We start from the raw sequence: 288,358 nt of genomic DNA, 5'->3' as shown, positions 1-288,358 counted from the left end.
TCCAAATACCAAAATTGGTATTTCTTCTTGTGGTAGAATTTTATGATCATCTTCTTCTCGGCTTGTGCTTCAACTTGCCTTATCTCACTGCTTGTAGTATCTTTTATCTACTTGAGTGAGATAAGCCTTTGAGCATGTGTGTAATGTATATCCTTTATGCTCTTTGGTTTTTGCTTAGTTCATATGTTGTACTTTGTATGCGGTCCTGTGTGGATTCATCATTTTGATATAATTTCGACAACTTGAATGCTTTATGTCATTATTGGAGTATTCATCTTTTAAGTGTTCTTTTGTCCAAATTATATCTCTTTGGATCTTGGTAGGCTTGTGCATGCATATTTATTTATGTACTTCTTCATGCCTTGCTTGCTCTCTTGATCCTCTATATAGGGTAAACTCCATAATATCATTAATGGTTAAAGGTGTGCATGAAATTCAATTTCATATCCTTTTGCACATACTTATTGTGGAGTTTGCCCTATGTATTGTGGTTGTGCTTACTACTTCGGACCCAATATGTTTGGGGACCATTTTGTACCTTAATGTGTTTTAGGTACCTTGGAGAAGCATTGGATGCTTGGCTTATTCATGAGGAAGGTGGAGACACCCACTACTAGGAAAAGGCCTACTAGTGGCGCACCAGTTTTGCCTACTAATGGCGCACTATTGGTGCGCCACTAGTACCACGCCACTAGTATTATATACTAATGGCGCACCACGGGTGCGCTATTAGTATCTGCTATACTAATGGCGCACCACGCCGTGCGCCATTAGTATAGACCAACATGCGCCATTAGTATGCCTCCCAGGGGGGCCATATTACCCATGTGCTTTGGCATACTAATGGCGCACTGTGGGGTGATGCGCCATTAGTATCCTTTGGCATACTAATGGCGCCCTGTGTAGTGATGCCCCATTAGTATCCTTTGGCATACTAATGGCGCACTTTGAGATGATGCGCCATTAGTATGAATATTATGTTTTATTTTTTTTACTTTTCTGATTTTTGCACAGGTTACAAAATATATTATTGGACAGAATATAGACAGCACCACACAGCAACAACAGATTCATCGAATACAATAGAAGATTAGTCTCCGAATACAATTCATCATATTAGTCTCCAAATTCAAAAGACCGAACAAAGATAGAACATTACAAGTCTCGAGACCGTGAGTAGCGAGTTTGTCTTCACATTACAAGTCGATATCGATCATCTAAACTACCATCACATAGAAGAGAGCTGCGGTCATCACGATGAGCATCATCGCGATGAAACTGGTCTTCATCCGGTTCCTCCAACGCTCCCTCCTCTCTCCCGCTAGATAGCGGGCGTATCTAGATTCTGCCTCCGCCCTAGTGGTGTACCCTTTGTAACTGTTACCGCTGAAACGGTGAACCTGTCTCCGACACTCCTCCTAGTCGTCGTAGACTCCGGGAACCTTACCCTTGTACACGACATACGACGGCATCTCTATGCACAATCCAAACAACAGACAATACATGAGCAATATATAAGTATGCAACAAAAGGATCGGAAGAGAAAAGCAAGACATTAATAGCACGATTCATGGTCCTACTAATAAATAGCATCGATTACATATAAGTTGAACGACTGTCCAAACCAAAGAGACATACAATTCATTAAAGTTTAATTACAACATGAGCCAATCAATGTTTCAGAACTACACATAGCATCACTACTTTCGACTCGACTCATGGGACCGGAGCGTGGATGAAGCCGCCGTCTGTCGTGATGGTCATGAAATCGCGGGCATTGTCAGCCTGCATTTGTAGCGTTGTGTCTATCTCACTGTTGGACGGTTGATATCTGAGGTAGAACTGCCCCGAGGTATGAAGGACATCTTGATGGATGATTTCCGCAAACTCCGACTGGATGCGAAAGAATTCTTGTCTGATGTCCGCGTCCTGGATTGCCGACAAGCTCGCGACCCAATCTTTGAGATTATCTGGTAGCAGAAGGTGATGATGGTCCCGTACGATCGCCCGCATGTGATGGAGGGCGTAGTAGGCATCCTTCTGACCGCCAGGCGGCTGCTTGACGTAGCAGAACTTAGTATTGTGGGCGAACACGTGCCTGCCGTACCTACGAACTGGCCTGGTGAAGGTTCCTCCAGATTTGGCGTAGCCGGGGAGAACATCATCAAGAACTTTCTTGATATTTGTGTAGTCTATCTTGGAGTCACGGTTCGGGTCGAAATACGTGGCCATGGAATATTTCGGGCTTAAGAGGATGAGTGTGCAATGTGTGTCACTGCACAGAACACGGAATGTTAGAAAAAAACGATCGAAATCTAAGAAATCATATGTTACGGGGCGGTTAAGGGATGACTTACTCGGGAAAGTAAGACATGAGGAAGTTATCCTTATCTGGGTTTGCCAGAATGACGCCTTCGAGGTGTGAACTCGCGACTTGGCGGTCTCCAGCGCTGCCCAAGAGCTTGGCATGCATGTAGAAGGGGTCGACTATCACGATGTCTGGGGTCTTGTCTCTAATGATCCGCATCTCCATACTCAGCGAAAACAGCCGAACGAAGGTGTAGTGCAGCGGATGAAGGTTAAACATAGCAAAGATGTCATCAAACCGCAGGACGATTGTACCCCCGATGGCGCCATCCACAAAGCCCTTGCCCTCTGGCACCTTGGCCACGAAAACCAGGTATGCCACATCATTCTCTCTGAGACGCCGCTTCTCCAAAGAAAGAACACGGTCATGCAGACTCCGTATAGCACCGGTTGCAGCATTGAGCATATTTGTCGGTAGCATCGCCCTACCCGCCACATGCACCCTCCTCGAGATATCCTTAGGTGAAGGTGGCCCGTCCTGAGCACGGATCATACTCGGTGCCGGCTGGCTCGCACCGGCGCCCTTTTTAGCCTTTCGTTTTCGTCCCTTCTTCTTGATCTGTTGTAATGGGACCGAGTTCTGCTCACAGACCACCTTCTTGAGCGTGTTGGGGCTGATAATATTTCGCACCTTAGCTATCTGAGGCTCGGTGAAGGCGGCAGCTGGAGGCGTCTCCTGAGAACTAAACGCCAGACGACGCCTGTTGCAATTGGGTTTCTCCGCCGTACCAGCTAGATCGCGGTCGTCTTGGTTGGGTTCTTGAGAAGGAGGCCCGCAGAACTCGTCACCGTACCCATGTTCGGCAACGTACTTATCGATGTTGGTAAATGTACCGTCGTCGTTGTCGTCGTCATCTGGATCCTGTGCCATATGCATGTCCGGATCCTGTGCCATAGGGATGTCCGGCATGTCCGGTAGCATTGCGGCGTTCTTGCCATGGCTTGGCGCCGACACGACTGGCGGTCTTGTTTGTGGGGTGGTGTCCCCCGCCCCCAAACGAATCTGGCTCTTCGGCCAAAGCAGGGGCCAGCTTACGCAGGCGCTGAGGGTCATCTCATCTTCTTCGTCGGCCCCAGCGGGTCGAATCGGAGGTAACAGCTCATCACAGTCTGGCAGCACCTGAACCACTTCAACCCTATACACTGTGGGTGGCATCGGATTACCGTGGAACACGGGGTTGCCCGGTTGAACGATTCTTCCCTTGGCGACATTGACCAACTCGCCGCCCACGAAGTGTAGGAGAGTGCAAGGAACGTGGGCGACGCCCTGCGAAAACATGTAGGGCGTCAGGGATGCCTAGTCAAAGGCAAGGAGATGAAGTCATCGGTCGAGAGGCTTAGTTACCATGATGCCGTCGAGCTCGGCTAATGTCGAGGCACCGCCAACGGCGGGCGTGCAACTGACGAAGGGGCCGCTTGCTGGCGAGGTGCCGGCCGGCGTACACCCGGGTGCATTAAGCTCCAATGCCCGTGCCGGCACCGGAGACACAAATACCGCCTCTGCCGGAGTCACCAATGGCGCCGCCGGAGACACCAATGGCGCCGCCTGCGCATTGTGCGAGTTGCTGGCCGTGAAGCTGGGAACCGGGGGAGGCCCCTGTTGGCCGCCCGCAATCCACATCGTCAGCCCATGAATCAATGTAGGCACCATGGCGTTGAGCGTCGTTCCCAGTTGTTGTTGCACTTGCTCTTGGACAATCTCCGGAATCCGCGCCACTTGTGCCTTGAGTGCTTCAACCTCGCGCGACTGGCTTTCCGAGCTGGTCTTTTTCTCCTTTCGCCCACTAGCGGTATAGTATGACGACCATTTTGTGGACAAGCCTTTGCCGGCCACACGACCAGCTGATGTCGGCTTACTAAGCTTATCCTTGTTTTTCACTACGTTCAACGCCCTATTTAAAGGGGTGTCGAAAGGGGAGCTCTGAGACGACCCCACGCTACTGCTTTCATTGTCATGCGGAAGGAACGTGAACCATTTAGAAATATTGGGGATTAATTAGAATGCAACCATATGGAGCTAATTACGCGGGGGTGTATTCCTTACCAGAACAAGCTCAAGCACCCTGGTCTTCGGATCCATGGTAAGCTCCTTTGTTACCGGGTCCTCCTTGTACCGGGCCTTGAGAAAGTTCCTGGTCTGCTTGTCACGGTATTTCTCGAAGCGGGGCGATAGGCCTTGCTCGGCACGCTCCGCGTCCTCCTTGTCCCATATAGGCTCCACCACTCTGTAACCGCCGGGACCGAGTTGGTGGACCCCTAAGTTCAACTTCCGCATTTCTTTCCCCCACTGACTTGATTCGGAGGTTGCGCTGCTCTCGCACTTGATCTTGAACTCCTTGTAGTCATCTTCGCTCATCAAAGGATATTTCGCCTTGATCTTCTCATAACTAGCACCTTTTTCAATCATTGCCTTCACCGTGCTTCTCCAAGTAGACAGGGCCGTGCTCATCCTCGTGAGGGCGGCATTGTTCACTTTATTCCCTGAGAGGCGTGTGTTTGCAAAGTCAGCGGGGAACTTGTATCGTTCGTGCAGCTTCATGAAGAGGAGGCTGCACAAATTCCCTCGGTCCTTATGCCTTAGGTTCTCGGTGTTGATCGAGACAGTGCTCCAGAGAATGCACCCGAGATGAACCGAGTACCCCTTGACTACTTCTTTGGGCGCCGTCGGATGCTCGTCGGAGTTCACTTTAGTAAATTCCTCCTTGACGGTGCCGAGCACGCTCGGGCGCCGGTCCTTCCGTTGCCTCTTTGGTTGGCTGCCATCTGTGCGTGCGCCGCCATCATCAGTGGTGGATTCCGCGGCGCCATCATCAGTGGTGTCATCCCCGACGCCACTAGGGGTTGTGTAGTCAGGATTGGTGTCTTCCGCGGCGTCCTCATAGCGGTGAGGTTCTTCCTCCAACTCCTGGGACAGCTCCCAGAATTGCTTGCCGCCCGAACCGCCGGCCTCATCGTTGTGGGCCATGTTTCGCTCTAAATAGGAAATAAGTTTGGTCAAAAAGTTGGTTATTGTCAAGGAACAATATCATGGTCTCATCATTTAGGGTTTGTCGACACCGAGGCATCCTAAAAGCTAAGCTTTTATCATTTAGGGTTTGTCGACGCCGAGGCACCCTAAAAGCCTAAGCGTACATCATTTAGGTTCTCATCGCGACACCGAGGCACCCTAAAAGCCAAGGTTTCATCATTTAGGGTTTGTCGACGCCGAGGCACCTTAAAATGGTAAGTTAAGTTTTCATCATTTAGGGTTTATCGATGCCGAGGCACCCTAGGTTGGGCCTAATCACTTGGCTCTATTGCCACCTATGTTGGGTTTATCATCTAGGGTTTATCGATGCTAAGGAGAATTCTAAGTTGGGCCTAATCACTTGGCTCTATTGCCACCTATGGTTTAATGCAGCAAGAATGGTGGGGCAGTTGATCCTACTTAACTAAGTACTAAGATACCCCGGCCCATGCATTAGTCGCAAGTACCCCATATGTCCTATTTTTAGCAAAGTCATGCTAAAATTCACGGAAAATTTCAGCATGACCTTTGCTGAAAATAGGACATATGGAGTACCCGAATTTGCCGAAACGGAAGTTAATCGACATTCCGGCAAACTCAAGGGCCTCTCGGGGTACCTGCAAAATCATCACGACACGATGGTCTGAGACAAAACCAGCAAACAGATTATCTTAGCTCCGATCCAAGCTCATCTGCTCCGTGTGGTACATGAAGGAAATATGCCCTAGAGGCAATAATAAAGTTATTATTTATTTCCTTATAATCATGATAAATGTTTATTATTCATACTAGAATTGTATTAACCGGAAACATAATACATGTGTGAATACATAGACAAACAAAGTGTCACTAGTATGCCTCTACTTGACTAGCTCGTTAATCAAAGATGGTTATGTTTCCTAACCATGAACAATGAGTTGTTATTTGATTAACGAGGTCACATCATTAGTTGAATGATCTGATTGACATGACCCATTCCATTAGCTTAGCACCCGATCGTTTAGTATGTTGCTATTGCTTTCTTCATGACTTATACATGTTCCTATAACTACGAGATTATGCAACTCCTGTTTGCCTGAGGAACACTTTGGGTGCTACCAAACGTCACAACGTAATTGGGTGATTATAAAGGAGCATTACAGGTGTCTCCAAAGGTAGATGTTGGGTTGGCGTATTTCGAGATTAGGTTTTGTCACTCCGATTGTCGGAGAGGTATCTCTGGGCCCTCTCGGTAATGCACATCACTTAAGCCTTGCAAGCATTGCAACTAAATGAGTTAGTTGCGGGATGATGTATTACAGAACGAGTAAAGAGACTTGCCGGTAACGATATTGAACTAGGTATTGGAATACCGACGATCGAATCTCGGGCAAGTAACATACCGATGACAAAGGGAACAACGTATGTTGTTATGCGGTCTGACCGATAAAGATCTTCATAGAATATGTAGGAGCCAATATGGGCATCCAGGTCCCGCTATTGGTTATTGACCGGAGACATGTCTCGGTCATGTCTACATTGTTCTCGAACCCGTAGGGTCCGCACGCTTAAGGTTACGATGACAGTTATATTATGATTTTATGCATTTTGATGTACCGAAGGTTGTTCGGAGTCCCGGATGTGATCACGGGCATGACGAGGAGTCTCGAAATGGTCGAGACATAAATATTGATATATTGGAAGCCTATGTTTGGATATCGGAAGTGTTCCGGGTGAAATCGGGATTTTACCGGAGTACCGGGAAGGTTACCGGAACCCCTCAGGAGCTAAATGGGCCATGATGGGCCTTAGTGGAAAGGAGAAGAGGCAGCCCTACATGGGCTGTGCGCCTGCCCCTTCCCCTAGTCCTATTAGGACTAGGAGAGGTGGCCGGCCCCCTCTCTCTCCCCCCCCCCCCGCGAATCCTATTCCAACTAGGATTGGGGGGGGGGATCCTACTCCCAGAGGGAGTAGGACTCTCCTGGCGCGCCTCCTATGGCCGGCCAGCCTCCCGCCTCTAGTCCTTTATATACTGAGGCAGAGGCACCCCAGAGGGACACAAGTTGATCCACGTGATCTATTCCTTAGCCGTGTGCGGTGCCCCCTGCCACCATATTCCTCGATAATACTATAGCGGAGTTTAGGCGAAGCCCTGCTGCTGTAGTGCATCAAGATCGTCACCACGCCGTCGTGCTGACGGAACTCTTCCCCGACACTTTGCTGGATCGGAGTCCGGGGATCGTCATCGAGCTGAACGTGTGCTCGAACTCGGAGGTGCCGTAATTTTGGTGCTTGATCGGTTGGATCGTGAAGACGTACGACTACTTCCTCTACGTTGTGTCAGCGCTTCCGCAGTCGGTCTGCGTTGGGTACGTAGACAACACTCTCCCCTCTCGTTGCTATGCATCACATGATCTTGCGTGTGCGTAGGAATTTTTTTGAAATTACTACGAAACCCAACAGTGGCATCCGAGCCTAGGTTATTTATGTTGATGTTATATGCACGAGTAGAACACAAGTGAGTTGTGGGCGATATAAGTCATACTGCCTACCAGCATGTCATACTTTGGTTCGGCGGCATTGTTGGACGAGACGACCCGGACCAACCTTACGCATACGCTTACGCGAGACCGGTTCCCCCGACGTGCTTTGCACATAGGTGGCTTGCGGGCGACTGCCTCTCCAACTTTAGTTGAACCAAGTATGGCTACGCCCGGTCCTTGCGAAGGTTAAAACGGAGTCTATTTGACAAACTATCATTGTGGTTTTGATGCGTAGGTGAGATTGGTTCTTGCTTAAGCCCGTAGCAGCCACGTAAAACTTGCAACAACAAAGTAGAGGACGTCTAACTTGTTTTTGCAGGGCATGTTGTGATGTGATATGGTCAAGACATGATGCTGAATTTTATTGTATGAGATGATCATGTTTTGTAACCGAGTTATCGGCAACTGGCAGGAGCCTTATGGTTGTCGTTTTATTGTATGCAATGAAATCGCGATGTAATGCTTTACTTTATTACTAAGCGGTAGTGATAGTCGTGGAAGCATAAGCTTGGCGAGACGACAACGATGCTACGATGGAGTTCAAGGTGTCACGCCGGTGACGATGGTGATCACGACGGTGCTTCGGAGATGGAGATCACAAGCACAAGATGATGATGGCCATATCATATCACTTATATTGATTGCATGTGATGTTTATCCTTTTATGCATCTTATCTTGCTTTGATTGACGGTAGCATTATAAGATGATCTCTCACTAAATTATCAAGAAGTGTTCTCCCTGAGTATGCACCATTGCGAAAGTTCTTCGTGCTGAGACACCAAATGATGATCGGGTGTGATAGGTTCTACGTTCAAATACAACGGGTGCAAAACAGTTGCACACGCGGAATACTCAGGTTATACTTGACGAGCCAAGCATATACAGATATGGCCTCGGAACACGGAGACCGAAAGGTCGAGCGTGAATCATATAGTAGATATGATCAACATAACGATGTTCACCATTGAAAACTACTCCATCTCACGTGATGATCGGTTATGGTTTAGTTGATTTGGATCACGTAATCACTTAGAGGATTAGAGGGATGTCTATCTAAGTGGGAGTTCTTTAACTTGATTAACTAAACTTAAATTTATCATGAAACTTAGTACCTGATTAGTATCTTGCTTGTTTATGTTTGATTGTAGATAGATGGCTCGTGCTGTTGTTCCGTTGAATTTTAATGCGTTCCTTGAGAAAGCAAAGTTGAAAGATGATGGTAGCAATTACACGGACTAGGTCCGTAACTTGAGGATTATCCTCATTGCTGCACAGAAGAATTACGTCCTGGAAGCACCGCTGGGTGCCAGGCCTGCTGCAGGAGCAACGCCAGATGTTATGAACGTCTGGCAGAGCAAAGCTGATGACTACTCGATAGTTCAGTGTGCCATGCTTTACGGCTTAGAATCGGGACTTCAACGACGTTTTGAACGTCATGGAGCATATGAGATGTTTCAGGAGTTGAAGTTAATATTTCAAGCAAATGCCCGGATTGAGAGATATGAAGTCTCCAATAAGTTCTATAGCTGCAAGATGGAGGAGAACAGTTCTGTCAGTGAGCATATACTCAAAATGTCTGGGTATAATAATCACTTGATTCAATTGGGAGTTAATCTTCCAGATGATAGCGTCATTGACAGAATTCTTCAATCACTGCCACCAAGCTACAAGAGCTTCGTGATGAACTATAATATGCAAGGGATGAACAAGACTATTCCCGAGCTCTTCGCGATGCTGAAAGCTGCGGAGGTAGAAATCAAGAAGGAGCATCAAGTGTTGATGGTCAACAAGACCACTAGTTTCAAGAAAAAGGGCAAAGGGAAGAAGAAGGGGAACTTCAAAAAGAGCGGCAAGCAAGTTGCTACTCAAGAGAAGAAACTCAAACCTGGACCTAAGCCTGAAACTGAGTGCTTCTATTGCAAGCAGACTGGTCACTGGAAGCGGAACTGCCCCAAGTATTTGGCGGATAAGAAGGATGGCAAGGTGAACAAAGGTATATGTGATATACATGTTATTGATGTGTACCTTACTAATGCTCGCAGTAGCACCTGGGTATTTGATACTGGTTCTGTTGCTAATATTTGCAACTCGAAACAGGGACTACGGATCAAGCGAAGATTGGTTAAGGACGAGGTGACGATGCGCGTGGGAAACGGTTCCAAAGTCGATGTGATCGCAGTCGGCACGCTACCTCTACATCTACCTTCGGGATTAGTATTAGACCTAAATAATTGTTATTTGGTGCCAACGTTAAGCATGAACATTATATCTGGATCTTGTTTGATGCGAGACGGTTATTTATTTAAATCAGAGAATAATGGTTGTTCTATTTATATGAGTAATATCTTTTATGGTCATGCACCCTTGAAGAGTGGTCTATTCTTGTTGGATCTCGATAGTAGTAACACACATATTTATAATGTTGAAGCCAAAAGATGTAGAGTTGATAATGATAGTGCAACTTATTTGTGGCACTGCCGTTTAGGTCATATCGGTGTAAAGCGCATGAAGAAACTCCATTCTGATGGACTTTTGGAACCACTTGATTATGAATCACTTGGTACTTGCAAACCGTGCCTCATAGGCAAGATGACCAAAACGCCATTCTCCGGTAATATGGAGAGAGCAACAGATTTGTTGGAAATCATACATACAGATGTATGTGGTCCGATGAATATTGAGGCTCGTGGCGGATATCGTTATTTTCTCACCTTCACAGATGATTTAAGCAGATATGGGTATATCTACTTAATGAAACATAAGTCTGAAACATTTGAAAAGTTCAAAGAATTTCAGAATGAAGTTGAAAATCATCGTAACAAGAAAATAAAGTTTCTACGATCTGATCGGGGAGGAGAATATTTGAGTTACGAGTTTGGTGTACATTTGAAAAATTGTGGAATAGTTTCGCAACTAACGCCACCCGGAACACCTCAGAATAATGGTGTGTCCGAACGTCGTAATCGTACTTTACTGGATATGGTGCGATCTATGATGTCTCTTACTGATTTACCGCTATCGTTTTGGGGATATGCTCTAGAGACGGCCGCATTCACGTTAAATAGGGCACCATCAAAATCCGTTGAGACGACGCCTTATGAACTGTGGTTTGGCAAGAAACCAAAGTTGTCGTTTCTAAAAGTTTGGGGCTGCGATGCTTATGTGAAAAAGCTTCAACCTGATAAGCTCGAACCCAAATCGGAGAAATGTGTCTTCATAGGATATCCAAAGGAAACTATTGGATACACCTTCTATCATAGATCCGAAGGCAAGACTTTTGTTGCTAAATTCGGAAACTTTCTGGAGAAGGAGTTTCTCTCGAAAGAAGTGAGTGGGAGGAAAGTAGAACTTGACGAGGTAACTGTACCTGCTCCCTTATTGGAAAGTAGTACATCACAGAAAACTGTTTCTGCGACACCTACACCAGTCAGTGAGGAAGCTAATGATGATGATCATGAAACTTCAGAACAAGATACTACTGAACCTCGTAGATCAACCAGAGTAAGATCCGCACCAGAGTGGTACGGTAATCCTGTTCTAGAAGTCATGTTATTAGATCATGATGAACCTACGAACTATGAAGAAGCGATGCTGAGCCCAGATTCTGCAAAGTGGCTTGTAGCCATGAAATCTGAGATGGGATCCATGTATGAGAACAAAGTGTGGACTTTGGTTGACTTGCCCGATGATCGGCAAGCAATTGAGAATAAATGGATCTTCAAGAAGAAGACTGACGCTGACGGTAATATTACTGTCTACAAAGCTCGACTTGTCACAAAAGGTTTTCGGCAAGTTCAAGGGATGGACTACGATGAGACCTTCTAACCCGTAGCGATGCTTAAGTCTGTCTGAATCATGTTAGCAATTGCCGCATTTTATGATTATGAAATTTGGGAGATGGATGTCAAAATTGCATTCCTGAATGGATTTCTGGAAGAAGAGTTGTATATGATGCAACCAGAAGGTTTTGTCGATCCAAAGGGAGCTAACAAAGTGTGCAAGCTCCAGCGATCCATTTATGGACTGGTGCAAGACTCTCGGAGTTGGAATAAACGTTTTGATAGTGTGATCAAAGCATTTGGTTTTATACAGACTTTTGGAGAAGCCCGTATTTACAAGAAAGTGAGTGGGAGCTCTGTAGCATTTCTGATATTATATGTGGATGACATATTGTTAATTGGAAATGATATAGAATTTCTGGACAACATAAAGGGATACTTGAATAAGAGTTTTTCAATGAAAGACCTCGGTGAAGCTGCTTACATATTAGGCATTAAGATCTATAGAGATAGATCAAAACGCTTAATTGGACTTTCACAAACAACATACCTTGACAAAATTTTGAAGAAGTTCAAAATGGATCAAGCAAAGAAAGGATTCTTGCCTGTGTTACAAGGTGTGAAATTGAGTAAGACTCAATGCCCGACCACTGCAGAAGATAGATAGAATATGAAAGATGTTCCCTATGCATCAGCAATAGGATCTATCATGTATGCAATGCTGTGTACCAGACATGATGTGTGCCTTGCTATAAGTCTAGCAGGGAGGTAGCAAAGTAATCCAGGAGTGGATCACTGGACAGCGGTCAAGAACATCCTGAAATACCTGAAAAGGACTAAGGATATGCTTCTCGTATATGGAGGTGACAAAGAGCTCGTCGTAAAAGGTTACGTTGATGCAAGCTTTGACACTGATCCGGACGATTCTAAATCGCAAACTGGATACGTGTTTACATTAAACGGTGGAGCTGTCAGTTGGTGCAGTTCTAAACAAAGCGTCGTAGCGGGATCTACATGTGAAGCGGAGTACATAGCTGCTTCGGAAGCAGCAAATGAAGGAGTCTGGATGAAGGAGTTCATATCCGATCTAGGTGTCATACCTAGTGCATCGGGTCCAATGAAAATCTTTTGTGACAATACTGGTGCAATTGCCTTGGCAAAGGAATCCAGATTTCACAAGAGAACCAAGCACATCAAGAGACGCTTCAATTCCATCCGGGATCTAGTCCAGATGGGAGACATAGAGATTTGCAAGATACATACGGATCTGAATGTTGCAGACCCATTGACTAAGCCTCTTCCACGAGCAAAACATGATCAGCACCAAGGCTCCATGGGTGTTAGAATCATTATAGTGTAATCTAGATTATTGACTCTAGTGCAAGTGGGAGACTGAAGGAAATATGCCCTAGAGGCAATAATAAAGTTATTATTTATTTCCTTATAATCATGATAAATGTTTATTATTCATGCTAGAATTGTATTAACCGGAAACATAATACATGTGTGAATACATAGACAAACAAAGTGTCACTAGTATGCCTCTACTTGACTAGCTCGTTAATCAAAGATGGTTATGTTTCCTAACCATGAACAATGAGTTGTTATTTGATTAACAAGGTCACATCATTAGTTGAATGATCTGATTGACATGACCCATTCCATTAGCTTAGCACCCGATCGTTTAGTATGTTGCTATTGCTTTCTTCATGACTTATAGATGTTCCTATAACTATGAGATTATGCAACTCCCGTTTGCCGGAGGAACACTTTGGGTGCTACCAAACGTCACAACGTAACTGGGTGATTATAAAGGAGCATTACAGGTGTCTCCAAAGGTAGATGTTGGGTTGGCGTATTTCGAGATTAGGTTTTGTCACTCCGATTGTCGGAGAGGTATCTCTGGGCCCTCTCGGTAATGCACATCACTTAAGCCTTGCAAGCATTGCAACTAAATGAGTTAGTTGCGGGATGATGTATTACAGAACGAGTAAAGAGACTTGCCGGTAACGAGATTGAACTAGGTATTGGAATACCGACGATCGAATCTCGGGCAAGTAACATACCGATGACAAAGGGAACAACGTATGTTGTTATGCGGTCTGACCGATAAAGATCTTCATAGAATATGTAGGAGCCAATATGGGCATCCAGGTCCCGCTATTGGTTATTGACCGGAGACGTGTCTCGGTCATGTCTACATTGTTCTCGAACCCGTAGGGTCCGCACGCTTAAGGTTACGATGACAATTATATTATGAGTTTATGCATTTTGATGTACCGAAGGTTATTCGGAGTCCCGGATGTGATCACGGGCATGACGAGGAGTCTCAAAATGGTCGAGACATAAAGATTGATATATTGGAAGCCTATGTTTGGATATCGGAAGTGTTCCGGGTGAAATCGGGATTTTACCGGAGTACCGGGAAGGTTATCGAAACCCCCCGGGAGCTAAATGGGCCATGATGGGCCTTAGTGGAAAGGAGAAGAGGCAGCCCTACATGGGCTGTGCGCCTGCCCCTTCCCCTAGTCCTATTAGGACTAGGAGAGGTGGCCGGCCCCCTCTCTCTCTTCCCCCCCCCCGCGAATCCTATTCCAACTAGGATTGGGGGGGGGGGGAATCCTACTCCCAGAGGGAGTAGGACTCTCCTGGCGCGCCTCCTATGGCCGGCCAGCCTCCCCCCTCTAGTCCTTTATATACTGAGGCAGAGGCACCCCAGAGGGACACAAGTTGATCAACGTGATCTATTCCTTAGCCGTGTGCGGTGCCCCCTGCCACCATATTCCTCGATAATACTGTAGCGGAGTTTAGGCGAAGCCCTGCTGCTGTAGTGCATCAAGATCGTCACCACGCCGTCGTGCTGACGGAACTCTTCCCCGACACTTTGCTGGATCGGAGTCCGGGGATCGTCATCGAGCTGAATGTGTGCTCGAACTCTGAGGTGCCGTAGTTTCGGTGCTTGATCGGTTGGATCGTGAAGACGTACGACTACTTCCTCTACGTTGTGTCAGCGCTTCCGCAGTCGGTCTGCGTTGGGTACGTAGACAACACTCTCCCCTCTCGTTTCTATGCATCACATGATCTTGCGTGTGCGTAGGAATTTTTTTGAAATTACGACGAAACCCAACAGTACAAACCCCCTACCAGCTGCGAGAAATATTATGAATTCGGTAACAAGTTGCTAACACTGGCCCTTCTGAACAGATCTAGGGCATTCAAGAGTGAGGCATCAGTTACTGTATGCTTAGACAGTTTAGTTACTCTGCTCATATTTCCATGGACACTCCAGAAAATAACATGCTTAAAGGACGAATAAACAGAGGATCATCAAAAGACAAAACGACTGTCTTAAGAAACTACTTTTTGCTGAACAAAACAACATTTTACAGTATATTAATGTAATAGTAGTACTATGAAACAGATCACGGGCACTGGAATATACAACAGCAGTGCATCACACAAGCAGACAATATTTTTCATGAAAACAACGAGCAAATGTGGGGAAATCGTAAAAGTGCATGCTGTTATGAAGAAAATGAGTCACTCACATCTCATCAGCTAGAGGCCTTTCTAAGTTCCCATAACCCCAGCAACTGTAGGCTATCAAGAATGAGAGATTTCTGACATTTTCTTTCTCATCAGAACAGAACACATCGACACCATTACCCAAACAGCGAACACTAATTCTATTAGGAAGCACTGGACAGTAATCGACTAAGCCTTCTTGGGGGACAGCAGGGGGTAGTGACTGCTTACATCGAGGCGGAGGTCGCGGGGCAGCAGGGACAGGAATTTGGGCGGGAGCACCAAGCAATCCTACCACCGGAACAACGCAATCAGAAGTTCAGAGCCCATCGAATCCACAAGCTTCACCAAAATTTAAACTGAATGTACGTATGAAGAGCCAGAGGAGAATCGGTGGCTTACTACGAGTTCCTGGAGGAGGGGTAGGATGGGCTCCTCGTTGGGGTCGGCGCCACCACCGGTCGAGGAGGAGGCGAGGGGCTTGGAGGAGTCGGAGGAGACGGCGAGCGGGGGACCCGGGCACCTTCGCCGCCGTATGTGGGCGCGCGAGGGGCGGGAGTAGCCGGAGCATGAGGCGGCGGCGGCAGACGGACGGCGAGGTCGGTGAAGAGAACGGCGACGGCACCGTAACGAAGCCGCTTGGCTAGCGTTAGTTAGCCGCGGGGGCACGGGGGCGGCGGGGGTGGAGTCCGGCGGGGGTCAGGGCGGCGGGGGTGGGGGCGCGGGGGCGGCGGGGGTGGAGTCCGGCGGGGGTCGGGGCGGTGGCGTCGTGGGTCAGGGCAGCGCGGGGGTGGATCTGGCGAGGGAGAGAGGGACGAAGGGGATCTGGCGAGGGAGAGGGAGGAATTAGCTAGGGGGGAAGCTTACTAATGGCGCACCCCCCGTCGGTGCGCCATTAGTAATCTTTTTTATATACCAATGGCGCACCAGCAGGAGGTGCGCCATCAGTAATCCTTTTTTATATAGCAATGGCGCACCAGCCAGAGGTGCGCCATAAGTAATTTTTATTTTTATTATTTTTTGCTGCATCTAATAATTTTTAAGAAAACGGATATGAATATGAAACAGTAATATTTTTTTATAAAAACAGTAATAATTTTTTAAAAAATATCATCAAATTTTTTATTTGAAAATATTTATGAATATGAAAAAATATCATCAAATTTTTATTTGAAAATATCATCAAATTTCTTATTTGAAAATATAATCAAATTTGTTTTTTTGGATTTTTAGTTGCATTCATTTCTGACGGTGTAGCGGGGAGGGTGCGGGGGGCCGGCGGCGGCGGTGGAGCGGGGGAGGGTGCGGGGGGTCGTCGGCGGCGGTGGAGCGGGGGAGGGTGCGGTGGGTCGTCGGCGGCGGTGGAGCGGGGGAGGGTGCGGGGGGTCGTCGGCGGCGGTGGAGCGGGCCGGGGAGGGTGCGGTGGGTCGGCGGCGGCGGTGGAGCGGGGGAGGGTGTGGTGGGTCGTCGGCGGCGGTGGAGCTAGCGGGGGAGGGTGCGCGGGAGGGGGGGTCGAGATCGAGATGGAGGGGGATAGCGATCGAGATGGAGGGGGATCGAGATCGAGTGTCCTCATGAATATTCAATATTTTTTCATATTGAATATGAAAAAATATCATCAAATTTGAACAAATATTCATGAATTCAAAAAGTGCCCATGAAATTTAAAAATATTCATGAGTTCAAAAAGTGTCCATGTAATACAATCGAGAAATGAAGACTACGATTTAAATACAATCGATCTTAGCTAGCTATCTGTTCACAATCTTCTTGCCCTTGTTTTTCATAAATGGAGTTCTTCTCTTGAACGGACGTCCTTTAGGTAGGGTGGTCCTGCTTCTTCTTGTGGTGTATGCTGCTACTTCATCGTCGTCGTCATGTTCGATCTTCGGGTCGCCGTACTTGTCGAAGTCTTGCTCATCTGCTACTTCATCCATTCCGATGATCTTCCTTTTGCCTCTCCTCACGAAAACACGACTGGGCTTTCATGGGTCGGTAATGAAGAAGCATTGGTCCACTTGGGAAGCAAGTACCCATGGCTCATTTTTCGTGGTGACGTTTGCGCCCGCGGTCTTGGATTTGGCTTCGGGTATAACCATGGTGGTGAAATACTGGTCTTCTTTTAGGTCGCTCTTGGCCCATCTGACACGGAACATCGGGACCTTCTCTCCAGGTAGCTCAGCTCCCAGATCTCCTCGATCCTTCCATAGTATCTGTCCTTGCCGTTACCGGTGTAGGATTCCATCGTTACCCCGGAGTTCTGATAACCATCGCTCTTCATGTCCTTGTCCTCGGTGTAGAATGTGTAGCCGTTGATATCGTATGCCTCATAGGTCATCAGGTTGTGCTCGGCGCCCTGTGACAAGGCAAATATGAGTTGTTCTTCCGCGGAAGAATCCTCATGTAAAGGGTATGACAGAAGCTTCTGCTTGAACCAATGCATGAAACATGAGTTGTGCTCTTTGATTATATCTCCGTACGTCCTCTGTTGGCCTCGGTCATTGTACGTCTTCTCAATAAAGGTTTTGTGCTCTACCACCCAAGGATCGACCACGTCTATGTGTTGTAGCACGACTAGGTTTGCTCTTTCAAAGTCGGTGAGTTGACCCTCGAAGTCGACATGCATTTCGCGGCGACCCTCACGGTGACCCCATCCAGCGAGCCTGCCGAGGTGCCTGTTGACGGGCAGACCAACGGGGTTCTCGATGCCTAGATAATTCGTGCAGTAGGAGATGCACTCTTCGGTCAGAAAGCCCCTGGCTATGCTTCCCTCTGGACGTGACATGTTGCGAACGTATCCTTTGATGACACCATTCATCCTTTCGAACGACATCATGCTGTGCAGGAACGTCGGCTCGAGTTGGATGATATCCTCCATGATATGGACCAGCAGATGCACCATAACGTCGAAGAATGCGGGCGGGAAGTACATCTCAAGCTCGCATAGTATCACCACGATCTCTTCTTGTAGCCTTCTGAGTTGCCTCACGCCAACCGACTTCCGAGAGATGACATCGAAAAAGTTGCATAGGCCAAAAAGCGTTTCACGGACGTGCGCGTCCATGATCCCACGGATTGCAACTGGAAGTATCTGCGTCATCAGCACGTGACAGTCATGAGACTTCATCCCGCTGAACTTTTGCTTCACTGGGTCTAGGTATCTGGTTATCTTCCCTGCGTAACCGTAAGGAAGTTTTACTCCTACGAGACAGGTGAAAAACTGCTCAATCTCCTCCTGACTTAGAGTGAAGCACGCGGGAGGGTAGTCATTTCCGGTCTTCTTGGCCTTTTTGCCTTTGCGACGACTTTCTGTGTCCTGCTTCGCCTCATCATCATCATCATTAGCGTGAAGCTCCTGCCTGATGCCCATTGATTTCAAGTCTGCCCTTGCTTTCGTCCCATCTTTGGTCCTCTCTGGCATGTTGAGCACGGTACCAAGCAGACTCTCGCACACGTTCTTCGTGATATGCATGACATCAAGGCTGTGAGGCACACGGTGGATCTTCCAGTACGGCAAGTCCCAGAAAACAGACCTCGTTTTCCATACCTTCAGCAGCGGCTCTGGCGACTTTCGCTTCTTTCCCGGCTCTGGTGCCTTTTGCTTCTTTCCCGGCAGTGGGCAATCTTTCCAATTTTTCAACAGCTCGTCTATTTCCTCGCCGCTCCTCATACGCGGGTGTCTTCGGGGTTCGGTTTCACCATCGAACTGATCCTTTCGTTTTCTCCACGGGTCATCGTCGCGAAGCCACCTTCGATGTCCCATGAACATGGTTTTCGAAGACTCGGGATCTCTATCTAGCTGGCGATACGTTGTGTCATCCATGCACCTGACGCATCCAGAAAATCCATGGACCACCTGCCCCGCGAGATATCCGTAACTGAGATAGTCGTGCACCGTCGTGAGCAGTGCGGCTCTCATAGGGAAATATTCTTTCTCTGTGGCGTCCCACGTATTGGCTGGCGTTTTCCACAGCGTGTCTAGCTCCTCTTTCAACAGCCCTAGATACAGATTAATGTCGTTCCCTGGTTGTTTCGGCCCTTCAATTAGCATACTCATGTGAATGTAATTCCTCTTCATGCACAACCAGGGGGGAGGTTATACATCCACACAAACACAGGCCAGGTGCTATGTCTGCTTCTCTGGCTACCAAACGGATCGACTCCATCGGTGCTCGCGCCCAACACGATGTTCCTTGGATCGTTCCCAAATTCTGGGTCTTCGAAGTTCAACGCCTGCCACTGGCTCGCATCCTTAGGGTGACTCAACATCTTCTCTTTTTTATTTATCTCCGGATCATTTCCGTCATCTTCCCGCTTCTTCTCCTCCCTATCCGCGTGCCAACGTAGGAGCTTTGCTACCTTAGGGTCCGCGAAATACCGCTGCAGACGAGGAGTGATCGGAAAGTACCACACCACTTTTCGAGGAGCTTTCTTCCTCTTCTTGTATCGAGTGACGCCGCACACTGGACTTATGGTAGACTCCGCGTGCTCGTCCCGATAAATGATGCAATTGTTCAAGCACACATGGTATTTCACGTGCGGTAAATCCAGAGGACACACAATTTTCTTCGCCTCCTCGAAACTGGTCGGGCACTTGTTCTCCTTGGGAAGACGTTCGTGCCAGAATGACATGTTCTCGTCGAAGCATGCATCGGTCATTTTGTGTTTTACCTTCATCTCCAGAGCCATGAGCGTTACTTTCAGGCGGGTATCCTCGGGCCTACATCCTTCATACAATGGAGTAACCGCGTCTATCTCTAGTTGATCCAGCTTGGCTTTCTCTCGGGCGACAGCTCTTGCGTTATCCGTCTGCTTGAGAAGCAGCTCTTGAATATGAGGGTCCTGCACCCAGCCTCCATCGTCGTCTGCTCCGGCATCTTCATCTTCATGATCATGCCCTTCGTCTTGATCTTCCTCATCATCATGTATGGCATCTTCTACATGATGACTGTGTACAGCATCACCGTCGTGATCATGTCTTGGAGATTCTTCGTCTTCTCGCCCACCCGAGCCGTGGTGGTTGTCTTGCTGCCCTTCCTCATTTCTTGCCCGGCCCCCATGGATGACTTCATAGTCATCTTTATCACCTTGCCACCGATAGCCATCCATGAAACCACGCAAGAGCAGGTGGTCCCGCACTTGCCCGGAATCCGGGTCCACAATAAGGCTCTTCAGCTTGCATCTTTGACACGGACATCTTATCTCCGTCTCGTTCTTTTGAAGCATCTCGGCCTTCACGGAGCTCAAAAACCTATTCACGATGCCTTCAGTCATCGTGCGGACCATGGTCGCCTGCGGGGTAGAGCAAAATGATATTTTAGAACCAAGAAAAAATTTGGCATGACTTTCCCTAAAAATAGGACCAAAAAGAATGCATAGTGCCAAAATTCTCGCCGAAACGGAAATGAATCAACATTCCGGCAAAATATTGGCAACTATCGCATTTGAAATACCGGTACCTGCAAACATAAACATATATGCAACACCACAAACATACATAGATCTAGCTAGGCCACAAAAAGTGCATGTGCACGTTGTTGGAGCGAGTTAGGGAGAAAAAAAGTAGATCTACAACATAAAGATAGCTTTCCCCTTACTTACCTATCAAAAAAAGGTAATTTAACCACTTAATTTTGATGAATCTATGGTGAAAATGAGGTGAGGAGGAGGAGGCAGCCAACACAAGCTTGGAGAAGGAGGTGGAGGGAATGAAGTGGGGAAAGTGAGTGTGTAGGTGTGGCTGTCCAAAATATCTAGCTGGTCCCAGGTTACTAATGGCGCACCACCAACTCATGCGCCATTAGTAACCCTACATACTAATGGCGCACCTGTTGGTGGTGCGCCATTAGTAGTTTTGCAAAATAATAATAAATATATATATATATACTAATGGCGCACCGTGGCATAGTGCGCCATTACTAGTTTAAACTAGTAATGACGCACTATGCCACGGTGCGCCATAAGTAGTTTTGCAAAAAAAAGAATAAAAAAATACAGTAGTGGCGCACTTGGTGGTTGGTGCGCCATTACTAGTTAGAACTAGTAATAGCGCACTGTGCCTGGATGCGCCATTAGTATGCTTGGAAAAATGAAAAAAAAAGTTTTTGTTACTAGTGGCGCACCATGTGTCAGGTGCGCCATTAGTGTCTTCCACACTAATGGCGCACCAGCACATGGTCCGCCATTAGTATATAGTAGTGGCGCACCACATGTCTGGTGCGCCATTGGTGTCAATTTCATATATAGCCCTTTTCCTAGTAGTGACAGTGGGAAATTATTAGGGCCAAGCTTGATTGATTCTTTGATTTGAGGGAGAAGATAAATGGAAACCCGGTTCGGTCGTAAGTATTTCATTATCATCATGAAAACCTGGTTAACCAAAATTTGGGTCTATTTGTTGGATATGCATCAAACTCCCACACATACTGTATTCTCAATAAATCCACGGGATGTATTGAGAAAACAGCGAATGTGGAGTGTGATGAGAATTACAGCTTCCATGCGGAGCAATTTGTTTCAAGTGTTATAGGTGATGAGGCTCCTTCCCGAGATACAAGTACAATGGGGGTTGGTCATATCATTCCACAAGAAACACCCCTTGTCCATGTAGAAGAAGAAGGAGTAAGAGCCCCTCTTGTGGATCCACCACAAGGGAAGTCATCACCCCCAACATAAGAACAAGATGCTATGGTAGATCATGTACCTATCCAAGAACAAGATCAAGTCCCTCATGTTCGCTTACTAGATCAAGGGCCCGTTGAACCAATGCTCTCTCTCGGTAACAAGTACTTACTTCATGCATTTATTTAAATTGGAGTCAACATTGTGTATGTTGCATCATAGCATGATTAGTACTTGTTGAGTGAGTGCTTGTATGTTTTGCATATATGTTTGCACTCATGAGTTGTTGGATATATTTTGGACCCATGCTTAGCATGATTATCATATTGTATATCTCCATTATCCCTTGTCCAAAATATGTTCTTTGGATCCTTTGAATGTTTGATTCTCTTGTCATATAATTTTGGTGCATACTATGGATCCTCAATATAGTGTGAATTTCTTCTTTTGTTCGTAACTGGATATGTGCATTTGATTCCACTCACAATATGAGAAATGCACAAATTAAGGAGGAACTCATACTATATTGGCCGTCTAGATTTTTCTTCCATTTTGGCACTTGTTGCCAATGGGGGAGAAGTTTAGAGGGTTTAGGTGAAGTGGGTTGGTTCCTGTCATTCATGCTTATCTACTTTTGTTGTACTTGCTCATTGCATGGATGTGTATATAGAGGAAACTCCACCAAGTTATTTCCTGTGCATATATTGTGGGGGAGTTTGCTCTGTATATTGTGGTTCCTCTAGCATCAAATTCTTGTGTAGTATTTCGATGCTAGTACAACCGGTTTAGATAACATCAACTATCTTTGTGATGTTTGAGGCTATCAAAACCACCTCAAGTATACAATTTATTCTCGGATAGATTGCATACTTGTTTTAAATTCATTGTATAAACCCTCTTGTTGAGATTGTCATCAATTACCAAAATGGGGGAGATTGAAAGGGCATGTAGCCCCTAAGTGTTAAGATATATTTGAAGGTTTTGTCCATAGATGGTGCCACAAGGATATTGGATGGAATCAAGGATGAAGTCCATATATATGAAGATATACTTGCCCTATGCTTTGGTATTAAATGACAATTCCTATGGAGAATCAAGTGCATTGAATCTTATATGAAGATATGTTCCATAGTGATGCTTGAAGTGCATTGGGTTGTTTTGTGAAGTCTGCCATCAAAGCATCCGAAGAAGTCCTCATGGTATCCTTCTCTGGATACCCCGTGCACACGGGCTTGTACCGTGTGCACGGGGTCGAGTGTCAACTCTCTGGATACCCCGTGCTCACGGGGCCTAGGTGTTGGCTCTCGAGATCCCATATCCAGTAAGGTTTCAAGTTGGTCTTTGGGTACTTCTATTGAAGCCATCAAGATTGGTTTCAATGCCTAATCTAATTATGTTTATGATGGAGTTCATTGGAGGATCTCAAAGACTGATATATTTGGGCTTCTGAGGATCAAGGCTTGAGAGAGTAATCAAAGAGAAGAATTCAAGTTATGGTTTCAAGACAAGATCATGGTGAGCTCATGTGTTGGGTTTAGGTTGATCAAGTCTTGAAGCAAACAACTAGAGTGAAGAATTCATTATGCCTCTCAAGATATTATGATGGAGGGCTTTTAAGGATCAAGGGCTTGAGAGAATAATCAAAGAGAAGAATTCAAGTTATGGTTTCAAGACAAGATCATGGTGAGATCATGTGTTGGGTTTAGGTTGATCAAGTCTTGAAGCAAACAACTAGAGTGAAGAATTCATCGTGCCTCTCAACATATTACGATGGAGGGCTTTTAAGGATCAAGGGCTTGAGAGAATAATCAAAGAGAAGAATTCAAGTTATGGTCTCAAGACAAGATCATGGTGAGCTCATGTGTTGGGTTTCGTTTGATCAAGTCTTGAAGCAAGCAACTAGAGTGACGAATTCATTATGCCTCTCAAGAGATTGTGATGGAGTTTTTAGAAGGGCAAGTGGTGGCCAAGATGATATTCATAGTGGGACTTGATATGGCCATGAAAGAGTCTTTGGTGCTATCGTCTTGAAGCAATTAAGGGAAATGAAGAGTTCATTGTGGCTTTCAAGAAACCAAGATGGAGCTTGGAGTAAAGATGTTGGTTGACCAAGATGAAGCTCGAAGATTATATCTAGATGGTAAACTCTCAAAGCGCAAACATTGTACCACGTGGGATCAAGTGATCTAGTGGTATGGTAAGTAATTGTGAATTGTGCTTTGTTACCTAACCCATGCTATGTGTTTGTTATGTCTATGTGGGTTAGGTATTTCTCATGGGCTTGCATCAAAAGGAAAGATCTCAAGTAGCCTATGTGTGGATGACATCAAGTGGTGATGGTCATCGGGTTCGAAGAGTCCAAGTGCAAGATGAGAAGCCGGAGGTTATATGCTTTGAATCTTGCGGTCCACATCATGATAATGCTCATGTGAAGATGGGCTTAAGTTAAGGCTTCCCTCATTGCAATATGAGGAAGCAATTCAAGCATCTTCACCAAGTGGTTGTGGACAAGAAAGGGATTCCAACTTGGGACAAGCATTGGAGTCATCACCAAGCTCAAGTTGAATATGCAAGGCAAAGGTATACCTTAGCTAGGTTTTCCTAGTTTTGCCGGTCTCATGGTGCTTGGAGAGAGACCAGATTATAGGTTTGATAGCCGTACTATCAAGAGGGACTCTCGGGCGAGTAGCTTGATCACGTCGCATGTAGAGAGCTCAAACCTTTGCATTACTTGCATCATACTTTCTTGTTGATCTTTGGTGGTTCTCTATGTGAGGACCTTGGGCTTTTCCCTAGCGTCAAAACGAGCCCAAGATCATCAAATTCGGAGTTCGTATGCCAAAGTTATGCATGTTTTAGTGGGCTGCTACAGGCTGTCCTGGGTACCCCGTGGGCACGGGGTTTTTGACCCCCGTGGGCACGGGGCCCCGTGTGCACGGGCTCATACCGTGCGCACGGGACCTCGTGGGCACGGGGTGTCCAAGAACTGCTCGTTGAGCCCCAACGGCTAGTTTTGGGTTTTGGCTATTTAAGGGCTCCTTCCTCCCACTGGTTGTGGGGTTGTTCATTCACATTCTAAACATCATTTTGAGCCTCTTACCACCTCTCCCAAACCCCTATCTCCCCTCTGAGTGAAGGGGGATTTGTGGATGGATCTTGGAATCATTTGTTGATTTCCTCCATTGCATCCCCTCTCTTCAATCTCCCACTTTCTTGAGTTGCATCCTGTGAGATTGAGAGAGTGAGTTGATCATTTGTTGCTTGACCTTGCATTGCATTTGTTGCATTGGTTTGAGCTCCCCGCATCGATTTGTTCGAGTGAAAGCCCGTGAGTTTATTACTCTTGGAGGCTTCGCCTCCTAGACGGTTTGGTGATATCATTGAGAAGATTGTGAAGAGGCCTATGTGGCCAAGGTTCCCCCGGAAGCTTCCTTTTGTGGTGTGCTCCGGGGAAGGGTGTTCAAGTGGCCTAGGTGGTCAAGTTCCTCCAGAAGCTTCCGTGGTTGTGGTGTGCTCCGGAGAAGTTTGTAAAGGTGTGGTGGTCGCCTTCAAGACCAACCCCGAGTGAACCGAGGCTCATCTGTTGGGGTGACTCGAAAGGGAGAATATGGTGAGTCACTTGGTGACGCGCCGGAGCTTCGGCTTCGGCACCGCTCTAACGGAGATTAGCACTCTCACGAGTGTGAACTTCGGGATAAATCCGCGTCCCCGACTCACTTGTGGTTATCTCATACCCACACCCTTTACTTTCCGCAATTCATACTTGCTCATATTGAGATATCTTGTAATAGTTGAATTGCTTGGTTGTTCCTTCATTTCCATATCTTGTGATATAGTTTGTGCTTGCTAGTTTTCTTAAGTGCCTATCTTGTTTAGCATAGGTTGTTGGTGCACTTAGTTGAGCCTAGCATATTTAGGATTTGTGCTTGAAAAGTATCTGTTAGTTTAATTCGGAATTAGGATAAAGCCAAATCCGTAAAAGTTTTAAAACTCCTATTCACCCCTCCCCCCCCCTCTAGTCATCATCTAGATCATTTCAGCATTACTATCCGTTCAACCGGGAGTCTTGTCTCCCTGGTTGATGGTACCATCAAGATTAATAAAAGAAGTTGGGCTATGGATTTGGACCTCTCATTCTGCATGATTTTGTTTCCTCCAAGGCGACTCAAGATCATGCGATCTCTGAATCTACTGAATTCTGAACTATTTGTCTGTTGTGCCTAATGGTGAGATGGCATATGCTAATATGCAGATGATGAGTGTCCCTTACATTTACCTGATCTTGTCGATCAATGCTAAAGAAGATTAGTAGGGAGCAGATCAACAATGTAAATGTCAGCACTTTGCAATGTGCTCCTCTGGTTATTATAGTAGTAGTAAAGACAAAATCATAACGCTCATTTGGATGTGTGTAATATGCATCTTTTTTGGATCCATGATGATGAATCGCTGCTGTTTTTGGTTCATGCATGACATGGCTTGCAGCTCCAGTACCGTACCTAGTTCATGAAAATATACCACTCTGTAACTTCTATGTAAATATGACAGTAATGTACAGGCCACAAAGGTCATAAATCAAGTACAAACATCATGGCCAGGAAAAAAATGTTTAAAAATTTACCCCGGTAACTTCTATGTAAATACCTTGGTAATATGCACAGTACCGATATGATAATTTGCACACGAACACCTTGGTAACATTTTTGCCCCGAAGGAAAAAATATCGAAAAAATACTCCCAGTAACTTCTGTGTGAATAGGATGATTATATACACATTGTATGCCTAGTAACTTACTTAGCCTACGTATAACTTTTGGCTCTGGAAAAAAATTGTTCAAGAACCCCCACCTTAGTAAATTTCATGTTAATACCTTGATAATATAGACACCACAGATATGATAACTTGCACACGAACACCATGGTAACCTTTTGACCCGAGATTTTTTTGACACTATAACCCCGCTAACTTGAGTTTAAATAATATGATAATATATGCACGATAGGCATCGTAACTTACTTGGCGTAGGCATGTAAACTTTTGGCCAGGGAAAGAAGTTGTTTAAAAACATATCACGGTAACTTATGTGTAAATACATTGATAATATGCACACCACATATACGATAACTTGCGCATGAACACCCTGATAACTTTTTAACCCTAGTGGGAAAAATGCTTGAAAACATACCTCGATAATTTATGTGTAAATTGCATTCTAATATACGCATCGCAGACTTGATAACTCACGGACAAACACAATGGTAATGTTTTTGACCGAGAAAAAGTAGTTGAAAACATACCTCATAACTTATGTGAAAATAGCACAATAATATACGAAACACATACTCGATAACTTACATACAAACACCACAGTAACTTTTTTTGATAGGGAGAAAAACTTGTTGAATAATATAACCTCAGTAACTTATGTGGAAATAGCACTGTAATATACAAATCACGTACATGATAACTTAGTACAAACACTGCGGTAACTTTTTAGACCGGGAGAAATAAAAGTTGTTGAAAACGTTTACCCCAGATAACTTATGTGAAAATAACACGATAATATACGAACTGCGTGCTCGATAACTTATGTATAACAATGCAGTAATTTTGACCAAAGGGGAAAAAGTTGTTGAAAAACATACCCCCTTCCTCATGGTAACTTATGTGAAAATAGCACGATAATATGTGAACCGTATACCCGACAACTTACGAGAAACACCACGGTAATTTTTTTATCGGGAGAAAGGTTGTTCAAAACATATCCCGGTAACTTATGTGAAAAATAGCACAGTAATATACAAACCATATATCTGATAATTTACGTACAAATACCACTATAACTTTTGACCAAGGGGAAAAAGTTGTTGAAAAACATCCTCCGATAAATTATGTGAAAATAGCATGATAATATACGAAACACATACCTGATAACTTAAGTACAAATACCGCGGTAACTTTTGACAAGGGGGCAAAAGTTGCTAAAAAATATAACCCTGATAACTTCTGTGGAAATTCCACGGTAGGTTGCATATTGCAGGCATGCTAACTTATGTAGCCGAGGTGTGATAACTTCTGATTTAGAAAATTGGAACATATCAATTTGGAATCTAGTTTCGAAGATCTCATCGCGATGAATCTTTTATGTGAATACGATTTTTGCATCGGACCGACGGTTTGAGCTACAAAACATTTTAAAATTTAGGAACAAGGAAAATATAGGATGAGATCAGCTTTTTTGTCTTTTAGTGATGCATGTAATTAGAGAAAGAATACACGTGAAATAAGAGTGGTTCATTCTAATACAGTTATGCATGTATTTAGATGGAAGAAAGGTGTGTGTGAAACTTTTAGCTATATGGCACATGTGTGCCAAATATCACGGTCCATATATATAACTTTTTTTCGAAAAAAGGCAGGAGCACTGCCTTTCATATAGAAGAATAAAATATGTTGCAAATATTTACACGAAGCTCTTTGAAATAAGGCAAAGCCAAGAAAACCCCACAATAGGACATGTGGTCTACTGGCGCAAAAGCACGCAGCTAGATTTGTGCATGTGAATATCCTCGAGGCTAAGTGAGCTACCTAGCGATACACATCTCTACTATTAAAGGGGATCGAACGTCGTGATGGTTCGACCTCCTTCGATACCCCCACCTCGTTCGATCCCCCACCCCGCACGCATGAACCCACCCTCCAAACCAGCGGAAAAAAAGAGAAAATCCAGCACGTCTCCACACAATCACGATCTCCCTCGAACTCGAAACCACCCCGTCAGCCTCACTCTCCCGTAGCAGCAATCTCATGAAACCAGAAGTTCTCGTCTCCAAACCTGCTCACGAAGGAGAACCATCCGGCCTGGAGCAGCGCGCCCTCTCCCGCGACCACCCGCGTGCCTTCGTCCCCTCACCAGCAATTCAGGCGACAAACAACCCTACGCAAGTATGCAACCCTGCCGCCCTACCCCATGCCATGGGTTCGTCGTGCCTTCATCTTAGACGAGCCGCCGGGAGATGGGAAGCGGGCCAGTCCTTTGATAAGGAGGTGTCACCGAAGGTCCTATCTGCCACTTACCTTCGCCCAGGCACCCGCTGACCCGGCTGACCCATCGTTAACCAATGGTGGAGGTGTTCGAGGAGTTTGCCCCGGGCCTGCGAGTGGAGCACGTCAACGGCCCTCTTGCCGTTGAGGCCTTCCGAGACTGATTCCACAGTGCCACCTGCTTCGGCTGGATCAGGGCTCCAAGTGCAATTACCAGTAAGCTCTCTTTCTTCCTTCTCCTCTCTGAAATTTTGTTTAGTTCTCTTCTTGATCTGATTCCTAATACAGAACTCGAGCCCGATCTTGATTTCTTGGTTATGACTTGCACTGTTATTCTTGATACAAATTCATCGAAAAACTTCTAATGGAGACGGAATAATAGTTATATTGTTCTTCTATTTCACGACTTACTGTGAATTTTTTGTGCCAAATGCGGTGCAGGTTCATGTGCCCCTGCTAACTGTCATGTTTTTCAGAATAGAGAAAAGGTATGAACATGGACCTCTAATATTTCTCTATACATTTGGACGCGGCTAATCTGCACCCGAGTTCATATGCTCCCGCATGAACAGTAAAATCGAAAAAAAATCAAAAAAAATTCAAAAAATTCCAATCTTTTTTTGAGAGAAACATTGACAAAAGTTCTAAGTGCCTGCAAAAATTCGTCATCACATTCCTAGAAGGCGTGGCAAAAAAAACAAAAATAGTACTCTGAAAAAGCTACTTTCAAATGCATTTTGAAGCACTGAATTTGTTTTTTTTTGCCACGCCTTACAGGAATGTGATTTCATGATGAATTTTTGCAGGCACTTAGAACTTTTGTCAATGTTTCTCTCAAAAAAAATTTGGAATTTTTTGAATTTTTTTCGATTTTTCTCGATTTTACTGTTCATGCGGGAGCATATGAGCTCGGGTGCAGAATGGACTTTTCGTATACATTTGACAATTTGATTCTTTCTCAAAAAAGAAAGTAAATCCATCATTGCTAATATGTAGATGTAGGAGAAATTATATTTTTTCAGTTTTGTAACTACTGACAGAGTTTGCGTTCTTTGTAGCAGAAATTTGATAGCCTTGTTTATTTTGTTACGCCATTCTCTACATATAGTCTTCTTGTTGTGATGGATAGGCCGCGGTGACAGCAATCGGAGGAGAGTTTGGAAGATGGGGTGGATAACCGGCGAGGTTACACGGACGGCTATAGCAGTACATCAGACTTAGCTTCATATTCCAGGCTGATAATAATTTCTTCTTTGTGTTTTGGTTTTTCTCAGTATCCCATGTGTTAGTTCTGCATGTATTTTATTTGTTTACTGAAACTAGCAGCAGTAATACATCAGAATAGTTACTGAAAATACTCCTACTACAGGCAGTGGCGGTGCTAGAAAATGAAGGCTGGGTATTCATCCAATTTTTTTAGGCTGTAGGCCTGTAGCCGGCATGCTGTGTGGGTTGTCGGCTTGTGGGCTGTTGAATGAAGACATCTACTAATTTGTTTGGGCCAAATCTTGGGTATTCACATGAATACAGGTGAATACCCCTGGCGCCGCCGCTGACTACAGGAGGTATTGCATACGGCTTTGGCGGAGAATGCAACTTGTTTTCTGATTTTTATTTGATATCCGTATTTGTGTGTGCTGTAACAATGATTCAATACTAAGGTCAGGATAAGGTGGAAGACTGTGTAAGCTCCACAATGGCGAAACTTTCGGTAACCATCTGTTTACTTCTTCCGACTATTCAATGACCAATATGTCCTGAAAATTAGCTACTATATATGATGTACTAAAATGCTGCTCAATCAAGAGCTTTCTGTACACACACCTACCTAATATCTGTGTGTTGCTACTTAAGATGATGCTGGATGTAGTACATGCCTTTTTGTTAATTCCAGCCTTAAGATGTTTCTCTCGAATTTATATAATAAGTTAGTTCTATAATTGTTTTATAAAGTGTACTTTACATGATAATAACAATTTCTACAGAGTATTTTAATGTTTTTCAAATAAAAAGTATGTGTTGAAAATAATAACATTAAGTATCTCTAGATTTTGTTCAGTAAATCACTGCATATAGATGTATGTCTATTTGTAGCATTTTATAGTGAGGTAGTGACACAGGCAAGTATGAGATGTACCTTGTGTTCACATAAGCTTTTCACAAGAAGGAAAATACTACAAAGGTCTTAGTGCTACATCATAGTAATTTCATTTATATTCATTATATATATATATACTCCCTCTGTCCCAAATTAAGTGTCTCAACTTAAGTTAGTACAAAAGTTGAGACACTTATTTTGGGACGGAGGGAGTGGAATACATCTCACCTTGCAATCTTGGCTCTTTCACTATCAATTGAGTACATCCGATTGTTTCATTGTAACTATATTGGAGATAAGCATAATGTTGATATACCCGTGATTGATAAATTTAAGAAAATATGAGAGACCTGCACCTGCAATAATCAGGTTGAATTGGCTTTTGAGAAAATCTCTGGAAAGTGGAAACCATGATGTTGATATACCTCTGATTGCAGTGCTGCATATTAGTACATCTATATGCTCTTATATTTCTTTACGGAGGGAGTACTACTTTAGTATACAGTCTTCACTAAAGAGGACAAAAATCTACATTCTTCCAACTTAGGTTTATCTTCACTATTTGTTTTCTGGTTCTATTTTTCAGATTATAAACCACTTCTTTGGTTCGAAGGAAGAAACTCCATTGCTGCTTAGGACTTGGTGGTGAGTAAGTTAAAAGGGCATGGTAACTATGACTATACATAACTATGCATGGCTTTGTTTTGAAACTACAGCTACATGTTAGATCTCGTATGGAAATCCATGCACCAAGTATTTCATGTGTCAATTGTTAAAATAGAAAAACATAAAAAATGATGTTATGTTTTGAATGGAACACACAAACTCAACTAAGTACATTTGTGAAATCCTATGCAGAAGAGAATATATTTTCATTTAAGCTAGGTGTCGGTGTACTAGAGTAGGGGTACCCTAGTATCCCGAACTTGTGCACGGGCAGTCGCAGCATCTCGCGGCAAGGCTTGCCAGGTGACCGCCAAGGTCCTTCGTGGTTCCCCTGGAGCCATTCAAGGAGACAAGACCCCGGCAAGAGGAGCTTGCCGGGAAGGCCAACCAAGGCATATCAAAGCCAAGGAGACAAGACCCCGGCAAGAGGAGCTTGCCGGGAAGGCCAACCAAGGCATCTCAAGGAACTTGCCGCGACGCGCCCCGCGTCCCGGCAAGGCCCGGTGAGCGACAAGCTCCCGGACGCGATAAGACAACGACCGCGGCAAGGCGCTTGCCGTGGCAAGCCACCACTCTGTGCCCGCGCTCCAGCACATCCACCAACGTGTCGCTCTGGGACCCTTCCAGGCGTGCGTGGCGGGCGGCTGTGCAGCCGGCGGTGAGCGGTGGCAAGCGGCGCTGACAAGATTGCCATCGTGGCGAGCGGTGGCGTCCCGGACGGTCCCTTTTACACTGTCTAGGCGACGCAGACGGGCATTTAAGGCCCTTGTCCCCTGCCGTCAGGGTTAGGTATGATACACTATAGCAGGTAGCTGTACCTACCGCATCACCTTTCCATTTTTTACCCTTTGTCTCCGTTGCCACCTGTCGGTGACCCCTTGAGCATATAAAAGGAGGCCCATGCGCAACGTAGAGGGGGGTTCGGAGAAACAGAACACTGACGCTCGGTCTCGTTAGCTGCTGGTGTGTACTGTAGCACTCCGCGCTCCCGAGCAAGAACTCAATACAAACCACAAAGCAGGAGTAGGGTTTTATGCATCCGTGCGGCCCGAACCTGGGTAACTGCTCGTGTGTTTCGCCTCGATCTGCTCTTTGCACGACCTTCGCCCCCGCCGAACCGAAAGGGACTCGGCCCGCCGGTCCCATAGGTGTTCGTGGATCAGTCCCCCGACATCTTTGGCGCGCCAGGTAGGGGCGTCGAGGTTGTGTGAACCAGATCCGGCGTTCACACGAGCTAGATCTCCATCATCTTCATCGACATGCCGCCGAAGAAGAAGGCTTCGGAGGCGGCTGCTCCGACCGCGCCGAACCCACCATCGCCAGAGCAAACGGCTGATGGGGCGGGCGCCGGCGGAAGAACGGGCGTCGACGAGGGAGCTCACGGTGCTGCCAGGTCCAAGGACAAGGCTGCGCTGCCCATCGGCGGCGTAGCCGGCTCCCACAACGACCGGGCGCACTCCAAGACCTCGGCGTCCGTACATGCACCGCGCCCATCTCAGGAGGCGCGGGACCGGCAGCGTCATGGTATTCACGGTACCATGCGTTTGCTGGACCAAGATCGAGCTGGTGGATCACGGAGTGCTCAGGACCAACATGCACGCCAACATGCTGGCACGAGCGAGGCACGGTCGCCTAGACGGGATACTACTCCTTCTAACATAGTTAGAAGTCCGAGCATATCCCACTCCTCGCACCGTTCGCCACCGCCACCCGCCACTGCAGCAGAAGCTTTGGCGCGAGCTCAATTGCTCCTGGACTACCCTCCAACGGCAGACAAGATCGACGACTGGAGGGCCACCATTCAGAGTCTTATCGGCTTCGCCAACGGCAACACTCAACGGCAGCCGAGCACGTCACAGCCGCGGCAAGTCAGCCAGGCACGAGCCGGTGGCGACAAGACCGGTGGGGGTGCAACTACTGTGCACTCTCCGCCCCGAAGGCCAAGATCGCTGACTCGCCGGATCCACCTCGACAGCGACTCCACCGCGTCATCAGATCCACGAGCTCGTCGAGATCAGCGCCAAGTTATTCACGAACGACAGCAAGAAGACGCTCGTACTCGCATCGAGCGCCGAAGAGAAGCGCGACGTCAATCAGACCAGCGCGCTGGGCCCTCTGTCGACATGCACGTGCCAGGGGAACCAGGCGACTTGCCGTATGCGGTAGGTTGCCCTGCGTTCACTCGTGAGCTGCGGCAAGTCCAATGGCCCAGCATGAAGAATTTCAAGCCAGACGTACCAGAGAAGTACGACGGCAAGTCGCATCCGTCGGAGTTCCTCAGCATCTACACCATCGCGGTGCATGCTGCCGGGGGACAGGACGACAAGATCCTTGCCAACTACTTCCCGCTGGTGCTCAAACCCAACGTCAGGTCCTGGCTCATGCACTTGCCGGACAACTCCATATCCTCCTGGGCAGACCTGTGCCATCAGTTTGTCGGCGCCTTTACAGGCGGCCACAAACCTCATGGCCAAGAGAGTGACCTTCATCTACTCGCCCAGAAGGAAGGAGAGCCCCTGCGCAAGTATATTCAGAGATTCAGCCGTGTGCAGCACAACATCCCAGATGTCCACCCTGCCGCGGTCATCAGCGTGTTCCATCAGAACGTGCGTAACCACAGGATGCGGGAGGAGATGGCGATGTGCAAGATCAGAGACGTCAGTGAGCTGTATGCCCTGGCCGACAAGTGTGCACGTGCTAAGGAAGGGAGGAAACTCCCTGGAGAGAATATAGGAGCAGGAGGATCTGACAGCGAGGATGCAGCCCCGGCAAAGAAAAACCGGCGGCGGAACAGGAAGAAGAAAGGCAAAGATGTGCTAGTCGTTGAGCAGTCCGGCAACGAAGGTGGCGCCAAGAAAGCCAAAGTTGGTAGCTCCGGCAAGGAGATTGCCGCATGCACCAACTGCCAGGCTGTGGCGGTCGCCGACAAGCAGGACGGCACCGACAAGCAGTACTGCAAGATCCACCGCACCAAGGGCCACGACCTCCAGAGCTGCAAGAAGGTCGAGAAGCTTGTCCAGCAGCAAAAGGCTGAATACGAGCGACGCGACAAGGAGAGGGCCCAAGGAGGCGCTGGAGAATCTGGCAAGAAGCGCGCCGGCTGGGGAGGACGCCGCGGCAAGGCCAAGCAGCGGCAAGGAGACAGACCTCCCCGCGGCCGCGACAAGGATGAAGACGACGACGACGAAGACATGGATGATGTTGAGACCAGCGAACAGGAGTTCCAGAAAGCCACAGCGGTCTTGTGCATTGATGGCGGTGCTTCTCTGCATACTTCGCACCGCCAACTCAAGCAGTGGGTGCGGGAAGTCAATGCAGCGGAACCACCTGTCGACTCACGCAAGCTTCTGAAATGGTCCAGCACGCCTATCATCTTTGATATTGAGGACCACCCTGATCGCACAACTGCGGTCGGGTGCTTGCCAATGTTGGTTTCACCAACTATCCGCAACCTCAAGGTCACTAAGATGCTAGTTGACGGCGGGGCCGGCTTGAACCTGATCTCCTCCGCTGTACTCCAGAAACTCCAGATCCCTGACAGCGAGCTCGAAGAGACCGGCACATTCCAAGGAATCAACCCGGGAAGGAGTAAGCCGAAGGGGAAGGTCACGTTGCCAGTAACATTTGGCAGCGAGCTGAACTTCAGGACTGAGAGGGTCACTTTTGACGTTGCCGATATTCCATTGCCTTACAATGGGATACTCGGCCGTCCAGCACTCGCCAAGTTCATGGCAGCCTCTCACTACGCATACAACATGCTGAAGATGCCAGGCCCGATAAGCGTCATCTCTATCCCTGACGACAAGAAGGATGCTCTTATCTGCGCCGACAAGATCTACCGGGAAGCGGCAGCCGCAACAGACCGCAAGTCACTTGTCGTTGAAGCTCCCGGGGGGAAGAAGCAGACCAAGTCCGGCAAGAGTTCTGATGCCCACTCTGGCAAGCGCACCTCTTCGGAGTGCTGCGCTGCCGTTGAGGACGCACCATCGAGCTCCACCGGCAAGTGTAAGAAGACAATGGCAGCTCCGCCAGAGACCAAGAAGGTGTCCGCCAAGGAGGACGGCACTGGTGGTACCTTCACCATCAGTGCCACTCTCGACCCTAAATAGGAAAGCGCGCTCATTGCTTTCCTGCGGGCGAATGTCGACGTGTTTGCGTGGCAACCGTCTGACATCCCCGGTGTTCCCAGGAAAGTAATTGAGCACCACCTTGCCGTTTGTCCTCATGTGCGGCCCGTTAAGCAGAAGGTCAGGAAGCAAGCAGTGGAGCGCCAAGAGTTCATTGCAGAAGAGATCAAGAAGTTGGAAGCAGCAGGCCTTGTCAGAGGAGTGCTCCATCCTACGTGGTTGGCCAATCCTGTAGTCGTGCGCAAGGCGAACGGGAAATGGAGACTTTGTATCGATTTTACCGATGTTAACAAAGCTTGTCCCAAAGACCCATTTCCTTTGCCGCGCATTGACCAGATTGTTGACTCCACAGCCGGATGTGATTTGCTTTCATTTCTTGACGCATACTCAGGATACCATCAGATCTTCATGGCAGAAGAGGATGAGGAGAAGACTGCATTCATTACTCCATGTGGCACGTACTGCTTCATACGGATGCCTTTCGGATTAAAAAATGCTGGTCAACATTTGCAAGAGTAGTCCATGTCGCTCTTGAGCCACAAATACACAGGAATGTGGAAGCCTACATGGATGATATAGTGGTCAAGAGCAAGGACAAGGCAACTCTGATCTAAGATTTAGACGAGACCTTTGCAAATCTGCGCAAGATTAGCCTCAAGCTCAACCACAAGAAGTGTGTGTTTGGAGTCCCCTCCAACAAGCTTCTCGGGTTCTTCGTGTCTCAGCGGGGAATTGAAGCCAATGCCGACAAGATCAAGGCCATTGAGCAGATTGAAGCATCAAAGTGCGTCAAGGATGTACAAAGACTTGCTGGTTGCGTGGCTGCTCTTAGCAGGTTTATCTCTAGGTCTGCTGAGCGCGCCCTGCCATTTTTCAAATTATTGAAAAAGGCAGGTCCAATGAAATGGACTCCGGAAGCGGAGGCTGCGCTGCAAGACTTGAAGAGATACCTGTCCTCTCCTCCAATACTTGTCGCACCTGAACCACAAGAGAAGTTGCTGCTGTATATAGCAGCAACCAATCAAGTGGTTAGTGCTGCGTTAGTAGCAGAGAGGGAGGCAGATGACGAGCCAGCAACCACGGCAAGCGCATCCAGCGACAAGCAGGGGGCTTCCCCGACAAGCTCTGGTCCCAACAAGGATGGGTCTGCGCAGGCGCGCGAGGAGATACAGAAGAGAATGGTGCAGCGCCCAGAGTACCTTGACCTAGCCCCCTTCAAAGATGTCGGGGGACTGATCCACGAACACCTATGGGACCGGCGGGCCGAGTCCCTTTTGGTTCGGCGGGGGCGGAGGTCGTGCAAAGAGCAGATCGAGGCGAAATACATGAGCAGTTACCCAGGTTCGGGCCGCACGGATGCGTAAAACCCTACTCCTGCTTTGTGGTTTGTATTGAGTTCTTGCTCGGGAGCGCGGAGTGCTACAGTATACACCAGCAGCTAACGAGACCGAGCGTCAGTGTTCTGTTTCTCCGAACCCCCCTCTACGTTGCGCATGGGCCTCCTTTTATATGCTCAAGGGGTCACCGACAGGTGGCAACGGAGACAAAGGGTAAAAAATGGAAAGGTGATGCGGTAGGTACAGCTACCTGCTACAGTGTATCATACCTAACCCTGACAGCAGGGGACAAGGGCCTTAAATGCCCGTCTGCGTCGCCTAGACAGTGTAAAAGGGACCGTCAGGGACGCCACCGCTCGCCACGATGGCAATCTTGTCAGCGCCGCTTGCCACCGCTCACCGCTGGCTGCACAGCCGCCCGCCACGCACGCCTGGAAGGGTCCCAGAGCGACACGTTGGTGGATGTGCTGGAGCGCGGGCACAGAGTGGTGGCTTGCCGCGGCAAGCGCCTTGCCGCGGTCGTTGTCTTGTCGCATCCGGGAGCTTGTCGCTCACCGGGCCTTGCCGGGACGCGGGGCGCGTCGCGGCAAGTTCCTTGAGATGCCTTGGTTGGCCTTCCCGGCAAGCTCCTCTTGCCGGGGTCTTGTCTCCTTGGCTTTGATATGCCTTGGTTGGCCTTCCCGGCAAGCTCCTCTTGCCGGGGTCTTGTCTCCTTGAATGACTCCAGGGGAACCACGGAGGACCTTGGCGGTCACCTGGCAAGCCTTGCCGCGGGATGCTGCGACTGCCCGTGCACAAGTTCGGGATACTAGGGTACCCCTACTCTAGTACACCGACACTAGGTATGCTGATGAACACCTTGAAGAGGATTGCTCTCACATTTGAAAAAGTTTTAGCAGTCCACTGTTGATGGGATTCTAAAGGAAGGTTTGTTCCTACATCTATCTTTGTCATTGGGCTGAACCGGCAGACCTAAGGGAACATTATATTTATATCCTTGGTCGGAAGCTTGGGAAGGGCGAGGTTGGGATGGCATACTTCTGCACTGAGACAAGTACATCTGAGCTGAACGTTGTAGAGCTTGTAGAAATTGTTGTCAGCGCTTTGCCTATGTGCCATTCACAAGAATATTTTATAAGTAAAAATAGTCTAGAGAAATGATGTGATTCAATAAATTTCAAAATTTTAAATACCTACTTATTATTATTATTATTATTAATTCTACATATTTTTTGAAATATCCTTGATTTTTCTAAATTTTGGGCTTTTTCTAATTTCTCATTTGATTTTATCATGCATGCTGAGCTCTAGATATGATGAGGCTAGCCAAGACAGGCATGTGGTTAGAGGGCAGTAGTTTGCCCAGAGCAAGGAGTAAATGAAGACGGATGCGTGAGGCTGAGGCATGATACCGTTAGAAAGTATATATGTATTATTCGACGTATGTGTTCAAGTGGCTGTTATTCCATTTCCAAATCATGTGCTTTTGTCAAAACAAGTGGAGGGAGGTTAAGAAGTTCATTGTCATTATGTCAGTAAGGTGATGAAGACGGTGGATATCGGTCTACAGACATAGAAGAGTGAAGATATCTAAAGAAAAAAAGTATTCATATTCGTTATTCCATGGCAACACACGCACAATCATGGTCATTTTGACATCTGGTGTCAGAAAATGCAGAGCAATATGAGCTTGTCATAGTAGCTATTTAGTTGGAAGAAAACATAGATTGAAGATGGACATATCTGATGTGCCTGCTTGATAGGTTGCTTATTTAGTTATGTGGATGCAGTGATGCTTCCTTTGTTGTGGATATGTGCTCTTTTTTTAATATTTTCTTGCTTCTTACTTGTCCATCAGGCTACTTTGGTACATTTTAGAGAGAAATTTGTAACGGAGGGAGTACATTGTATATGGAAGACGGTGTCATACTATTCTGTGGGGTGAGCGCATTAAGCGGGAGGGGTTGTCGGGGCTACAAGAGGGCTTATCGTGGGTTTGTTGATAGCAGCGAGCCACTAGCAAGGTTGGATCAGCGTTCGCGGCAAATAACAATGGTGAGTGACGTTCAAATTTATGTTCCGTGGCAACGCACGGGCACTCAGCTAGTAATTTTAAAATCTGGACTGGACTGGCAGTCCAACAGGAAAAAACGGAACCAAGGTCTCGTCCAGTTTTTTAATGTATGTTGGTCTTTTACCAAAAGAAAATATACTTTTCGCCCCTCTATTCTTGGTGCAGTCTAGATTTGGTCCCTCAGCTTTAAAATCGGTCAAATTTCATCCCTGGACTCTATTTTGACTGGTTTTGCTGCTGACACACCCGGTTTTGACTGAGCTGACTCAAATTCCTGTAAAAAAAATTCAAACCCACGTACTTTTTTCAACTTTGTGTATTTTCTTAAATTCATGTATTTTTTCAAATCAATGTACTTCTCCAAATCCATGTACTTTCTTCAAGTTCGCGTAATTTTTTCAAATTCACATACTGTTTCCAAATCAGCATAGTATGTTCGGAAAAAAAATTGTGTGAATTTGAAACAGTACAAGGATTTGAAAAGGTTCAAGGATTTTTGGAAGTACATGAATTTTAAAAAAGTTCATGGATTTGAAACAATACATGGATTTGAAAAAATTACGGGAATTTGAAACAATTACACAAACTAAAAAATGTAGACAAATTTCAGAAAGGTTTACAGATTAAAAAAATAAAGTACACTGATTTGGAAGAGTAAACAGATATGAAAAATGAATGTGAATTTCCAAAAAAAAAATCATGGATTTGAAAAAATTGCGTGAATTTGAAAATTACATCAAGAAAATCATGTGTAAATTAGGAATCAAACTTTTGATCACCACACACCCAACGACCATATACCAACTAGGCCATCTACAATTTGTGATTTCATAATGGATTTGAACCAATAATTAGTGTATTCATGTGCTCAAAGATCATTTTTTTTTAAAGTAACTTAAATATTCTGGTTTCTTGTCACTATGAACCAGTTGAACCATTGGTCTGACCTAAACCTAAACCGAAGCCTCATTGGCTTGATTGCTAGTCCGTATTTTAAACTATGGCGATATGTCATCCTCCTTCTAGTGAGAACCCTATGATTTGGCTCTTTCCAAATGTTCCCAACGTTCAAAAAAGTGGAAAGCGTAAGCGAAGCGGAAGGCCACAACTTAGAGCAATCGAGCCGATTTTTGAAATTAACTAGAATTTGACATATTTTGAATAATATACACACAAAAATAGGAAACATGGCACATGGGTAATTAAAATAGCATCTAAAATACAGTTCACACAATAGCAAATACACACCAGGTTCACATAGCAAGCAAAATAACAACTAAAATGAAGTTCAGTTCAAATAGACATAAGCAAATACTCCCTCCGTCCGAAAATACTTGTCATCAAAATGAATAAAAAGGGATGTATCTAGAACTAAAATACGTCTAGATACATCCCCTTTTATTCATCTTGATGACAAGTATTTCCGGACGGAGGGAGTAGAGATTATGTGGCCATAATTTTGCCAGAATATGAAGGAAATATAGTTCCCAAACAGAGCCTAATAATAAGATAAATGGCATATTGCCATTATTGTGCAAGCAGACAAGCAGAAGTAGTTCAAAAATAGCCATATTTTGGCCAAATTAAAAAAAGGCTTAATCTACCGCTTAGGGCAAAAGCGAAGCGTTTTGCAACCACTCAGCGCTTAAGCGTCGCTTAAAAACGCTTTTTTGAACACTGAATGTTCTAGAGCGAATAAATCAAATTGTCGCTACCCTCCAAGGCCTTCCTCTCTTGAGTTGGTTGCGGAAAAGTCATCCCACCACCGGTTGATAGAGTTGTCAGGGTCAGGCGCTCGGAGTGGGCATCCCCGTCGGCAACGTTAATCGTTTTCCAAACCATCTGCGAGAAGGGACAGCCCCGACAGCAAAGATGCCAAACCGTCTCAGGAGCCCCAGACATAGGTGGCAGACGGGGTCATGGGGCCATCCTCTTATGGCCAAGTTTTCCTCCATGAGGATCCTACCATGCAGGACCATCCAAGCAAAGGACTTGCAATTGGTGTATGGCCCTGTCAAATATAAATCTTGAAAAGTGTGTTTATGCCTTATAACACTGGATAAAGAGAGATTGTGAAATGATAATCTTTCTTGAAAGCAAAGATGCTTAATAATAGCAGAAGGTAGGAATTCGCAAGTTCTACTGAAAAACTTTGTACGGTATATTAAATGCCCTACGAGTCCTTTTCAGAAAACTTTGATTCATCAAGATACATTTGAATATCAAGGTCTTCCTCTTGCTTATGTTTACAAATATTATCTTGACTAAAGATAATTTATTAAAAAGACGACGGGAAAGTAGCAAGAAGTATATGTTTTGTAGTTACAATGAGACGGTTGATCCCCTATTCATACATAGCTTGCTCGCGAAATACGCATGGGGGTTGATGAACTGAACATTTTGTATTAGCATGGAATTTGAATTTTGTGCATGAGATTTGTAGTTGGGTAATGAATTTTATTGGCAAGTTAAGAAAATGTAGTAGTTGTAGGTGTTACTAAGGTGATTTGGAGTTTGTATAAGCCAGGAACAATGTTTGTATCGGTAATGTGTATATCCTTATTATTCAACCAATGTGATAGCTCAAGCGGTTCACTGGCTTAATTTTCAGTCAGGTATTTAAAGACGTGTAATACACGAGCTGCATGATAGAGGATCAAAGTTGTTGTTGGAGGTTGCGCGTGATGTTTGGATGTTCAGTGTGCTGCTGGCCATGGCCACCTCTCTTGTCTTGCTGATTCTTGTTTGCTAGGCTAGACTGTTACTGTCAGTGCCAACAGGTTTTAGCTCCGTAGCAGTCGGTTGGTCGATTTTGATGTCGAATCAATTGCAACGGGTTTCCTGTTGCTGCTCCAGCTCGAATCCCTCTTTCGGTCTTTCCCTCTTCCTTCTGCTGTGACTAAATTCCGAACAGCTGTATTTCCGTTATGCAAAATTAATGGAAAGGGGGTAATGTCCGGATAGGAAAAAAATTGTATAGTCAACATATTGTCACAAACTTGCAGTAGCAACTGATCAAGTTATCTGGTTTATTCAGAGTGTCGAGTCATCGCAAAGGAGGGAACACAACACCTGCCTGCAGCTTCAGGATTTGGCTACTGTGCACAGGCCAAGGAAACAAAGTCGCATACATTCTATCTATCTAGATGCACAAGCCGAGGAAACATATACTCCCTCTATTCCTAAATACAAGTCTTTCTAGAGATTACACTATGGACTACATACGGACCAAAATGAGTGAATTATAATCTAAAATGTGTCTATATATGTTGACCGGTATGAGGGCCTGGCCCATCTTCACTGTTGGTATAGGGCCCAAGCCCATGTGTGTGACCTAGATGAGAGCAACCAGAGTTATATGCGTGTGTGACACACGGGAGTAGATGTCAGCCGCCAGACACACCAAACCACATGTATGTGGGTATGCCTCTCTCGTTCTACATGGTATCAGAGAGCTGGGGCGAGGGAGGAAGGCGCCAGCGGTAGAGTCGCCAGCGAGGCGGCGGGGTCCGGCGGAAGACGAAGGCGGCGGAGCTGGGCGCGGGCTGCTGGAGAGGAGCATGCGCTGCGGGCTGCGCGGGAACTAGAGGAGCACGTGGCGCGGCTACGCGGAGGTGCAGACGTGCAGTGAGGTGTGTGCGTGTGGAGTTGCTGCTGAGCTTCTGCTGCTGGTGCTAGTGGAGAAGGAAGTGTTGCTTGTAGCTGCGGTAGAGAGAAGGGTGCGGCTGCTGTTAGGGGTACTGGCTCGATCTAGTACAGTCGTGTGTGCTTCTGCTGCTGAGGATTGGTAGAGGAAGAAGAGGAGGTGACATTGCTGCTACTCGCCAGAGGAGGAGGCTGGCTGAACTGCAGGTGGTGCTGCTGCTTGCAGGTGCTGTTGGTGTAAGTTTTTTTTTCCGCTACTGATTGAAGAAGAAGAAGAGGGGAAGCAATCATGGGGGCTGAACTCACTGCTGCTCTAGAGAAACTTGCACAGCTCATGACTGCGAAGGCCGAGGGGTTACCTCCTGCAAGTGGCGCCATCATTGTGCCCCACGCAGATCAGGTGTTCAAGCTTGAGCTCATGCCAAATGATGTCAAGCTGAATGGCGTGAGCAGCTACCTGAGCTGGTCGAGGCGCGCCTTATTGATCTTGAAGACAAAGGGTCTGACGGAGTATGTTCTTGGAACGGTTGAAGAACCGGCTGACAAGGCGAGCCCAGAATGGAAGAAGTGGAGTGTCACCGACTCTCTGATTTTGGCCTGGATGTTGAACTCCTTGATTCCAGCCATTGCCATGTCTGTTGAGGCATTGCCAACTGCTTCTGCTGTGTGGAGCATGTTGTTCACAAGGTATTCCGGTAAGGGAAACCTGATGCTCATGTCTCAAATTGAAGACAAGATTCATGCTGTTCGTCAAGGTGACAGAAGCGTGCTGGTGTATGTGAACGAGCTGCAACACCTTTGGGCAGATCTGGATCAGTGTGATCCCCTTGAGATTCCACATGCAGAGTCCATGGATCTTGCCAGGAAGTGGGTTGAGCGTAGGCGTGTGGTGCAGTTTCTAAAGGGCCTAGATCAAGCTTTTGAGAGTAGACATGCTGCGATGCTACATCAGCCGACGCTTGTGACCCTTGATGAGGCCATTGCTGCGATGTCCCAAGAAGAGGTACGCTTGCAGTCGAGAAGGGGAGTTGGAAATGAATCTGCTTACAGGGTGGCTGACCAGCGAGGGGTGTGTCACAATTGTGGTCAACCAGGGCATATCAGCCGTTTCTGCATTGGACCTAGGAACGTCAGAGGCCGAGGGTACAGTGGTGGCAGTAGCAGCCGAGGTGGTTGGAATGTGAGTTGTGGTTGGAATGGGAGTGGCGGTTCTTGGAATGCTCCCCATTGGAATGCTCCTAAGGCAAATGTAGTTGCTTTAGCTGCAGGGAAGCAGCCTGTAGGAGGACAGGAGACTGCTTCCAGCTATGCCAACTTTGTTGATACAAATGAAGGTAACGTTGAACACGCATCAATCGCAGCCCATAAAATAAACTCTGAATGGGTGCTTGACTCTGGAGCATCACAACATATTGCTGGAGACTTTAATGAGTTTACATCTTATGTTCCACACTCTCTTGCACATCAGAAAAACATTCACACAGCAGATGGCACAACCCAACCCATCATAGGTGTTGGGACAGTCAACTGCACGCCGAGTCTTGAATTATCCTCAGTGTTGCATGTGCCCGCTTTTCCTGTGAACTTAGTGTCCTTGAGTGCTTTGGTTGACCAACTAGATTGCCGAATAATTCTTGATAAGGTTGTGTTCTTGATCCAGGAGAGATTGATGGGCAGGAGTCTTGGGACTGGAACAAGGTGTAGGGGGCTGTGGTACATGGACCGCAGCATGCCGGGCCAGGAGGGATTGCACATGCTAGCTGCAATTGCTGAGGATAAGGAGATTAGAGCACTGATCCATCACTGTAGGATGGGGCATGTGTCTTTTGACAAAATGTATCAAGTATTTCCTGATGTAATGAGTGGTGTGGACAAGAGCAAGCTGAAATGTGATGCATGTGAGTTTGCTAAACATACCAAAAACTCGTATGTGAGTAAGGGGATCAGGAGCATCTCTCCTTTTGTTTTGATCCACTCTGATGTATGGACATGTCCAGTGTTATCTGTTAGTGGTATGAAGTACTTGTTGGGGAACGTAGTAATTTCAAAAAATTTCCTATGCACACGCAAGATAATGGTGATGCATAGCAACGAGAGGGGAGAGTGTGATCTACGTACCCTTGTAGACCGACAGCAGAAGCGTTAGCACAACGCGGTTGATGTAGTCGTACGTCTTCACGGCCCGACCGGTCAAGCACCGAAACTACGGCACCTCCGAGTTCTAGCACACGTTCAGCTCGATGACGATCCCCGGACTCCGATCCAGCAAAGTGTCGGGGGAGAGTTCCGTCAGCACGACGGCGTGGTGACGATCTTGATGTACTACCGTCGCAGGGCTTCGCCTAAGCACTGTTACAATATTATCGAGGATTATGGTGGAACGGGGCACCGCACACGGCTAAGAATATGATCACGTGGATCAACTTGTGTGTCTAGGGGTGCCCCCTGCCCCCGGATATAAAGGAGCAGGGGAAGGTGCGGCCGGCCAGGAGGAGTCCTACTCCCACCGGGAGTAGGATTCCCCCCTTTCCTATTTGGAATAGGATTCGAGAGGGGAAAGAGGAGAGAGAGAAGGAAGGGGGGGCACCGCCCCCTCTCCTTGTCCTATTCGGACTAGGGGGAGGGGCGCGTGGCCCAGCCCTGGCCACCTCTCCTCTCTTCCACTAAAGCCCACTAAGGCCCATATACCTCCCAGGGGGTTCCGGTAACCTCCCGGTACTCCGGTAAAATCCCGATTTCACCCGGAACACTTCCGATATCCAAATATAGGCTTTCAATATATCAATATTTATGTCTCGACCATTTCGAGACTCCTCGTCATGTCTGTGATCACATCCGGGACTCCGAACAAACTTCGGTACATCAAAATGCATAAACTCATAATATAACTGTCATCAAAACCTTAAGCGTGCGGACCCTACGGGTTCGAGAACAATGTAGACATGACCGAGACACGTCTCCGATCAATAACCAATAGCGGAACCTGGATGCTCATATTGGGTCCCACATATTCTACGAAGATCTTTATCGGTTAGACCGCATAACAACATACATTGTTCCCTTTGTCATCGGTATGTTACTTGCCCGAGATTCGATCGTCGGTATCTCAATACCTAGTTCAATCTCGTTACCGGCAAGTCTCTTTACTCGTTTTGTAATACATCATCTTGCAACTAACTCATTAGTTGTAATGCTTGCAAGGCTTATGTGATGTGCATTACCGAGAGGGCCCAGAGATACCTCTCCGACAATCGGAGTGACAAATCCTAATCTCGAAATACGCCAACCCAACATGTACCTTTGGAGACACCTGTAGAGCTCCTTTATAATCACCCAGTTACGTTGTGACGTTTGGTAGCACACAAAGTGTTCCTCTGGCAAACGGGAGTTGCATAATCTCATAGTCATAGGAACATGTATAAGTCATGAAGAAAGCAATAGCAACATATTAAACGATCGGGTCCTAAGCTAATGGAATGGGTCATGTCAATCACATCATTCTCCTAATGATGTGATCCCATTAATCAAATGACAACATATGTCTATGGTTAGGAAACATAACCATCTTCGATTAACGAGCTAGTCAAGTAGAGGCATACTAGTGACGTTTGGTTTGGCATACTAGTAACCATCTTCGATTAACCATCTTCGATCAACATATGTGAAAATAGCACAATAATATACGAAACACATACTCGATAACTTACATACAAACACCACAGTAAATTTTTTTGATAGGGAGAAAAACTTGTTGAATAATATAACCTCAGTAACTTATGTGGAAATAGCACTGTAATATACAAATCACGTACATGATAACTTAGTACAAACACTGCGGTAACTTTTTAGACCGGGAGAAATAAAAGTTGTTGAAAACGTTTACCCCAGATAACTTATGTGAAAATAACACGATAATATACGAACTGCGTGCTCGATAACTTATGTATAACAATGCAGTAATTTTGACCAAAGGGGAAAAAGTTGTTGAAAAACATACCCCCTTCCTCATGGTAACTTATGTGAAAATAGCACGATAATATGTGAACCGTATACCCGACAACTTACGAGAAACACCACGGTAATTTTTTTATCGGGAGAAAGGTTGTTCAAAACATATCCCGGTAACTTATGTGAAAAATAGCACAGTAATATACAAACCATATATCTGATAATTTACGTACAAATACCACTATAACTTTTGACCAAGGGGAAAAAGTTGTTGAAAAACATCCTCCGATAAATTATGTGAAAATAGCATGATAATATACGAAACACATACCTGATAACTTAAGTACAAATACCGCGGTAACTTTTGACAAGGGGGCAAAAGTTGCTAAAAAATATAACCCTGATAACTTCTGTGGAAATTCCACGGTAGGTTGCATATTGCAGGCATGCTAACTTATGTAGCCGAGGTGTGATAACTTCTGATTTAGAAAATTGGAACATATCAATTTGGAATCTAGTTTCGAAGATCTCATCGCGATGAATCTTTTATGTGAATACGATTTTTGCATCGGACCGACGGTTTGAGCTACAAAACATTTTAAAATTTAGGAACAAGGAAAATATAGGATGAGATCAGCTTTTTTGTCTTTTAGTGATGCATGTAATTAGAGAAAGAATACACGTGAAATAAGAGTGGTTCATCCTAATACAGTTATGCATGTATTTAGATGGAAGAAAGGTGTGTGTGAAACTTTTAGCTATATGGCACATGTGTGCCAAATATCACGGTCCATATATATAACTTTTTTTCGAAAAAAGGCAGGAGCACTGCCTTTCATATAGAAGAATAAAATATGTTGCAAATATTTACACGAAGCTCTTTGAAATAAGGCAAAGCCAAGAAAAACCCACAATAGGACATGTGGTCTACTGGCGCAAAAGCACGCAGCTAGATTTGTGCATGTGAATATCCTCGAGGCTAAGTGAGCTACCTAGCGATACACATCTCTACTATTAAAGGGGATCGAACGTCGTGATGGTTCGACCTCCTTCGATACCCCCACCTCGTTCGATCCCCCACCCCGCACGCACGAACCCACCCTCCAAACCAGCGGAAAAAAAGAGAAAATCCAGCACGTCTCCACACAGTCACGATCTCCCTCGAACTCGAAACCACCCCGTCAGCCTCACTCTCCCGTAGCAGCAATCTCACGAAACCAGAAGTTCTCGTCTCCAAACCTGCTCACGAAGGAGAACCATCCGGCCTGGAGCAGCGCGCCCTCTCCCGCGACCACCCGCGTGCCTTCGTCCCCTCACCAGCAATTCAGGCGACAAACAACCCTACGCAAGTATGCAACCCTGCCGCCCTACCCCATGCCATGGGTTCGTCGTGCCTTCATCTTAGACGAGCCGCCGGGAGATGGGAAGCGGGCCAGTCCTTTGATAAGGAGGTGTCACCGAAGGTCCTATCTGCCACTTACCTTCGCCCAGGCACCCGCTGACCCGGCTGACCCATCGTTAACCAATGGTGGAGGTGTTCGAGGAGTTTGCCCCGGGCCTGCGAGTGGAGCACGTCAACGGCCCTCTTGCCGTTGAGGCCTTCCGAGACTGATTCCACAGTGCCACCTGCTTCGGCTGGATCAGGGCTCCAAGTGCAATTACCAGTAAGCTCTCTTTCTTCCTTCTCCTCTCTGAAATTTTGTTTAGTTCTCTTCTTGATCTGATTCCTAATACAGAACTCGAGCCCGATCTTGATTTCTTGGTTATGACTTGCACTGTTATTCTTGATACAAATTCATCGAAAAACTTCTAATGGAGACGGAATAATAGTTATATTGTTCTTCTATTTCACGACTTACTGTGAATTTTTTGTGCCAAATGCGGTGCAGGTTCATGTGCCCCTGCTAACTGTCATGTTTTTCAGAATAGAGAAAAGGTATGAACATGGACCTCTAATATTTCTCTATACATTTGGACGCGGCTAATCTGCACCCGAGTTCATATGCTCCCGCATGAACAGTAAAATCGAAAAAAAATCAAAAAAAATTCAAAAAATTCCAATCTTTTTTTGAGAGAAACATTGACAAAAGTTCTAAGTGCCTGCAAAAATTCGTCATCACATTCCTAGAAGGCGTGGCAAAAAAAACAAAAATAGTACTCTGAAAAAGCTACTTTCAAATGCATTTTGAAGCACTGAATTTGTTTTTTTTTGCCACGCCTTACAGGAATGTGATTTCATGATGAATTTTTGCAGGCACTTAGAACTTTTGTCAATGTTTCTCTCAAAAAAAATTTGGAATTTTTTGAATTTTTTTCGATTTTTTCTCGATTTTACTGTTCATGCGGGAGCATATGAGCTCGGGTGCAGAATGGACTTTTCGTATACATTTGACAATTTGATTCTTTCTCAAAAAAGAAAGTAAATCCATCATTGCTAATATGTAGATGTAGGAGAAATTATATTTTTTCAGTTTTGTAACTACTGACAGAGTTTGCGTTCTTTGTAGCAGAAATTTGATAGCCTTGTTTATTTTGTTACGCCATTCTCTACATATAGTCTTCTTGTTGTGATGGATAGGCCGCGGTGACAGCAATCAGAGGAGAGTTTGGAAGATGGGGTGGATAACCGGCGAGGTTACACGGACGGCTATAGCAGTACATCAGACTTAGCTTCATATTCCAGGCTGATAATAATTTCTTCTTTGTGTTTTGGTTTTTCTCAGTATCCCATGTGTTAGTTCTGCATGTATTTTATTTGTTTACTGAAACTAGGAGCAGTAATACATCAGAGTAGTTACTGAAAATACTCCTACTACAGGCAGTGGCGGTGCCAGAAAATGAAGGCTGGGTATTCATCCAATTTTTTTAGGCTGTAGGCCTGTAGCCGGCATGCTGTGTGGGTTGTCGGCTTGTGGGCTGTTGAATGAAGACATCTACTAATTTGTTTGGGCCAAATCTTGGGTATTCACATGAATACAGGTGAATACCCCTGGCGCCGCCGCTGACTACAGGAGGTATTGCATACGGCTTTGGCGGAGAATGCAACTTGTTTTCTGATTTTTATTTGATATCCGTATTTGTGTGTGCTGTAACAATGATTCAATACTAAGGTCAGGATAAGGTGGAAGACTGTGTAAGCTCCACAATGGCGAAACTTTCGGTAACCATCTGTTTACTTCTTCCGACTATTCAATGACCAATATGTCCTGAAAATTAGCTACTATATATGATGTACTAAAATGCTGCTCAATCAAGAGCTTTCTGTACACACACCTACCTAATATCTGTGTGTTGCTACTTAAGATGATGCTGGATGTAGTACATGCCTTTTTGTTAATTCCAGCCTTAAGATGTTTCTCTCGAATTTATATAATAAGTTAGTTCTATAATTGTTTTATAAAGTGTACTTTACATGATAATAACAATTTCTACAGAGTATTTTAATGTTTTTCAAATAAAAAGTATGTGTTGAAAATAATAACATTAAGTATCTCTAGATTTTGTTCAGTAAATCACTGCATATAGATGTATGTCTATTTGTAGCATTTTATAGTGAGGTAGTGACACAGGCAAGTATGAGATGTACCTTGTGTTCACATAAGCTTTTCACAAGAAGGAAAATACTGCAAAGGTCTTAGTGCTACATCATAGTAATTTCATTTATATTCATTATATATATATATACTCCCTCTGTCCCAAATTAAGTGTCTCAACTTAAGTTAGTACAAAAGTTGAGACACTTATTTTAGGACGGAGGGAGTGGAATACATCTCACCTTGCAATCTTGGCTCTTTCACTATCAATTGAGTACATCCGATTGTTTCATTGTAACTATATTGGAGATAAGCATAATGTTGATATACCCGTGATTGATAAATTTAAGAAAATATGAGAGACCTGCACCTGCAATAATCAGGTTGAATTGGCTTTTGAGAAAATCTCTGGAAAGTGGAAACCATGATGTTGATATACCTCTGATTGCAGTGCTGCATATTAGTACATCTATATGCTCTTATATTTCTTTACGGAGGGAGTACTACTTTAGTATACAGTCTTCACTAAAGAGGACAAAAATCTACATTCTTCCAACTTAGGTTTATCTTCACTATTTGTTTTCTGGTTCTATTTTTCAGATTATAAACCACTTCTTTGGTTCGAAGGAAGAAACTCCATTGCTGCTTAGGACTTGGTGGTGAGTAAGTTAAAAGGGCATGGTAACTATGACTATACATAACTATGCATGGCTTTGTTTTGAAACTACAGCTACATGTTAGATCTCGTATGGAAATCCATGCACCAAGTATTTCATGTGTCAATTGTTAAAATAGAAAAACATAAAAAATGATGTTATGTTTTGAATGGAACACACAAACTCAACTAAGTACATTTGTGAAATCCTATGCAAAAGAGAATATATTTTCATTTAAGCTAGGTGTCGGTGTACTAGAGTAGGGGTACCCTAGTATCCCGAACTTGTGCACGGGCAGTCGCAGCATCCCGCGGCAAGGCTTGCCAGGTGACCGCCAAGGTCCTTCGTGGTTCCCCTGGAGCCATTCAAGGAGACAAGACCCCGGCAAGAGGAGCTTGCCGGGAAGGCCAACCAAGGCATATCAAAGCCAAGGAGACAAGACCCCGGCAAGAGGAGCTTGCCGGGAAGGCCAACCAAGGCATCTCAAGGAACTTGCCGCGACGCGCCCCGCGTCCCGGCAAGGCCCGGTGAGCGACAAGCTCCCGGACGCGACAAGACAACGACCGCGGCAAGGCGCTTGCCGTGGCAAGCCACCACTCTGTGCCCGCGCTCCAGCACATCCACCAACGTGTCGCTCTGGGACCCTTCCAGGCGTGCGTGGCGGGCGGCTGTGCAGCCGGCGGTGAGCGGTGGCAAGCGGCGCTGACAAGATTGCCATCGTGGCGAGCGGTGGCGTCCCGGACGGTCCCTTTTACACTGTCTAGGCGACGCAGACGGGCATTTAAGGCCCTTGTCCCCTGCCGTCAGGGTTAGGTATGATACACTGTAGCAGGTAGCTGTACCTACCGCATCACCTTTCCATTTTTTACCCTTTGTCTCCGTTGCCACCTGTCGGTGACCCCTTGAGCATATAAAAGGAGGCCCATGCGCAACGTAGAGGGGGGTTCGGAGAAACAGAACACTGACGCTCGGTCTCGTTAGCTGCTGGTGTGTACTGTAGCACTCCGCGCTCCCGAGCAAGAACTCAATACAAACCACAAAGCAGGAGTAGGGTTTTACGCATCCGTGCGGCCCGAACCTGGGTAACTGCTCGTGTGTTTCGCCTCGATCTGCTCTTTGCACGACCTTCGCCCCCGCCGAACCGAAAGGGACTCGGCCCGCCGGTCCCATAGGTGTTCGTGGATCAGTCCCTCGACATCTTTGGCGCGCCAGGTAGGGGCGTCGAGGTTGTGTGAACCAGATCCGGAGTTCACACGAGCTAGATCTCCATCATCTTCATCGACATGCCGCCGAAGAAGAAGGCTTCGGAGGCGGCTGCTCCGACCACGCCGAACCCACCATCACCGGAGCAAACGGCTGATGGGGCGGGCGCCGGCGGAAGAACGGGCGTCGACGAGGGAGCTCACGGTGCTGCCAGGTCCAAGGACAAGGCTGCGCTGCCCATCAGCGGCGTAGCCGGCTCCCACAACGACCGGGCGCACTCCAAGACCTCGGCGTCCGTACATGCACCGCGCCCATCTCAGGAGGCGCAGGACCGGCAGCGTCATGGTATTCACGGTACCATGCGTTTGCTGGACCAAGATCGAGCTGGTGGATCACGGAGTGCTCAGGACCAACATGCACGCCAACATGCTGGCACGAGCGAGGCACGGTCGCCTAGACGGGATACTGCTCCTTCTAACATAGTTAGAAGTCCGAGCATATCCCACTCCTCGCACCGTTCGCCACCGCCACCCGCCACTGCAGCAGAAGCTTTGGCGCGAGCTCAATTGCTCCTGGACTACCCTCCAACGGCAGACAAGATCGACGACTGGAGGGCCACCATTCAGAGTCTTATCGGCTTCGCCAACGGCAACACTCAACGGCAGCCGAGCACGTCGCAGCCGCGGCAAGTCAGCCAGGCACGAGCCGGTGGCGACAAGACCGGTGGGGGTGCAACTACTGTGCACTCTCCGCCCCGAAGGCCAAGATCGCTGACTCGCCGGATCCACCTCGACAGCGACTCCACCGCGTCATCAGATCCACGAGCTCGTCGAGATCAGCGCCAAGTTATTCACGAATGACAGCAAGAAGACGCTCGTACTCGCATCGAGCGCCGAAGAGAAGCGCGACGTCAATCAGACCAGCGCGCTGGGCCCTCTGTCGACATGCACGTGCCAGGGGAACCAGGCGACTTGCCGTATGCGGTAGGTTGCCCTGCGTTCACTCGTGAGCTGCGTCAAGTCCAATGGCCCAGCATGAAGAATTTCAAGCCAGACGTACCAGAGAAGTACGACGGCAAGTCGCATCCGTCGGAGTTCCTCAGCATCTACACCATCGCGGTGCATGCTGCCGGGGGACAGGACGACAAGATCCTTGCCAACTACTTCCCGCTGGTGCTCAAACCCAACGTCAGGTCCTGGCTCATGCACTTGCCGGACAACTCCATATCCTCCTGGGCAGACCTGTGCCATCAGTTTGTCGGCGCCTTTACAGGCGGCCACAAACCTCATGGCCAAGAGAGTGACCTTCATCTACTCGCCCAGAAGGAAGGAGAGCCCCTGCGCAAGTATATTCAGAGATTCAGCCGTGTGCAGCACAACATCCCAGATGTCCACCCTGCCGCGGTCATCAGCGTGTTCCATCAGAACGTGCGTAACCGCAGGATGCGGGAGGAGATGGCGATGTGCAAGATCAGAGACGTCAGTGAGCTGTATGCCCTGGCCGACAAGTGTGCACGTGCTAAGGAAGGAAGGAAACTCCCTGGAGAGAATACAGGAGCAGGAGGATCTGACAGCGAGGATGCAGCCCCGGCAAAGAAAAACCGGCGGCGGAACAGGAAGAAGAAAGGCAAAGATGTGCTAGTCGTTGAGCAGTCCGGCAACGAAGGTGGCGCCAAGAAAGCCAAAGTTGGTAGCTCCGGCAAGGAGATTGCCGCATGCACCAACTGCCAGGCTGTGGCGGTCGCCGACAAGCAGGACGGCACCGACAAGCAGTACTGCAAGATCCACCGCACCAAGGGCCACGACCTCCAGAGCTGCAAGAAGGTCGAGAAGCTTGTCCAGCAGCAAAAGGCTGAATACGAGCGACGCGACAAGGAGAGGGCCCAAGGAGGTGCTGGAGAATCTGGTAAGAAGCGCGCCGGCTGGGGAGGACGCCGCGGCAAGGCCAAGCAGCGGCAAGGAGACAGACCTCCCCGCGGCCGCGACAAGGATGAAGACGACGACGACGAAGACATGGATGATGTTGAGACCAGCGAACAGGAGTTCCAGAAAGCCACAGCGGTCTTGTGCATTGACGGCGGTGCTTCTCTGCATACTTCGCACCGCCAACTCAAGCAGTGGGTGCGGGAAGTCAATGCAGCGGAACCACCTGTCGACTCACGCAAGCTTCTGAAATGGTCCAGCACGCCTATCATCTTTGATATTGAGGACCACCCTGATCGCACAACTGCGGTCGGGTGCTTGCCAATGTTGGTTTCACCAACTATCCGCAACCTCAAGGTCACTAAGATGCTAGTTGACGGCGGGGCCGGCTTGAACCTGATCTCCTCCGCTGTACTCCAGAAACTCCAGATCCCTGACAGCGAGCTCGAAGAGACCGGCACATTCCAAGGAATCAACCCGGGAAGGAGTAAGCCGAAGGGGAAGGTCACGTTGCCAGTAACATTTGGCAGCGAGCTGAACTTCAGGACTGAGAGGGTCACTTTTGACGTTGCCGATATTCCATTGCCTTACAATGGGATACTCGGCCGTCCAGCACTCGCCAAGTTCATGGCAGCCTCTCACTACGCATACAACATGCTGAAGATGCCAGGCCCGATAAGCGTCATCTCTATCCCTGACGACAAGAAGGATGCTCTTATCTGCGCCGACAAGATCTACCGGGAAGCGGCAGCCGCAACAGACCGCAAGTCACTTGTCGTTGAAGCTCCCGGGGGGAAGAAGCAGACCAAGTCCGGCAAGAGTTCTGATGCCCACTCTGGCAAGCGCACCTCTTCGGAGTGCTGCGCTGCCGTTGAGGGCGCACCATCGAGCTCCACCGGCAAGTGTAAGAAGACAATGGCAGCTCCGCCAGAGACCAAGAAGGTGTCCGCCAAGGAGGACGGCACTGGTGGTACCTTCACCATCAGTGCCACTCTCGACCCTAAATAGGAAAGCGCGCTCATTGCTTTCCTGCGGGCGAATGTCGACGTGTTTGCGTGGCAACCGTCTGACATCCCCGGTGTTCCCAGGAAAGTAATTGAGCACCACCTTGCCGTTTGTCCTCATGTGCGGCCCGTTAAGCAGAAGGTCAGGAAGCAAGCAGTGGAGCGCCAAGAGTTCATTGCAGAAGAGATCAAGAAGTTGGAAGCAGCAGGCCTTGTCAGAGGAGTGCTCCATCCTACGTGGTTGGCCAATCATGTAGTCGTGCGCAAGGCGAACGGGAAATGGAGACTTTGTATCGATTTTACCGATGTTAACAAAGCTTGTCCCAAAGACCCATTTCCTTTGCCGCGCATTGACCAGATTGTTGACTCCACAGCCGGATGTGATTTGCTTTCATTTCTTGACGCATACTCAGGATACCATCAGATCTTCATGGCAGAAGAGGATGAGGAGAAGACTGCATTCATTACTCCATGTGGCACGTACTGCTTCATACGGATGCCTTTCGGATTAAAAAATGCTGGTCAACATTTGCAAGAGTAGTCCATGTCGCTCTTGAGCCACAAATACACAGGAATGTGGAAGCCTACATGGATGATATAGTGGTCAAGAGCAAGGACAAGGCAACTCTGATCTAAGATTTAGACGAGACCTTTGCAAATCTGCGCAAGATTAGCCTCAAGCTCAACCACAAGAAGTGTGTGTTTGGAGTCCCCTCCAACAAGCTTCTCGGGTTCTTCGTGTCTCAGCGGGGAATTGAAGCCAATGCCGACAAGATCAAGGCCATTGAGCAGATTGAAGCATCAAAGTGCGTCAAGGATGTACAAAGACTTGCTGGTTGCGTGGCTGCTCTTAGCAGGTTTATCTCTAGGTCTGCTGAGCGCGCCCTGCCATTTTTCAAATTATTGAAAAAGGCAGGTCCAATGAAATGGACTCCGGAAGCGGAGGCTGCGCTGCAAGACTTGAAGAGATACCTGTCCTCTCCTCCAATACTTGTCGCACCTGAACCACAAGAGAAGTCGCTGCTGTATATAGCAGCAACCAATCAAGTGGTTAGTGCTGCGTTAGTAGCAGAGAGGGAGGCAGATGACGAGCCAGCAACCACGGCAAGCGCATCCAGCGACAAGCAGGGGGCTTCCCCGACAAGCTCTGGTCCCGACAAGGATGGGTCTGCGCAGGCGCGCGAGGAGATACAGAAGAGAATGGTGCAGCGCCCAGAGTACCTTGACCTAGCCCCCTTCAAAGATGTCGGGGGACTGATCCACGAACACCTATGGGACCGGCGGGCCGAGTCCCTTTCGGTTCGGCGGGGGCGGAGGTCGTGCAAAGAGCAGATCGAGGCGAAATACATGAGCAGTTACCCAGGTTCGGGCCGCACGGATGCGTAAAACCCTACTCCTGCTTTGTGGTTTGTATTGAGTTCTTGCTCGGGAGCGCGGAGTGCTACAGTATACACCAGCAGCTAACGAGACCGAGCGTCAGTGTTCTGTTTCTCCGAACCCCCCTCTACGTTGCGCATGGGCCTCCTTTTATATGCTCAAGGGGTCACCGACAGGTGGCAACGGAGACAAAGGGTAAAAAATGGAAAGGTGATGCGGTAGGTACAGCTACCTGCTACAGTGTATCATACCTAACCCTGACAGCAGGGGACAAGGGCCTTAAATGCCCGTCTGCGTCGCCTAGACAGTGTAAAAGGGACCGTCAGGGACGCCACCGCTCGCCACGATGGCAATCTTGTCAGCGCCGCTTGCCACCGCTCACCGCTGGCTGCACAGCCGCCCGCCACGCACGCCTGGAAGGGTCCCAGAGCGACACGTTGGTGGATGTGCTGGAGCGCGGGCACAGAGTGGTGGCTTGCCGCGGCAAGCGCCTTGCCGCGGTCGTTGTCTTGTCGCATCCGGGAGCTTGTCGCTCACCGGGCCTTGCCGGGACGCGGGGCGCGTCGCGGCAAGTTCCTTGAGATGCCTTGGTTGGCCTTCCCGGCAAGCTCCTCTTGCCGGGGTCTTGTCTCCTTGGCTTTGATATGCCTTGGTTGGCCTTCCCGGCAAGCTCCTCTTGCCGGGGTCTTGTCTCCTTGAATGACTCCAGGGGAACCACGGAGGACCTTGGCGGTCACCTGGCAAGCCTTGCCGCGGGATGCTGCGACTGCCCGTGCACAAGTTCGGGATACTAGGGTACCCCTACTCTAGTACACCGACACTAGGTATGCTGATGAACACCTTGAAGAGGATTGCTCTCACATTTGAAAAAGTTTTAGCAGTCCACTGTTGATGGGATTCTAAAGGAAGGTTTGTTCCTACATCTATCTTTGTCATTGGGCTGAACCGGCAGACCTAAGGGAACATTATATTTATATCCTTGGTCGGAAGCTTGGGAAGGGCGAGGTTGGGATGGCATACTTCTGCACTGAGACAAGTACATCTGAGCTGAACGTTGTAGAGCTTGTAGAAATTGTTGTCAGCGCTTTGCCTATGTGCCATTCACAAGAATATTTTATAAGTAAAAATAGTCTAGAGAAATGATGTGATTCAATAAATTTCAAAATTTTAAATACCTACTTATTATTATTATTATTATTAATTCTACATATTTTTTGAAATATCCTTGATTTTTCTAAATTTTGGGCTTTTTCTAATTTCTCATTTGATTTTATCATGCATGCTGAGCTCTAGATATGATGAGGCTAGCCAAGACAGGCATGTGGTTAGAGGGCAGTAGTTTGCCCAGAGCAAGGAGTAAATGAAGACGGATGCGTGAGGCTGAGGCATGATACCGTTAGAAAGTATATATGTATTATTCGACGTATGTGTTCAAGTGGCTGTTATTCCATTTCCAAATCATGTGCTTTTGTCAAAACAAGTGGAGGGAGGTTAAGAAGTTCATTGTCATTATGTCAGTAAGGTGATGAAGACGGTGGATATCGGTCTACAGACATAGAAGAGTGAAGATATCTAAAGAAAAAAAGTATTCATATTCGTTATTCCATGGCAACACACGCACAATCATGGTCATTTTGACATCTGGTGTCAGAAAATGCAGAGCAATATGAGCTTGTCATAGTAGCTATTTAGTTGGAAGAAAACATAGATTGAAGATGGACATATCTGATGTGCCTGCTTGATAGGTTGCTTATTTAGTTATGTGGATGCAGTGATGCTTCCTTTGTTGTGGATATGTGCTCTTTTTTTAATATTTTCTTGCTTCTTACTTGTCCATCAGGCTACTTTGGTACATTTTAGAGAGAAATTTGTAACGGAGGGAGTACATTGTATATGGAAGACGGTGTCATACTATTCTGTGGGGTGAGCGCATTAAGCGGGAGGGGTTGTCGGGGCTACAAGAGGGCTTATCGTGGGTTTGTTGATAGCAGCGAGCCACTAGCAAGGTTGGATCAGCGTTCGCGGCAAATAACAATGGTGAGTGACGTTCAAATTTATGTTCCGTGGCAACGCACGGGCACTCAGCTAGTAATTTTAAAATCTGGACTGGACTGGCAGTCCAACAGGAAAAAACGGAACCAAGGTCTCGTCCAGTTTTTTAATGTATGTTGGTCTTTTACCAAAAGAAAATATACTTTTCGGCCCTCTATTCTTGGTGCAGTCTAGATTTGGTCCCTCAGCTTTAAAATCGGTCAAATTTCATCCCTGGACTCTATTTTGACTGGTTTTGCTGCTGACACACCCGGTTTTGACTGAGCTGACTCAAATTCCTGTAAAAAAAATTCAAACCCACGTACTTTTTTCAACTTTGTGTATTTTCTTAAATTCATGTATTTTTTCAAATCAATGTACTTCTCCAAATCCATGTACTTTCTTCAAGTTCGCGTAATTTTTTCAAATTCACATACTGTTTCCAAATCAGCATAGTATGTTCGGAAAAAAAATTGTGTGAATTTGAAACAGTACAAGGATTTGAAAAGGTTCAAGGATTTTTGGAAGTACATGAATTTTAAAAAAGTTCATGGATTTGAAACAATACATGGATTTGAAAAAATTACGGGAATTTGAAACAATTACACAAACTAAAAAATGTAGACAAATTTCAGAAAGGTTTACAGATTAAAAAAATAAAGTACACTGATTTGGAAGAGTAAACAGATATGAAAAATGAATGTGAATTTCCAAAAAAAAAATCATGGATTTGAAAAAATTACGTGAATTTGAAAATTATATCAAGAAAATCATGTGTAAATTAGGAATCAAACTTTTGATCACCACACACCCAACGACCATATACCAACTAGGCCATCTACAATTTGTGATTTCATAATGGATTTGAACCAATAATTAGTGTATTCATGTGCTCAAAGATCATTTTTTTTAAAAGTAACTTAAATATTCTGGTTTCTTGTCACTATGAACCAGTTGAACCATTGGTCTGACCTAAACCTAAACCGAAGCCTCATTGGCTTGATTGCTAGTCCGTATTTTAAACTATGGCGACATGTCATCCTCCTTCTAGTGAGAACCCTATGATTTGGCTCTTTCCAAATGTTCCCAGCGTTCAAAAAAGTGGAAAGCGTAAGCGAAGCGGAAGGCCACAACTTAGAGCAATCAAGCCGATTTTTGAAATTAACTAGAATTTGACATATTTTGAATAATATACACACAAAAATAGGAAACATGGCACATGGGTAATTAAAATAGCATCTAAAATACAGTTCACACAATAGCAAATACACACCAGGTTCACATAGCAAGCAAAATAACAACTAAAATGAAGTTCAGTTCAAATAGACATAAGCAAATACTCCCTCCGTCCGAAAATACTTGTCATCAAAATGAATAAAAAGGGATGTATCTAGAACTAAAATACGTCTAGATACATCCCCTTTTATTCATCTTGATGACAAGTATTTCCGGACGGAGGGAGTAGAGATTATGTGGCCATAATTTTGCCAGAATATGAAGGAAATATAGTTCCCAAACAGAGCCTAATAATAAGATAAATGGCATATTGCCATTATTGTGCAAGCAGACAAGCAGAAGTAGTTCAAAAATAGCCATATTTTGGCCAAATTAAAAAAAGGCTTAATCTACCGCTTAGGGCAAAAGCGAAGCGTTTTGCGACCACTCAGCGCTTAAGCATCGCTTAAAAACGCTTTTTTGAACACTGAATGTTCTAGAGCGAATAAATCAAATTGTCGCTACCCTCCAAGGCCTTCCTCTCTTGAGTTGGTTGCGGAAAAGTCATCCCACCACCGGTTGATAGAGTTGTCAGGGTCAGGCGCTCGGAGTGGGCATCCCCGTCGGCAACGTTAATCGTTTTCCAAACCATCTGCGAGAAGGGACAGCCCCGACAACAAAGATGCCAAACCGTCTCAGGAGCCCCAGACATAGGTGGCAGACGGGGTCATGGGGCCATCCTCTTATGGCCAAGTTTTCCTCCATGAGGATCCTACCATGCAGGACCATCCAAGCAAAGGACTTGCAATTGGTGTATGGCCCTGTCAAATATAAATCTTGAAAAGTGTGTTTATGCCTTATAACACTGGATAAAGAGAGATTGTGAAATGATAATCTTTCTTGAAAGCAAAGATGCTTAATAATAGCAGAAGGCAGGAATTCGCAAGTTCTACTGAAAAACTTTGTACGGTATATTAAATGCCCTACGAGTCCTTTTCAGAAAACTTTGATTCATCAAGATACATTTGAATATCAAGGTCTTCCTCTTGCTTATGTTTACAAATATTATCTTGACTAAAGATAATTTATTAAAAAGACGACGGGAAAGTAGCAAGAAGTATATGTTTTGTAGTTACAATGAGACGGTTGATCCCCTATTCATACATAGCTTGCTCGCGAAATACGCATGGGGGTTGATGAACTGAACATTTTGTATTAGCATGGAATTTGAATTTTGTGCATGAGATTTGTAGTTGGGTAATGAATTTTATTGGCAAGTTAAGAAAATGTAGTAGTTGTAGGTGTTACTAAGGTGATTTGGAGTTTGTATAAGCCAGGAACAATGTTTGTATCGGTAATGTGTATATCCTTATTATTCAACCAATGTGATAGCTCAAGCGGTTCACTGGCTTAATTTTCAGTCAGGTATTTAAAGACGTGTAATACACGAGCTGCATGATAGAGGATCAAAGTTGTTGTTGGAGGTTGCGCGTGATGTTTGGATGTTCAGTGTGCTGCTGGCCATGGCCACCTCTCTTGTCTTGCTGATTCTTGTTTGCTAGGCTAGACTGTTACTGTCAGTGCCAACAGGTTTTAGCTCCGTAGCAGTCGGTTGGTCGATTTTGATGTCGAATCAATTGCAACGGGTTTCCTGTTGCTGCTCCAGCTCGAATCCCTCTTTCGGTCTTTCCCTCTTCCTTCTGCTGTGACTAAATTCCGAACAGCTGTATTTCCGTTATGAAAAATTAATGGAAAGGGGGTAATGTCCGGATAGGAAAAAAATTGTATAGTCAACATATTGTCACAAACTTGCAGTAGCAACTGATCAAGTTATCTGGTTTATTCAGAGTGTCGAGTCATCGCAAAGGAGGGAACACAACACCTGCCTGCAGCTTCAGGATTTGGCTACTGTGCACAGGCCAAGGAAACAAAGTCGCATACATTCTATCTATCTAGATGCACAAGCCGAGGAAACATATACTCCCTCTATTCCTAAATACAAGTCTTTCTAGAGATTACACTATGGACTACATACGGACCAAAATGAGTGAATTATAATCTAAAATGTGTCTATATATGTTGACCGGTATGAGGGCCTGGCCCATCTTCACTGTTGGTATAGGGCCCAAGCCCATGTGTGTGACCTAGATGAGAGCAACCAGAGTTATATGCGTGTGTGACACACGGGAGTAGATGTCAGCCGCCAGACACACCAAACCACATGTATGTGGGTATGCCTCTCTCGTTCTACATGGTATCGGAGAGCTGGGGCGAGGGAGGAAGGCGCCAGCGGTAGAGTCGCCAGCGAGGCGGCGGGGTCCGGCGGAAGACGAAGGCGGCGGAGCTGGGCGCGGGCTGCTGGAGAGGAGCATGCGCTGCGGGCTGCGCGGGAACTAGAGGAGCACGTGGCGCGGCTACGCGGAGGTGCAGACGTGCAGTGAGGTGTGTGCGTGTGGAGTTGCTGCTGAGCTTCTGCTGCTGGTGCTAGTGGAGAAGGAAGTGTTGCTTGTAGCTGCGGTAGAGAGAAGGGTGCGGCTGCTGTTAGGGGTACTGGCTCGATCTAGTACAGTCGTGTGTGCTTCTGCTGCTGAGGATTGGTAGAGGAAGAAGAGGAGGTGACATTGCTGCTACTCGCCAGAGGAGGAGGCTGGCTGAACTGCAGGTGGTGCTGCTGCTTGCAGGTGCTGTTGGTGTAAGTTTTTTTTTCCGCTGCTGATTGAAGAAGAAGAAGAGGGGAGGCAATCATGGGGGCTGAACTCACTGCTGCTCTAGAGAAACTTGCACAGCTCATGACTGCGAAGGCCGAGGGGTTACCTCCTGCAAGTGGCGCCATCATTGTGCCCCACGCAGATCAGGTGTTCAAGCTTGAGCTCATGCCAAATGATGTCAAGCTGAATGGCGTGAGCAGCTACCTGAGCTGGTCGAGGCGCGCCTTATTGATCTTGAAGACAAAGGGTCTGACGGAGTATGTTCTTGGAACGGTTGAAGAACCGGCTGACAAGGCGAGCCCAGAATGGAAGAAGTGGAGTGTCACCGACTCTCTGATTTTGGCCTGGATGTTGAACTCCTTGATTCCAGCCATTGCCATGTCTGTTGAGGCATTGCCAACTGCTTCTGCTGTGTGGAGCATGTTGTTCACAAGGTATTCCGGTAAGGGAAACCTGATGCTCATGTCTCAAATTGAAGACAAGATTCATGCTGTTCGTCAAGGTGACAGAAGCGTGCTGGTGTATGTGAACGAGCTGCAACACCTTTGGGCAGATCTGGATCAGTGTGATCCCCTTGAGATTCCACATGCAGAGTCCATGGATCTTGCCAGGAAGTGGGTTGAGCGTAGGCGTGTGGTGCAGTTTCTAAAGGGCCTAGATCAAGCTTTTGAGAGTAGACATGCTGCGATGCTACATCAGCCGACGCTTGTGACCCTTGATGAGGCCATTGCTGCGATGTCCCAAGAAGAGGTACGCTTGCAGTCGAGAAGGGGAGTTGGAAATGAATCTGCTTACAGGGTGGCTGACCAGCGAGGGGTGTGTCACAATTGTGGTCAACCAGGGCATATCAGCCGTTTCTGCATTGGACCTAGGAACGTCAGAGGCCGAGGGTACAGTGGTGGCAGTAGCAGCCGAGGTGGTTGGAATGTGAGTTGTGGTTGGAATGGGAGTGGCGGTTCTTGGAATGCTCCCCATTGGAATGCTCCTAAGGCAAATGTAGTTGCTTTAGCTGCAGGGAAGCAGCCTGTAGGAGGACAGGAGACTGCTTCCAGCTATGCCAACTTTGTTGATACAAATGAAGGTAACGTTGAACACGCATCAATCGCAGCCCATAAAATAAACTCTGAATGGGTGCTTGACTCTGGAGCATCACAACATATTGCTGGAGACTTTAATGAGTTTACATCTTATGTTCCACACTCTCTTGCACATCAGAAAAACATTCACACAGCAGATGGCACAACCCAACCCATCATAGGTGTTGGGACAGTCAACTGCACGCCGAGTCTTGAATTATCCTCAGTGTTGCATGTGCCCGCTTTTCCTGTGAACTTAGTGTCCTTGAGTGCTTTGGTTGACCAACTAGATTGCCGAATAATTCTTGATAAGGTTGTGTTCTTGATCCAGGAGAGATTGATGGGCAGGAGTCTTGGGACTGGAACAAGGTGTAGGGGGCTGTGGTACATGGACCGCAGCATGCCGGGCCAGGAGGGATTGCACATGCTAGCTGCAATTGCTGAGGATAAGGAGATTAGAGCACTGATCCATCACTGTAGGATGGGGCATGTGTCTTTTGACAAAATGTATCAAGTATTTCCTGATGTAATGAGTGGTGTGGACAAGAGCAAGCTGAAATGTGATGCATGTGAGTTTGCTAAACATACCAAAAACTCGTATGTGAGTAAGGGGATCAGGAGCATCTCTCCTTTTGTTTTGATCCACTCTGATGTATGGACATGTCCAGTGTTATCTGTTAGTGGTATGAAGTACTTGTTGGGGAACGTAGTAATTTCAAAAAATTTCCTATGCACACGCAAGATCATGGTGATGCATAGCAACGAGAGGGGAGAGTGTGATCTACGTACCCTTGTAGACCGACAGCAGAAGCGTTAGCACAACGCGGTTGATGTAGTCGTACGTCTTCACGGCCCGACCAGTCAAGCACCGAAACTACGGCACCTCCGAGTTCTAGCACACGTTCAGCTCGATGACGATCCCCGGACTCCGATCCAGCAAAGTGTCGGGGGAGAGTTCCGTCAGCACGACGGCGTGGTGACGATCTTGATGTACTACCGTCGCAGGGCTTCACCTAAGCACTGTTACAATATTATCGAGGATTATGGTGGAACGGGGCACCGCACACGGCTAAGAATATGATCACGTGGATCAACTTGTGTGTCTAGGGGTGCCCCCTGCCCCCGGATATAAAGGAGCAGGGGAAGGTGTGGCCGGCCAGGAGGAGTCCTACTCCCACCGGGAGTAGGATTCCCCCCTTTCCTATTTGGAATAGGATTCGAGAGGGGGAAAGAGGAGAGAGAGAAGGAAGGGGGGGCACCGCCCCCTCTCCTTGTCCTATTCGGACTAGGGGGAGGGGCGCGTGGCCCAGCCCTGGCCACCTCTCCTCTCTTCCACTAAAGCCCACTAAGGCCCATATACCTCCCAGGGGGTTCCGGTAACCTCCCGGTACTCCGGTAAAATCCCGATTTCACCCGGAACACTTCCGATATCCAAATATAGGCTTTCAATATATCAATATTTATGTCTCGACCATTTCGAGACTCCTCGTCATGTCTGTGATCACATCCGGGACTCCGAACAAACTTCGGTACATCAAAATGCATAAACTCATAATATAACTGTCATCAAAACCTTAAGCGTGCGGACCCTACGGGTTCGAGAACAATGTAGACATGACCGAGACACGTCTCCGATCAATAACCAATAGCGGAACCTGGATGCTCATATTGGGTCCCACATATTCTACGAAGATCTTTATCGGTCAGACCGCATAACAACATACATTGTTCCCTTTGTCATCGGTATGTTACTTGCCCGAGATTCGATCGTCGGTATCTCAATACCTAGTTCAATCTCGTTACCGGCAAGTCTCTTTACTCGTTTTGTAATACATCATCTTGCAACTAACTCATTAGTTGTAATGCTTGCAAGGCTTATGTGATGTGCATTACCGAGAGGGCCCAGAGATACCTCTCCGACAATCGGAGTGACAAATCCTAATCTCGAAATACGCCAACCCAACATGTACCTTTGGAGACACCTGTAGAGCTCCTTTATAATTACCCAGTTACGCTGTGACGTTTGGTAGCACACAAAGTGTTCCTCCGGCAAACGGGAGTTGCATAATCTCATAGTCATAGGAACATGTATAAGTCATGAAGAAAGCAATAGAAACATATTAAACGATCGGGTCCTAAGCTAATGGAATGGGTCATGTCAATCACATCATTCTCCTAATGATGTGATCCCATTAATCAAATGACAACATATGTCTATGGTTAGGAAACATAACCATCTTCGATTAACGAGCTAGTCAAGTAGAGGCATACTAGTGACGTTTGGTTTGTCTATGTATTCACACAAGTATTATGTTTCCGGATAATACAATTCTAGCATGAATAATAAACATTTATCATGAAATAAGGAAATAAATAATAACTTTATTATTGCCTCTAGGGCATATTTCCTTCAGTCTCCCACTTGCACTAGAGTCAATAATCTAGATCACATCGCCATGTGATTTAACATCAATAGTTCACATCACCATGTGATTAACACCCATAGTTCACATCGTCATGTGACCAACACTCAAAGGGTTTACTAGAGTCAGTAATCTAGTTCACATCTGTATGTGATTAATACCCAAAGAGTACTAAGGTGTGATCATGTTTTTGCTTGTGAGAGAAGCTTAGTCAACGAGTCTGCCAAAATTCAGATCCGTATGTATTTTGCAAATTTCTATGTCTACAATGCTCTGCACGGAGCTACTTTAGCTAATTGCTCCCATTTTCAATATGTATCCAGATGAAGACTTAGAGTCATCCGGATCAGTGCCAAAAACTTGTATCGACGTAATCCTTTTACGACGAACCTTTTGTCACCTCTATAATCGAGAAACATATCCTTATTCCACTAAGGATAATTTTGACCGATGTCCAGTGATCTACTCCTAGATCACTATTGTACTCCCTTGCCAAAATCAGTGTAGGGTATACAATAGATCTGGTACATAGCATAGCATACTTTATAGAACCTATGGCTGAGGCATAGGGAATGACTTTCATTCTCTTTCTATCTTCTACCATGGTCGGGCTTTGAGTCTTACTCAATTTCACACCTTGTAACACAGGCAAGAACTCTTTCTTTGACTGTTCCATTTTGAACTACTTCAAAATCTTGTCAAGGTATGTATTCATTGGAAAAAAAACTTATCAAGCGTCTTGATCTATCTCTATAGATCTTGATGCTCAATATGTAAGCAGCTTCACCGAGGCCTTTCTTTGAAAAAAATCCTTTCAAACACTCCTTTATGCTTTGCAGAATAATTCTACATTATTTCCGATCAACAATATGTCATACACATATAATTATCAGAAATGTTGTAGTGCTCCCACTCACTTTGTTGTAAATACAAGCTTCACCGCAAGTCTGTATAAAACTATATGCTTTGATCAACTTATCAAAGCGTATATTCCAACTGCGAGATGCTTGCACCAGTCCATAGATGGATCGCTGGAGCTTGCATATTTTGTTTAGCACCTTTAGGATTGACAAAACCTTCTGGTTGCATCATATACAACTCTTCTTTAAATCCATTAAGGAATGTAGTTTTGTTTATCCATTTGCTAGATTTCATAAAAATGCGGCAATTGCTAACATGATTTGGACAGACTTAAGCATCGCTACGAGTGAGAAAATTTCATCGTAGTCAACACCTTGAACTTTGTCAAAAACCTTTTTTGACAAGTCTAGCTTTGTAGATAGTAACACTACTATCAGCGTCCGTATTCCTCTTGAAGATCCATTTATTTTCGATGGCTTGCCGATCATCGGCAAATCCATCAAAATTCATACTTTGTTCTCATACATGGATCATATCTTAGATTTCATGGACTCAAACCATTTCGCGGAATCTGGGCTCATCATCGCTTCCTCATAGTTCGCAAGTTCGTCATGGTCTAGTAACATGACTTCCAGAACAGGATTACCGTACCACTCTGATGCGATCTCACTCTGGTTTACCTACGAGATTCGGTAGTAACTTGATCTGAAGTTACATGATCATCATCATTAGCTTCCTTACTAATTGGTGTAGTAGTCACAGGAACAGATTTCTGTGATGAACTACTTTCCAATAAGGGAGTAGGTACAGTTACCTCATCAAGTTCTACTTTCCTCCCACTCACTTCTTTCGAGAGAAACTCCTTCTCTAGAAAGTTTCCGAATTTAGCAACAAAAGTCTTGCCTTCGGATCTGTGATAGAAGGTGTACCCAACATTTTCTTTTTGGGTATCCTATGAAGACGCACTTCTCCGATTTGGGTTTGAGCTTATCAGGTTGAAACTTTTTCACATAAGCATTGCAACCTCAAACTTAAGAAACGACAACTTTGGTTTCTTGCCAAACCATAATTCAGATTGTGTCGTCTCAATGGATTTAGATGGTGCCCTTTTTAACGTGAATGTAGCTGTCTCTAATGCATAACCCCAAAACGATAGTGGTAGATCGGTAAGAGACATCATAGATTGCACTATAATAAAGTATGGTTATGAAGATCGGACACACCATTATGCTGTGGTGTTCCAGGTGGCGTGAGTAGTGAAACTATTTCACATTGTTTTTAACTAAAGGCCAAACTCGTAACTCAAATATTTTACTTTTGCGATCATATCGTAGAAACTTTTTTATTTTTGTTACGATGATTCTCCACTTCACTCTGAAATTCTTTGAACTTTTCAAATGTTTCAGACTTGTGTTTCATCAAGTAGATATACCCATATCTGCTCAAATCATTTGTGAAGGTCAGAAAATAATGATACCCGCCGTGAGCGTCAACACCCATCGGATCACATACATCAGTATGTATTATTTCCAATAAGTCAGTTGCTCGCTCCATTGTTCCGGAGAACGGAGTCTTAGTCATCTTGCCCATAAGACATGGTTCGCAAGCATCAAGTGATTCATAATCAAGTGATTCCAAAATCCCATCAGCATGGAGTTTCTTCATGCGCTTTACACCAATATGACCTAAACGGCAGTGCCACAAATAAGTTACACTATCATTATTAACTTTGCATCTTTTGTCTTCAATATTATGAATATGTGTATCACTACGATCGAGATCCAATGAACCATTTTCATTGGGTGTGTAACCATATAAGGTTTTATTCATGTAAACAGAACAACAATTATTCTCTAACTTAAATGAATAACCGTATTGCAATAAACATGATCAAATCATATTCATGCTCAACGCAAACACCAAATAACACTTATTTAGGTTCAACACTAATCCCGAAAGTATAGGGAGTGTGCGATGATGATCATATCAATCTTGGAACTACTTCCAACACACATCGTCACTTCACCCTTAACTAGTTTCTGTTCATTCTGCAACTCCCGTTTCGAGTTACTACTCTTAGCAACTGAACCAATATCAAATACCGAGGGGTTGCTACGAACACTAGTAAAATACACATTAATAATCTGTATATCAAATATACCTTTGTTCACTTTGCCATCCTTCTTATCCGCCAAATACTTGGGGCAGTTCCGCTTCCAGTGACCAGTCCCTTTGTAGTAGAAGCACTTAGTCTCAGGCTTAGGACCAGACTTGGGCTTCTTCACTTGAGCAGCAACTTGCTTGCCGTTCTTCTTGAAGTTCCCCTTCTTCCCTTTGCCCTTTTTCTTGAAACTAGTGGTTTCGTCAACCATCAACACTTGATGTTTTTCTTGATTTCTACCTTCGTCGATTTCAGCATCACGAAAAGCTTGGGAATCATTTCTGTTATCCCTTGCATATTATAGTTCATCACAAAGTTCTACTAACTTGGTGATGGTGACTAGAGAATTTTGTCAATCACTATCTTATCTGGAAGATTAACTCCCACTTGATTCAAGCGATTGTAGTACCCAGACAATCTGAGCACATGCTCACTAGTTGAGCGATTCTCCTCCATCTTTTGGCTATAGAACTTGTTGGAGACTTCATATCTCTCAACTCGGGTATTTGCTTGAAATATTAACTTCAACTCCTGGAACATCTCATATGGTCCCTGACGTTCAAAACGTTTTTTGATGTCCCGATTCTAAGCCGTTAAGCATGGTGCACTAAACTATTAAGTAGTCATCATATTGAGCTAGCCAAACGTTCATAACGTCTGCATCTGCTCCTGCAATAGGTCTGTCACCTAGCGGTGCATCAAGGACATAATTCTTCTGTGCAGCAATGAGGATAAACCTCAGATCACGGATCCAATCCACATCATTGCTACTAACATCTTTCAACACAATTTTCTCTAGGAACATATCAAAATAAACACAGGGAAGCAACAACGCGAGCTATTGATCTACAACATGATTTGCAAAATACTACCAGGACTAAGTTCATGATAAATTTAAGTTCAATTAATCATATTACTTAAGAACTCCCACTTAGATAGACATCCCTCTAATCCTCTAAGTGATCACGTGATCCAAATCAACTAAACCATGTCTGATCATCACATGAGATCGAGTAGTTTCATTGGTGAACATCAGTATGTTGATCATATCTACTATATGATTCACGCTCGACCTTTCGGTCTCCGTGTTCCGAGGCCATATCTGTATATGCTTGGCTCGTCAAGTATAACCTGAGTATTCCGTGTGTGCAACTATTTTGCACCCGTTGTATTTGAACGTAGAGCCTATCACACCCGATCATCACGTGGTGTCTCAGCACGAAGAAATTTCGCAACGGTGCATACTCAGGGAGAACACTTCTTGATAATTAGTGAGAGATCATCTTAAAATGCTACCGTCAATCAAAGCAAGATAAGATGCATAAAAGATAAACATCACATGCAATCAATATAAGTGATATGATATGGCCATCATCATCTTGTGCTTGTGATCTCCATCTTCGAAGCACCGTCGTGATCACCATCGTCACCGGCGCGACACCTTGATCACCTATCGTAGCATCGTTGTCGTCTCGCCAATTTTATGCTTCCACGACTATCGCTACCGTTTAGTGATAAAGTAAAGCATTACAGCGCAATTGCATTGCATACAATAAAGCGACAACCATATGGCTCCTGCCAGTTGCCGATAACTTGGTTACAAAACATGATCATCTCATACAATAAAATTCAGCATCATGTCTTGACCATATCACATCACAACATGCCCTGCAAAAACAAGTTAGACGTCCTCTACTTTGTTGTTGCAAGTTTTACGTGGCTGCTACGGGCTTAAGCAAGAACCAATCTTACCTACGCATCAAAACCACAACGATAGTTTGTCAAGTTGGTGCTGTTTTAACCTTCGCAAGGACCGGGCGTAACCACACTCGGTTCAACTAAAGTTGGAGAAACTGTCACCCGCTAGCCACCTTTGTGCAAAGCACGTCGGGAGAACCGGTCTCGCGTAAGCGTACACGTAATGTCGGTCCGGGCCGCTTCGTCCAACAATACCGCCGAACCAAAGTATGACATGCTGGTAAGCAGTATGACTTATATCGCCCACAACTCACTTGTGTTCTACTCGTGCATATAACATCAACACATAAAACCTAGGCTCGGATGCCACTGTTGGGGAACGTAGTAATTTCAAAAAAATTCCTACGCACACGCAAGATCATGGTGATGCATAGCAACAAGAGGGGAGAGTGTGATCTACGTACCCTTGTAGACCGACAGCAGAAGCGTTAGCACAACGCGGTTGATGTAGTCGTACGTCTTCACGGCCTGACCGATCAAGCACCGAAACTACGGCACCTCCGAGTTCTAGCACACGTTCAGCTCGATGACGATCCCCGGACTCCGATCCAGCAAAGTGTCGGGGTAGAGTTCCGTCAGCACGACGGCGTGGTGACGATCTTGATGTACTACCGTCGCAGGGCTTCGCCTAAGCACTGTTACAATATTATCGAGGATTATGGTGGAAGGGGGCACCGCACACGGCTAAGAATATGATCATGTGGATCAACTTGTGTGTCTAGGGGTGCCCCCTGCCCCCGTATATAAAGGAGCAGGGGAAAGTGCGGCCGGCCAGGAGGAGGGCGCGCCAGGAGGAGTCCTACTCCCACCGGGAGTAGGATTCCCCCCTTTCCTAGTTGGAATAGGATTCGGGAGGGGGAAAGAGGAGAGAGAGAAGGAAGGGAGGGCGCCGCCCCCCTCTCCTTGTCCTATTCGGACTAGGGGGGGAGGGGCGCGCGGCCCAGCCCTGGCCACCTCTCCTCTCTTCCACTAAAGCCCACTAAGGCCCATATACCTCCCGGGGGGTTCCGATAACCTCCCGGTACTCCGGTAAAATCCCGATTTCACCCGGAACATTTCTGATATCCAAATATAGGCTTCCAATATATCAATCTTTATGTCTCGACCATTTCGAGACTCCTCGTCATGTCCGTGATCACATCCGGGACTCCGAACAAACTTCGGTACATCAAAATGCATAAACTCATAATATAACTGTCATCAAAACCTTAAGCGTGCGGACCCTACGGGTTCGAGAACAATGTAGACATGACCGAGACACGTCTCCGGTCAATAACCAATAGCGGAACCTGGATGCTCATATTGGCTCCCACATATTCTACAAAGATCTTTATCGGTCAGACCGCATAACAACATACGTTGTTCCCTTTGTCATCGGTATGTTACTTGCCCGAGATTCGATCGTCGGTATCTCAATACCTAGTTCAATCTCGTTACCAGCAAGTCTCTTTAGTCATTTCGTAATACATCATCTTGCAACTAACTCATTAGTTGTAATGCTTGCAAGGCTTATGTGATGTGCATTACCGAGAGGGCCCAGAGATACCTCTCCGACAATCGGAGTGACAAATCCTAATCTCGAAATACACCAACCCAACATGTACCTTTGGAGACACCTGTAGAGCTCCTTTATAATCACCCAGTTACGTTGTGACGTTTGGTAGCACACAAAGTGTTCCTCCGGCAAACGGGAGTTGCATAATCTCATAGTCATAGGAACATGTATAAGTCATGAAGAAAGCAATAGCAACATATTAAACGATCGGGTGCTAAGCTAATGGAATGGGTCATGTCAACAACATCATTCTCCTAATGATGTGATCCCATTAATCAAATGACAACGTATGTCTATGGTTAGGAAACATAACCATCTTCGATTAATGAGCTAGTCAAGTAGAGGCATACTAGTGACGTTTGGTTTGTCTACGTATTCACACAAGTATTATGTTTCCGGATAATACAATTCTAGCATGAATAATAAACATTTATCATGAAATAAGGAAATAAATAATAACTTTATTATTGCCTCTAGGGCATATTTCCTTCAGTACTTTCTTACGTTCATTGATTGTCATTCTCGGATGACTTGGGTCTATCTTATGAAACATAAAGATGAAGTGTTTCAGTGTTTCAAAGTCTTTTATGCACTTGTTCAGACTCAATTTAATGTGAAAATTCAAGCACTCAGATCTGACAATGACACCGAATATGTTAACAAGGCCATTGGTTCCTTCATGTCAGACAAGGGCATCCTGCATCAAACATCTTGCCCGGACACACCTCCTCAAAATGGGGTGGCAGAGAGGAAAAATTGCCACCTGCTGGAGGTGGCCCGTGCATTGATGTTCACCATGAATGTGCCCAAGTTCCTGTGGAGTGAAGCTGTCATGATGGCCACCTTCTTAATCAACCGCACACCATCCCGGGTGACAGGTATGAAATCACCGTGTGAGTTGGTTTTCACAGAAAATACATTCCCAGTTCCCCCCAAGGTGTTCGGTTGCACTTGTTTTGTTCATGATCACAGGCCATCAGTCAACAAACTGGATCCTCGGGCAGTCAAGTGTATTTTTATTGGGTATTCTTCAGGACAAAGAGGGTACAAATGCTGGAGTCCGTCTGAGAGGAGGACATTTGTGAGCATGGATGTTACGTTCCGTGAATCAGAACCCTTTTATGGCGAGCAAACTGACCTAAGTGTCTTGTTTGAAGAACTTGACCAATGTCTCCAACCGGAAATTGGTCAAGAGGGGGAGAGCAGTGATAGTGATAATTATAATTGTGGTGATGCCGATTCAGTGCTGCAGCAACCAATCGAGGGTGATATTCCGGTATAGGGAAGCGAACAGCAGCCCCAGAAAATGATAACACCACAGAGTGAAGGACCGATTGTGACTGATGGGGTGCCAAGTCAGGCAGGTGGTGCTCCCACCCAGATCGGTTGTGTACCGAGGTGGACGGTAGAGCAAGAGGAGCAGCTAAAGGTGTATTCACGGAAGCAAGGTGATGCTTCTCATAGGTGGCAGAAGGTGAATGAGGAGCGTAATCCTCAAGTATATTCAAGACAACAACATCATGTTCAGGGGGAGCAGCCAACACAGATGCAGGGGGAGCAACAAGGCAGCAATGCAAGCTCAGTTGACACAGAGGACTTGCCAATTGCTTTGAGAAAAGGTACTCGAGAAAAAGCAGGGATACCCGGGCCAAAGTATGGGTTCGATGCCAATGATATTGGAAATTATGTTTCCTATGAAGCATTATCTCCAGCCCACAAATCATTTGTTCCTTCTCTTCAGCTGGTGTCTCTTCCAACTGATTGGAAGGCAACAAAAGTGGATCCAAAGTGGCGAGCAGCTATGATAGAGGGGCTGGAGGCATTAAGTAAGAACAAGACATGGGTACTAACACCTCTTCCAAGAGGAAAGAAGGCAGTTAGCTGCAAGTGGGTATACACCGTGAAGCAGAATGCAGAAGGGAAGATTGAAAGGTACAAAGCAAGGCTTGTGGCGAGGGGGTACAGACAGACCTACGGCATTGACTATGATGAGACCTTTGCTCCAGTAGCAAAGATGAACACTGTGAGGATTCTGATCTCTTGTGCAGCAAATTTCGGGTGGCCTTTACACCAACTTGATGTGAAGAATGCCTTCTTGCATGGGGACTTGAAAGAGGAGGTATACATGGATATTCCACCTGGGTTCTCAACTTCTGAGAGTGCTGGTAAGGTATGCAGGCTAAAGAAAGCTCTTTATGGACTGAAACAGTCTCCAAGAGCTTGGTTTGACAGATTTAGACGGGCTGTGCGTGGCATGGGGTATGGACAATGCAATGGTGACCATACATTGTTTTATAGACACTCTAAAGGAAAAATGACCATCTTTGCAGTTTATGTTGATGATATCATTATCACCGGTGATGATGACGTAGAGATAGCAAGGTTAAAGGGGTGTCTGAGTAAGGCATTCGAAGTTAAAGATCTTGGTCGACTCAAGTACTTCCTTGGTATAGAAGTGGCAAGGTCTGGAAAAGGAATAGCTCTTTCTCAAAGAAAGTATACCCTGGATCTCCTCTGTAATGTTGGCATGTTGGGTTGTCGAGCTGCTGCAACCCCAATTGATCAAAATCATAAAGTGACCGCCCAATCAGGTGATCTGGTGAATAAAGAAAAATATCAACGATTGGTGGGAAGATTATTGTACTTGTGTCATACACGACCAGACATTGCATTCGCAGTAAGTGTTGTGAGCAGATATATGCATGAGCCTAGGAGTGAACATCTCGAGGCAGTATATAGAATCCTGAGATACTTGAAGGGTTCTCCTGGGAAAGGATTGATATACAAGAGTCATGGACATCTTGTCGTGGATGGTTATTGTGATGCTGATTGGGCCAGCTGTCTGGATGACAGGATATCAACCTCAGGCCATTGTGTTTTCGTAGGAGGAAATCTAGTGTCTTGGAGAAGCAAGAAACAACCCGTTGTTTCCAAATCAACCGCAGAGGCTGAATACAGAGCCATGTCTCAGGGATTGAGTGAGTTGTTATGGACAAGAAATCTATTAGGAGAGTTGAAGATACTAAAGACCAGTTGTATGAATGTATGGTGCGACAACAAGTCAGCAATTAACATAGCAAACAACCCAGTTCAACATGATAGAACCAAACATGTGGAGATTGACAGATTCTTTATCAAAGAAAAACTGGATGCTGGGATTATCAAGATAGAGTATGTGAGTTCAGGACAACAAATTGCAGATTGCTTGACTAAAGGACTGGGAACTAGAGAATGCAGTTCAGCATGTGACAAGAAGGGAATGATAGATATCTACCACCCATCTTGAGGGGGAGTGTTGACCGGTATGAGGGCCTGGCCCATCTTCACTGTTGGTATAGGGCCCAAGCCCATGTGTCTGACCTAGATGAGAGCAACCAGAGTTATATGCGTGTGTGACACACGGGAGTAGATGTCAGCCGCCAGACACACCAAACCACATGTATGCGGGTATGCCTCTCTCGTTCTACAATATACATCCGTATGTAGTTTGTAGTGGAATCTTTAAAAAGACTTATATTTAGAAACGGAGGGAGTATGATGCATGAAGGAGGATTATCATTCAATTTATCCAAACATATTCATCGGTACATTACATACAGAAACTTATATCTAGATGCACAAGCCGAGGAAGCAGCACACATTCTATCTATCAAGATGCACAGGCCGAGGAAACAAAGTCGCATATATGCTGCATGAATGAGGATTATTATTCGACTTATCCAAACAGCTGTTCGCCTGTCACCACCTTCGAGTTTGCATCAGGCAGATGTTCATACAGGTGGGTTAACAGTTACCAGCTTGTCCAGACTTGAATCAAAGTAATCATATTCATCGCTGCTCCACATTTTATGTACAGAAACATATATCTTTGCTCCATCTTAAATCGTCGTGTAGCACCAAAGATAGACGATTGTGAATCTATCTAGAACAAAAAGAACGGAAGAGATATGCTAGTCAGACCAAAAGTGCATGTCCACCGCGCGGGCTATCCAGCCTTCTCACTATAAGAGCACCCTTACATCATTCAGGCACCAAGCCTCCTCCAGCAGACATAACAAAATGACGAAACGAAACAGCACAAGCATGAACTACCAAAAAGAACTCCACGCTGTCCAGCCAACCAATAAAACTATCTGAAATGACATTGAAGCTATCGACCTAACTTTGCTGAGTGAGATATCATCAAGCCTGTTGTCCTGGCGGCGCCACCAACGCCCTCAAGTCAGCTCTCAGATGCAGCACGCCATCGATGAAGAGGTTGTCGTTGGCAATGAATGTCGACCATGGAACCTCAAAAAGATCACTGCATCCGGGCATCCAATCACCGCCGAAGGTATACTTGTGCTCCCACCTGGTCATGAATTTTCCTGACGATCTTGTCCTTGCAGCGAACTCAAAGTCTACTGTCAAACATGTTGGCCCCTTTGTCATCTTAGCCGTTGCTATAAAGAGGCCAAACCTGTATGCCTTGCCCTGCTCATCCATTTCACAGTACGCCATGAGACGAAAATCCTGTCCAGCAAGATGGAACAAGTGCGTGGAAATGTGTCCTTCTGGGAAGAGTCGGGAGCACTCCCCACGCGTTAGATCCAAGTAAACAATGACCTGTGGGCAGGGCCGGTCGAATTCAACCACTTTGATTGGTTTACGCCAGTAAGTTCGCTGTGGGACTTGCCAACAGGTTGTTGTGCCTGCCTCAATAGTGCCTTGCTCATGTGCTGGGTAAGCTTTGTGCAAGAGTGCATCAGTAATAAGCTTCTTTGTTTGCTCATTGTCCATATCATCATCACTGCATGTCAGGACTTTATGGAGTTTTACTCCAAGTCATATGACTGAAGCGCACCAGCGGAAGTAAACGAGAACTCCATATCTTCTGCCCTTCCTCTGTTTCTGGGTATTGCTTGCATGCCCACTCAAGCAGAAAGCTATATACGGTATCTTCAGATCTTATCTGTAGGTCAGTACTAGAAAAGATGGCTTCAATACCAGCAAGAGGCATGTCCATCAATTCATCAGAGAACCTGGAACAGGCAAATCATGCCATGAGTAGACACTTCATGCATGATTTTGTGAAAAAAAATGTCGACACTTTTTTTCTTTTTTGAGGAAGATGTCTAATGCTTTCTTGGAAAAGAAAAAAAGTAGCTGTGATCACTCACTTGGCGAAAACCTTGTATTTGCCGGCGAGGAATTCCTTGGCTGCATCTGTCAGATGCCGAATTTCAGCAGCCACTGAAGTGGAGCATGGGTAATCTAGGTAGAGCAACGCAGACTCTCTGGTCATAGGCAAGTTTGTGAGTAACTGGCTACAATGCCTCATGCAAGCAAGAACCTCAAATTTATCAGCGGCCATCAAGATGTCGAGCAGAAGATTGGGCTCAGTTGTTGTCAACTTTCCAGTGTACATAAAGCTCAAAATCTCCATCATGACAGTTTCCTCCGTTCCTAGTAGAATGAAACAATGAGGCATAAGGGTTTATGATAACAGTTCAATAATAAAGAACTAAATGGCAGATTCTTTGTGTGTGAATTACAACAGTAGACCTCCTTTATTGAGGAAAGCTATCCATGCAGATGCAGAAGATTAAACGTGGACAAAATACCTATTTGGTAGTTAAAGGCGATGGTGAAAACTGAAAAGAGACTTAACCATTTCATTATGAAAAAGAAAAAGGAAGGGCTGACAGAAACTCGGAGATGGAATCCATATAATACCATAAATAATCGATGTTTTATATTAAAAAACACACAGTGTGTACAGACTACAGAATAATAACAGTGTCACAACAGAAAACTAGGAAAGACTATAAAGGAAAGGATGTTATCAGTTTACCCGAATCAGCAATTCGGAGTGTTAGATGCCTCTGATCAGACTCTTTCATGCCATTTGAGAAAAGCTACGGTGAATAAAGCATATTAGGAAACATGAACTGACCATAAGAAATGAATCTCAAAAGGTTATGAGAATTACCTTAAGAAAGAATGGACTATTTGCAGCGAGAACCAACGAATTGATGTAAATGGTCTTCACTCGTAAAACTGGCACGGGCACAATGGTCCAAGAAGAGTCAATACTTTTTCTATCTGTTCATCACAGAAAGAATACAAAGATCATAGAGAAATAAAGGGCAATCTGGGGGAAATACAGTAATAGGCATAAAACACAACCACTAGAGAGATTCTGCTGTTAAGATAATAGGAACACTCAGTTCTTCTATGTATGCATATTCGTTGATTCAACAATCAGAAATATGGTAAAATGATTAACAAAACATCATGAACATTCAAATTCATTTAGCTGCATCAAGAAATCTGAGCATGCTCGCTGCTTCCCGAGTAAAGTAATAGTAAATGTCATCCCAAGGACCCTATTAATATACCGTATAATACTACTCCCTCCGTTCCTAAATATTTGTCTTTCTAGACATGACTACCACATACGGATGTATATAGACATATTTTAGAATGTAGATTCACTCATTTTGCTCCGTATGTAGTCACGTGTTGAAATGTCTAGAAAGACAAATATTTAGGAACGGAGGGAGTATAATGGTGCCCAACTACAAAAGAACGGACAATAAAGTGTAATATTGTTATCTTGTTAATCAGTATTTTATACCACGCAAACGTCTAGTGGCAGAATCAAGTTGAAGCAACTAACAGGAACACGTGTTTAACTAAGAGTTGGTTGGTATCTTGGCATCATTGGCATGTAACTAGTATGTTGCACGTGTGGAGAAACACGCAACCTGAAAGAGCTACCCAGTTGATCATCAGACTGTATCAGTAGTAACAGCTATACCAGTACATCACAGGTGTTGATACTACATTAAACTAAACGATGATCAAGCAGGCTAATATCTAGTAAATGTTTCAGTAAATAAGGCAGACTATTGGTCGATTTTAAATGAAGAGCAGGGAGCAAGGTTGTGAAGAGCTCTAGAGCAGGAACCCGCCCCTCCACACCTTCTCTCTAAATATATATGGCGTATCACAGTTGCTCGTAGAATCAAAATTTCTACAAAATGAGGGTTATAACCCAACCTCCTTATCTTCCAAATATACATCCATTATGTGAATAAAAGATTTGACAATAATATGTTCTTCCTGTTTGATTCGTCGGTACAAATTTTGTCAGGAAATTTCTTGTATGAATAATCTGGCATGTTAATGTAAGCTTACACAAACCAAATCCAGGGAACCGTAAATCTTCAAGCACATAAAGATTTTCTCTACAATCTAATTGAGCAATATATTTTCAGAAACAAACGCTTTGTGACAAACTTGACTAGGAATCACACCATGAAGATTACAAGGTAGCCAATTCACAAAAGGACAGCATTGTCAGCTTGAACAGTTCGATGTTGTTTGAACATCACCACTGCTAGCTCAACCAATATGTGACCAATAATTTGCTGCATTCTAGTTGGATGTATGGACGATTTACAATTTGTTGATTGCTTCATCTGAAAGGATTTTATTTGTTAGAAACCCTCCATAATCAGGCAATTCTTAAATTCACACAGCAACAGGTGAGGCAAGCTACGTGAAGTGAAGGAACAGCAGGAATCGCAAATAAGCCACAGATTTCACACGGATCCATATCTGAATCGCGGTAAACAGCAGAGAATCATACACATGAATCCGTCTAATTCCAAGGGCGTGGGAGGAGTGAGGCACTATACGGACCTGCTTCCTCCTTGTGGAGCTCGTCGCAGTGGAACGCCAAGTCGGGGAGGGATCCTCCGGCGACGCCGTCGCTGGCGACGACCTCCAGCCGCAGCACCCGGTCGGAGAAGCTCTCTGAATTGAACGCGAACTCGAAGCTGGGCAACCCGCCCGCGCGCGAGATGTCGAGGCCCATCCCCGCCTCCGCCGCCGCCCCCGCGGTGGCGGCACCATCGCCGCCGGCCATGCGCTCGCCGCCGCTAGAAAAGGTTGGAGGCGCGGGGCCGTGGCCGTGGCCGTAGCCCTAGCCGGATGCTTCTAGAAGGCGAGGTCGGTGGCACTCCTCCACTGTCGAACCTTTTCAATTTTTCGGAGAGAGGAGGGGAATGAGACTCTTCAGTCTTTGTTATAAACCAAAAAAGAATAAATAGCCAGCCGTTTGATTGCTTCTCCTTGCACGGCACGCCCTGGACTAAATGGGCCCGGCACGCCAATATGCGGGCCGGGCCAGACTGGCACTCGTGCCGCGTTTTCTGGACTAGGCACGACCCATCGGACGAGACTTGCCTGCTCCCTGCGTGTGTTTCCATCTGTGCTCCCGCATACGTGCTTGATTTGATTGAAACAAAATAAGGCTTGGCCCCACCCCCTTAAAATTAGAGGAAGATGATTAAATTATAGAAAGGAAAAAGGAAAAAGGACAGCCGTAGGATGAAGTGGAATTACGGATGGGAGCATGCACGTTTAACCTGTCGTCGGATTTTTGTGTTGTTTTGGGTAATTGTCTTGCCATAAAAAAGAAAAAAAGAAATGGGTCCTTGTCCAAGCCTTCATTTTACCTAGGCCCTGCAAATTTTCTCAAAGCCCCTAGAAATAGGGGCTCTTCCCTCATCGTGAAAACCCATCTAGAGGTCGTGATGTGACAAAAGTGTTTGATGCGCGCCAACTCTATGTTGTTGTCACTGACCATCTACCCCTCTGTTGCCGTCGACCAGCATGCAATCCCACACGCTGACCTTCCCGCCTTTCTATTTTCATGTGCACACACCTCCCTTGGCCACCTTCACATAGCACCTCTGCGGGCATCTCCAATGGCACCAAACGTCTTCACTGCCTGCCTCCCATCTTCTCGAGCTTCAACCTCAGCGGCAAAAGTATCAGGTGATATGGGGCGTCCCCGTGTTCCCATGATACGAGCTCCCGAGAGCCCTTGGATCTGGGATCCGACAGTCATAGGCCAAGCCCCAGAAGCTGAGCCCGAATATTGGATCCATGGAGATTTTTTTCTTTTGCAAAGTTACAGAGCTTAACCTAGTACCATAGGAGCTCAGATCCATGGCCATATCATGGGGGCATGGGACGCCCCTTAATCACTTGATATGTACCCCCACATGAGCAGCCACCGCGACAAGGATGGACATCATGCATCCATGCCCTGCATCTCGATTTGTCGCTAACATCCTCCATCCTGATCCCGTGTACTCCAACCCGCACCGACCACGCGCAAAGGCACCCAACATGCTCCACCGACAACATGGATACATCACCAATTATGAGCTCTCTAGCGGCAAAGCGACCATAGCACTCCACGTACATGGCGCTAGGAGTGCATTGACCCACTGTGACAACGGTGGGCGGCAAGAGCTCGAAGGGCGGGATGGAGAATGGAAAAGAGAGAACACGAAAATAGAAAAAGATAAAGATATTGTAAGTTATAAAAATCAGGGCAAGAACCGGAGGCTAGTGTTGGAGTTGGGGACATTTTCTGGCTGAGAAAATGGAGACTAGCCTATGTTAGCCTTTATGGGTAATTATTGAAGATGCTCTAATATGGCACCACATATGAGACCTTCTATTCCCCGCATTACGTGGCGCTCAATGAGTAAACACGCACCCTCCTCCCCTGTGTGGTTTGGGCCGACCCAAATGTTCACGAAATTTGAAATTTGTTTCCAAATTTTGAAAATTGTTCATGAATTTTAAAAAATGTTCCCGGATTTAAAAAAAGTTCACGAAATAAAAAAAATGTTGCAAATTTAAAGAAAATGTTCATGAATTTGTTCTCCACTTGAAGCAACGCCCTCGCGTCATCAGGCCAACTGAATGTCCAATTAAAGTAGAGCCCCCGCGTCAGGGGGTACGCGTTACCTCCCTATTACCCCGACCCATGCCGCGCTAAATAGGATCCGCTCCACCATACATGGGCGGAGGAAGGGGGTGCCCAACCAGGCAGACCCAAAGAATCTGAATTGCTTGTTGAAAGTAGGTGAACAGTATTTTTAATCTAGATAAGAAGTTCATCTCCAGATAAATAGATGGCGGCGCGCGCTAGATTTGGTGCACCGCTTCGAGCGCACCTATAAATTGCCGCGCTCGCCACACGGCCTCCACACTGCCACGCATACTCTCCTCGCTACTCTGCCGCCGCTTGCTCGCCTCTTCGTCGCCCCCACCATCACGCGCCGCCGTGGATCGTCTGGCTACCGCGGCGTCCGCGAGCGCCCCGACGGCACCTACTACGCCGAGATCCGGTCTGGCGACGTCCAGCTCGGCCTCGGCACGTTCCGGACCGCGCACGAGGCCGCCCGCGCGTACGACGCGGCGGCGTGGCGCCTAGAGAGGCCGCCGGCGCAGATGAACTTCCACGATATCCTCACGCGCGAGCAGGGGCAGGACGTCGCCCCTCCGCCTCGTCTTATCACGGACCAGGACCGTGCGGAGCACCATCGGCGGCAGCGCCGCCTCCTCGTCGCTGAGGAGGACGAGCGAGCCATGGCGGAGTGGAGCCGGCACCATCCGGAGGACGTCGCGGCGGAGCACGCCTTCTGGGCGGAAAGGACGGCAAAGCGCCGCGTGGAGCGGTTGGAGAGGCGTCGGCAGAAGGCCCTGACGATATCGCAGTGCGATATCGTTGAGGCAGGTGGGGTGTCGATCTTTGAGGATAATGATCCTCGTTGGGAGGACATGTGGATCGATACCTCGGACAACACCAGTCCGGATGAGGACGAGGACGACTCGGAGTAGGGTGTAGTCGCACCATAGTTTATGTAGTTGCACCGTAGTATGTAGTTGCACTGTAGTTTTATCTATCTATATTATCAATCTATGCTATGAACTATAAAAATATCTATGTATCGTTTTTATTATTTATGAAATATGTATCGTTTTAGCGCGATATGTATGCAATGTTTCGTACGATAGTGCGCGCTGCATTTCAGCGCGCCTGATAGAGCTACGCGCGCGCGCTAAATTTTAGCGCGGCTGCTGGAGCCAGCACTGTCGGCCGCGCTTTTTCAGGCGATGGGCGCGCTGCAAAGTACTTTTTAGCGCGCCGCGCGTTCTGCAGCTGTTGGAGATGCTCTCACACATGTTTCCTTTCGTTTAAATGCGCATGCAAATCATCCACATCATCAGGCGCGTGCAAACAATTAACGCTTCACATCATCAAGCGCCACACAACCATTCAACTTTTCAGTTTTTAGTACTTTCCACCACATGCAAGGCCTCGACATTATCAAGCACATGAAAGCCCTTCCATTAACATGGTCAAGTAACCCCGACCTAACACAAGCGGTCAGGTAACCCAGAAGCCCAGGTGATGAACACATCATGTTCAGACACCGTAATGCCCCAATTTCGGGGGAAGACATGTAAAACGGAATAGCCCTACCGTCCATATTAAGGCATGAAACTAGTCAGTATCTTTCTTAACAAAAAATGTCGAAAGATAGATCGAAGGGTCTACCACCCCGGTATCGAACTTGCATTGTATAAGAGGCTACAAAGTGCTTCCAGCAGACACAAAAATAACAAAATTAGACACAGACTACGGCCAGAATCCCTTTGAAGCGACTGATGACGAACACATGAGTACACGACCCAACTCTGCTGAGTTTGAAATCATATCAAGCATGTAACTGCCGCTGCTGGACCGCCGCCAAATCAGCTCTCAGATGCAGCACACCATCGATGAAGAGGTTGTCATCGGCAATGAACGTTGACCATGGAACGCCAAAAAGATCATCGCATTGTTCCAACAAATGACGGGTGAAGGTGCCCTTACACCTGTACTTGCTCTCAAATTTTCCCGACGATCTTATCCTTGCAGCAAATTCAATATCTACTGTCAAATCTGTTGAACCCAATCCCATTAAGCAGAGGCCAAAGGTGCACACCTTACTCTGCTCATCCATTGTACAGACTGGGTTGAGTTGCATGTTCCCATCCCACCCTGCAAGCTGGAAGCCACGCGACCGTACAGCTCCAGACAGGAAGAGTCGGGAGCACTCCTCGCGTGTTAGATCCAGGTAAACAATAACCTGTGGGCAGGGTCGATCAAAAGCAACCAATTTTACAGGTTTGAACTTGTAAGCTCGTTCAGTAAATTGCCAACAGGTTGTTATGTCTGCTGCAAGAGCACCTTCCATCTGTTTTGGGCCAGCCTTTTGTAGAAGTGCCTTGGCAATACGCTTAGCTACTTGCTCATGGTCTATATCATCATCAGTGCATGTTAGGATATCCTCAAGTGACGGACGTGTCATATAACTGAAGCGGACCAGCGGAAGTAAACGACAACTCAAGATCTCACGTCTTTCCTCCAATTCTGGGTATCGTGCACGGGCCCATGTGAGCATAAATTTATATATGCAATCTTCAGATGCTACTTGTAGGTCGGTACTTGACAAGATGGCTTCAATCCCAGCAAGAGGGAAGTTCATCAATTCACGTCTGAACCTGAAATGAGACAAACCATGTCATAAGTACACCAAATGCATGATTTTGTGACATCAGTGTCTACAGTTTTCTTTAAAAAGGGAAAAACATGGCTCCATTAATTGGGCATCACTAACTTATGAAAATTCTTGTACTTGTTGGCAAGGAATTCCTTGGCAACATCAATCACATGCTGGACCTCAGCAACCATTAAAGTCGAGCAAGGGTGGTCTATGTAGAGCAGTGCAGATTCTGTGGTCATAGGCAAGCTTGTGAGCAGCTGACTGCAACGCCTCATGCAAGAGATAACCTCAAACTTGTCTGCAGCCATCAAGATGTCGAGCACAAGAGTGGGCTCAGTTATTGTCAACTTCCCACTGTACATATAGCTTAAAAGTTCCATAAGGGCAATTTCCTCTGTTCCAAGTAGAATGAAAACAGAAAAACCGTAAGAGAATAGTTCAATACAGAGGTAAACAAAAAAGGACAATCTTTTTGTACCCAAAATGATTGTTTAAGTTGACTATTGACTTACAGTATTGAAAAAAGCTCCATGTGAGATTACCCTTTTCCTATCACGGAAAAAAATGTATACTACTATAGAAAACTTATAGTTGGCGGAATCCAAACAATCTCAACCATTCCATACAATCTTTCCTAATGGCTCATAAATTACATTTGACCTTGAAGATTACCTCATAATTGCATATCAAAAAGAGACTTAAGACAGAGCTAATCCCGAATTAAGAGAGAGTCAGTTAATCCACAAAATGCCCACATTGATAACTAAAAGAGACGACAGGCATCAGGGATATTAAGATAGTGCATGGTACATTCAATATATACCATAATAAGCATGTTTTTCTTAAAAAATATAGTAACACAACCACAATAGCAAATTAGCCTAAAATATGAGGAGGAATGTTATAATTAAGCTATCACATACCTGAATTGGCAATCCTAATCCTTGGATGGGTCTGATCATCAGATTCTTTCATGCCATTCGAGAAAAGCTAAGAAACATGAAGCTTATCAGAAACTTGAAATGACTGTACAACATGCAGTTCATATGGTTATAAAAAATACCTTTAGAAAGAAAGGACTTCTTGCAGCAAGAATCGCTGAATTGATATGAAGGGCCTTTACAGTTAAAATTGGTGTACCTGCCATGGTTGAGGAAAAGTCAATACTCTGTCCATTATCATTTATCAGCAGCAACATACCAAGGTAAGTGTAATACAAGACAACTAGGAAAAGTAAAAGGTACATAACTAAAACCATTGACATATAATCTTCTGTTAAAAGACCTGGGACACTCTGTTCAATGGTACATATTCATTTAATCAATGATAAATGGTTAAAATAATATCACCAAAACTGAAGGGTCATTTAGCTGCGGCCAGCAATCTAGGCATGCTTGCATCTCAGTGAGCAAAGTGATCATACATGTTACCTCAAGGATCCTACTGGAAGTTCATCAGATAATTATTTGTCAAAAGCCTATCTTAGGCAATGCCTTTTACAAGGCTTCATGACAAACTTGACCAAGAATTGTAAAATGAAGATTAGAATTTCAAAACCTACAATTCATTTTAAGACCTACAATTAGGGCTGGATGTACGAGCGAGCTTTTAGGCTCGGCTCGAAGCTCGCTCCAGCTCGGCCCGTTAGAGCTCGGCCCGATAGGATAATTAGGCGAGCCGAGCTATGAAAATAGGCCCGATTCCCGACCGAGCCGAGCCGAGTTTCGCCCGGTCCAACTCGGTGACTCGTTCAGGCCCAGCCCAATCCCGTCGGCCTCGCAGCCTCGCAGGGCGTTAGGTCACAGCGAGCGTGCGACGCAGTTTCCTCACCCTTCTCCCTTTCTCTGGTCGGCGCCGCCACCCCTCTCCTCGCCGCGCCGCAAGCTGCACTCATCGGGCGCGGCACCGACGGGGACGGCCGACGCCGCTTTCCCTCACCACAGCAGAGACGTCTCCCCTGGTTTCTCACCGAATGACATGAGTAGGTAAGCGATCTCCTCTGTCCTTCCCATCCCTAGCGCTATCTACCTGCACTGGCGCACACACATGAAGGAATTTCATGGATGTATAATGGATGGATGCTTGTGATTGTGGCTAGAGGTCGCAGCTAGCTAGGAAACGCGATGGATGGATGCTACACGAATTTAATGGATGGATGCTTGTGCTTGTTGGCTGGAGAGTGCAGCTTGCTAGGATGGATGCTGCACGAATTTGATTGATGGATGGATGAATTTGCTTTGTGATTCATTGTGTAGACTGGTTATTTTATTATCTATGTAAAATTTTGTTGATGATTGACCATTTGTTCTTTGCTGATGTGTGCAGAGCCCTGCGGTCGCAAGAATGGACAAGGAAAAGGGGAAGAAGAGGAGCTTGGTTTCCATTATGAAGACTAAGCCGCTGTCCTGGCCTTCCAGGAAGCAAAAGGGGAAGCAAAAGGGGAAGGGCTACTGCATCACTGCCGAGGAAGCGGGCGAAACATTACAGCAATGTCCCGCTCGCTGAGTTGATGTTTAGGGTAAAACAAACTTCGCAACGTCCAAGCTCATGTGTTTGCTGTTTTTGCTATCCAAAGGTCAAATATATGCGTGTGCGCAAGCTCATGTATGTGTTGTTTTTGTTATCCGAAAGTCAAATATAAGTTTGTACAAGCTCATGTATATGCTGTTTTTGTATCCAAAAGTCAATATATGTTTGTACAAGCTTATGTATGTCCTGTTTTTGCTATCAAAAAGTTGAATATATGCGTGTCTAAGCTCAAGTGTGTGCTGTTTTCGTGTGCTAGGCAATGAAGCATGATAAGCAAGCGGAGGAGGATGATGAAGAAGAGGACAAGGATGATCAAGATACTCTGTTTGAGGAGGAAGATTCTCATTTTGATGTCAAACCGCTAAGTGTTATGCTGTACAAAATTGCATTGTTTGGCTGTCAACGTTCAATATATTTGCTGTATAAAGTTCAAAGGAGGTATTGTCCAAAATTAAAAAGCAATGCTGCCCAATTCTTTGTTTGACATATTTGTTCCATTTCCTCTACACTTTTCATAGAAGAAAGCTTATATTTCGTCACTATGCCTATTTTTAAAACCATAGACTACTAGATGTTGCATTATTAGCAATATATACTGATGTCAATATTTGTTTGGCTGTCAACGTCCACTATGACCATTTTTTAAACAATTTCCTCTACATTTTCTCATTTTATATGTCAAAGTGGTAAGTATTATGCTATGCAAAATTTATTTGTTTGGCTATCAATATTTGATGTTTTGCTGTGTAAAGTTCAAAAGGAAGTGCTGTCCAAAATTCAATACAAATGTTGCCCAATTCTTTCTCTCATATCTGTTCCGTTGTTACAATTTTCGTAGAAGAATTCATAGAAGAAAGCTTATTTTTCATTACTATGACCATTTCTTGAAACAATAGGCTGCTGGATGTTTCATTTTTAGCAATATAAACGGTTTGTCTTCCAAAACATGGGTTTAATTGCTGCAGAAAATCAAGACAGTGGACTAAAACAGAGGTTCTACAGGTAAAAGAGATTCTGGTGGTTGCTGGCTTACGAGCCGGCTCGGTCTGAGCCGAGCCATACCTGAAGCGAGCCGAGCCGCCTAAAGTAGGCTCGTTGGCTGAGCGAGCCGAGCCGCTCTAGAGCGAGCCAAAGCCAGGCTCGGCTCGGCTCAGCTCGTGTCCAGCCCTACCTACAATTCCACAAAGGACAACTAGTAGAACTTTAGGTGTCAGCTGGAATAGCATGCTTCCATATTTTCTGAGTCACATGGTTGCGTGCCTCCATTGTCCAGAGGCTGCTCCCAGTTGCAATGGATTGATTTTATTCTACTCTTGCAGAATCAAGTGGATTGATATTGTTTGAACACCACTGCTAAATCAAAATATTGGTTGCATCAGTCAGACGTATGGACAGGAATACATACCATGTTAGGTGTTTTCTCTGAATAAACTTGATACTGATTTAGTCCAGCACAAATTTCATTTTGTTATATTTCCACGATAAGATCTCAGGAGCAAAACTTATAACAGCGCTCTATTGTTTCACCGATGCCGCAATCACTAATCCCTAATAAAAAGATCAGCCATGTAACCACATATTGTGCCAGCGCCAAATTTATCTCTATGCAACAGGTATTTGTACTACTTAAACCGAAGTGGTTGCTTTTTCCGAGAAAACGCAAAGCTTGCGTCTCAATGCGTTGATAGAAGGAAAGTTTTTACAAGTCTAAGAATAGGCCAACACAACCGACCATTCAAGACAGGACCACGACCAAAGACCATCAGATAGACGTTACAACTGTCGCCACCAAACTACCTCTTGCCTACCGTTGGCATGATGAAGACCACATAGGAACTGCTCACAAGAGTCAAGCCGTGTCCAACTGACCAACGTGCCAACCAAGGGCCCAACCTCCAAGAACAACACCTCCAAGGACCAATCCAGATCTGAGTCGACAATCCGGATTGGGGTTTTCGTCCGCAGGATTAGACTGCAAGGGCTGGAGGTAGATCGTGGCTCCTCGACGACGCAACCAAGGAGGAAACAACACCCGAGGATGCCGACACCAATGAGCTCAAGCAGGGCCTTCGCAAGGAGCCGCACAACCACCACTCACACCTCGGTTGCAACCCCGCAAAGGCAACTTCGGCAAAATTCTAACACTGCTCATAACCACACCAGCCTGAAAACCTGAGTGACCCACCAACCTGCCAACAGCGGCCGCACCTTTCCACACATCAAGATCAGCATGGGAAAACCACGGCGCCTACGCACGGAACTGGCCCGCGGCACAAGGACCCTATGCATCGAGCAACCCAGACCTGCAGCAAGGACGCTCAGATCTGCGATGTGCCGCCAGAGCATGCAGTGACAACCCCACGCTAGAGCCAGACAAATGATGCCTGCTACACGCCGCAAGGTGTCGCCGGATAAGAAACAAAAGTGATTACATGAAACCTCTTATCCTCAACCCTTCAGCCTTGTTTTGAAATCCGTACTATCTAACTAACTAACCACAAGAAGATTTCTTTTTTTTTTGTTTCTTGAAAATGAAACAACATATGAACTTCAAACTTTGCAGACCGAACAAACATTAGAACATCAATGAGTGAAAAAATTGCCCCTTGGGGGCGCACCGGCGCTAAACCGCGCACTGGGGGCGTGATGCCCCCAGTCGCGGCCCCCACGGGTTTTTAAAATGTTTAAATTCGGCGCAAACACAACGCAAACACGTTCGAGTTCTTTCAAATTTAAACATATTTTACAAAAAAGGAAAAACTACCGCGGGCTACCCCCGCCGTCTCCCTCGCCGCCCGCCTCGCCGCCCACAGTCACCGCTGCCGTCGTCGTCGTCGTCGCCCCCGCCGACGCCTCCGCCGTCCCTGCTGCATCCCTCCCCCGGTTGGCGCGGCAGGTTGGACGGTCCGGGGGCTCGTCGTCGTCGTCGCTGTCGAGGACCACGACGCCGTGCTCATCTTCGCGCCTACGCTTGCGGGCGGCGATCTCCTCCAGGGCCTGGCGCTGCCGGACCATCTCGTCGCGGAGGTAGTCGTCCCGCGCCCACCGCAGGGCGTCCTCGTCGGAGAAGTCACGCCGAGCTATCTCCTCATACTCCGCAGGGAGGCCGGGCTCCGGCTTGGGCTCGACGAGGACGAAGCGGCCGGTGGGGGAGGCGTTGTCGCCGATGCGGACGCCGGAGCTGCGGGTGCGCGCGCTGACAGGCGTGCCCTGGGGCTCCGGCTTGAGGACCCCCCGGTCTCCATGCGCCTCGGGGTCCAGGAGCTTCCCCGGCGGCGTGGGAAGGACGGGGGAGCGAGGCACTCGAGGCGCGGCGTGTTGCCGCCCTCGATGTACTCGAGGACGGCCTCAAACGTGCGCCCGGGCACGCCCCACCACCGACGCCGGCCGATGGCGTTGAGCTTGCCGGAGGGCTCGACGCCGTTGGTGGCCTCGAGCTGCTCGGCGTGACGGCGGCGGAAATAAGGCTCCCAGAGCAGGCTGTCGGGGACGTACCGTGGCCCCTCCCTCGCCGCACGCGGCAGGGACGAGCGGATGCGTGCGATCTCCGCACGCCGCGCCGCGCCGGTGGGTACCGGGGGCACCGGCACGCCGCCGGCGCTGATCCTCCACGCCCCGGGCACCCGCATGTCCGGCGGGACCGGGTACTCGGCCTCGAAAAGGAGGCGAGCCTCGTTCTCGTGAAGATGGCGGCGGCCGAAGCCGTTCGCCGCCGCGCCGTCGCCTGGGAAGCGCTCGGCCATGGGTGTGATGAACTGAAGACGGCGAGAGAGAGGAGAGGGAGGAACGACGACGGCGAGAGAGTGCGAGTCGCCGAGTGCGCTGGGGCGCGTCTTATATAGGCCGAGGCGCCGCCCGTGCGCGAGCCGCCGTGATACGCGTGGCGGGCGAGGAAGGGCGAGGGACGCGCGTCATCCGGTCTTCACTGCGCCACCCGTGAGGCATCAATGGCGCAGGCTGACCGGCGTGGCAGTGCGGCAGCTTTGGCATTGATTCGCCGTGGGAAACGAGGCGACGAGGACGACGAAGGGGCGAGAAGAAAGCCGTGTCCCTGACGCGGCGGGCCCGCGGCTGTTTGGCGCCAAAACAGTTCGCCCCGGCTCCCCCGGGCGCCCCCAGCACGCCGGGTTCGGCCTGGGTCCACCGGCGCTGTTTTTGTCCTAAGCCGGCGAAAATCGGACTCCTAGGGGCGCGACTGGGCCGATTTTTCGATACCGGCGCAAAAAAAACGCCTGGGGAGGCCTTCCTGGGACGCGGCTGGAGATGCCCTTAGGAAACACGAACTGACCATAGAAGAAATGAATCTCAAAAGGTATGCAAATTACCTTAAGAAAGAATGGACTATTTGCAGCGAGAACAACCGAATTGATGTAGACACCATGGTCCAAGAAGAGTCAATACTTTTTCCATCTGTTCATCACACAAAGAATACATAGATCAGAGAGAAATAAATGGCAAACTGGGGGAAGTGAAGTATAGGCATAAAACACAAGCACTAGACAGATTCTGCTGTTAAGGTAATAGGAACACTCTGTTCTTCATTGATTCAACCTTCAGAAATAAGGTAAAATGATTAACAAAGCATCATGAACATTCGAATTCATTTAGCTGTATCAAGCAATCTAAGCATGCTTGCTGCTTCCTGAGTAAAGTAAAAGTAAGTGTCATCCCAAGGATCTTATTAATATTCCGTATAATGGTGTCCAAGCACAAAAGAACAGACAATCAAAGTGTAATATTATTATCTGGTTAATCAGTATTTTATACCGCGCAAACATCTAGTGGCAGAATCAAGTTCAAGCAACAAAAAAGGAACGCGGGTTTATCTAAGAGTTGGTGGGTATCTTGTCATCATTGGCATGTAACTGGTATGTTGCACGTGTGGAAAACACGCAACCTGCAAGGGTTACCCAGTTGATCATCAGATTGTGTCGGTAGTTACAGCTATACCTATACATCACAGGTGTTGATACTACATTAAACTAAACGATGATCAAGCAGGCTAATATTTAGTAGCATTAAACGTTTCAATAAAGTAAGGCAGACTATTGCTTGACTTTAAATGATTAACAGGGAACAAGATTGTGAAGAGATCTAGAGTAGGAACCCGTCCCTCCATGCTTTCTCTCCAAATATATATGGCGTTTCACAGTTGCTCGTAAAATCAAAGTAGGAACCCACCCCTCCGCACCTTCTTTTGAAATATATCTGGCGTATCGCAGTTGCTCGTAGAATCAAAACAATTACATAATGAGGGTTATAAACCAACTTCCTCATCCTTCCAAATATACATCCATTAAGTGAATAACAGATTCGACAATAACATGTTCTTCCTGTTTGTTTCGTCAGTACGATTTTTGACAGGAAAATTTCTGATATGAATAATCTGGCATGTTAATATAACCTTACGTGAACCAAATCCCAATATAACTGTAAATTTCCAAACACATAAAGATTTTCTCTACAATCTAATCTAGTTAAGCAATATATTTCCAGAAAACAAACGCTTAAGTTAACCAATCCACAAAAGGACAGCATCGTTGATTTGAACAGTTCGATGTTGTTTGAACGTCATAACTGCTCCACCTAAATATGTGACTAAGAATTTGCTGCATCCTAGTTGGATGTATGGACGACGTACAGTTTGTTGGTTGCTTCATTTGAACAGATTTGATATTAATCTAGACTAGAAACCTCCATAGTCAGACAATTCTTAGATTCACACAACAAGAGGTGAGGTGAGGTGAAGTGAAGAAACAGCAAGAATCGCAAATAGCCACAGATTTCACGCTAAACAGCATCCGAATCGCGCTATATAAACAGCAGAGAATCCCCAGCAGCTGCATCCATCCATCCATCCAATTCCAACGGCGTGGGAGGAGTGAGGCAGTGTACGGACCTGCTTCCTCCTCGCGGTGGAACGCCAAGTCGGGGAGGGGTCCTCCGTGGCTGGCGACGACCTCCAGCCGCAGCACCCGGTCGGAGAAGCTCTCTGAATTGAACGCGAACTCGAAGCTGGGCAGCCCGCCCCCGCGCGAGATGTCGAGGCCCATCCCCGCCTCCTCCGGCGCCCCCGCGGTGGCGGCACCTTCGCCGCCCGCCATGCGCCCCACCGCCGCCTGTAGCCCTAGCCGGATTCTTCTAGAAGGCGCTCCTCCACTGTTGAGCCTTTTCAAATTTTGGTCGACAGGCTGAGTTTTGGGCCGGTTGCACGTATTTGGGCTATTTGGTTTGGACACTGGACCCCAGGCCGGTTACACATTTAACGATCGTAAATTGTCTCAAAAAATAAAATAAAATTTAAAGATCCTAAAAAAACTCTATACACATTTAAAATTTTCTGTACACATTTGGCATTTTTCAGAAAACATTTTGTGAATACATGGTCAATATTTTTCTGTACACATTTAACATTATCAAATACTTTTTAAACGCCTGATTAACATTTTTAAAAACATTTCACACACATCTTCTATTTCTTTTATACATGAGAAACATTTTTTATACACATTTAACATTTTTCAAATTCTAGATTTACATTTTTCAATATAATATTATGTGCGTTTTTCTGTAATACTATATATTTAAAATATTTGGATTATAAATAAAAGTAAAAAAATGAAAAATGAAAAGAAAAACGTCAAAAATCAGAAAGAAGAAACGAGGTTGTGGCCTCCCACGAGGTGGGCCGGCCCGGTATGGCGCCTCCCTCAAGCGAGGCTAGCATCCAGCTCGCGTTGCGCGGGATATAAGTGCGGCCCGCACCTGGCTCGCACGAGGAGTGCAAAAAACTAGCCGTTTGGTTTCCTGGGTGCCCTCCTCAAGCTGGCCCAACTAATGCAAAAGGAGGGAGGTGCCCTCCTCAACCAGGCTTGCAAAAACTTCATGAGATCAAAAACTTAATGCAAAAGTTCAACCTGGGCCAACTGATGCAAAAGGAGGTCTCTCAACCAGGCTAAAGAGGAAACGCACCCGCGCCTGCACTCGTGCCTTGGCTTAAAGTCAAATGGTACATGAGATTGCCCCTAATGCTTTCCAAAATTACATCGAAAGTGCCACCGCAACCTCATGTATCTCTCCTTCCTCTTTCCTCTCTCAAGCATAAGATCAAATCAAGGACACCAGTCGCTGCCGCCGGGATCAGGAGCACCCTCTTGCGTCGTCGGTCCAAGCTTCGTCGTCCACAGATGGTCAAAACTTCCTCGTCTGCCTCAACCCCGTCATCCGAGATTCCTCTTTTTCCACTTGTTCGATTTCCATCATCTGGTGTTATGTTTGTGCTCCTTCGCCCGTCGGTGAGCAAGCATCCAGTGGGTGTGCTCAACAGGAACTGCATCGAAGGGGGAGATGCCCCTATGCCGACTCGGTAGGAGCTGTTGGTGCTGGAGCTTGCATGCTGACGTGCACCCGGTGTCGTCAAGAGTGGTGCCTACATGGGAGCCGCATTGGTGCGAGCTTGGCCTCATGGAATTCCATTGCCGTCGTGCTTTGGGAAGTACCTCGCTGGTTTCTCATACAACCTACCAATAATATATCACATTAGCCTGTCCCACAACATGCTACAACCAAACACACATATTAACTCATTTTTGCATCAGCGTAACCAGGCTAGACACATCTAGGACAGTGGATACGATGGAGCATGAAACTAAGCAGGGAATCAAACACGTCCATTATTACTGAATTGTTTATTGTTTTAAATATTACTAACTGAATTGTTATTGTTTCAAATATTACTAATACCTGACAGATCGACTGATGCTCTTGAATGCCAGGCTCAAAAAATAGGATGCCTGGGCCAGAATAATACCAGTGTCCGGGCTAAGCATTTCATTTCTTCTTCTTTTTTATAAAGAGGTCGGGCTAACTGCCTTGCTAGATACGCCTGAGCCAGGAAAGCATGTTCTCTTTGAGGATACAAACCAAACAACCACCAGACATATCTCAGGCATGGTCCAGGCCAGACATAAAATGTTGTCGACATCACCAAACATGCTCGTTATCTCTTTTCTCATCTCTCGCATCCTTCTATCTTCCTTTACTGCATCTCAATTTTTTTTCTCCTTATCCAATCATCTGCTAAGGAAGTCCTAGCCCTAGCTGCTCATCTCCCTCCTCTCTCGTCACCCCCCAATGTCATGCATCGATGACCCATCGCACACCCGCGCCACGATATTCTATGTTTTCATGGTCACCGCCTACACCTCCCACACTATGAGTGGCCATGCCTGGACCTCACTCTGTCCGACACCAACCATCGCATGAGGGGTGGGCTCGCCGGTGCTGCTTCCAGGCCACCACTCGCCGCTGGAGGTCAGATGCCCTGCATATTCTCGAGCCTCCACCTGAGCAACCAGTGTGGTCCATGACGAGGATGAACATTAGACGTCCATGCCTTGCATGTCCAGTTGTCACCAACATCCTCCATCACACGCCTATGTGCTCCAACCTGCACCGACCATGCGCAAAGGCACCCAACATGCTCCACTGACAATGTGGCCGTGTCACCACCGGACAACCCTCTGAGGCAACATGGCCATAGCACTCGATGCATCGACCAACTACGGCAAATAGTGGGAGACAAGAGCACAAAGGGCAGGATGGAGAAAGAAAGATAGAGAACATGAAAGATAAAAAGATAAGCGACTGTCTGACGGATCAAACATCCCATAATAATGCATAAAAAACAAGGTGAGAACCAGGGGCTACTGTTGGAGCTGGGACTTTTTTACCGAAAAAGGGTTTCCCCTGCTTTGTATTTCAAAGCAACCAACATCGAATACAGATAACGCTGTGGCAAGCAGCACAACACACCAAGAAAAAGAAGAAGAAACAAATGCCAACCACGGCAGCTTGGCAAAGCGCGGATGACCCGGCACCGCGGCGCCCACCGGACACAAATCACCACAGACCAAGGCTCCGATCCGCGGCGTACCAAGCAGCACCTCCAAGAAGGGATGCGACGCCGACGACGCTGCTGCCCGGACGAGTCCTCAGGTTTCCCCGAGCACGCGGAGGGAGGTGGGGGGTGGATACCACTGACACCCTCCAGGAAGGAATGGTGGCACCCACACAAGTGTCACCGCGTCGGGGCCGAAGCCGGCAGGGATTTCTCCCGCATTCCAACCCCAACCGCCCAACCGGACGGAACCGACCTGCCAAACCGTCGCCCACCACCATGCGCCAACGCAGTACCGCCGCCACCCATGCCGCCTCACTACGAACACCACCACGAGGCCAAGAGGACCGGAGAGAAGCTCACCACGACGGGAGCAGCAACACCGACGTCGAGCGGGAGGGAACCACCTCCACCGCCGTCGTGCGGGAGGCCCGTGCCTCCGGCACCGTCGCGGTAGCCGTCCGGACGTGGCAGGGGGGCATGCCGGGCCACCCCTGGCCCAGCTAGGCCCGAAGCGGGCCCGTTAAGCCCCGCCGGCCGCGATGCAGCAGGCCGGCGTCGTCGTCGCCGTCACCCAGCCGCTCGTCGCATCTCCTCCGCCTCCCAGAAGCCACGCCGGAGACCATCCCCGCCGCCGGCCCGCCCAGGCCCAGATGGGGCCCGAAGGGCCTAGATCTGGGCCGAGCGGGCGACGCCAGATCCCGCCACCGCGCCGCCCCGCCGCCGCCCAGCTGCTCGCCTGCATGCGCCACGGAACCCCGCTGCCACGCTAGACCGCCGCCGCCGCCACCACCGCCTAAACACACCAGACCGAGCTGGGACTTTTTTAAGGCTGCGAAAAGGGAGACCACCCATGTTGGCCTTTGTGGGTAATCATAGCAGATGCTTTAAGATCATCTCCATTAGCAATCGCATGTGTATATCTGGATGTCTATATATCCATATAGACAATGGTCTAAAAATATTCCTCATATACACGTCAATTTTGCAGCAGAACGTCTATATTCTCTCTTCTATATTTTAATATTATTTTGTAACTACCAATTCAACTATCATTTTAACAATAATTCAACGTCTCTATTGCAGTGTTAACAGCTACTTTTCAAATGGCTATATTTTCAAAGGACACTTTCAAATGGATATATTTCCAACTGCTACTTTTTCAACAGCTCTATTCCAACGGCTATATTCCAGGCCTATATATACCACCCCTTATCACCTCTCTCAAATCATTGCATCTTGTGCTTCTCTCATCTCTCTTCTGAGTCCCTCTGCCTCCTCTCCTACGAAACAATGAGTGAAACAGGATTCGTTTTTTATATGCTCATGAATTCGTTGTCGTTATCTTCATCGGACGACGACGAACTAATTCTTGCAGCATTTGCGAAGCCCGAGGAGGAAGAGGAGGTGAATGCTCGACGCCATGGTGGTTCCACGTTGGGACGGCAGTATTTGTATCGCAGAAGAGATGCAAGATTTGTTCTACTATGGGACGACTACTTCAAAGAAAATCGCACCTTTCCCAGAAGTTTTTTGTCGAAGGTTAGTATTACTACATTATTCTCTATCTGCCTACTTTTCATCTCCCTATCTCATACTTGTTTATCTGCACAGGTATAGAATGTCTCATAATATGTTTAATCGCATAGCTGAAGGAGTACTTGAGCATGACAGTTATTTGAAGCAAATAAGAAATTCTGCTGGAGCTCTTGGGTTGCATCCTCTGACAAAACATGACAACTGCAATGCAACTGCTAACTTATGGATATGCCGCTGATGCCGCAGATGAGTATTGTCGGTCTGGAGAATCTACTAATCTAGCATCTTGCAAAAAGTTTGTGATGGCTATTTGTGAAGCCTTTGGAACCAGTATCTGAGATCTCCAAATGAAGAAGATACTGCTAGATTACTTGACATAGGGGAGCAAAGAGGTTTTCCTGGTATATTAGGGTGTATAGATTATTGCATGCATTGGACTCGAATTTTTTTTCCCTAAAAATGGCATGGCATGTTTAAAGGTCATGTGAATAAGCCCATAATGATTCTGGAGGCAGTTGCTTGGAAGGATCTTTGGATTTGGCATGCATTCTTTGGTTTACCAGGGTCTCTCAATGACATAAATGTTCTTCACCGTTCAACTCTGTTTGCAAAGCTATCCGAAGGTGAAGCTCCAAAAGTGAATTATACCATCAATGGTCATCCCTACACAATGGGGTATTACCTTGCAGATGGTATATATCCACCAAGGGGCAACATTTGTGAAGACCATACCAGCTCCAGAAGGCAGAAAGAAGAAACGTTTTGCCAAAAGACAAGAGGGAGCCAGAAAGGATGTGAAGAGAGCATTTGGAGTTCTACAATCCCGTTTTGCCATTGTTCGAGGACCAGCTAAAGGTTGGAAACGCAAAGAAATTGGCGATCTCATGAAAGCTTGCATCATAATGCACAATATGAGAGTTGATGATGAGTGAGACAACAGTCCACGAGACTACAATTATGACTCTATGGGAGTAAAGGTGATCCCTCCCTCAACCCCAACCACCGAGCGGCTCCCCCTCCCTCGACCCAGACACGGCGGCGGCCAGATCCACAGCGTTAGGACCCTCTCCTCTCATCCCTCTCTCTTCAAGAGAAAAGAGCATACCTCGGCTCGAGATGGTGTAGTGTGGTGCGACGGCAACCTCGCGGCGGCGTCTTCCTCGTCTCCAGAGCAAGCGAGTTGGCGGGAGGGAGAAATCATGCCGCGGTTGAGCTTTGGACGACGCCTTCACATCATCCAGGTCGATTTAGAGGATGCACATGTTTGGACGCCCATTTGCACGAGCTATTGGACGCCCGTTTTGGGCTCACGTCATGGAAAACTAGCATAGACGTCCATATAGACAAGCTATTGAAGATGTTCTAACATGGCATCACCATACGACCTCCCATTCCATGAAGTAGGTGGTGCGTAATGAGCAAACATGCGGCCTCCACCTCCTCCACGTGCGCTTTGGGTTGGTCCATATGTGGGGCAGGGCACCCCTGACTTTGGTCCTTTTTTTCTATCATTTTTTTATTTTTTAACTTTAAAAAACTGTTCATGAATCCCAATTTTGAAAAAATGTCCAGGATTGAAATAATATTTCAAAATTTTGAAAAATATAACGAATTTGAAAAGTGTTCACAGAATTTCAAACTATTTCTTGGATTTCAAAAAAATGTTCCTCGATTTCAAAACGTGTTCTGAATTTGAAAAAAAATTCCGAAGTATAGAAAATGTTCATGAATTTGAAAAATGGTCTGGATTTCAAAAAATGTTCATGAATTTGAAAAATGCTCACATATTTTAAAAATGTTCCCATATTTCACAAAATGTTCCAAAATTTTAAAATTGCTCACGAATTTGAAGAATGTTCGCTGGTTTGAAAACAAATCACGAAGCTAAAACTTGTTCACTATTTTCAAAGATCATGAATAGAAAAACTTTCACGGATTTGAAAATGGGAAGTGCAGTTAGTGTCCCAGACTTATCAGTCGACAACTTATCCAGACAATTGCTTGTCTATCACCGTTTGAGTTTGAATCAGGCACATCTTCATTCATCGGCACATACAGAAACATCGCTGCACAATAATCCCAGGAAGCAGGTTGTCGGCTTCATGGTCGAAACCGAGGCACCTCATTGTCATAAACGAGCCGCTAATGGGGAATCCAGTTTACAACAGCAAAAAAGAACACCCACATATGCAGCGAAGATGGCTGTGGTGAATCCAGAACAATGATGATGGACAGTCACGTTTTGCAGAGAAAAATATAAATCATATAAAATGCGCCTATATATATGTCGTCACAGTTTTCAACTTTCTCATTGCAGGTAATGAAGAGCCTCCTGACATCATTCAGGCAAGCCAAGTTTCCAGTACAGACACCAAAATAATGAAATGAGACCCTAAAATAATGAAAATGTCCACGCAGCCAACACGCCTAGCCTACAGCTAAAATCCCATTGAAGTTGAACTGATGGACCTGACTTTGCTGCCGAGTGAGATATCATCAAGCTTGCAGTTTTGGCTGCCCCAGCAACACCCTCAAATCAGCTCTCAGATGTAGCACGCCGTTGATGAAGAGGTTGTCGTTGGCAATGAACGTCGACCATGGAATGCCAAATAGATCACTGCATCCATGTGTCTCATCAGCGATGGAGATCTTACCCTCCAACTTGCGCACAAACTGCCCTGACGATCTTTTCCTTGCAGCAAACTCGTAATCTACCTCGAAACATGACGATCCCTTCATATTTTTGGCGACCCCTAACCAGAGGCCAAAGCTGCACAACTTACTCTGCTCATCCATTTCACAGGTTGCCATCAGATAAAAGCCCCATCCTAGAAGCCGGAATGGGTGCGGGCATATACGCCCAGACGGGAAGAGTTTAGAGCACTCCTCGCGTGTTAGATCCAAGTAAACTATAATCTGTGGGCAGGGTTGATCAAACGCAATCAATTTCACAGGTTTGTACTCGTACGCTCGCTCAGCAAATCGCGAACAGGTTGTTACCTCTGCTGCAAGAGCACCTTCCATCTGCTTTGGGTAAGCCTTGGGTAGAAGTGCCTCAGCAATACGATGAGTTACCTGCTCGCGATCTATATCATTATCAGTGCTTGCTAATATCTCCTGAAGTGTCACACACGTCATATGACTGAAGCGTACCAGAGGAAGTAAGCGAGAACTCAAGATCTTACGTCTTTCCTCCAATTCTACGTATCGTGCACGGGCCCAGTCAAGCATGAAGTAATATATGTCATCTTCAGTTTCCACTTGTACGTCAGTACTTGAAAATATGGCTTCTATCCCAGCAAGAGAAATGTTCATCAGCTCGCTTTTAAACCTGAAATGAGACCAACAATATCATGAGTACACTGAATACATGATTTTGTGACATCAATATCTGCAGTTTTCTCAGAAAACGAAATAAAACATGGCTTCATCCAATGTGGACCACTAACTCATAAAAATCCTTGTATTTGTTCGCAAGGAATTCCTTGGCTGCATCTATGTTATGACCTGTCATATTAGGGGCTTAGCCCAGTGGGTTGTGGCCCAAGTTATCTTATCGTTGTTAGGGGCTTAGCCCAATCATCTTATCGTTTGCTTAGGAGTCAAGTAAACCTCTCTATATAAGGAAAGGAGATGTATCAATCTAATCAAGTAAGAAGCAATCATTATTTGCTCGGCTTTCCTTAGGGAGCCGGGAGACCTAACCCTAGCCGCCTCTTGCGCCGCCGCCGCCTCTTCTCCACCACGCAAGGACGGCGCCCAGCCGCTGGCCGCCGCACCCTCGTCCTCGTCCTCCTCCATCTTTCCCCTACAATCTCCGCCCTAGAACCAGCAAAACCATAACTCCTAACACCTTGGTATCAGGTAGCTTGGGTCCGATCATGTCTGCGCCACCATCCACCCCGCCGCTGCCTACCTTGCCGCTGTCCACCACCGCCGTCCTCTCCACGGCGCCGCTGGCGTTTCCCGCCGCCGCGGTCGACAACTCCACCGTGCCGCTGGCGCTTCCCACCGCGCCGCTCGGCTCCTCCGTGGGGGCCTCCATCGGCCAGTCGCCGCCCGTCACCGCGCCACCTGTCGTCGTCTACTCCCCGACAGAGATCACCGGGGTCCTTAATGACCTCGTCACCGCCGTCCAGGGCATCCGCCTCTACCTGGCCGGGCCTTACGGGCAGCCGCCGCCCTTGCCGCCGGCCGCCGCGACTGGGCCAGCCGCCCTGCCTTGGTACGCGGCCACCACGGCGCCGATTGGGCCTCTACACCACCACTGGCCCGGTCAGCCGCCGCCCGCCGTCTCCCCCTACTAGCCGCAGTGGCCGGCCCCGGCGATCGCCGCGCCTCTGACGCCTCCCGAGTCCGGGTAGCTGCCGACCCCGCCGCCGCCCGCTGCCACGCCTCCCTGGCCACAATGGCCGGCCCCGCCCCTTGCTGCGTCGTCCACGCCACCCGAGTCTGTGCCGCCGCAGCTGCCGGCCCCGCCACCGCCTAGCGCGGGGCCCGGGTCACCCACGCAGGGAGGCGTACGGATCCAGCAAGTGCGCTTCCCGCCGTCGCCGTCCCCAATACCGGCCTGGCTGACCGGATCATCGCCGCCACCCGTCTACACGTTGGCTGGAGACCCGCCGGCACCCACTTTGCAGTTCGGTGATCCCTCCGGCTCGGGGGGGGGGGGGCACTCCACGGGCCGCAGCCATGCTGACCAGGCGCCCCAATCCTTGCTGCTTCGCACCTCCGAGTCAGTCGGCCACGGCGCTCCGACTCAGACACCGCCGCGGTTTGCCAAACTTGACTTCGCCAGTTATGACGCCACGGAGGACCCCCTCAACTGGCTCAACCAGTGCGAGCAGTTCTCTCGCGAGCAACGCACCCTTGCCTCGGAGCGTACCTGGCTCGCCTCTTACCACCTCCGCGGCACGGCACAGACCTGGTACTACGCCCTCGAGCAGGACGAGGGCAACATGCCCCCTTAGGAGCACTTCCGCGAGCTCTGCCTTCTTCGTTTTGGGACACTGATCCGCGGGAGCCGCCTGGCAGAGCGAGGCTGCCTTCCCTTCACCTCCACTGTTTAGGACTTCGCCGACCGTTTTCAGGCCCTGGCATGCCATGTGTCGGGCGTGACGGTGCAGCAGCGGGCCGACCTCTTCGTCGGTGGACTTCCGGATCACATCCGCGTGGACGTGGAGCTTCGGGGACCCCAGGATCTCCAGACGGCCATGTACTACGCCCGTGCGTTCGAGCACCGCGCGGTGGCCATCTAGCAGGCATCACCGTTCCGGGCCGCTACTCGGGCCGGATGTTCCCACGCAGGGTCGGCCTGCTCAGGCTTCCGCGGCACCCCTCACCGCGACCGCGGCGTGCCCGTTCCGCCGACTCACCTCGGCCGAGCTACTCGAGCGTCGCCGCCAAGGGTTGTGCTTCAACTGCAACAAGCCCTACACGCCCGGCCACGTCTGCCCGCGACTCTTCTACCTGGAGGCTGCAGACTACATTGAGGAGGACGCCGTCACCGCCGACTTGACTGCTCCAGCTGTCACGAAGGTGTTTGACGCTGGTTGATCACCTCGAGGAGTTCGGCAAGTGCTTTCCCACCTTACAGCTCGAGGACGAGTTGTTTGTGCAGGCGGGGAGAAGTGTTATGACCATCATATTAGGGGCTTAGCCCAGTGGGTTGTGGCCCAAGTTATCTTATCGTTATTAGGGGCTTAGCCCCATTATCTTATCGTTTGCTTAGGAGTCAAGTAAACCTCTCTATATAAGGAGAGGAGATGTATCAATCTAATCAAGCAAGAAGCAATCATTATTTGCTCGGCTTCCCTTAGGGAGCCGGGAGACCTAACCCTAGCCGCCTCTTGCGCCACCGCCGCCTCTTCTCCACCACGCAAGGACGGCGCCCAGCCGCCGACCGCCGCGCCCTCGTCCTCGTCCTCCTCCATCTTTCCCCTACAATCTCCGCCCTAGAACCGGCAGAACCCTAGCTCCTAACAATCTATGAAAGGCCGAACTTCATTGACCATTGAAACGGAACAAGGATGGTCTATGTAGATCAGTGCAGATTCTGTGGTCATAGGCAAGCTTATGAGCAGCTGACTACAATGCCTCATGCAAGAAAGAACCTTGAACTTGTCTGCAGCCATCAAGATGTTGAGCAGACGAGTGGGCTCAGCTATAGTCAACTTTCCACTGTACATATAGCTTAAGAGCTCCATAAAAGCATTTTCCTTTGTTTCAAGTAGAATGAGAACATAATGCATAAGGATTACAGAAACAGTTAGCCGAAGTAAACAGAAAAAAGGACACACTTATGTATCTTAAATGATTATTTAAGTTGATAGTTGACTTTCAATATCGAGAAAAGCTCCATGGGAGACTGACTTTTTCTTCATCATAGAAGACACAAAGAAGTGGCAAAAACTATCTATGAAGCATAGACATAAGTTGGCGAAAGTCTCGTACCCTTCTAGGGTTTCTCTCTCTCTGCGGTGACAGCCAAGGAGATTTCTCCCTCCCTTAGATTCCGATCAGACCACGTCTAATCGGGTTCCCGGGGGAGTAGTACGGCAGAACAGAAGGTGATCACAACCCCTGGGAGGGTTTCGAGCGGATGAGGTCCGAACAGTGGAGAAGGGTACTTCACCTAGGGTTAGTGGCGGCGGGGAAGAGATGGAAGGAAAAGAGGTGATGGCGGAGACGGGATCGGTGGCGGGGGAAGGTAGATCGCAGCATGAGGAGTCACTAGATGAGAAGCTGAAATACCTAAACCTAAGGGAAGACGAGGAGGAAGATGTGATCTTGGAGGAGGACCTGGAGGAGCCAGAGAAGGATGCTGAATTCATGGCGATATCTAGGGTTCATACTGCAAGAAAATTTAGCCATGGGGCCTTCTATGGAACAATGAGATCTGCATGGAATCTTGCGCAAGAGGTGGAATTCAGAGCTATAGAGGATAATCTGTTCTCTGTGCAAATCGCATGTCTAGCGGATTGGGAGAGGGTTATGCATGATGGGCCTTGGATTTTCCGCAACTGTCCAGTGTTAATTGCTCCGTATGATGGGTGGTCGGAGCCAACTGAGGTGGATCTGAATACCTACCAGGCATGGGTGAGGGTGATGGGGTTGAAGGAAAAGATGAGAAGTGCGAATATAGCGCGACAGTTGGCAACGAAGGCGGTGGAATCAGAGTACGTGTTACTCTAGACGTGCGTAAACCCCTCACAAGGTGTGCTAGCCTAACCTTGAGATCGAAGAAAGTTTACTTTGACTTTGAGTATGAGAAGATGTCGTTGTTCTGTGGGGTTTGTGGATTTGTGGGTCACGTGACCAAAGAACATGGGAACGGGGTACACAACGAAACTGCAATTATCTATCCTTTAACCTTGATTGCGGAAGATTTTAGAAGAGATGAGCAAGGATGGCAGAATGGGTACAATGGTAGAGGAGGAAGGGCAGGAAGAACTGAAGAGGGAGGAAAAGGGGGTGCTGCTGCGGTAAGGAGGGAGTCTGGTGATCTTAGCAGCTCGGCTAGCAGCCCTTCTAAACCTGCTGGCACCTCGTCGCAAACTTCAAGTGCCCAGAAGAGGCGGCTCGAGTTCACGGAGAAAGGGAAGAATGACCAACTGCTCCTGACGCAAGGAAGGGGAGAGGATGAATCAAAGATGGGGGACGGAGCAGGACACCAAAGAGGATGGTGGGAAGAGAAGGACAACACCTCACAGGAGTCAAAGAGTCACAAAGCAGAAGAAACAACATCAATGGACTTGGCAACATTGGCGGCCTCCCGGGTGGAGGACCGCCAGGCCCAATGATTCTCCTAGGGTGGAACTGCCACGGGATGCGTCAGTCCCGGGCAGTTAGAGCACTTCTGGAGGTCCAGAGGTGCTACAAACCGGATGTGCTCTTTCTATCAAAAGCACATCTGTCTGACGCAGGGGCAGAGCGGCTGATGAGGAGGCTAGGGTTCCAGGAGAGGCTGGTTGACCCGAGTGATGGAAGGGCGGGAGGTTTGCTGATGATGTGGAAATCTGGAGTGACTGTGACAAAAAATGATGTTATAGCCAACTTCATTGACGTAACGGTGGATGATGGAAGAAAGTGGCGGTGTACTGGATTTTATGGAGAGCCGGCAAAGGAGAATAAACATAAATCATGGGAATATCTTCATGCGCTACAGGAGAGGATGGATGAGCCATGGATAGTTTTTGCCGATTTCAACGAAATCTTATTCTCTCATGAAAAGGAAGGAGGAGCACCCAGAGAGCAAAGATGTATGCAAGCATTAAGGGATGTCCTGTCAGAGTGCGAGTTGGCAGATTTGGGCGCAACGGGAGACTCATATACATGGAGTAGAGGGAGGATAAAGGAAAGGTTGGATAGAGTTGTCTGTAACTCACGGTGGAATTTGCTCTTTCCTAATGTTGGTGTCGTGAATGGTGAAATGACAAAATCTGATCATCGTCCCTTGGTGATAGATACTGAGCTCTATAAAGAAACGAACCGGCCCCTACGGCCGGTGAAGAGATTTGAGGGGAGGTGGTCAAAGGAGGAGACGGTGGAGGAGGTGGTTCGCACGGCCTGGCAGCGAGCATCATTGCTAGGTCTAGGGCCGTTCAAACAAAAGGTGGACTCGGTTCATGAGGAGCTGCATAAATGGGATAGAGAGACCCTCAAAAGACCTCAAATGCGAATGGCGAAAATGAAAAAGGAGTTGGAAGAACTGAGAAGAGGGCCGGCTACTGATGTAGCACTTGATAGACAGAAGGAGATACTGCTGGTGATTGAAAATCTATTAGAGCAGGAAGAAATTGCATGGGTCCAAAGAGGAAGAGCTAACTGGCTGAAGCATGGTGATCTGAATACTTATTTCTTCCATATGTATGCTTCGGCAAGGAAGAAGAGGAACATGATTAAGGGATTGCAAGATGTGAATGGAGTGATGCAGGAAGGACAACAGGAGATAGCTGAGATAATTAAAACCTACTTCACTAACTTGTTTTCTTCCCAGGTTGAGCTCCCTAATGAAGAGGTTTTTCGGGATGTGACGCCGAGAGTTACAACTCAAATGAACGAGGCCTTACTGGCGCCCTTCACGGAGGAGGATGTACGCAAGGCTGTGTTCAGTATAGGTGATTTTAAGGCACCAGGACCAGATGGACTTCATGCGGCTTTTTATAAGAGGTTCTGGAACATGTTAAAGGATGATCTAGTGGGAGAAGTTCTGGGGGCAATTAACACACGCACTATCCTAGAAGGGTGGAATAGTACTACTATAGTGCTGATTGAAGGAAATATGCCCTAGAGGCAATAATAAAGTTATTATTTATTTCCTTATATCATGATAAATGTTTATTATTCATGCTAGAATTGTATTAACCGGAAACATAATACATGTGTGAATACATAGACAAACAGAGTGTCACTAGTATGCCTCTACTAGACTAGCTCGTTAATCAAAGATGGTTATGTTTCCTAACCATAGACAAAGGAGTTGTTATTTGATTAACGAGGTCACATCATTAGTTGAATGATCTGATTGACATGACCCATTCCATTAGCTTAGCACCCGATCGCTTAGTATGTTGCTAATGCTTTTCTTCATGATTTATACATGTTCCTATGACTATGAGATTATGCAACTCCCGTTTACCGGAGGAACACTTTGGGTGCTACCAAACGTCACAACGTAACTGGGTGATTATAAAGGAGCATTACAGGTGTCTCCAAAGGTAGATGTTGGGTTGACGTATTTCGAGATTAGGATTTGTCACTCCGATTGTCGGAGAGGTATCTCTGGGCCCTCTCGGTAATGCACATCACATAAGCCTTGCAAGCATTGCAACTAATGAGTTAGTTGCGAGATGATGTATTACGGAACGAGTAAAGAGACTTGCCGGTAACGAGATTGAACTAGGTATTGGATACCGACGATCGAATCTCGGGCAAGTAACATACCGATGACAAAGGGAACAACGTATGTTGTTATGCGGTCTGACCGATAAAGATCTTCGTAGAATATGTAGGAGCCAATATGGGCATCCAGGTCCCGCTATTGGTTATTGACCGGAGACATGTCTCGGTCATGTCTACATTGTTCTCGAACCCGTAGGGTCCGCACGCTTAAGGTTACGATGACAGTTATATTATGAGTTTATGCATTTTGATGTACCAAAGGTTGTTCGGAGTCCCGGATGTGATCATGGACATGACGAGGAGTCTCGAAATGGTCGAGACGTAAAGATTGATATATTGGAAGCCTATGTTTGGATATCGGAAGTGTTCCGGGTGAAATCGGGATTTTACCGGAATACCGGGAGGGTTACCGGAACCCCCCGGGAGCTATATGGGCCATAGTGGGCCTTAGTGGAAAAGAGAAGGGGCTGCCCTAGATGGGCTGCGCGCCTCCCCCTTCCCCTAGTCCTATTAGGACTAGGAGAGGTGGCCGGCCCCCTCCTCCTCTTTTCCCCCTCCGCGAATCCTATTCCGACTAGGATTGGGGGGGGGGGGGAATCCTACTCCCAGAGGGAGTAGGACTCTCCTGCGCCCTCCTCCTTGGCCGGCCAGCCTCCCCCCCTCTACTCCTTTATATACGGAGGCAGGGGGCACCTCTAGACACACAAGTTGATCCACGTGATCTATTCCTTAGCCGTGTGCGGTGCCCCCTGCCACCATATTCCTCGATAATACTGTAGCGGAGTTTAGGCGAAGCCCTGCTGCTGTAGTACATCAAGATCGTCACCACGCCGTCGTGCTGACGGAACTCTTCCCCGACACTTTGCTGGATCGGAGTCCGGGGATCATCATTGAGCTGAACGTGTGCTCGAACTCGGAGGTGTTGTAGTTTCGGTGCTTGATCGGTTGGATCGTGAAGACGTACGACTACTTCCTCTACGTCGTGTCAGCGCTTCCGCAGTCGGTCTGCGTTGGGTACGTAGACAACACTCTCCCATCTCATTGCTATGCATCACATGATCTTGCGTGTGCGTAGGAATTTTTTTTAAATTACTACGTTCTCCAACAGTGGCATCCGAGCCTAGGTTATTTATGTTGATGTTATATGCACGAGTAGAACACAAGTGAGTTGTGGACGATATAAGTCATACTGCCTACCAGCATGTCATACTTTGGTTCGGCGGCATTGTTGGACGAGACGACCCGGACCAACCTTACGCGTACGCTTACGTGAGACCGGTTCCCTCGACGTGCTTTGCACATAGATGGCTTGCGGGCGACTGTCTCTCCAACTTTAGTTGAACCAAGTATGACTACGCCCGGTCCTTGCGAAGGTTAAAACGGAGTCTATTTGACAAACTATCGTTGTGGTTTTTGATGCGTAGGTGAGATTGTTTCTTGCTTAAAGCCCGTAGCAGCCACGTAAAACTTGCAACAACAAAGTAGAGGACGTCTAACTTGTTTTTGCAGGGCATGTTGTGATGTGATATGGTCAAGGCATGATGCTGAATTTTATTGTATGAGATGATCATGTTTTGTAACCAAGTTATCGGCAACTGGCAGGAGCCATATGGTTGTCGCTTTATTGTATGCAATGCAATCGCGATGTAATGCTTTACTTTATTACTAAACGGTAGTGATAGTCGTGGAAGCATAAGATTGGCGAGACGACAACGATGCTACGATGGAGATCAAGGTGTCGCGCCGGTGACGATGGTGATCATGACGGTGCTTCGGAGATGGAGATCACAAGCACAAGATGATGATGGCCATATCATATCACTTATGTTGATTGCATGTGATGTTTATCTTTTATGCATCTTATCTTGCTTTGATTGACGGTAGCATTTTAAGATGATCTCTCACTAATTATCAAGAAGTGTTCTCCCTGAGTATGCACCGTTGCCAAAGTTCGTCGTGCTGAGACACCACGTGATGATCGGGTGTGATAAGCTCTACGTCCATCTACAACGGGTGCAAGCCAGTTTTGCACACGCAGAATACTCAGGTTAAACTTGACGAGCCTAGCATATGCAGATATGGCCTCGGAACACGGAGACCGAAAGGTCGAGCATGAATCATATAGTAGATATGATCAACATAACGATGTTCACCATTGAAAACTACTCCATCTCACGTGATGATCGGTTATGGTTTAGTTGATTTGGATCACGTAATCACTTAGAAGATTAGAGGGATGTCTATCTAAGTGGGAGTTCTTAAGTAATTTGATTAATTGAACTTAAACTTATATTGAACTTAGTACCTGATAGTATCTTGCTTGTTTATGTTGATTGTAGATAGATGGCTCGTGCTGTTGTTCCGTTGAATTTTAATGCGTTCCTTGAGAAAGCAAAGTTGAAAGATGATGGTAGCAATTATACGGACTGGGTCCGTAACTTGAGGATTATCCTCATTGCTGCTCAGAAGAATTACGTCCTGGAAGCACCGCTGGGTGCCAGGCCTGCTGCTGGAGCAACACCAGATGTTATGAACGTCTGGCAGAGCAAAGCTGATGACTAATCGATAGTTCAGTGTGCCATGCTTTACGGCTTAGAATCGGGACTTCAACGACGTTTTGAACGTCATGGAGCATATGAGATGTTCCAGGAGTTGAAGTTAATATTTCAAGCAAATGCCCGGATTGAGAGATATGAAGTCTCCAATAAGTTCTATAGCTGCAAGATGGAGGAGAACAGTTCTGTCAGTGAGCATATACTCAAAATGTCTGGGTATAATAATCACTTGATTCAACTGGGAGTTAATCTTCCAGATGATTGCGTCATTGACAGAATTCTCCAATCACTGCCACCAAGCTACAAGAGCTTCGTGATGAACTATAATATGCAAGGGATGAACAAGACTATTCCCGAGCTCTTCGCAATGCTGAAAGCTGTGGAGGTAGAAATCAAGAAGGAGCATCAAGTGTTGATGGTTAACAAGACCACTAGTTTCAAGAAAAAGGGCAAAGGGAAGAAGAAAGGGAACTTCAAGAAGAACAGCAAGCAAGTTGCTGCTCAGGAGAAGAAACCCAAGTCTGGACCTAAGCCTGAAACTGAGTGCTTCTACTGCAAGCAGACTGGTCACTGGAAGCGGAACTACCCCAAATATTTGGCGGATAAGAAGGATGTCAAGGTGAACAAAGGTATATGTGATATACATGTTATTGATGTGTACCTTACTAGAGCTTGCAGTAGCACCTGAGTATTTGATACTGGTTCTGTTGCTAATATTTGCAACTCGAAACAGGGACTACGGAATAAGCGGGCACTGGCAAAGGACGAGGTGACGATGCGCGTGGGAAACGGTTCCAAAGTCGATGTGATCGCGGTCGGCACGCTACCTCTACATCTACCTTCGGGATAAATATTAGACCTAAATAATTGTTATTTGGTGCCAGCGTTGAGCATGAACATTATATCTGGATCTTGTTTAATGCGAGACGGTTATTCATTTAAATCAGAGAATAATGGTTGTTCTATTTATATGAGTAATATCTTTTATGGTCATGCACCCTTGAAGAGTGGTCTATTCTTATTGAATCTCGATAGTAGTAATACACATATTCATAATGTTGAAACCAAAAGATGCAGAGTTGATAATGAAAGTGCAACTTATTTGTTGCACTGTCGTTTAGGTCATATCGGTGTAAAGCGCATGAAGAAACTCCATACTGATGGACTTTTGGAACCACTTGATTATGAATCACTTGGTACTTGCGAACCGTGCCTCATGGGCAAGATGACTAAAACACCGTTCTCCGGTACTATGGAGAGAGCAACGGATTTGTTGGAAATCATACATACCGATGTATGTGGTCCGATGAATATTGAGGCTCGTGGCGGATATCGTTATTTTCTCACCTTCATAGATGATTTAAGCAGATAGGGGTATATCTACTTAATGAAACATAAGTCTGAAACATTTGAAAAGTTCAAAGAATTTCAGAGTGAAGTTGAAAATCATCATAACAAGAAAATAAAGTTTCTACGATCTGATCGTGGAGGAGAATATTTGAGTTACGAGTTTGGTGTACATTTGAAAAATTGTGGAATAGTTTCGCAACTCACGCCACCCGGAACACCACAGCGTAATGGTGTGTCCGAACGTCGTAATCGTACTTTACTGGATATGGTGCGATCTATGATGTCTCTTACTGATTTACCGCTATCGTTTTGGGGTTATGCTCTAGAGACGGCCGCATTCACGTTAAATAGGGCACCATCAAAATCCGTTGAGACGACGCCTTATGAACTGTGGTTTGGCAAGAAACCAAAGTTGTCGTTTCTTAAAGTTTGGGGCTGCGATGCTTATGTGAAAAAGCTTCAACCTGATAAGCTCGAACCCAAATCGGAGAAATGTGTCTTCATATGATACCCAAAGGAGACTGTTGGGTACACCTTCTATCACAGATCCGAAGGCAAGACATTCGTTGCTAGGAATGGATCCTTTCTAGGGAAGGAGTTTCTCTCGAAAGAAGTGAGTGGGAGGAAAGTAGAACTTGACGAGGTAACTGTACCTGCTCCCTTACTGGAAAGTAGTACATCACAGAAAACTGTTTCAGTGACACCTACACCAGTTGGTGAGGAAGCTAATGATAATGATCATGAAACTTCAGATCAAGATACTGCTGAACCGCGTAGATCAACCAGAGTAAGATCCGCACCAGAGTGGTACGGTAATCCAGTTCTGGAAGTCATGCTACTAGATCATGATGAACCTACGAACTATGAAGAAGCAATGGTGAGCCCAGATTCCGCAAAGTGGCTTGAAGCCATGAAATCTGAGATGGGATCCATGTATGAGAACAAAGTATGGACTTTGGTTGACTTGCCCGTTGATCGGCAAGCAATTGAGAATAAATGGATCTTTAAGAAGAAGACTGACGCTGATGGTAATGTTACTGTCTACAAACCTCGACTTGTCGCAAAAGGTTTTCGGCAAGTTCAAGGGATTGACTATGATGAGACCTTCTCACCCGTAGCGATGCTTAAGTCCGTCCGAATCATGTTAGCGTTTGCCGCATTTTATGATTATGAAATTTGGCAGATGGATGTCAAAACTGCATTCCTGAATGGATTTCTGGAAGAAGAGTTGTATATGATGCAACCGGAAGGTTTTGTCGATCCAAAGGGAGCTAACAAAGTGTGCAAGCTCTAGCGATCCATTTATGGACTGGTGCAAGCCTCTCGGAGTTGGAATAAACGTTTTGATAGTGTGATCAAAGCATTTGGTTTTATACAGACTTTCGGAGAAGCCTGTATTTACAAGAAAGTGAGTGGGAGCTCTGTAGCATTTCTAATATTATATGTGGATGACATATTGCTGATTGGAAATGATATAGAATTTCTGGATAGCATAAAGGGATACTTGAACGAAAGTTTTTCAATGAAAGACCTCGGTGAAGCTGCTTACATATTAGGCATAAAGATCTATAGAGATAGATCAAGACGCTTAATTGGACTTTCACAAAGCACATACCTTGACAAGATTTTGAACAAGTTCAAAATGGATCAAGCAAAGAAAGGATTCTTGCTTGTGTTACAAGGTGTGAAGTTGAGTAAGACTCAATGCCCGACCACTTCAGAAGATAGAGAGAATATGAAAGATGTTCCCTATGCATCAGCCATAGGATCTATCATGTATGCAATGCTGTGTACCAGACCCGATGTGTGCCTTGCTATAAGTCTAGCAGGGAGGTACCAAAGTAATCCAGGAGTGGATCACTGGATAGCGGTCAAGAACATCCTGAAATACCTGAAAAGGACTAAGGATATGTTTCTCGTATATGGAGGTGACAAAGAGCTCACCGTAAAAGGTTACGTTGATGCAAGCTTTGACACTGATCCGGAAGATTCTAAATCGCAAACCGGATACGTGTTTACATTAAACGTTGGAGCTGTCAGTTGGTGCAGTTCTAAACAAAGCGTCGTAGCGGGATCTACATGTGAAGCGGAGTACATAGCTGCTTCGGAAGCAGCGAACGAAGGAGTCTGGATGAAGGAGTTCATATCCGATCTAGGTGTCATACCTAGTGCATCGGGTCCAATGAAAATCTTTTGTGACAATACTGGTGCAATTGCCTTGGCAAAGGAATCCAGATTTCACAAAAGGACCAAACACATCAAGAGACGCTTCAATTCCATACGGGATCTAGTCCAGGTGGGAGACATAGAGATTTGCAAGATACATACGGATCTGAATGTAGCAGACCCATTGACTAAGCCTCTTCCACGAGCAAAACATGATCAGCACCAAAGCTCCATGGGTGTTAGAATCATTACAGTGTAATCTAGATTATTGACTCTAGTGCAAGTGGGAGACTGAAGGAAATATGCCCTAGAGGCAATAATAAAGTTATTATTTATTTCCTTATATCATGATAAATGTTTATTATTCATGCTAGAATTGTATTAACCGGAAACATAATACATGTGTGAATACATAGACAAACAGAGTGTCACTAGTATGCCTCTACTAGACTAGCTCGTTAATCAAAGATGGTTATGTTTCCTAACCATAGACAAAGGAGTTGTTATTTGATTAACGAGGTCACATCATTAGTTGAATGATCTGATTGACATGACCCATTCCATTAGCTTAGCACCCGATCGTTTAGTATGTTGCTAATGCTTTTCTTCATGACTTATACATGTTCCTATGACTATGAGATTATGCAACTCCCGTTTACCGGAGGAACACTTTGGGTGCTACCAAACGTCACAACGTAACTGGGTGATTATAAAGGAGCATTACAGGTGTCTCCAAAGGTAGATGTTGGGTTGGCGTATTTCGAGATTAGGATTTGTCACTCCGATTGTCGGAGAGGTATCTCTGGGCCCTCTTGGTAATGCACATCACATAAGCCTTGCAAGCATTGCAACTAATGAGTTAGTTGCGAGATGATGTATTACGGAACGAGTAAAGAGACTTGCCGGTAACGAGATTGAACTAGGTATTGGATACCGACGATCGAATCTCGGGCAAGTAACATACCGATGACAAAGGGAACAACGTATGTTGTTATGCGGTCTGACCGATAAAGATCTTCGTAGAATATGTAGGAGCCAATATGGGCATCCAGGTCCCGCTATTGGTTATTGACCGGAGACATGTCTCGGTCATGTCTACATTGTTCTCGAACCCGTAGGGTCCGCACGCTTAAGGTTACGATGACAGTTATATTATGAGTTTATGCATTTTGATGTACCAAAGGTTGTTCGGAGTCCCGGATGTGATCATGGACATGACGAGGAGTCTCGAAATGGTCGAGACGTAAAGATTGATATATTGGAAGCCTATGTTTGGATATCGGAAGTGTTCCGGGTGAAATCGGGATTTTACCGGAATACCGGGAGGGTTACCGGAACCCCCCGGGAGCTATATGGGCCATAGTGGGCCTTAGTGGAAAAGAGAAGGGGCTGCCCTAGATGGGCTGCGCGCCTCCCCCTTCCCCTAGTCCTATTAGGACTAGGAGAGGTGGCCGACCCCCTCCTCCTCTTTTCCCCCTCCGCGAATCCTATTCCGACTAGGATTGGGGGGGGGGAATCCTACTCCCAGAGGGAGTAGGACTCTCCTGCGCCCTCCTCCTTGGCCGGCCAGCCTCCCCCCTCTACTCCTTTATATACGGAGGCAGGGGGCACCTCTAGACACACAAGTTGATCCACGTGATCTATTCCTTAGCCGTGTGCGGTGCCCCCTGCCACCATATTCCTCGATAATACTGTAGCGAAGTTTAGGCGAAGCCCTGCTGCTGTAGTACATCAAGATCGTCACCACGCCGTCGTGCTGACGGAACTCTTCCCCGACACTTTGCTGGATCGGAGTCCGGGGATCGTCATCGAGCTGAACGTGTGCTCGAACTCGGAGGTGCTGTAGTTTCGGTGCTTGATCGGTTGGATCGTGAAGACGTACGACTACTTCCTCTACGTCGTGTCAGCGCTTCCGCAGTCGGTCTGCGTTGGGTACGTAGACAACACTCTCCCATCTCGTTGCTATGCATCACATGATCTTGCGTGTGCGTAGGAATTTTTTTGAAATTACTACGTTCCCCAACACTGATCCCAAAGGTTGAGAACCCCACAAGTGTCCCAAAGGTTGAGAACCCCACAAGTGTCTCACAGTTTAGGCCGATTAGCCTGTGTAACGTGGTCTACAAAATCATCTCCAAAATGCTTGCTTCTCGGCTTAAAGTGATACTTCCGGAGATCATTGGTCCCATGCAGAGCGCTTTCGTTCCGGGAAGATTGATCACGGACAACATACTAATTGCGTACGAGTGTGTGAACACTACAAAGAGGAAGAAAGGCAAGTCTGGCTTATGTGCAGTGAAACTCGATATGCATAAGGCATATGACCGAGTAGAATGGTGTTTTCTTAAGAGGATGATGCAAAGGCTTGGGTTTGCGGAACAGTGGACATAATTGATCATGGAGTGTGTATCATCCGTGTCGTATAATGTCAGATACAACTCTGAGAGCACTGATGTTTTTGCGCCAACACGTGGGCTGCGACAAGGGGACCCCTTGTCCCCCTACCTGTTTCTAATCTGTGCGGAGGCGCTATCTAGCATGTTGCAGGCGGAAGAGAACAATGGCACATTGATAGGGGTCAAGGTGTGTAGGGAGGCACCGCAGATTTCTCATCTGCTCTTCGCTGACGACTCCTTAATTCTTATGAGAGCAGATGGCCCAAATGCAGCGTGCCTCCAAAGGGTGTTGGACGATTACTATACGAGCTCCAGACAGTTAGTCAGTGAGGCGAAATCTAGTATATACTTCAGTCCAAACACCCCGGTGGAGGAGAAAGTTGTGATATGTCAACAACTGAATATTAACACGGAAGCCCTTAACAATAAATATCTTGGGCTACCATCCATGGTGGGAACGGACAGGAGTGACTCTTTTGAGTATCTCATCGACAGAGTAAATCAGGTGATGATAGGGTGGAAAGAGAAGCTGCTTTCCACAGGGGGGAAAGAAACGCTAATTAAGGCTGTTGCCCAGGCCATACCGGTGTTCGCGATGTCTGTATTCAAAATTCCGAAGAAAATTTGCAAAGGAATGACGGATGCTATATCGAAATACTGGTGGGGAGATGACGACAACCATAAGCATACCCATTGGGCAGCATGGTGGAAAGTGTGTATACCGAAAGAAAGGGGAGGTTTGGGATTCAGGGATCTACACAGTTTTAACTTAGCTCTCCTTGCTAAACAAGTTTGGAGGCTGCTTGAGAACCCTGATTCTCTTTGTGCTCAGGTTTTGAGAGCCAAATATTATCCGGATGGAAAGCTACTGGATGCCAAGGTGAAAAGTGGAAGCTCGTATACATGGCAGAGTATATGTGCCGGTATCAATACATTCAGGAGAGGGGATATATGGCGCATAGGTGATGGATCACAAGTGAACATTTGGGCTGATTCGTGGATACAATTGAGTGCCGATGGCCGTGTCACTACACCACGAGGAGGGACCCTTCTGTCTAAGGTTTCGGAGTTGATTGATCATGTCACTGGTTTATGGGATGAACAGTTGATAAACGATGTATTTTGGCCGGTTGATGAGCATAGGATTCTTGTCATACCGCTGGCACCACATGGGATGATGGAAGATTTTGTGGCCTGGCGGTTTACAAGGAACTTTGCCTTCTCGGTCCGATCAGCTTATCATGTGGAGTGGCAACATCAATTTGCACGCTGGTATGAACGAACAGAGGGGCAGCCGTCCCAGCGTTATCCGGTGTGGAAGAAGCTCTGGTCTTCGCCCGCCCCAGCTAAGATTAAGATCCATGCTTGGAAGGTCTTACATGGATTCATACCATGTTACGAGGTATTGGCAAAACGCCATATTGATACGTCAGACAGCTGTCCCATGTGTGTGGGTGGATGCGAAGATATTATGCACGCTCTCTTCACTTGCCCTAGGGCAGCCGAAGTCTGAGATGTCTGAATCTTTACGGGTTCGTGGAGGAGGCGTGTGATACAGACAGGGCGGGCTCGCAGCGTTGGACTATATTTTATGTGCTCCTACACGCCAGACGTTGATCCAAGATATCCCAGCTCAGTTTCTAATCCTTGTGGGTATCTGGTACATATGGTGGGAGCGTAGACAACATGTCCACGGGGAGGAAGTGCAGACTCCGGTCGGAGCCGCGTTGTCAATCGCGGCGCTGGCAGCAAATTACCTCAAGGCTATGAAGAAGAACATGGTAGTAAGATCCTTTGGATGGAGGAAACCGCAAGAGAATTTTGTCAAGTTAAATGTAGATGCTGCTTTTCATGCAGATGACCTCCAGGGAGCTGTAGGAGCTGTGCTAGGGGACTGCAGAGGTGGTTTCATTGCAGCTTCAAATGAGAGGCTGGAGCATGTTGCTGATGTAGGGACGGCGGAAGCACACACACTACGGCATGTCATCTTGTTAGCGCAGCGGATGGGGATCACCAAGCTCATTGTGGAGTCCGACTGCCTTGAGGTGATTGACATCATGAACAATGGTGGTTTTACGGCATCGGGCGCAGCTGCGATCTATTCGGATTGTTTGGTCCTTATCATAGGTTATACTTCGGTGTCTTTTGTTCACTGCCCTAGAGAGACAAACTCTGTCGCTCATGTTTTAGCTAAGCAAGCGGTGTCGGATCCACCTTCCTTGTGGATTGAGGAGCCGCCGGCCTTCATTGTAAAGGGCCTAGTGGATGATGTAACTCTGTTTTGATCCAATAAAAGTTTCCTGAAGTTTTAAAAAAAAACTATCTATGAAGCATAATCCTTCGTTTACCATAAATATTCATGTTTTTCTTTCAAAATTATAGAAAACAGTAACACAGTCACTACAGCAAACTAGAATAAATTATAAGAGGAAGAATGTTACACTTTAGCTATCACCTTACCTGAATCAGTAATCCTAATTGTTGGATTCGTCTGATCAGATTCTTTCATGCCATTTGAGAAAAACTAAGAAGGATGAAGCTTATTAGAAACTTCCACTGACTAGAACAAATGCAGTTCACAACAAGGTTATCGAAATTACCTTTAGAAAGAAAGGACTTCTTGAAGCAAGAATCGCTGAATTGATATGCATGTTTTTTTCTCGTAAAACTGGTCTGCCCACCATCATCGATGAAGAGTCAACACTCTGTTCTTTCTCACCTGCAAAGTATTAGATAAAAGAAATAAAAAACACATTGGGTAATATATTCTACTGTTAAAAAACTCAGAACACTGTATTTTTCTGTAGGTGTAGATTCATGTAATCAATATTCAGAAATAGGATAAAATGGTCATCCAACAATCTGACCATGCTTGTAGCTCTCATAGATGTAACTGACTAACTGCTATCTAATGAGCAGTTCATACTGCACATGCATCTAGTAGCACAAGCAAGTTCAACTAGCTAAAATAGAAACAAGGTGTTAAATAAGAACTTGTGGTTATCTCTGTATTTTCTGCAAGCACCAGCCTGTAACCAATAATTAGCGTGTATTGAGACAACAGGCAACCAAAGGCTCCCTTTGATTAGCAGATTGTGCAAAAACTATACCTGCATCCGCATGAAGTTTTTTGTTTTTACCACGCAAGCTAATGATAACCAATGTTTCAACACTAAGAAAAGCGGAGATGGAAAAAAAAATGCAGACTAATGTTGACCTGGAATTGAAGGATTGAAGGTTATGAAGCAGTTTCTTCTTCACTTCAGATACAGCTAGCTGTTACATCAAGAGCAGACTTGATAACAATATGGTATTCCATACCTATTTGTTCTGTTGCTACATTAAGAATAAAAATTGGCAGATCTATTGTCGTAAGTACTGACTAGTGAACACACAATAATTTCCCTTTTGAATTATCTGACATGTCCATGCCCCATGGTAACTCAGTCAAAACAAGTTTAATTCGAGATCTCTAAATTTTCCCACAGACAAATAATTTTGAAAAAACTAACTATAGGAAATTAATGCCTTCTCCAGATGCTTTGTGACAAACTGTACCGAGAACTGTAATGTGAAGACTGAAGGTTTAAAATCGACAGAGAACAACAGGTTAGTAGAATTCTCAGGTTCAGCTGGCAAGCACCTTTCAAGTTTTCCGAGCTGAACAGTGGTTACAGTGGTGCCCCTTTGTTGTCCAGTGGCCAATCTCAATTAGAACTGGATTGATTTTCAATTTTCATTCAATTTTGGGGGTAATCCAGCCGTGGACTTACATTATTTGAACATAAAAAAATGTTAACATCAGCTACATCCATAATAGTTGTATTCGAGAAAATAAAACATCCATGATAGTTACAACATTTTAATAATCTGTTAATAGCAGCTACATACGCACCTTCCTCTTCGCGGCGGCGCTCCTGGTCGGCGGCGGATCCTCCGCCAGATCCCGGCGCGGGGCTGACGGTGCCGATCTCTATCCGCAGCACCCTGTCGGAGAAGGTGGCCGAATCGAACGCGAAGTCGAAGTTGGGCACCACGCCGCCGCACGACAAGTCCAGCTCCATCGCCGATGCCACCCCCGCCCCCGCCGCCGTCGCTGATGCTGATTCTTTGCCGGCGTCCATGCCCTCCGCCGCGTGCGGGAGAGAGAGGGACGAAACGCGGGGCGGCGGCCGGCCGTAACCTAGCCGCCGAAGCTTCTCCCGTTTAAAATTTGTGCGAAAGCTTGCTCGACCCGCCTGACTCCGGTAGCTCACCGTATTATTAGTAGGAACCAATCGGCCTTTATTCGGGGGCACAACATCTTGGAAGGGCCGCTGGCCTTAAATGAGATTGTGCACTCCCTTAAACGTGCTCGTCAGCCCGCGATCCTACTGAAACTGGACTTCGAAAAGGCTTACGACCGCGTGAACTGGGAGTTTCTCTGACAGGTTCTCCTGGACCAGGGATTCTCGTCGGTTTGGGTTCACCGTATGATGCAATTGGTCTCGGGAGGCCAAACGGCGATTGCGGTGAACGGAGAAGTAGGGAACTTCTTTCGCAACAAGCGTGGGCTGCGGCAAGGGGACCCAGCCTCGCCGTTGCTGTTTAATTTTGTGGCCGACGCCTTGGGCGCCATGCTAGACAAAGCCCGTATGGCTGACCACATCAGGGGAGTGGTGGGCAACCTGATCCGGGGGGGGGGGGGGGGTCTCACCTGCAATACGCGGACGACACACTCCTCCTTTTCGAGCCCGACACTCACAGTATTGCAACGGTCAAAGCCATTCTGCTGTGTTTCGAACTCATGTCGGGGCTAAAAATCAACTTTCACAAATGTGAAGTAATGTCCATAGGGATGGACATGGCTGAGAGCCAGCGGGTTGCCAACTTGCTCAATTGCAAACTTGGCCAATTTCCGTTCACATACCTCGGCCTCCCGATCGCGGCGAAGAAGTGTTCGATCGCTGATTGGGAACCTCTCACCTCCAAGGTAGCGGAAAGGGTGTGTTCGTGGAGAGGGAGATTTATGTCTTCAGGGGCTAGACTTATCTTAACCAACTCCAGCCTCTCATCCTTACCTATGTTTGCCATGGGCTTGTTCATGCTGGCGGACGGGGTACACATTAAGTTGGATACCCCGCGGTCCCGCTTCTTTTGGGAAGGAGCGGGTCCTAAACGGAAATACCATATGGTTAAATGGCAGGCCGTTTGCAGACCTAAAGCCCAGGGGGGCCTTGGGATCATCAACTCCAAGCTGATGAACATTGCACTCATGTGCAAATGGATCTGGAAGATGTCTCAGGGTGAGACTGGCCTCTGGATCGACCTTCTCCGTGCGAAATACTTCCCGAATGGGAGTTTCTTTGAGGCGGCCCCTCGTGGGTCCCCCTTCTGGAACTCCATTCAAGCCCTTAAACCCTTCTTCGCCAGGGGTGCGAAGTTCGGGGTTAACAACGGACGCTCCACGCGGTTTTGGCTTGACCTTTGGATTGGCCAACAACCCCTTTGGTCCGAATTTCGCCAACTCTACTCCATTGCTGTTGAGCCCAACCAATTGGTTGCTTCGGCCCTTAGCTCATCTCCACCCTACATCAATTTTCGGAGAGAACTAACGGGGCCGGAGATAGCGGAGTGGGATCGCCTTCGGGCGCTGATTGCGGATGTTCCCCTGTCTGACTCCGCGGACACGGTCTCTTGGAGGCTTTCTTGCTCTGGCAAATTTTCTGTCAAGTCCTTATACAGAGAGCTTACCCGCGGCCAGGTTCCTTCGGCTGCCATGGGGCTATGGAAGGCTAAAATACCTCTAAAGATCAAAGTCTTTTTATGGCAACTTTGCCAAGACCGCCTTCCTACCTCGATCAACCTTGCCAAGCGCAATGGCCCCGCCTCTGGCCCTTGCGCTTTGTGTGGGGTGCCGGAAGATGCGGATCACGCCTTCTTCCGGTGCCCTCTGTCGCGTTTCGCTTGGAGTGCGGTTCGCGACGCCGCGGGGGTGGATTGGGACCCCCGCTCCCGTGCCGCGCTGGTGTCTTCCTTGTCTTCGCTTCATGGCTCGTCGCGACGGGTCATGTGGACGTGTGCGGCGGCCATGTTATGGGCTATCTGGCATATTGGTAACAAGCTTACCATTGAGGGTGTTTTTCCCTCGCACCCGGCTGACGTTATCTTCAAATGCATCGTGTTCTTGCAGCAATGGACACCGCTGGGAAGGCAACAGGACTTTGATCTTCATCGTCATGCGATTAACCGCCTCCGCTCTGTCTACGCCGAGTCCCGCGCCCCGTCGTCCGCGTCGTCTGCTGGCTCATAGGGATTGACAGCCCCTTTTGGTTCTACTTTCAGCCGAGCCTGCGTGCTCGTTTCGCTAGGCCGGTCGCGCCCTGTATCGTACTTATTTCCGTCTCCGGTTTAGTTTGCTCTCCTGGACTTTTTCGCTTTTGGTCTGTTGCAAAGTGTGGGTTATGTGGTTGAGCTACGCTGCCTATGTTGAGGGCTTTATTAATTTAAAGCCGGATGCCCCTGGCATCTTTGTTCTAAAAAAAGACAAGAAAGCGAGGCCAGCGGGTATCAGACTTTGCAAACAGGACCCTCGGAAGTCGGAAATGCTAAATTACATTTACGGGCGCGCTCTCTGGTTTGAAATGCAAAACACCATGTCTACTTTCAACTTACAAATCACATTTGAGTATTTGTTAACGAATAAATCAAGTTTTTTAGCCTCAAAAACTAGAGTTGTTTTCCTCTCCAAGATATAGCTTGCTTAATTTTCATTTTTCTAGAATTATTTAGTTTTATTTTCTACTCCTGCAAAAGGAACATAGACAAGTACACACACCGAAAACATATCTAGTATTTGTGTTTTATGGCTTTTGGAGAAGATCTAGTGTTGCCAATAACATACGGCCCAACTCCCGACACTTCTTTCTCATGAAAGATGGAGGCGATAGCCCTTCAACCTTTAATAGGTCGGCGAGCTTGTGGGTTCCCCTCTCCTTTATCTGGCTCTGACGATGGGAGGAGGGGAATCTTGTTTCTTGCGTCGGGCATGTAGAGAGCGGGTAGGACTAGGTATTTTGGTGGTGCCGCTACCGAGGTGGGGGCGGCACTCCATCAAATAATGTCTATTGCAACTACCTCCTCATATTCGAGGGAGGGGGAGTGGGCGGCCATCTCTCGCTGAGTCGAGGGGCTAGCTGCTAGAATGTCTCATTCCGGCCTCTAGGAGGCGGCAGTAACGTCGCCTTGATCCCCCCCCCCTCTAACTTTATCCTTAATATAGCCGTCGCTGATGCTGATTCTTTGCCGGCGTCCATGCCCTCCGCCACGTGCGGGAGAAAGAGGGACGCAACGCGGGGTGGCGGGCGGCCATAACCTAGCCGCCGAAGCTTCTCCGAGAAGACGAGAAAGTGAAGCCAGCGGTATCAGACTTTGCAAACAGGACCCTCGGAAGTAGGAAATGCTAAATTACATTTACGGACGCGCTCTTTGGTTTGAAATGCAAAACACCATGTCTACGTTCAACTTACAAATCACATTTGAGTAAGTATTTGTTAACGAATAAATAGAGTTTTTTTCCCTAAAAAAATAGAGTTGTTTTCCTCTCGAAGATATAGCTTGCTTAATTTTCATTTTTCTAGGAATTATTCAGTTTTTTTTTCTGCTCCTGCAAAAGGAACATAGACAAGTACACACCGAAAAAATATCTAGTATTTGTGTTTTATGGCTTTTGGAGAAGATCTAGTGTTGCGAATAACATATGGCCCAACTCCCGACACTTCTCTGTCTCATGAAGATGGAGGCGATAGTCCTTCGACCTTCAAAGGTCGGCGAGCTTGTGGGTTCCTCTCTCCTTTATCTGGCTCTGACGATGGGAGGAGGGGAACCTTGTTTATTGCGTCGGGCATGTAGAGAGTGGGTAGGACTAGGTATTTTGGTGGTGCTGCTACCGTGGTGGGGGTGGCACTCCATCAAATAATGTCTACTGCAACTACCTCCTCATATTCGAGGGAGGGGGAGTGGGCGGCCATCTCTCGCTGAGTTGAGGGGCTAGCAGCTAGAATTTCTCATTCCGGCCTCTAGGAGGCAGCAGTAACGTCGCCTTGAGATCCCCCCCCCCCCCCCCCCCCCGCCCTCTAACTTTGTCGTTAATGTAGCCGTCGCTGATGCTGATTCTTTGCCGGCGTCCATGCCCTCCGCCGCGTGCGGGAGAGAGAGGGACGCAACGCGGGGTGGCGGCCGGCCATAACCTAGCCGCCGAAGCTTCTCCGAGAAGACGAGAAAGTGAAGCCAGCGGTATCAGACTTTGCAAGCAGGACTCTTGGAAGCAGGAAATGCTAAATTACTTTTACGGACGCGCTCTTTGGTTTGAAATGCAAAACACCATGTCTACGTTCAACTTACAAATCACATTTGAGTAAGTATTTGTTAACGAATAAATAGAGTTTTTTCCCTCAAAAAATAGAGTTGTTTTCCTCTCGAAGATATAGCTTGCTTAATTTTCATTTTCTAGGAATTATTCAGTTTTTTTTCTGCTCCTGCAAAAGGAACATAGACAAGTACACACCGAAAACATATCTAGTATTTGTGTTTTATGGCTTTTGGAGAAGATCTAGTGTTGCGAATAACATATGGCCCAACTCCCGACACTTCTCTGTCTCATGAAGATGGAGGCGATAGTCCTTCGACCTTCAAAGGTCGGCGAGCTTGTGGGTTCCTCTCTCTTTTATCTGGCTTTGCCGATGGGAGGAGGGGAACCTTGTTTATTGCGTCGGGCATGTAGAGAGCGGGTAGGACTAGGTATTTTGGTGGTGCTGCTACCGTGGTCGGGGTGGCACTCCATCAAATAATGTCTACTGCAACTACCTCCTCATATTCGAGGGAGGGGGAGTGGGCGGCCATCACTCGCTGAGTCGAGGGGCTAGCAGCTAGAATTTCTCATTCCGGCCTCTAGGAGGCGGCAGTAACGTCGCCTTGATCCCCCCCCCCTCTAACTTTGTCGTTAATGTAGCCGTCGCTGATGCTGATTCTTTGCCGGCGTCCATGCCCTCCGCCGCGTGCGGGAGAGAGAGGGACGCAACGCGGGGTGGCGGCCGGCCATAACCTAGCCGCCGAAGCTTCTCCGAGAAGACGAGAAAGTGAAGCCAGCGGTATCAGACTTTGCAAACAGGACCCTTGGAAGCAGGAAATGCTAAATTACATTTACGGACGCGCTCTTTGGTTTGAAATGCAAAACACCATGTCTACGTTCAACTTACAAATCACATTTGAGTAAGTATTTGTTAACGAATAAATAGAGTTTTTTCCCTCAAAAAATAGAGTTGTTTCCCTCTCGAAGATATAGCTTGCTTAATTTTCATTTTCTAGGAATTATTCAGTTTTTTTTTCTGCTCCTGCAAAAGGAACATAGACAAGTACACACCGAAAAAATATCTAGTATTTGTGTTTTATGGCTTTTGGAGAAGATCTAGTGTTGCGAATAACATATGGCCCAACTCCCGACACTTCTCTGTCTCATGAAGATGGAGGCGATAGTCCTTCGACCTTCAAAGGTCGGCGAGCTTGTGGGTTCCTCTCTCTTTTATCTGGCTTTGCCGATGGGAGGAGGGGAACCTTGTTTATTGCGTCGGGCATGTAGAGAGCGGGTAGGACTAGGTATTTTGGTGGTGCTGCTACCGTGGTCGGGGTGGCACTCCATCAAATAATGTCTACTGCAACTACCTCCTCATATTCGAGGGAGGGGGAGTGGGCGGCCATCACTCGCTGAGTCGAGGGGCTAGCAGCTAGAATTTCTCATTCCGGCCTCTAGGAGGCGGCAGTAACATCGCCTTGATCCCCCCCCCCCCCTCTAACTTTGTCGTTAATGTAGCCGTCGCTGATGCTGATTCTTTGCCGGCGTCCATGCCCTCCGCCGCGTGCGGGAGAGAGAGGGACGCAACGCGGGGTGGCGGCCGGCCATAACCTAGCCGCCGAAGCTTCTCCGAGAAGACGAGAAAGTGAAGCCAGCGGTATCAGACTTTGCAAACAGGACCCTTGGAAGCAGGAAATGCTAAATTACATTTACGGACGCGCTCTTTGGTTTGAAATGCAAAACACCATGTCTACGTTCAACTTACAAATCACATTTGAGTAAGTATTTGTTAACGAATAAATAGAGTTTTTTCCCTCAAAAAATAGAGTTGTTTTCCTCTCGAAGATATAGCTTGCTTAATTTTCATTTTCTAGGAATTATTCAGTTTTTTTTTCTGCTCCTGCAAAAGGAACATAGACAAGTACACACCGAAAACATATCTAGTATTTGTGTTTTATGGCTTTTGGAGAAGATCTAGTGTTGCGAATAACATATGGCCCAACTCCCGACACTTCTCTGTCTCATGAAGATGGAGGCGATAGTCCTTCGACCTTCAAAGGTCGGCGAGCTTGTGGGTTCCTCTCTCTTTTATCTGGCTTTGCCGATGGGAGGAGGGGAACCTTGTTTATTGCGTCGGGCATGTAGAGAGCGGGTAGGACTAGGTATTTTGGTGGTGCTGCTACCGTGGTCGGGGTGGCACTCCATCAAATAATGTCTACTGCAACTACCTCCTCATATTCGAGGGAGGGGGAGTGGGCGGCCATCACTCGCTGAGTCGAGGGGCTAGCAGCTAGAATTTCTCATTCCGGCCTCTAGGAGGCGGCAGTAACGTCGCCTTGATCCCCCCCCCTCTAACTTTGTCGTTAATGTAGCCGTCGCTGATGCTGATTCTTTGCCGGCGTCCATGCCCTCCGCCGCGTGCGGGAGAGAGAGGGACGCAACGCGGGGCGGCGGCCGGCCATAACCTAGCCACCGAAGCTTCTCCGGGAAAACGAGAAAGCGAAGCCAGCGGTATCAGACTTTGCAAACAGGACCCTCAGAAGTAGGAAATGCTAAATTACATTTACGGGCACGCTCTCTGGTTTGAAATGCAGAACACCATGTCTACGTTCAACTTACAAATCACATTTGAGTAAGTATTTGTTAACGAATAAATAGAGTTATTTTCCTCAAAAAATAGATTTGTTTTCCTCTCGAAGTTATAGCTTGCTTAATTTTCATTTTTCTAGGAATTATTCAGTTTTATTTTCTACTCCTGCAGAAGGAACATAGACAAGTACACACACTGAAAACATATCTAGTATTTTTGTTTTATGGCTTTTGGAGAAGATCTAGTGTTGCCAATAACATATGGCCCAACTCCCGACACTTCTGTCTCATAAAGATGGAGGTGATAGCCCTTCAACCTTTAAAAGGTCGGCGAGCTTGTGGGTTCCCCTCTCCTTTATCTGGCTTTGACGATGGGAGGAGGGGAACCTTGTTTCTTGCGTCGGGCATGTAGAGAGCGAGCAGGACTAGGTATTTTGGTGGTGCCGCTACTGTGTTGGGGGTGGCACTCCATCAAATAATGTCTACTGCAACTACGTCCTCATATTCGAGGGAGGGGGGAGTGGGGGGGCATCTCTCGTTGAGTCGAGGGCCTAGCTGCCAGAATTTCTCGTTTCGGCCTCTAGGAGGCGACGGTAACGTCGCCTTGAAATTTTTTTTCCCCTCTGACTTTGTCCTTAATGTAGTTGTGAGTGCTCCAACACCATTGGGAAGCTCGGGAGGAGCTGTATAGAGGTGGCCAGCTAATGTCGTCCATGGTGAAAATGCTGACATTTGTTGGAAGATAGATGATCTAGGATATGACTTATGTGGAAGGCTAAAGGATCTTGTGGTCTCCTTCATCTGTTAGAAGATAGATGATCTAGGATTTTGCAGCCAATGCTGGCAAAGCAAAAGAACTGTGATCATGTTGCGATGTATTGATGATATGTACCATCTTCTCCCCTTCGACACATGTTTTGGCGACGTCGAAGGAGTGAAGCTCATAGATCTCTAGGGACAAGTGTCTTGCTTCCTGAGCATTTTCTAGTGTTGTGTCCCGTGTCAAGGAGATCATTTGATGTAGTTCGTTACTTTCGTCTATAGTTTGTCAAACTTTGTAAACACCATGGAGGACTTTTTAGTAACAAAAGAAGACATTGTAAACACTGTACTTTTCCTGTTGTGTTCATCTTAGATAGGCGCGTATGCTCGATCCATGAGATTATCATCACACTGGATGTAAAAGAGATAGAAAGCAACTGCCTCAGAAGAGTAAGGAAATCATTCGAAGACGAAAGCATCACCCTACGGCCGAACCATGGCACCGCCCGTTGCAGGCTTGAAAGAGGGCGGCAAGAGTCTTCAACTCTAGCTAGGTGTTTTTTCTTTTCACTTTTTGGGGAGATTGAACAAAGGCGACAAAACACCGAAGATCACTAGCTGACGGAGTAACTGAAGAACAATTATCGCAAATCATTTCGATATCTTGACGAGGGAAGGGCTCCGAGACATTCATCCGAGGATATCTTTGAGAAACTCTCAATAATGTTCCTCTTTTGCAAAATTTTAGCTGAAAATATTCGGATCCAAGGATCAGGTGAATCCCAACTCCTATCGGAAAAAAAAGTCAACCCCGACTTGATACAAGTGGTCGGGTAACCTTGAGGTCCCAGACCTTTTTTGGTAAAAGTCCAGATAATGGAACACAACATGTTCAGACACCCAGTAATGCCCCCAACTTTGGGGGGCGACATGGAGTAATAAGGAATCATCCTACCATATGGCATGAAACAAGACGGTATTTGCTTAACAAAAACTTGACGACTACAATTAATCTTGAAGAAAAGTAAAGTGAGATCAAAGGGTCTACCACCCCGATTAATCTTGAAGAAATGTAAATTTCATTCTAAGAAGCCATGAGCCTCGGTCCATTCCTTGCATCCTTCACCTTCAGGCGCCAAAGTGTTTCCAGCAGAGACAAAAATAACGAAATTAAACTCAGGTTACGCACAGCCAGAATCCCAATGAAGCGACTGATGACGAACAGACGACTTAATAATAACTCTGTCGAGTGAGTGAGAAATCATATCAAGCGTGAAACTCCGTCTGCTGGACCGCCGCCAAATCAGCTCTCAGATGCAGCACACCGTCGATGAAGAGGTTGTCATCGGCAATGAACGCCGACCATGGAACGCCAAAAAGATCATCACATTTTTTCAACCAAGCACTGGTGAAGGTGTGCTTACAACTGTACTTGCTCACAAATTTTCCGGACGATCTTGTCCTTGCAGCAAACTCAATATCCACTGTCAAATCTGTGGAACCGAATCCAATTAACTGGAGACCAAAGGTGGACAACTTACTCTGCTCATTCATTGTACAGACTGGGCTGAGATAAATGCTCCCCTTCCACCCTGCAAGCCGGAAGTCATGTGACCATGCATGTCCAGACGGGAAGAGTCGGGAGCAGTCCTCGCGTGTTAGATCCAGGTAAGCGATAACCTGTGGGCAGGGTCGATCAAAAGTAACCAATTTCACAGGTTTGTACTTGTACTCTCGCTCAGTAAATTGCCAACAGGTTGTTGCGTCTGCTGCAAGAGCACCTTCCATCTGTTTTGGGTAAGCTTTTTGTAGAAGTACCTCGGCAATACGTTTAGTTACTTTCTCATGGTCTATATCATCATCGCTGCATGCTAGGATCTCCTGAAGTTTTGTACATGTCATATGACTGAAGCGTACCAGTGGCAGTAAACGACAACTCAAGATCTCGCATCTTTCCTCCAATTCTGGGTATCGTTCACGGGCCCATGTGAGCATAAAGGCATATATGCAATCTTCCCGTATTACTTGTAGGTCAGTACTTGACAAGATGGCTTCAATCCCAGCAAGAGGGAAGTTCATCAGTTCATGCTGGAACCTGAAAAGAGTTAAATCATGCAATTAGTACACCAAATAGATGATCTGCTACATCAATGTCTACATTTTTCTTAGAAAATGAAATAAAGCATGGCTCTATCAAATTGGGATCACCAACTTAGCAAAATCATTGTATTTGTTGGCAAGGAATTCCTTGGCTGCGCAGATCACACCCTCGACCTCAGCCGATAATGAAGTCGAGCAAGGGTGGTCTAGGTAAAGCAGTGCAGATTCTGTGGTCATAGGCAAGCTTGTGAGCAGCTGACTGCAATGCCCCACGCAAGAGAGAACCTCAAATTTGTCTGCAGCCATCAAGATGTCGAGCAATAGACTGGGCTCCGTTGTTGTCAACTTTCTGCTGTACATATATCTTAAAAGCTCCATAAAGGCATTTTCCTCTGCGTTCCAAGTAAATAAAAAAATACATAAACATCAAGGAAAGAGCTAATAAAGAATTAAACAAAAAAAAGACAGCCTTTTGTATCCTACTCCCTCCGATAAAAAATAAGTGTCGTGGTTGAACTAAAACCACGACACCTATTTTGGATCGGAGTGAGTAAATGATTATAAGTTGAATGTTGACTTTCAGTACTAAGAAAAGTTTCATGGGAGTAACCTTTTTCTTTATCACAGAAAATATAAGTATTAGAAATTAAGAAACATATTACCTCCGTCCCAAATTATTTCTCTTACATTTGTCTAGATACGGATGTACCTAACACTAAAACGCGTCTAGATACATCCGTATCTATACAAATCTAAGACAACTAATTCGGGATGAAAGGAGTAGTATTTTGTTTACTCCAAATATTCATAAAGATATAGGAACTATAAAAACTAGTATAACACAACCACAATAAAATTAGAATAAATTGTAAGATGCAAAATTTACCCTTTAGTATCACATTACCTGAATCAGCAATCCTAATTATTGGGTGCGTCTGATCAGATTCTTTCATGCCATTTGAGAAAAGCTGAGAAGCATGAAACTTATTAGAAACTTCAACTGGCTAGAAAAAATGTAGTTCACAGCAGGTTATCAGAACTACCTTTAGAAAGAAAGGACTTCTTGAAGCAAGAAGTCCTTTAGAAAGAAAGGACTTAATTGTTGGGTGCGTCTGATCAGATTCTTTCATGCCATTTGAGAAAAGCTGAGAAGCATGAAACTTATTAGAAACTTCAACTGGCTAGAAAAAATGTAGTTCACAGAAGGTTATCAGAGCTACCTTCAGAAAGAAAGGACTTCTTGAAGCAAGAATTGCTGAATTGATATGAATGGTCTTTTCTCGTAAAACTGGTCTACCCACCATCATCGAGGAAGAGTCACCACCTGCAAAATACCAAAGATCAAAAAATAAAAATAAAGAACAAATTGGAAAAGTAAAATGTACGGAAATAGAAAGACCGAACATATATTCTTCTATTGAAATACTAGCAACACTATGTTCTTCTATGTGTGATTTTTTTTGTGATCAATCTTCAGATAAAAGAAAAAAATGGTTAAACAATGTGCAAAAATCAAAAACCATTTAGCTGCATCCAGCAATCATAGCATACAATACAAGGTGTCGAGGATATCCTCACTCTCTCGAAACAGGCTTCCACCCTGCTTTATAGAGGAAGTCACACGGCTGAACAATACAAGGTGTCGAGGATATCCTCATACAAGCTGATCAAGAGAAAGATGATGACAAAACAAGCCGGACACCGCAAACAAGAACCCAGGGGTGCACTACTAGGCGCCGCCGAGAAGAAGTGCATCAGAGGCCGGACCACCAAGGGCCACAACCAATGCCGATATCAAACCACGAACACGTACCACTTGGATGAAACTACCGGACTTCGCTGCAAAAACTCCAGCATGCTGCCGCTAGAGAGGACCCTCTACTGTCTCACTCCAGACCAAGTAGTGTCGACCCTGCCGGACAAGCAACCAAGACCTCAAGTTTGAAACACATTGTCACGTGCAAATGAAACGGGGCAAACGAGACCGCCAACCACTATAATCAAGGTTGGTCCAAGTAGCGCTCCAATTCCACCCGAACAGGCCGCCACGATCGGGGATCACCCAAACTCACCGACGACGCCCCTAAGAGGGACAAGACGCACAACGCTTCCGCCGTTGCATCCACCAGATATGGACAAGGGTTTTCACCCAGAGGGACGCCACACTTGCAAGCATCGTCATCATCGGTGCGAAGGAACGGAGCTTTTGCTCGGCACCCCCCACACACCTCGCTGAAGGGACCCAAGCTACCATGCCCCCCCCCCCCCCCCGCCCCCGTGGACCGACCATGACAAACGTGGAATCGACAACAACAACTATGCCAGGATCGGCCGCCACCACGCACCCACCAATCACATGACGAAGAAGCGTCACCAACACCGCGGCAACACTGCTCGTCGGAGAGCCAAATGCGCAGCCCGCCACTCAGGGTTGCCGCCCCGACATCCACGACCTCAAGCCCCCACCCCACACCAAACCTGCAACCATCAACCACCAGAGGAAAGGGTGGGACGGGAGCTCCTTCCCCACCCCTTGAAAACCCCCAAACTTGCGAGCATCTACGAACCCGGCTAGATTTGGACGAAGGCGAGCCCAACACAATGGCCACTTGTAGCAACAACCTTCGAGCCCCGCTATATGCTGTGGTTCGGGCACCAGCCGACCCCACTGACTCCTACCCTGGCCCAACTCAGCAAGAATGTGCAATTCGTTGGTGGCTCCCACCATCGAGCTAGGGGACACGTCCGTAACACTCCTGGCGATAGCCCTCGCACCCCAAGGAGACATCCACCGGCAGGACGTGAGGGAAGCTGCAGACACCCGACAACGGCCCAGGCGGGTCTGGCTAGGGTTAGGGTTTGAGCACCCCTTGCAGGTCCCACAGGAGGCGGGGAGAGAGGAGGAAGGAGAAGCCACAAAACCGCATACCGCCGGGGTCTTTGCCCGACAGCGTCGAGGGGCCCAAAGGCGGCGGCAAGGGAGCGCCGTCCATGCCGACCTAGGGGATGAAGCATGGGCCAAAGGAGGTGCTTATGCCTTGTACAATGATGTGTTCTTAGAGGATGTGCTTAGAATAATAAACCAGTTTTTCCTTAAGCACCGGTGCTTATTTGTATAGGGTATGCTAAATTAGGGACCCCCCCTATAGAAATAAGCATTGACGCTTAAGAAAAACTCGGTTTATTTTACTGAGCACCTTGCATTGTACAAGGCCTTATAGCTCAGTAATAATGGATGTAACATGCTAATTGCCATCTAATGAATTAGTGTAGTCCATACTGCTATATCCAGTAGCACAAACAAGTTCAAGTAGCCAAAACAGAAACAAGGTGTTAACTAAGTTCAAGTGGTTATCTTTGCATTGTTGGAAAACACCGATCTGCAACCAGTATTTTTGCATGTATGGAGGCAGCCGTATGAAGTTTTTAGCAACAGGCTAATGACAACCTTTGTTTCAAACAAGAAAAAAAAGAATGCAGATAATGTTCAACTAAAATGAAGGTCATGGAACAGTTTCTTCTTCGGTCCAAATACATATGTTACCTCAAAAAAGAGAAAAAAAGAGAATGCAGACTAATGTTGAACTAAAATGAAGAGCACACTTGCTAATAATATGTTATTCCTATTTGTTCTGTTGCTACATTAAGAATTATAACAGTTGGAAGATTTATTGCAGTGACTGCACATTTTTCCTTTTTTGATGATCTGACATGTCAATGCCTCAATGTAATCTCACTCAAAACAAGCTTATTCCAAGATCTCCGAATTTTTCCCACAAATAAATAATTGTTAAAAGACTACCTAGGCAATTCCTTTGGAAAGGGCTTTGTGACAAACTTGACCAAGAAATATGACATGAAGATTAGAAGTTTGAAATGCACAAAGGACAACAAATATTCCTTCAGGTACTGGTAGCACCTTTCCAAAAATTCTAAGCTGAGTAGTTGCGCCCCTTTGTTGTCCAGTGGTCAATCTCAATTACAAGTGATTGAAGTTTATTTAAATTTTTGGGGGCTAATCCGGCGACGGACTGATATTATTTGAACACCACTGCTACATCCAAAATAGCTGATGTATTCTAATCTGTTAATAACAGCTACATCAGGCACTGTACACTACTCACCTTTCTCCTTGCCGCGGCGCGCCTGGTCGGTAGTGGATCCTCCGCCGACGTGTCCACCGGAACCCAGCACGTGGTCACCGGCGACGATCTCTATACGCAGATTCTGGTCGGAGAAGTTGACTGAATCAAACGCGAAGTCAAAGCTGGGCAGCACGCCGCCTTGCGAGTAGTCCAGCTCCATCTCCGCTGCCGCCCCCGCCGCCGTCGTTGAATCTTCAACGGCGCCCATGCCCTCCGCCACGTGTGGGAGAGAGGGACGAAACGCAGGGCGGCGGCGGCGGGCGTAACCTAGCCGCCGAAGCTTCTTCGGGAAGGCGAGGTCAGCGGTACCAGACTTTCCAAATAGGACCCTCGGAAGTAGGAAGTGCAAAATTACGGGCACGCGTTCTGGTTTATAATGCAAAAGACCACATGGACCTAATAAAAATCACAATGCACTCCTTCTGGGATGCTTCAAAGCCTGATTGTTTGTTAACGAATAAAGTTTTTTTGGATTTTGTTACTTAATAAAGTTGTTTTCCTCTCGAAGAGACAACTTGATTAATTTTTGTTTCTATTTTAAATATGCAACTTTCACCTTCCACAGCTATCAACCCATCTTTGCTGAGCAAGATATCATCAAGTCTGTAATCCCTTCTGCGCCACCTTCAAGTCAGCTCTCAGATGCAGCACACCATCGATGAAGAGATTATCATTGGCAATGAACGTCGACCATGGAACCTCAGAAAGGTCACCACATCCCAGCATCCAATCATCACCTGTATGCTTGTCCTCGAACCTGAGCACGAATTTCCCTGACGATCTTGTCCTTGCAGCTAACTCAAAGTCTACTGTCAAACATGTTGGGCCCTTTGGCATCTCAATTGTTTCTATAAAGAGGCCAAAGCTGTATCCATTTGACAATTTGTTATGAGAAAGAAATCTTTGTCCAGCAAGATGGAACAAGTGTGCCAAATGTTTCCGGTTGGGAAGAGTCGGGAGCATTCCTCATGTGTTAGATCCAAGTAAACGATGACCTGTGGGCAGGGCTAGTAAAATTCAACCACTTTGATTGGTTTAAGCCTGTAAGCTCGCTGTGGAACTTGCCAACGGGTTGTTGTGTCTGCCTCAATAGTGCCTTGCTCATGTGCTGGGTAAGCTTTGTGCAGGAGTAAATCAGTAATAAGCTTCTTTGTTTGCTCACTGTGCACAGCATCATCACTGCATGTCTGGATTTCGTGGAGTTTGCTCCAAGTCATATGACTGAAGCGTACCAGCGGAAGTAAACGAGAGCTCCATAGCTTATGCCTTTCTGGGTATTGCATGCACGCCCACTCAAGCAAGAAGCTATATACGGTATCTTCAATCATGGCTTCAATCCCAGCAAGAGGCATGTCCATCAATTCATCAGAGAACCTGGAACGAAACAAATCATTCCATGAGTAGACACTTCATGCATGATTTTGTGACAAAAATGTCTACACTTTTTTTTCTTTTTGAGGAAGATGTCTAATGCTTTCTTGGAAAATAAAAAAGGTAGCTCCGTCAGATAGTGATCACTCACTTGGCCAAAACCTTGTATTTGCCGGCGAGGAATTCCTTGGCTGCATCCGTCAGATGCCGAATTTCAGCAACTGAACTGGAGCATGGGTAATCTAGGTAGAGCAATGCCAACTCTCTGGTCATAGGCAAGTTTTTGAGTAACTGGTTACAATGCCACATGCAGGCAAGAACCTCCAGTTTATCAGCGGCCATCAAGATGTCGATCAAAAGATTGTGCTCAGTTGTTGATAGCTTTGCAGTGTACATAAATCTCAAAATCTCCATCATGACAGTTTCCTCCGTTCCTAGTAGAATGAAATAATGAGGCATAAGGGTTTATGATAACAGTTCAATAAGAAAGAACTAAATGGAAGATTCTTTGTGTGTAAATTACAACAGTAGACCTCCTTTATTCAGGAAAGCTATCCATGCAGAAGATTAATCGTGGACAAAATACCCATTTGGTAGTTAAAGACGACGGTGAAAACTGAGAAGAGACTTAACCATTTCATTACGAAAAAGAAAAAGGAAGGGCTGACAGAAACTCGGAGACAGAATCCCTGTAATACCACAAATATTCGATGTTTTATATTAAAAAAAATAGTGGGTACAGACTACAGAATAATAACGGTGTCACCATAGAAAACTGGGATAAAAAGGAAAGGATGTTACCTGTTTACCCGAATCAGCAATTCAGAGTGTTAGATGCCTCTGATCAGACTCTTTCATGCCATTTGTGAAAAGCTACGGAGAATAAAGCATATTAGGGAACATGAAAACTGACCAAAGAAGAAATGAATCTCAAAAGGTTATGAAAATTACCTTAAGAAAGAATGGACTATTTGCAGCGAAAACCACCAAATTGATGTAACTGGTCTTCACTCGTAAAACTGGCGCGGACAAAATGGTCCAAGAAGAGTCAATACTTTTTCTATGTGTTCATCACAGAAAGAATACAAAGATCAGAGAGATATTAAGGGCAAACTGAGGGAAATGGAGTAATAGGCATAAACTAAACCACTAGAGAGATTCTTCTGTTGAGATAATAGGAACACTCTGTTCTTCTATGTGTGCATATTCGTTGACTCAACCATCAGAAATTTGGTAAATTGATTAATAAAACATCATGAATATTCAAATTCATTTAGCTGCATCAAGATATCTGAGCATGCTCGCTGCTTCCTGAGTAAAGTAATAGTAAATGTCATCCCAAGGATCCTATTAATATACCGTATAATGGTGTCCAAGTACAAAAGAACAGACAATCAAAGTGTAATATTGTTATATAGTTAGTCAGTATTTTATACCACGCAAACGTCTATTGGCAGAATCAAGTTCAAGCAACAAACAGGAACACAGGTTTAACTAAGAGTTGGTGGATATCTTGCCATCATTGGCATGTAACTAGTATGTTGCACGTGTGGAGAAACACGCAACCTGCAAGGGTTACCCAGTTGATCATCAGACTGTATCAGTAATAACAGCTATACCTGTACATCACAGGCGTTAATACTACATTAAACTAAACGATGATTAAGCAGGCTAATATCTAGTAACATTAAATGTTTCAATAAATGAGACAGACTACTGCTTGACTTTAAATGATGAACAGGGAACAAGGTTGTGAAGAGATCTAGAGTAGGAACCCGTCCCTCCATGCTTTCTCTCCAAATATATATGGCGTTTCACAGTTGCTCGTAAAATCAAAGTTTTTACAAAATAAGGAATATAAATCAAATTCCTCAACGTTCCAAATATGCACCCATTAAATGAATAACAGATTGACAAGAACACGTCCTTCCTTTTTGTTTCGTCGGTATAACTTTTCTCAGGAAAATTACTTTTATGAATAATCTGGCATGCTAATGTAACCTTACACAAACCGAATGCCAAGAGCACATAAATATTTTCTCTAAAATCTAATAAGTGATATATTTCCAGAAAACAAACGCTTATGTTAACCAATCCTCAAAAGGGGGCAGCACTATCAATTTGAATGGTTCAATATTGTTTCAACATCATAACTGCTCCACCTAAATATGTGACTCTCAATTTGCCGTATTCTAGTTGGATATATTTATTGATTGCTTCATCTGAACAAATTGGATATTAATCCAGACTAGAAGACTCCATAGTCAGTCAATTCTTAAATTCACACAACAACAGGTGAGGTGAAGTGAAGAAATAGTAAAATCGCAAATAGGGAACAAGGTTGTGAAGAGCTATAGAGTAGAACCCACCCCTCCACACATTCTCTTCAAATATATTACCTCCGTCCCAAAATTCTTGTCTTATATTTGTCTAAATGCGGATGCATCTAGTTACGTTTTAGTGTTAGATACATCTAAGACAAGAATTTTGGGACGGAGGGAGTATATGGCGTATCAAAGTTGCTCATAGAATCAATTTTTTTCACAAAATGAGGGATATAAATTAACTTGCTCATCCTTCCAAATATACATCCGTTAAGTGAATAACATATTTGAAAATAAAGCATTCTTCCTGTTTGTTTCGTCAATACAACTTTTGTTAGGGAAAATAATTTTATAAATAATCTTACACAAACCAAATCCCAAGAACTATAAATTTCCTAGCACATAAAGATTTTCTCTAAAATGTAATTAAGCGGTATAATTCCAGAAAACAAACGCTTTGTGACAGACTTGACTAGGAATCACCCTGAGGGTTACAAGATAACCAATCCACAAAAAGGACAGCACTGTCAAATTTGATATTGTTTGAACTTTGAACATCATTGCTGCTCCACCTGAATATGAGACTAAGAATTTGTTGTGTTCTAGTTGGATGTATGGAGGATTTACAATTTGTTGATGGCCCCATGTGAAAAGATTTGGTATTAATCCAGACTGTAGAAAACATCCTAATCGTTAAACCTTAATGAAGGGTAAGCTCCGTGAAGTGAAGGAACGGCAAGAATAGCAAATAGCCGCAGCTTAAACACGGATCCATATCCGAATCGCGCTAAACAGCAGAGAATGAATCCGTCTAATTCCAAGGGCGTGGGAGGAGTGAGGCAGTGTACTGTACGGACCTGCTTCCTCCTTGTGGAGGCGGAGCTCCTCGCGGTGGAACGCCAAGTCGGGGAGGGATCTCTATCCGCAGCTACCTGTCGGAGAAGTTGGGCGAATTAAACGCGAACTCGAAGCTGGGCGAGAAGCCGGGGTCCATCTCCGCCTCCGCTGTGTCCGTCAGCCCTAGCCGGATTCTTCGAGAAGGCGAGGCGAGGTTCAATTTTGAGGGGAGAGGAATGGGTCTTGAGTCTCTGTTTTCTGGGGACTTCGGTCTTTGCTAAACGAGTTAATTGCAAAAAAACACCACATTTAAGGCATCCATTGCAGAAAATCATCCAGTCCCTAATTATAATCATGTGCAAAATTCACCGCGTTTCTGGTAAACCTTTTGCAGAAAACACTGATCGGGTGTTTTGGCCCGTTTGATCACTTTATAACAAGTAGAGCCAGACTGTAAGGAGATGACTGGGCAAACAAAATTACAAACACCCCCCTAAATCTGAAAATAAAAAGCAATCAACCCCCTGGTCCCAGGAGGCAACCGCACCCACCCGACCACGCCATGCCGGCCCGACCGGCTCCCGTCGCCGCCGCCGACCAGGCGGACATGGAGACGAGGAGGAGATGGATAGGAGTGAGACGGCGAGCGCGGCGTGCGAGTCGCGGTGTCCGACGGTGACCGCGAGCAGGTCGGCGCGCCCGTGGCACACTGGCACGACCTTGTGCTCGTCCTCCTGGTGGGCGCGCCCGCGACATAACGCCATGGCCCCCTGCTCAGTGTGCCTGCGATACAGCACCACGGCCATTCCTGGCGAGGGTGGAGACGGCTACGGCCTGGACCTGCCGTCCCGGCGGCGGCAGAGATGGCTATGGCTGCGGCGGAGAACTAGGAGGAGGTGGTGGTCGACAGCTGCAGAGCCCTGGCGTTCCTACGGGGATGGCCGTGACCGTGGCGCCGCGTGCGCAACGTCCACTCATGGCCAGATCCGGCCACCCCGACCTCTGCGTCCAGTACATGGCGCGGACACCATCGCTCCTAGTCGTCCGACGGGGCTGCAAGGTAGGTAGGGGGAAGGCGCTGGTGGCTGGGGCATTGCAGGTCGGGTGGGAGGCGGCGGACTCCGGTGAGCAAAGGAGAAACAGAGTGGTGCGAACAGAGTGGTCCTCCCTCATCTCCCTCCTCCCGCGGGAGCACGCGCCCATGCCCTCCGGCGAGGCGGCGTACCTCCTCCCCGCGACCACGCGCCCTGAGCTCCGGCGAGCACGCATAGGAGGGATCCTCTCCCCACGCGTCGCAACTCAGCCCTAGCAGGACGACGTGGGAAAGAGACGCGGGGCGAGGAGATCACGAGGGCGACGTGCTTGTCGGCGGCGGCGACATCGCCGGAGTGGCGCCGGGGGTCGGCCAGCTCGGGTTCTCTCGATCTGATGGGATCGAGGCAGCGGGCTCTGCCGGGCATGGTTCAGGGGGCTAATTGCCTTTTTTAAAATCTACTAGGGGTCTGTGTGTGATTATTTTGCCAAGTCAGTTCTTTATAGTCCGGTCCCATGTGTCAGAAAGTGATTAAATGGGCTAAATCACCTGATCAGTGCATTTTGCAAAAAGTTTACTGGACACGAGGTGATTTTTTATAAAATTAAAGACTAGATGGTTTTCTGTAATCGATGCCTGAAATGTGGTGGTTTTTTGCAATTAACTCTTGCTAAACGGAAAAACATAGCCAGCCGTCTGGTTGCGACTTGAATTTAAATTGTTAATTCGGACCAAAATATTCCTATACACAAAACTTTTAAATGAAATACTTCGACGTCCAATCATGGTACTCTTTATGCTAATCAAATTTTAAATTTGATGCAACACACGTTTCATTAAAACTAGTTATTTTTTTATGAGAATTACTTTTTAGCTTTTTAGATGCCTTGCTTCTTCTAAAGGAAATCAGTGTCTCATCAAAGACACTCTTGATGTATCTATCGTGTTTCCTTTCATGCTTCTATCTGTAAAATGCACCTAAATGAATAATATATTCTAGGTTCAAAAAAAAAATCATTGTACTCCCTTCGGTCCTTTATACTCCGCATATTAAATTTGTGTCAAGTCAAACATGCAAAGTTTAACCAAATTTATATTAAAATATCAACATCCACAAATATCAAATATACTATCATATGGTATTATATATACTACTTTATCATTATAAATATGTTCATATATTATATATAACATATTCCAAAGTTGATACATTCTTCTATAAGTTTGGTCAAAGTACGGATACTTTGACATTGGACAAAACTTATATGTAGACTAAAAAGGACTGGAGGAAGTAAGTACTTTGCGATAAATTTTGAATTATTAAATCTTCAATGGATCTCTAAATAGTTTTTGAGGTGAGAGGGCAAAAAAAAGAAGAACACGAGTGGGACCTTGCCCAAGCCTCAATTTTAGCTAGGCCCCCTCTTCCCTTACCCCCAAACTCCATCCATATATAGATCATGATGTGGTAGAAGTGTTTGATGCGCGCCAACTCCATGTTGTCGTCATTGACCATCTGGCCCTCTGTTGTTGTCCACCGGCATGCAGTCCTACCGGCCGACCTCCCTCGGCCACCTCCACATAGCAGATCTACGGTCATCTCCAATGTTGCATGCTGCCTTCAAGCCTACGCTCCATCTTCTTGAGTCCCAACCGAACAGCCAATGAGGGCCTCGACGAGGATGAACATCAGCCGTCCAGGCCATGCATCTTCGGTTCTCACCAACATCCTCCATTCCGGGCCCGTGTGCTTCAACCCGCACTGACCATAGGCAAAGGCACCCGACATGTTCCATCGATAATGTGATCGCATCACCACCGAATAGCCCTCTCGCGGCAATGCAACAGTAGCACTCCACGCACATGGTGCCAGGAGCGCATCGGCCAACCACGACAACAGTGGGCGGTAAAAAGCACGAAGGGCAGGGTGGAAAATGAAAAGAGAGAGCACAGAAGAGGAAAAGATAAACCACCAATTGGCAGATCCAATACCTCGTAAGGCATAAAACATCATGGTGTGAATCGGGGGCTAGTGTTAGAGGTGGTGATAGTTTTTGGGGTTCAGAGATGGAGACAACCCGTGTTGGCCTTTATATGGGTAATTAGTGGAGATGTTCTAACATGGTACCGTCATACATGGGCGGAGGCAGGGTGATCTTGCGACACATGCAGGCAACAACTGACCACCATTCGCACCTCCGCTCGCTGCGCCGACCGGCCTGCTCCAAACCGCACATCCCCAACGAGGTAAAAAGGTGGCCGCCGTTGACGCACCTACAACTCGCCGCAGAAAAAGAAAAACATCGTCATCACTTGATGATTTTTCAGCTCATCGTGAAGCATTCCTACCTCCGTTTGCAGCATCGTCACTTGCCGCTGTTGGCTCGCCACCGCTCATTGAAGCAAGTTGTAGCTCCCGGTTGCTGCTTGCAGCTCCCTCCACTGACGGTTGTAGCATCTGCCGATGACAGTTGCAGCTTGCCCCTCACGATCGCACGATTCCAGCATTGGCGTCTGTGGGTGTTACAACAATGCGGTGTGTCGGTTTTAGCACTGCGGCGTGCTGATTCTAGCATCAGGGCGCATCGGTCTCAGCACTGCCACGTGGAGCTTCTGGTCCCCCTTGGTCCAATTCCAACAATTTCGTTTGCTGGTCGCATCTTCTTCGTCGGGCAGTTCTAGCAACTTTGATTGCTGGTCGCAGCTTCTTCACCAGATGGTTCCGACAATTTTGACTGTTGGTCGCAGCTTCGTGACTGGGCGGTTCCAGCAAACAACAGAGTGGCCATCTCTAGCACATGCTGGTTGTCGCTTCGGTTCGGGCAAGGCGACGACGCATCGCGGGGTGGCAACTTCTTGTGCAGCTAGTTGTAGCTCCCCTTGTGCTGATCTCTCGCAGCCTCCATGGTGACGCTAACCGCGGACACGTCTGCAGCACCTCACTCTTCATCACCCCGTCACTGCTGAGGGCTCGAAGCTCGTGCGTCACCTGTAACAGTGCTGGCTAAAGGGAGAGGACAAAGCAGCATAGGCGGCTCGCAGCAACAGTTAACGCCACGAGCCCACGAGCGGTCACAATGACATGATCCAACGATTGGGAAGCATCTCGAAGGAGGAAGAAAGAGTGGATGAGGTCTCGCGGTGGGGAATGCGAAGGGATAATTGGGAGAAAAAGCAGTGGGCTGATCCGACCACGAAGCAATACCGCCACGCATTTTGATCCGTATGTAGTCAGTATTGAAATCTCTAAAAAGACTTATATCTAGAAATGGAGGGAGTACGTAGGTGTCATGCATTAAAAAAACAAAATTCCGTGGAAAATTTCCAAACAAGATCTTTAGGCCTCTTTGATTCGCAGGATCCAAAAAACTCAGGAATAGAAAAAACATATGATTGGAATGTCATGATCATCTCAATCCTACAAGAACTTTTGGGTTGTTTGATTGCATCATAGAAAAAACAAAGAATTCTTTTAAAGAGGTTTGAGAGGATGCAAGAAATCCTATAGAGAGTAGTAAAAAAAACTTGGTAAAAATTCCTTCGAATCTATGAATCAAAGAACCAACATAAAAAAAGTAAGGATTCTAATCCTCCAAAATTCGTATGAAAATCGTTTGAATCAAAGAGCCCTAAACTACCATGCTATCCCACTCGCCGAATTCGCTTGTCGCTTAAGTTGCACTTCCCAAACCTGAAGTACGATGATAACTTGCAGAATGCAATCCTGATATGTCTTTGTTGAAGCTACAATTTCACTGTCTTCCTTTCATTTTTCTTCTGCAGCTAAGACTTTGCAAAATAAATAAATATGATTACGTGTATCAATCAAGGCGGGCCCCCAGGACTGCACATCTGCTCAGGATCTACCGGATGCAGAAGCCCAATCTTCAGACTATCGACTATTTGTACTGAACTGCAGACTTTGTTCACTTCCAAACAACTGCTTGTCAGTTTGAATCAGGCAAAACTTGATTCATCGGTACATACTGAAACATCAGTGCACCATCTCACACCTATATATCGCCACAATTTTCAACTTTCTGATTGCAGGTAATTAAGAGACTCCCTGCATCATTCAGGCAAGCCAACTATTCCAGCACACACACCCAAATAACGAAGTGAGACTGCACAAGGATATAAGCGACTAAAAAAAACTCCATGCTGCCAACAAGTTTGTAGCGATATCATCAAGTTTGTAGTTTTGGCGGCTGCCCTGGCACCACCCTCAAAATCAGTTCTCAGATGCAGCACGCCACCGATGAAGAGGTCGTCAGCGGCGGCGGCAATGAACGTCCCATGGAATGCCAAATAGATCTCTGCATCCTTCCACCCCCATCAACGTTGAAGGTAACGTTATCCTCCTATTTGCTCACGAATTTTCCTGATGATTTTGTTCTTGCAGCTAACTCATAATCCACACTCAAAACATGTTGAGCCCCACGACTCTTTAACGATCCCAAACAAGAGATCAAAGCTGCACAACTTACTCTTCTTATCTCTTCTACAGGTTGTCTAGAAGATCTAGTGCTACGAATACCATATGGCCCAACTCACGACACTCCTTACTCATGAAGACGAAAGCATCACCCTACGGCCGAACCATGGCACCGCCGGTCGCAGGCTTGAAAGAGGGCTGCAAGAGTCTTCAACTCTAGCTAGGTGTTTTTTCTTTTCACTTTTTGTAGAGATTGACCAAAGGCGACAAACACCAAACATCACTAGCTGGCCGAGTTACATCACAGAAGAACAGTCATCCCAAATCACTTTGAGTTGACGAGGATAAAAATATAGCTGAGGGGAGGGCTCTGATCGACATTGTTGACCCGAGGATATCTTGAAAAACTCCCGGTTATGTTCCTTTTTTGCAAAAGAATTAGATGAAAATATTCGGATCATAGGATCAGGTAACCCCGACCTAACACAAGTGGTCGGGAAACCTAGAAGCCCAGATGATGAACACAACATGTTCAGACAGACACCCAGTAATGCCCCCAATTTTGGGGGAAGACATATAAAATAAAATTGAATCGCCCTACCATCCAGGTACAGACATGAAACTAGTCAGTTTCGAACTTTGATTGTAAGAGGCTAAAAAGTGTTTCCAGCAGACACAAAAATAACAAAATCAGACACAAAGTACAGCCAGAATCCTTTGAAGTGACTGATGACGAACACACGAGTACACGACCCAACTCTGCTGAGTGAGAAATCACATCAAGCGTGTAACTGCGGCTGCCGGACCACCGCCAAATCAGCTCTCAGATGCAGGACACCGTCAATGAAGAGGTCTTCATCGGCAATGAACATCGACCATGGAACGCCAAAAAGATCATCGCATTTTACCGACCAATCACCGGTGAAGGTGCCCTTACTCCTGTACTTTCTCTCAAATTTCCCTGACGATCTTGTCCTTGCAGCAAACTCAATATCTACTACTGTCGAAACTGTTGAGACCTTCTGATTATCACTGAATCCCATTAACTTGAGACCAAAGGTGCACAACTTACTCTGCTTGTTCATTGTACAGACTGGGTTGAAAAAAATGCCCCCCTTCCACCTTGCAAGCCGGAAGCTGTGCGACCATACATATCCAGACGGGAAGAGTTGGGAGCACTCCTCGCGCGTTACATCCAGGTAAGCTATAACCTGTGGGCAGGGTCGATCAAAAGCAACCAACTTCACAGGTTTGAACTTGTAAGCTCGTTCAGTAAATTGCCGACAGGTTGTTACGTCTGCTGTAAGAGCACATTCCATCTGTTTTGGGTAAGCTTTTTGCAGAAGTCCCTCAGCGATAAGCTTAGCTACTTGCCCATGGTCAATATCATCATCAGCGTGTGCTAGGATATTCTTTAGTGCTGGACATGTCAAATGACTGAAGCGAACCAGTGGAAGTAAACGACAACTCAAGATCTCACGTCTTTCGTCCAATTCTGGGTATCGTGCCCGCGCCCATGTGAGTATAAAGGTATATATGCAATCTTCCAACGCTACTTGTAGGTCGGTACTTGACAAGATGGTTTCAATCCCAGCAAGAGGGAAGTTCATCAGTTCATGCTGGAACCTGAAAAGAGTTAAATCATGCAATTAGTACACCAAATAGATGATTTGCGACATCAATGTCTACATTTTTCTTAGGGAATGAAATAAAGCATGGCTCTATCAAATTGGGATCACTAACTTATCAAAATCATTGTATTTGTTGGCAAGGAATTCCTTGGCTACGCCTATCACACCCTCGACCTCAGCTGCTAATGAGGCCGAGCAAGGGTGGTCTAGGTAAAGCAGTGCAGATTCTGTGGTCATAGGCAAGCTTCTGAGCAACTGACTGCAATGCCTCATGCAAGAGAGAACCTCAAATTTGTCTGCAGCCATCAAGATGTCGAGCAATAGACTGGGCTCCGTTGTTGTCAACTTTCCGCTGTAGATATATCTTAAAAGCTCCATAAGGGCATTTTCCTCTGTGTTCCAAGTAAATAAAAAAAACATCAAGGAAAGAGCTAATAAAGAATTAAACAAAAAAAGACATCCTTTTGTATCCTGCTCCCTCGGATCAAAAATAAGTGTCGTGGTTGAACTAAAACCACGACACTTTTTTTGGATCGAAGTGAGTAAATGATTATAAGTTGAATGTTGGCTCTCAGTACTAAGAAAAGCTTCATGGGAGACTAACCTTTTTCTTTATCACAGAAAATATAAGTATCAGAAATTAAAAGAAACATATTACCTCCATCCCAAATTAGTTGTGTAGATTTGTCTAGATACGAATGTACCTAACACTAAAACGTGTCGTAGCTAGACAAATTTAAGACAAATAATTTGGGATGGAAGTAGAAGTACTTTGTTTACTCTGGATATTCATAAAAATATAGAAAATTATAACAGAACCACAATAAAATTAGAATAAATTGTAAGATGCAGAATTTACACTTTAGTTATCACATTACCTGTATCAGCAATCCTAATTGTTGGGTGCATCTGATCAGATTCTTTCATGCCATTTGAGAAAAACTGAGAAGCATGAAACTTATTAGAAACTTCAACTGGCTAGAAAAAATGTAGTTCACAGAAGGTTATCAGAACTACCTTCAGAAAGAAAGGACTTCTTGAAGCAAGAATCGCTGAATTGATATGAATGGTTTTTTCTCGTAAAACTGGTGTACCCACCATCATTGAGGAAGAGTCATCACCTGCAAAATACCAAAGATCAAAAAATAAAAATAAAGAACAAATTGGAAAAGTAAAATGTACCGAAATAGAAAGACCAAACATATATTCTTCTACTAAAATACTCGCAACACTATGTTCTTCTATGGGTGAAATTTTTTTGTGATCAATCTTCAGATAAAAGAAAAAATGGTTAAACAACATGCAAAAATCAAACAACCATTTAGCTGCATCCAGCAAACATAGCATACAATACAAGGTGTCGAGGATATCCTCACTCTCTCGAAACAGGCTTCCACCCTGCTTTATAGAGAAAGTCACACGGCCAAACAATACAAGGTGTCCAGGATATCCTCATACAAGCTGATCAAATGAAAGATGACGACAAAACAAGCCGGACACCGCAAATAAGAACCCATGGGTGCACTACTAGGCACCGCCGAGAAGAAGTGCATCAGAGGCCAGACCACCAAGAGTCACAACCAATGCCGATATCAAACCACGAACACGTGCCACTTGGATGAAACTACCGGACTTCGCTGCAAAAACTCCAGCACGCTGCCGCTGGAGAGGACCCTCTACTCTCTCACTCCAGACCAAGTAGTGTCGACTCTGCCGGACAAGCAACCAAGACTTCAAGTTTGAAACACATTGTCACGTGCAAACCAAACGGGGCAAACGAGACCGCCAACCACTATAATCAAGGTTGGGCCAAGTAGCACTCCAATTCCACCCGAACAGGCCGCCACGATCGGGGATCACCCACACTCACCGACGACGTCCCTAAGAGGGACAAGACGCACAACGCTTCCGCCGTCGCATCCACTAGAGATGGACAAGGGTTTTCTACCCAGAGGGACACCAGACTTGCAAGCATCGTCATCATTGGTGCCAAGGCACGGAGCTTTTGCTCGGCATCCCCCACACACCTCGCTGAAGGGACCCAAGCTACCATGGCCCCCGACGTGGACCGACCATGACAAATGTGGAATCGACGACAACAACTACGCCAGGATCGGCCGCCACCACGCACCTCACCAATCACATGACAAAGAAGCGTCACCAACACCACGGTAACACTGCTCGTCGGAGAGCCAAATGCGCAGCCCGCCACTTAGGGTTGCCGCCCCGGCATCCATGACCTTGAGCCCCCACCCCACACCAAACCTGCAGCCCTCGACCACTGGAGGAAAGGGTGGGAAGGTAGCTCCTTCCCCGAACCTTGAAAACCCCAAAACTTGCGAGCATCATCGAACCCGACTAGATTTGGACGAAGGCGAGCCCAACACAATGGCCACTTGTAGCAACAACCTTCAAGCCCCATATCGAGCCCTGCTATATGTTGTGGTTCGGGCACCAACCGGCCCCACTGATCCTACCCTGGCCCAACTCAACAAGAATGAGCACCTCGTTGGTGGCTCCCACCATCGAGCTATGGGGACACGTCCGTAACACTCCTGGCGATATCCCTCGCACCCCAAGGAGACATCCACCTGACGCGAGGGAAGTTGTCGAGACACCCGACAACAGCATGGCTAGGGTTAGGGTTTAGAACCCCTTGAAGGCCCCGTAGGAGGCGGGGAGAGAGGAGGAAGGAGAAGCCACAACACCACATACCGCCGGGGTCTTTGCCCGACAGCGTCGAGGGGGCCCAAAGGCGGCGGCGGGGGAGTGCCGTCCATGCCGACCTAGGGGATGAAGCATGGGCCAAAGGAGGTGCTTATGCCTTGTACAATGTTGTGTGCTGGGGATGTTCTTAGAAAAATAAACCAGTTTTTCCTTAAGCACCGGTGCTTATTTGTATAGGGTATGCTAAATTAGGGACCCCTCCTATAGAAATAAGCATTGGCGCTTAAGAAAAACTTGATTTATTTTACTAAGCACCTTGCATTGTACAAGGCCTTATAGCTCACTGAGTACAATAATAATGGATGTAACAGGCTAATTGCCATCTAATGAATTAGTCTAGTCCATACTGCTATATCCAGTAGCACAAACAAGTTCAAGTAGCCAAAACAGAAACAAGGTGTTAACTAAGTTCAAGTGGTTATCTTTGCATTGTTGGAAAGCACCGATCTGCAACCAGTATTTTTGCATGTATGGAGGCAGCCGTATGAAGTTTTTAGCAACAGGCTAATGACAACCCTTGTTTCAAACAAGAAAAAAAAGAATGCAGACTAATGTTCAACTAAAATGAAGGTCATGGAACAGTTTCTTCTTCGGTCCAAATACATATGTTACCTCAAAAAAGAGAAAAAAAGAAAATGCAGACTAATGTTGAACTAAAATGAAGAGCACACTTGCTAATAATATGTTATTCCTATTTGTTCTGTTGCTACATTAAGAAATATAACAGTTGGAAGATTTATTGCAGTGACTGCACATTTTTCCTTTTTTAATGATCTGACATGTCAATGCCTCAATGTAATCTCACTCAAAACAAGCTTATTCCAAGATCTCCGAATTTTTCCCACAAATAAATAATTGTTAAAAGCCTACCTAGGCAATTCCTTTGGAAAGGGCTTTGTGACAAACTTGACCAAGAATTATGACATGAAGATTAGAAGTTTGAAATGCACAAAGGACAACAAATATTCCTTCAGGTACTGGTAGCACCTTTCCAAAAATTCTAAGCTGAGTAGTTGTGCCCCTTTGTTGTCCAGTGGTCAATCTCAATCAAGTGATTGAAGTTTATTTAAAATTTTGGGGCCAATCCGGCGATGGACTGATATTATCTGAACACCACTGCTACATCTAAATAGCTGATGTATTCTAATCTGTTAATAACAGCAACATCAGGCACTGTACGCTACGCACCTTTCTCCTCGCCGCGGCGCACCTGGTCGGCAGTGGATCCTCCGCCGACGTGTCCGCCTAAACCCAGCGCGTGGTCACCGGCGACGATCTCTATATGCAGCTTCCGGTCGGAGAAGTTGACCGAATCGATCGCGAAGTCAAAGCTGGGCAGCACGCCGCCTTGCGAGTAGTCGAGCTCCATCTCCGCTGCCGCCCCCGCCGCCGTCGCTGAATCTTCAACGGCGTCCAAGCCCTCCGCCACGTGTGGGAGAGAGGGACGAAACGCAGGGCGGCGGCGGGCGTAACCTAGCCGCCAAAGCTTCTTCGGGAAGGCGAGGTCAGCGGGACCAGACTTTCCAAACAGGACCCTCAGAAGTAGGAAGTGCAAAATTACGGGCACGCGTTCTGGTTTATAATGCAAAAGACCACATGGACCTAATAAAAATTACAATGCGCTCCTTCTGGGATGCTTCAAAGCTTGATTGTTTGTTAACGAATAAAGTTTTTTTGGATTTTGTTGATTAATAAAGTAGTTTTCCTCTCGAAGAGACAACTTGATTAATTTTTGTTTCTATTTCAAATATGCAACTTTCACCTTCCACAGCTATCAACCCAACTTTGCTGAGCACATCAAGTCTGTAATCCCTTCTGCGCAACCTTCAAGTCAGCTATCAGATGTAGCACACCATCGATGAAGAGGTTATCGTTGGCAATGAGCGTCGACCATGGAACCTCAAAAAGGTCACCACATCCCAGCATCCAACATCGACTGTATGCTTGTCCTCGAACCTGAGCACGAATTTCCCTGACGATCTTGTCCTTGCAGCTAACTCAAAGCCTACTGTCAAACATGTTGGGCCCTTTGGCATCTCCATTGTTTCTATAAAGAGGCCAGAGGTGTATCCATTTGACAGTTTGTTATGAGAAAGAAATCTTTGTCCAGCAAGATGGAACAAGTGTGCCAAATGTTTCCGGTTGGGAAGAGTCAGGAGCATTCCTCATGTGTTAGATCCAAGTAAACAATGACCTGTGGGCAGGGCCGGTCGAATTCAACCACTTTGATTGGTTTAAGCCTGTAAGCTCGCTGTGGAACTTGTGAACGGGTTGTTGTGTCTGCCTCAATAGTGCCTTGCTCATGTGCTGGGTAAGCTTTGTGCAGGAGTACATCAGTAATAAGCTTCTTTGTTTGCTCACTGTGCACACCATCATCATTGCATGTCAGGATTACGTGGAGTTTGGTCCAAGTCATATGACTGAAGCGTACCAGCGGAAGTAAATGAGATCTCCTGGAACCTGTCCATCAATTCATCAGAGAACCTGGAACGAAACAAATCATTCCATGCAGTAGACGCTTCATGCATGATTTTGTGACAAAAATGTCTACACTTTTTTCCTTTTTGAGGAAGATGTCTAATGCTTTCTTGGAAAAGAAAAAAGGTAGCTCCGTCAGATAGTGATCACTCACTTGGCTTGTATTTGCCGGCGAGGAATTCCTTGGCTTCATCCGTCAGATGCCGAATTTCAGCAGCCACTGAACTGGAGCATGGGTAATCTAGGTAGAGCAATGCCAACTCTCTGGTCATAGGCAAGTTTTTGAGTAACTGGTTACAATGCCACATGCAGGCAAGAACCTCCAGTTTATCAGCGGCCATCAAGATGTCGATCAGAAGATTGTGCTCAGTTGTTGATAGCTTTGCAGTGTACATAAATCTCAAAATCTCCATCATGACAGTTCCCTCCGTTCCTAGTAGAATGAAATAATGAGGCATAAGGGTTTATGATAACAGTTCAATAAGAAAGAACTAAATGGAAGATTCTTTGTGCGTAAATTACAACAGTAGACCTCCTTTATTCAGGAAAGCTATCCATGCAGAAGATTAATCGTGGACAAAATACCCATTTGGTAGTTAAAGGCGACGGTGAAAACTGAGAAGAGACTTAACCATTTCATTACGAAAAAGAAAAAGGAAGGGCTGACAGAAACTCGGAGACAGAATCCCTGTAATACCACAAATATTCGATGTTTTATATTAAAAAAATAGTGGGTACAGACTACAGAATAATAATGGTGTCACCATAGAAAACTGGGATAAAAAGGAAAGGATGTTACCTATTTACCCGAATCAGCAATTCAGAGTGTTAGATGCCTCTGATCAGACTCTTTCATGCCATTTGTGAAAAGCTACGGAGAATAAAGCATATTAGGGAACATGAAAACTGACCAAAGAAGAAATGAATCTCAAAAGGTTATGAAAATTACCTTAAGAAAGAATGGAGTATTTGCAACGAAAACCACCGAACTGATGTAAATGGTCTTTACTCGTAAAACTGGCGCGGACACAAGGGTCCAAGAAGAGTCAATACTTTTTCTATGTGTTCATCACAGAAAGAATACAAAGATCAGAGAGATATTAAGGGCAAACTGAGGGAAATGGAGTAATAGGCATAAACTAAACCACTAGAGAGATTATGCTGTTGAGATAATAGGAACACTCTGTTCTTCTATGTGTGCATATTCGTTGACTCAACCATCAGAAATTTGGTAAATTGATTAATAAAACATCATGAATATTCAAATTCATTTAGCTGCATCAAGATATCTGAGCATGCTCGCTGCTTCCTGTGTAAAGTAATAGTAAATGTCATCCCAAGGATCCTATTAATATACCGTATAATGGTGTCCAAGTACAAAAGAACAGACAATCAAAGTGTAATATTGTTATATAGTTAGTCAGTATTTTATACCATGCAAACGTCTATTGGCAGAATCAAGTTCAAGCAACAAACAGGAACACAGGTTTAAGTAAGAGTTGGTGGATATCTTGCCATCATTGGCATATAACTAGTATGTTGCACGTGTGGAGAAACACGCAACCTGCAAGGGTTACCCAGTTGATCATCAGACTGTATCAGTAATAACAGCTATACCTGTACATCACAGGCGTTAATACCACATTAAACTAAACGATGATCAAGCAGGCTAATATCTAGTAACATTAAATGTTTCAATAAATGAGACAGACTATTGCTTGACTTTAAATGATGAACAGGGAACAAGGTTGTGAAGAGCTCTAGAGTAGGAACCCGCCCCTCCACACATTCTCTTCAAATATATATGGCGTATCACAGTTGCTCATAGAATCGATTTTTTTTTACAAAATGAGGGATATAAATCAACTCCCTCATCCTTCCAAATATACATCCATTAAGTGAGTAACATATTTGAAAATAAAGCATTCTTCCTGTTTGTTTCGTCGATACAACTTTTGTTAGGGAAAATAATTTTATAAATAATCTTACGCAAACCAAATCCCAAGAAGTATAAATTTCCAAGCACATAAAGATTTTCTCTAAAATCTAATTAAGCGGTATAATTCCAGAAAACAAACGCTTTGTGACAGACTTGACTAGGAATCACCCTGAGGGTTACAAGGTAACCAATCCACAAAAAGGACAGCACTGTCAAATTTGATATTGTTTGAACTTTGAACATCATTGCTGCTCCACCTGAATATGAGACTAAGAATATGCTTTGTTCTAGTTAGATGTATGGACGGTTTACAATTTGTTGATTGCCTCATGTGAACAGATTTGGTATTAATCCAGACTGTAGAAAACATCCATATATATAGTCAGACAATTAATTCTTAAATTCACACGACAATAGGTGAGGCTCATATCATATCATCCTAATCGTTAACCCCTAATGAAGGTCAAGCTATGTGAAGTGAAGAAACAGCAGGAATCGCAAATAGCCACAGATCTCCACACGGATCCATAGCCTAATTGCGCTAAACAGCAGAGAATCATACACATGAATCCATCTAATTCCAAGGGCGTGGGAGGAGTGAGGCACTGTACTGTACGGACCTGCTTCCTCCTCGTGGAGCTCCTCGCGGTGGAAGGCCAAGTCGGGGAGGGGTTCTATGGGGACGCCGTCGCTGGCGACGAGCCGACAACCTCCAGCCGCAGCACCCGGTCGGAAGAGTTCTCTGAATTGAACGCGAACTTGAAGCTGGGCAGCCCGCCCCCGCGCGAGATGTCCAGACCCATCTCCGCCTCCTCCGGCGCCCCCGCAGTGACGGCACCCTCGCCGCCGGCAGAGGAGGTTGGAGGCGCGACACCGTGGCCGTAGCCCTAGCCGATTTCTTCGAGAAGGCGAGGCAGGTTAGGTGGTTCCCTATTTGTGAGAGCCGCCCGGGTTTTTTGTTTTCTCGGCCGAGATTTTCGGAAACCGGTCAAAAACTGGCCCTTCCGTTACCCAACGAAAAATTCAAATATCGCCCGAAATTTTTGAATTTATACGTCTAACATATGTCAAATAGAACCCGTATGTTGAGAGTGTTTTTGACACTATATATTATGGGACGGAGGGAGTACAAGATTACTCGTAGTATGATGGTTCGAGTCCCTTGCCTAGCTCCGGGGTCACAGGGTCGAACCCCAGTTTTGCCAACTTAAGTGTGATTCGAACCCGCGAGCTTCCCTCGTAAAACAGATGGGCTGGCCACTGGAATAGGCGCATCGCTGTGTTATAACACGGGCAGACACTTTATATTGAGTTATACAATTTTAGAATTCTCGTTTGAAAATTTCAGACGAAAAAAGTCTAAAAATTCTGAGATTTTCCGGAAACCGGTTTTCCCGGTCCATACCCAAAAAAATTGGAATCGAGAAAAAAAATCTTGGAGCCGCCAACCTTTTCAATTTTGCAGAATGGGACTTCAATCTGTTTTTTGGGACTTCAGTCTTTGTTAAACACAAAAACATAGCCAGCCATCTGATTGCGAATTGAACTTAAATTGTTTGGACAAATATATACACAAACTTTTAAATGAATTTCCTCTACGTTCAATTATTGTACTCTTTATGCTCCTCCCTCTGTTCCGGAATATAAGTGTTTGTAAAGATTCCACCATAGACTACATAAGAAGCAAAATGAGTGAATTTACACTCTAAAATGCATCTACATGCATCCGTATGTGGTCCATAATGAAATTAATCTCCACAAAGACTTATATTTAGGAACAGAGGGAGTATTCAAATTTTAAGTTTGATTTAACGCATGTCACTAAAATTAATTACTTTTTAATTAGTTATCACTCAATCCCAGGGACTTTATCTTTGGAAGTACTTTGCGATAACTTTTGGATTCAAAAAATGTTTAACGCACCCCTAAGTAATTTTTGAAGCTAGAGGAGAAAAAACTAAACCCAAGTGGGGCCATTGCCTTCTCGCAAAAAAGGCCTCGTCCAAGCCTCCATTTTTAGCTAGGCCCAGAAATTTTTCTCAAAGCCCCTAGGAGCAAGGACTCTCCCCCTCATTCCCAAACCCTATCCATAGGTTGTGATGTGGCAGAAGTGTTTGATGCGCAACAGCCCCACCCGCCGACCTTCCTGCCCTCTTTCTATTATCTTGCACACACACCTCCCTCGGCCACCTCCACATAGCGCCTCTGCAGTCATCTCCAACGTCGCTAGCCGCCTTCATCGCGTGCCCTATATCTTCCCTAGCGTCCACCTGAGTAGCCAATGCGGACCGCGATGAGGATGAACATCAGGTGTCCATGCCCTGCATCTCCAGTTGTCGCTAACATCCTCCATCACGAGCCCGTGTGCTCCAACCCACATCGACCATCCGCAAAGGCACCCAACATCCTCCACCGACAACATGGCCGCGTCACCAACTGACAGCCCTCTGGCGGCAAAGCGCCTGTAGCACTCCACGTACATGGCACTAGGAGTGCATTGACCAACTGTGACAATCAGTGGGCAACAATAGCTCGAAGGGCGGGATGGAGAAAGGAAAAGAGAGAACATGAAAGAGAAAAAGATAAACCATCGATTGGCAGATCAAAGATCCCGTAAGGCATAAAAAATCAGGGTGATAACCGGGGGCTAGCCTTGGAGCTAGGGACATTTTTTGGGCTGAGAAAATGAAGAGTAACCCATGTTGGCCTTTATGGGTAATGTTGGAGATGCTCTAACATGACACCACATACGAGACCTTCTCTTCCCCGCAGTACGTGGCCGATCAATGAGCCAACGTGGCCCCTCCTCCTCCCGAGTGCACGCTTTGGGCCGACCCATGTGTGGGGCCGTGGGGCACCCCTATTTTCCCCTTTTGTCTTTCATTTTTTTGCTTTTAACGTCTAAAAATGTTAACAAATTCCAAATTCCAAAAATGTTCCGAAATTCAAAAAAGATAACAACATCTAGATCGGCACTAGTGGGGAGAGCGCTACCTTGGGAGCGCGCGGGACATGCTCGGGCGTGTCCTCCGACATCGATCATGCCTCTCTTCGGCCCGGCCGTTCCTGGAGGACAGAGGTTCAGCCTCGCCGCCGCCCGCCAGGAGGATGTACATCTGCTAGCTCAGGATTCACTGATCCGCGTCGGTCTGTCGAATATATAGCAGCCAATGGAAAGTGCAGTTAGCAAGCCAGACTTATCAGTCCACGACTTATCCAAACAATCGTTAGTCAATCACCATTTGAGTTTGAATCAAACACATATTTATTCATCGACACATACAGAAACATCGGTGCACAATAATCCTAGGAAGCAAGTTGCTGGCTTCATCGTCGAAACCGAGCCGCCGATGGTGAATCCACTTTACAAAAGCAAAAAATAACACATACACATGTAGGGAAGATGGTTATGGTGAATCCAGAACTAAAATGATGAACTTTCACCCTTTGCAAAGAAATAAATATGTTCAGATAAAATGTGCCAATGCATCACAAGAGTATCCGACTTTCTCATTGCGAGTAAGAGCCTCCTCACATCATTGAGGCAAGCCAAGTTTTCCAGAACAGACACCAAAATAACTAAAATGAGACCGCACAAGCATATGAGCGACTAAAAAGAACTCCATGCTGCCGACATGCCCAGCCAACAACTGAAATCCCATTGAACCGATATCCAAACAATCATTAAGTTTGTAGTTTTGGCTGCCCCAGCACCACCCTGAAATCAGCTCTCAGATGCAGCGCGCCATTGAATCGTTGATGAAGAGGTTGTCATTGGCAATAGTTGAACGACCACCATCAAATCAGCTCTCAGATGCAGCACACCATCAATGAAGAGGTTGTTATTAGCAATGAACCTTGACCATGGCATCTCAAAGATATTGCCCCATCCAAGTGACGCATCACCATGAAAGGCGAGTTTCTTATTAACCTGCCTAACAAATTTCCCTGAAGGATTTCTCCTTGCAGCCAACTCACAGTCCAATGTGACGCACTTTGAGCACCCCGGCATCCAGTGGAGCTCAACGTAGAGGCCAAAGCTATAAAAGTTACTTTCCTCATCCAGCACACGACCTGCCACAACACGAAATTCCTGCCCTGCAAGAAAGTATGAGTGCGAGAATATCCATCCTGACGGGAAGAGTCTGGAGCACTCCTCACGCTTTAGATCCAAGTAAACTATAACCTGTGGGGAAGGTCGATCAAATGCAACCACTTTTAGAAGTTTTAACTCGTAAGCCTGATCGGCAAATTGCCAACGGTTTGCCGCATCGGCTGCAAGAGGACTTTGCTGGCATCCTGGGTAAGCTTTGTATAGAAGTACCTCAAAGACACGCTTTGTTAGTTGCTCATGGTTTATGTCATTATCGATGCATGTTAGGACCTCCTGCAGTGTCGCAAAGTCCATATGACTTAAGCACAAAAATGGAAGTAAGCGAGAATTCACATATGCAACTTTCACCTTCCACATGTAGGTCATTACTTGTGAAGATGGCTTCGATACCAGCAATAGGGATGTTCGTCATTTCATCTTTGAACCTGAAATGAGACAGCCATGACTTGAGTACTTAGATATTACTAGTATAACGCCCGTGCGTTGCCACGGGCTTTAAAAAAAAATTACTTGGTGCATATATAACATAATACATGTCAGATTTCATGTGTAGAAAATTGAACTTTACTTTACTTGCAATGTATATTTAGATAAAAAATGCAATTCAACGACGTAGACTAACTCAGCTGATACACAAAATAAAAGGAAGTTGTTTAAAAATATGGAACAACTTTATCATGCACTCCATTACAAACGATAGATAACACCTGAACGCCTTTTTATGCAGTTTCTATCTAGGATTCTAGATAACACCTGGACGCCTTTTTATGCAGGTGCTATCTATCAAATGATGGGTCGTCTAACGGAGCATTTCCATTGTTATTATCCATTAGTTAAAGACAAAACATGGAGGATTTTGTTCCTTAAAATTAATGTTCCAAGATGCTGCAACCAGAAACTTGATTGCGTTACACAATTGTGTGGAAAACTATTACATATGAAATTAGGCATTTGGAACCATACATGTTACCATTAGGAAATACTGCAGCAAAAGACATACGCAACATAACATCCCAACCCTACAGGATCACTAAGAGTACATACGCAGGGGCAGGATACTCCCAATCACGGTTATAATAAGTTATAAAAAAGATTGTTTCATATTATTGAAAAAAAGTACATAAAATCTGGCGATCGAGCAGCTAAGAAATCTCACTGAAAAATATAAAAACAAAGTATTTTAACTCTTGAATAGATTTAGTGAATCCAGTGCTTGATTCACTGAAGATGCAAGGACAAATTCAAGTATTACCAAGGTGCTGGGATCTATGCCGAAAGGAATTTCAACTTCTAACAAGCTGTGACAAAAAGAATGATGGGGAATTAGGGGCACATGGCAAAGGCGCTTGGCTAAATTCAAGAAATCAAACAAATATCACAGGGTGGGGAAATTGATCTGATCTTGTCAGGGAAGATATTTACCTAATCAAACTAATATAATCCATTTTCGAAGAGAATTAGTCAAATCCTAGACTACTTTCGTTAACCAAATCAAGAACTGCATGTTTGCAAGAGGACACATACGAAGGGAAGAAGAATATCATACCTTGTAAGGGAAGAGCAATAAATCGACAAGTCGCCGGCGGGCTTGGAGGAGGCCCAGAGCACACTGTCTTCTCCACTCATTCGCGAGGCTGCGCCTCACCCTCCCAGAAACAAAACGACCTACATGCTCCCCTTTAATAGTATAGATTAAACTGTTGATTATTCCAGAAAGTAATAACCATAATTAAAAATACAAACAAGGAAAAACAACAAAAATAATCTTATACTCCCTCGGTTCCTAAATATTTATCTTTTTAGAGATTTCAAATGGACTACCACATACGGATGTATATACACATATTTTAGAGTGTAGATTCACTTATTTTGCTCCGTATGTAGTCACTTGTTGAAATCTCTAAAAAGACAAATATTTCGGAACGGAGGGAGTATAATGCATTGCATACCTAGTTGATATGGAGGGGTTGGCAAGAACAGTCTGAGAACTGTGATATTTAGTTTTCACTCACATAAAACCTATAGGCTGACAAATAATAAGCTAATACATCATGTCCAAAATAATTGGCAAAGCATGTTAATTTCAAAAGGGAGCATCGTCAATACAATACGAACATTTGCATTTGTGCTCCATATGCATGACTGGCATGCCACGTAACGTCCATCAAACTTTGGTAATTATATTCAACCCTTTTCATATAAAGCACACTGTCATTGTAGGGAATTTATTATTAATGTCAGGTTCCATTGGATGTACTAATCTGACAACACAGTCAAAGAGAATAAGTTTAGAATGGGTAGCCTCTATTAAGTAACAATATAACTTCCAGCACATAGTGGGCTAGTTGGTGAAATAACCGTACCAAACTGCATGGAGAGCAGCCATAATTCATAAGTATTATTAGGCGTGGTCAAAACTCAAGAGGGCCCATCTTCGCATTCCTTTAATCATTTTGAAGGTAATTCGCCGGTACTCAATCAAGTCGCCCTAATAGAAGCCATATATAGAAATGTATTCTTACAGATATGAGAATAATAACTCGTTAGTAGTTGTAGCTCATTCCAAGAGGGAGATTTATTAAAAAAACAGAATAAATGTACTAAGTTTTTGCCCTTCAGATATCTTGACATACAAATCCAGCATGTGTTATGGAACCTTGTAATGGGAGTGGTTTGCCAAGTCTTGAATTCATGAAAGAATCTTACGAAATAGGCTTTCGCCCCGCTATATAGATATAGCAACAACCCAATACAACCAAGAGTCCAATGCTGGGGCAAACAGCACAAGCACGCCCAAAAGAAAAAAAAAGAAGAGAGAAAATAATGTCGACAACGTCGGATCGACGAAAATGATGATGACCCGCAACCGTTGCGCCCACCGGAGATTTACCACCTCGCTCCTAGCACCTTGAACCTCCGCATGCCAAGCAATACCTTTAAGAAGGAACACGACAACAATGACGCTACTGCCCGGACAAGTCCTAGGGTTTCCCCCGGTACGCGGACGGGCATGGGGAAGGGGAATACCCGATGCCCTTCAGGAAGGAACGGTGGCGCCCACGGGCGTCACCGCGTCGGTGCGGACATTTGGGGCCAAACAGGTTGCTTGACGGAAAGATTGAACAACATTATTTAACCTTCTTATTATCATTTCACTTATCTACATGTTCACAGGAAGAAGAAAATTAAGCTTAGCCAGTATAGCAAGTAGCACACTGCCGATATGAAATGTCGCTAAAGAGTAACTCATGTAGCTTAGCCAGTATAGCAAGTAGCACACTGCAGTTTACAAGAATCTTCCTATTTCTCATGGATTAAATAGACCAATTATTTTCAGTAATTCCGCAAACAGACACCTAACATTATGCCCTGCTTGCTAATTCTGAAGGATGCAATGTTAATGCATCAACAGTAAGTAGTATCCAGGCTTCTTGCAAATCTCAAATGAGTGTTTTCAGTGTGGAAGATTACATTGATGTAGGCAATTATGGAAGCCAGCAAACATTTAGTTATATTTATGATGCTTGCTAATGTGGCTTCAGAAATAAAAAATCATGACAAGCGTTGCCTAACCTCTGAATTAGCTCACCAATTGCTTCTTGTAAACTGCATCAGAAGCCTTCACAATGTCCTGGATAAGGATACACAAACCCCACAGTCTTTCCTTGATAAAATGAAATGAAAAGGTAAGAGTTGTGGGTAAGGTTAGTTCAGGGAGGGATGGAACGACGAAACGAACGAAACGATAATTAAATAGAACATGATCAAATGCCCGTCTTTCATTCGACTCACTCTGGTTTCAAGCGGTGCACATCATAGTTACTTCATGGTTCTAATCTAAAATGCAGCCCTAATTTACTGGCAAATGGCAGACCGAATACAAAATTTTACAAATATCATTTTACATACAAAAAATAAAATCACAACAAAGGGTCATTTTTTCGTTAGTTGGAACAGAGGGCCAGTTCAGGGTCAAACATTCCAAATACTACACTAAGAAACCTAGCGTGGCCTTCTAGTTTATAAAAGGATAGGAAATGAATGCTCAAATAGACTTCTACACTGATAATTTAATTTGTGAATGACAAAAAAATTACGGATTGATATTTTAATTTGGAAAGGACAAAAAATGATATACCATTTTTCAGTGTTGAACACAACTGAATGGAAAACAATCCACCAATTCCTTGCCACGGCTAACATACCTATAGTATACTTTCCACCCCTATTTTACCAGGTTCGCCTCCCCATGGTATCCCCCTCCTCGGCAGGTCCTTGCTCCAATATAATGCATGAATGCACCCCATCCAAATCCTACATATGTAAGAAGAACACAGCCCATTGTAGAAGTCCTCAGTGATCCACTCAAGTGGTGAATCAGTCCACCAAACAAACGGAATTAACCGATGAAAGGGGCAAGAGAAATCACCTTTGATAAATGGCAAGTTTGAAAATGAGAATGATGATCAGGGGCGTAATCTTCAACTGCAACGATTACCTGAGATCCTCAACAATAATTTAGTACGTAACCAAGCTCATTTGGATCCTGCAAGGGACATCGAAAAATGTTTGAGCACAAAAAGGGTGTCAAAGAGTGGCAGCCCATAAGGAGCAGAAAGTGATGAAACAACACAATAGCAGAGGAAATGCAGAAATGTACAACTTTTTTATATCACTACTAAACCCGAGATCATCCTAGAAGCGGAGGAACTAAATAATTACAGTAACATAGGCGCATTCAACGACAAAGGAGCATAGACAAACCCACAGGAACACAAATTAGTTTCTTATAATCAAAGTTTCCATAATGATTTACCAGAGTACATGAACTGACAATCCAATCGAGCAGAACTGGGGAGAATACTGTGTGCTGCATAACTAAAAATAATCAATCTGTAGGTTTAGTAATACAATCTTGATTAATAGACAGATCCATTATGTCAGTCAATGAATTTTTTGCTGGAGTCAAGGATGCGAGACATTTATTATACTAGATGATACCCCGCGCGTTGCCGCGGGAATTGGTTGCAAAATATTTAAGTGAGATTTATTTTTTTTCCTTTTGTAGGAATATGAACATTGGTAATGAAATGACAAACTGGAATCGAAAATAATATAATTTACTGTACATAAGTATGTTGTATAGTTTCAAAATATCCATTACATATAAGTATCATAATAGAATGCATGGTGGGTCTATACCCATGCATGCATATGCCAGACTCATTTCAGAAAAACCAAAGTGTATAGTTGGATTATCATAGTATAAACGGTAAGGATGGATTGAGGGAGCATCTCCCATCTGTACAGTTTTGTATAGTATGGTTGCACTTAGTTTTTCTCATGCTGTTATTCCCTGAACGTAGCAGTATCGGTGGAATTTAAGGCTGGCAATGGACTCCGAATAGAAATATATAATCCATGGAATTACTCTGGTGGATAAGTCAAGTGTCATCCTAAAAGTGACTGAAGTTTTGCAATGATAAACATTAGGTCTATTCAGGAGTCGAGAAAATAAATCTTAACCTGTCAGTCATATGTCATATGTGTGATCCTAATCAAAGGGGTGTGAGATCATATTGATATGGGAATATTATAAGAGAATGCCCAGACAGCAATGTATACCTTGATGTTTCATTTTTCTTTATATAACTGGGCCACTCATGTAAGGTCTCAGTTCCCTTTTCATTAGGAGTCAGTTTGTCTATCTCACTTGGATGCATGGTTAAGTTATCATAGTTTAAAAGGTATTGAAGGCTGAATCATTTCTATACGATTTTTAGCACGTACTTACAAATTCAATGAAAAATTGACAGGAATGAAAATTTGTCAGAAACACACACTACATATGCTAACTTTTATGCCATCCATATTTAAGCCGCCCACTTCTTATGTCTTCTCTCGGGCCTGTGACTATATTCGATGATGATATAACCAAAGCGATGTTAAATGCACTACGTATTTGGAAATTAAAATTTTCATCATTCATACCAATTCAAAAGCAGAGAAGGTTGTCGGCCATCAATGTTGTGTGAGATCATAATGATTTGGGTAAAATATAAAAGAATGCCTAGAATGTTTTGTATACCTGTAGGCATAAAGGAGCAGACCATGGTAATTGCTAGAACATCTAGATTACAGAATAGAGATAATCACAAAGTGACTATATTAACCGTAAAATTCTTGAAAGGATCATCTCATCATACAAAGTATAGTGTTAATCTCTGCGGAAGAATGAGGAATGGGGCAAGAAGAAATCTCAGTGCTTACCTCCGTGGGGTAGTAGAAGTAAGGTTTGTCGGATTGCTGATGGTGTGAGGGCTGAGGCTCATCAAGAGATTGAGCTGCATAGAGCCATAAAAAACAGAAAATAAAGATGATGGATCTACATCCTATGTCAAAGAGGAATATAGGGACTATAAGAATCGGAAAGAAACTTGTCATTAATGAACCAATCTTCTTATGCACGATCAGATCTTGATTACGCATGAAGGACACTTCATTGTGCAACACTTCAGTGTCTCAAAATTGCAAAGGAAAAAATTCCACAACTTAGCTAGAGTGTGTAGCAGAAACGTCTATAGGAGGAGCGCTACTTCCGATATGGTTTCTGCTAGTTGTGCTGCCTGCTTGGCTGGGATTGGTTGTGTGGCCGCCTTGGCTGGTACAGATGACCGGGGGAGGTAGGCGACGTCGGTATGGACGCACGGAGAGGCTTCAGCTGGCTAGGGCGGGGTAGAGGACTGGTGGAGGAACGACGCCGGATTGACCTTGGCCGGAATAGAAACATAGAAGGAAGGGGAGGACCAGGGCACTGCACCGGTAAGGGGAGGCACGCCCGAGAAAATCCCGGAGTGCCATGGAGGAGAGCCGGACCGACGTTGTGCAGGAGAAGCCACATGTGTATTATCCACCTTGGCTATATACCTGCACATATGCATCAGAGATAACATGCGGGAATTGAATCCCTCCCGTCACCGGAACGCCCGGCCAGGCAGCGCGATCGTTGATGACACTCACTCGCGGCTGGAGGCGTTTGCTTGCCCTCGCGTGTGTGCCGCACGAATATATAAGGGAAAAGATAAGGGCTCGACCGGTTGAGGGTTCAATCGTTTTTTTTTCTATTTTATTAAAGAGAGAGAGAGAGAGGAGTCGATGGGTTGCATAGTTTACCACCTGAAGATGAAACGAAAGGGCTCAATTTACACACTGGTAACGGAAGGCACGACCTGACTTCATGCACGGGAAAAAGTTGCTCATGTAGCACTATAGCTGATGATGTGGCTAGACTGCTGAGGTGTAGTAAGATGGATGGTTGCATGTTATTAGTGATGTGGATAGTTTGCATGTTAAGAGAAATAAGATAGTGGGGATGAACTATTTAGGTATTATAGATTTGTTGCTTGTGTTGGGAAGGAAATCAAATCAAACGTTCATTGTTTTTAGTTGTTATTCCTAATAGAGTAGCACATGAAAACTCAAACAAAATAGGAAAGTGTTGTGGCCATTTAATACTGAAACCAACAGGGTACTAAGAAACTGATGGATATAAACTTGTTATTGTCATGCTTGCTGGAGAGAAACAAAAATAGAAACACAATTAATAATACGCAGTGCTAAATTAACCCATGAAACTAATACTCAATGTGACTGCACGCTGAGCACTGTCCACCTCATTTTGAGTTTGGTTACCCAACTCTTTCAGGCTGAGTTGCAAAAACTTCAAAATATGTAACTCTTTCAGAGCAGATAAAAGTTGTGTTTAAGGCGAAACTTCCTCCGTCCTCAAAGAACATGTAAGCTAAGTGTTGTCCACCTCATTTTGGGAATTGAGAGAGTTGTGCTCCGTCCTCATCCTTATGATAGCTAAGTGTTGTCAAGGAGTGAGCCTGAAGCATGTAAAAGTTCAGAAAAGTTAGCAATGCATACCTGGATTGTTTGTGTTCCTCAAAGAATACGGTGACCCTGTTGACAGTCGTGGTCCGGCTGAGCTTCAGTATGATAGTGTCTGCCCCCGGAGATCCAGACATAATCATCAATTTATCTAACACAAAAGAGTTCTCGCAGATGCCATCCTTGACGTTGTCGCCCTGTTAACACAGAAGTCTATGTGCCAATGAACCTTCTCCCTGGGTGTAACGAACATCAAATGGTTGTGATTCTTTATGTGCTTAGTTATGAACCAACTATTTATTAGCTACATGTAGCAACCTGATCAGCGCGGGACACTCGTACATGCATGATCGGCTTTTCTCAGCCTTAGGCTTTCCCTGAAAAAATTCAAAAAAAAGTGATGGCACATCAGCTCACTCCATGATGCCTTTTTCCAAACCAAAACTGCAAAAAAAAAAGAAACCCACATATAGTATCTCGTACCACAGAACTTAGTGAACAACTGCACTCTATCTTCTGCATTTAGTCGGCTTTCCCCATATCTAATACCGAATCCAACTTCCCATGACTACAGGTTGTAGAAGTCGTATGCCTCGCCCAACGAATCGAAACTTGTTCCTATTTCTGGTTTAATCATACTATTCGTCGGTTCCTCGGCAAACTTCCTTATCGATTGCTCCAGTGTGCTCATCCGTGAAGCGCACAGAGTTCTGTCCGGTAGTGTGTTGCAGATAGTAGTGTTTTCTCAGGAAATTATGAACTGGTTTGTCAAAACATTTAATCCACGGACTCCTGATATGCAGCCTGGTTCGCAACGTTTCTCTTATCTGAAATTCTGAACACCTTACGACATCTAACTACCTGAAACACGCCGAAACCAAATTCCTGCTCCCATGATTTCAAATTAACTAAATATATTGTTTGGCGAATCACCATCAAGAGTCCTTGAACTTAAATAGCTGTCTATAAATGCGCTCAAATTAAATATACAATCAGACCACGGGGACGAGACGGCTCACCTTTTCGTCCATCCAGGTGCCTCCCGATTAACCTCAGGGCGCAGCCAGATTCACCAATTGAATCCTCCGTGCCAAGAGCGCCAGCCTCCCCCTGGGTGGCAGCCTTAGCGGCACCGGATCGGAGTGCTTAAGGTCATCGGCGAACTCTTGCCGAAGTGGGAACCTGCGGGCGCCGGATTTCAAGGAAAGGTTTGTAAAAATCAATAGAGGGGTGGCGGACAAAAAGAGCTTACCTGACCACCAGATCGAGCACGAACTCCAGGCCGTTCTCCTCCATCCCATAGATTCAAATAGCCCGCGAAATAGCCGCAATAGCTGCGCTATAGCTGCCCGGGAGCCTCGCCGCTAAGCTATGGCTGTTGCCGCGAAAACCTCGACATAACCCTCTAAATGGCAGAAAAATCAGCAAAAACCTCTAGAAATCATCTCTCCCACCAGAAAATTTTCTGCTATTTGCCGCTATTGCCCGCTATGGCGGCCGCTATAGCTGCTGGGAGAGGCCGCCGCGAAATTGTTTCTCCTGCAATTTTAATCTATGCTCCATCCTTAAGCACTGGAGCGGAGGTGGAGGCGACCAGAGCCGGCGGCGGCGCGGCGCCGAGGTTGGTGCGACGGCGAGCTTGGGCGGTGAGGCGGCGGGGCAGAAGCTGCAGGAGACGGCGGCGGGGACCTCGAGGCCGAGCTCAGGCCATGGCTTCCCTGGCTCCAGAGGCCGTGGCGGCGCCGGACGCAGCAGCGGGGCGAGGAGGAGGCCGGCCGTCGGGGAGGCAGGAGCTCCTCGTCCCCTCGATCCAGATCGGGGTTGAGGAGGGAGCAACAGGGGCGCGAGGGAGCGGGCGACCCGCGGGCGGCGGTCGGGGCGTAGGTCTTTCTTCGTAGGTTAACCGTTGTAGATTTTTTTAGGACGATTTTCTGTCGATGAACCATAGTGTTTCACAACGGGCCTCATGGTAGTATACCCTTTTTTTGTCGGTTTTGAGGGCGGAAGGGGAGAATCGCTGGGTTGCGGGAGGTGGGATCTAGGACGAAAATTAACCGTCTTTGGTGGGACGAAAATTGACCGGCGGAGACTACCAACTGCTCAATTAAGAGTAGAGATGGCTCCTGGAGTGGTTCCAGCAAGCAGAAGAGGAGGAAAGGTCGATGATGGTCCAGTCGGTCTATGCGCTGTGGCTAGCTCGCAATGAAGCCCGGGATGGAAAACGGATCGAAGAACCACATGAAATAATGGAGCGGGTGGTGCGGTTGACTGAAGAATGGCGAAACATCCATCATAAATCCTCGCCGGTCCGGGAACCGGGTGCGAGAAGAAAATGGGAGGCGCCGGAGAAGGGATGGATCAAAGCCAATGCCGACGGAGCGTTCTCCAAGGACAGAGGCAAGGGTGGTGTGGGGGTAGTGCTCAGAGATCATCATGGTGGCTTTCGGGCTGCTGCTTGCTCTTTCGTCGACCGGGCCCCCAGTGCCGAGATGGTGGAGGTGGAAGCCTGTAAACGTGCTATTCAGCTGGCTAGTGAGGCTAACGTGCAGAATCTTCATGTCGAGCTGGATTGCCTGGGAGTCGTCGCGGCGATCAATAAATCTGAACAAGACCTCTCCATCTTGGGGCCGAGTGTTGAAGAGATTAAGCAGATGCTTAACCAGTTTCTGCAGGTGAAGGTTACATGGACAAAGCGAGAAGCAAATGGTGCCGCGGATAAATTAGTCAAAATAGGATTAGGTGATGAAGTTTGTAATGTTTGGTGGGTTGGTTCATCGGAGTCTATTATCCAGGTTCTATCTGATGAGATCCCCAGCTACGTTTAATTAATAAAGCGGCATTGATCCTAAAAAAAAGAGATGGCTTGACAACAATGTCCGCATTTTTCTCAATAAATAAAATAAAATAAAATGTGGACCCATCCAGTTGAGATGACTCACTTAGCCAAATCATTGTATTTGTTGGCAAGGAATTCCTTGGCTGTATCTGTTAAAGGCCTAACTTCATCGGCCTTTAAAATGGAGCATGGATGGTCTAGGTAGAGCAGTGCAGAATCTGTGGTCATAGGTAAGCTTGAAAGCAACTGACTGCAATGCCTCATGCAAGAAAAAATCTCAAACTTGTCGGCAGCCATCAGGTGTCGAGCAAAAGAGTAGGCTCAGTTGTTGTCAACTTTCCAGTGTACAAATAGCTTAAAAGCTGCATCATCGCATATTCCTCTGATCCAAGTAGAATGAAAAAAGGATTAAGTAAATAGTTTGATGAACGCCGCCGAGATTTGTTAACGAGGTTCGTTGATATGGTTACATCCCGGGGCTTGATTATGGGCGCTCCTTTCCATGACACCACTACAATACCGCATCCGGTCGCCTTGGACACCGGCACATGCCACCGGCTTCCCCTGCGTTCCGGTGCTATTATGTTGGCATAGGTTATATCGTGTGTCTACCCCCGCTATATATGAAAGGCCTAGGATATAAGTGTCCTACTTGGACAAGACTACATATCCTATGTAAAGACAATACAACTACAAGTCCAACTGTAACCTACCTTGTACACAATATTCGGCACAACTCTAACAAACTTCACCTTGGCGAATATTCTTCACCACGTCAATGCATCAAACTTCCATGTACATTGGACTTGAGTTTATCCTATGAGTATCGCTGCTACTCCAAAGACTCAATATGACTTCACCTGCAACTTGTAGTCCCTTCTTTTCTTAATCATTGTCATCACTCGAGCAAAATTAAGTTTCTCTTTACTCTAGTGTATGCTCCCAACTTTCAGAGCTTCGTTCAACGCATCACACATTGATCACTGACCTGCGTGAAAATGAACAACTCACATATTGGATGTCACACATAAGAGTTACTTGAACTCAACATCACCGCTCCTTTCTTGACCGCCTGTCTGGAACTTGAAAGAATTTCACCATTGCTTGTAGTCATTCCGAGTCAAATTCGCAGTTGTCTAACCACATGTATGACCACCAGAGCCTCCGCTATTACCGCGTCGAGCCTCTGCTGTTCCAGTCGAGTCTCAAGGGTCGCGAACCCACACCACTCAACCCCCACTGCAGAGTACCACCGATCAACACCGACCGATGACAAGTTTCACGCTTCCATCAGACCACTGGGCTCCAGTCCGAACTGCATGTCACTCGCTTTTCCCGCTGAATAGGCTTCGACTCTCTGTGCACTTATGCCGTAACTCCTCAATCAGCACCGAGTGAAGTCCTCCAGACTCCAGCTATACCTTCAACATGACTGCATGGTAGATGATCAGTCCACCCTCACGCCCCGTCGACTTCAAGCTCTGTGTGTACATCATCTTGAATCAACCCCGCTTCATAGTCTTGTCGAAGCCACACAAGCCCTCGGGGCCTACGCCACGTGTTTCCATGCCCAGAAGTCGGTCACATCAGCATCACGCTCCTATGTTGTCGTCGCCGATCCCATCAACGTCTTCTGTACCAACCGACTTGCGTCGATCCGTTAGACTGTTCAGTCCGACCCAGCCGAACTTATTCGACTGCAACGACACACTTCAAGGCTCCCAAATCATCTTCCGTGAATTTCCATCCATCACATGATAATTCCATCTTAGCTCACATGACTTCTCGCAACGCCTTCAAGCATCTTTGTTGTGCCCACAATCTTTCAACCGTATCTGCCATAACCCAAGGTTCCAGTTCCGTTGAACTTTTCCACCTCAAAGCCGATGCCCGATGGCATCATGATTCTTCGCATGGCTGATCTTGAAAAATAACCGAGCTTCTACACGCAATGCCCAAGTACTTCAAGCACGTATACTAGTACTAGCAAATTTAACCAATAAATTGCTTTGGTCTTCACGTGATGGCTCCTGGCTCAACTCCCGATGCTGCTATTGCTTTGCCCTGTGTGTGCTTTCCGATGTACCGCCGTATCACGTCTGATGGATTTTCCTTCCGGTCAAATCAACTTGTTGCCGTGACGTACGTGAGGACTCGGTCCTCTTTTGGGGTCCAAAACAAATCTTGCACGCTTGCACAGCTCCAAGCTCCCGACACTACTAGAAAAAACCTTACCAGTAGCGTGGGTTTTTATACTATCAGTAGCATAGGTTCCTACGCTAGCTACTGCTATAACACTACAACTATTTTTTAGCAGTAGCGTGTATTTTACTCCACGCTACTGCTAAATAGACATACCAGTAGCGCATCTATTATACACCCACGCTACTAGTAAAGAAATAGTAGTAGCGCTTCTATTATACACCCACGCTACTAGTAATAAATTAGGATTTAAAAAAAAAATAAAAGTCTACCTATTTCAGTTCAGACATGCATTTCACAATACGTACATGTTATGCATACAGTCAATCATCAATCATACATATCTGATGTAGATAATTAACACACGCACACAGGCATGCGCGTGTGCGTGCGCACACACACACACACAATATATGCCACACGTGTAAGTCGCGGGCGTCGACACCTCCACAAGGCCGTGTTGATGGTGTTGATGTCGTCGTCGCCGCCGCCGGAGCACCATGACATTGTCGTCGTCTTCGTCGCCGCCGTAGCCCCGTGTCGATGTCGATGTCGTCGTTATCATCGTCGCCGCAGCCCCATGTCGAGGTCCTCCACCTCGACGACCTCCGACGTCGCAATCACCTGGACGATCATTTGCGCGACACAGTCTCTGGGCTTCACGGTGAAGTCCGCGTCCAAGTGTTTGAAGAGCACGACACCCACCGGGCTATGGTAGTCCGCGTCAATCACCCATGCACCCAAGTTGGGAAAGTAAAAAAACTTATTAGTTCGCGTCCTCGTTCAAATCCAGCAGAGTATTTTCTTTCTTTTTACCCATGCACATGAATCAATAGTAAAAAATATCATTTTATGAGCCAGGTTGACAGTGTTGAGACACAGGAAAGCATAATGTTAACAATCTTCATTAACAAGAAAAAATGATTTCTCAAATGACATTTGCTTCACCAACAATGCTTAGTAGTAGCATCGGCATACCCTCTAATTCAGCATAGGAGTTTCAAGCAAGGGAAAATTAGTCTACTACTTTAAAACTAAAATCAGCATCCTTATGGTGTATGCATAGCACAATACTAATGTCCATGTGATGTATTTTCAATCTAGTTTATATTATGTTAGTAACTACAATTGAGTCCCGAGCAACTGCAACTGCAACTACAATCAGCGCATCGGCAACTGAAAGCTTGGCCATAGCTTATCATTGGCAACAAACAGAGGGGCACTAAATGCTGTTTGTTGGGACTGCTACAACGTTGGGAGGAACACCGACCGTCGGTGCTCAGTCCCAATTTTTTCATTTATGAGAGGGAACCTTGAAGGAAGCTTCTTCAGTTAGCAGTACAGAAAAGTAGAGCTGGTCAGGCGATTAGCTCACACCTTGTCTTGCAAGTAAGCAGCGTAGAAGACTCCCAGGGCACCTAGAGAGAGTGCTGAAAGAAGGCCAGATGGCACCAGCTTCCGGGTATTGTACAGCCTGGTACCTGAACGAACAGGAGGGTCAGCAACGTCAGATCCCGATTTCGTGAAGATGTAGGCACAAAGAGGGTCAAACAGACCAAACACAGCAGCAAACAGAAAGGCAGACCCAAATCCAACAGCATCGCCTAGTGCTTTGTGTCAGAAAACTGCATCAGATAATACGTCTGCAAAATGCAGATAAGTTAAGCCATGAAAACAATCTATGAGCACATGTTCGCACACATAATGATCACTAGAAATCAGAGCGCACAGCAGGAAGAAGATTGCTAAGGTGTGGATTCTCTCACTAAAAAAATCCAAGCTCAGTAAGAATGACCATAGAATCAGCAAGTATGAGCAATGAATCTCTAGAAAGGTTTCTTATCGTTTTGTTTCTAGCGGTCCTCATGGCGTTGTACCTGCTCTGCAGATGACTTCTCTCTTTAATGCATAATACACCATCCAGGGTGTATTCTAAAAGAAAAGAAAAGACAATGAATCTACAGTCTGAACCTGTCTAAGTCATAGGATGATAATTTAATACTCCAAAAGGTAGGAACCAATGAGCTCACTGATTTGCGCCAAGAGTACATGTTTCTAAATTAATCACATCACATTCATAATTTGTTCTTCTTTCACTTTGAAATTTCTCGTTATTTCAGAGTTTGAGATTCAGTAACTGTAAATAGACTCCCGAGTTTAGATTGTGCTACTGAGTTAGAACCAAGCAGAGACTTCATAAACACTACTGCAGAACCGGTCAATAGCACCAGTTCGTAAGACCCTTTAGTATCGGTTCGGTAACCGGCACTAAAGTGTGGGCACCAAAGGTCCCCCCCCCCTTTAGTACCGGTTCAGCACGAACCGGTGCTAAAGGGCAACCACGTGGCACGAGCCAGCTCGGGTGGCAGGGAGCCCTTTAGTACCGGTTGGTGACACCAACCGGTATTAAAAGGTTGGGGGGTTTTGGGTTTATGATTTCTTTTTCATTTAATTTTGTGTTTTCCATTTAATTCTTTTTCGTTTGCTGGTATTTTACGATGCTACATATTGTACACGTTATGCATATATATAAATAGAATTTCTAGTAGAACCGATCATATATATATATATATATATATATATATATATATATATATATCATCGAATGTCTCACAACCACCATTAATTCACACATATATACACACATGTATATATGTATACAATTAGGTAGCTATATACAATTTCTCCTAATTGGTGCCTTCGGAGCCAGTGGCATTAGCCTAATTGGTGCCTTCGGAGCACGATGACAATTGAAAGTGGTTCATGGGGGCGGTAGCGGGTAGAAGTATTCTCCTTTGGGATCTATGACCTGGTCGAGCAAAAATCCTGTTATTTCCTCTTGAATTGCTTCTATGCGGTCCTCTGCTAGGAGCTGCTCTCGCACCTCTTTAAACTGTTAAGAAGGAGATCAATATGCATGTGTATTAGTTGTGTGACTAGATATTGATAATGGTGTAAAAATTGTGAATAGTGTTCTGACAAACGTACCCACTCTTGTCTTTGAGATCTGCTCCTTTCGGACGCCATCATGCGAATGTTCCCGCAAACGTAGTATGCACACAGATTATTCCCCGGCGCCTGCTTCAGGGCCTTTACGAGAATGAAATTTGATCAGATAATAATTAATCAAGCATGATAATTAAAGAGATGGCAGCTAGCTAGCTAGTACTACTTAATTACTTACCTTGGGTCGATACCATTTCAGATTTTGTTTCCATTGGCCTGGAGTGACGTTGATGAACTTTTGCCCAAGCCCTGCCCGCCGACAAAATAAATAAATAAATGGGTTATTAAATAGTTGTTATCAGGAAATAACGAACTAATTAAATAGGCCGAGATATAGTTAATAATGATTGAAATTAACTGTTGACTATCCCCTTCACGATGGTGTAGTCACTTGCTTTCTTAAGTAGTGAGTCTAGTACTTCAATTGTTCCTTCATTAACTTTAATGATTAACAAGATCCAGTGAAATCTGCATGCACACACGTTTGCATGTCTTAATTAAGCGGGCATATGTAAGCAAAAACATGTAGCTAGTTAGTAGGCAAAAATAGAATTTGTAGTACAAGACAATGTGACTCACTCGAAGTTGTAAGGAAGTAGTATATCTTCATTGTATTTGAGGCGCTTGAAGAACTCTAGCATGCTTTCTTCTACACTTTTTTTTCGTAATATGGATCTAATTTCCATGTGTATTCATTAATGGTATTTGGGTCAACGAACCCAATGCCATAGCGTCCACCTTTTTTCATTTCATAAATCTTCATCCTGCATAATACCACAGAAAAGAATATAGTGAGGATAATTACAGGTAATGATTGATCAAAATGATCACTACAGCTAGCTTGAGACTTAAATTACAGAAAGAAATCACTTACAGACAATAGCAACTGACGATAGATTTGTCCAGTGCGTCTTGATTGTATAACTGAAATAGTTTTGAATACTCAACGGACACAACTTTCTCATGGTAGTAATGATCCTTCTTGACATTCACCATGAGGGACTCTCGATTGGAAATCTTGGTAATGTCCATGTACCATTGATGCAATTCATACATTCTCGTTGGGAGCTTCTTGACCTCGTCTGGCTCGACCAAAGGTTGGCCCAGACATATTTCCGTTTTATTTCCTCCTCTCTAATCAGAGACATGGGCTCGATATCGAAGAGTTGTCCAACAGTGATCATGAGGCTTTTAGCCTGCTCAATATGCTCCTCGGTTATTACCACATCGCCCAGTCCGGGAACGTTAATGGTTTGTCCACAATAATATTGGGCGCGCGTACTCTCATGTGTTGTTGGCACAAGAAGCGGGGGGATTGATTGCGCCGCCTGTTCTCCCAGCTGGGAAACGGTTTTACCGCTCCTTTTGCCAGCTGATTTGCTCGAGCTCGAGCTCGCCTCTTTCTGTAGACGTGCTCGATTTAACTTCCTAAGGTGGCGCTCATAGTCTGTGTCAACAGGCTTGGGAGCTGGTGCTCTAGCTATACGAATGAAGTGGTCAATCTTTTCCTCAGGCACTTTCTCCCTTGGCGGCGGTGGCGGTTTCGGTGCAAAATGGGCTTCCACCTCGGCCTTCGATATGGCTGCTAATATCTACTACACAACCTTTTTTTTGTAGACGTTGTTGGGCCTCCAAGTGCACAGGTTTGTAGGACAGTAGCAAATTTCCCTCAAGTGGATGACCTAAGGTTTATCAATCCGTAGGAGGCGTAGGATGAAGATGGTATCTTTCAAGCAACCCTGCAACCAAATAACAAAGAGTCTCTTGTGTCCCCAACACACCCAATACAATGGTAGATTGTATAGGTGCACTAGTTCGGCGAAGAAATGGTGATACAAGTGCAATATGGATGGTAGATAAAGGTATTTGTAATCTGAAATTATAAAAATAGCAAGGTAACTAATGGTAAAAGTGAGCGTAAACGGTATTGCAATGCGTGGAAATAAGGCCTGGGGTTCATACTTTCGATAGTGTAAGTTCCCTCAACAATACTAACATAATTGGATCATAAAACTATCCCTCAACATGAAACAAAGAGTCACTCCAAAGTCACTAATAGCGGAGAACGGACGAAGAGATTATGGTAGGGTACGAAACCACCTCAAAGTTATTCTTTCCAATCAATCCGTTGGGCTATTCCTATAAGTGTCACAAACAGCCCTAGAGTTCATACTAGAATAACACCTTAAGACACAAATCAACCAAAACCCTAATGTCACCTAGATACTCCAATGTCACCTCAAGTATCCGTGGGTATGATTATACGATATGCATCACACAATCTCAGATTCATCTATTCAACCAACACATAGAACCTCAAAGAGTGCCCCAAAGTTCCTATCGGAGAATCACGACGAAAACGTGCGCCAACCCCTATGCATAGGTTCATGGGCGGAACCCGCAAGTTGGTCACCAAGACATACATCAAGTGAATCACGTGATATCCCATTGTCACCACAGATATCCACGACAAGACATACATCAAGTGTTCTCAAATCTTTAAAGACTCAATCCGATAAGATTACTTCAAAGGGGAAACTCAATTCATTACAAGAGAGAAGAGGGGAAGGAGAAACATAAGATCCAACTATAATAGCAAAGCTCACGATACATCAAGATCGTATCACCTCAAGAACACGAGAGAGAGAGATCAAACACATAGCTACTGGTACATACCCTCAGCCCCGAGGGAGAACTACTCCCTCCTCGTCATGGAGAGCACCGGGATGATGAAGATGGCCACCGGAGAGGGATTTCCCCCACCGGCAGGGTGCCGAAACGGGTCTAGATTGGTTTTCGGTGGCTACAGAGGCTTCTGGCGGCGGAATTCCCGATCTATTTTTTGGTCTGGAAGTTTTACGATACGTAGGTATATATGTTGGAAATATGCCCTAGAGGCAATAATAAATTAGTTATTATTATATTTCCTTGTTCATGATAATCGTTTATTATCCATGCTAGAATTGTATTGATAGGAAACTCAGATACATGTGTGGATACATAGACAACACCATGTCCCTAGTAAGCCTCTAGTTGACTAGCTCGTTGATCAATAGATGGTTACGTTTCCTGACCATGGACATTGGATGTCATTGATAACGGGATCACATCATTAGGAGAATGATGTGATGGACAAAGACCCAATCCTAAGCCTAGCACAAGATCATGTAGTTCGTATGCTAAAGCTTTTCTAATGTCAAGTATCATTTCCTTAGACCATGAGATTGTGCAACTCCCGGATACCGTAGGAGTGCTTTGGGTGTGCCAAACGTCACAACGTAACTGGGTGGCTATAAAGGTACACTACAGGTATCTCCGAAAGTGTCTGTTGGGTTGGCACGAATCGAGACTGGGATTTGTCACTCCATGTAAACGGAGAGGTATCTCTGGGCCCACTCGGTAGGACATCATCATAATGTGCACAATGTGATCAAGGAGTTGATCACGGGATGATGTGTTACGAAACGAGTAAAGAGACTTGCCGGTAACGAGATTGAACAAGGTATCGGGATACCGACGATCGAATCTCGGGCAAGTATCGTACCGCTAGACAAAGGGAATTGTATACGGGATTGATTAAGTCCTTGACATCGTGGTTCATCCGATGAGATCATCGTGGAACATGTGGGAGCCAACATGGGTATCCAGATCCCGCTGTTGGTTATTAACCGGAGAGTCATCTCGGTCATGTCTGCATGTCTCCCGAACCCGTAGGGTCTACACACTTAAGGTTCGGTGACGCTAGGGTTATAGAGATATTAGTATGCGGTAACCCGAAAGTTGTTCGGAGTCCCGGATGAGATCCCGGACGTCACAAGGATTTCCGGAATGGTCCGGAGGTAAAGATTTATATATGGGAAGTCTTGTTTTTGTCGCCGGAAAAGTTTCGCGCATTATCGGTATTGTACCGGGAGTGCCGAAAGGGGTCCGGGGGTCCACCAAGGGGGTCCACCTGCCCCGGGGGGCCACATGGGCTGTAGGGGTGTGCGCCTTGGCCTATATGGGCCAAGGGCACCAGCCCCAAGAGGCCCATGCGCCAAGAGATAAGGGAAAGAAAGAGTCCTAAAGGGGGAAGGCACCTCCTAGGTGCCTTGGGGAGGATGGACTCCTCCCTGGCCGCACCCTTCCTTGGAGGAAGGGCCAAGGCTGCGCCCCCCCTCTCCCTTGGCCCTATATATAGTGGGGGGAAGGGAGGGCAGCCGCACCTAAGCCTCACCTATATAGTGGTTTAGAATTGAGGCACCAAAGACGTTTTTGAAACATCGCAGAACGTATGAGATGTTCCAAGGACTGAAATTGGGATTTAAGGCTCGTGCCCACATCAAGAGGTATAAGACCTCCGACGATTTTCTTAGCATGCAAACTAAGGGAGAAAAGCTCAATTGTTGAGCTTGTGCTCAGATTGTCTGAGTACAACAATCATTTGAATCGAGTGGGAGTTGATCTTCCAAATGAGATAGTGATGTTTCTCCGAAGTCATTACCACCAAGCTGCTAGAGCTTCGTGATGAACTATAATATATCAGGGACATATATGATGATCCTTGAGATATTCGCGATGTTTGACACCACAAAAGTAGAAATCAAGAAGGAGCATCAATTGTTGATGGTTGGTGAAACCACTAGTTTCTAGAAGGGCAAGGGCAAGAAGGGATACTTCATGAAACGGAAAATCAGCTGCTGCTCTAGTGAAGAAACCCAAGGTTGAACCCAAACCCGAGACTAAGTGCTTCTGTAATAAGGGGAACAGCCACTGGAGCAGAATTACCCTAGATACTTGGTAGATGAGAAGGCTGGCAAGGTCGATAGAAGTATATTGGATATACATTGTGTTAATGTGTACTTTACTAGTACTCCTAGTAGCACCAGGGTATTAGATACCGGTTCGGTTGCTAAGTGTTAGTAACTCGAAATAAAAGCTACGGAATAAACGGAGACTAGCTAAAGGTGAGATGACGATATGTGTTGGAAGTATTTCCAAGGTTGATCAAATATCGTACGCTCCCTCTACCATCGAGATTGGTGTTTGCGTTGAGCATAGACATGATTGGATTATGTCTATCGCAATACGGTTATTCATTTAAAGAGAATAATGGTTACTCTGTTTATTTGAATAATACCTTCAATGGTCTTACACCTAAAATGAATGGTTCATTGAATCTCGATCATAGTGATACACATGTTCATGCCAAAAGATATAAGATAGTAATGATAGTACCACCTACTTGTGGCACTGCCACTTAAGTCATATCGGTATAAAACGCATGAAGAAGCTCCATGTTGATGGATCTTTGGACTCACTCATTTTTGAAAGGATTGAGACATGCGAACCATGTTTGTTGGTAGATATGCATGAAGAAACTCTATACAGATGGATCGTTTGGACTCACTTGATTTTGAATCACTTGAGACATGCAAATCATACCACATGGGCAAGATGACTGAAAGCCTCGTTTTCAGTAAAATGGAACTGGAAAGCAACTTGTTGGAAGTAATACATTTTGATGTGTGCAGTCCAATGAGTGCTGAGGCGTGTAGTGGATATCGTTATGTTCTTACTTCACAGATGATTTGAGTAGATGTTGAGTATATTTACTTGATGAATCACGAGTCTGAATTATTGAAAGGTTCAAGTAATTTCAGGGTGAAGTTGAAAGATCATCGTGACAAGAGGATAAAAGATCTATGATATGATCATAGAGATGAATATCTGAATTACGAGTTTGGCACAAAATTAAGACATTGTGGAAATTGTTTCACAACTAATACAGCCTGGAACACCATAGTGTGATGGTGTGTCCGAACATCATAACTGCACCCCATTGGATATGATGCATACCATGATGTCTCTTATCGAATTACCACAATAGTTTATGGGTTAGGCATTAGAGACAACCACATTCACTTTAAAAGGGGCACCACGTAATTCTGATGAGATGACACCGTATGAACTATGGTTTAGAGAAACCTAAGCTGTCATTTCTTAAAAGTTTGGGGCTGCGACGCTTATGTGAAAAGTTTCAGGCTGATAAGCTCGAACCCAAAGAGGATAAATGCATCTTCATAGGACACCCAAAACAGTTGGGTATACCTCCTGTCTCAGATCCGAAAGCAATAAGGGATTGTTTCTAGAATCGGGTCCTTTCTCGAGGAAAAGTTTCTCTCGAAAGAATTGAGTGGGAGGATGGTGGAGACTTGATGAGGTTATTGAACCGTCTCTTCAACTAGTGTGTGGCAGGGCACAGGAGTTGTTCCTGTGGCACCTACACCAATTGAAGTGGAAGCTTATGATAGTGATCATGAAACTTTAGATCAAGTCACTACCAAACCTCGTGGGATGACAAGGATGCATACTACTTCAGAATGGTACGTAATCCTGTCTTGGAAGTCATGTTGCTAGACAACAGTGAACCTACGAGCTATGGAGAAGCGATGGTGGGCCTGGATTCCAAAATGGCTCGAGGCCATATAATCCGAGAGAGGATCCATATATGAAAAACAAAGTGTAGACTTTGGGAGAACTACTTGATGGTCGTAAGGTTGTTAGGTACATATGGATTTTAAAAGGAAGACGGAAAATGATGGTAGGTATCACCATTAAGAAAGCTCGACTTGTCGTTAAGATGTTTTCCGACAAGTTCAAGGAGTTGACTGCGATGAGACTTTCTCACTCGTAGCGATGCTAAGAGTCTGTTGGAATTATATTAGAGATTACTGCATTATTTATGAAATCTTGCAGATAGGATGTCAAAACATTGTTTCCTCGACGATTTTTGAGGAAAGGTTGTATGTGATACAACCAGAAGGTTTTGTCAATCCTGAAAGATGCTAATAAGTATGCAAAGCTCCAGCAATCCTTCTAAGGACTAGAGTAAGCATCTCGGAGTTGGAATGTATGCTTTGATGAGATGATCAAAGATTTTGGGTGTATACAAAGTTTATGAGAAACTTGTATTTCCAAAGAAGTGAGTGGGAGCACTATAGAATTTCTGATAAATATATGTTGTTGACATATTGTTGATCAGAAATGACGTAGAATTTCTGGAAAGCATATAGGGTTATTTGGAAAGTGTTTTTCAATGGAAAACCTGGATCAAGCTACTTGAACATTGAGCATCAAGATCTATAAGGATAGATCAAAACGCTTAATGGTACTTTCAAATGAGCACATACCTTGACATGATCTTGAAGGTGTTCAAGATGGACCAGTCAAAGAAGGAGTTCTTGCCTGAGTTGTAAGGTATGAAGTTAAGACTTAAAGCTCGACCACGGCAGAAGAAAGAGGAAGGACAAAGGTCGTCCCCTATGCTTTTGTCATAGGCTCTATACGGTATGCCATGCTGAGTACCGCACCTGATGTGTGCCTTGCCACATATCTGGCAAGAGGGTACAAAGGTAATCTAGGAGTAGATCACCAGATAGCGGTCTAAATTATCCTTACAGGAATGAGGATATGTTTCTCGGTTATGGAGGTGATAAAGAGTTCGACGTAAAGAGTTACGTCGATGCAAGCTTAACACCTATCCGGATAGCTCTGAGTAGAGATACTGGATATGTATAATGGAGCAACAATTTAGAATAGCTCCAAGTAGAACAATTATTTGAAATGGCTCCAAATATAGCGTAGTAGCTGCATCTACAAGATGACATAGAGATTTGCGAAGTACATACGGATCTGAAAGATTCAGACCCGTTGACTATAACATCTCTCACAAGCATAACATGTTCAAACCCAGAACTCATCAAGTGTTAATCACATGGTAATGTGAACTAGATTATTGACTCTAGTAAACTCTTTGGGTGTTAGTCACATGGGGATGTGACCTTGAGTGTTAATCACATATCGATGTGAACTGGATTATTGACTCTAGTGCAAGTGGGAGACTGTTGGAAATATGCCCTAGAGGCAATAATAAATTAGTTATTATTATATTTCCTTGTTCATGATAATCGTTTATTATCCATGCTAGAATTGTATTGATAGGAAACTCAGGTACATGTGTGGATACATAGACAACACCATGTCCCTAGTAAGCCTCTAGTTGACTAGCTCGTTGATCAATAGATGGTTACGGTTTCCTGACCATGGATATTGGATGTCATTGATAATGGGATCACATCATTAGGAGAATGATGTGATGGACAAAGACCCAATCCTAAGCCTAGCACAAGATCATGTAGTTCGTATGCTAAAGCTTTTCTAATGTCAAGTATCATTTCCTTAGACCATGAGATTGTGCAACTCCCGGATACCGTAGGAGTGCTTTGGGTGTGCCAAACGTCACAACGTAACTGGGTGGCTATAAAGGTACACTACAGGTATCTCCGAAAGTGTCTGTTGGGTTGGCACGAATCGAGACTGGGATTTGTCACTCCGTGTAAACGGAGAGGTATCTCTGGGCCCACTCGGTAGGACATCATCATAATGTGCACAATGTGATCAAGGAGTTGATCACGAGATGATGTGTTACGAAATGAGTAAAGAGACTTGCCGGTAACGAGATTGAACAAGGTATCGGGATACCGACGATCGAAGCTCGGGCAAGTATCGTACCGCTAGACAAAGGGAATTGTATACGGGATTGATTAAGTCCTTGACATCGTGGTTCATCCGATGAGATCATCGTGGAACATGTGGGAGCCAACATGGGTATCCAGATCCCACTGTTGGTTATTAACCGGAGAGTCATCTCGGTCATGTCTGCATGTCTCCCGAACCCGTAGGGTCTACACACTTAAGGTTCGGTGACGCTAGGGTTATAGAGATATTAGTATGCGGTAACCCGAAAGTTGTTCGGAGTCCCGGATGAGATCCCGGACGTCACGAGGAGTTCCGGAATGGTCCGGAGGTAAAGATTTATATATGAGAAGTCTTGTTTTGGTCGCCGGAAAAGTTTCGCGCATTATCGGTATTGTACAGGGAGTGCCGAAAGGGGTCCGGGGGTCCACCAAGGGGGTCTACCTGCCCCGGGGGGCCACATGGGCTGTTGGGGTGTGCGCCTTGGCCTATATGGGCCAAGGGCACCAGCCCCAAGAGGCCCATGCGCCAAGAGATAAGGGAAAGAAAGAGTCCTAAAGGGGGAAGGCACCTCCTAGGTGCCTTGGGGAGGATGGACTCCTCCCTGGCCGCACCCTTCCTTGGAGGAAGGGCCAAGGCTGCGCCCCCCCTCTCCCTTGGCCCTATATATAGTGGGGGGAAGGGAGGGTAGCCGCACCTAAGCCCTGGCGCCTCCCTCTCCCTCCCATGACACATCTCCCTCCTCCCGCAGCGCTTGGTGAAGCTCTGTTGGAATCCCGCTACTTCCACCACCACGCCGTCGTGCTGCTGGATCTCCATCAACCTCTCCTCCCCCCTTGCTGGATCAAGAAGGAGGAGACGTCGCTGCTCCGTATGTGTGTTGAACGCGGAGGTGCCGTCCGTTCGACGCTAGGATCATCGGTGATTTGGATCACGACGAGTACGACTCCATCAACCCCGTTCTCTTGAACGCTTCCGCGCGCGATCTACAAGGGTATGTAGATCCACTCCTCCCTCGTTTCTAGATGACTCCATAGATAGATCTTGGTGACACGTAGGGAAATTTTGAATTTATGCTACGTTCCCCAACAATATATGGGTGCAGGGGGTACGTCGGAGGAGCTACGGGGGCCCCACGAGGCAGGGGGCGCGCCCTAGGGGGGGCGCCCCCACCCTCGTGAGCACCTCCCGTATCTCCTGACATGGAGTCCAAGTCTATCCGGTGGCTTTCGTTCCAAAATAACTTCTCCAGTTGATTTCGTTCCGTTTCGACTCCGTTTGATATTCCTTTTCTTCGAAACACTGAAATAGGCATAAAACAGCAAATCTGGGCTGGGCCTCCGGTTAATAGGTTAGTCCCCAAAATAATATAAAAGTGGAAAATAAAGCCCAATATTGCCCAAAATAGTAGATAATATAGCATGGAGCAATCAAAAATTATAGATACGTTGGAGACGTATCAAGCATCCCCAAGCTTAATTCCCGCTCGTCCTCGAGTAGGTAAATGATAAAAAGATAATTTTTGATGTGGAATGCTAGTTGGCATAATTTCAATGTAATTCTTCTTACTTGTGATATGAATATTCAGATTCGAAAGATTCAAGACAAAAGTTCATATTGACATAAAAATAATAATACTTCAAGCATACTAACTAAGCAATCATGTCTTCTCAAAATAACATGGCCAAAGAAAGTTATCCCTACAAAATCATATAGTCTGGCTATGCTCTATCTTCACCACACAAAATATTTAAATCATGCACAACCCCGATGACAAGCCAAGCAATTGTTTCATACTTTTGATGTTCTCAAACTTTTTGAATCTTCACGCAATACATGAGCGTGAGCCATGGACATAGCACTATAGGTGTAATAGAATGGTGGCTGTGGAGAGGACAAAAAGGGAGAATATAGTCTCACATCGACTAGGCGTATCAACGGGCTATGGAGATGCCCATCAATAGATATCAATGTGAGTGAGTAGGGATTGCCATGCAACGAATGCACTAGAGCTATAAGTATATGAAAGCTCAAGAAAAGAAACTAGTGGGTGTGCATCCAACTCGCTTGCTCATGAAGACCGAGGGCATTTTGAGGAAGCCCATCATTGGAATATACAAGCCAAGTTCTATAATGAAATATTCCCACTAGTATATGAAGGTGACAACATAGGAGACTCTCTAACATGAAGATCATGGTGCTACTTTGAAGCACAAGTGTGGTAAAAGGATAGTAGCATTGTCCCCCCTTTTTTATTTGGCCTTTTTTTGGCCTTTATTTTTTATGGCCTTTCTCTATTTTTGGGACAATGCTCTATTGAATGATGATCATCACACTTCTATTTATTTATAACTCAATGATACAACTCGATACTAGAACAAAGTATGACTCTATATGAATGCCTCCAGCGGTGTACCGGGATATGCAATGAATCAAGAGTGACAAGTATGAAAGAATCATGAACAGTGGATTTGCCACAAATACTATGTCAACTACATGATCATGCTAAGCAATATGACAATGATGAATGTGTCATGATGAACGGAATGGTGGAAGTTGCATGGCAATATTGTTGGGGAACGTAGCAGAAAACAAAAATTTTCCTACGGTTTCACCAAGATCCATCTAGGAGTTCATCTAGAAACGAGTGATTAGATGCATCTACGTACCTTGTAGATCGCGTGCGGAAGCGTTCAAAGAACGGTGATGACGTAGTCGAACACGACGTGATCCAAATCACCGATGACCAAGCGCCGAACGGACGGCACCTCCGCGTTCAACACACGTACGGAACGGATGACGTCTCCTCCTTTCTTGATCCAGCAAGGGGGAAGGAGAGGTTGATGAAGATCCAGCAGCACGACGGCGTGGTGGTGGATGCAGGGCGTCATAGTAGCAGGGCTTCGCCTATACTACAAGAGAGAGACGTAACGGGGAGAGAGGGAGGCGCCAGGGGCTGGTGTGTCAAGTCCCTCCTCTCCCCCACTATATATAGGAGGGCCAAGGGGGGGTGGTGCGCAGCCTAGGAGATCCAATCTCCTAGGTGCGGCTGCCAAGGGGAGGTTTCCCTCCCCCCCAAGGCACCTAGAGGTGCCTTCCACCACTTGGACTCTTCCTTTAAGTGGAACCCTAGGCGCATGGGCCTTTGGGGCTGGTGCCCTTGGCCCATCTAGGCCAAGGCGCACCCCCTACAGCCCATGTGGCCCCCCGGGACAGGTGGCCCCACCCGGTGGGCCCGCGGGACCCCTCCGGTGGTCCCGGTACAATACCGATAACCCCGAAACTTGTCCCGATGGCCAAAACAACACTTCCTATATATAATTCTTTACCTCCGGAACATTCCGGAACTCCTCGTGACGTCCGGGATCTCATCCGGGACTCCGAACAACATTCGGGTTACTGCATACACATATCTTCACAACCCTAACGTCACCGAACCTTAAGTGTGTAGACCCTACGGGTTCGGGAGACATGCAGACATGACCGGGACGACTCTCCGGTCAATAACCAACAGCGGGATCTGGATACCCATGTTGGCTCCCACATGCTCCACGATGATCTCATCGGATGAACCACGATGTCGAGGATTAAACAACCCCGTATACAATTCCCTTTGTCAATCGGTATGTTACTTGCCCAAGACTCGATCGTCGGTATCCCAATACCTTGTTCAGTCTCGTTACCGGCAAGTCACTTTACTCGTACCGTAATGCATGATCCCGTGATCAACCACTTGGTCACCTTGAGCTCATAATGATGATGCATTACCGAGTGGGCCCAGTGATACCTCTCCGTTATATGGAGTGACAAATCCCAGTCTCGATCCATGTCAACCCAACAGACACTTTCGGAGATACCCGTAGTGCACCTTTATAGTCACCCAGTTACGTTGTGACGTTTGATACACCCAAAGCACTCTTACGGTATCCGGGAGTTACACGATCTCATGGTCAAAGGAAAAGATACTTGACATTGGAAAAAGCTCTAGCAAACGAACTACACGATCTTGTGCTATGCTTAGGATTAGGTCTTGTCCATCACATAATTCTCCTAATGATATGATCCCGTTATCAATGACATCCAATGTCCATAGCCAGGAAACCATGACTATCTGTTGATCAACGAGCTAGTCAACTAGAGGCTTACTAGGGACATATTATGGTCTATGTATTCACACGTGTATTACGATTTCCGGATAATACAATTATAGCATGAATAAAGACAATTATCATGATCAAAGAAATATAATAATAATACTTTTATTATTGCCTCTAGGGCATATTTCCAACAGTCTCCCACTTGCACTAGAGTCAATAATCTAGTCACATTGTGACGAATCGAACACCCATGGAATTCTGGTGTTGATCATGTTTTGCCCTAGGGAGAGGTTTAGTCAACGGATCTGCTATATTCAGGTCCGTATGTACTTTACAAATCTCTATGTCTCCATCTTGAACATTTTCACGAATGGAGTTGAAGCGACGCTTGATGTGCCTTGTCTTCTTGTGAAACCTGGGATCCTTGGCAAGTGCAATAGCTCCAGTGTTATCACAAAAGAGTTTGATTGGCCCCGACGCATTGGGTATGACTCCTAGGTCGGTGATGAACTCCTTCGCCCATATTGCTTCATGTGCTGTCTCCGAGGCTGCCATGTACTCCGCTTCACATGTAGATCCCGCCACGACGCTCTGTTTGCAGCTGCACCAGCTCACTGCTCCACCATTCAACATATACACGTATCCGGTTTGTGACTTAGAGTCATCCAGATATGTGTCAAAGCTAGCGTTGACGTAACCCTTTACGACGAGCTCTTCGTCACCTCCATAAACGAGAAACATTTCCTTAGTCCTTTTCAGGTACTTCAGGATATTCTTGACCGCTGTCCAGTGTTCCTTGCCGGGATTACTTTGGTACCTTCCTACCAAACTTACGGCAAGGTTTACATCAGGTCTGGTACACAGCATGGCATACATAATAGAACCTATGGCTGAGGCATAGGGGATGACACTCATCTCTTCTATATCTTCTGCCGTGGTCGGACATTGAGCTGAGCTCAATTTCACACCTTGTAACACAGGTAAGAACCCCTTCTTAGAATGATCCATATTGAACTTCTTCAATATCTTATCAAGGTATGTGCTTTGTGAAAGACCTATGAGGCGTCTCGATCTATCTATATAGATCTTGATGCCTAATATATAAGAAGCTTCTCCAAGGTCCTTCATTGAAAAACTCTTATTCAAGTAGGCCTTGATGCTGTCCAAGAGTTCTATATCATTTCCCATCAAAAGTATGTCATCTACATATAATATGAGAAATGCTACAGAGCTCCCACTCACTTTCTTGTAAACGCAGGCTTCTCCATAAGTCTGCGTAAACCCAAATGCTTTGATCATCTCATCAAAGCGAATGTTCCAACTCCGAGATGCTTGCACCAGCCCATAAATCGAGCGTTGGAGCTTGCATACCTTGTCAGCATTCTTAGGATCGACAAAACCTTCCGGCTGCATCATATACAATTCTTCCTTAAGGAAACCATTAAGGAATGCCGTTTTGACGTCCATTTGCCATATTTCATAATCGTAGAATGCGGCAATTGCTAACATGATTCGAACGGACTTTAGCTTCGCTACCGGTGAGAAAGTCTCATCGTAGTCAACCCCTTGAACTTGTCGATAACCCTTAGCGACAAGCCGAGCTTTATAGATGGTCACATTACCATCCGCGTCTGTCTTCTTCTTAAAGATCCATTTATTTTCTATGGCTCGCTGTTCAACGGGCAAGTCAGTCAAAGTCCATACTTCGTTTTCATACATGGATCCTATCTCGGATTTCATGGCTTCTAGCCATTTGTTGGAATCCGGTCCCGCCATCGCTTCTTCATAGTTCGAAGGTTCACCGTTGTCTAACAACATGATTTCCAAGACAGGGTTGCCGTACCACTCTGGTGTGGAACGTGTCCTTGTGGACCTTCGAATTTCAGTAGGAGCTTGATCAGAAGTATCTTGATCATCATGAATAACTTCCTCTCTAGTCGGTGCAGGCACCTCAGGAACATTTTCTTGAGTTGCGCCATTTACCGGTTCAAGAGGCAATACTTCATCAAGTTCTACTTTCCTCCCACTTACTTCTTTCGAGAGAAACTCTTTCTCTAGAAAGGATCCATTCCTGGCAACAAAGATCTTGCCTTCGGATCTGAGGTAGAAGGTATACCCAGCAGCTTCTTTAGGGTATCCTATGAAGACGCATTTTTCTGACTTGGGTTCGAGCTTTTCAGGTTGAAGTTTCTTGACATAAGCATCGCATCCCCAAACTTTTAGAAACGACAGTTTAGGTTTCTTCCCAAACCATAATTCATACGATGTCGTCTCAACGGATTTCGACGGAGCCCTATTTAAAGTGAATGCGGCAGTCTCTAAAGCATAGCCCCAAAAAGATAGCGGTAAATCGGTAAGAGACATCATAGATCGCACCATATCTAATAGAGTGCGATTACGGCGTTCGGACACACCGTTACGCTGAGGTGTTCCAGGCGGCGTGAGTTGTGAAACTATTCCACATTTTCTTAAGTGTGTGCCAAATTCATGACTCAAGTATTCTCCTCCACGATCTGATCGTAGAAACTTGATTTTCCTGTCACGTTGATTTTCAACCTCACTCTGAAATTCCTTGAACTTTTCAAAGGTTTCAGACTTGTGTTTCATTAAGTAGACATATCCATATCTACTCAAGTCATCAGTGAGGGTGAGAACATAACGATAGCCACCGCGAGCCTCAACACTCATTGGACCGCACACATCAGTATGTATGATTTCCAATAAGTTGGTTGCTCGCTCCATTGTTCCTGAGAACGGAGTCTTGGTCATTTTTCCCATGAGGCATGGTTCGCACGTGTCAAATGATTCATAATCAAGAGACTCTAAAAGTCCATCTGCATGGAGCTTCTTCATGCGTTTGACACCTATGTGACCAAGGCGGCAGTGCCACAAGTATGTGGGACTATCATTATCAACCTTACATCTTTTGGTACTCACACTATGAACATGTTTAGTAATACGCTCGAGATTCATTAAGAATAAACCATTGACTATCGGAGCATGACCATAAAACATATCTCTCATATAAATAGAACAACCATTATTCTCGGATTTAAATGAGTAGCCATCTCGTATTAAACGAGATCCTGATACAATGTTCATGCTCAAACATGGCACTAAATAACAATTATTGAGGTTTATAACTAATCCCGTAGGTAAATGTAGAGGTAGAGTGCCGACGGCGATCACATCGACCTTGGAACCATTCCCGACGCGCATCGTCACCTCGTCCTTCGCCAGTTTCCGTTTATTCCGCAGCTCCTGCGGTGAGTTACACATATGAGTAACGGCACCGGTATCAAATACCCAGGAGTTACTACGAGTACTGGTAAGGTACACATCAATTACATGTATATCAAATATACCTTTGGTGTTGCCGGCCTTCTTGTCCGCTAAGTATTTGGGGCAGTTCCGCTTCCAGTGACCCTTCCCTTTGCAATACAGTTATAGCATGAATAAAGACAATTATCATGATCAAAGAAATATAATAATAATACTTTTATTATTTCCTCTAGGGCATATTTCCAACAAATATATCTCGGAATGGCTATGGAAATGCCATAATAGGTAGGTATGGTGGCTGTTTTGAGGAAGGTATATGGTGGGTGTATGGTACCGGCGAAAGTTGCACGTTACTAGAGAGGCTAGCAATGGTGGAAGGGTGAGAGTGCGTATAATTCATGGACTCAACATTAGTCATAAAGAACTCACATACTTATTGCAAAAATCTATTAGTTATCGAAACAAAGTACTACGCGCATGCTCCTAGGGGGATAGATTGGTAGGAAAAGACCATCGCTCGTCCCCGACCGCCACTCATAAGGAAGACAATGAATAAATAAATCATGCTCTGACTTCATCACATAACGGTTCACCATACGTGCATGCTACGGGAATCACAAACTTTAACACAAGTATTTCTCAAATTCACAACTACTCAACTAGCATGACTCTAATATCACCATCTTCATATCTCAAAACAATTATCAAGCATCAAACTTCTCTTAGTATTCAAAACAATCATAAGAGAATTTTATTATTCTTGAATACCTAGCATATTAGGATTTTAGTAAATTACCATGCTATTAAGACTTTCAAAATAATATAAGTAAAACATGAGAGTTCATCTATTTATTCAAAATAAAACTACCACCATGCTCTAAAAGATATAAGTGAAGCACTAGAGCAAATGACAAACTACTCCGAAAGATATAAGTGAAGATCAATGAGTAGTCGAATAATTATGCAACTATGTGAAGACTCTCTAACATTTAATAATTTCAGATATTGGTATTCTATTCAAACAGAAAGCAAAGCAAAATAAAATGACATTCTAAGAATGGCAAACATCATGTGAAGAAGCAAAAACTTAGGATAAACCGAAACTAACCGATAGTTGTTGAAGAAGAAAGGTGGGATGCCAACCGGGGCATCCCCAAGCTTAGATGCTTGAGACTTCTTGAAATATTATCTTGGGATGCCTTGGGCATCCCCAAGCTTGAGCTTTTGTGTCTCCTTAATTCCTCTCATATCACGGTATCCCTAAATCTCAAAAGCTTCATCCACACAAAACTCAACAAGGACTCGTGAGATAAGTTAGTATAAACCATTGCAAAAACCTTATCATACTCTACTGTAGAAAATCACTAAAATTATTATTAAACATTGCATACTAAGTGCCTCTGCATATTTAATAGTCCTATCCTCAAATAGAATCATTAAAGAAGCAACCATATGCAAACAATGCAAACATAACAGCAATCTGCCTAAACAGGATAGTCTGTAAAGAATGCTGTAACATCCATACTTCCCTAGCTCCAACAATTATGAAATAAAATTCCCACTGTAGTAAATTTATAAGATCTTAATATTCAAAAGGTTTCAACATTTTATCACATTCTTACTTTTCTAGGGAATTATTGCAACAGCGGTAAACTTTCTGTTTTCAAACAGCAACATGTGGACTTCTAAAATAGGCATAGTAAAGGCTATCAATGCAAATTTTATTGAAATAAAAGATGCAAAACATTGTTCTAAATAACAGCAAGAAAATTAACAAAATAAATTGATGCTCCAAGCAAAACACATATCATCTGGCGAATAAAAATATAGCTCCAAGTAAAGTTACCGATGAACGAAGACGAAAGAGGGGATGCCTTCCGGGGCATCCCCAAGCTTAGGCTCTTGGTTGTCCTTGAATATTACCTTGGGGTGCCTTGGGCATCCCCAAGCTTAGGCTCTTGCCACTCCTTATTCCATAATCCATCGAATCTTTACCCAAAACTTGAAAACTTCACAACACAAAACTTAAAGTAGAAAACTCGTGAGCTCCGTTAGTATAAGAAAATAAATCACCACTTCAAGGTACTGTAATGAAATCATTCTTAATTTATATTGGTGTTAAAACTACTGTATTCCAACTTATATATGGTTCATACCCTCCGATACTACTCATAGATTCATCAAAATAAGCAAACAACACACGAAAGACAGAATCTGTCAAAAACAGAACAGTCTGTAGTAATCTGGATCAAACGTATACTTCTGGAACTCATAAAATTCTCAACTAAATTGATGGACGTGAGGACTTTATCTATTAATCATCTGCAAAAATAATTAACTAAAAATCACTCTCCAAATAAAAATGACAGCAGTTCTCGTGAGCGCTAAAGTTTCTGTTTTTTACAGCATGATCAACAAGACTTCACCCAAGTCTTCCCAAAGGTTCTACTTGGCACAAACACTAATTAAAAGCATAAAACCACATCTAAACAGAGGCTAGATGAATTATTAATTACTAAACAGGAACAAAAAGCAAGGAACTAAAATAAAATTGGGTTGCCTCCCAACAAACGCTATCGTTTAACACCCCTAGCTAGGCATGATAATGACAATGATGCTCACATAAAAGATAAGAATTGAAATATAGAGAGAACATCATGAAGAATATGACTAGCACATTTAAGCCTAACCCACTTCCTATGCATAGGTATTTTATGAACAAACAACTTATGGGAGCAATAATCAACTAGCATAGGAAGGCAAAACAAGCATAACTTCAAAACTTTAAGCACATAGAGAGGAAACTTGATATTATTGCAATTCCTACAAGCATATATTCCTCCCTCATAATAATTTTCATTAGCATCATGAATGAATTCAACAATATAACCAGCACTTAAAGCATTCTTTTCATGATCTACAAGCATAGAAAATTTACTACTCTCCACATAAGCAAAATTCTTCTCATGAATAATAGTGGGAGCAAACTCAACAAAATAACTATCATGTGATTGAAAATTAAAATGAAGATGACAAGTTTCATGGTTATCATTATTCTTTAAAGCATACGTGTCATCACAATAATCATCATAGATAGGAGGCATGCTTTCATCATAATAAATTTGCTCATCAAAACTTGGGGGACAAAAAATATCATCTTCATCAAACATAGCTTCCCCAAGCTTGTGGCTTTGCATATCATTAGCATCATGGATATTCAAGGAATTCATACTAAGAAAATTGCAATCATGCTCATCATTCAAATATTTAGTGCCAAACATTTTATAGATTTCTTCTTCTAGCACTTGAGCACAATTATCCTTTCCATCATACTCACGAAAGATATTAAAAAGGTGAAGCGTATGAGACAAACTCAATTGCATTTTTTATAGTTTTCTTTTATAAACTAAACTAGTGATAAAACAAGAAACTAAAAGACACGATTGCAAGATCTAAAGATATACCTTCAAGCACTCACCTCCCCGGCAACGGCGCCAGAAAAGAGCTTGATGTCTACTACACAACCTTCTTCTTGTAGACGTTGTTGGGCCTCCAAATGCAGAGGTTTGTAGGACAGTAGAAAATTTCCCTCAAGTGGATGACCTAAGGTTTATCAATCCGTAGGAGGCGTAGGATGAAGATGGTCTCTCTCAAGCGACCCTGCAACCAAATAACAAAGAGTCTCTTGTGTCCCCAACACCCAATACAATGGTAAATTGTATAGGTGCACTAGTTCGGCGAAGAAACGGTGATACAAGTGCAATATGGATGGTAGATAAAGGTATTTGTAATCAGAAATTATAAAAAACAGTAAGGTAACTAATGGTAAAAGTGAGCGTAAACGGTATTGCAATGCGTGGAAATAAGGCCTAGGGTTCATACTTTCTCTAGTGTAAGTTCCCTCAACAATACTAACATAATTGGATCATAAAACTAGCCCTCAACATGCAACAGAGAGTCACTCCAAAGTCACTAATAGTGGAGAACGAACGAAGAGATTATGGTAGGGTACGAAACCACCTCAAAGTTATTCTTTCCAATCAATCCGTTGGGCTATTCCTATAAGTGTCACAAACAGCCCTAGAGTTCGTACTAGAATAACACCTTAAGACACAAATCAACCAAAACCCTAATGTCACCTAGATACTCCAATGTCACCTCAAGTATCCGTGGGTATGATTATACGATATGCATCACACAATCTCAGATTCATCTATTCAACCAACACGTAGAACCTCAAAGAGTGCCCCACAGTTCCTATCGGAGAATCACGACGAAAACGTGTGCCAACCCCTATGCATAGGTTCATGGGTGGAACCCGCAAGTTGGTCACCAAAACAAACATCAAGTGAATCACGTGATATCCCATTGTCACCACAGATATCCACGGCAAGACATACATCAAGTGTTCTCAAATCTTTAAAGACTCAATCTGATAAGATTACTTCAAAGGGGAAACTCAATTCATTACAAGAGAGAAGAGGGGGAGGAGAAACATAAGATCCAACTATAATAGCAAAGCTCGCGATACATCAAGATTGTATCACCTCAAGAACACGAGAGAGAGAGAGAGAGAGAGATCAAACACATAGCTACTGGTACATACCCTCAGCCCCGAGGGAGAACTACTCCCTCCTCGTCATGGAGAGCACCGGGATGATGAAGATGGCCACCGTAGAGGGACTGCCCCCTCCGGCAGGGTGCCGGAACGGGTCTAGTTTGGTTTTCGGTGGCTACGGAGGCTTCTGGCGGCGGAACTCCCGATCTATTTTCTGTTCTGGAAGTTTTACGATACGTAGTTATATATGGGTGCAGGGGGTACGTCGGAGGAGCTACGGGGGCCCCACGAGGCAGGGGGCGCGCCCCCACCCTCATGAGCACCTCCCGTATCTCCTGACGTGGAGTCCGTGTCTATCCGGTGGCTTTCGTTCCAAAAATAACTTCTCCAGTTGATTTCGTTCCGTTTCGACTCCGTTTGTATTCCTTTTCTTCGAAACACTAAAATAGGCATAAAACAGCAAATCTGGGTTGGGCCTTTGGTTAATAGGTTAGTCCCAAAAATAATATTAAAGTGGAAAATAAAGCCCAATATTGCCCAAAACAGTAGATAATATAGCATGGAGCAATCAAAAATTATAAATACGTTGGAGACGTATCAGCTGCGTTTTCCTCCTCGGACTTGTCGTAAGGCTTCTGCGGAAGAGGCGCGAGGCTGCTTGGACCATATTGAAATCACTTGCCTCCGCTTGTACCTCTAGTACTACCTCGACTTGTACCGCTACACACCATAGCTGAGGCGGCTCTCTTCCGTGATTGCTGAGGCGGTGAAGACGGCTGACGTGGCTGAGTTGGAGGAGGAGTGGCCTGAAGCTGTGCCAGACTTGGAGGAGGAGTGGCCTGACGCTTTGCCGGACTTGGAGGAGGAGGAGTGGCCTGAAGCTATGCCGGACTTGGAGGAGGAGTGGCCTGACGCATTGGTGGACTTGGAGGAGCGGGAGTCTGCTGACTCGGTGGCGGACTTTGACTAGGAGTCGGATGACGCGGTGTCGGTGGCCTTCGAAAGATGATGCAATCCTTTCTCCATAGGATGATACGATGGTTGGCCTCTCCCAGTGTGTGCTCCTCGTCACCTCCAGGAATGTCAAGCTCTAGCCCCGAATATTGGGCCACCACCTCATCAACCAAGACATGAGCATAGCCCGCTGGAATCGGGTTGCAATGGAAGGTTGCCTCGAGGAGATTTGTAAAAGCAACGGCGTCTGCCACCTTTATGGATATGTTCTTCATTTTGAAGTGTAGCTTGCAGTTAGTGTTCTCCATGATGTCATCCACTGGGTAGCTATCCAGCAATGCGTCGCCCGAGGCGGAACCCACGCCGCTTCTCGGCATGGATGGGACGGTGCTATCCAATACTGGATCATCCGCTAGCTGCTGCAGCTGCTGAGACCCCCTTTGCTGGCTAAGTGAGTCGATCTGCTCCTGCTGCCGCTGGAATTTGACTGCCAAGTTCGTGTGCGCTGATTCTAAGCCTTGAAGGCATTCATAGTCCAACTTCCTCTGCTCCTCCTCCATCTTCCTCTTCTTCTCCTCCGCAATCTTCTTTCTCGCACGGGTTCTGTAGTCGACGTTCCAGTCCGAAAACCCCTCATACCATGGAATAGCGCCCTTGCCTCGTGTTCTTCCCGGGTGTTCAGGATTTCCCAGGGCACGCGTAAGCTCGTCGTTCTCTCTGTTGGGCTCGAACACCCCCGATCGAGCCTCTTCTATTGCAACAAGTAGCTTATCTTCGGCTCCGTCCAGACATGCCTTCTTCGAAACTTTGCCTGTCTTCGGGTCCAACTCCCCCCCATGTGCATCGAACCAAGTCCTGCACCTGGGGGGCCAGCTCAATGTTTCTGGAGTGACACCTGCATCCTCCATCTCTTTCTCAGACTTATCCCACTTAGGCATTCCCACCGCATAGCCACCTGGCCCCAGCTTATGGAACTTATCCTTTTTTGCGGCATTGGCCTTGTTTATTCTTGACCATTCCTTAGATAATTCCGAATCCTTGAATTTCACGAAATCGTCCCAATGAGCACTTTGCTTCTCTAGTGTTCCCTCGAATACTGGAGTCTTCCTTCCTCCCTTGACGTACTTGTCCCATACACGATTCTTGTGGTTGTTGAATGCAACCGCCATCTTCCTAAGAGCAGCGTCCTTAACTTTCTCCACATCTACATCTGTGAAATGATCTGGTAGGGTGAAATGTTCCATGAGCGTTTCCCAAAGCAGAAGTTTTTGTCTGTCGTCGACAAAAGTAAGTCCTGGACGTGGCTTTGCTGGCTCTCTCCATTCTTGAAGGGAGATCGGGAGTTGGTCCTTCACAAGAACTCCACACTGACGAATGAACTTGTCCACAATCTTCTTAGGCGCTAATGGTTCGCCATTAGGTTTGATGGCCTCGATATTGTACTTTACGCCCTCCTTCAACTCTTTGTTCGGGCCTTGTACTCTCCTGCTGCCTGAAGATTTGCCCGATCCGGATGGCTGAAAGAAGAAAGATCGATTCGTTAATATATATCTTCAAGTCATTTAAAACATGTGATCATCACCAGATGCCTGCTTATATAAATATACTTCACCGGTCTTTGTTGTTTCAAGATCAACATTTTCTTTGTCATGTTCATAGTTCATGACTTCATCAATTCGGTCGTCGCGATCGAATATAATATCACCCTCCCCGGTTGTCGGAGTAATGGGCCACGGGTAGGCCAACCCGAGGCCCAGAACCTTTCAAGACATCGGGGCAGGCTGCGCCCCTCAAGACCCCAGGACGAAGAGCCGCCTTCGAGAAGTCGACGGCAAGATGGCCGACTGACCACTCACGGACGAGTCCCAGGGACGACTTCAGGGAAAGCCGACTCTTGACTGGCGACTTCCGGAGAACTCGGCTTTGGGGAGTCGGCCTGCGACTCCAACAAACTCCATGACCTCATCAAGTGGGACGGGGCAGGGGAGTGGCTACAATGAAGCCCACTCCCGCCCCTTACCAAGGGCAGGCATGGCCACAACGCGCCGTACCCCGGAAGATCTCCGTGCGGCGTGGCACTGTTGCCATGCCGGCCCTGACATCAGCACCACAGGACCGAATCCTGCACTCATGACGGCTTGTCTGTGCGGCCCAGAGGCAGCGGGTCCCACCAGTCAGTGAGACCCCAGGAGACGACAAGAGGACCACCAATCGGACCCGTCGAGAGTCGGCCCCGGGGAGTCGGCCGAGCCCTCCCCCGGGGCCCACGCACCATTAATCAAGATGTGATGGAGAGTGGCAATAGTGATCGCCCGCCAGGCGGCGGGCTGTTCCCATGACCTCATGATCAAGCCCGCGTCATCAGAAGCACGGCTACAGTAATCAGCAGCCGGCAAGACCCGCCCGCAGCGGACGCGGCCTGTCGGCTCCGTACCAGGCCAGTCGGCGGGGCCCACCAGTCGGCAGGGAAGACGGAGGCCAGAGGCGCTGACGGCTGGGCCCGTGTCCAGCCGTATTACCATTGTACCCCTAGGGGTTAGGCCTATATAAACCCCCCAGGGCACCCATGCAAAGGGTTGGAACCCATTAGCTCTAGGCCAGATCATATAGGAGGGAGAGAGCTAGCCTTGCCCTCTCCTCCCTCCAGGAAACAGCTCAAGGAGCAACCGTGTAAACATTTTTCCATAGTGATCATGCGGAGACCCCGCAGAGTAGCAGTAGGGGTATTATCTCCCCGGAGAGCCCTGAAGCTGGGTAAGATTCGCCGGCGTGCATGTCTTCGCCTCATCCCGGTTCCAGGCACCGGCGATGTTCTACTCGCCCCCACCATGATAAGCCATCCTTTGGCATATGTCGCACCTAACCCCCGACATTTGGCGCCCACCGTGGGGCCTGGTGCACCGCCGTCCGGAGACCTGTTCTGGACGGGAACCCTTTTCCTCCCTGGCAAGCGCAGCCAGCCAAGCACGCCAGACGGGGTTTGCGCCGACGCGCTGTGCGGCGTTGAGATCGCCTACGCAGCCAGCTGCCTGGCCGAACTTGTCGGCGAGGTTCGCCTCTCCAACGAACCTGCATCCAACGCAGGCACGGGCGGCTCCGAGAGCCTCCTCGCGGGCCTCCTCGATCAACTCCGCATTTCCGGCGAGCCTGCCGTAGACTTGGAGTCTGTAGGCTCCACCGACCCGATGCTGGTCGACTCCGACACCGCGTCGCTCGACGCGTTCCCCACTAATGTGGTGGTCTACGACGAACCTCTCCCTCGTGCGGAGAGCGACGGAAGAACCGTCACCGAGGTGCTCATCATCAGTCATGACGAGCTCCCCGGCGGGAGAGCGCATGGCTCACTCGGCGCGGCGCTACAAGACCTAACTGCGCCCATTCCGGAAGACGCTGACGCAGAGACGTTGGAGGCGCGCCGCCTTCAGCTCATTAAAGGCGTGAAGAAGCTGGCCAGCATGAGACGCTTGTCAGAAGCCTACCAGTGGGAGATGGATCGCGCCGTCGGCGGCTCGCCGGCCCCGGCGGGGCCCAGCCGCCTCGGCGTGGTCCAGCAGCGCGGCGTAGCCATCACCAACCTGTTTCGGGCAAGCCACCCTGTGTACGCTACACCAGCGGAGAACATCCGAGCCGCCCAGGCAGCGGCGGACGAGCTGGACAATTTCGAGGGCAAAGAACGCCGCCTGATGATGGAGCGAGTCCAGCGGCTCCTCGACGCGGTTGCCGCGCAGAACGAGGCCGGCTGCCGCACGGAGGCGTCGCGGCGGCAAAACGACGACCTTCACCAAGATCAAGGCGCGACGTCTCGGACACAGTCGAGGAAGAAGAGACAAGGATCCGGCTGTCAGCCACAGTCGGACTCGCATTATCATAGAGCGCGACCGAGACGGTCGCTCGAGAGCAGTGGAACGACGGGACGACTGTCCGCCTCCCCCTCCTCGCAAGGAGAGGCGAGTCTCCCCGCCGCCTGTTGACCATTCGACTCTCAGTGACCGCCTTGGCCGCCGAGAGGGAATTGGGGAGAATGACGCCCGCCACCGGATCGACCGACTTCACTGATCCCTAGCGATGGAGGAAGAAGACGAGTTGGGTCCGCCTTGTTTCGGGCCCCGCATTCGAGATGAGCCCTTTCCCAGAGGGTTTATGCTCCCAAGAGACACGCCCAAGTATACCGGCTCCGTGAAGCCGGAAGACTGGCTAGTCGACTACTCCACGGCTGTCAGCATAGCAAACGGCAACAAGCGTGTTGCTGTAAAGTACGTTCTGCTCATGCTCCAGGGCACGGCTTGGACATGGCTGAATAGCCTGAAGCCCCGCAACATCAACAGCTGGGTCGACTTCACCGAAGCGTTCGTCCGCAACTTCACCAGCACGTACAAGCGTCCTCCCAAGCCTCGTCGGCTCTCCTTGTGGGTGCAAGGCCCCGACGAGTCGACTCGCGATTACCTCACGCGTTGGGCCGAGCTTCGGAACTCCTGCGAGGGCATGCACGAGGTGCAGGCCATCGAGTACTTCACAGCCGGGTGCAGAGAAGGCACCCTCCTCAAGCACAAGCTCCTCTGCGACGAGCCAGAAACCCTCGACGAGCTGCTGATCATAGCGGAGAAGTATGCCACGGCCGACTCCTCCATGAAGGCGGAGATTCAAATCATCACAACTGGCAAAGTGGCCCCTCAAACTCCAAGAACTCCGGCGGGAGACGCCAACCGGCGACAACAATAGGGTGACCACAAGCGCAAGGCCCCGCAGCCGGCTTCCAGCAGCCGGCAGGTCGCGACCGTTGAAGCCCAGCAGCCGGATGAGTAGCCTCCGCCCAAGCGACAGAAAGGCGGCAAGCCAAACTGGTTGCCGGCCTTCTCCTACGAGTAGACCTTGGATGGACCTTGCAAGTTCCATAGCGGCGCAAAGCCGTCGAATGACACCACCCGGAAGTGCCACTGGCTCACCAGGATCGCCAAGGGAGACGGCCTCCAGCCACCCCCGCCTGCTGGGCAGCCGCCTCCGCCTCCGCCCCAGCAGCCGGCTGTCAGGCCAGTCGGCGCAGTACAAGACGAATACCCTGAAGAACACGGAGCCTATGTGGTGTTTACCAGTATGGCTGATGATCGACGCAGCAGGTGGCTGCAGCGACAAGAGGTGAATGCGGTAGCATCAGAGACGCCAGAGTTCATGCACTGGTCCGAGAAGCCCATCAGCTGGAGCAGGGATGACCACCCAGAGGTGATGCCAAGTCCGGGATCCTATGCCTTGGTCTTGGATGCCACCTTTGCTACGGATAGACGAGCCGCGCGTTTCTCGCGAGTTCTGATAGACGGAGGCAGCAGCATCAATATCCTGTACAAGGACACCATGGAGAAGTTAGGAATCAAGCAAAGATAGCTTCAGAACAGCCGGACTGTGTTCCACGGCATTGTTCCTGGGCTTTCCTGCTCACCAATCGGCAAGATCCTGATGGACGTCCTCTTTGGAGACAAAGATCACTTCCGCCGAGAGTCTGTTTGGTTTGAGGTGGTGGACCTCGAGAGCCCATACCATGCGCTACTCGGCCGACCCGCCTTGGCCATGTTCATGGCGGTCCCCCACTACGCCTACCTCAAGATGAAGATGCCTAGTTCCAGGGGAATTCTGACTGTGGCCGGGGACTACCGGAAGTCGTCTGCCTGCGCGGCTGAGAGCAGTCGGCTGGCCGAGTCCCTAGTAATTGCGGCCGAGAAGCGACTCCTTGAGCGAGTTGTGGCGATGGCCGGCAAGCAGCCAGAGGTATCGCCCAACCCGAAGGAGTCAGAGGCTGAAGGTTCATTCAAACCGGCCAAAGAGACAAAGAAGATACCCTTGGATCCGGAGCACCCAGAGAGGTACGCTGTCGTAGGTGCAAACCTCGACAGCAAATAGGAAGGCGAGCTCGTCGATTTCCTCCGTGAGAATCGGGACATCTTCACATGGTCCCCCAAAGATATGCCAGGTGTACCGATGGAATTCGCCGAGCACAAGTTACATGTCCGATCTAATGCAAAGCCGGTCAGGCAGCCCCTGCGCCGCCTATCAGAAGAACAGAGAAGAGTTGTCGGAGAAGAGATAGCCCGACTCCTAGCAGCCGGCTTCATTATGGAAGTGTTGTTTCCAGAATGGCTAGCAAATCCAGTCCTGGTACTGAAGAAGAACAGGCAGTGGCGAATGTGTATTGACTACACGAGCCTCAACAAGGCCTGCCCCAAGGACCCATTTGCTCTACCAAGAATCGATCAGGTGATAGACTCCACAGCCGGATGCGAGCTGTTGAGTTTTTTGGATGCATACTCAGGATATCACCAGATCAAGCTGAACCCGGCTGACAGACTGAAGACCGCCTACATCACGCCGTTTGGAGCCTTCTGCTACCTCACCATGACGTTCGGCTTAAGGAATGCCGGCGCCACCTTTCAGCGCTATATGCAGAAGTGCCTCCTCAAGAAGCTCGGCAGGAACGCCTACGTCTACGTGGACGACGTGGTAGTGAAGACGGAAAAGCATGGAACACTGCTGGAAGACCTCAAGGAGACCTTTGAGAACCTGCGCCGATTCCAGATCAAGCTCAATCCTGAGAAGTGTGTCTTCGGAGTACCAGCTGTCGGTGTACTAGAGTAGGGGTACCCTAGTATCCCGAACTTGTGCACGGGCAGTCGCAGCATCCCGCGGCAAGGCTTGTCGGGTGACCGCCAAGGTCCTCCGTGGTTCCTTTGGAGCCATTCAAGAACAAAGTATCCAAGCCAAGGAGACAAGAACCCGGCAAGAGGAGCTTGCCGGGAAGGCCAACCAAGGCAAGGCGCTTAAGGAGACAAGACCCCGGCAAGAGGAGCTTGCCGGGAAGGCCACCCAAGGCATCTCAAGGAGCTTGCCGCGACGCGCCAGGCGTCCCGGCAAGGCCCGGTGAGTGACAAGCTCCCGGGCGCGACAAGACAACAACCGCGGCAAGGCGCTTGCCGCGGCAAGCCACCACTCTGCCCGCGCTCCAGCACATCCACCAACGTGTCGCTCTGGGACCCTTCCAGGCGTACGTGGCGGGAGGCTGTGCAGCCAGCGGCGCGCGGTGGCAAGCGGCGCTGACAAGATTGCCATCGTGGCGAGCGGTGGTGTCCCTGACGATCCCTTTTGCACTATTTAGGCGACGCAGATGGGCATTTAATGCCCTTGTCCCCTGCCGTCAGGGTTAGGTATGATACACTGTAGCAGGTAGCTGTACCAACTGCAGCACCTTTCCTTTTTTACCCTTTGTCCCCGTTGCCACCTGTGAGTGACCCCTTGAGCATATAAAAGGAGGCCCATGCGCAACGTAGAGGGGGGTTCGGAAAAACAGAACACTCACGCTTGGTCTCGTTAGCTGCTGGTGTGAACTGTAGCACTCCACGCTCCGAGCAAGAACTCAATACAAACCACAAAGCAGGAGTAGGGTTTTACGCATCCGTGTGGCCTGATCCTGGGTAAACTGCTCGTGTGTTTCGCCTCGATCTGCTCTTCATGCGACCTCCACCCCCGCTGAACCGAAAGGGACTCGGCCCGCCGGTCCCATAGGTGTTCGCGGATTAGTCCCCCGACATCTTTGGCACGCCAGGTAGGGGGGCGTCGAGGTTGTGTGAACCAGATCCGGCGTTCACACGAGCTAGATCTTCATCACCTTCATCGACATGCCGCCGAAGAAGAAGGCTTCGGAGGCGGCTGCTCCGTCCGCGTCGTACCCACCACCGCCGGAGCAAATGGCTGATGGGGCAGACGCCGGCGGAAGAACGGGCGTCCATGAGGGAGCTCACGGTGCTGCCAGGTCCAAGGACAAGGTTGCGCTGCCTATCGGCGGCGTAGCCGGCTCCCATAATGACCGGGCGCACTCCAAGACCTCGGCGTCCGTGCATGCACCGCGCCCATCTCAGGAGGCACGGGACCGGCAGCGTCACGGTACTCACGGTACGATGCGTTTGCTGGACCAAGATCGAGCTGGCGGATCTCGGAGTGCTCAAGACCAGCATGCACGCCAACATGCTGGCACGAGCGAGGCACGATCGCCTGGACGGGATACTGCTCCTTCTAACATAGTTAGAAGTCCGAGCATATCCCGCTCCTCGCACCGTTCGCCACCGCCACCCGCCACTCCAGCAGAAGCTTTGGCGCGAGCTCAACTGCTCCTGGACTACCCTCCAACGGCAGACAAGATCGACGACTGGAGGGCCACCATTCAGAATCTCATCGGCTTCGCCAACGGCAACGCTCAACGGTAGCCGAGCACGTCGCAGTCGCGGCAAGTCAGCCAGGCACGAGCCGGTGGCGACAAGACCGGTGGGGGTGCAACCACTGTGCACTCTCCGCCCCGAAGGCCAAGATCGCCGACTCGCCGGATCCACCTCGACAGCGACTCGACCGCGTCATCAGATCCACGAGCTCGTCACGACCAGCGCCAAGTTCTTCATGAACGACAACAAGAAGACGCTCGTACTCGCATCGAGCGCCGAAGAGAAGCGCGACGTCAATCGGACCAGCGCGCTGGGCCCTCTGTCGACATGCATGCGCCAGGGGAACCAGGTGACTTGCCATACGCGGTAGGTTGCCCTGCGTTTACCCGTGAGCTGCGGCAAGTCCAGTGGCCCAGCACGAAGAATTTCAAGCCAGACGTACCAGAGAAGTACGACGACAAGTCGCATACGTCGGAGTTCCTCAGCATCTACACCATCGCGGTGCATGCTGCCGGGGGACGAGACGACAAGATCCTTGCCAACTACTTCCCGCTGGTGCTCAAGCCCAACGTCAGGTCCTGGCTCATGCACTTGCCGGACAACTCCATATCCTCCTGGGCAGACCTATGCCATCAGTTTGTCGGCGCCTTTACAGGCGGCCACAAACCTCATGGCCAAGAGAGTGACCTTCCCCTGCTCGCCCAGAAGGAAGGAGAGCCCCTGCGCAAGTACATTCAGAGATTCAGCCGTGTACAGCACAACATCCCAGATATCCACCCTGCCGCGGTCATCAGCGCATTCCATCAGAACGTGCGTAACCGCAGGATGCGGGAGGAGATGGCGATGTGTAGGATCAGAGACGTCAGTGAGCTGTATGCCCTAGCCGACAAGTGTGCACGTGCTGAGGAAGGGAGGAAACTCCCCAGAGAGAATATAGGAGCAGGAGGATCTGACAGCGAGGATGCTGCCCCGGCAAAGAAAAACCGGCGGGGGAACAACAGGAAGAAGAAAGGCAAAGATGTGCTAGTCGTTGAGCAGTCTGTCAACGAAGGTGGCGCCAAGAAAGCCAAAGCTGGTAGCTCCGGCAAGGAGATTGCCGCATGCACCAACTGCCAGGCTGTGGCGATCGCCGACAAGCAGGACGGCACCGACAAGCAGTACTGCAAGATCCACCGCACCAAGGGCCATGACCTCCAGAGCTGCAAGAAGGTCGAGCAGCTTGTCCAGCAGCAAAAGGCTGAATACGAGCGACGCGACAAGGAGAGGGCCCAAGGAGGCGCTGGAGAATCCAGCAAGAAGCGCGCCGGCCGGGGAGGACGCCGCGGCAAGGCCAAGCAGCGGCAAGGAGACATACCTCCCCGCGGCCGCGATAAGGATGAAGATGACAACGACGACGAAGACATGGATGATGTCGAGAACAGTGAGCAGGAGTTCCAAAAAGCCACAGAGGTCTTGTGCGTTGACGGCGGTGCTTCTCTGCATACTTCGCACCGCCAACTCAAGCAGTGGGTGCGGGAAGTCAATGCGGCGGAACCACCTGTCGAGTCATGCAAGCTTCTGAAATGGTCCAGCACGCCTATCATCTTTGATATTGAGGACCACCCTGATCGCACAACTGCGGTCGGGTGCTTGCTGATGTTGGTTTCACCAACTATCCACAACCTCAAGGTCACTAAGATGCTAGTTGACGGCGGGGCCGGCTTGAACCTAATCTCCTCCGCTGTATTCCAGAAACTCCAGATCCCTGACAGCGATCTTGAAGAGACCGGCACATTCCAAGGAATCAACCCGGGAAGGAGCAAGCCGAAGGGAAAGGTCACGTTGCCAGTAACATTTGGCAGTGAGTTGAACTTCAGGACTGAGAGGGTCACTTTTGACGTTGCCGATTTTCCATTGCCTTACAATGGGATAATCGGCCGTCCAGCACTCGCCAAGTTCATGGCAGCCTCTCACTACGCATACAACATGCTGAAGATGCCAGGCCCGATAAGCGTCATCTCTGTCCCTGGCGACAAGAAGGATGCTCTTATCTGCGCCGACAAGATCTACCAGGAAGCGGCAGCCGCAGCAGATCGCAAATCACTTGCCGTTGAAGCTCCCGGAGGGAAGAAGATCAAGTCCGGCAAGAGTTCTGATGCCCACTCCGGCAAGCGCACCTCTTCGGAGTGTTGCGCTGCCGTCGAGGACGCACCATCGAGCTCCACCGGCAAGTGTAAGAAGACAATGGCAGCTCCGCCAGAGACCAAGAAGGTGTCCGCCAAGGAGGACGGCACTGGTGGTACCTTCACCATCAGTGCCACTCTCGACCCTAAATAGGAAAGCGCCCTCATTGCTTTCCTGCGGGCGAATGTCGACGTGTTTGCGTGGCAACCGTCTGACATCCCCGGTGTTCCCAGGAAAGTAATTGAGCACCATCTTGCCGTTTGTCCTCATGCGCGGCCCGTCAAGTAGAAGGTCAGGAAGCAAGCAGTGGAGCACCAAGAATTCATCGCAGAAGAGATCAAGAAGTTGGAAGCAGCAGGCCTTGTCAGAGGAGTGCTCCATCCTACGTGGTTGGCCAATCCTGTTGTCGTGCGCAAGGCGAACGGGAAATGGAGACTTTGTATCGACTTTACCGATGTTAACAAAGCTTGTCCCAAAGACCCATTTCCTTTGCCGCACATTGACCAGATTGTTGACTCCACAGCCGGATGTGATTTGCTTTCATTTCTTGATGCATACTCAGGATACCATCAGATCTTCATGGCAGAAGAGGATGAGGAGAAGACCGCATTCATTACTCCATGTGGCACGTACTGTTTCATACGGATGCCTTTCGGATTAAAAAATGCTGGTTCAACATTTGCAAGGGTAGCCCATGTCGCTCTCGAGCCGCAAATACACAGAAATGTGGAAGCCTACATGGATGACATAGTGGTCAAGAGCAAGGACAAGGCAACTCTGATCCAAGATTTAGACGAGATCTTTGCAAATCTGCGCAAGATCAGCCTCAAGCTCAACCCCGAGAAGTGTGTGTTTGGAGTCCCCTCCGGCAAGCTTCTCGGGTTCTTCGTGTCTCAGCGGGGAATCGAAGCCAATCCCGACAAGATCAAGGCCATTGAGCAGATCGAAGCACCAAACCAAGTCAAGGATGTACAAAGACTTGCCGGTTGCATGGCTGCTCTCAGCAGGTTTATCTCTAGGTCTGCTGAGCGCGCCCTGCCGTTTTTCAAATTATTGAAAAAGGCAGGTCCAATGAAATGGACTCCGGAAGCGGAGGCTGCACTGCAAGACTTGAAGAGATACCTGTCCTCCCCTCCAATACTTGTCGCACCTAAGCCACAAGAGAAGTTGCTGCTGTATATAGAGGCAACCAATCAAGTGGTTAGTGCTGCGTTAGTAGCAGAGAGGGAGGCAGATGATGAGCCAGCAACCACGGCAGGCGCATCCAGCGACAAGCAGGGGGCTTCCCCGACAAGCTCTGGTCCCGATAAGGATGGATCTGCGCAGACGCGCGAGGAGATACAGAAGAGAATGGTACAGCGCCCAGTTTACTTTGTCAGTTCCCTTCTGCAGGGGGCTAGGTCAAGGTACTCTGGCGTGCAGAAATTGCTTTTCGGCCTTCTCATGGCCTCGAGAAAGCTGCGCCATTACTTCCAAGCACACGAGATCACAGTTGTCACTCGCTTTCCGCTGAAGAGGATTCTACAGAATCCAGAAGCGACAGGCAGGATTGTTGAGTGGGCGCTGGAACTGTCAAGCTTTGGCCTCAAGTTTAGAGTACTTCAACTATCCAAAGCAGAGCATTGGCAGAATTCATAGCAGAATGGACGCCAACATCAGATGAAGAAATTCCAGAAACGAGCATCCCCGTCAAGGAAGCAAGCAAAGAGTGGCTGATGTACTTTGATGGTGCCTTTTCGCTTCAAGGCGCCGGCGCTGGCGTGCTGCTTGTCGCACCCACCGGAGAGCACCTCAAGTACGTAGTCCAGATGCACTTTCCCAAGGAGCAAGCAACGAACAATACTGCTGAGTATGAAGGCTTGCTTGCTGGTCTCAGGATCGCGGCAGACCTTGGGATCAAGAAGCTCATTGTCAGGGGTGACTCGCAGCTTGTCGTCCGCCAAGTGAACAAGAGCTATCAGAGTCCGTTGATGGAAGCCTACGTCGACGAAGTGAGAAAGCTAGAAGAACACTTTGACGGCCTACAGATGGAGCGTGTTCCAAGAGCTCAGAACACCGTTGCCGATGGCCTGTCAAAGTGCGCCGCACTTAAGTTACCTGTGGAATGAGGGATCTTTGTGCTCAAGCTGACTCAACCGTCCGTAATGCCATCAACTGGACAGAGCAAGAAGAGGAAGTTGATTTCTGGTGACTATTTTCCGGCAGAGCTTCCCGAAGCCGCCGCCAAGAAGGTCCCCAAGATCAACACTAAAAACACTGAGGAGCAATATGCTCCGGCAAACCCTAGGGTTTGTTCCGTTGAAGCAGAAGCTCCCGACAAGTTTTGCTCCGGCAAGCTTGCCGGGGAACGTCAAGCTCCGGCAGAGCCGCAGGTTCTCGCCGTAGAAGCGGATGTTCCCGCAGCAGCAGATTTGCCTTTAGTCCTTGTTGTCGAGCCACAAGCTCCAGCATGGGCGCAGCAGATTGTCCGTTTCCTTCAGACAGGAGAACTTCCCGAAGAGCAAGAAGAAGCGGAAAGAGTAGCCCGGCAGTCAAGTATGTACCAGTTTGTCGACAAGACACTGTACAGAAGAAGACTCAACGGTGTGAAATTGAAGTGTATTCACCGGGAAGACGGATAAAAGCTGTTGGCAGAGATACATGGAGGCATATGTGGACACCACATTGGTGCAAGAGCACTTGTCGGCAAAGCATTCCGGCAAGGTTTCTTTTGGCCGACAGCCCTCCAGGATGCAACTGCACAAGTAACCAAGTGTGAAGCGTGCCAGTTCCATTCCAAGCAGATACACCAACCAGCTCAAGCTCTCCAGACGATCCCTTTATCCTGGCCATTTTCGGTCTGGGGGCTCGACATCCTCGGCCCCTTTCCCCGAGCAGTCGGGGGCTTTGAGTACTTGTACGTTGCAATCGACAAGTTCACAAAGTGGCCGGAAGTGGAACCACTGAGGAAGGTGACAGCACAGTCAGCAGTCAAGTTCTTCAGGTCGATTGTTTGCCGCTTCGGGATCCCTAACAGGATAATCACCGACAACGGTACGCAATTCACGAGCCGCACCTTCATGCAGTACGTCCAAGATCTTGGTGCCAAGGTCTGCTTCGCTTCTGTTGCTCACCCGAGAAGCAACGGTCAAGCGGAGAGGGCAAATGCTGAAGTGCTGCGTGGGCTCAAGACCAGAACTTTCGACAGGCTGCACAAGTGCGGAAGAAACTGGATCGAGAAGCTGCCGGTGGTTCTTTGGTCGATCAGGACGACGCCAAATCGAGCCACTAGCCAGACACCTTTTGCTCTAGTCTATGGAGCAGAGGCAGTTCTCCCCACGGAACTCGTATACGGGTCACCTCGAGTGCTCGCTTATAATGAGCTTGAGCAAGAGCAGCTGCGACAAGATGACACGCTGCTCCTTGAGGAAGACCGTCTTCAGGCTGCTGTACGAGCTGCTCGCTACCAGCAAGCTTTGCGCCGCGACCATTGCCGCAAAGATAACGCCAGAAGTCTCGAGGAAGGCGACCTTGTTCTTCGGCGTGTTCAGTCCGCCAAGAATTCCAACAAGTTGACGCCGAACTGGGAAGGCCCTTACCGGGTGAAACGAGTCACTAGGCCTGGCGCTGTCCGCATTGAGACCGAAGATGCCATTCCGGTGAGCAACTCCTGGAACATTGAGCATCTTCGTAAGTTTTACCCGTAAGGCGCGGTTGCCGGAACCCATTCCGGCAACCACCTTTTGTACAAGTCTTGCCGCTGTTGCATGTAATCCTTTGTACAAAGCCGGGCGCAGACCCCGTGCATAAGTAAAGCTCATGTGCCCCGCACATCTTCTCAATTTCATGCTTTCTATTTTTTGCATATGTGATCTGACACTTTGTGCAGCACCTACTCCCCGGTAAGCAATAACGAGCCGTAAGGCTCCGTATCTTTATTTTCTCCTCTTTCTTTTTTCTCAAGGAAAGGAAGGTTCCCTCGCCCACAAGTTTGCCGGGGGGAAAGGAGAAGATAATGGTATGGACCAGGCATCGTTCAAGAAAAGTTTCGCCTTACCGGGAAGCAAACAACAGAAAAGCTAAGTTGCCAAAGTTTGAGCAATCAGATTTTAAATTTTTTTAAGTTATCTCCCTTGAACGACCGCACTTTGTATGGAAAAGCTGTGCGCGGAGGAACCAACTCGTAGCTAGTTGCGCCCTTACTTTGTTTCGAGTCCGCTCAACAGCTTAAGTGAGCTGCGACTAGTTGCGACAAGGTTTCTTGTCGGTAACGGCACCGCCAGCAGGCTGCTGACGTTCCGCACTCAGCGCTCGCGGCTAAGGTGCCTGCACCGGCAAGTTCCCTAAAAGCGTAGGGCAAAAACATACAAAGGGAGGAATCAAGTAAAGGGAATAACATTGCAATCATTACCCAGAATAGAGTTATATTACAAGATAGCTTGTCGCGGCTCTAACAGATTGTTTTCATAACATGGCCAGCAGCGACAAGAAAAGAAGAAAACGAGCGACCTAGTCTACGCGATCGCCCTCGATCCTCTTGATCCCGCTCACCTTGTCCACAATGGGTGCGACAAGGGTCTTGAGCGCCTCCAGATCAGCATCCGGCGGCAGGGTCTTGAGGACGTTGGTGAGGTTGAGGCCCGGATTGCGGAAGGCCACCTTCACCAACACTTTTTGAAGAGCTCCCACGCAGATCTTGCGCGACTCGTCGGCCAGCTGCTTTGGGATCCTCTCCCGGAGTCGTTGGAGTGCCGTCGCCACGCCTTTGAAAAACAAGGTGAGCTTGGCGCTGGGTTGGAGGTTCTCATCAGAGGGATACCCGAGATCCTCCACCCCCAGCTACGCCAGCTCCCTGTCAACATCTGCGGCAGCACTCACGAGGCTCTCCGTCCAGTGCTCCACATTCTCCCTGAAAGCATTCTGGGCGGCGGCAACACTCTCCAGCAGCGCCTTGTCGGCCTTGATCTCCTCCTTCAAGGCCACCTCCTACTCCTTCACGCCGTCCAGCGTCTTGGTCAAAGTGGTCAACTTCAACTCAAGATCCGTGTTGGAGTCCTTGGCGGCGCTAAGCTCTTTGCCCTTCTCGGCGAGATCGGCCTCCAGCTGCGCCACCTTCGTCTCCAGCTCCTTCTTGGCGGCCTCGGCAACTGCGGCAGCATCCTCTGCTTGCTTAAGGGCTCCGCCGAATTGTTGCTCATGCGCAGCAAGATCCTCCTCGTGGGCGTCAAGGTTGACTTTCCGCTGCGCCAGCTCGCCCTCCTGTGCAGACAGCTTTTCAGCGGCAAGCCGCTGTTGCTCTTCAACTTCGGCCTTCTCGAGGAAGAAGGCCTTCTGCGCTTCGGCGAGTTGCTCCCGCTCCTCTGCCAGGGATCGGAGAGCTTCCTGGGTGAGACTCCGGAGCTCCCCTGCGCGCTTCTCGATGTCCACTTCCGCCTTCGCGGCAAGTGCCTCACGGGATTCCAGCTTGGCTTGCCGCGCGCGGTAGAGCGACAACAGCTTCCGCAGCAGCCGCTCCTCCTCAGGCTCGCCGCTGCTGCTGCTCGGCGCATCAACCAGCGTCAGCCCAGCGGAGGCGAGCACCTCTCCGTCGAAGCTCTCTCCTTCAACCGGTGCCCTGGAGCTTGACGCCCAGGGGAGGTTGATGAAGACGCCATCGCCGGCCTTCAAGTAGACGCCTGGCTGGGGCTCTTCGGAGCCTGGCGCTGCGGCAGCGGCGGACGGGTCGGCGGTCGACGTAGCGCCTGGCGCTCCTGCGGCCTCAGGGCCATCAGTGCGATCGCCAGACCCCTCGCCAGTTGCTGCGGCGGCAGCCTTGGCGGCCTCTGCGCCGGCGGGATCGTCAGCACCGGCTGCTTCTTCGGTGGCAGCAACGTCGTCGGCAGCAACCTCGGTCTCCATCGGCTCCGTAGCAGATGGGTCTGACAGCCGGAAAAGGGAGAAAAGTCAAGCAAAAACCCAAGAAGGTCAAAAGAAGAAGAACCCAAGGGAAGTCTTGCAGCGAAAGGATTACCTGTACTGGGTTCTGCAGTCGTGGTCTCCGCCGTCGGGGGGCCGCTGGTGCTGTCCCTTGTCGGAGACTTCTCCCTTATCGGAAAGCTCTCCCTTGCCGGAGGACTCTCCCTTGGCTCTTGGTGGGGCTGCTCTGCTCCTACGCAAACCAACAGTCAGATATCAGCAAAGACAGAGTATCCATGCGCACCTCACAGCGGAAAGCAAACCATATACTTACGCTGGGGGCTACTCTAGAGAAAAGTTGCCGGGTCCGGCAAGGTTGTCTCGGGCGCACCCCCTGCTGTCGCAGTGGGTTCGTCCTCGATGACGATCACCGGGACCTTGGCTCTCTTCGCTGCTCTCTGGGCCAGAGTCCTGAAAAGGAATAAGTTCAGAGTAAAGCAAATGAGATACAAGACAAACAGCAAGAATTGAAGAACTACAAGTACAACAAGAAGATCTTACTCTTCTTCTTCCTCGTCGGAGCTGAACGCGGAGAAGTCGAAATCCGGCTCATGCCCGGCGTGATGAGGCGCAGGAGTAGTTTCCCTTGGCCGCTTGGCGGGAACGGTGGCGGTGGTCTGAGACGACCCCGCTCCGGTTGCCGTCGCGACGCGAGAAGCGGCAGGAGCAGAAGCGGTGGTCCGGCTAGACCCCGCTCCAGTTGCCGTCGCAGCATGAGGTGCTCCCGCGGCAACGGTGTTTGCCGCGGTGGAGCGTGTCACGCGGCGCGGCGACTGTTGACCCACCTGCCGCTCCGCTACGTCACCGGCCTTGCGGAGACGCCTTCTTGGTGGGGATGGAGGCTCTGCTTGCGGCGAGCTGCCCGAAGATGAGGAGGAGGAGGAGTTGATTTCCAGCGAGCCGCTCGTATCAATCCAGCACCAGTCTGCTCTCCATTCCTCCCACTTGCCGCGGAACTCTCCCTCCAGATAAGTGTCCTTCTTGCCGACCCTTGAGATCCAGGCGATCCCGCCGGATAAAGGCTCTCCTCTCTCTACTCGGGGCATAAAGAGGTGGCGAAAAAGGGCTACATTGGTATGGAATCCGACAAAGTTTTCGTAGAGATGTGCGAAAACTGCCATGGTCAGAACGGCATTGGGGGTGAAGTCAAGGAGGTGGAACCCGTAGGTGTTCATGATATCGCAGAAGAACTCAGAGAAGGGCGGGCAGAGCCCGCAGTAAAAGAACAAGGCGAAGAAAGGGTATCCGTTTGGAGCCGTCTTCCAAGCGGCGGCGGGAAGTACCTTCGTGCGCGGATGCGTTCGCGTCTCCGTCGACCAGAAGAGGTAGTAGTTCTCCCTCAGCTCCCTCGCGGCGAGCTTGGGAGGGAAGACCGCCCGCTCCTTTCGCAGCGCCGCAAGCCGCTGCGCCTCGGTCGACTTCACAACCTTCCCCTTGTCGGCTTTTGGAGCCATGGCGGAAGTGGTGGAGGAGGTCGACGGCATTGGTGGTGCTAGTGGCGATGGGGGGCGGAGCGCTGCTCTCTTTCGACTTTGGGAAGACAAGGGAGCGGCGGAGATTTCCGAGATTGAAGCAGCAACTGGCGAATGGGCGAACTACCCCTGTTTCCTCTGCTTATAAAGAGGGAGGGGGCGGACGTTCCGCATTTCCGAATAAAGAAACCACCCACGATCTCTCCCGCGACGCCGCATTCAACGCGTGCCGTTCGGGGAGGGCGCGGTGGATACGGAGAGAGATACGGCGTAACCTAGGCCGCGCGTGCCCTGTTTTGGGCCTGGTCCAACAGCGCTCGACACCGTGTATGGCCCAGGCCCGGGGGCTCCTGTCGGTGTACGAGAGTAGGGGTACCCTAGTATCCCGAACTTGTGCACGGGCAGTCGCAGCATCCCGCGGCAAGGCTTGCCGGGTGACCGCCAAGGTCCTCCGTGGTTCCTTTGGAGCCATTCAAGAACAAAGTATCCAAGCCAAGGAGACAAGACCCGGCAAGAGGAGCTTGCCAGGAAGGCCAACCAAGGCAAGGCGCTTAAGGAGACAAGACCCCGGCAAGAGGAGCTTGCCGGGAAGGCCACCCAAGGCATCTCAAGGAGCTTGCCGCGACGCGCCACGCGTCCCGGCAAGGCCCGGTGAGCGACAAGCTCCCGGGCGCGACAAGACAACAACCGCGGCAAGGCGCTTCCCGCGGCAAGCCACCACTCTGCCCGCGCTCCAGCACATCCACCAACGTGTCGCTCTGGGACCCTTCCAGGCGTACATGGCGGGAGGCTGTGCAGCCAGCGGCGTGCGGTGGCAAGCGGCGCTGACAAGATTGCCATCGTGGCAAGCGGTGGCGTCCCTGACGATCCCTTTTACACTATTTAGGCGACGCAGACGGGCATTTAATGCCCTTGTCCCCTGCCATCAGGGTTAGGTATGATACACTGTAGCAGGTAGCTGTACCAACCGCAGCACCTTTCCTTTTTTACCCTTTGTCCCCGTTGCCACCTGTGGGTGACCCCTTGAGCATATAAAAGGAGGCCCATGCGCAACGTAGAGGGGGGTTCGGAAAAACAGAACACTCACGCTCGGTCTCGTTAGCTGCTGGTGTGAACTGTAGCACTCCACGCTCCGAGCAAGAACTCAATACAAACCACAAAGCAGGAGTAGGGTTTTAAGCATCCGTGCGGCCCGAACCTGGGTAAACTGCTTGTGTGTTTCGCCTCGATCTGCTCTTCGTGCGACCTCCGCCCCCGCCGAACCGAAAGGGACTCGGCCCGCCGGTCCCATAGGTGTTCGCGGATTAGTCCCCCGACACCAGCCGCCCAGCTCCTTGGCTTCCTGGTCTCTGAACGCGGCATAGAATGCAACCTAGTAAAGATCAAGGCCATTGAGAGAATGGAGGTACCCAGCCGACTGCTGGATGTGCAAAAGTTCACCGGCTGCCTGGCGTCCATCAGCTGATTCATCAGTCGGCTGGGCGAGAAAGCTCTCCCTTATACCAACTCATGAAGAAGACCACTTTTTCGAGTGGAACCATAAGGCAGACGAAGCTTTTCTCCAGTTGAAGAAGATGCTGACTACTCCACCTGTCCTGGCGGCTCCGACTCCCAAGGAACCTATGCTCTTGTACATCGCCGCCACCAGCCGGGTAGTCAGCACGGTCATTGTAGTGGAACACAAGGAGGAAGGCACGGCACTACCTATCCAGAGACCGGTATATTACCTGAGCGAAGTACTGTCGACCTCCAAGCAGAACTACCCCCACTACCAGAAGATGTGCTATGGCGTACACTTTACTGCCAAGAAATTGAAGCCTTACTTTCAAGAGCATCCAATCACGGTGGTCTGCACGGCCTCGCTTGCCGAGATCATTGGTAGCCGAGATGCTTCTGGCCGAGTGGCCAAGTGGGCCATAGAGCTGGCTCCTTACACCATCCACTACCAGCCCCGCACTGCTATCAAGTCACAAGCACTGGCCGACTTCCTCGTCGACTGGGCCGAGACCCAGTACCTACCTCCAGCGCCTGACTCCACCCATTTGCGGATGCATTTCGACGGCTCCAAGACGCGCACCGGCTTGGGAGCTGGCGTCGTCCTCACCTCTCCTAAAGGCGACAAGCTCAAATACGCACTGCAAATCCATTTTGCCGCCTCCAACAACGTCGCCGAGTAAGAGGCGCTCATTCACGGGCTCCGGCTTGCCAAAGAACTTGGCATCCGCCAGATCTTGTGTTATGGCGACTCGGACTTAGTGGTCCAGCAGTCATCTGGCGACTGGGACGCGAAAGATGCAAACATGGCGAGTTACCGTTTCCTCGTGCAGCAACTCAGCAGGTATTTCGAAGGGTGCGAGTTCCTCCATGTGCCATGAAACGACAACGACCAAGCAGACGCCTTGGCATGAATCGGCTCTACCCACCAAGCAATACCATCCGGCGTCGCCCTTCAACGCCTCATCAAGCCGTCTGTCAAGCCTTCACTAGAATCAGACTCCATTTTTGTGCCGGCTCCTCCCGAAGACGTCGGATCCGACTACAGAGCTCCGGCAGATGGTACGGGGATTTTGGCAGATGGCTCCAAAGCCGCCACAGTCGAACTCGGCCCGGGGACTGCGGCAGCGGACTCAAAGACTCCAGAACTCGACCCAAGGGCCGCGCCAGTCAGCCTGGGGACTTCATTAACCCAGCAAGCAGTTGTTGACTCCAACCCGCCGCCTCCCAGCCCAACCGCCCTCGTCCAAGTCGCAGTTCTGGCAGTCGAAGAAATAGCAGCACCCTCATGGGCCCAGCCCATCCTCAAATTCCTGGTGAGCAAAGAGCTGCCGACTGATGAGACCTCAGCTCGGCAAATACAACACCGAGCGGCAGCCTACACCATAATCAACAGAGAGCTGGTCAGGCGCAGCGTCACTGGTGTCTACCAGCGCTGCGTAGAGCCAGAGCAAGGCCAAGCAATTCTCAAAGACATCCATCAAGGCGAGTGCAGCCACCATGCGGCTTCGAGAGCACTCGTCCCCGAAGCCTTTCGACACGGTTTCTTCTGGCCGACTGCCCTAGAAGAGGCCAAGGAGTTGGTCCAAAAATGCAAAGGGTGCCAGAAGTTCAGCTCCAAGCCGCACCAGCCGGCTTCTGCACTCAAGACCATCCCCATTGCCTGGACTTTCGCAGTTTGGGTCTAGACATGGTGGGACCATTCAAGACAGCACAAGGTGGCTTAACTCACTTACTTGTCGCAGTGGACAAGTTCACCAAGTGGATAGAAGCGAAGCCAATCAAGAAGCTGAACGGTCTGACTGCTGTGACTTTCATCTCCGATATCACAATTCGGTATGGCATACCACACAACATCATCACCGACAATGGCACAAATTTTGCCAAAGGCGCCTTGGCCCGTTTTTGTGCAACACAGGGCATCCGACTGAACCTAGCGTCCGTCGCCCATCCACAGTCAAACGGTCAAGTGGAGCGAGCAAACGGCCTCATCCTGTCCGGCATCAAACCCCGGCTGATCGAGCCTCTGGAGCGCTCGGCTGGCTGCTGGCTCGACGAGCTACCAGCCGTCCTCTGGAGTCTGCGCATGACTCCAAACAAGTCAACCGGCTTCACGCCTTTCTTCATCGTCTACGGTGCCGAAGCCGTCATCCCAACGGATATAGAGTTCGACTCCCCACGAGTCACCATGTACACCGAGGAGGAAGCAGAAGAAGCACGACAAGACGGCGTCGATCTGCTGGAAGAGGGCCGGCTGTTGGCACTCAGCCGGTCCAGCATCTACCAACAGAGCCTGCGCCGATACCACAACAGGAAGGTCAACCCAAGATCTTTCCAAGAAGGCGACCTTGTGCTCCGGCTGATCCAGCGAACAGCCGGCCAGCAGAAGTACTAGGCAACGACTCCTACTACCTGATTAACGCTCAGAAGCCCCGAGCACGCAAGAGGGACGACTCCGGCAAGGAGACAGGGCGGCCATGGAATGCAAATCTCCTCTGAAGATTTTACAGTTGATGAAGTATGTACCACGCTACCTTTTGTATTAAAGTACCAAGACTTCGGGCCCCCCGAGACGAGCTCGGGGACTGCCCTCTTTTGTCTGTATGATAAAAATTATGCCTACAAGTATGTTACTCTTTGTTATGCCGCTTGGCACTGGGCTCGACAAGTCGGCCCAGGGACTTGCCGCCTTGCACTGTGAAATGCTTCCTGCAGCCGGACAAGTAGTGTGTAACACCTAAACCGTCTCCTGTCAGAAGCCGCAGCTCGCAGAAGCGACTGTACGGTGGGCAGAAGTAAGGTAGAATGGGTGTTCACATGAAAAATGGCTAAGGAATCAAAGCATAAAACATAGCTCAAGACGGTTTCCAGCCTTTTTTCACAAAGCGACTCTCGAATAGTCGGATTGCCGCCTTCTATTCAACTTGCTCAAAAACTCTTAAAAACGGCTAAGTACTTGCCTTCCCAAAGTAGCCAAGCATTTGATCCAGCGGCAGTCCGCAGAGCGGCTGTCCGATTGGCAAGGCAGGCAACTAAGAGAAAGCGGCAAAGGAAAAAAGCCAAAAGAGCAATGAGCAAGAAAAGATAGAACTCGGATAAATATATTTACATAACATAGGCCCTTGGCCGAATCTTCGAGCAGAAGTTCAAAATACACCCCGCGGGTGGAATTGTGCGAATCAACAAGTTCTTCAAAGACTACTGAAGCAGATAAAATAAAGGTAAAGCGGCAGCTTAGGAAGCAGCAGACGGATTCGGAGGGTTGGAGGAGGCGGCAGCGTCAGGCGTGGGGGCGGCTGGCTGGGTAGTCTCAGCTTGATCGCCTCTAGCGGCAGTCGGGTCGGTCGCACGCGGCTCGTTGCTGGAGGCGCGGTCGAGCTGAGGCTGGCCGTCTGCTCCATCTTCTGGTGCCTCCATCTCACCTCCGTCCTCCGCCTCGCCTTCCTCCTCGACGCTAGAGCCAATCACCTTTTCCGAATCCTCGCTGTAGTCTGGGTTCATCCCAAACCACTCTGGCGGTACCTCCTCGCCGTCTTCAGACCGCTCGGGGATGAAGATGCTGGTGTCGGTGTACTCGGCGATCACCGTAGCACGCTTGACGAGGGCGTCTTCCGTAGCTGCTAGCTCCGGCTTGGCCTCCGACCAAAGCGTGGCCAGCCGGTCCAGATCCAGCCCCGGATACCATGCCTTGACGAACTCCAAGCCTCGGCGCGCTCCAGCTCGGGCCGAAGAACCCTTCCAGGCCTCAAGACGACCAGCCGCGACCTCTAGCCAGTCGGCCGTCAGGCTGGGGGTGCGCGGAGCCTGCATATCCGGCCACAGGGCGGCAATCGCCTGGACACCGACACGCTGAAGCCGGCGCAACATCCGGTGAGTCGGCCGAAGGCGAGCCTCGATGCTCAGGATGTGCTCGTCAAGGGTTCGGGGGGCGTCGACGGCGATCTCTGCGCCCTCCGCCCTCCGACCTTCATGATCAGCCTCGATGGCTTGGATGGCGGCCTGCGAGTGCCCAGGAAAGAAGTCTGCCAAGACGGAAGAAACGAAGAAGCAAGTCAAAAACCAGGAGTCGGCACGACTTATAATAGGCGGCTCGAAGAAAGAAAGTAAAGAAACTCACCATCAATGATGTCTTCAATCTCATCGAAGCCGGAGGCCAGCATCGCCTCCTTGTCAGATCAGGAGGAGCGCTCGCTCGCGAACTCGGCCAGGAGGGCGGTTTCCATCTCTTCCGCCTCCCTCTGTGTCTTCGCAAGCATCTCCTTCTGCTCTGCCAATTGAGTGGCCAGCAGATCGTGCTCCTTGGCGAGCTTGCTGCACTCCTCCCCTTTGGCGCGCAATGCGGAGTTGGCTTCGCTCAGCTGCTGTTGAAGAGCAGCATTGGCCCCTGAAAAGAAGGAAGAAAGAAGGCGTTAAGTCATCAATAAAGAAGATCACCGGGGAGATCCGGCCCGACTGCTCAGCAGTCGGCCCGAATCACGGGGACTACAGCCCGCGGGTGCGCCAGCGCGCCCCCGCAAAGAAGAAAAAGGACTTACTCCGGCTCTCCGACAAATCGGCGGTCCGCTTGCCCAGCTCTTCAACGTTACGGTTGACGGCAGTGACGCGGAGGTTGTGGTAATCCTGCGTCAAGCGTTTCAGACAAAAAGTTAATACCCAGAGTTCATCAATTGGAGTTCCGGGCCGCCTGCTCAGCAGCCAGCCCGAAACTCGGGGACTACACCCAGTGGGTGCGCTGGCGCGCCCCCACAGAGAGGAACAAGGAAACAAGGACCAAAGGAAAAACATACCCGGACGGCTGCCCGCGACGCCAGGTACACCTTGGTGCAATTCTGGAGAGCGTCACTCTCAGCACGAAGCTTCGCCTGGACGTCCAGAAGCGCCTGGTTTAGCGGCCCTGTGCCGCCTCCCCGCACCCACCCAATGGGCGCGGCGCTCGTCGCTTCGGTGTCTGGGATCGCCGAGCTGGCGGTGCCGGCCTCCAGGGGGCGGGGTGCCGAACTCGCCTTCTCCAGATGGCGGCGCGTTGGTGAGCCGACTTGGAGGAGTAACCTCGCCATGGCCTCGTCTTCGGTCCGCGGCACCAGAGAGTCCGCTGGCTGCTTGCCTTGCGCACTCTCAGACGGCGGCAGAGGCGGCGGCGGAACGATCACGTCCGGCGTAAAGGGGTCGCCGCCTTCCCTCTCCACGACGGGGTTCTCGCCGCCGGCTTCCCCAGTCTGCCCCATGAACTCCGGAGGCGGCGGTGCGGAGTTCAGCAGGGTGACGAACACCGCCGATTGGCGGCGTGCGGCCTCCTCGGCCTGCCGCTTCGTCGCGGCGGCGGCTTCGGCCTCCGCCAGTTTTTTCTTGGCGGAGGCCTCCGCCCTATCGGCCTCCGCCTTCTCCAGGCGCATGGCCTCTTCTTCGTTGCGCTTCTCCCGCACATTCCGCTCTGTCGCCTCCCGGAGGTCAGCAGCGGGGTCAATCCGCCGAGTGGTGGCGGACGTCTCCGCTGACCCCATGACGGAGGCGGCGGTGACCCTCTCAAGAGTGAGGGGAGCCCTGAAGCAAGGGAAGCAAGCAAAAGACTCAGGCAAAGCCAAAAAGAAAGAATAAAGCATTGAGACAGAATACTCACGCGGAGACCAATGGCGGCTTCTTCACTTCCTTACGGAAGCGGATGGCCTTCGCGACCGCCTCGTCCCGCCGGGTCGCTGCAGCCGAACCCTTGGGTTTCTTTGGCTGACTGCCGAACAAGGTCGGCACGGCCCTGCGCTTCTTCCCGCCGCCTGGAGCACCCGGCGCGGTAGAAGAGCCCGCGCCAGGCTGGCTGGCTCCTGGCCGATGGCGGGGGGCGACTTCTCCCTCGGCTTCGTCGTCAGGCCAGTCAGTGAAAGTGGCCGAAGGCCTGAAGTCGCCTGCTGCTCCTCCTCCTCCCTCGGCATCGTCCTCCAGAGTGGCCGCCCCAAGATCGGGGTCGTCGACGTCGCTCTCTGCCCGGTCGGCAAGGAACTCGCGGGCCGGCCCCGAGGTGCCAGCTGGCGGGTGGAGGAGGGGATTCTGACCAAAGCTGACTAGTCAAAACAAACTCGGCGAGAAAGAAGACAATCCAAAGAAAGAAAGGAAATGCAACTCACCACGGGTGGGGGGTTGGCACGGGAGTATGGCTCCTTGCCGAACCGCCAATCCTCTAGGAGCTTGCTGTCCGAGAGGTAGTTCACCATGAAGGCCACCTCCTCGTGAGGCATGTCCTTGGTGCACATCCGACTCGGGTCGCGGTGCCCGCTCATTTGGCATATCATATGGGGGCGGCCTTGGAGCGGGAGAACTCGGCGCGCCACGAAGGCGGCCAGCAGGTCTGGACCAGTCAAGCCCTCCGACTGCGTCAGGACTCGGAGTCGCGCGATGGCGCCGGCTCCCGCAGGCGTCAGCGACTTGGCCCGATACGACCAGTTGGACAGTTTCCCAGCCGGCGGGCCGGCTTCGAAAGCCAGCAGGTTGACCCAGTCGCCCCTCACAGAGACGCTCCTGACATAGAAGGACGATCTCTACCACATCTTCACCGACTTTATCAGCGAGATGGAGGGGAAGGGGTTGTCGGCCCCCAACCTTCGCACGGCGATGAAAGCGCCGCATTGAGCCGGCACACCTGCAGCCTGGGTGCCGAGCTTGGAGAAGAAGAACTCCCCCCAGAGCTTGAGGGTGGGGAGGACTCTGAGGAAGCCTTCGCACAAGGCCACGAAGGCGGACAGCAGCACCACCATGTTGGGCGTGAGGTGGTGTGGCTGGAGGCCGTAGAACTCTAGGAAGGAGCGGAAGAAGCTGCTCGCCGGCAGCCCCAACACGTGCAGGCGGTGCGAGCGGAAGATGACCCGCTCGCCCCCCTGCGGCATGGGGGAAATCTCCCCCCTCGGCGCAAGACGCACCCGCAGGTGATCCTCGCCGGGGAGCCGACGAGTCCTGCGGAGGAACTCGATGTGGTCGTCGTGAACTTCGGAGCCGTCCCAGGTGCCGGAGCGCACCGGGGGAGGCACGGCGGCAGAGGAAGAGCTCATCGCGAGTTGATCGCCGCGGCGTTCGTTGAAGCTTGGGCGCGCGGCGGCGCGAAGAAGAAGAAGAAGGAGGAGAGCGAGGAGCAGTGAGAAGGAGGAGAGCGAGGAGTGGTGGGAAGGAGGAACACGCGTGCCCCCCTCTTTCCCCTACTTATAGCCTCGTGGGCTGCGAAGCCGAGGGGGCGGTCGTGGGATTTACTGCGCCCACGGCCCCACGACCCCCACGTTCCACGACAAATTTACTGCGCGCAGTAACTCCATGGGAATCCCAACCGTCCGCCGGGGCCGCGGCGGATCCGCTCAGGCACCGAGGCGCGGTAGTAGCGGGACCCGCCTATGGGCCTGTCCCGTCGCATGCGTAGGCTGGCAGAATGGCCCAGCCACGTGTCATCGCATGACAGGCCTAGAACGGGCGGCGGCCCGGAGGCTTAGCAAGCACGCTACTTGGATCCCGCCGCGACGTTCGAAATATTGTGCGAGTCAGAGTTGGGCGAATCCGACTCCTTCTAGCTGGCCCGGCGGAAGTCAACCAAGAGCCATGTGTTGAGCACCCGGAAAGAGAAACTGCCGTGGCTTCTCGGCCGATCGCCCGCGGCGCATCACCAGCTTCGGGGACTACTGTCGGAGTAATGGGCCACGGGTAGGCCAACCCGAGGCCTAGAACCTTTCAAGACATCGGGGCAGGCAGCGCCCCTCAAGAACCCAGGACGAAGAGCCGCCTTCGAGAAGTCGACAGCAAGATGGCCGACTGACCACTCACGGCCGAGTCCCAGGGACGACTTCAGGGAAAGCCGACTCCTGATTGGCGACTTCCAGAGAAGACGGCTTTGGGGAGTCGGCCTGTGACTCCAACAAACTCCATGACCTCATCAAGTGGGACGGGGCAGGGGAGTGGCTACAATGAAGCCCACTCCCGCCCATTACCAAGGGCAGGCATGGCCACAGCGCACCATACCCTGGAAGATCTCCGTGCGGCGTGGCACTGTTGCCATGCCGGCCCTGACATCAGCATCGCAGGACCGAATCCTGCACCCACGATGGCTTGTCTGTGCGGCCCAGAGACAGCGGGTCCCGCCAGTCAGTGAGACCCCAGGAGACGGCAAGAGGACCACCAATCGGACCCATCGAGAGTCGGCCCCGGGGAGTCGGCCGAGCCCTCCCCCGGGGCCCACGCGCCATTAATAAAGATGTGATGGAGAGTGGCAATAGTGATCGCCCGCCAGGCGGCAGGGCTGTTGCCACGACCTCATGATCAAGCCCACGTCATCAGAAGCACGACTACAGTAATCAGCAGCCGGCAAGACCCACCCGCGGCGGACGCGGCCTGTCGGCTCCGTACCAGGCCAGTTGGCGGGCCCCAGCGGTCGGCAGGGAAGACAGAGGCCAGAGGCGCTGACGGCTGGGCCCGCGTCTACCCCTGGGGGTTAGGCCTATATAAACCCCCAGGGCACCCATGCAAAGGGTTGGAACCCATTAGCTCTAGGCCATATCATATAGGAGGGAGAGAGCTAGCCTTGCCCTCTCCTACCTCCAGGAAACAGCTCAAGGAGCAACCGTGTAAACACTTTGCCATAGTGATCATGCGGAGACCCCGCAGAGCAGCAGTAGGGGTATTATCTCCCCGGAGAGCCCTGAAGCTGGGTAAGATTCGCCGGCGTGCATGTCTTCGCCTCATCCCGTTTCCAGGCACCGGCGACGTTCTACTCGCCCCCACCATGATAAGCCATCCTTTGGCATATGTCACACCTAACCCCCGACACCGGTGTTGTTTAGATATTCGGAGCCGTCATAATCTTCTTCATTCTGATCATTATCTGGCCCGCGAGGATTGCGTATGATATTGAACAGGGCCTCTTCTCCCTCTCTACTGGTATTGTCTGCCATAGGTTTTATTTAACTAATCCAAAAGAAATATATTCAAATTACAATGCATGGATGCAATCAATTAATAAGGAAAAACTGAATCAATCATAGTACATAATAAGCATCATCGAATATAATATCGAATACGTCGTCTCGAATAATAGATATAATCTCGAATACATCGTCTCGAATAATATATATAATCTCGAATAAATCATCTCGAATATTATAAATCGAATACATCACTAGCTAGCTAGCTAGCTAATAAAGATCGAATACTAGAGAGTAATCTAGGCGATGGAAAATCAAAGTGAAGGAACCATCACTGGATCATAGCTCGGGGGATCTCCCCAAAGAACCTGCCAGGTATTGGAGAACCTGACGTCCATAGCAGCCATGTAGCGATGGACGTGCTCGTCCTCCTCCCTGACACGGCGACGTACCACCTCCGGCAGGGCCGGCTCCCTCCGCACCGAAAGTGGGCCACGCGAACGCCACCAAAGGAGATGAGGGTCGACGACGGGACCCGGGACCGGGTTCCTCCCGAACCGTCGCGCCCCCAAAGGTAGCACCTCCCAGTGCCAGCCCGGCGTAGCCCAGTCTTGGACATGGGTCCTCTGAAGCAGGACGTCGTCGCGAACGGGTCGACGGGGAGGATGCGGGCCGGGCATCATCGACAACAAATACTATATGCAAATGTAACACTAATTATGCTATCATTGCATATGTCAAAATTCTATATGCTATTTCATACTAATTAAGCATCTAACCCTAAAAACAGAAAAAACAACTTCTATACATCCATTAAAAAACATAAAAACAACATTATATAAAAAATTACATACTAATTAAACACTAATTATATCCATCTAACATGCATTCATACATGTATACTAGTGAAAAAATAATAATCTAAAAAATCTAAACTAATTAAATATACAAAATACGTATATACTAATTAACTTAAGGAAATGTGTGTGTGTGTGTGTTCATCATGCTTGTGTGTGTGTGTGTATGGGCTCAGGGAGGGGCGGCGCCCATGGTGGCCGCTGGGGGCGAGGGAGAGGGGTTAGAGGGGGAGAGCTCACAGTGGGGCGACGGCAATGGCGAGGCGACGGCCGGGGGCGGCGACGGGCCGGGGCGTGACGGGGGTGGCGACGCGGGGACGGCGCGAAGGGGACGGGCCCGTGGCGGCGACGGAGACGAGGGCGACGACGGGGACGGGGGCGGCGATGGGGATGAGGACGGCGACGGGGATAGGGGTGGCGACGGCAACGGCGCGCGACGGGGGCGGCGTGGGATGGGGGCGGCGACGGGGACGGGGCCGGCGACGGCGTCGATCGATCGGGGCGGGCGGTGCTTCAATGGGGAAACAGAGGGAGAATGAAATTTTTCGAAGTGATGTATATATAGAAGGCACCTTTAGTACTGGTTGGAGCCACCAATCGGTACTAAAGGCCTGTTTTGGCCCGGCCAAGCGGCGGGAAGGGCAGGCCTTTAGTACCGGGTGGTGGATCCAACCGGTACTAAAGACCCCCCTTTAGTACTAGTTGATGCCATGACCCGGTACTAAAGGGGGTGCGCTGCCAGGCAAGGGGCGCAGAAGTTTAGTCCCACCTCGCTAGCCGAAGGGCGCTCGCACCTGCTTATAAGCCCCGCCGCCGCTGCTGTCTCGAGCTCCTCTGTAAAGCAGGCCTTCTGGGCCTACCGCTGCTACTCTGCCCTGTGGGGCCTATTGGGCTTGCGGGCCTGCATCCTGGCCCAACAACAGGTTGGGTTTCTAGTCGTATGCAGGCCGCTGTGGCCCGGTAGGTGGGCTTTTTCTCATTTAGTTTCTTCTTTTCTGCTGTATTTATTTATTTTTATTTATTTTTAATTGTTTTTTTGCTGTATTTAGAGTTTCTTTGTGAATATTTTTGATAGTTTTTAGAAACTTTCAGTTAGTGCCGGTAGTTTTTAAATTTGAATAGTTTAAATTTTGAATTATTTGAAATTTGTGTGAATCACTAGTTTGTGAATAACTTAACTTTAAAAATACATTTTTCAGTTATTCTTTTTTATTATGTTTAATATTAGTGTGTTTTATCATTATATTCAATTTGGTAATGCTTAGGTTATTTAAAAAATGAAATGTCTTTTTAGCTGAAAAAATCAGTAAAGGCATGAAAGAATTTGTTTGCACATAGAATTTCTTCGCGTTTCAAATGCCAAAAGACATAACTACCCTAACTATTACAGAGATTCCCTCCTGGGTGTGAAACACAGAAGAAAGTGATGATAGTGAAGCCGATCACATCCCGGATCTTTGGGTGTGAAACTTTTTCTTCGCGTGTGTCCCTTTGCGCCGTAACCATAGAAAATCTTCATCATTTAACGGGATGCTCGGGTCAATATTCACTATGAATGGAGCAATTTCATCAAACTTTTCATAATCTCCCGACATGTCTGTCTTGTCATCCACTCCCACGATGTTTCTCTTCCCAGAAAGAACTATTTGCCGCTTTGGCTCATCATACGATGCATTCGCTTCCTTATCTTTTCTTTTTCTTGGCTTGGTAGACATGTCCTTCACATAGAAAACCTGTGCCACATCATTGGCTAGGACGAATGGTTCGTCTGCATACGCAAGATTGTTGAGATCCACTGTTGTCATTCCGTACTGCGGGTCTTCCGTTACCCCGCCTCGTGTCATATTGACTCATTTTCACCGAAACAAAGGGACCTTCAAACCACGTCGATAGTCAAGTTCCCATATGTCCTGTATATAACCATAATATGTTTCCTTTCCCGTCTTGGTTTCTGGATCAAAGCGGACACCACTGTTTTGGTTGGTGCTCTTCTTATCTTGGGCGATCGTGTAAAATGTATTACCATTTATCTCGTACCCTTTTAAAGTCATTATATTCGAAGATGGTAACTGGGACAGCAAGTACATGTCATCTTCAATAGAGGCGTCATGCATGGTACATGTCTGCAACCAGCTGGTGAAACTCCTAGTTTGTTCACGTGTAATCCAGTCATCAGACCGCCCCGGGTGTTTGGAGCGTAGCAAATTCTTGTGTTCATCCATATACGGAGCCACCAAGGCGGAATTCTGTAGAACTGTGTAGTGTGCTTCAGTGAGAGAATGTCCGTCCATACATATTATTTGTTCCCCTCCTAGCGTGCCTTTTCCATCCAGTCCGCCCTTATGCCGCGATTCAGGAACACCAATCGGCTTAAGGTCAGGAATAAAGTCAATACAAAACTCAATGACCTCCTCATTTTGACGGCCCTTGGAGATGCTTCCTTTTGGCCTAGCACGGTTATGAACATATTTCTTTAAGACTCCCATGAACCTCTCAAAGGGGAACATATTGTGTAGAAATACAGGACCCAAAACGTTAATCTCTTCGCATAGGTGAACTAGGACATGTGTCATGATGTTGAAGAAGGATGGTGGGAACACCAACTCAAAACTTACAAGACATTGCACCAAATCATTCTGTAACCTTGGTATGATTTCTGGATCGATTACCTTCTGAGAGATTGCATTGATAAATGCACATAGCTTCACAATGGCTAATCGAACGTTTTCCGGTAGAAGCCCCCTCAATGCAACCGGAAGCAGTTGCGTCATAATCACGTGGCAGTCATGAGACTTTAGGTTCTGAAACTTTTTCTCTGCCATGTTTATTATTCCCTTTATATTCGACGAGAAGCCAGACGGTACCTTAATACTGAGCAGGCATTCAAAGAAGATTTCCTTCTCTTCTTTGGTAAGAGCGTAGCTTGCATGACCCTGATGTATGCCATCTTTTCCGTGCATACGTTGCTGGTCCTCCCGTGCCTCAGGTGTATCTTTTGTCTTCCCATACACGCCCAAGAAGCCAAGCAGGGTCACACAAAGATTCTTCGTCACGTGCATCACGTCGATTGCGGAGCGGACCTCGAGGTCTTTCCAATAGGGCAGGTCCCAAAATATAGATTTCTTCTTCCACATGGGCGCACGTCCGTTAGTGTCATTTGGAATAGGTTGTCCACCAGGACCCTTTCCAAAGACCACCTTCAAATCATTGACCATATCATGTACATTAGCACCAGTACGGTGGCGAGGCTTCGTCCGGTGATCCGCCTCACCTTTGAAATGCTTGCCTTTCTTTCTTACGGGATGCCTGCTCGGAAGAAATCGACGATGTCCTAGGTACACATTCTTCTTAAAATTAGCCAAATATATACTGTCGGTATCGTCCAAACAGTGCGTGCATGCGCGGTATCCCTTGTTTCTCTGTCCTGAAAGGTTACTGAGAGCAGGCCAATCATTGATGGTCATGAATAGCAACGCCTTTAGGTCAAATTCTTCCCCCATGTGCTCATCCCACGCACGTACACCTGTTCCATTCCATAGTTGTAAGAGTTCTTCAACTAATGGCCTTATGTACACATCAATGTCGTTGCCGGGTTTCTTAGGGCCTTGGATGAGCACTGGCATCATAATGAACTTCCGCTTCATGCACAACCAAGGAGGAAGGTTATACAAACATAGAGTCACAGGCCAGGTGCTATGGTTGCTGCTCTGCTCCCCAAAAGGATTAATGCCATCTGCGCTTAGACCAAACCATACGTTCCTTGCGTCATCTGCAAACTCCTTCCCGTACTTTCTATCGATTTTTCTCCACTGCGACCCGTCAGCGGGTACTCTCAACTTTCCGTCTTTCTTACGGTCTTCTCTGTGCCATCGCATTGCCTTGGCATGCTCTTTGTTTTGGAACAAATGTTTCAACAGTGGTATTATAGGAGCATACCACATCACCTTGGCAGGAATCTTCTTCCTGGGGCGCTCTCCCTCGACATCACCAGGGTCATCGCGGCTGATCTTATAGCACAATGAACCGCATACCGGGCAAGCGTTCAACTCCTCGTACTCACCGCGGTAGAGGATGCAATCATTAGGGCATGCATGTATCATCTGCACCTCTAACCCTAGAGGGCAGACAGCCTTCTTTGCTTCGTACGTACTCTCGGGCAATTCGTTGTCCTTTGGAAGCATATTCTTTATCATTAGCAGCAACTTTCCAAATCCCTTGTCAGATACACCATTCTCTGCCTTGCATTGTAGCAATTTCAGTGTGGTGCCCAGCTTTTTCTTGTCACCTACGCAATTCGGGTACAACAATTTTTTGTGATCCTCTAACATGCGCTGCAACTTCTTATTCTCCAAATCACTTGCGCAGTTTCTCTTTGCATCGGCAATGGCCCGACCTAGATCATCAACGGGCTCATCCGATGCCTCTTCTTCAGCTTCTTCCCGCATTGCCGGCTCAGCTTCTTCCCGCATTACCGGCTCAGCTTCTTCCCTCATTATTGTATCATCGTATTCAGCGAACCCATGGCCAGGATAGCTGTCGTCGTCCTCTTCTTCTTCGTTGTCTTCCATCATAACCCCTCTTTCTCCATGCTTGGTCCAAATATTATACTGGGGCATCAAACCGGACTCAAACAGGTGGACGTGAATGGTTCTTGACGTAGAGTAATTGTGACCATTCTTACAGCCAGCACGTGGACAAGGCATAAAACCATCCGCCCGCTTGTTTGCCTCAGCCGCAAGCAGAAAAGTATGCACGCCATTAATGAACTCGGGAGAGCATCGGTCATCGTACATCCATTGCCGGCTCATCTTCAATACACAGCACCGAAAACACCAAATTAATACAATACATAAAGTTCATACAACACTTAAATGCAACAAACAAATAACTCTCTAGCTAAAGAATTTAAATGCAACAATAAATGCGATCAAGATCGCAACTAAGGTAACAATTGATCCAACAGCATAATGATACCAAGCCTCACTATGAATGTCATATTTTCTAATCTTTCTAATCTTCAAGCGCATTTTCTCCATCTTAATCTTGTGATCATCGACGACATCGGCAACATGCAACTCCAATTCCATCTTCTCCCCCTCAATTCTTTTCAATTTTTCTTTCAAATCCTCGTTTTCTCTTTCATCTAAATTTAATCTCTCGACAATATGGTCGGTTGGAATTTCCGGTTCAACTACCTCCTACATACAAATATCTATGATAGCTTGATGGGCATAATTTGTCATAAACATGAAATGCAACAAATAGTTTTAAAAGAGAATGTACCACATCCGAATCATAACAAGGGAGAGGGCCGACGGGGATGAATATCAAAACCATGGCACTATGTATAACAAACACCGTACGGGTAAGATAATTATACGAGTAACTATATATCCAAATCACACAAACATCAATTTTTTATATAAAATTTCATGAACAAGAGGCTCACCACAAGGTGGTCCCGGCGACGGGACGGTGCGGGCGATCGACGGTGGTTACGACGGAGATTTAGAAGGCACTAAGTAAACCACACCTACATATGCAAACTAAGTGTTATTTTGACCTCAATTTGCATATAAATCAAATACTACCACATATAATTCCTCCCAAATTACTAAACCCCACAATTAATCACTATATAAACCAATGCAAGAGCTAATCTAGCAATGAGAGATGAAAGGACAAAGTTGCTAACCTTTATGATCATTTGAATGGATGGGGGACTGCAAATCTTGACAAATTTGGGGCAAATTTTGTGATGAACTCGAGAGGAAGAAGGGAAGAACAGAGGAGAGGGAGAGGGGAAAGGGGGAAGAACAGAGTGCTAGTGGACGAAGGGTTTATATAGGACGACCTTTAGTACCGGTTCGTGGCACGAACCGGTACTAAAGGTGCTGGAGGGGCCCCACTCTAACAACATCCTGCCACCACTCTCATTAGTACCAGTTCGTGGCACGAACCGGTGCTAAAGGTTCGCCACGAACTGGTACTAAAGAGCTCCTCCCACCTAGCCGTTGGAACCAGCACTAATGGACACATTAGTGCCGGTTCTGTTACAAACCAGGACTAATGTGTCGCACATTTGACCCTTTTTCTACTAGTGAAACCCTAATATTTTGCCATAGAATGTGATTCAAAATGCCACTTATGTGCACAAGTGGCTCCAAGAAAGGAATCAGGAATAGCAGTCCTCTAAAAATTCTAATGCATCATACGATAAGATTAAAAAAACTGAAATATGACATCCCAAAAGACTGCACTAGTAGAAAAAGGGTCAAATGTGAAGCACATTAGTGCCGGTTTGAATTTGAGCCGGCACTAATGTGACCATTAGTGCCGGTTCCAACGGCTAGGCGGGCGGACATCATTAGTACCGGTTCATGGGCAACGTTTAGTACTGGTTCATGGCACGAACTGGTACTAATGAGGCTGTGTCAGGCTGTGGTCAGGCTGGGGCCCCCACGAAGACCTTTAGTACCGGTTCATGGCATGAACCAGTACCAGAGTTTCTTAGTAAGCTGATTTTTAGTCCCACCTCGTCAAGAGAGAGGCAGTATGAGCGGTTTATAAGCCGTGAGTGCAGAGACAATGATGAAGAGGCGCAATGCTCACCTGCACGTTGCTTAGCTTCAAGCCTTTCGGAATAGCATAGATTGCACTGAGCTATGTGTAGTGCAGTCTACACTATTCTGAAAGGCTTGAAGCAAATTAACTTATTTGAACTCCGGACTTCTTGTGTTCAGTATGCAGCATTCAAAGCGACGTCATCAATTTCCAACATGTTCTGACATCATTTGCTGTTTTTCAGTCATTTACCGAATTGTTTAGAGAGCTAAATGACCGTGAAATTGAAAATCACTACAAAATGAACTGTTAAAATGTTGAAATTTGGCATGGTATCATCATTTCACCCGCATAGCATGTGCAAAAGAGTAGAGAGGGTCACGGCAAAAACTGGACGAACTTTGTGTACAAACTAGACAATCTCTTTCGGAGTATCAGGGTTTCGGACGAGAACTCATCTGTTACACAGGCACTTCAATGTTTTTTAAACTTATTTGCACTTCGGGCTTCTTTTGCGTTCAGTATGCAGCATTCAAACTGACGTCATCAATTTCCAACACGTTCTGACATCATTTGTTGTTTTTCAGTCATTTACCGAATTGTTTAGAGACCTAAATGACCGTAAAACTGAAAATTACTACAAAATGAACTCTGAAAATGTTGAAACTTTTCATGGTATCATCATTTCACCTGCATAGCATGTGCGAAAAAGTAGAGAGGGTCACGGCAAAAACTGGACGCACTTCGTGTACAAACTGGACAATGTCTTTCGGAGTATCAGGGATTCGGATGAGAACTCATCTGTTACACGGGCACTTCAATGTTTTTTATTCTTATTTGAACTCCGGACTTCTTGTGTTCAGTATGCAGCATTCAAAGCGACGTCATCAATTTCCAACATGTTCTGACATCATTTGCTGTTTTTCAGTCATTTACCGAATTGTTTAGAGAGCTAAATGACGATGAAAATATTGAAATTTGGCATTGTATCATCATTTCACCTACATAGCATGTGCAAAAGAGTAGAGAGGGTCACGGCAAAAACTGGACGCACTTCGTGTACAAACTAGACAATCTCTTTCGGAGTATCAGGGTTTCGGATGAGAACTCATCTGTTACTGTGACGCCCGGATAGTTATGCTACAGTAGTCCCACGTTAACGATGCTGAGTCACCATGATTACTGTTGTTAATCTTGCGTTAGTTCGAAACTGATTCAAATTCAAAATTCAAAATCAGGCAAACAACAAAAGTTTTCAAACTTTAAAACTAAAATGTTCGGAGTGAGCCAAATAATGCATAAGTAATTATGGTGGAGAAACCACACTTTTATAAAATGTTTAAATACTCTAAAATAATGCATAAGCAAATACAATTATTTAAATGCTTTAAAAATAATAAATATTTTTAAAACTAAATTGTTATAAGTATTAAACTTTGATGGCAGTGGATTATGTTGAAACATTGTTTTAGGAGCTAATGCCGTATTTTAATAAACTAAAAATAATGTGTAAACTAAAATAGAACAAAAAAGAATAAGTAAAGGAAAAGACAAAATGAAAAAAAGAGATGAAGACCCCCATCCCCCTTGGCTTCGGCCTAGCAGGCCACAGGCCGGCCCAGCTGCGGCCCACCCCGCACCCTTATCCTTTCCCCACTCCCCACTCACCGACACACCCCCACTTCCCCCACCCCCCGAAATATCTTCCCCCCTCACTCCCGATTGGATCGGGAGGAGGAGGCCGCTCGGCGCCGCCGTTCGACGCCGTCGCCCCCGTAGCTACGTCGCCGCTCGGAACCCCCCGGAGACGCCCCGCTAACCATCATCGTCGGCGCCGTCTCCCCGACTCCGCCGCTCGTTCTCCTCCCCCTCCTCGTCCCACGCCGTCGACGCACGGCGCCCCTACCCAGTCGCGGATCGCCGCCGTCCTCTCTGTCACCAGTGCCGCCTCGCCGGACCTCCCAGACTACTCCTCGAGCCCGCTTTTCTCAACTACAGGGCTCGGTGAGCCCCGTCCTCCCCTCCTCTTTCCCCCACAGGTCACCGCGCCCATAGTCCTTCCGGTAGCTGTGCTCGCCGCGCCCCATGCGCGCACACTCGTGCGCGCGCCCGCTCCCGCGCCCGCGCATGCCCTTGCCACGGCTTCGCCTAGCCTCCGCTCCCTCTGCCTCTGGCCGCTCGTGCCGCCCGCGCTGTGCCTGCTGTTGTTACGGCATCTGCGGCTGCCGTCGTCCGCCTACGCTATTGCTGGCCACGCCCACGGCTTCGCGGCCTCGCTCGCCTGCTGCGCCGTGGCCTGCCGCTACCACAGTCGCCCACCGCCCCGTTGTGCGTGCCTGCCGCCTCCCGCTTCGCCTGATGCCTCCCCACCTGGCCCGCTCGTGCGTGGCCACGCGCGCCCGCATCACCGGTAGCTCCCCGACGCGCTCGCCGTCGTTCGCTCCTCCTGCGGCCCCTGATGCATGCTGCTGCTACCGCGCCTCACTGCTGCATTCGCCGCGCCACCCGCTGCCGCGCGCTCCGGCTTTGCCGCTGCTGCCGCGTCGCCCCACCTGTTGCCTTCCTCCGCCACTCGCCTACGCTCCGACGGCCTCCACGCTCGTCTCGCCTCGCCGTACCCGCAGCCACTGGCTGGGTTCGCCCGCCCCATGCGCCCCTTTCGGGCCCATAGAATGTTTTTTTAAGTTATTAATAAACCAAAAATAAATAAGTATATAATTAAATTAATAAAAATAATTAATTAAATAAATAATACTTAATTAATTATGTAATTAATTAACTTAATTAACACTATTTAGTTAACTGATTAACTCTAATTAAACCTGCTAATTAAATGTTAACAAATAATTAGTTAGTAGTCTATGACAACCAGGGCCCACATGTCAGTTGACCCAGTCAAACACACTGTTGACTGTGGACATCATGATGATGTCATGCTGATGTAGTAAACCTGTTTTTATTTAAATTAAATCTGTTAATTCCAAAAATGAATGAAAACTTTAGAGAATTAATATAAAATAAACCGTATATCGGATGGAAATACTTTGTACATGAAAGTTGCTCAAAACGATGAGACGAATTCGGTTACGCAGCCCGTTCGTCCGCCACGCATCCCTAGCATAGCAAACATGCAACGTTCCCCCTCTGGTTCATCTGTCCGAAAACGCGAAACACCGGGGATATTTTCCCGGATGTTTCCCCCCTTCACCGGTATCACCTCATACCGCGTCAGGTCACCCGTAGCACAACGTAATGCCGCATCTTGCTTTTTGTTACATTGATTATTCTGTTATTTATTGTGTTCCCCCTCCGTTACTTCTTTCCGTAGACCCCGAGACTGCCGGAGACCCCCAGTACGACTACGATGTTGATGACCCCTCTCTCTTGCCAGAGCAACCAGGCAAGCCCCCCCCCCCCCTTGATCACCAGATATCGCCCACTATACTCTCTACTGCTTGCATTAGAGTAGTGTAACATGTTACTGCTTTCCGTTAATCCTATCCTGTTGCATAGCCTGTCCTTGCTACTACTGTTGTTACCTTTACTTGCTATCCTACTGCTTAGTATAGGATGCTAGTGTTCCATGAGTGGCCCTACACTCTTGTCCGTCTGCCATGCTATACTACTGGGCCGTGATCACTTCGGGAGGTGATCACGGGCATATACTATATACTTTACACTGTTACATTACCTGTGGTACTGTTCGGAGTTGGGGGCTGAAGGGGCAGGTGGCTCCATCCCGGTAGAGGTGGGCCTGGGTTCCCGACGGCCCTCGACTGTTACTTTGTGGCGGAGCGACAGGGCAGGTTGAGACTACCTAGGAGAGAGGTGGGCCTGGCCCTGGTCAGCGTTCGCGGATACTTAACACGTTTAACGAGATCTTGGTATTTGATCTGAGTCTGGCTACTGGCCTATACGCACTAACCATCTACGCGGGGATAGTTATGGGCACTCGACGTCGTGGTATCAGTCGAAGCCTTCGTGACGTCAGCGACTGAGCGGCGTGCGCCGGATTGGACCGTAAGCCTGCTCTTGTATTAAGGGGGCTAGTTCTGCTTCCGGCCGCCCTCGCAACATGTAGGTGTGCAATGGGCGATGGGCCCAGACCCTTGCGCCATAGGATTTAGACCGGCATGCTAACCTCTCTGTGGTGCCTAGGTAGGGTTGCGACGTGTTGATCTTCCGAGGCCGGGCATGACCCAGGAAAGTGTGTCCAGCCAAATGGGATCGAGCGTGTTGGGTTATGTGGTGCACCCCTGTAGGGAAGTTAATCTATTCGAATAGTCGTGATCTTCGGCAATAGGACGACTAGGAGTTGTACCTTAACCTTATGACAACTAGAACCAGATACTTAATAAAACACACCCTTCCAAGTGCCAGATACAACCGGTGGTCGCTCTCTCACAGGGCGACGAGGGGAGGATCATCGGTTAGGTTTATGCTATGCGATGCTACTTGGTGAGCTTACCATCTACTCTCTTCTCCATGCTGCAAGATGGAGGTGGCCAGAAGCGTAGTCCTCGACAGGATTAGCTATCCCCCTCTTATTCCGGCTTTCTACAGTTCAGTCCACATATGATACCCTTATTCCATTTGATACCAATGCATACATATGTAGTGTAGCTCCTTGCTTGCGAGTACTTTGGATGAGTATGCATGGTTGCTTTGCTCCCCTTTTTTTCCCCTTCCTATACTCGATTGCTGCGACCAGACGATGGAGCCCAGGAGCCAGACGCATTTGTCGATGACGACTACTACTACTCGGGAGGTGCCAACTACTACGTGCAGCCCGCTGACGACGACCAGGAGTAGTTTAGGAGGATCCCAGGCAGGAGGCCTGCGCCTCTTTCGATCTGTATCCCAGTTTGTGCCAGCCTTCTTAAGGCAAACTTGTTTAACTTATGTCTGTACTCAGATATTGTTGCTTCCACTGACTCGTCTATGATCGAGCTCTTGTATTCGAGCCTTCGAGGCCCCTGGCTTGTACTATGATGCTTGTATGACTTATTTTATTTGTAGAGTTGTGTTGTGATATCTTCCTGTGAGTCCCTGATCTTGATCGTACACGTTTGCGTGTATTATTAGTGTACGATTAAATCGGGGGCGTCACAAGTTGGTATCAGAGCCGACTGCCTGTAGGAATCCCCGTTTCCAACTCCTTGGCCGAAGTCGAGTCTAGTCATTGAAAAACTTGTACTAACATGGCTGTGTGGCTTACGGGCCCACGTCGCCATCTGGGTGGTATTAGGATCTTTTACTCCTTGATCCTTACTCTGGGACTCTGAACTCTCTTCTATTCGGGTTAAATGAATTTTGCTAAATCTAACATTAGGATCTCGTTATCACTTTCTTCCGGAGAGCCCTTCATTACAGATGATCGACTGCTTCAACAGAAGATTCTGATAATACTCTCCGATGTTCTCCCGAAACTTTGTGCCATTGCTTTTGCAATTCCCTACCACCGAAAAATCCCTATGGATAAATACTTACACATGTCGTTCGTACTGTTATTCCCAGTTGGTCTTGTTATTACAAGATACCCCGAAATACTCGTCGTTGTTTCGATAATCCGTTGAGCTTACTGCCTTGCTATTCTTTGTCACCTGAATACCCCTACGGATAATTCTCGCACTTATCGAGTATCCGCTCATCCCCCAGTTGTTCATGTGTTTCACAATGGTCATCGAAATACTATTCGATCCTCCAAAAATCCTTAGTAGCTTATTGCTCTGCAATACTTGTTTGCTTGCATGATGGATGCTTTCCATATGTCTGGCAATATTCGTTAGTATCCTTAGACACCGTCATTTTGATCCCTTTGATTCAACATGAGTGCGAATGCACGCAATCATCAGTTGATCCTTTTAGATTATTGTTCCGGCTCAGACGTCATTTTAAACATGAGCTGGTTCTCAACAAATCCAATTGCCGTCGATTGTACCCCTAAGGCTATTCAACTTATCCATCCCTAATCAGAACATTGCTTCTGATCCCTTGATTTGAAAATCATAATTCCTTTGCATTTGAGCTCTGGATTAGTCAGTTCTTTCCATAATCCAATGTCTTTGCATTGTTACTTCCTCTGGTTGTGTGCCGATGCTCACGTCAGCTCTATTATGGACCGACAGATCCTTCAATGGATTTTATCCGACAACGTCCTTCATATTCAATAACCTTGTGAGCCTTCCCTCGGATAAATAATGCCTTTGGTAAATGGTATCATCTACTTTATCAACCTTGCTCTACTTTCGAGCTTGTGATATTTACTCTTGAAACTTGTGGTATATGTTTCTAAGAAGCCCCTATGGGTTGAACACATGCCTTCTCTAAACTGTGTGAACTCGAAAGTTTTCGCGAGTCATACACTTCTGGTATTTTGCCAGATAAAATTTCAACACTACAACTTCTTCGAAAGTGAGAAGTGAATGAAAGGTTATGCATTGGAGAAGTGGGAGTCGACCTTGAACTTTGTGTTCATGCCCATGGACACGATGTAGATCTTATCATTAAAGCTTCTCTTAAATTAAATTATTCCTTTGGTATAAGTTCATCTTATATCCGGGATCTGGCATTTTGCAATCGTGGTTCCGATCATGTTCTCCTTTAAATACCATTTCGCGTGCAAGTTTAAGCGCTTTTCTTCTGTAGAGCAATACCCCAGTCCAACCTCTACTTTGATCTGTCATCGAGTATTACCCCCTCTGGTATCTCGAGATTATCACAGAACTGCATAACTTCTTATGAGTTCTTCTTCAAGTATTATTTGACTTTCGATGCATCATCATTTGACTTGATGTCATCGCCGACCGATTACATCTTCATGAAATCTCTCAAAAAATGTGTCGTGGTCATCAGAAACATCCTGAGCTCTTCCAAGATATATATCGAATTCATGATGAGAAATACCATCCTTGCCCTTGATGATTTGTTTTATCATCTACCACTTTATTGCCTTCCGTTTGACACAAACTTGTTCGTGTTTTGTGTTATACCTTGAGTTCCTTGCTACCCAGCATTATTCTTCTTTACCTTGGATATTAACACCTTTTATGTCAAGAATGTTGTGGGAATTTCACCACCTCTTATGCATTCTTGGTACAAGTGATACTTCTTGCCATATCCGTTCATTCTTAGACTATTGATTATTGAATCACCATTCTGACATTGGTCGTGCAACCCAACCCATAATTCGGGCGCACCTTTCAACCAATGTTTAATTGTGTATGTTTTCCTTGAGCATACTTTATTATATTATTTGATCAGACAAATGCTATCTCCCTATCCACATAATTGTGGAGATGCATCCTTTTGGATACCTCGTTGAATTATTGCTGAGTCTATCAACCACTTCCTCATCCTCCCCTTGGCTTAATGATGAACCCTTGATCGGGACTCGCTTTCATAGTTCATTTCCCAAGAGTCATATAATGCCATCTTGTCAATTGTGTTGCACCTCTTCTTCTCAGGCACCCCGAGTCTGAGATATCCCAACACCAATTAGATATGAATCCCGGTCAGATATGATGGTTGGGACATATCTCCAAGAGTTATAACACTGGTCCTTATATATTGGTAAGGTGATGTCATGCCCATCACACCTGGCCGGAGGACTTGTGGTTATAGTTTCCATTTTAGTAAGGTTATCCTTTCTTCCATGAGAAAATGGTAAGACTTATTCCATAAGTTGTTCCTGATGGATCCTTTGTGTATCCATAGCCTGATCCTTACCTGATGACCATGTCAATGCTATCTGAAGCCTGTCTGTGGTACTCCGATTTTCAACAAGAACATTTGAAGCCAATGCTAAATGTTTCTTGCTCAATTATCCAAACACCGTTGTATGGGTAATGTCATGAAATTTCCCTCCCCTTACCTAAGGGGTTTTCTACATGATATCCTGCCATGGATATCATGCTCTGCTTGTCCTTGGGAAGGATATATCCCTGAATTATGTGTTTAAAACACATTTTCCTTTCCATTCTTCTGTTTAAACCTGATAATCGCATTTTCCTTTCCATTGTCTTGTTAAGCTTTCTTGTAATCTGACTTAACTGAGCAGTGATAATTCCCTGCTTAGTAAGCACCTCGTTGTACAACTCTGTCAGTAAGACCCTGTTACCATTGTTGATAGCATCCTGGTAACCACTGATGGATGAGAACTTTGCCTATTGGTCCGCCTCATTCAACGAGCAGGAAAATGGTTCTCTTCGTCCCTCGCCCTTGGTATCGATGTTGTTGCCGACATAACTGACAGGATAGGCTCTGACATGCCTTGCTATCGTGACCATGCAAGATGTCACCACTCCTACTTTTATCCCACATGGTGGGCCCATAACCCATAGTTCCACAGGATCGAAACCTGACTCTCCTGTACACCACCTGTTCCCAAGGTTGTTCCTCACGCTTGACTTCGTATGTAATTCATGGACCACCTGTCTAGTGATCTATTCTGGTATGAGGCGCAATACCTATTCTTGTTGCCCTGAAACCCTTTCACCTACTGATTAGGCATCGAACGATTGCCTATCCGTTGGAGCTTCTCATGGTACCTTCTTACTTTGCTCTCGATATATTCTTAAGTTTCAAATCGAGAGATACTTATGCTTCTTCCCTGAGTTAACCGTCTGATGCTTGATCTTGTTAGGATCCATCCATATCGAGTTTTCCCTTCTTACCCTTTCATAATTACAGTGAAGATCCAGAAAGAAGGACGACAACTTCATCCTGATGACCTGAAGTAGAGAAATGAAGACATCAGCGCTATGGATCGACCACTTTGAGAGGAGCAACCAAGACCGAGAAGATTCGTTAGGATTTCGTAACCAGACGTTTCCCCCTTATTCCACCTCTTAAATCTCGGGACGAGATTTCTTGTAGTGGAGGAGAATTGTGACGCCCGGATAGTTACGCTACAGTAGTCCCACATTAACGATGCTGAGTCACCATGATTATTGTTGTTAATCTTGCGTTAGTTCGAAACTGATTCAAATTCAAAATTCAAAATCAGGCAAACAACAAAAGTTTTCAAACTTTAAAACTAAAATGTTCGGAGTGAGCCAAATAATGCATATGTAATTATGGTGGAGAAACCACACTTTTATAAAATGTTTAAATACTCTAAAATGAATAAAACAGTAGTAAATACAATTATTTAAATGCTTTAAAAATAATAAACATTTTCAAAACTAAACTGTTATAAGTATTAAACTTTTATGGTAGTGGGTTATGTTGAAACATTGTTTTAGGAGCTAATGTCATATTTTAATAAACTAAAAATAATGTGTAAACTAAAATAGAACAAAAAAGAATAAGTAAAGGAAAAGAGAAAATAAACAAAAAAAGAGACGAAGACCCCCATCCCCCTGGGCTTCGGCCTAGCAGGCCACAGGCCGGCCCAGCTGCGGCCCACCCCGCACCCTTATCCTTTCCCCACTCCCCACTCACCGACACACCCCCACTTCCCCCACCCCCCGAAATATCTTCCCCCTCACTCTCGATTGGATCGGGAGGAGAAGGCCGCTCGGTGCCGCCGGACGACGCCGTCGCCCCCGTAGCTACATCGCTGCTCGGAACCCCCCCCCCCCCGCCGAAGACGCCCCGCTAACCGTCGTCGTCGGCGCCGTCTCCCCGACTCCGCCGCTCGTTCCCCTCCCCCTCCTCGTCGCACGCCGTCGACGCACGGCGCCCCTACCCCGTCGCGGATCGCCGCCATCCTCTCCGTCGCCGGTGCCTCCTCGCCGGACCTCCCAGACTCTTCCTCGAGCCCGCTTTGCTCAACTATAGGGCTCGGTGAGCCCCGTCCTCCCCTCCTCTTTCCCCCACAGGTCACCGCGCCCATAGTCCTTCCGGTAGTCGTGCTTGCCGCACCCTATGCGCGCGCACTCGCGCGCGCGCCCGCGCATGCCCTTGCCGCGGCTTCGCCTAGCCTCCGCTCCCTCTGCCTCTGGCCGCTCGTGCCGCCCGCGCTGTGCCTGCTGCTGTTACGGTATCTGCAGCTGCCGTCGCCTGCCTACGCCATTGCTGGCCACGCCCGCGGCTTCGCGGCCTCGCTCGCCTGCTGCGCCGTGGCCCGCCGCTGCCGCAGTCGACCACCACCCCGCTGTGCGTGCCCGCCGCCTCCCGCTTCGCCCGATGCCTTCCCACCTGGCCCGCTCGCGCGTGGCCGCGCATGCCCGCGTCGCCGGTAGCTCCCCGGCGTGCTTGTCGTCGTTCGCTCCTCCTGCGGCCACTGATGCACGCTGCTGCTACCGCGCCTCGCTACTGCATTCATCGTGCCACCCGCTGCCGCGCGCTCCGGCTCCGCCGATGCTGCCGCGCCGCCCCACCTGCTGCCTTCCTCCGCCACTCGCCTACGCCACGACGACCTCCGCGCTCGTCTCGACTCGCCGTACCCGCAGCCACCGGCCGGGTTCGCCCGCCCCACGCGCCCCTTTCGGGCTGGGTGTTAGCGCCCGCTAACCGCGCCCGTTAAGGCCCCCAGGGGCCTATGACAAAGGGGCCACGCCCACAGAATGTTTTTTTAAAAAGTTATTAATAAACCAAAAATTAATAAGTATATAATTAAATTAATAAAAATAATTAAATAAATAAATAATACTTAATTAATTATGTGATTAATTAACTTAATTAACACTCTTTAGTTAACTGATTAACTATAATTAAACCTACTAATTAAATGTTAACAAATAATTAGTTAGTAGTGTATGACAACCAGGACCCACATGTTAGTTGACCCAGTCAAACACACTATTGACTGCTGACATCATGCTGATGTCATGCTGATGCAGTAAACCTGTTTTTATTTAAATTAAATCTGTTAATTCCAAAAATGAATTAAAACTTTGGAAAATTAATATAAAATAAACCGTATATCGGATGGAAATACTTTGTACATGAAAGTTGCTCAAAACGACGAGAGGAATCCGGTTATGCAGCCCGTTCGTCCGCCACACATCCCTAGCATAGCGAACATGCAACTTTCCCTCTCCGGTTCAGCTGTCCGAAAACGCGAAACACCGGGGATATTTTCCCGGATGTTTCCCCCCTTCACCGGTATCACCTCGTACCGCGTCAGGTCACCCCTAGCACAATGTAATGCCGCATCTTGCTTTTTGTTACATTGATTACTCTGTTATTTATTGTGTTCCCCCTCCGTTACTTCTTTCCGGTAGACCCCGAGACTGCCGGAGACCCCCCAGTACGACTACGGTGTTGATGACCCCTCTCTCTTGCCAGAGCAACCAGGCAAGCCCCCCCCCTTGATCACCAGATATCGCCTACTATACTCTCTACTTCTTGCATTAGAGTAGTGTAACATGTTACTGCTTTCCGTTAATCCTATCATGTTGCATAGCCTGTCCTTGCTACTACTGTTGTTACCTTTACCTGCTATCCTACTGCTTAGTATAGGATGCTAGTGTTCCATCAGTGGCCCTACACTCTTGTCCATCTGCCATGCTATACTACTGGGCCGTGATCACTTCGGGAGGTGATCACGGGCATATACTATATACTTTACACTGTTACATTACCTATGGTACTGTTCGGAGTTGGGGGCTGAAGGGGCAGGTGGCTCCATCCCGGTAGAGGTGGGCCTGGGTTCCCAACTGCCCTCGACTGTTACTTTGTGGCGGAGCGACAGGGCAGGTTGAGACCACCTAGGAGAGAGGTGGGCCTAGCCCTGGTCGGCGTTCACGGATACTTAACACGCTTAACGAGATCTTGGTATTTGATCTGAGTCTGGCTACTGGCCTATACGCACCAACCATCTATGCGGGGACAGTTATGGGCACTCGATGTCGTGGTATTAGCCGAAGCCTTCGTGACGTTAGCGACTGAGCGGCGCACGCCGGATTGGACCGTAAGCCTGCTCTTGTATTAAGGGGGCTAGTTCTGCTTTCGGCCGCCCTCGCAACATGTAGGTGTGCAATGGGCGATGGGCCCAGACCCCTGCGCCATAGGATTTAGACCGGCGTGCTGACCTCTCTGTCGTGCCTAGGTAGGGCTGCGACATGTTGATCTTCCGAGGCCGGGCATGACCCAGGAAAGTGTGTCCGGCCAAATGGGATCGAGCGTGTTGGGTTATGTAGTGCACCCCTGCAGGGAAGTTAATCTATTCGAATAATCGTGATCTTCGGTAACAGGACGACTTGGAGTTGTACCTTGACCTTATGACAACTAGAACCGGATACTTAATAAAACACACCCTTCCAAGTGCCAGATACAACCGGTGGTTGCTCTCTCACAGGGCGACAAGGGGAGGATCATCGGTTAGGTTTATGCTATGCGATGCTACTTGGTGAGCTTACCATCTACTCTCTTCTCCATGCTGCAAGATGGAGGTGGCCAGAAGCGTAGTCCTCGACAGGACTAGCTATCCCCCTCTTATTCTGGCTTTCTACAGTTCAGTCCACATATGATACCCTTATTCCATTTGATATCAATGCACACATATGTAGTGTAGCTCCTTGCTTGCGAGTACTTTGGATGAGTACTCACGGTTGCTTTGCTCCCCTTTTTTCCCCTTCCTATACTCGATTGTTGCGACCAGACGATGGAGCCCAAGAGCCAGATGCCACTGTCGATGACGACTACTACTACTCGGGAGGTGCCTACTACTACTTGCAGCCCGCTGACGACGACCTGGACTAGTTTAGGAGGATCCCAGGCAGGAGGCATGCGCCTCTTTCAATCTGTATCCTAGTTTGTGCTAGCCTTCTTAAGACAAACTTGTTTAACTTATGTCTGTACTCAGATATTGTTGCTTCCGCTGACTCGTCTATGATCGAGCTCTTGTATTCGAGCCTTCGAGGCCCCTGGCCTGTAATATGATGCTTGTATGACTTATTTTATTTGTAGAGTTGTGTTGTGATATCTTCCCGTGAGCCCCTGATCTTGATCGTACACGTTTGCGTGTATGATTAGTGTACGATTAAATCGGGGGTGTCATAGTTACACAGGCACTTCAATGTTTTCTAAACTTATTTGAACTCCGGACTTATTTTGCGTTCAGTATGCAGCATTCAAAGCGACGTCATCAATTTTCAACATGTTCTGACATGATTTGCTGTTTTTCAGTCATTTACCGAATTATTTAGAGAGCTAAATTACCGTGAAATTGAAAATCACTACAAAATGAACTCTGAAAATGTTGTAACTTTTCATGGTATCATCATTTCACCCGCATAGCATATGCGAAAGAGTAGAGAGGGTCACGGCAAAAACTAGACGCACTTCGTGTACAAACTGGACAATGTCTTTCGGAGAATCAGGGTTTCGGACGAGAACTCATCTGTTATACGGGCCCTTCAATGTTTTTTATACTTACTTGAACTTCGGACTTCTTTTGCGTTCAGTATGCAGCATTCAAAGCGGCGTCATCAATTTCCAACATGTTCTGACATCATTTGCTGTTTTTCAGTCATTTAACAAATTGTTTAGAGAGCTAAATGACCGTGAAATTGAAAATCACTACAAAATGAAATGTGCAAATGTTGAAATTTGGCATGGTATCATCATTTCACCCGCATAGCATGTGCAAAAGAGTAGAGAGGGTCACGGCAAAAACTGGACGCACTTCGTGTACAAACTGGACAATCTCTTTCGGAGTATCAGGTCTCGGACGAGAACTCATCTGTTACACGGGCACTTCAATGTTTTTTAAACTTATTTGAACTCCGGACTTCTTTTGTGTTTAGTATGCAGCATTCAAAGCGACGTCATCAATTTCCAACACGTTCTAACATCATTTGTTGTTTTCAGTCATTTACCGAATTGTTTAGAGAGCTAAATGACCGTGAAATTGAAAATCAGTACAAAATGAACTCTGAAAATGTTGAAACTTGGCATGGTATCATCATTTCACCCACATAGCATGTGCAAAAGAGTAGAGATGGTCACAAAGAAATTAAATACAGAAAAAAATTACTCAGAAATAAATAGAAGAAAATAAATAAAGCAGAAAATAAAAAAACTATATAAAAAAATTACTCAAAAATAAATAGAAGAAAATAAATAATGCAGAAAAGAAAAAACTATATAAAAATTACTCAAAAATAAATAGAAGAAAATAAATAATGTAGAAAAGAAAAAATTATAAAAAAAATTGTTGGGGCGCTACCCAGTGGGCCTGCCAGACCTAGGGTGTGCAAATTCAGGCCCAGAAGGTCCGACAGGCTCACAGGGCAGCGCGCCATAATTAGGCCCAGAAGCCTGATATATAGAGGAGTTCGAAGGAGCAGCCGCGGCTGTGTTTATAAACCAGTGCGGCTGCCCTTCGCTCGGCGAGGTGGGACTAAATATTGTGCACCGCGGGTGGCAGTGCAACACCTTTAGTACCGGTTGGTGACTCCAACCGATACTAATGAGTGGACCTTTAGTACCGGTTCATGGCACGAACCAGTACTAAAGGGGTCCGCTTCCCGCCCCTTGGCCTGGCGAAAATTGGCCTTTAGTACCGGTTGGTGGCTCCAACCGGTACTAAAGGTCGCTCATATATATATGGCACTTATGAAAAATCCAGTTTTCATCCGCGCGCCGCCCGTCTTCTATCCAACTACTTCATCGCCCGATATCATCGCCGTCGCCCATCGCGCGCCGCCCTCGCCGCCCGTCGTCGCCGTCCCTGCCGCGTGGCGTACGTCGTCGTCGCCGTCTCGCGCCGCCCCCGCCGCTCGCCATCGCCCTCGCCGCCCCCGCCGCTCCCCGTCGTCCCCGTCGTTGCCGTATCGCCCCCGCCGCCCGTAGGCCGCCGCCCATGATCGTACACACACACACATACACACAAGCATGTACACGCACGTGTGCACACACACACACACACTCTTTTTTTTACTTATTTTCTGTTTCTGTTTTTTAGATTAATGCGTGTCAAATTGTTAATTAGATGATCGAATTTGATGAATTACCTAGATAAGAATGTTAGAATGTTAATGTTAGATGAATTAGATAGAGAAGTTAAATATTAATGTCAATTGTTAGATGAATTAGCTAGATATTAATTAATTAGGTATATGAGATTATTTGAATTAGTTGAATTAGTTGAGCTACTTTATTTAGTTATTTTTCGTAAGTGCTTAGTTGAATTAGTTGAATTAATTAGTTGAACTAGTTGAATTAAAAGAACTAGTTGAATTAGTTAAATTAATAGAACTAATAAGTGTTTAATGTTTCACCTATGAACATAGAAATGTCGTTTGACGATGAACACGATTTCATTATGTGCGAATACTGCGAAGATCAGCGCGGCCTATGCGGCAGAAATTTTCTAGTTGATGATAGGCGCTTCAGCATCAAGCTGGATAAGAATTTCGAAATGGATACAGTAAGTTAGAACGACAAGTCTTTTTTCATAATTAAGCATGACTTATGCTTCATTTGTTTCAACTTTTAATTTTAATTTTTTCACTATTCTACTAGCGTATCCCCTGCCATGCAAGAATTTTTGTATTGGATAAGATAGGTTTCAGTCCTAACAAAACTACGAAAGTAAAAAAGGTTTACTTGAAGACCGAGCATGGTTATACCTTCAACGTCAAATTATACAATGCAGACACATACACCTATTTCGAATGCAAAACTTGGCAAGCACTATGCAAGGCTTATGCATTTGAGCCTGATATGGTTATCACCTTTGATATTCGTCCGGAAGATGATATTGAAGGTAATAGAGACATCTGGGTCGATGTGCGGACGCCTCCAGTTCTACCATTATGTGAGTTTCTCAACCATATTTATGTCTTCGATATTGTTTATTCAAAAAGAGTTGACAAGTAATTTATATTGACAGCTTATTTCCAATCAAGCAAACATGTCCGGCGTTTGGTAGACAGGACCGTCCACTGTCCCGGGGCTGAACTAAACTGCGAGGAGACAAGTCATTATGTTTCATGGCTTGAGGATCTTGATGCTGTCAAGACAATTTTTTTTCCTGCACTTAGAAATGTTAGTACTCAAAACATGCGACCAATAGTGTTCGTACTGAACTACAGTCACATATATTTAGGAAAGATGGTAAGATTTCTACTATTTCTTCTCAGTGCATCTTTTGCATACATTATTTTTTAAGCTAAACTTCATTGCTAAGTATGTTAATATACGATGTTCTTCAACAGGGACTCCCGATGAATGTTGTGCCTGATTGGATCGAGACTAAAGGTACCATGAATATTGTTAGCTTACGGCCAAGATATCCTACAATCACTAGTGCAGAACCGGGCAATAGCACCGGTTCGTAAGGCCCTTTAGTGCCGGTTTAGGAACCGGCACTAAAGTTTCGGCACTAAAGCCCCCCCCCCCTTTAGTACCGGTTCAGCATGAACCGGTGCTAAAGGGGATCCACGTGGCACGAGCCAGCTCCGGGGGCCGGGAGCCCTTTAGTACCAGTTGGTAACACCAACCGGTACTAAATGGTTGTGGGGTTTTTGGTTTTATGATTTCTTTTTCATTTAATTTTGTGTTTTCCGTTTTAATTCTTTTTCGTTTGCTGGTATTTTACGGTACTACACATTGTACACGTTATGCATATATATATATATATATAATTTCTAGTAGAACCAATCATATATATATATATCATCAATGTCTCACAAACCACCATATTAATTTACACATACACACATGTATAGCTATATACAATTTCTCCTACATATGCATGTTGCCTTCGGAGCCAGTGGCATTAGCCTAATTGGTGCCTTCGGAGCACGATGACAATTGGAAGTGGTTCATGGGGGCGGTAGCGGGTAATAGTATTCTCCCTTTGGATTTATGACCTGGTCGAGCAAAAATCCCGCTATTTCCTCTTGAAGTGCTTCTACGCGCTCCGTTGGTAGGATCTTGTCCCGCACCTCTTTGAACTGTTAAGAAGGAGATCAATATGCATGTGTATTAGTTTTGTGACTAGATATTGATAATGGTGTAAAAATTGTGAATAGTGTTCTGACAAGCGTACCCATTCCTGTCTTTGAGATCTGCTCCTTTCGGACGCCATCATGCGAATGTTCTCGCAAACGCAGAATGCACACAGATCAGTCCCCTGCGCCTGCTTCAGGGCCTTTATTACGAGAATGGAATTTAATTTGATCAGATAATAATTAATCAAGCATGATAATTAAAGAGATGGCAGCTAGCTAGCTAGTACTACTTAATTACTTACCTTGGATCGAAACCATTTCAGCTTTGGTTTCCATTCGCCTTCCGTGACGCTGATGAACCTTTCCCAAGCCCTGCCCGCCGACAAAGAAAATGAATAAAGGGGTTATTAAATAGTTCATATCATGAAATTAATGACGAACTAAATAGGCCGAGATATATAGTTAATAATGATTGAAATTACCTGTTGACTATCCCAAACAAGATGTTATAGTCACTATTTGCTTTGAGTAGCGAGTCCAGTATTTCAACTGTTTCGGCGTCAACTTTAATGATACACAAGATCCAGTGAAATCTGCATGCGCACACGTTTGCATGTCTTAATTAAGTGGGCATATGTAAGCAAAAACATGTAGCTAGCTAGTAGGCAAAAACAGAGAATTTGTAGTACAAGAAAGTGTGACTCACTGGAAGTTGTAAGGAAGTAGTATATCTTCATTGTATTTGAGGCGCTTCAAGAACTCTAGCATGCTGTCCTCTACCTCCTTTTCTTGATGCTTGTTCATTTTCCATGTGTATTCATTAACGGTGTTTGGGTCAATGAACCCAATGCCATAGCGTCCACCTTTTCTCATTTCATACATCTTCATCCTGCATAATACCACAGAAAAGAATATAGTGAGGATAATTACAGGTAATGATTGATCAAAATGATCACTACAGCTAGCTTGAGACTTAAATTACAGAAAGAAATCACTTAGAGACAATAGCAACTGACGATAGATTTGTCGAGTGCGTCTTGATTGTATAACTGAAACAGTTCAGGATACTCAACTGCCACAGCTTTCTCATGGTAGTAATCATCCTTCTTGACATTCACCATGAGGGACTCTCGATTGGATCTCTTGGAAATGTCCATGTACCATTGATGCAATTCATACATTCTCGTTGGGAGCTTGTTGACATCTTCTGGCTCGACCAAAGGTTGGCCCCGGACATATTTCCGTTTTATTTCCTCCTCTATAATCCCAGGCATGTCCTCGATCTCGAGGAGTTGTCCAACAGTGATCTTGAGTTCTTCAGCCTGCATTATATGCTCCTGGGTTATTACCACATCGCCCACCTCGGGAACGTAAATTGTTTGGCCACAATAATATTGGGCGCGCGTACTGTCATGTGTTGTTGGCGGCACAACAAGCGGGGGGGTCGATTGCGCCGCCTGTTTTCCCAGCTGGGCAACGGTTTTCCTGCATTTTTTGACAGCTGCTTGTTGTTTGCTCGAGCTCGAGCTCGCCTCCTTCTGTAGACGTCGTTGATGTAACTTCCTGATGTGGCGCTCATAGTCTGAGTCAACAGGCTTAGGAGCTAGTGGTTGAGCCATACGAATGAAGTGGTCAACTACTTCCACAGGCACTTTCTCCCTTGGCGGCGGTGGCGGTTTCGGTCCAAAATGGGCGTCGACTTCTGCCTGCACTATGGCATTGGTTTGCTCCTCGGTCCTGTCGTAAGCCCTCACAGGAAGAGGAGTAGTGAGGTTTGGACCATATTTATATCGCTTGCCTCCGCCTGTACTTCCTGTACTATGACCTCGACTCGTACCGCTACGCACCATATCTGCGGGGTGTCTCTTCTGCGATTGCTGAGGCGGCGGAGACGGCTGACGGGGCTGAGTTGGACGAGGAGGAGTGGCCTGAAGCTATGCCGGACTTGCAGTGGCCTGAGGTTGTGCCGGACTTGGAGGAGGAGTGGACGTCTGACGCTGTGTCGGACTGGGAGGAGGAGTGGCCTGACACTTTGCCGGACTTGGAGGAGAAGGAGTGGCCTCACGCGTTGGTGGACTTGGAGGAGCAGGAGTCTGCTGACTCGGTGGCGGACTTCGACGAGGAGTCGGGTGACGCAGTGTCGGTGGCCTTCGAAAGATGATGCAATCCTTTCTCCATAGGATGACACGATGTATGGCCTCTCCCAATGTGTGCTCGTCGTCACCTCCAGGAATGTCAAGCTGTAGCTCCGAATATGGGTCCACCACCTCATCAACCAAGACACGAGCATAGCCCGCTGGAATCGGGTTGCAATGGAAGGTTGCCTCGGGGGAATTTGAAAAAGCAACGGCGTCCGCCACCTTCATGGATATGTTCTTCATTTTGAAGTGTAGCTCGCAGTTAGTGTTCTCCGTGATGTCATCCACGGGGTATCTATCCAGCACTACTGTGTCGCCCTGGGTGGAACCCACGCTGCTTCTCGGCATGGATGGGGCGGTGGTATCCAATGCTGGATCATCCGCTAGCTGCTGCAGATGCTGAGACCCCCTTTGCTGGCTAAGTGAGTCGATCTGCTCCTGCTGCCGCTGGAATTTAGCTGCCAATTCCGCTTGACTTGCTTCTAGGCCTTGAAGGCGTTCATAGTCCCGCTTCCTCTGCTCCTCCTCCATCTTCCTCTTCTTCTCCTCCGCAATCTTCTTTCTCGCACGGGTTCTGTAGTCGGCGTTCTAGTCCGAAAACCCCTCATACCACGGAAGAGCGCCCTTGCCTCGTGTTCTTCCCGGGTGTTCAGGATTTCCCAAGGCACGCGTAAGCTCGTCGTTCTCTCTGTTGGGCTGGAACACCCCCGATCGAGCCTCTTCTATTGCAACAAGTAGCGCATCGTCGGCTCCGTTCAGACATGACTTCGTCGAAACATTGCCTGTCTGCGGGTCCAACTCCCCCCCATGCGCATAGAACCAAGTCCTGCACCTGGGGGGCCAGCTCTTAGTAACCGGAGTGACACCTGCATCCTCCATCTCTTTCTCAGACTTATCCCACTTAGGCATTGCCACCGTGTAGCCACCTGGCCCCAGCTTATGGAACTTATCCTTTTTTTCGGCATTCTTCTTGTTTATTCTCGACCGTTCCTTAGCTAATTCTGAATCCTTGAATTTCACGAAATCGTCCCAATGAGCACTTTGATTCTCTAGTATCCCCTCGAATACTGGAGTCTTCCTTCCTCCCTTGACGTACTTCTCCCACGTCATTCTCTTGTGGTTCTTGAATGCAACCGCCATCTTCCTAAAAGCAGCGTCCTTGACTTTCCGCACATCTGCTTCTGTGAAATTATCTGGTAGGGTGAAATGTTCCATGAGAGTATCCCAAAGCAGATTTTTTTGATTCTCGTCGACAAAAGTAACATCTGGACGTGGATTTGCTGGCTTTCGCCATTCTTCGCGTTTCAAATGCCAAAACACATAACTAGCTACCCTAACTATTACAGAGATTCCCTCCTGGGTGTGAAACACAGAAGAAAGTGATGATAGTTAAGCCGATCACATCCCAGATCTTTGGGTGTGAAACTTTTTCTTCGCGTGTGTCCCTTTGCGTCGTAGCCATGGAAAATCTTCATCATTTAACGGGATGCTCGGGTCAATATTCACTGTGAATGGAGCAATTTCATCAAACTTTTCATAATCTTCTGACTTGTCTGTCTTGTCATCCACTCCCACGATGTTTCTCTTCCCAGAAAGAACTATGTGCCGCTTTGACTCATCGTACGATGCATTCGCTTCCTTATCTTTTCTTTTTCTTGGCTTGGTAGACATGTCCTTCACATAGAAAACCTGTGCCACATCATTGGCTAGGACGAATGGTTCGTCTGCATACGCAAGATTGTTGAGATCCACTGTTGTCATTCCGTACTGCGGGTCTTCCGTTACCCCGCCTCGTGTCATATTGACCCATTTGCACCGAAACAAAGGGACCTTCAAACCACGTCGATAGTCAAGTTCCCATATGTCCTGTATATAACCATAATATGTTTCCTTTCCCGTCTTGGTTTCTGCATCAAAGCGGACACCACTGTTTTGGTTGGTGCTCTTCTTATCTTGGGCGATCGTGTAAAATGTATTACCATTTATCTCTTACCCTTTGAAAGTCATTATATTCGAAGATGGTAACTGGGACAGCAAGTACAGGTCATCTTCAATAGAGGTGTCATGCATGGTACGTGCTTGCAACCAGCTGGCGAAACTCCTGGTTTGTTCACGTGTAATCCAGTCATCAGACCGCTCCGGGTGTTTGGAGCGTAGCAAATTCTTGTGTTCATCCATATACGGAGCCACCAAGGTGGAATTCTGTAGAACTGTGTAGTGTGCTTCAGTGAGAGAATGTCCGTCCATACATATTATTTGTTCCCCTCCTAGCGTGCCTTTTCCATCCAGTCTGCCCTTATGCCGCGATTCAAGAACACCAATCGGCTTAAGGTCAGGAATAAAGTCAATACAAAACTCAATGACCTCCTCATTTTGACGGCCCTTGGAGATGCTTCCTTCTGGCCTAGCACGGTTATGAACATATTTCTTTAAGACTCCCATGAACCTCTCAAAGGGGAACATATTGTGTAGAAATACAGGACCCAAAACGTTAATCTCTTCGCATAGGTGAACTAGGACGTGCGTCATGATGTTGAAGAAGGATGGTGGGAACACCAACTCAAAACTGACAAGACATTGCACCAAATCATTCTGTAACCTTGGTATGATTTCTGGATCGATTACCTTCTGAGAGATTGCATTGAGAAATGCACATAGCTTCACAATGGCTAATCGAACGTTTTCCGGTAGAAGCCCCCTCAATGCAACCAGAAGCAGTTGCGTCATAATCACGTGGCAGTCATGAGACTTTAGGTTCTGAAACTTTTTCTCTGCCATGTTTATTATTCCCTTTATATTCGACGAGAAGCCAGACGGTACCTTAATACTGAGCAGGCATTCAAAGAAGATTTCCTTCTCTTCTTTGGTAAGAGCGTAGCTTGCATGACCCTGATGTATGCCATCTTTTCCGTGCATACGTTGCTGGTCCTCCCGTGCCTCAGGTGTATCTTTTGTCTTCCCATACACGCCCAAGAAGCCAAGCAGGGTCACACAAAGATTCTTCATCACGTGCATCACGTCGATTGCGGAGCGGACCTCGAGGTCTTTCCAATAGGGCAGGTCCCAAAATATATATTTCTTCTTCCACATGGGTGCGTGTCCGTCAGCGTCATTCGGAACAGGTTGTCCACCAGGACCCTTTCCAAAGACCACCTTCAAATCCTTGACCATATCATGTACATCAGCACCAGTACGGTGGCGAGGCTTCGTCCGGTGATCCGCCTCACCTTTGAAATGCTTGCCTTTCTTTCTTACGGGATGCCTGCTCCGAAGAAATCGACGATGTCCCAGGTACACATTCTTATTAGCCAAATATATACTGTCAGTACCGTCCAAACAGTGCGTGCATGCGCGGTATCTCTTGTTTGTCTGTCCTGAAAGGTTACTGAGAGAAGGCCAATCATTGATGGTCACGAACAGCAACGCCTTTAGGTCAAATTCTTCCCCCATGTGCTCATCCCACGCACGTACACCTGTTCCATTCCACAGTTGTAAGAGTTCTTTAACTAATGGCCTTAGGTACACATCAATGTCGTTGCCGGGTTGCTTAGGGCCTTGGATGAGCACTGGCATCATAATGAACTTCTGCTTCATGCACAACCAAGGAGGAAGGTTATACAAACATAGAGTCACAGGCCAGGTGCTATGGTTGCTGCTCTGCTCCACAAAAGGATTAATGCCATCTGCGCTTAGACCAAACCATACGCTCCTTGCGTCATCTGCAAACTCCTTCCCGTACTTTCTTTCGATTTTTCTCCACTGCGACCCGTCAGCGGGTACTCTCAACTTTCCGTCTTTCTTACGGTCTTCTCTGTGCCATCGCATCGCCTTGGCATGCTCTTTGTTTTGGAACAAACGTTTCAACCGTGGTATTATAGGAGCATACCACATCACCATGGCAGGAATCTTCTTCCTGGGGCGCCGGCCCTCGACATCACCAGGGTCATCGCGGCAGATCTTATAGCGCAATGCACCACATACCGGGCAAGCGTTCAAATCCTCGTACTCACCGCGGTAGAGGATGCAATCATTAGGGCATGCATGTATCTTCTGCACCTCTAACCCTAGAGGGCAGACAACCTTCTTTGCTTCGTACATACTCTCGGGCAATTCGTTGTCCTTTGAAAGCATATCCTTTATCATTACCAGCAACTTTCCAAATCCCTTGTCAGATACATCATTCTCTGCCTTCCATTGCAGCAATTCCAGTGTGGTGCCCAGCTTTTTCTTGTCACCTATGCAATTCGGGTACAACAATTTTTTGTGATCCTCTAACATGCGCTGCAACTTCTTCTTCTCCAAATCACTTGCGCAGTTTCTCTTTGCATCGGCAATGGCCCGACCTAGATCATCAACGGGCTCATCTGATGCCTCTTCTTCAGCTTCTTCCCGCATTGTCGGCTCAGCTTCTTCTCGCATTACCGGCTCAGCTTCTTCCCCCATTGTTGTATCATCATATTCAGGGAACCCATGGCCAGGATAGCTGTCGTCGTCCTCTTCTTCTTCATTGTCTTCCATCATAACCCCTCTTTCTCCGTGCTTGGTCCAAACATTATAATGCGGCATGAAACCGGTCTTAAACAGGTGGACGTGAATGGTTCTTGACGTAGAGTAATTGTGACCATTCTTACAGCGAGCACATGGACAAGGCATAAAACCATCCGCCCGCTTGTTTGCCTCAGCCGCAAGCAGAAAAGTACGCACGCCCTCAACGAACTGGGGAGAGCATCGGTCATCGTACATCCATTGCCATCTCATCTTCATTACACAACACCGAATAGACCAAATTAATACAAGTTCATACATAAAGTTCATACAACACTTAAATGCAACAAACAAATAACTCTCTAGCTAAAGCATTTAAATGCAACAACAAATACGATCAAGATCGCAACTAAGGTAACAATGGATCCAACACATAATGATACCAAGCCTCACTATCGATGGCATATTTTCTAATCTTTCTAATCTTCAAGCGCATTTTCTCCATCTTGATCTTGTGATCATCGACGACATCGGCAACATGCAACTCCAATTCCATCTTCTCCCCCTCAATTCTTTTCAATTTTTCTTTCAAGTACTCGTTTTCTCTTTCAACTAAATTTAACCTCTCGGCAATAGGGTCGGTTGGAATTTCCGGTTCAGATACCTCCTAGAAAAAATTTCTATGTCAACATGATGGGCATAATTTGTCATAAACACGAAATGCAACTAGTTTTAAAAGAGAATATACATACCACATCCGAATCATAACAAGGACTAGGGCCGACGGGGACGGATATCAAAACCATGGCACTATATGTATAACAAACAACATACGGGTAAGATAATTATACGAGTAACTATATATCCAAATCACACAAACATCAATTTTTATATAAAATTTCATGAACAAGAGGCTCACCACAAGGTGGTGCCGGCGACGGGACGGTGCGGGCGATCGACGGTGGCTATGATGGAGATTTAGAAGGCACTAAGTAAACCACACCTACATATGCAAACTAAGTGTTATTTTTTACCTCAAATTGCATATAAATCAAATACTAGCACATATATATATATATCCTCCCAAATTACTAAACTCACAAATTAATCACTATATAAACCAATGCAAGAGCTAATCTAGCAATGAGAGATGAAAGGACAAAGTTGCTAACCTTTGTGATCATTTGAATGGATGAGGGCCTTCAAATCTTGACAAATTTTGGGCAAATTTTGTGATGAACTCGAGAGGAAGAAGGGAAGAACAGAGGAGAGGGCCGGAGAGGGGAAAGGGGGAAGAACAGAGTGCTGGTGGACGAAGGGTTTATATAGGACGACCTTTAGTACCGGTTCGTGGCACGAACTGGTACTAAAGGTGCTGAAGGGGCCCCACTCTGACAACATCCTGCCACCACTCTCATTAGTACCGGTTCGTGGCACGAACCGGTGCTAAAGGCTCGCCACGAACCGGTACTAATGAAAGCGGCCCGGCTATCCGTTGGAACCGGCACTAATGTATACATTAGTGCTGGCTGAAATACAAACCGGCACTAATGTGCTTTACGTTTGACCATTTTTCTACTGGTGAATGCACTTTAGTGCATTCAAGATTTCTAATAGCGAGGAATGCTTAATAGTAAAAGACTGAAGCAAAATTGTGAACGATCGCAGAGAAATACTAGGGGGCAGCAATCAGAAGCACAACCCACGATTAGGAGACAGGTTCATCTGCATGCTCCAATATGATGAATCAGGAAAGCTATACATGTTCTATGCTCTTTTACCTGAGAGAGAGAGAGAGAGCAGCAGGAGTGATTAGCTAGTTCATGCTCTTAGTACTTGTCCTCTCATGTCCGTGTTCTTCGTTTTGAACTTAATCTCAAAGAGTGATTTGCTTTTGTGGTGTTATGAACGCTTATAATATCATTACCATGTTGAACTCGATGATATCTTGGCTTCTGGTACAAGTGAATGTTTCTTTTTTAAGCTAGTGTTGGTGGTAATTAGATAGCGATAATGACTATATGATGATTAAGTAGTGGTAATGAGATGACTATTATATGATGATTTTTAGCTAGCTATGAAAACTGTTGTTGGTGATGATATATATGATGCAAGAGTTTTTATATTAATATGATGATGATGAGTTATTATATCATTTATGAAAGAAACCGCAGATTAGTTTCAACTGGATGGATTCTAGCTAAGTGATCAAGTATATGCCATATCCATATTATCTCAATCACTTAATTAGGTGATCAAGTATATATAATATGGATATGGCATATACATGATGACTTAGCTAGGTTCCACATGCATCCAGTCAAACTAATCTGCGATACTTTCACCTAATGATTTAACAACTCATTATAATGTAAAACAATCACTAAATTAAATTGAAAACACAAAATTAAAGTAAAAATAAAAAATAAAACCAAAACACACCCAAACATTTAGTACCGGTTGGTGTTACCAACCGGTACTAATGTCCTACGCGTCCCCGGAGCTGGCTCGTGCCACGTGGTTGCCCTTTAGCACCGGTTCGTGCTGAACCGATACTAGGGGGGGGGGGGGCTTTAGTGCCCACACATTAGTGCCGGTTACCGAACCGGCATTAGAGGGCCTTATGAACCAGTGCTATTGGCCGGTTCTGCACTAGTGCAGGATGGTTATACTCTATCTCCATAATTTGTATAGTAAAAAAAGAATCTTCGGAATCTGCCTTAAATGACAGAATTGTCATATGAGAAGACCAAGCATCATAATTCTGATCAAGCTTGCTTATGCTACTGTGTGAATAAACATATATGTACCCATCCCTAAGCTTACAAAGAAGAGTATATCTGTAACCATAAAAGAGCATAAAACTGCTATGGTACTATATACTGTTGTGTTGCACAATTAGCTATATGGAAGGAAAAGTGGCACTCCTGGGGATGACTATGGTTGCACAATTAGCTCTGAAAATTATACCAAAATGGTTAGGACTCATCTCAGCATCAACGGGAGCTACTGTACACATCTCGGCATCAATCGCTGCCTCCAAACTATCCCCTTCTGCAACGAAATCGCCAACCCCCAACACGGGAGCAGGCTCCCCGCCCAATCCGCCGCCCAGCAGCATCACGGCCTCCTTCTTGACCTCCAACAGGACGCCGCCAGGAACATCCAACAGGCCGGGCGGCCCGCCCTTCTCCTCCGCGACCTCCCCCTCCCCCATCTTCACGATTTGGTCCGCGCACAATCCGCCGCTCCCGGACACCGACGCAAAATCAATCCCGCCCGGACCGGCGGCCGCCGCCTCGCCGAGGCCGAAGCTCTTGGCCAGCTCGCTCTCCATGGCCTGGTCGAAGTCGAAGTCGTCGAGGAGCCACTCCTTGACGGGGCCGAAGGCGGCGGCCGGGTCGGAGGGGGGCGCGGGTGGCGGGGAGGGGCTGGGGGGAGGCGCTTGGTGCTGGCGTCGACGCGGCGCACGATGCCCATGAGCAGCTCCGGCAGCAGGCGGGACCACCTCTCCTCATCGGCCTCCCCCTGACGCCCGTGCTCGGCGGCGTCCTCCGGGGCGACCTCGGCTGAGACCTTGGCCTTGTACCCGCCGACGATGCCGGTCGGGGCGCGCTAGCAGGACGTGAGCCCAGGACGAGCTGTGCCATGGTGGAACAGGGGGGCGGGCGGATGGGAGGAAGGGGTCGGAGAGGGAGCGGCGGGCAAAGAGATTGTGGGGGCGGAGGAGAGGGGTGGGAGTAAATCGGGGGTGGATGGTGCTGCACTGACACGCTGAGCAGTAGCGTGGGTGTATCGCTATTTACTTAATAGTAGTGCAGGATTTACAACGCGCTACTAATATTTTTTGATTTGGTGGCGTGATGTATCACACTTAACAGTAGCATGTCTAAGAGAAACCAACGCTGCTGCTAATCCATATCAGTAGCGCGCTTTGTACCCAGCACTACTAGTAATTACCAGTAGCGTGGGGACACAAACAAACACTACTGATAAACTTTTATGTATAAGCATTTTCTAGTAGTGTGAAAGCGGAAATCACGCGCGTGTGGGTCGTTGTCAACGACTTGGACATCGTCCAGCCGTGCCCCAACTGTCGCGCCGCTGCTCAGCTGCGCTTTACGATCACTGCGCCAACGTGCACCTAACCAGGTCGCTTCCAAACGCCGTGTCAATCGATAAGCCTGCTGCTTGCGCTATACATCGCCGCCGCCTTTGTCAGATCTCGATGATAACTACGCCTCAATCATCCGATTACGACCACAACTCGCCGACGTTGCTGTTCACTTGAGTTCTTCCGATCGATCTCAACCGTGGCAACACGTATTGGGAAAGCTTCCGTGTACACGATACCGACCTTAACATCAAGCCTTCCTTTCGATCAACTCGACCGCCTCACGGATCTTTTCAACCTTGCTCATGATACCACTTGTTAGAATAAATTCAAGGCATACCGTTGATCATCCGAGGACCAAGCAATCACACGAGCACGACACCGAGATTTGTTAACGAGGTGCATTGATTCTACATCCCCGGGGCTTGACTACGGGTGCTCCTCTCCGTGACACCGTCACAATACCGCATCCGGTCGCCCTGGACACCGGCACATGCCACCGGCTTCCCCCGCGTTCCGGTGCTATTATGTTGGCATATGTTACATCGTGTGTCTACCTCTGCTAGCGCCCGTAGTCAAGCCCCGAGAATGTAGCCATATCGGTGAACCTCGTTAACAAATCTCGGTGTCGTGCTCGTGTGATTGCTTGGTCCTCGAATGATCGACGGTATGCCTTGGATTTATTCTAACAGACCTAAACAACAAAACAAAAGTTTTGCTGCTCTGTGAATGATAGTTTAAGTTTGACAGAATTGAGAAAGCCATCCGTAGGAGACTAACTCGGAAACATAGTCTTTTCTTTACCAAAAATGTTAGAAAATATTAACACGATCACAATAGCAAATTAGAATTAGTTATGAGAGGAATAATGTGAACTTTGCTAACAAATTACCTGAATCAGCAATCCTAAGTGTTGGATGCATCTGATCAGATTCTTTCATGCCATTTGAGAAAAGCTAGGAAACATGACGATTATTAGAACCGTGAACCAGCTATACAGAAAATGCATTTCACAAGGTTAGTAGAATTACCTTTAGAAAGAAAGGACTTCTTGCGGCAAGAATCGCCGAATTGATATAAACCATCTTTCCTCGTAAAACTGGTGTTCCCCACATGGTTGACGAAGAATCAATGCTTTCTCCTTCATCACCTGCAAAATACCGAAGGCTGGTGATAAAAGGACAAACTGGGAAAAAAATACAGTGTATCGAATAGAAGCAGTAGAGAGATAGTTTGCTATATTAAAATACTTGGAACACTCTGTTCTTTAACGGATGCAGACCAGTTAATTAATTTTCAGAAATAGAGTAAAATGGTTAAAAAAAACATCAAGGTAGTTGAACTTTACTTGATCCCACAACGTAAGCATGCTTGTAGCTTAGTAGCTCACTAAGCAATGTTCGATAGCAAAGTACAATAAAAACCAAAGTATCAAAAACTATAGTAATTTAGCATATAGGTACAAAATACCATGGTTTTGATATAACAACGTTTTTTGAAGTATTCACGATACAAAGGACGTGTTTGGCTACGTCACAAAACGCTGTAAAATTTCTTGGCTAGCCGTTAGCCGTGCGTGCATTCGAAACTTGCTAGCCATTGTAGTACTAGAATATACAGATGGATTAGACTAATGATGATTAGCGACGGCGACGCTGGTGGAGTAATTAGCAGATGACCTCTGAGCAATAGGTACTTGAAAATCTTCATACCAGACATTTGCAAGGAGAAGGCACATGAATCGAACATACATATTTTGGCTCAAACATTCTTCTCTGTAAGATAAGCATCACACACAGCTGTTCTATGAAAATCAAACAAAACATTTACCAGCTAGTAAATTATGATAAAAATATCATCTTACTCATCATATAGACAACAGGGAAGAGTGAAAAAAAATTCCCATGTCACCTGTTTGCCAACGCTGATGAAAGAAGCATAGTGTTCAAGTACTGCAGCCGCAGGTAACGAACAACTAAAAGACCTCAGCTCAGACAGTTTGTAGTTGCACCCTGCCTACTGCCTAAGCTCTGTCCGACCCTTCTTTTCCGCTGCTCAGTTTTTAAAAAAGAGGTATATGCGGTTCTTTTTTTTATACAAAGAAAATACTGTGATTTGGCAAAAACTGCAGTATTGAAATCACAGTTTTCAGAGGCAACCAAACAACCCTATATAAATAAAACTATAGTAATATAAAAAACTGTAGTATTTTGAGAATACTTCGAAAATACTTTGTTACCAAACGGGGCCAGCAAACTAATCATCATAATTTTAAATAGTGGGCTATGTCAAATAGCGGCAATACTTTAAATTAGCTATAGTGGGGCTATAGTCGGCTATTTCGTAACTTTGCGAGATAATTTTACATGAATACCATTTAGCAGCACCCTGCTCAAACTGCTATAGCAGGACTATAGCCGGTTATATTTCATAACTTTACACGGCAATTGTACATGAATACCATTTAGTCGCACCCTGCTCAAACCGCTATAGTGGGACTATAGCCGCTATATATATGCTGATGCTACTGTAATTTCCTGTAACCTTGTTCACTCTAAACTTTATACTGTTACCTGATGAAATAGTGTAGTCTATACCACACAAGAATCTGGTAGCACAAGCCAGTTTAAGTAGCTACGGGGTGAGTATATTTGCAAGGACTGGCTGTAAACCGTATGTTGCGTGTATGCAGAAAACATGCAACTCTAAAATTTCCTCACGTAGCTCTGCTGGGCATCGATGTCGGTGAGACGACGCACAAGTCGCTATAGCTAACTGTTAGTAGTAGCGCGATTTGCACTCGCGCTACCTATAATGGTTTTCCAGAACACACTGCTATTAGTTAGTTGTAGCGCTTTTCTAGCCCCGCGCTACTGCTATGTGTTTCATCATTTTTCTCCGCTTTCTACCCAGTTTCAGTTTCAATAAACTGCAATTTCCAGATACTAGGTACTACTAGATATCAATTTCATAAAGCATTATAGGTACTAGGTAGTACTCCCTTCCGTTCCAAATTACTCGTGGTGGTTTTAGTTCAAATTTGAACTAAAACCACGACGAGTAATTTAGAACGGAAGAAGTACTAGATAACAATTTCATATATAGTCAACATGCATCCTCAACAAGGTGATATCGATGAAGATCATCATATATAGTTCTAGATGATATCGACGACGATTATCATATGTAGTTCTACATGATATCGACGACGATCATCATATGTAGTTCTAGATGATATAGCCACACACACACATGTAGTTCTAGATGATATCGACGACGACCATCATCCTGAAGCCTGGGCGGTGGGTGTTCCTGATAGTAATTTGGATGGCCTGTCCAACACGAAGATTCTTGCCAACGAGGAATCTCTTCCACCCAACCAAGTTTAAGTGTGTGCGACCGTCTGTGTCCATGCGGTAAGTACAGGTGGTGACGGAGCCCCTTGCGGTAAGGCGTAGTCCAGCTAAGCCTTCTTCACCAGGCTCGATACCACAACTCACAGATAGGTCCGTTGGCAATTTCTGAATAAGAAAAACGTATCAATTAATAAATAGCCTCGCACATACTCTTGCAAATATATTTCTATTAAGTATAGATTTCTACACTATCAAAAGACACAGTACTACGCATTTGTACTAATTAAGCATGAATTCTACTAATAAGTATATATGGATTATCTACACTATTAATAATTTCTTAGATTCTACACTAATAAGCATGTGACCAGACTCTACACTAAAGCATATCATCGACTAGATTCCTCAAAGCATATCATTGGACTCTACACTAAGCATATCATCAAATTACTACAGTCAGTATAACATACCATTTCATGCCGATCGACTATGGTACTTGTCAGGCGGGTCACGAATGGCACCCCGACAAAGTCATCACGTGGCGGAATTATGTCCCATAGGTTGCACACCTCCTCCTCGCTCAGCCTCATTCTTTGAGCTACGATGACTTCATGAAGTGGGTTCTCACCATCTTCATCGAGTGGGTCCTCATTATCTTCATCATCTTCGTCATCTTCATCATCTTCCACCAGGTTGAGATAAATGACAGCCAGCTTGGGTCTTTCTGCTCTGAAGGAGAAGCTGATCAACTCATCACCAGTAAGACGCATGCGGGCGAGGAAACGGGCCCATCCATCTCCTCCAATCTGCGACATATTGCGTCCTTTCTCGACCTCCATAGTGTACGGCCCCCCAGAACTCAAATGTCACAGTGTCTCCTATCGGCTTGTTGAATTTCAACCTCACATTGCATGGGACGATCTGTGTAAAAAAGCAAAATGACACAATGCAATAATGCCAACACTAAAAATAAAATAGTTGTTACATTTCATCTAATTTCTTACCGCCTGATACCTCTCCAATGTATCTATAATTTTTGATTGTCCCATGCTATTATATTATCAACCTTGGATGTTTTATGTGCATTACTATGCTATTTTATATGATTTTTGGGACTAGCCTATTAGCCTAGAGCCCAGTGCCAGTTTCTGTTTTTTTCCTTGTTTTTGAGTATCGCAGAAAAGGAAAATCAAACGGAGTCCAATTGACCTGAAACTTCACAAAGATCATTTTTGGACCAGAAGAAGCCCACGGAGTACCGGAGGTGGGCCAAAAGCGCCCCGAGGCCACCACGAGGGTGGCGCGCGCCCTACCCCCTGGGCGCGCCCCCTGCCTTGTGGGCCCCTCGTGGCTCCCCTGACCGACTTCTTTCGCCTATATATGTCCATATACCTGAAAAACATCGGGGAGCAGAATAGATCGAGAGTTCCGCCGCCAGAAGCCTCCGTAGCCACCGAAAATCAATCTAGATCTGTTGATACGTCCATTTTGCATCATGCTTTTATATCAACATTTATTGCATTATGGACTGTTATTGCACTTTATGTCACAATACTTATGGCTATTCTCTCTTATTTTACAAGGTTTACATAAGGAGGGAGAATGCCGGCAGCTGGAATTCTGGGCTGGAAAAGGAGCAAATATTAGAGACCTATTCTGCGCAACTCGAAAAGTCCTGAAACTCCATGGAACATCTTAAAATAAATAAAGAAAAATCCTCGCCAAAGATGAAGGCCAGGGGGCCCACACCCTGCTCACGAGGATGGGGGGCGCGCCCCCTACCTCGTGGGCCCCCTGGTGGCTCTCCGACGTCCATCTTCTCATATATGAAGTCTTCCGATGAGAAAAAAATAAGAAGGAACTTTTCGGGATGAGACTCCGCCACCACGAGGCGGAACCTTGGCCGATCCAATCTAGAGCTCCGGCAGGGCTGTTCTGTCGGGGATACTTCCCTCCGGGAGGGGGAAATCATCACCATCGTCATCACGAACGCTCCTCTCATCGGGAGAGGGCAATCTCCATCAACATCTTCACCAGCACAATCTCATCTCCAAACCCTAGTTCATCTCTTGTATCCAATTCTTGTCTCAAAGTCCGGGATTGGTGCTAGTAGGTTGCTAGTAGTGTTGATTACTCCTTGTAGTTGATGCTAGTTGGTTTATTTGGTGGAAGATCATATGTTCAGATCCTATATGCATATTATTACTCCTCTGATTATGAACATGAATATGCTTTGTGAGTAATTACGTTTGTTCCTGAGGACAAGGGAGAAGTCTTGCTATTAGTAGTCATGTGAATTTGGTATTCGTTTGATATTTTGATAAGATGTATGTTGTCTAGCCTCTAGTGGTGTTATGTGAACATCGACTACATAACACTTCACCATTATTTGGGCCTAGAGGAAGGCATTGGGAAGTAATAAGTAGATGATGGGTTGCTAGAGTGACAGAAGCTTAAACCCTAGTTTATGTGTTGCTTCGTAAGGGGCTTATTTGGATCCATATGTTTCATGCTATGGTTAGGTTTACCTTAATACTTTTGTTGTAGTTGTGGATGCTTGCAATAGAGGTTAATCATAAGTGGGATGCTTGTTCAAGTAAGAACAGCACCCAAGCACCGGTCCACCCACATATCAAATTATCAAAGTACCGAACGCGAATCATATGAACGTGATGAAACCTAGCTTGACGATATTCCCATGTGTCCTCGGGAGCGCTTTTCCTATTATAATAGTTTGTTCCGGCTTGTCCTTTGCTACAAAAGGATTGGGCCATCTTGCTGCACTTTATTTACTTTTGTTACTTGTTGCTCGTTACAATTTATCCTATCACAAAACTATCTGTTACCACTTATTTCAGTACTTGCAGAGAATACCTTGCTGAAAACCGCTTATCATTTCCTTCTGCTCCTCGTTGGGTTCGACACTCTTACTTATCGAAAGGACTACGATAGATCCCCTATACTTGTGGGTCATCAAGACTCCTTTCTGGCGCCGTTGCCGGGGAGTGTAGCGCCTTTGGTAGGTGGAATTTGGTAAGGAAAAAATTATATAGTGTGCTGAAATTTACTGTCACTTGTTACTACGGAAAGTAATTCTCTGAGGGGCTTGTTCGGGGTATCTTCACCCCGTCCATTAGAGCAAAGAGTTTCTCCTCAACCTACTGAACCTATTGAAAATGAAACTCCTTTTGAATTTCCTTCGGGTATGATGGAAAAACTGCTAGCTAACCCTTTTACAGGAGATGGAACAAAGAATCCTGATGAGCACTTAATATATGTGGATGAAGTTTGTGGATTATTTAAGCTTGCAGGTATACGCGATGATGTTGCTAGGAAGAAGGTCTTCCCTTTATCTTTGAAGGGAGACGCATTGATATGGTATAGGCTATGTGATGATATGAGATCGTGGAACTATAAAAGATTGAAGCTGGAATTTCATCGGAAGTATTACCCTATGCATCTTGTTCATCGTGATCGGAATTTCTGGCCTCGCGAAGGAGAAAGCATCGCTCAAGCTTGGGGGAGGCTTAAATCAATGTTATATTCATGCCCGAATCACAAGCTCTCAAGAGAAATGATTATTCAAAATTTATATGCTCGGCTTTCTGATAACAATCGCACCATGCTCGATACTTCTTGTGTTGGCTCTTTTATGATGAAGACTACTGAATTCAGATGGAATTTATTGGATAGAATTAAACGCAACTCTGAAGATTGGGACCTCGACGAAGGTAAGGAGTCAGGTATGACACCTAAGTTTGATTGTCTTAAATCTTTTATGGATACCGATATTTTCCGTAAGTTTAGCACTAAATATGGACTTGACTCTGAGATAGTAGCTTCTTTCTGTGAATCTTTTGCTACTTATGTTGATCTCCCTAAGGAGAAGTGGTTTAAATATCATCCTCCCATGGAAGTAAAAGTAGCTACACCTATTAAAGTTGAAGAAAAGACTGTCACTTATAATGATCCTATTATTCCTACTTCTTATGTTGAGAAACCACCTTTCCCTGTTAGAATAAAGGATCATGCTAAAGCTTCGACCGTTGTTCATAAAAGAAATATTAGAACTTATACACCTCCTGAGCAAGTTAAAGTAGAACCTAATATTGCTATTGTTAAAGATCTCTTGTCTGATAATATTGATGGGCATGTTATTCAGTTCCAAGGTGAAACTGCTAGAATTGCTAAACCTTGTGATAAAGATAAACATAGACCTGTGGTAGGCGTGCCTGTTATTTCTGTTAAAATACGAGATCATTGTTATCATGGCTTATGTGATATGGGTGCTAGTGCTAGTGTTATACCTTATGACTTGTATGAAGAAATTAAGAATGAAATTGCACCTGCTGAGTTAGAAGATATTGATGTCACAATTAAACTTGCCAATAGAGATACTATTTCAGCAATGGGAATTGTTAGAGATGTTGAAGTCTTGTGTGGGAAAACTAAATATCCCGCTGATTTTCTTGTTCTTACCTCTCCGCAAGATAGCTATTGTCCCATTATATTTGGTAGACCCTTCTTAAATACTGTCAATGCTACCATAGACTGCATAAAGAATGTTGTTACTATTGGCTTGGGTGATATGGTTCATGAGTTTAATTTCTCTAAATTTAGTAAACAACATCATGAGGAAGAATTACCTAGTAAGGATGAAATTATTGGTCTTGCTTCTATTGTCGTACCTCCTAGTGATCCTTTAGAACACTATTTGCTAGACCATAAAAATGATATGTTCATGAATGAAAGAAGGGAAATAGATGAAGTATTCTTTAAACATGAACCTATTCTGCAACATAATTTGCCTGTTGAAATTTTAGGGGATCCTCCTCCACCCAAGGGTGATCTCGTCTTTGAGCTTAAACCTTTGCCTAATAATCTTAAATATGCTTATCTTGATGAAAAGAAGATATATCCTGTTATTATTAGTGCTAACCTTTCAGAGCATGAAGAAGAAAGATTATTGAAAACTCTGAAGAAGCATCGTGCTGCTATTGGATATACTCTTGATGATCTTAAGGGCATTAGTCCCACTCTATGTCAACATAAAATAAATTTGGAAGCAGATGCCAAACCAGTTCGTGATCCTCAACGACGTCTGAATCCTAAATGAAAGAAGTGGTAAGAAAAGAAATACTAAAGCTTCTGGAGGCAGGTATAATCTATCCCGTTGCTGATAGTGAGTGGGTAAGTCCTGTCCATTGTGTCCCTAAGAAGGGAGGTATTACTATTGTTCCTAATGATAAAGATGAATTGATTCCACAAAGAATTATCATAGGTTATAGGATGGTAATTGATTTCCGCAAATTAAATAAATTTACTAAGAAAGATCATTACCCCTTACCTTTTATTGATCAAATGCTAGAAAGATTATGCAAACATACACACTATTGCTTTCTAGATGGTTTTCTGGTTTCTCTCAAATACATGTGTCGGCTAGAGATCAATCAAAGACTACTTTTACATGCCCTTTTGGTACTTTTGCTTATAACGTATGCCTTTTGGTTTATGTAATGCACCTGTTACCTTTCAAAGATGCATGATGGCTATATTCTCCGACTTTTGTGAAAAGATTTGTGATGTTTTCATGGACGACTTTTCCATCTATGGTTCCTCTTTTGATGATTGCTTGAGCAATCTTGATCGAGTTTTGCAGAGATGTGAAGAAACTAATCTTGTCTTGAATTGGGAAAAGTGCCACTTTATGGTTAATTAAGGTATTGTCTTGGGGCACAAAGTTTCTGAAAGAGGTACTAAAGTTGATAAAGCCAAGGTTGATGCTATTGAAAAGATGCCATGTCCCAAGGACATCAAAGGTATAAGAAGTTTCCTTGGTCACGCTGGATTTTATAGGAGGTTCATTAAGGACTTCTCAAAAATTTCTCGGCCTCTGACTAATTTATTACAAAAAGATATATCATTTGTCTTTGATGATGATTGTGTAGAAGCATTTGCAATACTTAAGAAAGCATTAGTCACTGCACCTGTTGTTCAGCCACCTGATTGGAACCTACCCTTTGAAATTATGTGTGATGCTAGTGACTATGCTGTAGGTGCTGTTCTAGGGCAAAGAGTTGATAAGAAATTAAATGTTATTCATTATGCTAGTAAGACTCTAGACAATGCTCAAAGAAATTATGCTACTACTGAAAATGAGCTTTTAGCAGTTGTATTTGCTTGTGATAAGTTCATATCTTATATTGTTGATTCTAAAGTAACTATTCAAACTGATCATGCTGCTATTAAATACCTTATGGAAAAGAAAGATGCTAAGCCTAGACTTATTAGATGGGTTCTCTTGCTACAAGAATTTGATTTGCATATTGTTGATAGAAAGGGAGCTGAGAACCCCGTTGCAGATAACTTGTCTAGGTTAGAAAATATTCTTGATGACCCACTACCTATTAATGATAGCTTTCCTGATGAACAATTAAATGTTATAAATACTTCTCGTAGTACTCCATGGTATGCTGATTATGCTAATTATATTGTTGCTAAGTTTATACCATCTAGCTTCACATACCAACAAAAGAAAAAGTTCTTCTATGATTTGAGACATTACTTTTGGGATGACCCACATCTTTATAAAGAAGGAGTAGATGGTGTTATTAGAGGTTGTGTACCTGAGCATGAACAGGAACAGATCCTACGCAAGTGTCATTCCGAGTCTTATGGAGGACACCACGCTGGAGATAGAAATGCACATAAGGTATTGCAATCTAGTTTTTATTGGCCTACTCTCTTCAAGGATGCCCGTAAGTTTGTCTTGTCTTGTGATGAATGTCAAAGAATTGGTAATATTAGTAGACATCAAGAAATGCCTATGAATTATTCTCTTGTTATTGAACCGTTTGATGTTTGGGGCTTTGATTATATGGGACCTTTTCCTGCCTCTAATGGATACACACATATTTTAGTTGTTGTTGATTACGTTATTAAGTGGGCAGAAGCTATTCCAACTAGTAGTGCTGATCATAACACTTCTATTAAAATGCTTAAGGAAGTTATTTTCCCGAGGTTTGGAGTCCCTAGATATTTAATGACTGGTGGTGGTTCACACTTTATTCATAGTGCTTTCCGTAAAATGCTTGCTAAATATGATGTTAATCATAGAATTGCATCTCCTTATCACCCTCAGTCTAGTGGTCAAGTAAAGTTGAGCAATGGAGAGCTCAAATTAATTTTGCAAAAGACTGTTAATAGGTCTAGAAAGAATTGGTCCAAGAAACTTGATGACGCATTATGGGCTTATAGAACTGCATATAAAAATCCTATGGGTATGTCTCCGTATAAAATGGTCTATGGAAAAGCATGTCACTTACCTCTCGAACTAGAACATAAGGCATATTGGGCTATTAAAGAGCTTAATTATGATTTTAAACTTGCTGGTGAGAAGAGGTTATTTGATATTAGCTCACTTGATTAATGGAGAACCCAAGCATATGAAAATGCCAAGTTGTTTAAAGAAAAAGTTAAAAGATGGCATGACAAAAGGATACAAAAGCGTGAGTTTAATGTAGGTGATTATGTATTGCTATACAACTCTCGTTTAAGATTTTTTGCAGGCAAACTTCTCTCTAAATGGGAAGGCCCCTATGTTATCGAAGAGATCTATCGTTCCGGTGCCATAAAAATCAACAACTCCGAGGGCACAAATCTGAAGGTGGTAAATGGTCAAAGAATCAAACATTATATCTCAGGTAATCCCATAAATGTTGAAACCAATATTATTGAAACCGTAATCCTGGAGGAATACATAAGAGACACTTTCCGGAACATTTCAGACTCCGAAAAGGAATAGGTATGTGGTACGGTAAGTAAACCGACTCCAAAACAATTTTTAAGGAAATATTTCTCCGTTTTGGAATATTTAGAAAAATAGAAAAATAAGTAGCAGTCCGGGAAGGACACGAGGGCCCCACGAGGGTAGTGGGCGCGTCCCCCTACCTCGTGAGCACCTCGTTTGCCTTCCGGACTCCGTTTTCTTGCACATTACGTATTTTGGTCGGTAAAAATTCATTATATATATTCTCCCGAAGGTTTTGACTCCCGTATCACGCAAATTTCCTCTATTTTTGTTTTCGAGTTGTTGCTGCTACAGATTAGAACAAGATGTCTTCTCAAGAGTTAATCGGGGAGAGCCGGGTATCTAATCCGGCACCAGAACCAAGGGCAAACAGCGACGCTGACCACTTTGGGCCAGCAACGGAGGAAGAGATGGAGGCTGACTTGATGAGAGTAGATGCCATGGAGGATGAAGAAGTCACCTCTCACCTTCGAGCTGAGTTCACGATGGGGGAACAATAGAGCTCAGCTATTCCAAATTCGGTTATCCCTTCTAATGTTAGATTTCTTTCTTATGAAAATATGAAGAGGAGTGTCACTTGTTTTCCCGCAGCTATGCAACACCCTTGGGTGCAAGGAGCTTTAGCTGTCACAGGAAAGCTTTGTAAGGAAATAATGGACCTCAAACAGCAAGTCAATAAGCTCGAGGAGGAGAACCGCATCCTGAGGGGAATCATCGCCAAGAATATTACACCAACAATAAAGAAGGAGATATAATCACATGGGTATGGGCACTCCCCTTGGCAACTACCAAGCTTGGGGGAGGTGCCCCGGTATCGTATCACAATCACAACTCCTATCTTTACCGTTTTTCTTAAGTTCGATCCTATTAGTAGTATCTTGATCTAGTAGAATAAAGTTTATGGCATGATATAGTTTTGAGTTTTGCTTTATGATCTCTCTATGTAAGCGAGTCAGTGCGCTATATATAATAAAGATTAGTGTTGAGTCAAGGGCTTGATTATTTTGCCATGATCTTGGGTGAATAAAAGAGAAGAGAAAAATAATAAAAAGAAACAAAAGAGTTCATATTGATCTTATTGAGATTAATGACTTCACATAGAAAGAGTATGATGATTAAAAGTTGTTGGGAGTTGGCAAGCATAGCTTTGGTCATTGATGCAATTAATAGGAAGTAATAAGGAAAGAGAGGTTTTCACATATAGATATATTATCATTGACATCTTTCATGATTGGGAGCACTCATTAAAATATGACATGCTAAAGAGTTGATGTTTGACAAGTAAGACAACATAATGAGTTATGTCTTTCTTATATCTAAGATAAAGTATGTTGTCATGGATCCTCTAACTTGTTGAGCCTGCCTTTCCCCCTCATGCTAGCCAAATTCTCAGCACTAAGTAGAAATACTACTTGTGCTTCCAAAATCCCTAAACCAGTTTTGCCATGAGAGTCCACCATATCTACCTATGGATTGAGTAAGATCCTTCAAGTAAGTTGTCATCGGTGCAAAGCAATAACAATTGCTCTGAATATGTATGATTGATTGGTGTGGGAGAAATAAGCTTTATACAATCTTGTGATGTGGAAGTAATAAAAGCGACGGACTGCATAATAAAGGTTCATATCACAAGGGGCAATATAAAGTGACGTTCTTTCGCATTGAGATTTTACGCATCCAACCATAAAAGCGCATGGAAACCTCTGCTTCCCTCTGCGAAGGGCCTATCCTTTATTATTATCTTCTACCTTATGCAAGAGTCATGGTGATCTTCACCTTTTATTTTTCATTTGATCCTTTGGCAAGCTCAGCATGTTGGAAAGAACATGATATATATATCTAATTGGATATAGGGGAGCATGAACCATTATTGTTGACATTACCCTGGAGGTAAAAGGTTGTGGGGCAAAACTATAAGCCCCTATCTTTCTCTGTGTCCGATTAAAATTCCGTAGCTGCAAGTATTGCGTGAGTGTTAGCAATTATGGAGGACTAAATGATAGTTGAGTATGTGGACTTGCTTTTTAGCTCTGACATAGACTCTTTCCGATGTTATGATAAATTGCAATTGTTACAATGAATGAGATTATAGTTTGTCGGAGCCCAATAAGGTTTATGATTTATATTGTTGCATTGTGAATAGATCATCACTTGAACATAAGTAATCATATGACAAAATCTATATATGTTGCTATTATGAGAATAATTATGATGCCTTCATGTCCGTATTTTATTTTTATCGACGCCTCTACCTCTAAACATGAGGACATATTTATTGTTATCGGCTTTTCGCTTGAGGACAGGCGAGGTCTAAGCTTGGGGGAGTTGATACGTCCATTTTGCATCATGCTTTTATATCAATATTTATTGCATTATGGACTTTTATTTCACTTTATGTCACAATACTTATGGCTATTCTCTCTTATTTTACAAGGTTTACATAAGGAGGGAGAATGTCGGTAGCTGGAATTCTAGGCTGGAAAAGGAGCAAATATTAGAGACCTATTCTGTGCAACTCCAAAAGTCCTGAAACTCCATGGAACATCTTAAAATAAATAAAGAAAAATCCTCACCAAAGATGAAGGCTAGGGGGCCCACACCCTGCTCACGAGCGTGGGGGGCGCCCCCCCCCTCTAGGGCGCGCCCCCTACCTCGTGGGCCCCCTGGTGGCTCTACGACGTCCATCTTCTCATATATGAAGTCTTTCGATGAGAAAAAAATAAGAAGGAACTTTTCGGGACGAGACTCCGCCGCCACGAGGTGGAACCTTGGCGGATCCAATCTAGAGCTCCGGCAGAGCTGTTCTGCCGGGGATACTTCCCTCCGGGAGGGGGAAATCATCACCATCGTCATCACCAACACTCCTCTCATCGGGAGAGGGAAATCTCCATCAACATCTTCACCAGCACCATCTCATCTCCAAACCCTAGTTCATCGCTTGTATCCAATTCTTGTCTCAAAGTCCGGGATTGGTGCTAGTAGGTTGCTAGTAGTGTTGATTACTCCTTGTAGTTGATCCTAGTTGGTTTATTTGGTGGAAGATCATATGTTCAGATCCTATATGCATATTATTACCCCTCTGATTATGAACATGAATATGCTTTGTGAGTAATTACGTTTGTTCCTGAGGACAAGGGAGAATTCTTGCTATTAGTAGTCATGTGAATTTGGTATTCGTTTGATATTTTGATAAGATGTATGTTGTCTAGCCTCTAGTGGTGTTATGTGAACGTCGACTACATAACACTTCACCATTATTTGGGCCTAGAGGAAGGCATTGGGAAGTAATAAGTAGATGATGGGTTGCTAGAGTGACAGAAGCTTAAACCCTAGTTTATGCGTTGCTTCGTAAGGGGCTGATTTGGATCCATGTGTTTCATGCTATGGTTAGGTTTACCTTAATACTTTTGTTGTAGTTGCGGATGCTTGCAATAGAGGTTAATCATAAGTGGGATGCTTGTTCAAGTAAGAACAGCACCCAAGCACCGGTCCACCCACATATCAAATTATCAAAGTACCGAACGTGGATCATATGAACGTGATGAAAACTAGCTTGACGATATTCCCATGTGTCCTCGGGAGCGCTTTTCCTATTATAAGAGTTTGTTCCGGCTTGTCCTTTGCTACAAAAGGATTGGGCCATCTTGCTGCACTTTATTTACTTTTGTTAATTGTTGCTTGTTACAATTTATCCTATCACAAAACTATCTCTTACCACTTATTTCAGTACTTGCAGAGAATACCTTGCTGAAAACCGCTTATCATTTCCTTCTGCTCCTCGTTGGGTTGGACACTCTTACTTAACGAAAGGACTACGATAGATCCCCTATACTTTTGGGTCATCACCCGTTCCGGCACCCTGTCGGAGGGGGGAATCCCTCTCCGGTGGCCATCTTCATCATCCCGGTGCTCTCCATGAAGAGGAGGGTGTAGTTCACCCTCGGGGCTGGGGGTATGTACCAGTAGCTATGTGTTTGATCTCTCTCTCTCTCTCTCATGTTCTGGAGGTGGTACAATCTTGATGTATCGCGAGCTTTGCTATTATAGTTGGATCTTATGATGTTTCTCCCCCTCTACTCTCTTGTGATGAATTGAGTTTTCCCTTTGAAGTTATGTTATCGGATTGAATCTTTAAGGATTTGAGAACACTTGATGTATGTCTTGCATGTGCTTTATCTGTGGTGACAATGGGATATCACGTGATCCACTTGATGTATGTTTTGGTGATCAACTTGCGAGTTCCGTGACCTCGTGAACTTATGCATAGGGGTTGGCACACGTTTTTGTCTTGACTCTCCGGTAGAAACTTTGGGGCACTCTTTGAAGTTCTTTGTGTTGGTTGAATAGATGAATCTGAGATTGTGTGATGCATATCATATAATCATACTCACGGATACTTGAGGTGACATTGGAGTATCTAGGTGACATTAGGGTTTTGGTTGATTTGTGTCTTAAGGTGTTATTCTAGTACGAACTATATGATAGATTGAACGGAAAGAATAGCTTCGTGTTATTTTACTATGGACTCTTGAATAGATAGATCAGAAAGGATAACTTTGAGGTGGTTTCGTACCCTACAATAAGCTCTTCGTTTGTTCTCCGCTATTAGTGACTTTGGAGTGACTCTTCGTTGCATGTTGAGGGATAGTTATATAATCCAATTATGTTATTATTGTTGAGGGAACTTGCACTAGTGAAAGTATGAACCCTAGGCCTTGTTTCCACACATTGCAGTACCGTTTGTGCTCACTTTTATCATTAGTTACCTTGCTATTTTTATATTTTCAGATTACAAAAACATTTATCTATCATCCATATTGCACTTGTATCACCATCTCTTCGCTGTACTAGAGCACCTATACAATTTACCATTGTATTGGGTGTGTTGGGGACACAAGAGACTCTTTGTTATTTGGTTGCAGGGTTTCTTGAGAGAGACCATCTTCATCCTACGACTCCCACGGATTGATAAACCTTAGGTCATCCACTTGAGGGAAATTTGCTACTGTCCTACAAACCTCTGCACTTGGAGGCCCAACAATGTCTACAAGAAGAAGGTTGTGTAGTAGACATCAAGCTCTTTTCTGGCGCCGTTGCCAGGGAGGCTAGCGCTTGAAGGTATATCTTTAGATCTTGCAATCGAGTCTTTTCATTTCTTGTTTTAGCACTAGTTTAGTTTATAAAAGAAAAGTACAAAAAATGGAATTGAGTTTGCCTCATACGCTTCATCTTTTTAATATCTTTTATGAGAATGATGGAAAGGAAAATTGTGCTCAAGTGCTAGAAGAAGAGGTCTATAAAATGTTTGGCACTAACTCTTTGAATGATGAGCATGATTGCAATGTTGTTAGTATGAACTCCTTGAATATCCATAGTACTAATGATGATTCCACTAGTCATGATGAAAGTGTCTCTTATAAGCATGTCGATTTTTGTGGAATATATAAAGCCTGCAAGTACACACCAATTAGGGAAAATAGATTTTGCAAGAGGCATAAGTATTTGAAAACTAAATGGTTGCAAGAAAGGTTAGATGTTTGTGCTAAAAAAGATCATGTATATAGGCATCACGTCCGTGACAAGTAGACCGAAATGATTCTGCATCTACTACTATTGCTCCACACATCGACCGCTATCCAGCATGCATCTAGAGTATTAAGTTCATAAGAACAGAGTAACGCATTAGGCAAGATGACATGATGTAGAGGGATAAACTCAAGCAATATGATATAAACCCCATCTTTTTATCCTCGATGGCAACAATACAATACGTGCCTTGCTGCCCCTGCTGTCACTGGGAAAGGACATCGCAAGATTGAACCCAAAGCTAAGCACTTCTCCCATTGCAAGAAAGATCAATCTAGTAGGCCAAACCAAACTGATAATTCAAAGAGACTTGCAAATATAACAAATCATACATAAAAGAATTCAGAGAAGAACCAAATATTGTTCATAGATAATCTTGATCATAAACCCACAATTCATCGGATCCCGACAAACACACCGCAAAAAGAATTACATCGAATAGATCTCCAAGAAGGTCGAGGAGAACTTTGTATTGGGATCCAAAGAGAGAGAAGAAGCCATCTAGCTAATATTTATGGACCTGAAGGTCTATGGTAAACTACTCACACATCATCGGAGAGGCTATGGTGTTGATGTAGAAGCCCTCCGTGATCGATTGCCCCTCCGGCGGAGCTCCGGAAAAGGCCCCAAGATGGGATATCTTGGGTACAGAAGGTTGCGGTGGTGGAAATAGGGTTTCGTGGTGCTCTCGGATGTTTTTGGGGTATATGAGTATATATAGGCGAAAGAAGTCGGTCAGGGGAGCCACGAGGGGCCCACAAGGTGGGGGGCGTGCCTGCCCCCTTGGGCGCGCCTCCCTGCCTCGTGGCCTCCTCGATGCATCCTTGATGTCCACTCCAAGTCTCCTGGATTGCGTTTGTTCCAAAAATCACTCTCCCGAAGGTTTCATTCCGTTTGATATTCCTTTTCTGTGAAACACTGAAATAGGAAAAAAACAGCAATTTGCACTGCGCCTTTGGTTAGTAGGTTAGTCCCAAAAATAATATAAAAGTGTATAATAAAGCCCATTAAACATACAAAACAGATAATATAATAGCATGGAACAATCAAAAATTATACATACGTTGGAGACGTATCATTCTACTCGTGCATATAGCATCTACACATAAACCTGGCTCGGATGCCGCTGTTGGGGAACGTAGTAATTTCAAAAAAATCCTACGCACACGCAAGATCATGGTGATGCATAGCAACGAGAGGGAAGAGTGTTGTCTACGTACCCTCATAGACCGTAAGCGGAAGCGTTATGACAATGTGGTTGATGTAGTCGTACGTCTTCACGATCGATCGATCCTAGCACCAAAGATACGGCACCTCCATGATCTGCACACGTTCGGCTCGGTGACGTCCCACGAACTCACAATCTAGTAGAGTGTCGATGGAGAGCTTCGTTAGCAAGATGGCAAGATGACGCTGATGATGATGCTACCAGAACAGGGCTTCGCCTAAGCACCGCTACAATATGACCGAGGTGGATTATGGTGGAGGGGGGCACCGCACACGGCTGGAAACAATCAACTTGTGTGTTCTAGGGTGCCTGATACGTCCATTTTGCATCATGCTTTTATATCGATATTTATTGCATTATGGGCTGTTATTACACATTATGTCACAATACTTATGCCTATTCTCTCTTATTTTACAAGGTTTATATAAAGAGGAAGAATGCCAGCGGCTGGGATTCTGGGCTGGAGAAGGAGCAAATATTAGAGACCTATTCTGCAAAGCTCCAAAAGTCCTGAAAATTCACGGAAGATGTTTTCAGAATATATAAAAAATATTGAGCGCAAGAAGTTCACCAGGGGGGCCACACCCTGCCCACGAGGGTAGGGGGCGCGCCCCCCTACCTTGTGGGCCCCCTGGTGACCCTTCGATGGCCATCTTTTGCTATATGGAGTCTTTCGATGAGAAAAAAATCATAAGCCATCTTCTCGGACGAAACTCCGCCGCCACGAGGCGGAACCTTGGCGGAACCAATCTAGGGCTCCGGCGGAGCTGTTCTGCCGGGGAAACGTCCCTCCGGGAGGGGGAAATCATCACCATCATCATCACCAACGCTCCTCTCATCGGGAGAGGGCAATCTCCATCAACATCTTCACCAGCACCATCTCCTCTCAAAACCCTAGTTCATCTCTTGTATCCAATTATTGTCTCCAAGTCTGAGATTGGTACTAGTAGGTTGCTAGTAGTGTTAATTACTCCTTGTAGTTGATGCTAGTTGGTTTATTTAGTGGAAGATCATATGTTCAGATCCTATATGCATATTAATACCCCTATGATTATGAACATGAATATGCTCTGTGAGTAGTTACGTTTGTTACTGAGGACATGGGAGAAGTCTTGCTATTAGTAGTCATGTGAATTTGGTATTCGTTCGATATTTTGATGAGATGTATGTTGTCTCTCCTCTAGTGGTGTTATGTGAACGTCGACTACATAACACTTCACCATTATTTGGGCCTAGAGGAAGGCATTGGGAAGTAATAAGTAGATGATGGGTTGCTAGAGTGACAGAAGCTTAAACCCTAGTTTATGCGTTGCTTCGTAAGGGGCTGATTTGGATCCATATGTTTCATGCTATGGTTAGGTTTACCTTAATACTTTTGTTGTAGTTGCGGATGCTTGCAATAGAGGTTAATCATAAGTGGGATGCTTCTCCAAGTAAGGACAGTACCCAAGCACTGGTCCACCCACATACCAAATTACTAAAGTACCGAACACGAATCATATGAACATGATGAAAACTAGCTTGACGATATTCCCATGTGTCCTCAGGAGCGCTTTTCTCTATATAAGATTTTGTCCAGGCTTGTCCTTTGCTACAAAAAGTATTGGGCCACCTTGCTTCACTTTATTTACTTTTGTTACTTGTTGCTCGTTACAAATTATCCTATCGCAAAACTATCAGTTACCACTTATTTCAGTACTTGCAGAGAATACCTTGCTGGAAACCGCTTATCATTTCCTTCTGCTCCTCGTTGGGTTCGACACTCTTGCTTATCTACGATAGATCCCCTATAATTGTGGGTCATCAAGACTCTTTTCTGGCGCCATTGCTGGGGAGTGAAGCGCCTTTGGTAGGTGGAATTTGGTAAGGAAAATTTATATAGTGTGCTGAAATTTACTGTCACTTGTTACTATGGAAAGTAATCCTCTGAGGGGCTTGTTCGGGTATCTTCACCCCGACCAGTAGAGCAAAGAGTTGCTCCTCAACCTACTGAACCTACTGAAAATGAAAATGTCTGCTTTGAAATTCCTTCGGGTATGATAGAAAAACTGCAAGCTAATCCTTTTGCAGGAGACGGAATAATGCATCCTGATGAACACCTAATATATGTGGATGAAGTTTGTGGATTATTTAAGCTTGCAGGTGTACCCGGAGATGTTGTTAAGAAGAAGTTCTTCCCTTTATCTTTGAAGGAAGATGCATTGAAATGGTATAGGCTATGTGATGATACGGGGTCATGGAACTACAAATGATTGAAATTGGAATTTCAACAGAAGTTTTATCCTACGCATCTTGTTCATCGTGATCGCAATTATATATATAAGTTTTGGCCTCGTGAAGGAGAAAGCATCGCTCAAGCTTGGGAGAGGCTTAAATCAATGTTATATTCATACCCCAATCATGAGCTCTCAAGAGAGATGATTAAATTTATATGCTCGGCTTTCTGATAACAATCGCACCATGCTTGATACTTCTTGTGTTGGCTCTTTTATGATGAAGACTATTGAATTCAAATGGGATTTATTAGAAATAATTAAACGCAAAGATTGGGACCTCGACGAAGGTAAGGAGTCAGGTACAACACCTAAGTTTGATTGTGTGAAATCTTTTATGGATACCGATGTTTTCCATAAATTTAGCACTAAATATGGACTTGACTCTGAGATAGTAGCTTCTTTCTGTGAATCTTTTGCTACCCATGTTGATCTCCCTAGGGAGAAGTGGTTTAAATATGATCCTCCCACAGAAGTAAAAGTAGCTGCACCTATTAAAGTTGAAGAAAAGACTATCACTTATAATGATCCTATTGTTCCTACTTCTTACGTTGAGAAACCACCATTCCCTGTTAAGGTAAAGGATCATGCTAAAGCTTCAGCTATGGTTCGTAAAAGCAATATTAAAACATATACACCTCCTGAGCAAGTTAAAGTTGAACCTAATTTTGCTATTGTTAAAGATCTATTGTCTGATAATATTGATGGGCATGTTATTTACTTCAGTGATGAAACTGCTAGAATTGCTAAACCCTGTGCTAAAGATAAACCTAGACCTGTGGTAGGCATGCCTATTATTTTTGTTAAAATAGGAGATCATTGTTATCATGGCTTATGTGATATGGGTGCTAGTGCTAGTGCAATACCTCATTCCTTATACAAGGAAATTATGCATGATATTGCACCTGCTGAGGTAGAAGATATTGATGTCACAATTAAACTTGCCAATAGAGATACTATTTCACCAATGGGAATTCTTAGAGATGTTGAAGTCTTGTGTGAGAAAACTAAATATCCTGCTGATTTTCTTGTTCTTGGTTCCCCACAAGATAGCTTTTGTCCCATTATATTTGGCAAACCCTTCTTAAACACTGTTAATGCTAAGATAGATTGCAAAAAGAATGTAGTTACTATCAGTTTAGATGATATGTCTCATTAATTTAATTTCTCTAAATTTAGTAGACAACACCGTGAAGAAGAATTACCTAGTAAGGATGAAATTATTGGTCTTGCTTCTATTTGTCGTACCTCCTAGTGATCCTTTAGAACAATATTTGCTAGACCATGAAAATGATATGTTTATGAATGAAAGAAGGGAAATAGATGAAGTATTCTTTAAACAGGAACCTATTCTGAAACACAATTTGCCTGTTGAAATCCTAGGGGATCCTCCTCCACCCAAGGGTGATCCCGTGTTTGAGCTTAAACCGTTGCCTGATACTCTTAAATACGCTTATCTTGATGAGAAAAAGATATATCATGTTATTATTAGTGTTAACCTTTTAGAACATGAAGAAGAGAGATTATTGAAAACTCTAAAGAAGCACCGTGCTACTATTGGGTATACTCTTGATGATCTTAAGGGCATTAGTCCCACTCTATGTCAACATAAAATAAATTTGGAAGCAGATGCCAAACCAGTTCGTGATCCTCAACAACGTCTGAATCCTAAAATGAAAGAAGTGGTAAGAAAAGAAATACTAAAGCTTCTGGAGGCAGGTATAACTTATCCCGTTGCTGATAGCCAGTGGGTAAGTCCTGTTCATTGTGTCCCTAAGAAGGGAGGTATTACTGTTGTTCCTAATGATAAAGATGAATTGATTCCACAAAGAATTATTACATGTTATAGGATGGTAATTGATTTCCGCAAATTAAATAAAGCTACTAAGAAAGATCATTACCCCTTACCTTTTATCGATCAAATTACATATTGACTTATACAAAGAAATTATGCATGACATTGCACCTGTTGAGTTAGAAGAAATTGATGTTACTATTAAACTTGCTAATAGAGATACTATTTCACCAATGGGAATTGTTAGAGATGTTGAAGTCTTGTGTGGGAAAACTAAATATCCTGCTGATTTTCTTGTTCTTGGTTCCCCACAAGATAGCTTTTGTCCCATTATATTTGGTAGACCCTTCTTAAATACTGTTAATGCTACCATAGATTGCACAAGGGATGTTGTTACTATCGGCTTAGATGATACGACTCATGAGTTTAATTTCTCTAAATTTAGTAAACAACACCGTGAAGAAGAATTGCCTAGTGAGGATGAAATTATTGGTCTTGCTTCTATTGCCGTACCTCCTAGTGATCCTTTAGAACAATATTTGCTAGACCATGAGAATGATATGTTTATGAATGAAAGAAGGGAAATAGATAAAGTATTCTTTAAACAAGAACCTATTCTGAAACACAATTTGCCTGTTGAAATCCTAGGGGATCCCCCTCCACCTAAGGGTGATCCCGTGTTTGAGCTTAAACTGTTGCCTGATAATCTTAAATATGCTTATCTTGATGAAAACAAGATATATCCTGTTATTATTAGTGCTTATCTTTTAGAGCATGAAGAAGAAAGATTATTGAAAACTCTGAAGAAGCACCGTGCTGCTATTGGATATACTCTTGATGATCTTAATGGCATTAGTCCCACTCTATGTCAACATAAAATAAATTTGGAAGCAGATGCCAAACCAGTTCGTGATCCTCAACAACGTCTGAATCCTAAAATGAAAGAAGTGGTAAGAAAAGAAATACTAAAGCTTCTGGAGGCAGGTATAACTTATCCCGTTGCTGATAGCCAGTGGGTAAGTCCTGTTCATTGTGTCCCTAAGAAGGGAGGTATTACTGTTGTTCCTAATGATAAAGATGAATTGATTCCACAAAGAATTATTACATGTTATAGGATGGTAATTAATTTCCGCAAATTAAATAAAGCTACTAAGAAAGATCATTACCCCTTACCTTTTATCGATCAAATCCTAGAAAGATTATGCAAGCATACACATTACTGCTTTCTAGATGGTTATTCTGGTTTCTCTCAAATACCTGTGTCAGCCAAGGATCAATCAAAGACTACTTTTACTTGCCCTTTTGGTACTTTTGCTTATAGACCTACGCCTTTTGGTTTACGTAATGCACCTGCTACCTTTCAAAGATGCATGATGGCTATATTCTCTGACTTTTGTGAAAAGATTTGTGAGGTTTTCATGGACGATTTCTCCGTCTATGGATCTTCTTTTGATGATTGCTTGAGCAACCTTGATCGAGTTTTGCAGAGATGTGAAGAAACTAATCTTGTCTTGAATTGGGAAAAGTGCCACTTTATGGTTAATGAAGGTATTGTCTTGGGGCATAAAGTTTCTGAAAGAGGTATTGAAGTTGATAAAGCCAAGGTTGATGCTATTGAAAAGATGCCATGCCCCAAGGACATCAAAGGTATAAGAAGTTTCCTTGGTCACGCCGGATTTTATAGGAGGTTCATTTAGGACTTCTCAAAAATTTCTCGGCCTCTGACTAATTTATTACAAAAAGATATACCATTTTTCTTTGATGATGATCGTGTAGAAGCATTTGAAATACTTAAGAAAGCATTGATCTTTGCACCTATTGTTCAGCCACCTGATTGGAATTTACCCTTTGAAATTATGTGTGATGCTAGTGATTATGCTGTAGGTGTTGTTCTAGGGCAAAGAGTTGATAAGAAATTAAACATTATTCAATATGCTAGTAAAACCCTAGATAATGCTCAAATAAATTATGCTACTACTGAAAAAGAATTCTTAGCGGTTGTATTTGCTTGTGATAAGTTCATACCTTATATTGTTGATTCTAAAGTAACTATTCACACTGATCATGCTGCTATTAAATATCTTATGGAAAAGAAAGATGTTAAACCTAGACCTATTAGATGGGTTCTCTTGCTACAAGAATTTGACTTACATATTGTTGATAGAAAGGGAGCTGAGAACCCCGTTGCAGACAACTTGTCTAGGTTAGAAAATGTGCTTGATGACCCACTACCTATTGATGATAGCTTTCCTGATGAGCAATTAAGTGTCATAAATGCTTCTCATACTGCTCCATGGTATGCTGATTATGCTAATTACATTGTTGCCAAATTCATACTACCTAGTTTCACATACCAGCAAAAGAAAAAGTTCTTCTATGATTTGAGGCATTACTTTTGGGATGACCCACATCTTTATAAAGAAGGAGTAGATGGTGTTATTAGACGTTGTGTACCTGAGCATGAACAGGAACAGATCCTACGCAAGTGTCACTCCGAAGCTTATGGAGGACACCATGCTGGAGATAGAACTGCACGTAAGGTACTGCAATCTGGTTTTTATTGGCCTACTCTCTTCAAGGATGCCCGTAAGTTTGTCTTATCTTGTGATGAATGTCAAAGAATTGGTAATATTAGTAGACGTCAAGAAATGCCTATGAACTATTCACTCGTTGTTGAACCATTTGATGTTTGGGGCTTTGATTATATGGGACCTTTTCCTTCCTCTAATGGATATACACATATTCTAGTTGCTGTTGATTACGTTACTAAGTGGGTAGAAGCTATTCCAACTAGTAGTGTTGATCATAACACTTCTATTAAAATGCTTAAAGAAGTTATTTTTCCAAGATTTGGAGTCCCTAGATATTTAATGACTGATGGTGGTTCACATTTTATTCATGGTGCTTTCCATAAAATGCTTGCTAAGTATGATGTTAATCATAGAATTGCATCCCCTTATCACCCTCAGTCTAGTGGTCAAGTAGAATTGAGTAATAGAGAGCTCAAATTAATTCTGCAAAAGACTGTCAATAGGCCTAGAAAGAATTGGTCCAAGAAACTTGATGATGCATTATGGGCCTATAGAACTGCACATAAAAATCCTATGGGCATGTCTCTGTATAAAATGGTTTATGGAAAAGCATGTCACTTACCTCTCGAACTAGAACGCAAGGCATATTGTGCTATTAAAGAGCTCAATTATGATTTTAAATTTGCCAGTGAGAAGAGGTTATTTGATATTAGCTCACTCGATGAATGGAGAACCCAAGCCTACGAAAATGCCAAGTTGTTTAAAGAAAAGATTAAAAGATGGCATGATAAAAGGATACAAAAGCGTGAGTTTAATGTAGGTGATTATGTATTGCTATACAACTCTCATTTAAGATTTTTTGCAGGAAAACTTCTCTCTAAATGGGAAGATCCTTACGTTATCGAGGAGGTCTATCGTTCCGGTGCCATAAAAATCAACAACTTCGGAGGCACAAATCCGAAGGTGGTGAACGGTCAAAGAATTAAACATTATATCTCAGGTAATCCCATAAATGTTGAAACCAATGTTATTGAAACCGTAACCCCGGAGGAATACATAAGGGACACTTTCCGGAACGTTTCAGACTCCGAAAAGGAATAGGTATGTGGTACGGTAAGTAAACCGACTCCAAAACAGTTTTTAAGGCAATATTTCTCCGTTTTGGAATATTTAGAAAAATAGAAAAATAAGAAGCAGTCCGGGAAGGACACGAGGCCTCCACAAGGGTGGAGGGCGCGCCCTACCCTACTGGGCGCGCCCCCTACCTCGTGGGCACCTCGTGCGCTCTCCGGACTCCGTTTTCTTACACGACACGTATTTTGGTCGGTAAAAATTCATTATATAATCTCCCGGGGGTTTTGACCACCGTATCACGCAAATATCTCTTGCCTTTGTTTCAAGCTGTTTTCTGTCAGGGATGTCAAGGCCAGACATTATGTCGTCTCCCTCCTCCTCCAACCATGAGGGCAACGATGCTTGGCTAATGAAGATAGAGATGAAGAGAGAAGAACCCATGGAGATCAACACGGATGAAGGGATCAAGAAGGCCACGGAAGACCAAGTTCTGGCAACAGAAGACATCCTTCAACTTGATCACAATCTTCTTACCCCAATTGAGATCGAAGCTTTCAAGATGATTGAGTTAGCTCGTATACAAAATAAGTATCTCACACGTGAAAATATTTTGTTGAAGGAGCATATCATCGCACTCAAAGGCATTATCCACAAGTTAGAAGACCTCCTACGCTCGATGTGCGACTATCCATCATCAACAACTCCACCTTCTTCACCAACAAAGAAGAATTGAGCATCTGGTATGAGCACTCCCCTTGGCAACTGCCAAGCTTGGGGGAGTGCCCCAGTATCGTATCACCATCACTTTTATCTTTACCGTTTTTCTTAGTTTGATCCTTTTGATAATATTTTGATCTAGTAGAATAGAAGTTCTTAGTATGATCTAGTTGTGAGTTTTGCTTTATGATCATTCTATGTAATCGAGTCTGTGAGCTATATATAATAAATATTAGTGTTGAGTCAAGGGCTTGATTATTTTTCCATGATCCTAAGTGAATAAAAGAAAAGAGAAATAAAAAAGGAAACAAAGAGATCATATGGATCTTATGGAGAGTAATGAGCTCACATAAAAAAAGTATGATGAATAAAAGTTGTTGAGAGTTGACAGACATAGTTTTGGTCATCTTTGCAATTAATAGGAAGTAATAAAGAAAGAGAGGTTTTCACATATAAATATACTATCTTGGACATCTTTTATGATTGTGAGCACTCACTAAAATATGACATGCTAAAGAATTGACGTTGGACAAGGAAGACAACATAATGGGTTATGTTTTCTTACATCTGAGATAAATTATATTGTCATGGATCATCCAACATGGTTGAGCTTGCCTTTCCCCCTCATGCTAGCCAAATTCATCGCACCAAGTAGAGATACTACTTGTGCTTCCAAATACCCTTAAACCAGTTTTTCCATGAGAGTCCACCATACCTACCTATGGATTGAGTAAGATCCTCCAAGTAAGTTGTCATCGGTGCAAGCAATAAAAATTGCTCTCTAAATATGTATGACTTATTAGTGTGGGAGAAAATAAGCTTTATACGATCGTGTGATATGGAAGAAATAAAAGCGACAGACTTCATAATAAAGGTCCATATCACAAGTGGCAATATAAAGTGACGTTCTTTCGCATTATAATTTTGTGCATCCAACCATAAAAGCGCATGACAACCTCTGCTTCCCTCTGCGAAGGGCCTATCTTTTACTTTTATCTTCTACCTTGCATAAGAGTCATGGTGATCTTCACCCTTCCTTTTTACATTTTATCCTTTGGCAAGCACAGTATGTTGGAAAGATCCTGGTATATATGGCTAATTGGATGTCAGTTTTCATGAACCATTATTGTTGACATTACCCTTGAGGTAAAACGTTGGGAGGCAAAACTATAAGCCCCTATCTTTCTCTGTGTCTGATTAAAACTCCATACCCATAAGTATTGCGTGAGTGTCAGCAATTGTGAAAGACTATATGATAGTTGAGTATGTGGACTTGCTGAAAAGCTCTTATACATTGACTCTTTCCTATGTTATGATAAATTGAAATTGCTCCAATGACCGAGATTATAGTTTGTTAGTTTTCAATGAAGTTTATGAATCATACTTGAAATTGTGATTGAATTATTACTCTAGCATAAGAAATCATATGACAAGAATTATATAAGTTGATGTTCTAAGAATGATCATGATGCCCTCATGTCTGTATTTTATTTTTAGCGACACCTCTATCTCTAAACATGTGGACATATTTTTTGATTTCCGCTTTCGCTTGAGGTCTAAGCTTGGGGGAGTTGATACGTCCATTTTGCATCATTCTTTTATATCAATATTTATTGCATTATGGGCTGTTATTACACATTATGTCACAATACTTATGCCTATTCTCTCTTATTTTACAAGGTTTACATAAATAGGGAGAATGCCGGCAGCTGGGATTCTGGGCTGGAAAAGGAGCAAATATTAGAGACCTATTCTGCACAGCTCCAAAAGTCTTGAAACTTCACGGAAGATGTTTTCAGAATATATAAAAAATACTGAGCGCAAGAAGTTCACCAGGGGGGCCACACCCTGCCCACGAGGGTGGGGGGTGCGCCCTACCCCCTGGGCGCGCCCCCCTACCTCGTGGGCCCCATGGTGGCCCTCCGATGGCCATCTTCTGCTATATGGAGTCTTTCGATGAGAAAAAAATCATAAGCCATCTTCTCGGACGAAACTCCGCCTCCACGAGGCGGAACCAATCTAGGGCTCCGGCGGAGCTGTTCTACCGGGGAAACTTCCCTCCGGGAGGAAGAAATCATCGCCATCGTCATCACCAATGCTCCTCTCATCGGGAGAGGGCAATCTCCATCAACATCTTCAGCAGCACCATTTCCTCTCAAAACCCTAGTTCATCTCTTGTATCCAATTCTTGTCTCCAAGTCCGGGATTGGTATTAGTAGGTTGCTAGTAGTGTTAATTACTCCTTGTAGTTGATGCTAGTTGGTTTATTTGGTGGAAGATCATATGTTCAGATCCTATATGCATATTAATACCCCTCTGATTATGAACATGAATATGCTTTGTGACTAGTTACGTTTGTTCCTGAGGACATGGGAGAAGTCTTGCTATTGGTAGTCATGTGAATTTGGTATTTGTTCGATATTTTGATGAGATGTATGTTGTCTCTCCTCTAGTGGTGTTATGTGAACGTCGACTACATAACACTTCACCATTATTTGGGCCTAGAGGAAGGCATTGGGAAGTAATAAGTAGATGATGGGTTGCTAGAGTGATAGAAGCTTAAACCCTAGTTTATGTGTTGCTTCGTAAGGGGCTGATTTGGATCCATATGTTTCATGCTATGGTTAGGTTTACCTTAATACTTTTGTTGTAGTTGCGGATGCTTGCAATATAGGTTAATCATAAGTGGGATGCTTGTCCAAGTAAGGACAGTACCCAAGCACCGGTCCACCCACATACCAAATTATCAAAATACCAAACGTGAATCATATGAACGTGATGAAAACTACCTTGACGATATTCCCATGTGTCCTCGGGAGCGCTTTTCTCTATATAAGAGTTTGTCCAGGCTTGTCCTTTGCTACAAAAAGTATTGGTCCACCTTGCTGCACTTTATTTACTTTTGTTACTTGTTGCTCGTTACAAATTATCCTATCACAAAACTATCTGTTACCACTTATTTCAGTACTTGCAGAGAATACCTTGCTGGAAACCGCTTATCATTTCCTTCTGCTCCTCGTTGGGTTTGACACTCTTACTTATCGAAAGGACTATGATAGATCCCCTTGTTGGGGAACATAGCAGAATTTTAAAATTTTCTACACATCACCAAGATCAATCTATGGAGTCATCTAGCAACGAGGGAGAGAGGAGTGCATCTACATACCCTTGTAGATCGCGCGCGGAAGCGTTCAAGAGAACGGGGTTGATGGAGTCGTACTCGACGTGATCCAAATCACCGATGTCCAAGTGCCGAACGGACGGCACCTCCGCGTTCAACACACGTACGGTTGGGAAGACCTCTCCTCCAACTTGATCCAGCAAGGGGGAAGGAGAGGTTGATGAAGATCCAGCAGCACGACGGCGTGGTGGTGGATGCAGCAGGATCCCGGCAGGGCTTCGCCAAGCGCAAGCGGGGAGGAGAGGTGTTACGGAGGGAGAGGGAGGCGCCAAGAGAAAAGGTGCGGCTGCCCTCCCTCCCCCCTCTTTATATAGGGGCCTTGGGGGGGCGGCCCTAGGGAGATGGATCTCCAAGGGGGCAGCGGCCAAGGGGTGGCTTCCCCCCCCCAAGCCAAGTGGGGGGCGCCCCCACCCCTAGCGTTTCCCAACCCTAGGCACAGGGGAGGCCCAAGGGGGGGTGCACCAGCCCACTAGGGGATGGTTCCCCTCCCAATTCAGCCCATGGGGCCCTCCGGGATAGGTGGCCCCACCCGGTGGACCCCCGGGACCCTTCCGGTGGTCCCGGTACAATACCGGCGACCCCCGAAACATTCCCGATGGCCGAAACTGGACTTCCTATATATAAATCTTTACCTCCGGACCATTCCGGAACTCCTCGTGACGTCCGGGATCTCATCCGGGGCTTCTAACAACTTTCGGGTTACTGCATACTAATATCTCTACAACCCTAGCATCACCGAACCTTAAGTGTGTAGACCCTACGGGTTTGGGAGACATGCAGACATGACCGAGACGACTCTTCGGTCAATAACCAACAGCGGGATCTGGATACCCATGTTGGCTCCCACATGCTCCACGATGATCTCATCGGATGAACCGCGATGTCGAGGATTCAATCAATCCGTATACAATTCCCTTTGTCAATCGGTATGTTACTTGCCCGAGACTCGATCGTCGGTATCCCAATACCTCGTTCAATCTCGTTACCGGCAAGTCACTTTACTCGTGCCATAATGCATGATCCCGTGATCAACCACTTGGTCACATTGAGCTCATTATGATGATGCATTACCGAGTGGGCCCAGAGATACCTCTCCGTCACACGGAGTGACAAATCCCAATCTCGATTCGTGCCAACCCAACGGACACTTTCGGAGATACCTGTAGTGTACCTTTATAGTCACCCAGTTACGTTGTGACGTTTGGCACACCCAAGGCACTCCTACGGTATCCGGGAGTTGCACAATCTCATGGTCTAAGGAAATGATACTTGACATTCGGAAAAGCTACAGCAAACGAACTACACGATCTTTGAGCTATGCTTAGGATTGGGTCTTCTCCGTCACATCATTCTCCTAATGATGTGATCCCGTTATCAATGACATCCAATGTCCACAGTCAGGAAACCATGACTATCTTTTGATCAACGAGCTAGTCAACTAGAGGCTCACTAGGGACGTGTTGTGGTCTATGTATTCACACATGTATTACGATTTCCGGATAACACAATTA

General features: G+C 46.4%; 9 protein-coding genes, 2 long non-coding RNA genes and 5 pseudogenes across 16 annotated transcripts; 5 read left to right on the top strand and 11 right to left on the bottom strand.

The window, feature by feature from the left end:
- Positions 1–43,103: 43,103 nt before the first annotated feature.
- LOC147976856 (uncharacterized) lies at positions 43,104–44,518 on the top strand. The gene is made up of 2 exons (XM_087521000.1): positions 43,104–44,148; positions 44,475–44,518. The coding sequence occupies exons 1-2, from the start codon at positions 43,104–43,106 to the stop codon at positions 44,516–44,518; spliced, it is 1,089 nt and encodes a 362-aa protein (XP_087377126.1).
- Positions 44,519–62,447: 17,929 nt separating this feature from the next.
- On the top strand, positions 62,448–63,862 carry LOC147976855 (uncharacterized). Its single transcript, XM_087520999.1, has 2 exons — positions 62,448–63,492; positions 63,819–63,862. Exons 1-2 carry the CDS (start codon positions 62,448–62,450, stop codon positions 63,860–63,862), a joined length of 1,089 nt encoding a protein of 362 aa, XP_087377125.1.
- Positions 63,863–76,180: 12,318 nt separating this feature from the next.
- On the bottom strand, positions 76,181–80,298 carry LOC125552983 (BTB/POZ domain-containing protein POB1-like; annotated as a pseudogene). Its single transcript, XR_015601732.1, has 5 exons — positions 79,935–80,298; positions 78,217–78,329; positions 78,079–78,142; positions 77,405–77,690; positions 76,181–77,266 (listed from the first exon to the last, which is right to left on the bottom strand). The product of XR_015601732.1 is annotated as a BTB/POZ domain-containing protein POB1-like (transcript).
- On the top strand, positions 80,159–82,937 carry LOC147976854 (uncharacterized). The gene is made up of 2 exons (XM_087520997.1): positions 80,159–80,182; positions 82,221–82,937. The coding sequence occupies exons 1-2, from the start codon at positions 80,159–80,161 to the stop codon at positions 82,935–82,937; spliced, it is 741 nt and encodes a 246-aa protein (XP_087377123.1).
- An 841-nt stretch (positions 82,938–83,778) lies between these two features.
- LOC125554927 (BTB/POZ domain-containing protein At2g46260-like) lies at positions 83,779–93,282 on the bottom strand. The gene is made up of 6 exons (XM_087519078.1): positions 93,078–93,282; positions 91,549–91,588; positions 85,713–85,785; positions 85,575–85,639; positions 84,764–85,051; positions 83,779–84,647 (listed from the first exon to the last, which is right to left on the bottom strand). Exons 1-6 carry the CDS (start codon positions 93,280–93,282, stop codon positions 83,819–83,821), a joined length of 1,500 nt encoding a protein of 499 aa, XP_087375204.1. The 3' UTR covers positions 83,779–83,818.
- Positions 86,444–88,560, top strand: LOC125540845 (uncharacterized). 2 transcript variants are annotated; one of them, XR_015601731.1, is made up of 4 exons: positions 86,444–86,634; positions 86,975–87,167; positions 87,435–87,616; positions 88,181–88,560. It is a non-coding gene; the product is annotated as an uncharacterized LOC125540845 (long non-coding RNA). The 2 variants fall into 2 exon arrangements; XR_007297394.2 differs by lacking the exon at positions 88,181–88,560 and having other exon boundaries at positions 86,445–86,634; positions 87,435–87,720.
- Positions 93,283–100,112: 6,830 nt separating the features above from the next.
- LOC147976853 (BTB/POZ domain-containing protein POB1 pseudogene) lies at positions 100,113–100,754 on the bottom strand (annotated as a pseudogene).
- A 41-nt stretch (positions 100,755–100,795) lies between these two features.
- LOC125552986 (uncharacterized) lies at positions 100,796–120,183 on the bottom strand. Its single transcript, XM_087519077.1, has 4 exons — positions 119,882–120,183; positions 118,587–118,705; positions 118,447–118,510; positions 100,796–100,947 (listed from the first exon to the last, which is right to left on the bottom strand). The coding sequence occupies exons 1-4, from the start codon at positions 120,108–120,110 to the stop codon at positions 100,931–100,933; spliced, it is 429 nt and encodes a 142-aa protein (XP_087375203.1). The 5' UTR covers positions 120,111–120,183; the 3' UTR covers positions 100,796–100,930.
- LOC147976852 (uncharacterized) lies at positions 101,016–103,599 on the top strand (annotated as a pseudogene).
- Positions 120,184–128,645: 8,462 nt separating the features above from the next.
- Positions 128,646–153,631, bottom strand: LOC125552984 (BTB/POZ domain-containing protein At2g46260-like). Of its 3 annotated transcripts, XM_087519075.1 has the most exons (11): positions 153,307–153,629; positions 136,234–136,342; positions 136,084–136,155; positions 135,434–135,716; positions 133,891–135,285; positions 130,987–131,090; positions 130,810–130,911; positions 130,671–130,734; positions 129,879–130,158; positions 129,485–129,761; positions 128,646–129,346 (listed from the first exon to the last, which is right to left on the bottom strand). In XM_087519075.1, exons 5-11 carry the CDS (start codon positions 134,117–134,119, stop codon positions 128,933–128,935), a joined length of 1,470 nt encoding a protein of 489 aa, XP_087375201.1. In that variant the 5' UTR covers positions 134,120–135,285; positions 135,434–135,716; positions 136,084–136,155; positions 136,234–136,342; positions 153,307–153,629; the 3' UTR covers positions 128,646–128,932. The 3 variants fall into 3 exon arrangements, with proteins under 3 accessions (XP_087375201.1, XP_087375199.1, XP_087375200.1); XM_087519073.1 differs by having other exon boundaries at positions 128,646–129,761; positions 153,307–153,631; XM_087519074.1 differs by having other exon boundaries at positions 128,646–129,761; positions 136,234–136,301; positions 153,307–153,631.
- On the bottom strand, positions 134,509–139,249 carry LOC147976851 (BTB/POZ domain-containing protein POB1-like). The gene is made up of 5 exons (XM_087520996.1): positions 139,042–139,249; positions 135,434–135,716; positions 135,225–135,285; positions 134,977–135,098; positions 134,509–134,776 (listed from the first exon to the last, which is right to left on the bottom strand). The coding sequence occupies exons 1-5, from the start codon at positions 139,247–139,249 to the stop codon at positions 134,509–134,511; spliced, it is 942 nt and encodes a 313-aa protein (XP_087377122.1).
- LOC147976850 (BTB/POZ domain-containing protein POB1-like) lies at positions 144,511–149,754 on the bottom strand. Its single transcript, XM_087519076.1, has 5 exons — positions 149,458–149,754; positions 146,560–146,663; positions 146,421–146,484; positions 145,655–145,934; positions 144,511–145,537 (listed from the first exon to the last, which is right to left on the bottom strand). The coding sequence occupies exons 1-5, from the start codon at positions 149,636–149,638 to the stop codon at positions 144,691–144,693; spliced, it is 1,476 nt and encodes a 491-aa protein (XP_087375202.1). The 5' UTR covers positions 149,639–149,754; the 3' UTR covers positions 144,511–144,690.
- On the bottom strand, positions 150,067–151,160 carry LOC147976849 (BTB/POZ domain-containing protein POB1-like; annotated as a pseudogene).
- Positions 153,632–156,107: 2,476 nt separating the features above from the next.
- Positions 156,108–259,015, bottom strand: LOC125552987 (BTB/POZ domain-containing protein POB1-like; annotated as a pseudogene).
- On the bottom strand, positions 163,153–165,265 carry LOC125529966 (uncharacterized). Of its 2 annotated transcripts, none has more exons than XR_015601730.1 (4): positions 165,177–165,265; positions 165,012–165,070; positions 164,730–164,929; positions 163,153–164,666 (listed from the first exon to the last, which is right to left on the bottom strand). It is a non-coding gene; the product is annotated as an uncharacterized LOC125529966 (long non-coding RNA). The 2 variants fall into 2 exon arrangements; XR_015601729.1 differs by having other exon boundaries at positions 163,153–164,656.
- Positions 216,638–217,563, bottom strand: LOC147976848 (uncharacterized). The gene is made up of 2 exons (XM_087519867.1): positions 217,521–217,563; positions 216,638–217,425 (listed from the first exon to the last, which is right to left on the bottom strand). Exons 1-2 carry the CDS (start codon positions 217,561–217,563, stop codon positions 216,638–216,640), a joined length of 831 nt encoding a protein of 276 aa, XP_087375993.1.
- Positions 259,016–288,358: the final 29,343 nt, after the last annotated feature.

Source organism: Triticum urartu, chromosome 4A (genome assembly GCF_056163025.1).
Source record: "Triticum urartu cultivar PI428250 chromosome 4A, HENAU_Tu73, whole genome shotgun sequence".
NCBI classification, from domain to species: Eukaryota; Viridiplantae; Streptophyta; class Magnoliopsida; order Poales; family Poaceae; genus Triticum; species Triticum urartu.
Note: the sequence above shows the minus strand (reverse complement) of the source record. Positions and strands in the feature narration are given on the sequence as shown.

Excerpts from the sequence above, each read along its gene's own strand:
- LOC147976848 (XM_087519867.1), bottom strand. The coding sequence starts at position 217,563 with ATGCTGGCCTCCGGCTTCGATGAGATTGAAGACATCATTGATG. Across the intron at positions 217,426-217,520 it reads GATTGAAGACATCATTGATG|ACTTCTTTCCTGGGCACTCG; the intron begins GTGAGTTTCTTT and ends CCGTCTTGGCAG.
- LOC147976851 (XM_087520996.1), bottom strand. The coding sequence starts at position 139,249 with ATGGCCGTGGTGCTGTATCGCAGGCACACTGAGCAGGGGGCCATGGCG. Across the intron at positions 135,717-139,041 it reads CTCGTCTCCATGTCCGCCTG|GAACGGAGGAAACTGTCATG; the intron begins GTCGGCGGCGGC and ends TCATTCTACTAG. Across the intron at positions 134,777-134,976 it reads GCAGACACAACAACCCGTTG|CTTTGGCCTCTTTATAGAAA; the intron begins GCAAGTTCCACA and ends AAATGGATACAG.
- LOC125554927 (XM_087519078.1), bottom strand. The coding sequence starts at position 93,282 with ATGGCGGGCGGCGAAGGTGCCGCCACCGCGGGGGCGCCGGAGGAGGCG. Across the intron at positions 85,786-91,548 it reads TCTTGGACCATGGTGTCTAC|ACCAATTTTAACTGTAAAGG; the intron begins ATCAATTCGGTT and ends CATGGCAGGTAC. Across the intron at positions 84,648-84,763 it reads AAGTACAAGAATTTTCATAA|GTTCAGACGTGAATTGATGA; the intron begins GTTAGTGATGCC and ends GTCTCATTTCAG.
- LOC125552984 (XM_087519073.1), bottom strand. The coding sequence starts at position 134,119 with ATGGGCGCCGTTGAAGATTCAACGACGGCGGCGGGGGCGGCAGCGGAG. Across the intron at positions 130,912-130,986 it reads GAAGTCCTTTCTTTCTGAAG|CTTTTCTCAAATGGCATGAA; the intron begins GTAGCTCTGATA and ends CATGCTTCTCAG. Across the intron at positions 130,735-130,809 it reads GAAGTCCTTTCTTTCTAAAG|CTTTTCTCAAATGGCATGAA; the intron begins GTAGTTCTGATA and ends CATGCTTCTCAG.
- LOC125552986 (XM_087519077.1), bottom strand. The coding sequence starts at position 120,110 with ATGGACGCCGGCAAAGAATCAGCATCAGCGACGGCGGCGGGGGCGGGG. Across the intron at positions 118,706-119,881 it reads GCGCCGCCGCGAAGAGGAAG|GTGAGAAAGAACAGAGTGTT; the intron begins GTGCGTATGTAG and ends AATACTTTGCAG. Across the intron at positions 118,511-118,586 it reads GAAGTCCTTTCTTTCTAAAG|TTTTTCTCAAATGGCATGAA; the intron begins GTAATTTCGATA and ends CATCCTTCTTAG.
- LOC147976856 (XM_087521000.1), top strand. The coding sequence starts at position 43,104 with ATGGGGGCTGAACTCACTGCTGCTCTAGAGAAACTTGCACAGCTCATG. Across the intron at positions 44,149-44,474 it reads CTTTGTTGATACAAATGAAG|GAGAGATTGATGGGCAGGAG; the intron begins GTAACGTTGAAC and ends TTCTTGATCCAG.
- LOC147976854 (XM_087520997.1), top strand. The coding sequence starts at position 80,159 with ATGCGCTCGCCGCCGCTAGAAAAG. Across the intron at positions 80,183-82,220 it reads GCTCGCCGCCGCTAGAAAAG|ATAAATAGATGGCGGCGCGC; the intron begins GTTGGAGGCGCG and ends GTTCATCTCCAG.
- LOC147976850 (XM_087519076.1), bottom strand. The coding sequence starts at position 149,638 with ATGGAGCTCGACTACTCGCAAGGCGGCGTGCTGCCCAGCTTTGACTTC. Across the intron at positions 146,485-146,559 it reads GAAGTCCTTTCTTTCTGAAG|TTTTTCTCAAATGGCATGAA; the intron begins GTAGTTCTGATA and ends CATGCTTCTCAG. Across the intron at positions 145,935-146,420 it reads AATTAGGATTGCTGATACAG|AGGAAAATGCCCTTATGGAG; the intron begins GTAATGTGATAA and ends CTTGGAACACAG.
- LOC147976855 (XM_087520999.1), top strand. The coding sequence starts at position 62,448 with ATGGGGGCTGAACTCACTGCTGCTCTAGAGAAACTTGCACAGCTCATG. Across the intron at positions 63,493-63,818 it reads CTTTGTTGATACAAATGAAG|GAGAGATTGATGGGCAGGAG; the intron begins GTAACGTTGAAC and ends TTCTTGATCCAG.